This window comes from Lissotriton helveticus, chromosome 10 (genome assembly GCF_964261635.1).
Source record: "Lissotriton helveticus chromosome 10, aLisHel1.1, whole genome shotgun sequence".
Lineage (NCBI taxonomy): Eukaryota > Metazoa > Chordata > Amphibia > Caudata > Salamandridae > Lissotriton > Lissotriton helveticus.
Genome location: NC_136071.1, coordinates 45,984,618 through 46,247,275, shown reverse-complemented (window position 1 = coordinate 46,247,275; position 262,658 = coordinate 45,984,618). Strand labels below are relative to the sequence as shown.

Here is a 262,658-nt window from a genome sequence, read left to right as displayed (position 1 = left end):
TGTCGCGCAGGCAGGGAGAAGGTAGCCTTGAGCAGTGGAACTCAGCCAGTTGGCAGCTACAGTCAAGATGCTCCTGTGAAAGCAACCTCTGACCCAGCAAGATGGAGTCGACTGTACTGAAATTGTTACAATGACATTTTTCTATTGTATTCTGTGTATTCTCTCATGGGAACCCCAAATTCACTAGGCGGTTCCTTAAAATGCAAAACCGAGCTAGTAGAAGTTTGTTCTGATTGGTGTGTTAACCTATCCTACGTGGGGACCAATCGAAATTGGGGATTCTGACACTTTGCAACATTGGGGGGTGGTACACTGACCCGAAAACAGTATATCTAGCCTAGGTTCAGCTAGAGAAATTGTCCGACTTTTCTGAATAGCTGACCTGTTACTGACCCAACGCACTCAATAGGTGACTGAATTTACAGGGCGCTGCGGAGCACTCTGTCCGAATTTGACCATAGACTCAAAGCTTTTACTAAACCTTAAGTGCTGGCGGAGCACTTTGCTGGAAAGTTCGCTAACCCAATCGGAGTTCTGACTGATAGCTGCAGAGAGGGTGGAGCGCAGGCGCTGTTTCCAAACTGCGGGTACTGGTCGTGCCTTTGTGGTCCTGTCCTGATCCTAATCTGGTTTTCCTGTCCTGTCCTGGGGTGTCCATTCTGCACCTCCTGTCCCATTGATGACTGTCCTTCCTTGGGGCATTTCCTGTCCTTGACTGACCCGTGGCCAGGGTTGGTTTTCACACCATTCTAGGTAAATATATTGCTGAGAAACTCTATACTGCATGTAGGAAGGTGGCTACCTGACTATGGTTACCCCAGATTTTTTGCCTGTGTTTAGCTGGTTTTTTGACTTAGTTGACCTGGTTCCCTGCTAATCAGGGCCCCAGGCCATCTGCTCTCTCTGTAAAATGGATTCCATGTACCCTAGGTACATACCACAGTTGGAAATAGACTCCTTGTCAGCCCCTGTATAATGCACTATAGGTGCCCAGGGCATAGGGGCCACCAAGGCCTACCAGGGGCTGCAGCATATCTTTTGCCACCCCTGGCTGGTTCTTAAATTGACACAACTGGCTGATCACTCAGCTGGGGTAAGGTGGTGTAATCACCCCTTACTTAGATATAGTATACCTATATCTAAACCTATATCTGGACACATATTAGCCTGTGAGCCACTCCTATGGAAGGCCTCATCAATCCTGGAGGCAGAGTGCGTGGTTTAATGTGAGATGGAGCTCTAGCATGAGCTGAGCCTGTCTGCAGCTGTCGGGAACAACTCCCTAAGCTGTTTCAGGATAATGCCATACCATATACTCTTAAGTGCCTTATAATCCTCGCGGTTATATAGCAACTCTGGTTTGGCTTTATCAAAACATGTCGTGTAAGGTGTCATACGATTTGGAATACTATCCCCTCGCCAGTTCTGGCGACGGGGATAGCATTCCACCCCTCTAGAGGGGTAAGACATGTTACTTTACTTAAATGCGGTTAATTTCTAAAAAGACCTTAGATCCACAAAATGGATGCCTCTGCCACAGACAGAAGTCTGACCCCCTGAAGCTGACCGAAACTCAGCCAAATGGGGCCTGGACAAAGGGTTTCCTGTCGCAGGGGGGTGTTACCACCCCTCAGACAGGAGATAGTGGATTGTAGCAGGGAGGTTTGAAAGAAACCAGACACTGCATGGGGAGCACAAGGCTGCCCCTTGCATAATCCGGCCAAACCGGTTCTGGGGCACTCCAGCCCTCGTGCCAGGGCGGCCTGGATCAAAGGAAGGGGGTGTATCCACCCACTTCCTGGGTCCCACCCATAGGAGGGGACCTAGCAGGTAATCCAGCCCCCAAAATTAGTATAAGACTGGGAGCAGTGCCAATGCACTTTAGATTTCCTGATGAAACATAAGAAACGAAACTCTGGACCCTTCGACATCCTACTCAACGTAGAAGACTGAAGAATCTCCCTTGTGGTCAAGGAGTGACCACCCTGTGCAAACAGGCACCATCCAGCCATCGACGTCTGCTTTGTCGCAGTTCCTGCCGGAACTCGAGCGACAGAGATCGACGAGATCAAGCTTGCCTGCCTTCCCACAGCCGGATCCATAGTCCCTGCAGAGCTGAGACCCGTGGAGGCGACCGGAAGCGTGGGGCACGCCATCTTGAATCGACCACGAGACGCTGACCGTGCAGCCCACGAGTGACCCTCGAAGCTGTACACCGGGGTTTGAGAAGCCCCAACCCTGAGCCACTCTTGCACCGAAGTTCAGCCCTCCACACTCGACGAGTGCTGCGTGGGGCCCTTCTGCTCCATTTGGCTCAACGCGTTGGCCCGGTCACTTGCCAGCCGGCTAGTGGCCCCTGTACCGACGAACTGTGAAATTCGACCTGCAAATCTGGTTGCTCCAGATCTGCACCAGCTCCCCTGAAAAGGAGCCCCCACTCTGACCCTCCTGGTTTGAGTGAGAAGCAATCTCCCGGTTCCGCGTGGATTGCTCTTGCCAAGTGTTGTTTGCTCCAAACTCGAAGCCGACTGCGCCGACAGTGAGAGCCCTCGTGGGACAGATCGTGACCCGCTCCTGGACGTCGCAGATGCCCCAGAGCCCACGTGACAGCGGAGAGAAGCTCCTCGACGACCACCTGATTGCGCCCGACATTGCCTGGTTCCGTCCTGGTTCCACCCTGGTCACTGCTGAGTGACCCAGACTCTGTCCCCTCTGCTTTCAGGTACTTTTCGACTCGAGTCCACCCTTGGACTCCACCGGACACTTCTCTTTCACCCCGCCTGCAGCCCTTTCAGCTCCAAGCACCAAGAGCCTGCGTGACGAAACCCGACTCAACTTCGACCCTGTGCACCCGCTTCCTGTGGGTGAGGTAACTTTGCTCCGCCGGTGTTCCCACACTGGTACACATCTCTAGGGTCTGTGTCTTAAGTTTTGTTCCTCTAGGTTCAGCGGAAGTGTCCTTAAACTTTAACTTTACAACTTTTACGCACCATTGGTTAACATTGGTGCATGCGTGCGCTTTCCGCACTGCTCCCGAATCCCGTGGGCCTCTCCCGACTTCAGCATTGCTTGTCCCGACTGCTCCCAGCGATTCCCTAGGCCCTAGGCCTAACCACTGTTCGATTGGTATCTCTTATACCACTTGTTTAGTATATGGTTTGAGTGGCCACCCGCCCTCATCCATAATTGTGCAACTTTGTATGTTTAAACTGTGCTTTTGATTTAACGCTTGTGCCGCTTTATTCATAAAGAATACTGGGGATTGTTTTTAGTACTAAATACATATATTTTTATAATATATACTTGTGTGGTGTCCTTTCATTTGATATTACAGGATTGTATGTGGTAAAACAGCTCGCTTAACACGACCTCTTAAGTTAAGCCTTTAGGCTGCTTAGTCCATGCTACCCCTAGGATAGCTTGTCTAACAAGGTTGACTTACAACCAGACACCATAAGGGATTGTTTGGTCTGATAACCGGTGGTTCCAGAATTGGAAACATCACCTATCAGGCCAACTTCTCACATTGGTGAGCAGGGGTGCGCATTTGAGCTTGCTGTTGTTTTACCATTGCAATCTTTTATCAAATTGAAAGATCACATCAAGTACCTCTAGGTACATATAAAATCAAAAGCTTAGCATATTTAAGTTCTACTGAACTTAGTAGTTGTAGATTAAAGGGATTAGCACACCCTGACTACAACTCACTAGCAAGGTGCAGTAGGGAAACACTTAGTGTAGGTAGGTGCATCACTTACACCACACTAGAGTCATGTCTGACACAGGAAAAGCCTCAGGGTCTGCTCCTGTGACAGTTGACCTTACCAAGGCAACTTCCAGCTATGACAAATTAACCCGAAAGGACTTGATTGCCTTGTGCATATCAAGTGGGTTAAAAAGGGGCAGAAGTCCCACCTGTCCTATCCTGATAGCCATTCTAGAGCAGGATGACTTAGAGAAGGGAAATGAAGCTCCCTTAGAATCAGGAGATGGAGTGAACCCCCCTGTAACTGATACCCCTCCAGAGGAAGGAGAAGAGGAGGAAGAGGAGGAGGAGGACTCAGATGTAGAGGACCCAGAAGATCAGGATCAGAGGGGTAGCCAGGTCCTAGTTGCCAGGCTTAACCAGGCTAACTTAGACCTACTGGGAAATGGAGAGGGCCAGCACCTCCCCAGATCTCACCATTTCATTCTCCCAGGCAACAGAAGAGTGAGATCTCCCTCAGGGGACTCTCATATTTCTAGTGCCTCAAGAGAATCTCAGAGAGGTATGACTGCCTCTCAGAAGATAGAGCATAGGGCCAGAATGAGGGCTGTCAAACTCCAAATAGAGAGGGAGGAGGTAGCCTTGGCTCAAGCTAGACTTGCCTTGGCAAGAGAGCAAAAATTGTGTGGCTTAGATGCCACTGGTGGCAGCAATATTCCTAAAGAGAAACCCAGGTCCTATGATAGTAGAAACCTGACAAAGATTGTGCCCCCCTACAAGGAAGGGGATGACATCCACAAGTGGATAACTGCTCTTGAGAGAGCCTGCATGGTACAGCAGGTTCCTGAGGAACAGTGGGCAGCAATCTTATGGTACTCCTTTTCAGAGAAAGGGAGAGATAAGCTCCTCACTGTCAGACATGAGGATGCAAACAATTACAAAGTCCTGAAGAGTGTCCTAATAGATGGGTTTGGCTTTAACACTGAACAGTACAGGTTGAAGTCCAGAGACACCCAGAAGACACAGACTCAGGACTGGACTGATTTTGTTGATTGTGCAACTAAGGCTCTGGAGGGTTGGCTACATGGCAGCAAAGTACATGACTTTACATGATTGTATAATTTGATTATGAGGGAGTAGATCCTAAGTAATTGTCAGAACCAGCTCTTACACCAGCACCTGGTGGACTCTGATCTGACCTCTCCCCAAGAATTGGGAAAGAAGGCAGACAAGTGGGTCAGAACCAGGATTAGGCCTAAGAATCAGGACAGTAACCAGAAGAAGGAGTCTACCAAGCCTCAAGATAAGGGTGGGGATAAAAATAAAGAAAAGACTTCCCCAGGGCCCCAAAACTCCAAGAATGGGGGTGGGTCCCAAGACACTTCTTCAACAGAGAAAAAGCCCTATTGCCATGTCTGTAAGCAGGTTGGGCATTACAAAACAGACAACTGTTGTCCCAAGAATGGCAATAAAGAGAATATACCTCCAAAGCCAGCTCCAACACCTCCTGTTACTGTCAGCAGTAATCCCCCAGGAAGTGGGAGCACACCCAGGAATCTGGGTGGGTTTACTTTTGGAGCTCAGGCGGACCCTGGCCTATCCAGGTCCCCATCACCAAATGATCTTGTTTATGAGACTGGCATGGGGTTTGCCAACTTCTCTGATTGCCCAAATACTTTGAGCAAATATAGACAAGAACCCATCATCAATGGTTTGAAAGTTGAAGCTTTTAGAGACACAGGGGCTAGCATCACCATGGTGGCTGATGGTATAGTCCCCTCTAAACAACTTTTACCTGGTGCCACATACCAGGTGACAAACATTGATGGCATCAAAACAAATCATCCCATGGCAGTAGTAAGTCTCAGCTGGGGAGGTGTCATTGGCCCAATGAGAGTGGCAGTGTCATCAAACTTGCCTGTAGACTGCCTACTTGGTAATGATTTGGAGATCTCAGCCTGGGCTGAGGTTGAACAGGAAACCCATTCTAGAATGGTAAATTCCAATGGAAAGGTTAGTGGGGCTGTAATGGCTACAGCCCCAATTCAAGATGTCCTTCCTGAAAAGGTTGGTAGGGCTGAGCAACTCTCTGCCCCATCTTCAGCAAAAGCTCTTCCTGAACAGAATAGCAAAGCTGTTATGATAACAGCAGAAACCCAAACTGAGTCTCCTCCTGAAAAGGTTGGTGGGGCTGTGAAGGCCACAGCCCAAACTCAAACTGATATGTGTGTTGTGAAGCCTGAAATGATGGATAACTCCACACAAACTGAGAGCACAGAGGAGGACGAGAAATCTCCCCCTCACCAGACTTTAGGAAAGGATCAGCCTCCTCAGGGAACTGATCTTACCCCTGATGAAGGAACTGCCCCAGAGGGGGTTAGGCCTAGCCTGACAGAGCCTCTGATGTCAGTGGACCCTTCTCAGGTGGGACCCAGTCTGGAGCAGGTAACCTGCCCCTCTCTACCTTGCCTTAGCCAGCCCAGGGCTGCAGAGGACAAGAAGGACAGTGGGACCCAGAGGGCCCCCTGTCAAATAAAGCACCCCCATCAACAGATTAGGGGCACCAAAACTAGTAGCCCTAGTGAGGTGAAAACTTTAAAAACTCCTGAGGGAGCCCCCTTAAAAACAGTTAGGGACCTCCCACAGATGGATTCTGTTGGGCACAGCCAAACCTGGGACCCAAAGGGCCCAAACCTGAACTGTCCCTCCAGCAAGCCAAACAGAGGGACCCAGCCTCCAGCTTTAGGTAGCCAGAGGTTGACCCTGAGAGCACAGTGCAACTCAGTTAAAGAAAGAAAGGCACACATGGTGGAAGATAATTGGAGGAAGCTAAGCCCTAAATTAGTAGAGCCTCACTTCAATACTCCATATCCAAACCAGCCTTTAACTTTGCATAAACACACCCAAGGTAGTGATTCCCTATGGTGGAGACCCTCTAATACCCCAAGGGTGAGGGACTGCTTAGTGGACCATGAGACAGGGGGTACCCATGCTAGTGCAGGTACTTCCTTATATGGCCACTCAGGCAATATAGGCTTACCTGGCCAAGGATAGCCTTATCTCCTTTCGTTTGGGGGGGGGGGGTTGTGTAGGAAGGTGGCTACCTGACTATGGTTACCCCAGATTTTTTGCCTGTGTTTAGCTGGTTTTTTGACTTAGTTGACCTGGTTCCCTGCTAATCAGGGCCCCAGGCCATCTGCTCTCTCTGTAAAATGGATTCCATGTACCCTAGGTACATACCACAATTGGAAATGGACTCCTTGTCAGCCCCTGTATAATGCACTATAGGTGCCCAGGGCATAGGGGCCACCAAGGCCTACCAGGGGCTGCAGCATATCTTTTGCCACCCCTGGCTGGTTCTTAAATTGACACAACTGGCTGATCACTCAGCTGGGGTAAGGTGGTGTAATCACCCCTTACTTAGATATAGTATACCTATATCTAAACCTATATCTGGACACATATTAGCCTTTGAGCCACTCCTATGGAAGGCCTCATCAATCCTGGAGGCAGAGTGCGTGGTTTAATGTGAGATGGAGCTCTAGCATGAGCTGAGCCTGTCTGCAGCTGTCGGGAACAACTCCCTAAGCTGTTTCAGGATAATGCCATACCATATACTCTTAAGTGCCTTATAATCCTCGCGGTTATATAGCAACTCTGGTTTGGCTTTATCAAAACATGTCGTGTAAGGTGTCATACGATTTGGAATACTATCCCCTCGCCAGTTCTGGCGACGGGGATAGCATTCCACCCCTCTAAAGGGGTAAGTCAGTCAAGTCAAAAAGTTTATTTGTGTTGGTACTCAACAGAGGACCACAAATTATGCATTTTTATACAATCTTACAGAAATTTTCAATTTTTAAAAAAAAATTCATTATTAATCAATATAAAGGTAGAAATAGCTTTAAAAATGTGTAAAAATTGTAGCATACAAATTCATTTGGAGGCTGCTTACACAGTGACAAAAGTTCCGTCACCGTTGTAATTCTACAAGTACGATAGATAGGGACTAGATATCTTGCACGAGCTTTGGTAACGTCAAGGTTAGGACATATGAATAATAAGTGCTCAACATTCTGAACGCCCCCTTCACATAATATACATTTGGGCGAACTTTCAGGTAACCATCTCGATATTAATGCCGATACTGGTAAAATACCCAGTCTAAGCATAGTAATCGCCCTCCTTGCACCATGCGTTAAAGTATACCCAGTGTACGGTTGGATTTGTTTATATTCCAGTGAGTCTGCATAGAATTTATATGTAGAAAGTTTGTTACAATGTTCAATGTCTAGTTCGTAACTCAACTTTGGAGTGAAACATTTTAAAAAGAGTTTCAGTTGCGCTGTTGACCAAGTAAGTAAAATATCTGGACTGATTTTTGCCAGTTGGAAAGCAACAATCATATTCTCTTGAAAATTTTTTATTTTTGCTTCTAACCCAAAAGTCTCTTCTTTGAGCAGTGACCTTAGAGTGTTCTCTTTAGCGTGTTGTAAATTGTAGGTCCACCTGATTATATTGGCCACAGCTGTAGCGTAAGCGCTTGTGATGGAGAGTTCTAATCTTAGTGCTTGAACGGGTACAGAGACTGCGACCTTCATCATCCTTCTTAAGATTTTTCCTTCCGTACGGTCCATAAAGCCCCATTGCTTTATGGGTATATACTCTGTTGCATAGGATAGTACAGGTGGTATTTTTACTCTGTACATTTTTAGCATTGAGGAAAAATGCCTATTCCCAGTGGCACTGTAGAGTCTTGATAGGGCTGCGGCATGTAGTTCAGCTTTCCTTTGGAGATTTTTTATCTGGATTGTGTTTCTGAGGTTCTTTGAAAAAATCCTGCCAAGGTAGGGGTATTCGTTGACCTCTTCGATCTTTTCTCCTCCAAGAGTCCAACGATATCTAGCGCTTTGTTTCCTCCCCGAAAAAGCTACAACTTTTGTTTTCTTTAGATTTGGGATTAGGAAGTTTTCTTTGGAATATTTTTGCAAAATGTCCAGGGATCTTTGCAGTCCGAAAGGTGTTAAATCTAACAGCACTATGTCATCCGCGTAAAGCAGTGCATGTATGCTTTGTTTAGCAATTTTTGGAGGCAAGCTCATGCCCTGTTGTAGTTGTTGTGGTAGGTCACTTAAATATAGGGAGAATAGAATCGGGGCTAAAAGGCACCCTTGTTTTAGACCGTTATCAGTATTAATTATTTTTGTTAGGCCTTTATCTCCCCCCATTTGGACTTGACACCAATTATTAGTGTGGAGGTTTATTATAGTTTGCAGCAGTTGTTCTTGAATTCCGAACCTCCTTAGTTTTTTCCACAGTGTTGGACGATCGACACGGTCAAACGCCGTGGAATAATCTATAAATGCTGCATATACAACCTGGGTTTTTTGAGTTACATATTTGTCTAAAATAGCCTGAATAATCGCGATATTGTCTGTAACAGAATGTTTTGGTCTGAAGCCTGCTTGAAACATTGGTATCAAGCCCGACGAAAAAGCCCAGTCCTTCAAGCGGTCTAAAACTTCTGCTGCGAATATTTTTCCAGCGGCATCCATAAGAGCTATTTGTCTGTAGTTTCCTGCCAGTATCCTGCTCCCTTTTTTGTGTATGGGGATTATTATACTCCCCTGCCATGATTTAGGAACTTGACCAATATTAAAAATATGGTTAAATAGGGGGCATAGCAACTGACTCCACTCCTTTGGGTCTACTTGGAGAACCTTAATCGGTATCTGGTCAGGGCCGGAGGCACCTGTGCTTCTTGCTCTTCGAATGTTAGTTTCCACGGATATTGAGGTGGTTTTAATTTTTATTCGGTTATCTTTTTCCATTTTATAATCCTCATTATTATCGTCTGGGTTTGGTAGATTCAATTTGTAAAGATCTAACAAGTAAGTTTCCCAGTCATTCGGTGGGACCGGAATGGATTGAATTATCTTTTTTGTTCCTGTTATTTTTGCAATTAGTGACCAATATTTGCTTTGGTTATATGTTTTAGCTGCTTTTTGTATGTCAACCCAATTGCGATCCTGTATTGCTTTTTTGTGTCTTTGGTTCGCTCGTCTCAATTGATTTTTTAGTTTGTTTATTTCCTTCTTTGTTGATAATGAGGGATTCAAGTATTGAGTACGAATAAGTTTGTTAAGATTTTTCTTTGTTACAGAACTCTGAGTACTGCCATTGTTTTTATTTTTCCTCTCATTTTTTCCTTTATATCCCCGCTGTAGCACATTTAAGATAAAGTTTTTAATATCCTTAATGATGAGGTCAAAGTTTTCAATCGGGTTATCCGCGTATGTTTTTGTTAGAAATTGAGAGTGGTCGATTAGTGCAGAGATTTTATCCAGTGTTGATGAATTCCAGAATATACGTCTCCGTTCGCTTTTTATCATTATATTGCTTTTATGATGAATAATATGTCGGGCTACTGTAGATTTAGGAATCCAATCTGTACTAAGATGCATTAGTGCATGATCGCTCTCAAAAGAAAACTGGGTGTTCAGATTTGTAACTGTTTCCAGTAAATCCATGCTGCTAATAATATAGTCAATAATGGAGAAAGTTCCTTTACCTCGTCTGGTGTAATTTGCCGGGATATCTCCTTCCGTGTTGCCATTTATTATTACCCCATTTAAATTTGACAGTGATGATAGTAGGAATTTGCCCCTTTTGTCGGATAATATTCCTTTAGGAAAAATTGGAACCGTAAAATCCATTGATTCTTCTGTATATAATTTTGCCCACTTGGTGATTTCAGAGTTGGAGATTTTTCCATTAAAATCTCCCACAATTAAGTAGGACAAATAGTGTTGATCTTCTATTGTCTTCATAATATTTTCCATGATGTTTAGGAATATAATATCTAATTTTTTACCTGGGGGGGGCGTATACATTAAAAAGCAAGATTGCCTTTTCGGCGACTGAGCTATGTATTTTGAGGGAGATTTTTATGCACTGCAGATTATCTAATTTTGTATCAACTATTTCCTGATTCCACAAGAATTCTTCCCTCAGTAGAATGGCCAAACCCCCTTTGGCGTGACCACGTTTGGAGGGTATTGCTGGAGTGTCGTAGACGTAGTAACCTTTTTCATAAATGGGGTCTGTCGCCCAAGTTTCTTGTAAAATCAGGATATCGGGCTGTTTGGACAAGACTTCAGACATTTTATTCGTAGTTCTACCAGCGATATTCCAGGATATGATTTGTAATCCAGTGCTAAACAGGTTGTCGTGCAGTAATTGTAGCTTTGCTGCTATTCAAGGTCTCCGAGACCCAGGACCAAGATTTTATGCTGTTATTGTATTCATTTTCTTTAGAATCATAGCACCTTACTACCCTTCTTCCGTTATCCACCTGGATTTGTAGGGTTTCTTTCCCTGTACGGGTTGTTCCTAGTTGCAGTGATACTGCATCTTCTATAGCTTTTCCATTTCTGTGGAAATTTTTGACGTGTGAGTTGGAGATAGATCGTATTTGATCATTGTACTGTGTTGGATTTTCCATTACCTTTGGGTCCTCTCTTTCAACTACGTCATATCCATGTTTGTGTAGAATCTCCTTTTCATTAAGAATAATCCCTGGTATGACTGATGACCAGAATGTTACCGTTACTAATTTAATATTTTCTTTTTTGGGAAAGATCACCAAGTCAAGTTCATTACTTGTCAATGATTGTAAAGATCTTATGTGATGTAGAAGGTCAATAATCCTTCCTCTGTTAAGTGGAGCTGAGTCTGTAGGAAAAAGTTCCTCAAATTGTAGAGTTTTGGAGTATGACTCTTCACCCTTTTGGCTGTACCTAGTAGTTTTGTCGCTTGATTTGATGTTTCTTTGGCCTGTCTGTATTGTTGGTCTGAGTGGAGCATACTCTTCTGCTCTCGGGTCCAAATCTTGCTTCTTTACTTCTAGATTCCTGTTTTTATTTTCCTGTTTTTCTATAGTTAGGGGCTTTGTGTTATCATCCGGTTGCTCCTCTTGACATTTATAGCTGGCAGTAAGTTTTTGAAATTTTAGTTTGCATATTTTCTTTTTTTGAATCCTCCTTGTCGGTTTCATCCTCTTTCTTTTCCCCCCTTTTCGGTCATTTTCCAATTTTTTAGAAGCGATTATTTCTCCCTTTTCACTGCTTGGGGTATTATTAGTGCTTATGTTCTGTTCGTTTAATACAGAGCCTTTTTTTTGTTCAACCATAATACCTTTTTTTGTGAAGATTGGGTATTGATTTTTTTGTTGAGGTTTTTCTTTGAACAAGTTTTTTATAGAGTATAATGTTGAATCATCTTGATTATCTGGCTTTTCTTTTTGTGGCATTTGAATTTCCATCGTCTGAATACCAATATCACGTTTTGTTTCCTCTTTATCATTGGTATTTTTATTTAAAGTAATCTGTTGCACATGTTTATTATTTAGTTTCGAGTTATTTTTCTCTGATTCAGATTTTTCTTTTTTCCTCCTTTTTTCCTCTTTTTTCCTTTTTTCTTCAACTAGATGTTTTAGTATACCTATTTGCACGTCCAGGGTTTGATCAGAGTTTTCTAGGATATTTCCCAGAAAAGATAAAACAGATTCCAAAATTTCTTGGAGTGAAAACAGAGCCTTCGACATTGGTGTAACTGTATTGATGGTATGATCGTTTTTGAAGAAAAAAGGATCCAATGAGGGATCGTGTGAGAGAGCTTGTTGAGAGTTTTTTTTCGGAAAACTGTTGTTTTTCCTGGACTCAGACTTTCGAGTCGTTGGATTTGATTTATCAGTGCTTAATTCCTCAGATAGTGAAGAGCTCCTGCAACTTTTTATAGGGGTAGAAGTTTTTAAGTGAGTTTCCTCATATTCCCGGGATTGAAGATCTTTTGGGGTACAGACTAGGTTTTTGCTTAGCACCGAATCTAGAAGGGACAATTTTAGTGATGATTGAGGTTCCGCTAGAATATTTTCCACTGCCCCAGTAATTCCTGACAAATTGAGGATAATTTCTTTTTCCGAAGTATGTTTTTTAGATTCCTCTTTAGTTGTAAGGGCAGAAAAGTATGTGCTAATTGCCGGGGTGTAAGTTAGTTGACCTTGTTTGATAGCTTTATCAGTAGATTTCCGTACTGCGTTCTCAGTACCCATTCTTTTCATAAATATTGTACGAGATCGCAGTTTTTTAAAACCCATTTCAGAACTTGTTTTTTGATTATTGAGTTATCTTAATGTCAAATTTCGCCAGGTATTCTTTGCTGTTATTTAGTAGTAGACTCATGATGTTCCTCTATGATTCGACCGGTGTATGAGATCATTTATACATTTTCTGATGTGAATCGTGATTTTGTAATGCCTCTATGATTTTGGGGTTTGTGTAACAGAAGTAAGTGGGGTGGCCCATCCCGTCCTCAGCCGTCCCCGGACGGCCACAGACGGCCCGCCCTTTGCCCGGGCTTCGCCCGGCGTCCCGCGACGCGGGAGTGATGACGTCAATATGTACTAGAGGTTGGTGGGCGTGTCCGTGGGCGGAGCGCCGGGGGAAGAGGAACCAGCTGGGCAGCCTGAAGGTTGCTGGTCCTTGCAGTCCCCCGGAGCGCTGAAAGATATTCAACCGAGCCTCAACCCGTGGAACTCGAGCTGGGAGCGTACCACCAGCCCTGCCGATTGCAGGGCTTGCTCACACCAGCGAGTCCTCGACAAGGGGAGGCTTCGGGAGGCAGGTGATTATAAGTGCGACGGTCTCTGGGTCTGGCAGGAAAACAAGTGAGCAGCTTTTCCTGAATCTAGAGGGGTAAGACATGTTACTTTACTTAAATGCGGTTAATTTCTAAAAAGACCTTAGATCCACAAAATGGATGCCTCTGCCACAGACAGAAGTCTGACCCCCTGAAGCTGACCGAAACTCAGCCAAATGGGGCCTGGACAAAGGGTTTCCTGTCGCAGGGGGGTGTTACCACCCCTCAGACAGGAGATAGTGGATTGTAGCAGGGAGGTTTGAAAGAAACCAGACACTGCATGGGGAGCACAAGGCTGCCCCTTGCATAATCCGGCCAAACCGGTTCTGGGGCACTCCAGCCCTCGTGTCAGGGCGGCCTGGATCAAAGGAAGGGGGTGTATCCACCCACTTCCTGGGTCCCACCCATAGGAGGGGACCTAGCAGGTAATCCAGCCCCCAAAATTAGTATAAGACTGGGAGCAGTGCCAATGCACTTTAGATTTCCTGATGAAACATAAGAAACGAAACTCTGGACCCTTCGACATCCTACTCAACCTAGAAGACTGAAGAATCTCCCTTGTGGTCAAGGAGTGACCACCCTGTGCAAACAGGCACCATCCAGCCATCGACGTCTGCTTTGTCGCAGTTCCCGCCGGAACTCGAGCGACAGAGATCAACGAGATCAAGCTTGCCTGCCTTCCCACAGCCGGATCCACAGTCCCTGCAGAGCTGAGACCCGTGGAGGCGACCGGAAGCGTGGGGCACGCCATCTTGAATTGACCACGAGACGCTGACCGTGCAGCCCACAAGTGACCCTCGAAGCTGTACACCGGGGTTTGAGAAGCCCCAACCCTGAGCCACTCTTGCACCGAAGTTCAGCCCTCCACACTCGACGAGTGCTGCGTGGGGCCCTTCTGCTCCATTTGGCTCAACGCGTTGGCCCGGTCACTAGCCAGCCGGCTAGTGGCCCCTGTACCGACGAACTGTGAAATTCGACCTGCAAATCTGGTTGCTCCAGATCTGCACCAGCTCCCCTGAAAAGGAGCCCCCACTCTGACCCTCCTGGTTCGAGTGAGAAGCAATCTCCCGGTTCCGCGAGGATTGCTCTTGCCAAGTGTTGTTTGCTCCAAACTCGAAGCCGACTGCGCCGACGGTGAGAGCCCTTGTTGGACAGATCGTGACCCGCTCGTGGACGTCGCAGATGCCCCAGAGCCCACGTGACAGCGGAGAGAAGCTCCTCAACGACCACCTGATTGCGCCCGACATTGCCTGGTTCCGTCCTGGTTCCACCCTGGTCACTGCTGAGTGACCCAGACTCTGTCCCCTCTGCTTTCAGGTACTTTTCGACTCGAGTCCACCCTTGGACTCCACCGGACACTTCTCTTTCACCCCGCCTGCAGCCCTTTCAGCTCCAAGCACCAAGAGCCTGCGTGACGAAACCCGACTCAACTTCGACCCTGTGCACCCGCTTCCTGTGGGTGAGGTAACTTTGCTCCGCCGGTGTTCCCACACTGGTACACATCTCTAGGGTCTGTGTCTTAAGTTTTGTTCCTCTAGGTTCAGCGGAAGTGTCCTTAAACTTTAACTTGACAACTTTTACGCACCATTGGTTAACATTGGTGCATGCGTGCGCTTTCCGCACTGCTCCCGAATCCCGTGGGCCTCTCCCGACTTCAGCATTGCTTGTCCCGACTGCTCCCAGCGATTCCCTAGGCCCTAGGCCTAACCACTGTTCGATTGGTATCTCTTATACCACTTGTTTAGTATATGGTTTGAGTGGCCACCCGCCCTCATCCATAATTGTGCAACTTTGTATGTTTAAACTGTGCTTTTGATTTAACGCTTGTGCCCCTTTATTCATAAAGAATACTGGGGATTGTTTTTAGTAATAAATACATATATTTTTATAATATATACTTGTGTGGTGTCCTTTCATTTGATATTACAGGATTGTATGTGGTAAAACAGCTCGCTTAACACAACCTCTTAAGTTAAGCCTTTAGGCTGCTTAGCCCATGCTACCCCTAGGATAGCTTGTCTAACAAGGTTGACTTACAACCAGACACCATAAGGGATTGTTTGGTCTGATAACCGGTGGTTCCAGAATTGGAAACATCACCTATCAGGCCAACTTCTCACACTGCACCTTCTATTTTTCTGTCTTTGCTTCAATAAAGACATACCTTTGCATTCGTTAATTTTCCATGCTTTCCGCAATCTACTATATGAAAAGTCAATGCATTTATTTCCATAGCATGTTCCTATGTTTTCCTACCTTTTAGAGAATATTTTCTCCAAACTGTCTATGAACTATAGATGTGGTTTATAACTTTATTCCTGCAGTCTGATTGAAATAGCATTGATAGATTTATAGCATGTTCCATTTTTCCCCTTCCTACAGATGTATAGGATTCCTAAGATTTTCTCATAACTCATGAAGTACGTCCCATTAGTGTAATTCTAGTACGTTTATAGCTTACCTATTTATAGTTGTCCATTTCTCAAGTTACGTTTTCTGAATCCGCTTAGTATATTCCCTGCTCTCATCTCACATTTAGAAACTTATAAATGGTTGCCTTAATTAGCTTTTTTTATGGTTATGTGTTTCTCGTTATCCTGATTATTGATTTACCTTTTGACTGTAAAGCTAATGTTTTCCGAAACTGAAATTTAGATAAACATTTAAAACTTTTCAGTTGTCCGTGGTCATTTTATGAATATCAAAGTTATATGAAGTTGGGTTTATATTTTGCCTGCCTTTCTTTCACAGCTAGCTCCCTGATCTATCGTGATCATAGGTACCCGTAACGGTGGATTGGTAAGTTGGGTACACTAGAATTATATAGGAAGGAACCCAGGGTTACTGGTAGTAGAGAGTGAAAGATCACCCGATTAATGTATATGGGTTTGATTGGAGGAAAGAACGTGGGCCTAGTACGTGTTTGGTGAAATTATTGGTCGGGTGACCCGCGATCTCTATCAAAGTAATTTGAAACGTTGTTACAGAGCTCTTGCGAAGGAGGGATGGAGCTGCTTGAGGCATGTGGCATGGCGAATTCCTTGATGAATGAAAATGTTTCTTGCTGCTGTTGGTACTGGCTTCTATTCTGTCTGTGAGGGCTCTTTCCTTGTAACTCTCAGGAGGTGGTGGTAGTGATGACAGCCTTGTAGGTTGATCTGGCCTCAGCATCGTGGTTGGTTCTCCACTTCCTTTCCAGCTCTTTGCTGAATCTTTTGGAATCCTCGAGTTCTTCCGTGTACCAAGAGGCCCGGTTGTTGGTTTAGCGATGTTTGTGAGTTGTGACGGGTGCAAGGACTTCAGCGCAGTTACCGATCCATTGCTTGAAGCTGGTGATGTTTGTGGTTAGGTCCACGGTGGCGTTGGGTTGGTTTACATCAAGAGGGTTGCGCTGGTCTGTTTCCATTATTTTTCTCCAGTTCTGGCTGGGTTGGTTGGTGTTGATGGGGGCTTTGGCTTGTGTCACAGAAATTTTGAAATGGACAATGTAGTGGTCTGTCCATGTGAGGGGAGAGTTGGGGCGGTAGTTGATGCAGTTGCGGGATGTGAATATTGCGTATAAGGTGCGTCCTGCGTTGTGTGCGGGGTCCATGATGAGCTCAAGTGTGATGGAAACAAGGATTTTAATAGGATCAAAACCAATCAAGACACTTTATTTGGTAATGCACAAATGATAAATATTCCCTGAAAGCCGATTTCTGCACATTATCATTTGTGTGCATTATAGTTTGGTCAGTAAAACTGTGTCTCTGTGCACATTTACTGCCCATTTGTATGTCCAATGTGCCATACGTAAATAACAGTGCACTACCACACAATGCTTTAGTTACAAAATAATCACCTGCCTCATCTCCATTAAAGCTAGGTGGGAGGAGATGGTTTGTTCGAATAATTGAGGCTTGGTTCTGAAACGTTTTGGAAGCACCGTAAAGAGATTAAAATGTTATGTTATGTTATGTTAAAATTACTTTTAGAGCGCACTTACACCAGACGGTTTCATGGCGCTGAACCAGTTCACATTTGTTGTCATTCGAGATGCAAAATCTTGCATTATAGTCAGTTTCCATCTTGGACTAGGAAAATGCACAAGTCTATTTATATATTACATCCTCTATCTTGGTTGGAAACATAGGGGCTTATTTACAAGACATTGGAGCCGCCCGTGCGTTACTTTTTCCAGTATAAAAAGTGACGAACCGGCGGCGCAAGTGACTTGTAAATAAGCCCCCTAGTAGGTCACTGTGTCTGCATTCAATAGTGGAAATATCAAGTCAAGGAATGCATCATAAGTGGAACTATTCTGGGAAGCCATGATGTTAAGGAGGCATACATTATTTCATGAACTTGCCCTAATGTGCACGGTGTCCCATCTACCTTCATTGGCCCCTGTAAGGAGTCCTCTTTTGTAAATGTCCAGTATTTGTAAAGTGCGAACAATTACCTGAAGGCGTCAAGGCGCTGGGGGCCCTCAGGAAGAATAAGCGACCTATTGCCCAGAGTCACATGGTGCTGGGCAAACCCCTGTCGCCGGAGCCGGGGATCAAACCGTGATCCCCACCGTCCAGCGTCAGTCGCCCTGGCCGCTGCGCCACACCTCTTCCACAATGATGACAGCAGGTGAGTCACGGTTTGTTGATTTTCTGAGTATTGCTTCAGATAGGAAGGAAGAGGACCACAGATTGACACCTGCTTCTGCAATTTGAGGAAGAAAAGGAGATACAATATAGAATGAATGACTGAACAGTGGTCTCGATATTAGTGTTTTTCAAATATAAAATACAATTGCCTGTGTCCAGAATGTGGTAAGAGCAGCAGATGAAAAGTTCCAGACTCCCTTGCTGAATGGGGCAATGATGCTAGATGCCATTTTTCACAGTTTTCAGGAAAGTGTTGATCAGAGAGCCAGTACTAATGGAGTTCAGTTTGGCACAAGTAGAATTCTGTGTTTGAGGGCAGAATGCACCCAGGGTGGTACCAAGCAACAAGAAGCAGGGATGAGCACCAATGTACATGTTTTAGCTTAGAAGGAAAGAAAAGTAAACATTCTTTGCAAAGAAACTCCAAACTAGAAACATCTGTCATGCCACAATCAGATGTAGACGTTCTGAGACTATCTTCAAGGCCTCTTTGGAGGAATTAGAGGCAGAGTACATTTGCTCTGGGTATCTGAGACTAGGATTTGTCAAATGCAACTTTGCAGATGTCCCTGGCCCCAGTGTATAAGATTCTACAGTCAGAGGAGAAGGTTTTCTGCCAGAGGCCTGCTGCACTTTTACACGGATGTTGAAGCTTTTGTAGACCATCCTCTTACCACGCGGCACTTGGGAGAAACCAATGAGATTGAAGTCTTTTTAGAAGTGCAACTCAGTCCAATACAGAGACGGTGGAGCAGCAGCTGGACACTCTGAATTCATCGCATGCGTATATTTTAAAGTTGTTACTATAGACCATCATTTGGAATAGACAAATGAATTCAGAGATAAGATGGTGCTGATAGAAAGATGCGCATACAAATGCATAGGATCTTGATCAGACCAGGGTAGAAATATTGGAGGGTGGAAAAAGTGTGATTCACAGGAGGGATGAAGACATGTTGAACAGGGTGACCAAGGAGGTCATTTGGGCCACCCACTCATTCCAAGGACCTGGAGAGGCAGCAAATAAGCTAAAAAGATACTATTTAGTTCTTATACTTTTTAATACAAGTGTGATACACCATTATGCATTTCTGCTGGAAAGAAGGTGTCATCCTTTCACCTGCCTGGTTCGTGGAGACTTCATCCTTGTCACATTTGGGGAGTTAAAGCTTTGAGGAGAAACAGAGAAGTTGTAACTACTTTGGGTGCAGGATAAGATGGCTCCTGCCTCTGCTTAGATCTTTACTTCAAAGATGTGTAGCAGAATTTGTGATGCCACTTACCAGATCAGGCTGATACAGCATGTGGCATGTACCTTACTGGGGGACAGATGATGCTTGAGGGGGACATGTTACAAGGAAAGAGAAGAAACTGTTGAGTTGTGGGGTGGTACCCAGTTGACAAATGATGGGAGAACCAGGAACAACAGTACCAGTCTTATGAAGGACTGTGGAAGAGGTGTGATGCAGCGGCCTGGGTGCCTGAGTCCGGACCACAGGGTTCACGGTTCGATCACCGGCGGTAGATTAGCCCAGCACCATGTGACTGGGCAAAAGCTCGCTTAATCTTCCCGACGGCCCACAGCGCCGGGACACCTCTCCGTAGGTAGCTGTGCGCTTTACAAATGCGGGTATTTCATTATTTAATTTCATTTTTCTGTGGCCTGCTAGACCATGGTGTGGACATTGCTCTGAAAGCTTCCAGCAGCTGAGAAGAGGCTGCTGCAGGGACGCGAAAAGCTCGTTGGTCAAATCGCAGTCAGATGGCGCTCTGCAAGCAGTTTGTGCGCTGGCTCCAGTGGGGAAAACCACAGTTATACATCGGTCTTGTTGACCTAGTGCCTAGAGCGCCAGTTCAGACAGAAGCACAGCGCAAGAGTTCAGTGAGAATGAACATTCCTCCTAGAGGACAGTTTGCAACCACCAAGGTAAAATGGCCTCTTCCCGCCACATCAGCACGTGCACCAAGAGTTTCTATGATTCTTAACCATATATGCTGCCCTCTAGTGCTGTGTGAAATAGACATTGTTGCTTTAGCGTAACCAAACTTGCTTTTGCCATATTATTGCGCTAATGATGCTTAACCCCTTGCATGCTCGTGACGGCCAGGAGCCATCACACGTCACGTTGGGCGTGTGCGGAGGACAGCCCCCGGCCTTCCGAATCCCGCCCACTAATTAGAATCCCCGCAGAGTGTGAAAATTCGCGCCACACAGAAGGGGTTAAAGGAAGTGCCCGTATTGGTTGTATGATGGAACATCGCATGCCTGGACAACGCATGCCTGAACCACGCGGTTTCAACCACACCCGCATCTTTACCACGCATGATTTTACCACACAATTTCTTGGTACAGACATGATTGGTAAAGGAACATGTATGCTAAATATAATCTGCCCCAGGGGTGCATTATGGCCCCTTACCTTTTTAATTTTTATATAAATGACCTGGAGGCTGAATTACAGGAGATAAAATCTGATTGTCCTAGGGCGGGTGCGAGGGGTATTCCTCTGCTTTTATATGCCGATGATGCGGTCTTAATTTCACGAACAGAATTAGGTCTTCAGGCACTTTTGAATGGATTTAACAAATTTATGGCTGATAGGGACCTTACGGTCAACAATTCAAAATCCTTCATAATGCATGTTGGCCGTCAACCCAAGAAGAAGTTCAATTTTAAACTGAATGATGTTCCGATACCCATCACCCAGACGTTTTCCTACCTGGGTGTTTTATTTGATACGAAGATGTGTTGGGCCCCACATTTGGCCAAGAAGAAGGGGGAAATGTCCAGGGTAAATGCTTCTATCTTCAATTTTGCCTCTAAATTGGGGAAAAAGCCAAACGTGGCGATGATGAAACTATATAACGCTAAATCCATAGCCACTGCAGTATACGGAAGCGAGATATGGGGCTACACAAACGGTGATCAACTTCAAATAGTTGAAAATAAATTTTTAAAGCGTCTGTTGTGTGTCCCTGGGAGCACACCGAATTTAGCTGCTCATGAAGAACTTGGCTGTTTGCATTTATCGGACATTGTTGGACTGAAACCGTTGTTGTGCTGGGTAAAACTATGGTTAAGTGATGCAATCCCTCTGGCCCACTTGATAGTGGAGGATCTCTTATCGCTTGACCACTCAATGCGTGTACCCTGGCTTAAATATTTGAAGTCCCAATTTTTGAAGCTCGGCCGCCTGAACCTGTTTGATAACCCGGGGGATATAGTTAAGGGTGATGTTGCTGCAATTAAGAGAGCTTTTTTCCTGAACCGTAATGCTGCAAGAGATGAAGTAGAGCTCCTGAAACCTAATGTTAGAATGTATATTATGTTGAGAACTTGTAATTCAATGGAATTGTATCTAACATGCTCCTTCACCACCCATGAGAAATTTTTGCTGACCCGTTTCAGGTTTAACATCTTTCATCAGCTTTTAATTAGACCCAAGTCGGACATTTTTAAGAAACCAGCAGCTCCCTGTGGCTGCGACGGGAAGTCTCCACAGGACATGCTGCATTTTATATTTTTATGTACATTTTATGAATATCCCCGAAAGCGGTATCTGGTTACTCTTTTAAAGAAATTAAATTTTAACCAAATCAGACCCGCCCTTATGTACTTACAGTTGCTGCATTCTGACAGTGTCCTCCAGGTGTTAGAATTCTTAAAAATGACTATGAGACTAAGAAATTGTTTGGATGAGTAAATGTGCATTAACTGTAGTTTATGGCACTATTGCACTTTATTTCGTATATTCTGTATATGGACCTTACTTGCATTTTTTATTCTGATTCTGTCTATGCACTCCTTTTTTATGATGCATTTGAGTTGTATGTAATCTAAGATTGACTTTGTGATCACTGTGATGTTTTTATTATGAATTGTCTATTGTGTGTACTTTTATGGATTGCAATATATCCGAAATAAAGTCAATTTGATTTGATTTAATCTGCCTCAGCCCTGAAAACGGTCCCTTTTGCCCCGCCCTTAGCCCTAAAAATTAACCTCACACCCTAACAACAACCCCAGCCCCCTGCCCTGAGCCCTAAAAACTGTCACCTACATCCCTGAGGTACCCCGACCCAGATTCCCCCACCCTGAGGCCCAACACTGCCCCAGCCCTGAAAACTGTCCCTTTCCCCTGCCCCGCCCTGAGCCCTACAAACAAACTCCAATGCCCTAAAAACTACCTCGACCCCAGACCCACCACACTGAACACTAAAAACTGTCCCCCACACCTGTAAAGTACCCTGACCCAACTCCAATCCCCCAGCCCTAAAAACTACATCCCACCCCCCAAGAAGCAGCCCTAGCCCCACTTACCTCACCGTGTCCTCTCCCCATTCTTTCCCTTCCTGGACTCGCCATTTCGAAGCTGGAGTTATAGCATAGTATAATTCTGATGAATAAAATAATTCTATCAATTTTATCAAATTTAATAATTGTTGAATGGGTTGAAGGATATAAGGCTATTATATTGTATGATGGGCTGTTAGTATGCCTTAATGCACGTGGTGAGACACGAGCCATTATTATGTTATTTTAAGACAATAACGTAGAATAACATTTTTTATAAACACTATTCTTTGGAGGTGTGATGATACAAGGGCTTCTTACACTGACATTTATGAAGGTTTTTCAGTATTTCTACAATGTATTTGGAAACTAATATGGATTATCATTTGGTTTTATTGAAATTCTATAGGAATAATAACCCTATATTTATTATATACATGAATGCGCCTTTTAGGCAGATTTTATTAATAGAAAGGTGATTGTGTGTTGAAACTCTTCATGTTGTAATTTTATTATGAAATATACTTATGTATTACTACTGAATATCTTTTTTATGGCAAACCTTTATAAGTAAAGCAGTGTTTCTGTGAATCCACTACTATATGTGTTAATTAAATAAATACATAAATAGGAGTGTGTTGTAGTACCTTTGAGTGGCCATGCGTGGTGCTAGTCGTCCAAGACTGGGGTACATTTACTGCTATTTTATGACCTATACGGCTGTAATAACTTAAGAAGTGTATTTTGTGAATATCTTTTGTGGTTGAGGGTTTGTGTTCCTTCTTTAAATCTTCCTACATACCTTCGATTTATTAGCAGGTATTCCCCATTTTGCTGTCGCTTCCACGTTCCCGGCCACATTTACTACAAAGTCTGATACCTGCGTGTGCAGAGATCTCGACTTCATTAGCAGAAAGTTTTACACAGAAAAGACCGGAGGGTGAGGCTCACTCTGGAGTCTGTGAGGTTTTTGGTTTCCTATAAAACATAGTGTTTAGAAAAAAATTATACTTTTCTTGGAGCAGAACCCTCTCCCTCCTCACAGTGCTCCTACAGAGTTCCATTTCAGATAATCTGTCACTATGCAACATTCTGCCCAGGTATTTGACCCCAACATTAGTCGATGCTCATCGCTGCCACATACTGTTTCACTATGTGATAATATTTTTATATCATTACAGGAGAGGATTGCCCTGAACCTCTATAAAGGATTCCATTAGACTATTGCTAAAAACTGCCTTATTAGGGTCCCGATTCACAAAAGTAATCTGAGACAAAATCCTAACTTTATGACATTTGGTATTCACAAAGGGCGTTGACGAGTAGTAAATCCTAACTTTATGACATTTGGTATTCACAAAGGGCGTTGAGGAGTAGTAAAGTTAGGATTTTGTCCCAGTTAAATTTAAGACCAAAACTTAAGTTTAACTGAGACAAAATCCTAACTTTACAACTTTTGGTATTCACTAAGGGCATTTAGGAGTAGTAAAGTTAAGATTTTGTCTCAGTTAAACTTAACCACCATCTAATCCTCGTTCCCACTCTGAGTTCCGACCACGCCATGCAATAGAAACCTCTCTGCGGGATTTGCTCAATAATGTGCTGGAGGTAGTAGATCAGGGTAGTCTAGCTAGGCTCTTACTGCTTGACCTTTGTGCCACACTCAGAAGGGCTAATCGCGCCCTAATGTTTCACAATTTGAAGTCCATCGTGCAGGATGCTGTAATGACTGGTTTGCCTCTTGTTTGACGGACAAATGCAAGTGGTTAAACTTGGTGCCTTTCCATCGTCACTCCATGGAGTTTCCAGAGTCCCTGAAAATACTAGCAGTTTAATTGTATAAATGAATAAGTGTCCGCACCATTATAGGTCCCCAAGATGCCATAATTCCAGGAATACTAGAGATTATCCATGTTCTGAGCTAGTTTGTCGACTCTGGTTCACCACAACATCAGGACAGCATCTTCTCTTAGATCCTGATTAAGATCTTGGCAGATATCCCGTCCACCGTATTACGACCGCATTATATCCTATTGAGATCGTAATATGGCGGACAAGATATGCATAACAAAGATCAAAAGGCCCTTAATCCAGAGCCCTACTACAGTTCCATCTTTTTGAGTGATAGCAGGCTAGTGATGGTGTTCATATAATGTGCTCTGTCAGTGATTTCATTTCATTTCATCAGACATAAGCTGCACATTGAATGAGTGTTGCCTCTTGTGACTGCAGAGAGTGGCATTGTTGCAACCAAATAGATTGTAAACGCGTGAGTTGTCAGAGAACTTTGCTAATGGTCGCTGCAGCTCTGCAGACATGTACGTGAAGAATGTTTGGGTGATCACTGCCCTGAAGAATTGATGAAGGAGATGTGAGACTGCATTCTGGGAAATGCTACCTGTCAGGCTTACTTTGTACCAACAGTTTCAAACAGTCTGGCTACCCTATAAACCAGAGGTGAACCTGAATATTAACTTTTATCAAATGATAGCAGTCGTATTAAAAGTATACATTATTTATTTGAACAAATAAACAATACTTAAATTTATAGATTGTACTTATACTTGTACTAGATAGAGGACAGAGTGTCGCAAAGATTGTGTCTGAGTCGTCATTAAAAATTATTTAAATTCTATTGTGGGGTTGTGCCATATTGATTCTAGCTGAGTTCTCTTTATGCTTGTTCCCATTAGTTTGTCAATATTTAGTAGCGTTGTCTTTGTGCTGTTTAGGATGGGGTTTTCTTTGATTGCTGGGTGTCGTGTGGCTGTTAGTTGGGCGATGGGTTCCATCCCTTTCAGCAGGCTTCGCTCCAGTGTTAGCCATGCTGGGGTATATTCTGCATACGGGGTAAGCCAGTGTAGACCCTGTCTTGCTATGCACGCTTTTTGGAAAGTTCTGAAGTTCGTTATATTCAGGCCTCCTAAGTCCTTAGACAGTCTGAGCTTTTTTAGGCTTATTCTGGGCTTCTTCCCCCTCCACAGGAAGGTATTCAGCATTTTGTCTAGCCTCTTGTGGAAGTCTTCTGTGTTTATCAGTGGTAGCATGTTCAGCATGTAGTTCACCATCGGTGTGAGCATCATTTTGATCGTCTCCACCCTACCCCACCACGTGGTGAATTTGGGAGACCAACCCTCCACTCTTTCCTTTATTTTGCTTAGTATGGCTTGTTCATTGTGTTCCAGTGTGGACCTAAGGTCTCTCTCGAAAAGGAGGCCGAGGTATTTGATGGGTTTCTGCTGCCACGTCAGGCCGGACGAGCCTAGGACCGTCTTGGTGGTATGAACGTTTAGAGGCTTGCACTCGGATTTGTCCCTATTTAGTTTGTACCCCGAGACCTGGGCGTATTGTTCTCTCGTTCCCATCAGTGCCTTGATCGATTTTTCTGGGTCTTCAGTGATTATTAGCACATCGTCTGCGTACGCCGCTAGCTTGAAAGTTTCTCCTTCTACCGGTATCCCTGTTATGTCTGTGTTGGCACTGATCATGTTTAGGAGAGGTTCTATCGCTAGCAGGAACAGGGCTGGTGAGAGTGGGCACCCTTGTCTGGTCCCCCGGCTAAGATGGAGTAGGTGTGACGCCCCGCCGTTAACTACCACTCGTGCTTTGGGGTCATTATAGAGGGCCATCACCATCTTCCTATAGTTGGGTCCGAAGCCGAATTTCAGCATACATTGGTCTAGGAAGGGCCGGGACACTCTGTCGAAGGCTTTCTCAGCGTCTAGGGCTATCATGACCGCTGCGTTACTGCTTTTGGGGGAATGATTTACTATGTGGCATAGTAGTCTTGTGTTGTCATGAGACATTCTGTTCCGCAGGTCATGCACTCATGGCACTCATGGTACAAGCATGGCATCACAACAGCCAGAGACCTACTGAAACAGGGCACAAACATTACCTTCGACACACTCAAGGAGGAACACGACCTAGAGAGCGTAGAACTGTACAACTTCCTGAAGATTAAGGTAGCAATAAGGAAGGCAAACCTGAATGGACTAACACCGTCGATCATACAATACGCAACCAACCTCAACAAACTGGGGCACCAGGTCGCACACCTATACAAAGCATTATGCCCTAAGTCCACCAAACTTAACGACAAGGTAAACAGCTACTGGGAGACACTAAGGGGGAGCGCGCTGAGCGAAAAGGAGAGGGTAGAGATGTGGAGATCAACATCCAGGAAAAAGGTCACTGCTACTTTAAACCAGACCAAATTCTGGCTCATACATAAGGCATACTGGACCTCTGCCCGCTTGGCATCCATGGGTATCCGCGACAGCGATTCCTGCTGGAATTGCAACAAAGAAAAGGGAGACCTCGCACACCTACTCTTCCAATGCTCAAAAGTCAGAGTTTTCTGGAACACAATAGAATCACTAATAAATGAGATCACAGGGATCAACCTGCAGCTTGACTTCCACAGCCTAGCACTAGGTTTCGCATCCCCCACAGTAGCAACCAAGGAAATTCGGGACCTCATCGACCTCCTGCTGACAGCAGCGGTCAAAACGGTCCTGCACAACTGGAAGGACACAGGGAAAGCCACACCTAAGGCATGGCTCAACTGGGTCACTTTCCTGAGGGGGCGGACTCCATCACAGCGAAATACTCACCCAAAATACACAGGCAGTCAGGTATGTGGGAGGCCCTGGACAACTACCTCACGTTGCACAAACCACCATAGACAGAAGGGTCAGTCACCGACCAGCAACAGCCAAGCAGTAGACCCCCGGATAGTGCACACTCCAGGAACGCGCACTGCTCCTCTTCCCTCTCTCCTCTCTCTATCTCTTCAGCGGGCGGCCGGGGCACGTGACCAAGAAGGACAACCAACGCTACATGGGGATGGAGGTCTAACCGTCTCACCGCCAAGACTGAAAATCGGACTTACCACAATAAGACTGAAAAGCTGGCCTTTGAATCAGCCCCCTCCTCCCCCGCTTTCTCTTTTCTTTTTCTTTCTCTTTCCTCTTCTTCTTTCCTTTTCCACCCATGTATATGTAATGATCCATGTATATATTTTTTTTTTCTACACTAAAAAATTACGGAATAAAAAAAAAATAATAATAATAATAATTTAAATTCTAAAATATTGCAATCAAATATATATTGAAATAATTGTTATTAGACATATAAAGCAAGAGAACAGTTGGAGAGAATGCAATGAATATTGTAACAAAATCAACAAGATTACATCAATTTCATCTCCGCATCATTGCATTAGCATACAAATTAAGATAAAGGATGTTGAGGGTTTGTATATGGTTCCGCCTAATATTGAAGTCTCTTGCGTATGGGAAGTAATACCTTGATCATCATGCATTGAGCCATATTAAATCAACAGTGGTGCATCTTGAAAAGTCTTTTAATTCCAACACCTGATCAGTGGGTGCACGTTATCGAATTAATTATTGATATTTTTCATGAAATGTGGAGTTAATCAGAATAATATACATTCATTACATGATAGAAACACATAGAAAACTGTAATGATCTGTATTGTATTCTTCAGGCAGACAATATTTATGTTGTTATCATCAAAAATGCAATTATAGGGTGCTGTGCACCCAACTAAGAGCCAATTGAACCTATCTTCTATATCCCAAATTATTCATTTGATGGTCTTTGAGATTTGATCCTTGAAGACACCCTACAAACAAAAGACATTCAGCCCTTACTTGTTTACATTTCTTGACATCACATCTTCACATCCAAACCCTTGTTTAATCTTTCTGCATCAAATCTTTCTGCAGCCGTGCTTGACAGCATTGATAACTGCCCTGATGAAGACCCACAGATACATAGCCATTAGTATCGAAACGTTGACTATGATCAAGAAAACTAAGGATCAATGTTGGCTTAAAATAAGCTGTGGGGTTCAAAATCAGGAATACAGAATAGCTTTGTGCTTTTTCTTGAGAAAACATTGCCACTTGTTTATGTTTTTTCATATCTCTATGTTTTTTTTTTGTTTTTTTTAAAGGTTACTTTTTGCATTGCAAAAGCACCTGAGCCTTAGGTAAGAATGATATACTGACATTATCTGTATGAAGAATCCACTACAGGTGATTGCCTCACGATCCATTACGTGCATGCCATTAATATCTGCCAAGTGACGTAAGATGCAATGAACTCTCAATGTTAACATGTGTAGACCGCGCCTAACTCCTCTCTGTGTCATGACCTCTGAGTGGATCTGGTGCTTCGAAGAAGTTTTATGTGACCTCGATCATGAACCTTCTCCCTGGGGGGCTTGTCCAACTTTGTTCAAATAAGGTCACTCTTTGCCTGTGGAATTTCACCCTTTGTGAGTTCTTCTTGTCAACAGATAGAAGGTCCATGATTCTCATCACCAAGCAGAGATCAGATGGCTTGGGCGGTGTGGGTGCCTTCTGGGACGCCCTTGAATTTTGTGGTTTGTTAAACCTATTCTGGCCATGTGCTGATTATGTGACACTTCTTCATGCTTGAGCATCATTCCTCAAACTCTGCATTTTTAATCAACTTAAAAGGAAATTCGCTAATTTGGATTCACTGTTTAGCCTTGTCATTTTGATATTTAGCGCTGCAATGAGCACCGGCATGATGGAACGAAGCCTTTGTTTGATCTCAGGCGCTGGTGATCTCTCCAGTCACGTTCTAGACCATCGTCCTTTGCCTGCCATGCCACTGTAGACAGGGGCCAGCGATACACAAATCCGTCTTGGTCCTTTTCCACTAGAAACATTCTTGTCCAAAGGGCCAGGCCACATCCCCTTGATGGAGCGCTCTGCTTTGTGCAAATTTTGAGACCGCGTCAGGTTCATAAAGCACTCTCTAGCAAATATTTAGTTCCAACTGATGCTAAATAACGCATTCAATACCTTTTAATTACGAGAAGCCCATTAGGCTCCACAAGGAAGGCATAGAGTGTTTCAGTTTCTAACCATAAAGGTGGATTAAAGGATTAGTAAAGTTACAAACTCAAATCATCAAATTAGTTGTAAATCAATGAATAAATCAATACATGAATGCATTAGTAAATGAAAAAATAGTTCAAAGCAATTAAATGGTTCTGAAACAACGGCAAACAGCTATAAAGTTTTCTCGAAAAGTAAAGGTAATCAAAATCAGTTCTCCAAAAAGAGAGCACCCTATTCTGCTAAATCAGAGACAGGCTTTGATAGTAATTCAGGAAAGAGGGATTCTCGCCAAGAGAAGGGCAAAGAAGCTGAGAATTTTCGGAACTCTTGTGTAACGTTGCATTAGCTTTGACTCACACAATTCTTACACTTGATGCACCTACACTTGGTTCTGCTATGTTGGACCAATCAGGTGAAGGCACAAGTAGACATCTAAGCTCACTATTTTCTTAAGCTCCTACACCGTGAGGCTACTTACTCTAAGCGTCCTTCAAACTTACAATTAACTGCTGCATACTGAGATGCATTGGGCCGAGCTGTGCCTTGTAGGCGCATCGCGATACCAAAGAGGGATGCTGGACGGAGCGCTTAAGCAAATCAAACACTCACCCCCAGTCAACTGATCTGGGTTTAATCCATTATCATTCTTTAGCTCACTCCACCGCCCCAGTTCAGACATGGCCATATGCAAATCAGTCCGACCGTGTGCCTCATGGGAACAGTCCAGTCCGGACTGCCAAGCCATGTCTTCCCTGGACCGGAAACAAGCATCCTGTGACCGGTTTCTGGCTAATCAGCCGTCATCAGCCAGGCTAGCTTGAATCCAGTGGCAAAGTGAGGAAAAAACGATGGATTTAGGTCCAGATCTCTGTAATGGGGTGAATGTATAACATTGTTTTGCATTCTGTCCATCAACTGTTGTTTTTGCATTTGTTTTTGCATTTGTAGGCGCATCGCAGCCGCTCGTGAAAACATTCTAAAAAGATTGCAGGAAAAAAAAACATTTCACATGAAAATTGAAAACCAAGGGCACATCAAGATGGTAGATATGGAGCCTGCGTCTCCTGGAATTAACGGAAATGTTGTGAAAGCAAGATGGCACCCAAACGTCAGCCATTTTAAAATGCAGGCTTAGTTACATTCGATATTGTCAAACAATCCGAGGAAAATACACACTTTACGTGTTGCATGTTAATGTCTATATAGATGTAAAACATTTAATAATGAAAAAAATGCCTTCACCCTCCAGGCGAGAAAAAAAAGCAACCCCCGAATTAGACCTCGTCACTGAAAATCTCCAAAGTCTTTGCACATCAGGCCGACACCCACACGATTTACAAATTAGCAACGCTTTTTGCATTGTTTTGCACATTCACAGCCCTTTTGTACACTTGTCCCAAAGGCTTCTGGGAAACAATGAACAATACTCACACTTCACCTTTATGGCGGCTATAAATGAGGTATAATCTCCCTGAAATGAAACCATATTTAGCCCCTACACAGATTATTATACTGTAAAGCAGACAAGTGGAGGGGGCTGTGCCAAACACCTCCAGAATCCAAGCAGGGGCTGTCTGCCTCAGTCTGGTTTATGAGGTCAGTGAGGCACAATTTGAAGCCCTCATAGTGACGTAACAGGCCTTGGCGCGTCACTGAGAGGTCCGCACAAGAAAGACTGTGCGCAAACCACTTCATCACCAAGCCAATGGCGCCCTCCCGTGGTTACTAAGTAAACTGCAAAAACTACAGCCAGTTTTCACACGTGTATCTGTGTGGCGATGGCAAGGTTTGTCGTTTGCTGTTTCGTAGAATGAGGTCCTCGTGAGGACACGACAAGAAGTCGCTATTCCGAACTCCTTCAATGTCAGCAGACCTTCGAGATGGCATTTATCATCTGAGGGAGTCAGTTATCACTTAAATCAGAGGCCTATTTTGCCATATACGACTCACGAATTACACGCATGGATCACGGCAGCTTTTGCATAGACCCACTCAGGGCTTTAAGTGGGCCGGGTCTCACCGGGTCTGAGCACCGGTAGTTTTTTTGAGGAGGCCTCAAAACGGGTCTCTATCGTACTCTTTTGTGCCCTGGCACAGGCAGAGCCGGACTGGGAACCAGAACCGGCCCTGGCAAAGTACTCGGCCGGCCCCCCCTCCCCACTCAGGGGGGGTTGGAGGGGCCGCCGAGCTCTTTGACGGGGTCGGTTTTCGGCCAATTTTTTGGCCGATTTTGGTATAGGGCCGATTTTGCAGCTATACTGCAAAAACGGCCCTGTAACAAAAATGGCCCCCAGGGGCCCAAAACCGCCCCCCACCCATGTGGCGCACCGGGGGATTGCCCGCTGCCCGCTATGGCCAGTCCGGGCCTGGGCACAGCGTTCTGTTTTTTTCCGGACTGCAGTGACAGCAGGTACATTGATGTGCGCACGCTCACTTCTCACCAGTGGAGAAGTTGCAGGTGAGTGTTGTAGGGGAAGGGAAATCCTTTAAAGAGAGTCATTTTCTCTCTGGATTTCCCTTTTCATTTTGAAACTCAGGAGCAGCAACATTGTCGTGGTGTCACCAGGTCTTTAAATGGAAGCTTTTTCAATACATATACAAACCATAGTTGCTGCTTATTTATCTTATGCAACTAACAACCATTGACAAAGCCAATAGTCGTGACTTTTTGTAGGTATTATGATACTTGTGGTGTCATATATCTGAATGCAATGAGGGCGGCACACTATGCTAAGCACAGATTTTTTAGCATAGGTGTTCCTAAGGCCACGCCCTTAATTACACTGGCCACGCCCCTTTGAGAGACCCATAGTTTTTTCATTGCACTTAAAGCCCTGGACCCACTGTGCTGTTCACAGAAAACATAAGGTAAAATCAATCAATCAATCAATCAATCATGCCATTTGTATAGGGCACTAGTCACCCGGGAGGGTCTCAAGGCGCTTGGGGGAGGGGTATGCTACTGCTCGAACAGCCAGGTCTTGAGTTATTTCCTGAAGGCCAGATGGTCCTGGGTCAGCCGAAGGTGGATGGGGAGGGAGTTCAAAAGGTGTGCAGCCTTCAGCCTTCCAGGCCATTGGCATAAAACCAGTGTTTGTGCGACTGGCAGTGGGATATGCACTAATGGACGTCATTTAGGGGTCTTGAGGAGTCACAGTATTCACCCATTATTTGCCTATTTGAATAACAGGAAGCCTAATGGCTCCACAAACCCTCTCTATAAGTCCCACCTACGACTAGGTCATGTCTCACCCAGAAAATATTTCCTTTCCTCTCCATACTTTTCAATATACATTATGATTTTCCAGCATGAATGACTGAATAAATTAATGATAGATTTATTAAGTGCACAGCTACTCCAAGGAGTGTCCCAGCGCTAGCAGGAGAGTCCTGGTGCACAGCTCCATACCTGAAGAACTACTTCTTCCAAGAAAAAAGCCAAGTCTGACGCTTTTAAGGAAAGACGGGCTCAGAAGCAGTCCATCACAGCCCACATGACATTCCAGGCCTTGGCAGACAAAAAAGAAAAGGCCTTACTGTCCCTTCGAACCCGCTTAAAGCATGGAATAACTAAGAAAGAAGCGGAAGTGAAGCGCAGCAGTCTGGGGGAATATAGTAAGTGAATCTATCAGCCAAATACCGAGGGCTAGAAGAGAACGCTGCTCTATGGACCATCACTAATGCTTTGAAGAGGTTGCATTTCTTAACGGGCAACCAATGCAAAACCCTGTGAGCAGCTGCCATTGAGGAATGCCTAGGCAGATGGAGAAGTAACCTGGCTGCTGCGGTTTGAACCACCTGCTGGCACCTCACCTGGGCTTCGGCAGCTCCCAAGAACAAGACATTCGCATAGTCAAGACGCGAAGTGAGATAAATACTCTTCTTGCCTTCAGAGGCAGGAGGGGAAGAAATGTAGTAATGGTACGGAGGGAGAACATCCTTTACAACGCAACAATTACAATGCAACTTTTACAACGACTTGCACTGGGGTGCGCCCTAGGATAGGGAATAGTTTCCAACACCTTCCCTACTATCCACGGGGACTGGAGTTGGAATAGTAAATTAAACTATTCACTATCCAGCGCCCCCCAACGCAAGTCGCTGTAAAAGTTGCGTTGTAAAACTTGTGTCGTAAAGGCATGCGTTGTAATAGCATGCGTTGTAACGTCATACATCCGTACGGAGCAGTGCAAAACATTGATCTACTACTGCAGAAATCTGAGTCTTCTAAGAGAGAGTGTTTTCCAGTTTTACTCCCAAGTTTTTTACCATTAGCCCCTTCCGTGCGGTGCTCGTGTGCTCATGACGAGCTGAGCTCGTCGTGACCACACCCGTTCCCGTGGAACGCTTAGCACAGCAGGGGAATTATCCCCGCGTATGAGCGTTCCACGGCTCAGCACCGGAGTGCCGTGCCTCATGACGAGCTCAGCTCGTCATGAGCATCGATGAAGTTAGAGAAGGGGGTGGCAGGGCTGATAATGCAGAGGGCCAGAGATCTTCCCACCAGTTGGGCACATGTGACCCAAAAGAGATAATTGCAGTCTTCTCTGCATTGCTCTGCATCAAATGAAAGGCAGAAAGCATGCAGTCTGAGAAAGGGCTGCGATAGACGCAGGCAAACCCTCGAAGGCAAAGAGCTGCTGCGTGTCATTGAATAAGAAATGATTTTACAACCAAATGGCTCTACAACAGATACTAAGGGAGCCATGAAGATGTTAAAGAGGGTAAGGCTAAGAGAAGAGCCCAACGGGACATAGGTCTACACCCTCCCAGCAGAGAACATCACACATAACAGATAGGAATGCGTAGGCTTAGATCTACGCTCATACCTACGTGAATTGCATTTGTGAGTGGATGGAGTAGTGACCAGGAGTATAACTAAGGGGAATATCTACAAGGCACGGCGGTAGAATTATCGTCGCTTTAGCGTTCGTTTTGGGACGAAAAGCGGCAATAATTCTAACGCCCTATCTGCATGGACACACTAACGTGTGAATCCATGGATTTGTGCCCATTTGCTTAGCGCTTCGCATCGCTAATGAGATGCGAGGTAGGCGTTCCTGCGTGAAACTCAGCAGGAATAATTGCTAACATGGCTACTTTCTGGCTACTCTCTATTAACTAGTTGATCGCTAACATGTCTTGTGACATTAAAAGTAGCGCTAACCGGGTATTTCGCAAGTTCCTTACGCCTTATAATTATTAGACTTAGCAATATGTTGAATGGCAGGTAGATCATAATGTTAAATCCACCTCTCCCTATTTACAAGGTTTTGTCTGAGTGTTTGTCATATCGCTGGTATTCCTGCGATATTTTATGCCTTACGCCGTTTTTGCCGGGATTACTATCGCCTCGGCGATGCGCGTTGTAAATATTGCGCTGACCGGGCAATAGAACCCGGCGTTAGGCGGCGTTAGGATTTTGCACGCTATATGCGGCCATCGATAATTATCAATGCCGCTTGCTGATATGCCCCAAAATGTACTAATGTGCTTCTGTGAATTCACCTTATGGCGTCTTCTGGTCAGCTCCGATATTGTCCATATCACTGAATTTTGTGCTTGCTGGAATCTATGTGGGACATTGTTGGGCAGCGGCCTAGAGGGTGTTGCAGTAACCCCCCCCCCTCGACATTAATCGTGGCACCACCCACCAAAGCACGAGATATGGTCTCTTTGCGCCTCCCTTAGAAAACAACTAGAATTGTTGTCTGTAGTTCATCTTTTATGTCTAGGCCGTAGGAAGGACAGGGCTGGATGATTAAATGTTCTTGTTTATTATATTACCCAGTTGGATACAAAATACCCAGAGTAACCAAGTAGTGTTTCTTTGTTTAGGTTTATATTCCTCTCGTATTCAAGAGAATTCTGCTAGAAAGACAGCCAACGCGTATTTCGCCCCTTCTTGGTACGCAGGCCCGGATCATTTTCAAGGCTGATTATATCAAACGAGTATGTGGTACACATATCCAAAAATAATTCTATAAATTGCAATGTCCGAAGGTAGGTACCCAATGAATCAAAAAAGGGAAAGGCTAAGAAAATGAAGAAAAACAGATTGGTGAAAACCAATCTGTACCCGGCTGACGCGTCCTTAACTAGGGTGAAACCGATCCTGGGATGCTTGTTTTCCAGTTCAGGGAGGACCTGGCCTGGCAGTTCGGGCTGGACTGTTCCCATCAGGAGCAGGGTCAAGACGGATTTGCATATGGCTTGGTCCACATTGAGGTGGCATGGAGAGCAAAAGAATGATGGGTCGGGAGGCTACCCCAAAGGATTGCCAGTATTGCAAGCAGCCTCCCTTCACCTTTTGTTTGTTTCATGGTCCAGAGCTAAGGCTGACCTCTAGCATTCTCCTCTAGACTTTGGTTGTCAGAATGTGTTGGTTTGTAGAAAGACAACAGCCACATTTGGTCTTGTGATTTTAATGGCACTTAATGTTGACGTCAATGACTGCTGTGGCGCCAAAGACGGGAAACAGCAATCACAACGCGGATTTTACCACGCATACCATTATATCGCATGCGCTTTTACAACGCATGTAATGTAATGGCTATCCACGTCATTGTGAGGAAACTGAGGCTGTTTCCTCACAACGACGTGCACCGCCCCTCAGACGACGCTGGAAGCAGGAGAGAGGAACCACGAGGAGCGTGAGGTAAGGAGGTTTGAGCATGGGGTGGGGGTGACTTTTGTTGTAGTGTTGTAATGTTTGTGTCATGTTGTGTAGTGTAGTGTTTTAAGGTTTAGCGTAGTGTTGTGTTTTTGTAGTGTAGTGTTTTAGGGTTTAGGGTAGTGTTGTAGTGTTTGTGTAGTGTAGTGTTTTAGGGTTTAGGGTAGTGTTGTAGTGTTTCTGTAGTGTAGTGTTTTAGGGTTTTGGGTAGTGTTGTAGTGTTTGTGTAGTGTGGTGTTTTAAGGTTAAGGGTAGTTTTGTAGTGTTTGTGTAGTGTTGTGTTTTAGGATTTAGGGTAGTGTTGTGTTTTTATAGTGTAGTGTTTTAGGGTTTAGGGTAGTGTTGTAGTGTTTGTGTAGTGTAGAGTTTTAGAGGTTTAGGGGAGTGTTGTAGGTTTTATGTAGTGTAGTGTTTTAGGGTTGAGGGTAGTGGTGTAGTGTGTGTGTAGTGTAGTGTTTTAGGGTAATGTCGGGTGGGTCATGGAGGGTAGTGTTTCAGTGTAGGGACCGGACTGTGGGTAGGAGTAGGGTCATAATGGGGGTAGTGTTTTAGGGTTTAGGGTAGTGTTGTAGTGTTTGTGTAGTGTAGTGTTTTAGGGTTTAGGGTAGCGTTGTGTTTTTGTAGTGTAGTGTTTTAGGGTAGTTTTGTAGTGTTTGTGTAGTGTAGTGTTTCAGGGTTTAGGGTAGTGTTGTAGTGTTTGTGTAGTGTAGTGTTTCAGGGTTTAGGGTAGTGTTGTAGTGTTTGTGTAGTGTAGTGTTTTAGGGTAGTGTCGGGGGGGTCGTGCAGGGTAGTGTAGTGTTATTGTAGGGATTCTACTGGGGGTCGGAGGAGGGTTGTGCAGTGGTACTTTATTAGTGTTTAGGGTAGGGTAGGGTAAAGTCACTTACCTTGCAAACTTTTACCACAAATATATATATAGCTTTACCACGCATGCCTTTGCGTTGTAATGGCATGTGTGGTAAAACCATAGTTGTGGTAAAATGATGCGATGTAATGGCATGTCGTTGTCATTGACACCGGGCAGTAATAAACGCGTTGTAATGGCACACGTGGTATTGGTATGCGATGTAATGACATACATCCGCCAAAGACTGACTATATATAGAATTTTTTTGTGTGGTTTCGTAAGTACTTGGAATGGGCTGTTTCTAAGTAGCTTTAGCTACAGTATTAGGCCTCACTCAGTAGAACTATGTGGTTAAAGAAAATAGTTATTGCACCATAGGTGGATTTGCGTTGGGTTTGCTGTGCGCACGGGCCAATTGACAAAGTGGAACCGGCAGCAGATGGGTGACTGGATCGGTCCAACCTCTGGACGTTGAGCTTATAATACAGAACGCTTATAATACAGAGCGCTTATGATACAGAGCGCTTATAATACAGCGCTTCATCAATTCAACGGCCAAGCTCTTCGGCCACTACCAGAGATGTATGGCAGCGGATGTTGACAATGAAATAAATCCAGACATAGTGATAGTGATCTACAGAAATGTCTCTTGATGTGAGGCCAGGCTGGAAGTTGGGGAGATAAAAGATCTACAAATCTCTTCAAATGAACAAGAGGAAAAGACAAACTAACTCTGAGTTGAGGTCCCAGGGGAGGTGAAGTCACCCCATTCCTTGGCTTCCAGCCCAAGCCTGAGAGGAATGGTGGCCAGCGCCTAGAGTGCTTTGAAAACCCATTGGGGGTGTGGGAAACCAGGAGGCGGCCGGAGGCCTCGAGATCCCAAACTACAAAACCTCAAAAGGCGTAGAACCCGAGCTGCAGAATGAAGTCACCACTGCGGTGGAGACCCATAGGCCTACCGCACAGGGAGCCACAGATAAAACCGGTGTTCCACCTAAAATGGGAAAAACAGTTCATGTGCATGTAAATATATATGTAGAGAAGTGTGGCTCAATGGTGAGAGCGGCAGACCCTGAGGCAGTAGTCTGGCCAGGACCAGGGTTCAATTCCCGCCTCGGCGGGTCTCGGGCTCAATTTCCTCAGACCTGATAATTCTCGCCTCGGTGCCTATTCTAATCATGGGTCCCACTCTGCACCTCTGGGCAATAGCTTGCTTAATCTCTACAATGGCCCCAACAATGCTGAGGATGCCTGGCTTCACCTTGGGGGTGCCCAGATGAGGGCTCCTCACAGGGAAAGGCCAGGAAGGGTTCCTCGGCGGTATTCGTACAAGCGCCGAGATGCCTACAGGTAGTCGTGCGTAATTATCTTTATCTTATCTTATCTTATAAATCAAGACAAATCATATGTTCTTCATGACACCAGCTTTATTTTTAAATAACATAAAGACAAAATTATCATTGTAAACCTATGACTCATTTATCCACTTGTTTAAAATGTCTGTTTTTTATTAAGTTCAAATATTTATTTGTCAACGCACTGAACATGTCATATTGTGAATGTTCTTGTGTGGGTGGAGGGTGGACTGAATTCTCACCTCACTAATGTTTGAGAGCAGCAGAGAAAGGGTTAATGGTGGGTCAGCAGTTCAAAAGGCACCACATACAGGGCTTTCTCACAGATAAGGTGCAAGCAGCCTCACTGATAAAAAGCACCCCGTGCAGCGACGCTGGAAGCCTATGCAATAGTGTGCAAGGATTGCATCTGCCAACAGCTGCAGCGATGGGGCGAGAGATGCCGCTGGGGAGCGAGGCCCCACTGTCCACCCTAGGGCAGCCCACTGCATAGGGTCACTATTGTATTGTAATTGCATTTATATAATGCTTACTATCCCTGACGAGGTGTCAAAGCGCTTTTTCGGGGAGTAGCACGCTACTCCGGGACCCATAGAGGATTAGTGTTGAATTAGTATAGTGAAACATGAAGTACATTTTAAGTGGTGGATAGGTTAGTCAGTTAATTGGATTTGGAATGATAGCAGAAGGACAGAGGAGGACGAAGGGTTGTATTTATATAGCGCTTGTTGACGCACGCTATTCAAGAAGCCTACAAAGGATTAGTGGTGATGCATGTCTGCATTTAGTACTTTGTAAGCATCTCAGCCCAAGGGCCCTGATTTTAAGAACAAGTGACACACTGGCGGCACAATGGCCTTGTAAATGAATCCCTGAATTGCCCTGTTAGGGATACACAAACTGGTGCACAAGAACAATTATTTAGAAGAGAAGCTGGAAAGAGAGAGAGGTGTGGTACAACCTGCAACAATTCTGACTACTGGATGCTACTCAGCAACATATATATAGGTATATTTTAGTTACGTTAAGATTTATTAGTCTTAACTCCTCATCTAAATACCTTTAGAACATGTGGGTCTAATTCACAAAGGTAAACTTACACTTTTGTGTTAGTTTACACTTGCTGTAATAACTTTACTACAGTTTGGAATTCGCAATTTACAAGTGTAATTTTACTACTAGTAAAAGTAGTAGTTCACCCGCCTCCTCCCGCCCTCTTGAATCGGACTCAGACCTCTCCGGGAGCCCCCGGATGCCGGGCTCGGGAGGAGGATTGGTGCGAGCCCTGCGAGCTCAGATGGAGCCACTGCCGCTCCGGACCATGTCCAAGACTCTTAAACCTTTTATGCACTGATGATATTAGAATATCCGACGAAATAGAAGGGCCGCCTATGCCACGCATTACCCTGCTAAACATTTTAGCTTAGCTATTGTTACTATCTCCTAAGTTGTTTTGCTTTTTGTTCCTTTTTTAGGGCGACAGATGCTTCAGTTTCGGAAGTGTAGGGTGGGGGGAGTTGGGGAGGGTTGGGATGGAGTTGGAGCTCCCGCTCCTCAAACGGTTCTGCTCATAGTTCCAAATGAGCTACAGTTCCATAGTTTGCGCAGCGTCTTGTCAAAATTCTACAAATCCATCAGCAACAGTCTTAACAGCATCCAGCGCAGGCCCCATCCCGGACCCGGCACGGCAATATCACTCATTGGAGGGTGCACATTTTCCAGTGTCCAGCCCGACCCCATGTTCCATGCATGATTTAGATGGCTAACACAGACAGGTCGTTACACGTTCTGTCTTGGAACGTGAATGGCATGTTGGATCGTATTAAGCGCACCACCGTTCTCAGATATGCCCAGCGCCACGCGTCGGATGTCCTCTTGCTCCAGGAGACTCATCTCCTGGGTAGCCATTGCCCTTTTCTGGCACGATATGGCTTTGATCGAGTGTGGCACTCCAGCTTTAGCTGTGGCGCCCTGGGGGGTGGCTGTTATACTAAGGAGAGGTCTTCCCTTTACCCCCACACAAATCAGAACTGACTCCCAGGAGCGGTACGTGACTGTCTCCAGAACTCTTGAGGGCCACTCCATTAATCTTGCCTCAGTTTATGTCCCCCCCCGCTGCCCTTTCTCAGACCCACCGAGACTATTTCAGCCCTACCCCAGGGAAAGACCATCGTAGGGGGTGATTTTAATGCGGTCCTACAGCCACAACTTGACTCGACTGGCGCCCCATCCACGACACAACTGTCCCACGCCTCAAAACTCTCGGACTGGATCAGAGCTCTTGGCCTATGTGACGCCTGGCGAATCTGGCACCCCCGGGAGAGACAATTCACCCACACCTCCGCGGCCCACAACACCCACTCTCGCATCGACCTGTTTCTCCTTCCTGCTCTTGATTGCCATCTCATCTCTCACGTCTTGATTCTCCCTCGTGGACTGTCAGATCACTTGCCCCTCTCCCTACGCCTTTGGGGATCACGGACGGCCACGCGACCAATATGGCGCTTAAATGCCTGGTTTCTCCAGGACCAGCAGTTCAGGGATGCGCTTGGGTTGGAGCTACAACAATACTTTTGGGTCAATCATGGGTCGGTCTCTTCCCCGGGTGTGTTGTGGGAGGCCGGTAAGGAAAAACTCCGTGGGGTGGCTAGAGGCTTGGTGCATTCGTAGCGGACTGAGCAGACTGCCCATCTGGCTCAATTGGAAGCACAAGCCCTACGGCTGGAAATGGCTTCTACAGATATGTCTGATGCTTGCTCCTCTAGGCAGTTGGCGCCCCTTAGAGATGAAATCCGTAACATCTCTCTGGAATCGGCCAAGATGATGTGGCGCTCTTCCGTGGCATGCATCTATGGGTGGGGGATAAAATGGGAAGCTGCTCCACAACTTGGTCTCCTACCCCAGAGCCCATAGAATCGTCCCTGAAATTCAGGACTACCGGTACCTCTCAATACACGTCGCAAGCCATCCCCCAGACGTTTGCTACTTACTACTCCCGCCTTTACTCTGCACAGGCCCCGGAAGCCTCCCTGTCGACTGTGCTGGGGAGAGCGGACGTCCGTCTTCCCTGTCTGACTGAGGTTGAGTCACAGGATTTAGACCTCCCTCTTACCTCAGATGAGATTCACGACGCGATCTCACGTCTTAACTCTGGGAAGACACCGGGGCCTGACGGTTTCCCACTGGAATACTACGCAGCCTTTCAAAACTCCTTGGTCCCTCATCTTACTGAGCTCTTCCGATATGTGGCAGAGAAGGGCACCTTCCCCCCGAGGCTGACGTAGCCACCATTGTCGTCATCCCAAAGACCCAGCCACCTTCACCTTCCTGCAGGGATTACCGCCCAATCTCCCTTATAAATACAGAGATTAAACTTTTTGCAGCGGTGTTAGCCCAGCGTCTTCGCCCCCTCCTCCATAAACTAGTCCACCCGGACCAATGCAGCTTTATGCCATCGGGTGGTACTCGGCACTGTATACGGCGTTCACACCTCGCTCTGGCCCACTGCCAACATCTGCCCCCGTACCTTGCCCTACTGCTATTGGACTTTGAAAAGGCCTTCGACACAGTCGATTGGTCTTACTTGGCGGAGTTTCTTCAACTGATGGGCATAGGTCTCATGTTCCTGCGCGCCGTTTGTGTTCTATATTCCAATCCGCGGGCTAGGGTCCTTATCAACGGGGCCCTCTCTGATGTGTTCCCGATCAGGAGAGGCACACGTCAAGGGTGTCCCCTCTCACCCTTGCTATTTGCGCTGGCCATGGAGCCTCTGGCGTGTCTCCTCTGCTCCGATGTAGCGGTGCAAGGCTGGTCCTGGGACCCCCATCATGAGGACAAAATAGCCCTCTATGCGCATGATGTCCTTCTTTTTCTGGCCGACCCAGAGCATTCCGGTTCCCGCTGTCTAGAGATACTTCGAAGCTACGAAAGCGTTTCCGGACCCCGACTTAACCCCGCCAAATCCACCCTTGTCCCTCTCCACATATGGAGAGCCTGCTTCGAATGGCAATCCACCATTCCCATCAGGAGACCTTTAAGTACCTGGGAATTTGGATAGCCCTCCTACCGGAGTTGGAATGGGCTCTGAATATCACTCCCCTGATCTCCAAAGCCAAGGCTGATCTTAAACGCTGGCCAGCTCTGCCGCTTAATCCCCTAGGCCGTAGCGCCCTTTTTAAAATGATGATTCTCCCTCGCTTCCTCTATATCCTCCAAAATATCACCTACCACCTTCCAGGGAGTTGGTTCCGAGATTTTGACGGAGCTCTCACCAGATTCCTCTGGGGGCAGGGGAGATCGTGCATAGCCCTGGCTCACTGTAGGATCCCGCCCTTCGACGGCGGCATGGGAGTGACTAACTTACACCTTTATTACTTAGCGACCAGACTCCTTGTAGTCCATGATTGGTATACAGGAGGTTGGTCGGACCCGGCCTACTGGATGGAGCTTCGGTACATGGATTTCCCACAGCTGCATGCGTATCTCTACGGCGCCCCTATACCGCTCACACTCCCCCCGATCACTAGATCAGTTCTGATGGCCTGGAGCTCCGCCCTTCGGCACACCTGTTGGGATAGACGACTTACTCAACACACACTCCTTTGGCAGGGCACATGGCTCCGAGAGACGTCCTCCCTTGTGGGCTTCCGGTCCTGGGACCACGTTGGGATCTCTCTCCTTGGGGATGTTTGGGTGGGAGATCACATTCGGACCTTTACCGACTTACAAAAGTGTAATTCCCTCCACACCTCCCAATTCTATTGATACCTCCAACTCCGCCACGCACTCACTGCACATATCCCTCCCGGTACATCACTACCCGAATTCAGCCCCTTAGAGGCGCAGGTACTTATGGGAGACCTGGGGCGGGGAGGAGTCTCAAGGATATACCGTTCTCTGATTAACAACACCCCTACCACCCTGAACATAGTCCGAGCCCGCTGGGAGGGATGGGTGGGTCCCTTGAAAGAAGCGGATTGGCGGGACGCCCTGATGGCCCCCAAAACCCTTACGACCTCCTCCAAGCTTCGCCTCATCCAACTATACTACCGCCACACAGCCTACCTCACCCCCAGTACGCCTGCATAGGGCACGATTGCGCCCTTCCCCTGATTGTGCTTCCTGTGGCAAAACCCCAGCAGATTTTTTTTCATATGGTGTGGACCTGCCCGGCCCTCTCTTCGTTTTGTCTAGTATAGAAGCGGAGCTCACCCAGACCCTAGGCTGGCAGGTTCCTCACGACCCCATGCGCCTGCTCCTCGATGTCTTTGATTGTTTAGACGGATCTAGAGCCGATAAGCTCTTTTTGGGCACAGCTATTTCAGTTGCCAAACGCGACATAGCGGTGGCATGGGCAAACATCAGACCCCCTACCCTGCAGAAGTGGCGACGAGGGGTGGACTGGTGCGCCACCCAAGAAGGACCCCAGTTCGAGGCCCGGGGGTGTCCGAGAAAGTTCCAGAGGATATGGGGCAAGTGGTTGAATTTTCTACCTTTTTAATGTTCTTGCTTCCCTCTAAATGTATAAGTACATGTTGCCTTCTACATGGACATAGGAGGCTGTGCCATCACTCCTTAGAGCTGGATTACGTTGTTTGTTGCACACGGATATTGTGTATTCATGCTGACAAGTGCTGGATTTTGTTCTGTTGCGTATATAAAATGCTAATAAAATTTGATTACCAAAAAAAAAGTAGTAGTAATAACATTACACTTGTACTTTGTGACCACCAAAACAGTTGTAACGTTACTACAAAGTGTGAGTTTCTCTTTGTGACTCAAGTCCTGTAGGCTTGATTCACATTACCTGATTCACAAAGCTAAACTTACACTGTTGTGTAAGTTTACACTAACTGTAGTAACTTTACTACTGTTAACTTTGCTGCATTTTGGTATTCACAAACTACAAGTATAATTTTACTAGCAGTAAAATTACACTTGTAGTTTGTGAATACCAGAGAGTTTTAAAGTTACTACAGCCCGTGTAAAGTTACACAAAAGTGTAAGTTTACCTTTGTGAATCAGGCACTGTATGTTGTGAAGGTAATTAGATGTGGTGTTAAGAACAGTACCTTGATGATATAGCGTGATGATATATATAGTGGACGCAATACTTTTGTAGGTTGATACTTCAACTGCGATATAGTGATGTACAACCCCCAGGGGGCTGTCTTCCACTTGAATATTGCCAGGACAGAATTCAATCTTTAACATTGTGAGGCGGTAGATATGGGAAGGCTGGGATGAGTGTGTGATTGAAGCATGAAACCAGAGTGCAGATGGAGATGGGATGTGCCAGGTGAAGGGCGGAGCCCCAGGGTATGTTATTACTAGATTGAGTGGATAGTGTAGCAATGTGCGGTACACAGGAAGCCAACCTCTATTTCCGGAGGAGAAGAAGAATCTTTTGAAGCTTCAAAGAGGTGCCATCTATATGGCTTTTTAGAGGAGCTGGGAGTAATTTTGGGGCAGGTTAGAAGGAATCGGGGGTCTGAGGCTGACTTTTGAAATATTGAGATGTGAAGCGTCTTTGTAGCAGTGTTTCTAGATACAACAGAGTAGGGACTGTAGTAACCCCTCTGCTGCGCTGAACGTTCTATTGCGCGGGCGGGGCCTCGACGTTCAACGGACGTGCGCAGCACTAACGAGGTAGTGCACGCGACGTCCGTTGAACGTGCGCAGCACTTAAAGGGTTAATAGACGTGGCAGATTAAATGTTTTTGGTGCAAAACGTTTAATTATTTGTGGGATGGGGCTGTAGGAATGGGAGCAGGGCCGTAGCTACCATAGCTGCGACAGGTGCAGTGACATCAGAGCCCAGAAAGGCCCATTGAACCCTGGTAATAGCTGTATTTGTTGCCCCAGTAGCAGTCAAAGGAGCCATTTTCCTTGCTTGCACCAGAGCCCATGGCATCCTTGCTACGCTCCTGATGCGCAACTAATTAGCGATGAGTTCTGTTGGTGAGATATGGGAAGACATAGGGATAGGGTCTAAATAAAGCCCAGGGAGGAGGAGGGAAATACCTTTGGTGTTAGTCAAGTGCAGTAAAGGGTAAATGTTGTGATAGGTGCATAAGGCAATGTAGGAGGGACTTGTGGTTCTAGGACTGTGTTCAAGCCTGCATGAAGGCAAGAGATAGCAAAGAAAGCAAACAACGGCCGACCAGGGTTAAGCACTTCAGTTCCTCTTGTTTCTTAAATATTCAATAGGTGCCGCTGCTCCCAGCATCCGCCGTTGATGGGTGCCAATGTTTCGAAAGAGTTCAAGTTTAGGTCTTTAACTCTTAAGTCTGTGTTTAATTGCCAATGGTCTTTTTTAGGTCTCGTCCTTTTCCATTGCGAAGCAATGGGAAATGGGGGAGAATTCATGTGCTCCATCGGATAGTCAAACCACCACTTTTTTCCGTGGCGTTTTCTTCGAGTGCATGTACAGGCACGCGCATTTGGCCCATACACTTTCATGGCCATCTGTTCCTGTTCCTAATGGCCCTCCCCCAGCACAGAGCGCGCATCGCGGCCGCACAGCACATCAAAGGGCTTCTCCCAGCGTGTGCTGTGCGGCTTCTCCTCCCCTAATTATGTGGCCGGCCGTACTTGTGTTTCCTGGCCGCTTCCCGGCCGCTCTTGTATTTAATCAGCAGCTTCTTTTGTAAAGCGCTCTGAAACTTTTGGGTAATGTTTTTTGTATGCAAGAGGGCTACGGTCAGCTGACCCGCGATTTTTTCATTAAGCACATTTTTTGTGAATGCATGTGCGTTCTTGCTTTCTCATATGCTGCTTCCCTCTTCAAATGCCCTCGCCGTTTTGCTTCTCCTTCAGCTGCCCACAACCCGTTCCTCCACTGCAGACTACCTTCACGACCATTTAAATGAAATGCTTTCATTTTCATTTTTGTTTAGGGCCCGGCAGCTGCTGTTTGCTGCCGGCTCGTTCAGCGTCAGTACATTCGCATGCCTCCATTTCTCACTGGTCCCACTCACCCTACATTGCTCCCCCTGTTCACTCCGCACCCACACCTCTGTTATTCCCCCACCACTCTCGATCCTTTAAATATAATTATTCATGTTTTATTTGTTTTGAAGTCCTGATATCTGCCATTTGCTGCCTGGCCAATCATCATTCCTAAAAAAAGATTTCAACCAAATAAAACTTAATTGTTTTAATTTAACAATCCAAGTGGTATCCATCATCGGCTTCCACATAGTTACACATATTTTCTTTCTCCTCTCTTTTTTTTAGATCTTGTCTGAGACACTAAGGCGCTGTTGCTTGCAAGACATTTTGTTTACTTACCCCCATTGCTTACCATAGGTTGGCTTCATGTCACTCTCATTTACTTTCTTTTCATAAGTTGGCGCATTCACTGCTGCTTCTGTTTATCTTGCCGATGGAGCAATGCCCAAGTACTGGTATCCTTCCACAGCTCGGTCAATTGGGCGCCACTTTTTTCATTTTGCCTAAGCAGGCGACTAAAGTGCACGTCTTTTACCAGCAGTTTCGCTTTTGTCTCATCCTTCATTTTCCTTCGGGCCCCCACCTACCCGCCCTCCGTTTTGGTTCGCCCTCAGTATTACTTTCCCCCACTGCTGTCCGTGTTGTTGCTTGCCTTCTCCCGCTGTCTGTCTTGTTGCTTACCCTATCCTCTGTCCATGTTGTTGTTTGCCCCTACCTGCTGTCCCTTTTGTTGTTCTCCCTCCTTCCACCCTTCCGGCTGTCCATTTTGTTTCCCTCCCTCTAACCCGAACATGTGTTTTGTCTCCCAACCCTGCCATGCAATAATCCAAAAAAGTGCTATTATACACCCACCCAGTACTTTTTTCTTTCCAAAGCCTTCGTCCCTGTTGTGACCACATATGCCCCTCGGTGTTGCAGCCCAAAACCCTACCTCCATTAAACAAGCATTTGCAATGCAATAGGTCTCGCATTTACGCGAGTTTAAGCTACTGCTGATGTAAATAACATGCCTTTTATTTATGTTTGAAAAACCAAAACAAAAATAAAAAGCATTGTCATACAATGGCAACAGCTCAAACTCACGTAATTGCGAGACCTATTGCATTGCAAATGCTTGTTCATTCTGTTTTTCTCCCACCTGTTATTAGAGTCATATGATAATCTTTTGTATAATAAATGTTAATGCTTAAAGTGCAATTTGAAGATTATTCATGTTATCTGTCAGTTATGTGGGTTTTTCTCTTCTTTATTGATGTTAACATGTTTTTTGTATGTTAGTATGTTTTTATATTTGTTAGTATTTGTATTAATGTGATGTGTTATGTGTAGATTTATGTGATCCTTTTGTATAACTTATTACAGCCCTGATGAAGTCCCCTTGGCATCAGGGAACGAAACGCGTAGGCTGTGTGCCAGTTTTAAATGAGAACTTGAATAAAGACGATTTGTGGATAATACCTGCCGTGTGTGACTGACTCTATTCTGAGTGCATCTCCTCTGCCCATGAAGGCAAGAGATACCTACTAGCTCCTTGCTAGAGTTAAATAGATTTGGGTCGGGAAAGTCTGAGGCTGCAAAGAGAGTTTAGAGGCAGTGAGCAGGTGAGTGAAACTTGACCTTTGCTAAGACGTGCATGTGGGTCTCTGCGGTTCTGTCTCATCCTTTTTGACAAAGTGATAATGATAATTAGTGCTGTGGCAAAGGTTTTCTGTCCACCCCCTGATATCTGGAAGCAAATGCAGAGATAAAGCTGTCTTTTTGGAGGGATTTGCTTCTGCCTATCACAGATTGAACCAAGACGCGAAGAGCGGGCAGTATCCCCCTTTGGTGAAGGATCACTGCAAGGTTACTGGCCAGCACCGAAGATGTGAGCAGTTCTTTCTTTGGTGGCCCAGTTCCAACATGATTAGCTGCAAAATGGAAGTAACAAAGGCTCCTATTCTCAAAGGGTAGCCAATCAAACTGCTAAAACAGCAGCAATGCGATAGGCTACTCTGTGAGTCGACTTGAATGGGGCCCTAGGACCAATCTAATTGGCTCCTGGCAACCAATCAGAATCACTTTGGGTAACCCACATCTCTTAGGATCTCGTTTTGCTGGCCAGTAATAACGCAGGATCTTGTCTCTGTTGTGGTGCAAAATCCACACTTTTCTGCATTCCACCTGCACATCAGATTTTAGTGGTTTCAAAGTCATATTTTGCTTCACAGGCGAACTTCCAGAAGGAGTGAATTTTGTCTGTTTCGCTTTTTGACAACGTTTTACACCCAGCACTAGTTAAGAGAAATGCCCCAAAATGACATCACTGCAGAAGTGCAAACCGTATTTTAGTTCTACAAGTGGAAATGACTGACGTATAAGGAGCTTTGATTAATAATGTATTTCAGTTTTAGATCTGGCATTAACCAAGACCTTTTGATTTTACTAAACTATATGCATATTATTCTCATTGATTGGGACTTTCAGCCAGCCCACTTCATCCATTGGTCTGTTATTGTGTCATTCTCATGTTGCCACTTACTACAGCATACAGCTTGGGGCAGTGGGTCAGCCCACTTCACCTATTGGCTAACCTCACTGTGAGTGACTGCATTCTGCTCTTTCACAAGAAGAACCACGCTTAAATGAGCACCTTTTCAGTAGCAAGGACTAGCATGGCAATGTATGCGTTTTGGGATGAAAACATACTTTTGCTTCTAGCTATTGTTTTAGATTGATGAGTGCCCAGCAGCTTCCCCAAAAATAAGGTTTGGCAAAAACCATGAAAAAACAAAACAGGCGTTACCAAAGTCGAAAGGCTGGCCTCCAACACCAGATCTCTTGCCACTGCTTGTTGTATAACCCAATGAATTTATGTATCATTGCATCTGATTTCAATGGGAGAGCCCATGAGTGGTAATATGGATTGTATTCTTCTGGCAAGTGTTTCTCTGAGAGCCCCTCTTCCTGTACACAGGTATGGGGACCCCTAAAAGATGATACACATTCAGCTGTTCTTCTCTCTGTCCCATGCCCTCTGTACTGCATAATGTGGATCAGTTTATGCAGAAGAGAATTGGCTGCAAAATTTCCTAACCAATTGCTACCTCTGGAAGACAAAAAATTTGGAAAGATTCTACCACAACTTTTTTCTACTGTCAGTTCCTTTACATTCGCAGTTGGGATGCGCGGAGACATATGTCTGGCTCTTTACCACTTGTGACTGACTTTGCCCCAGCCTTGGTGGACATGGCCCCAGCTGGCAGACTCTCAGAGCAACAGGCAGATGGGAAGTCTCCCAGTTCGGTTTCCCTGGTACCAGTCTAATCATGTGTGTTTTTCAATACACTTTCTTTTACACCCGTTTTACACCCGTTGAGATCACTTTCTCAAATTGCCTGATAAGCTGCGATGTAGTAAACCCTTTGGAAATGTATTCCATCTCGGTGACTCCTATGGTTGGGGCCACTGAAGCAGGCAGGGGTTGCTGGGCAGTGTCCGGCGTGGGTTCTCATCTTTAACAAGAACATCCCAGGGTCTTGGCTCTTGCTGACTTGTTATGTTAATTTAATTTATAATGCACACGAATCACCCCAGGAGGGGTATCTCGGCCCAGAACACAGCTTGTAAGCAGAGGAGAAAACTAATTAGGCCAGAAATAACAATGTTTGAGAAGTTTTCTGAATGTGTAATGGTCCGTGCATTGCCGTATGTGAAGTGAGAGCTTATTCCAGAGTAGGGGGGCTAGGTAAGAATAGGATCTGCCTAGTTGTTATGTTACCTCAATTGGACTGATAAGTACACGTTTGATAATCCTAGAGACAACTCAGTGAACAGTCCAGATTTACTTTCAGAGGTGTTTGTAGAATGAGTGGACAGAAGAATTTCTTTATTTGTTTTTTCCAAACCTTAAAATATAACACTTAAAAATACTTTTCTACAATGTTTGTTAAAAGGTAATTTCACGATAAAATACATCATTAATAACAGTGTTCACAACTTCATGACAAAGTGCATGATTGTGTCTAGATAAATACAAGATTTACCAACTCGTTAATTACCATATTCCCAGGTTCAGAGTCTGCTTTTTTTAAGAGTGAGTCAATCAAGGTTAAAAACTTTACCCCTCGACAGATTAAAATATTTGATGATCCCCCTGCACAGCGGGTAATAGTCTGCCTACAAGTACGAATATTGAGCTCTTTTAAGATGGATTTCAAAAGCGTTCTTCTCGCTTCGCTGACTGGACAGACACACATCACGTGACATAGGGACTCCTTATGATATCCACATAGTCTACAAGTTGCGTTATGATATTTCTCTTTCCAACTTGGTTGCAAATCCTTGGACAGTAATTACAGGCAAAAAAAATGTCCAGTTAAAGGAATTTATTCAAAAATATCTTAGGGTAGTAGAAATAATATATTTGTTTTAACTCAGCAGGTCTCAGCAACTCCTAGGATTAAATGATGACCACAAACTTTATTCAAGCGCTTAGATTGTAAGGAGCTACACTTCATTTATCGCTGCAGTCTGTGGGCGTTGACATCCGTTGGGGCATGGACTGCAAAGAGTCAGACTCCTTACAGCCACTTGAATTGGGCCCCTTGCCTTTCACCCGAGATTGCTGAGCAGCATTAGGGGGATACATTGCAAAATATGTGGTCATGACCAAACTTTTCAGTTTCATTTTAGTTTAGGTTAGGTGACATGAAAACATGTGACAATGATAACTGAGTAAGTGTTTATTGGAGAGAAATGGCTTTTATGGTGGCGAGCAGAGCATGAGCAGGCCCACGTCACGCCACGGGCCCTTGATGAAACGAGGAAACACTTGGGCTTAAAATCAGAATCAATCAATCAATCAGTGGATTTGTAGAGTGCTACTTGCTACCCGTGAACGTATCAAGGTGCTGGCAGGTTCCAGTTGATTAGCCGAATAGCCAGGTCTTCACTGACTTTCGGAACCCTGGAAGAGATGGGGGGTCCGTAGATGAAAGCGTAGCTCATTCCATGTCTTCGCTGCTAGGTAGGAGAAGGAGCGGCCACTGCCTCTGTTACGTTGGATGAGGGGGTTAGGGTTAGAGAAAGGGATACGGAAAGAAGTGTCTGGTGGACTGATGGGATTTCGGGCAGTGGTACAAGTAGGCAGGTCCGTAGTTGTGTATGGCCTTGTATGCATGGGTCAAGTGCCTGAACTGGCATCTTTTCTGTACAAGGAACCAGAAGAAATGTATAACCCATAAAGTGAGTATGGGGGGTTGTTGGGCCCTCTCAATTGTCATGCTTTTTTCCACCCCTGGGTCCAGATGTTCAAAAGTACACTGGAGGAGAGTTATACAGTTAGGGAGGCCAGAGGGGACATCCTTCAGTGTCCTAAGATGGATGCAGCTTCCAATCTTAGCTCTCCAGTTTGGTCCGGGTCAGCCGGGCTGCAGGCCCTCATTGTTCCTGGAGACCTCTTTCCATGAGCCATCATCCTTGCCGGTCTCAGTAAGATGTAACCAGGGCAGAATCTCACCAGCAAAGCAAACACAAGGAGATGATAGACGGAGCGCTGACACTTTTCAGACACTCATCCTTAGTTACACATCTGTGTTGAATCCATCATCATTCTTTAGCTCACTTCACCACCTCAGTTTAGACGCAGCTATATGCAAATCAGACTTGATCCTGTGCCTCATGGGAACAGTCCAGCCCGAACTGCCAAGCCAGGTTTTCCCTGAACCGGAAACAAGCATCCTGGGACCGGTTTCTGGGTAACACCCTTCATTAGCCAGGCTAGCTTGAATTCAGTGGCAAAGGTAGAAAGGGACCCACATCTGGGCATACCCTGCCAACTTAGGGCAAACAAAGCAAACACAAGGAGATGATGGACGGTGTGCTGAAACTTTTCAGTATCTCACCAGCACCTAATTTTTTCAAGTTAGAGTTGCAGTTTCGGCCTTTCCTTCTTTTCCTCAGCATAGTCTTACTTTTGAGGGAAGCAGTCGTGTTATTCTTTCAGCCGGTGTGGCAGGACTCCCTTTGGGGAGTCAAACATGTACAAAAGCACGGGAACTATAGGTGAATGCCAAGGGTGCCCGGACGATATCATTTTTGAATTTCATTTCTACAACCAATCAGTTCCAAGTGTGTCTCTTCAGGTTTCTTCACAGATTTTCTAAACTAGATGGCGGGGGAGGGGCAAATGGCCAGACAAAGGCCAAGTGGGCTGGATGTCTTTCTTTAAAACAAGGCAGCCAGTTTCTTGTGATTTTGCTGGAGAGATGGCCAGGCCTGACAGCATGTGTCTGAGTATTCCCCAATCCCTCACATACAGTGACAGTGTCTTCCAGGGGTAAGCCCTAGAGGCTTTTACATAGAAGTTGTAATGTCTACCAGGACAAAAGCACCTGAAGGAATACATCCATCTAATGCTACATTCACTCTCTCCTCTGAAGGTAACTGATTCTAACAGCGCTTGGAGCTCACTCAAGTATCACCCAAGCACAGACAAAGGCAACACATTCCGCACAGATGGTCTGTAGTCACCTCTCCCACAGGAACATAGTAAAAGACAGCTGCATGCTCCCCCTGATGTTGTCCCAAGCTATTGTTAAGGCAGCACTGGTATGAATTAGCACACAAGTTACTTTAAAAAGTAAAAGCACAGGGAGTGTGGTCTGCTGTTCCAAGGAGGCCACCATCCCTGTGTGTGTAGCCAATCACAGGAGGTCTCAAGTAGCAACAACAATAAAAAGGGAAAGAAGAGAAAGAACAAACAGTTCACTAACACGTCCTCCCTATTTTATATCACAAGCATAAAAAAACTATAGCGAACTAAAAGAAGTTATTACACGTGGGAATAGTTCTTTGAAATGAGCTAAATCGATTTGGACAAAGAAACGTCATCCACATTTCGTAGCGTGCTTCATCATCGGGTCCTCTCCACGTGCAAGGCGAGTCAGTGCCTGAATTAACTCAATCAAAACAGGGAGCCTTTTATATTCCTAATACTTAATCAATGCAATCTGGACAATAAAAATTTAATTATCTAGAGAGTTATTTGAACCGTATTTAGTGGCTGTGCCCCTCATTAGATTAAAAACCATAAAATGGGGAAGTTCTACGTTAGGACAGTCGACATGTTTCAGCCAACAATGAAGCACAAAAAGGCCAGTGACTTTCCTCAGTACTTCTGATTGCTAACTCTAAGTCAACGTACCCTATTTATGTGTTGAAGTATGTTGTAGCGGGTAGCGTGGCAAAACGCATGCTAAGCAAAGATACACGCCGTAAAGGATACTAATATTTCTGTGCTTCCATAATGTTGGGGGAATAAGTTCCCATGGTGGTGGGGGGGGGGGGGTTTGAAGAAGACAACCCCTGTAAACAAAGGAATTTGATGAAGCATTTGGGTTCATTAACTTGCATTTTTGCTTGATCAGCGTTTGAAAACAGGGAGTTGCCTTCTTCAGGCAGGCAAAGTGATGTTGGTCAAAAAGATATCAGAAAAAGAATACTCCTAGAACCTCTAAATTGGGGGTCAAGGTGTGGCAGCAGAAAGGGAGTGAATTTGAAAGGGGCAAAGTCATCAAAAGTAGAACCTGACAATGAGCTTATACATTTATTTTATTTTAAAAAAATCTGTCACAAATAAATTGGCAAAAAAAAGAAATGTGATATCATTTCTGACTTACTTAATTGGTCACAAACAGGGTGAATTTTAAATCTATCTGGGAACAGCAATCTCCATGAGTAAACAAAAGTAAATTAACTCTGGTGGTTAATCCTTTTCTTAGACAGACATGTATTTTGTCTAGTCGCAGTTTCGACTCATCATAAAAAAGCACAGAGGCTTAATGCGCCTGCTACAAAGTACAACCCGTAACCTACAGATCACAGATTTGTATTTTATGTAGATAGCTCAGCGGCTTATTGTTTTTGCCTCAGAGATCCTTTTGTTGCTTGCAGTTCATATGTTACAATCCTTCTGATATAGCACAGAGCGCTATGAACCGACATCAAGGAGCTGCAGGCAACCTGGAAAGTTGGCATAGGGTTAGATTAGCTTTTTTTTCTCAATCATGTGCTAGTCAGAGGTTTTTTTAAGGGTTGTTTTGGTAGCATTAAATTCCTATTAGGACAGCCAACCCCAACCACAGCGCTATATTTTAAATCCTAACTTTGTGTTTGTCTAGAACAAGCACTCTAAGCATATGAAGCCTACCCATATGGTTGATTTGTGACTCAAATTTCTTGTAGCCCTAATTGTCTTATCTAACATTTCATGTACATTGATTTACGCACTTTTATCATTCATTATCTCTGCATAAAATGTGTATATAATGTGCAGCTCTTGGACTACCTACATTGGGATGATTAGCACTACAAAAAAGAAATAAAATTATAAAAATCAATTAGTAAGTGCTATTGAAATCCGTGTTTGCATAATTACTCGTATAGACAGAACATTTGACATTCTTACAGTGCATGCATATCTCTTACATTCGGCAAATCGCTTAATCTCCCCGTGCCTAAAATGAAAGTGTGTCCTCATGTAACGTAACTGGAAAATATGTAAAGCGCTCTGATACCTGATTCGGTTTGGGTCTAGTTCGCGCTATAAAACTCTGCAAAAAAAAAAATGGTTGAACAAAGTCAAAAACCTGCCTCTAAATCATAGTTTCTCTAAACCACATGTCAAGTTGTAACAAGCAGAGTTCTTATTTCTCTCCATTGCATTGGCATCTAGGTTTTAGGCTCCAGGTAGCTTAAGCCAGGGTGAGAGGTAAAAAAAAAAAATAGGGATGATTGGCATTTAAGTGAAGCCTTTGTGTTGGGTCCAACTGAAAGTTAATTAATGCTCCGAACGAAAATCAGACAACGTGCAGGTGCTGCAGAAATTTGTCCCAGTGACAGCAAATTACACCAGGACAAATTAAGCATGGACGTAGGGTTGCCACCTTTCCATTTTTTTATGGACATGACCAGTATTTTAATGTACCGGCTGGAATAAAAACTAGGAAAATTGCCTACGGCTGGTATTTTTTCACCCTATAAGTACATACTTAAAAGAGTAATTATAACAAGAGAGCACTTTAAAATGTGTTCTAAAGCTTCCTTAATGACCCCTGACCTCATTAAAGTTAAAAAAAAAGACAAAAAGCCATGCTAAAAATGAAAACAGGCAATTTTGTTTAAAGTTCTATTCAAGTGTCATGTGGCCTTTTGCAGAAACTTAAAAGGTGAACTAATGGCCGGTACTTTTCTCTGGGGTCAGTGGCACTCCTTGCTGAACGAGATTCCTCTTCCGGGTTAATAATAATGGCCGGATACGACATCCGGTTGGACCCCTCTTCCTTGGTTCCTTCACTGCTACACCCAATGCAAGTTTTCGGGGAAATTAATTAATTCCCCACGATTTTTTTTCACCAATCGTCAACATGCTTGTTCTCCCGTAATTCTAGCCAAAAGTGACATCATTTTAGACTTGCAAATCGCTGTGAAATATAAGTACGAAAAACTCGCGAGCCCAGCAAGCAAAACTTTCGAAAACTTTATTCTTACAAAAACACGAGGCCTTTCCCCCAGGCCCTGCTGCTGCACACGTGTTATTATTGGAAAACGGAGCCTGCTTGTGTCAACCTCGGATTTCATGAAACCCTCGCCTCGCCTGCTGCAGCTTTGGAATAAACCGAGCCCGAGGCCGCACAAGGGCGCAGCTCCTGCTCCGGCAGCGGAGCGACCCCTCTGGCGAAGGCCCAACGCGGACACCGTAGGCCCGGCTCAGGAGCGGGAGGCAAAGCACGAGGCCGCACAAGATGGACGCCATGCCTGCAGCTCTGCCTGGGGAGTCTTAAAGATGCAAAGATGCACAGTGTGTCCACACACAGGAGCAGCAGGATGCAGGCAGCAACGCCACCCACACATCTATTGCATTTTTTTATTGCTTTTGCAAAATCATCCAGTTTTTTGTTTGACAATTTTTTAGACGAAAAATAAGAAATTCCACCAGAGGATATTTCTTGTGTTTAGATGACTTGGTCCCCCTCCCCCCCCACCCTGTGAACATGTCCATCAGAGGCAGGGCAAGGGAGGCAGGGTGGCGACATACCACACCATTGACCCACCCGCTCTTCAATGTGGTCACTATCTCCAAAATTCATTCGTCCCCCATTTCCCGCCTGGCGAAACCTGGGTGCCTAGAGATAAGTTCTTCCATAACCGCTTTTTTGGACACACGGCAACCTCCCATCAATCACCCATTGAAGCTTATTTTCATTTTCCTGTGTGTGCTTTCAATTTTTCGTAACCTCCGGAAAACCAAACCGGTTGTGTTTCCCATCTGTCTTGGTGTGGTGGGGGTCTGTGGGCAAAGCAGGCCTGCCTGGAGCTGAATATAGTTTTTTTGCAAACAGAAATCCCTCCTGCAGCCAGAGAGCTGCTCAGAAACTCACCAGTAGAATGATTAGTGCAGATTTTCAGGGCCTGTGCACTCTAGGCCTCTACTTTTAGGGATGCTGCATGGGCTAATGGATTGATACAGGGGTGAAAAACCTTCTATACGGCACTAGTTTGAGGGGATCAGATGAGATTGTGCTTTGGCACAATGATACAGACCCACTTCTTCAAACACACCAATTTAATGGGCATGGCTGACAAAGTGGATTGACACAGGGCCCTTTTGCTGTAGATTTCTGGATCCAAGGATTGGATAACTAGTTGACTGGCATGGAGTATAGAGCCTTCCTTTTCTAGGGCACTGGGTATGTTATAGGGGGCAAAAGACTTTATGGATTAACAAAAAAGCACAGAGCTCTTTCCCTTCGTGTGCACTGTTTTCAGGGGGTTTTGCAGTCCGGTGTATATTCAAAGGGACATAAGGCCATTCTCTTTTAGACCTCTGTGCTGAATGGCTAAATTAATGAGTATAGGCAGAGATGTGGTTATACAGTATAAATCCATAGCTAGCCATATATATATCTCTTGGTAGCCATTTTTTATCCACACACGTACAGCGGTTTATTACCTATATATATATATATAATTTAATTACCCTGATTGTAGGGGAGTGTGAGTGATGGAATGCCTTAGACTTAAATGATCCATTTCTCTTTAGCTCAGTGGTTTTGGTGAATTGTTGGCATTCACTATAGCTGGATTCATGTGTGGGGTGGCGTATGGGTGCACAGGTCTCGTCACCCGGGCCTTGCTGAGGTTGGGTAGCATGATAGATTGGTACAGAGGTACAGACACTTTTGTAGAGCACTGGCTGATCCATTGGACTGATGTAGGAGTACAGAGACAGTCTCCTCTGCTAAAATGTAAATGTAAATGTATTTGAGCTTGTAAAGCGCACTGCTACCCGTCCATAGGTCTCCTGGCGCTGTATAACTCTGGGGAACCCGTCCTGGCTTTCCCTGTGGGATGGTCCCTGCTGGGAGTCCCCAAGGTGGAGCCAGGCATCCCCGGAATTGATGAGGCCGTTGTGGAGATTAGGCAAGCTAATGCCCAGAGTTGCCGAGTGGAACCCCTGATTAGAGTAAGCACTGAAGCGAGAATTATCGAGTCCGCTGACCCAGGTCCACGACCCTGCCACGTCGGGAATTGAACCCTGTTCCCGGGCCGACTTCTGCTCTCGGGTCTGCCGCTACACTGGTTTCAGGAAAGCCAGAGGGCTTATTGGTTTTATACAGTCCTGCAGACACTTTCTCATCTATTCTGCTGTGCAGTGTCATCTTAAGGATTTTAGGGGCCTAGGGCACGACATACTTTAGGGCCCCCTGTGTGGAGCAGCTTTATATTTTATTACCCATTTTCTGCGAATCCAAGCCAGATGATACCAAACAATGTTGAATAATACATTAAAGGTTGAGATGGAGAAATAGATAGACGTGAGTTAAAGAGAAAGTTCACTTTCCCAGTGGGCCGTTTGGAAGGGGGGTGCCCTTGACCCTTTCCCACTTTGCCCATGCCTTGAAATGTCCCTGCTGCTTGGTTGAGGTGTCCTGAATTTCACATTGTATTTATACTTAAGTACATTGACTTTCTCCTTTTGTGCACTGCTTCACCTGAAACAGTTATTTCTTGGGTTTGTGTCTGAATGTGTTTGCTCAATGTTTTCGAGTTGGATTTGTCCGAAGCCTTCCATCCCGTAGATGATGGGGCGCTATTGTGGTGCTTTCAATAGGGCACAGGGTTCCTGAGTAAAGTGGGGTAGCCTGATTAGGCAGAGCAGGCCGGACAGTTGACCGTGCACGCTGCCATCAGCTCAGCTTTGTTTGGGATTGTGCAGGGATTGATGGTGCTTATTTTTCAACATACAAACAAGGCCACTGCATGGACATTCATTAAGGGTAGCAAGTGGTAGCACCCGCTATCACTGGCTTGCTCTTTGGTACCCCAGCACTGCCCTTGCCACCTCTTTTCCCAGTGGTCATGAAGGCAGCATCAGGAAAAAAAGATAAACAAAGGTTTACAAGCCATGTTTAATTCCAATGTTTACTACTCGCCAGTGGTCTAACTTCTCAGCAGGCGGTAGTCGTGTGACTAAGAGTGGGACAAGGGGACAACCCTGGAGGTTAAAGGTTGTACGATATCTATTCTGCTTCACTAGCCATGTCAATAAGTTGTCATCCATGGACCACTGGAAATATCGCAGCGATGAAATACACTTGTGATGGCAAGTTCACACGATCAAGAATTGGATTCTCTGATTCCAGACAGGGATGGACTTGGGAATGGGAGATTTCAGGTGCACGAGTTTGTGGGATCTGAGGTCAGCATGAAGTTGGGTCAGCGGTCCACCTGGGTTGGTTTCTGGGATTCTTTGGAGGCGGAATATGCGTTCTGCCGAAGTTGAGATGCAGAAACCACATCAGTTGCATCCTCGCTCTCCAGAGCCAGCCGGCAAGGGGTCCACTGTATCTGTGATTGCTTGTGGTTGTGTGAAGAAGGTTCGTCTCCTTCAGTAAAGGCACAAACATGCTAAAGATGGCCGCCGTGCTGCCCCGGTTGTGTTCAGGTCCTTTGCAGTGCAGGCTCAAGCTTTTCAACCCAGAGTTGGATCACTTGAGCCGAGAACCTCTATCTCTGTGTCTCGGGTACATGACTTTGTCCTGTGAGCCACTGCTATTGGTGCAGGGCATGCCTGCCCTAGTTTCTGATTGGCTTGGGATCAGTTACCCCTTAATGCCGCATCTTTGATAGGGACTCACCTGGCAGCATAGACCATGGGGTACCTGAGCTCTGCCTTGTACATGGGATGACTTCCTCTGAAAGTATCCCAACCGCACTCTGATGTTCCACTCTTTGGACCAAGAACTCAGAAAGAACCACGCCTGAGGGGTTGTAATCCACATTATGGGTATAGAGCTTGCTTTTATGTAAAGGAAGGTGCCCGCAGGCGTAAAAAAACAATTTAATGGAGCACGTATCAGTCTACTAGTCTAAGGTCTTGCATAGGGTTAGGCTACTTGCCTTCACGGGAAGCTCCCTACCCATTCATTTGGAATATAAAGACTCATTTTCTACTGCTGATGAAAGCTCTGATAGCTCATTGTTATCACTGAGTGTCCAGTTTGACCATTGGATCCTGCCCACACCAGTGATACTCTTGAATTACTGCCTGCAAGTGTTTTCTTTATTTCACTCACTGTCGCCACCATTTCTTTTACACTAGACTGTTGACTGACCCTTTCAGTAATTATGACCTTACCTAAAAGGTGTCCCAAATTGGTTCAGTCCTGACAATGATTTGTAATGTATATTTGAAGTCGTAATCCTGTCGCTATCGCAACAAACAACTCCTGCACACTAACCCCCAGATGCATCAACAACCCACTTTGCGATTCTTTAATAGCGAAAAATACCGAATCGCTATTAAGGAATTGCAAAATGGAATGCATCAAGAAATCACTTTAAAAATAGCGTTTTCTTAGAATTCCTTAATTGCGACTCGCAAATTGCGAGTCGCAATTAAGGAATACCTCCCCATTCATTCCTATGGGCCTAGAGGTCCATAGGAATGAATGGGAAGACAATCTCAATTTGCGAATCACAGATTGCGATTTCAAGGGTGCAGGGGTGTCCAAAGGACACCCTGTTGCACCCCTGAAATTGATATGTGCACATATGTTGCGCACAGACATGATTTTGCAAATTACCATGTAGTGATACTTCATGGTAATTTGCGTGCCCTATTAGCGAATTCGCAATTTAAAAAATTTTCATGCATTGCAATTAAGGAATCTTAATTTGAGATTCCTTAAATGCAAATATTGGCAATTTAGCGATTTCTAAAATTGCGATTTTTGCATTTGGGATGATGCATCCCAAATGCAAAAATACTGCTCGCAAAGGGGAAAATTCTGAGAATCTGCCCCTTTGCGAGCGGATTTTTGTTTGATGAATCTGGGCCAATGACTCTTATTACAAGTTAGGCGGAATAGGTGAGGAATATACGACATGTGGTAAATACCATTACCCCGCAGTGATGTATTTACCAAGCCTGGTAAACCCCTCATATTCGGACTTTTTAACTTGCAAATGAAGCATATCGTGCAGAATCGGTATTTAACACTCCAAATGACGCATGTTTTGCCTTTTCTGGTGGCCTTTTTCTCCAATCCCACCAGATATTCTGATCCCTGTGCAAGCATGTGTTTGCACAACTCTGGAAGTTAACCGTGCACTTGTAATCAGGGCCTAAATGCAAGTAATGCAGTGCCAACAGATTATTGACCTTTCACGATGTATTAAAAATCTTTTTTTACACAGTGAGAGGCTGGTAACTTATTTATAACCAGAGCTTGGCAATGTTCTGTGTATTTTGCTTTTCAGTACAAATAACACTCCTTGTTTAGAGTCCCCAGTGAAACATTGTGTTCTTAATAATTGTATATACCCAGGTTCCGTTGGGCATATTGGCTAGGTCTTGTTGTATCAATATATCTGCCCGCCTCTGCTGCTCCCTGTCTGCCTCTTATGCGTCCCTGTTCCTTTACGGACATGTAGTGAGGGTTCAGAACAAGCCGGCCGCCTTAACACCGCAGCCCCGGACTCTTTAGAGCAGGTCTGGGAGTTTCTCCCTTGCTTTAGCCTAATGGAACGCCAAGAAACACCCTCCGGCCCTCTGGGTAGGAACAGACTCCGGCCCTCTGGGTAGGAACACCCTCCGGTAGTCTGGGTAGGAACAGACTCCGGCCCTCTGAGTAGGAACACCCTCCGGCACTCTGGGTAGGAACAGACTCCAGCCCTCTGGGTAGGAACAGACTCCGGCCCTGTGGCTACGAACAGACTACAGCTCTCTGGGTAGGAATAGACTCCGGCTTTCTGGGTAGGAACAGACTCCAGCTCTCTGGGTAGGAACAGACTCCGGCCCTGTGGGTAGGAACAGACTCCGGCCCTCTGGGTAGGAACAGACTCCGGCCCTGTAGCTACGAACAGACTACAGCTCTCTGGGTAGGAATAGACTCCGGCCCTCTGGGTAGGACCAGACTCCGGCCCTCTGGGTAGGAACAGACTCCGGCCCTCTGGGTAAGAACAGACTCCGGCCCTCTGGGTAGGAACAGACTCCGGCCCTCTGGGTAGGAACAGACTCCGGCCCTCTGGGTAGGAACAGACTACAGCTCTCTGGGTAGGAACAGACTCCGGCCCTCTGGGTAGGAACAGACTCCGGCCCTGTGGGTAGGAACAGACTCCGGCCATCTGGGTAGGAACAGACTCCAGCCCTTGGGTAGGAACAGACTTCGGCCCTCTGGGTAGGAACAGACTCCAGCCCTCTGGGTAGGACCAGACTCCGGCCCTCTGGGTAGGAACAGACTCCGGCCCTCTGGGTAGGAACAGACTCCGGCCCTCTGGGTAGGAACAGACTCCGGCCCTCTGGGTAGGAACAGACTCCAGCCCTCGGGTAGGAACATACTCCGGCTCTCTGGGTAGGAACAGACTCCGGCCCTCTGGGTAAGACCAGACTCCGGCCCTCTGGATAGGAACAGACTCCGGCCCTCTGGGTAGGAACAGACTCCGGCCCTCTGGGTAGGAACAGACTCCGGCCCTCTGGGTAGGAACAGACTCCGGCCCTCTGGATAGGAACAGACTCCGGCTCTCTGGGTAGGAACAGACTCCGGCCCTCGGGTAGGAACAGACTCCGGCCCTCTGGGTAGGAACAGACTCCGGCCCTCGGGTAGGAACAGACTCCGGCCCTCTGGGTAGGAACAGACTCCGGCCCTCTGGGTAGGACCAGACTCCGGCCCTCTGGGTAGGACATCCTTCTGCCTTCTGAATAGGAGAAGCCTTCTCCCCTCTGGGTAGAACACCCTCCTGCCCTCTGAGTAGGAGAAGCTGTAGAACACCCTCCTGTCCTCTGAGTAGGAGAAGCCTTCTGCCCTCTGGGTAGAACATCCTTCTGCCCTCTGAATAGGGGAAGCCTTTTCCCCTCTGGGTAGAACACCCTCCTGCCCTCTGAGTAGGAGAAGCCTTCTGCCCTCTGGGTAGGACACCCTCCTGCCCTCTGAGTAGGAGAAGCCTTCTGCCCTCTGAGTAGGAGAAGCCTTCTGCCCTCTGAGTAGGAGAAGCCTTCTACCCTCTGAGTAGGAGAAGCCTTCTGCCCTCTGAGTAGGAGAAGCCTTCTGCCCTCTGAGTAGGAGAAGCCTTCTGCCCTCTGAGTAGAACATCCTTCTGCCCTCTGAGTAGGAGAAGGCTTCTACAGTCTGGGTAGAACATTCTCCTGCCCTCTGAGTAGGAGAAGCCTTCTGCCCTCTGAGTAGGAGAAGCCTTCTGCCCTCTGAGTAGGAGAAGCCTTCTACAGTCTGGGTAGAACATTCTCCTGCCCTCTGAGTAGGAGAAGCCTTCTGCCCTCTGAGTAGGAGAAGCCTTCTGCCCTCTGAGTAGGAGAAGCCTTCTACAGTCTGGGTAGAACATTCTCCTGCCCTCTGAGTAGGAGAAGCCTTCTGCCCTCTGAGTAGGAGAAGCCTTCTGCCCTCTGAGTAGGAGAAGCCTTCTACAGTCTGGGTAGGAACAGCCTCGTACCCTCTGGGTGGGAACATCTTTCTTCCCTCTGACTAGGAACACCCTTTTGCCCTCTAGGTAGGGACAGCCTCCCGCTCCTCCGGGTAGTAACATCCTTCTTCCATCTGGGTAGGAATAGTCTCCTACCCTCTGGGTTGGAATATACTTCTGCCTCCCGGGTAGGGGCAGTCTCCTGCCGTCTGGACGCTAATTGGCCCTGTTAATGGATGTTAATGACCTTGTTATCTCGGCTTTGATGTTCAAGGGAAGGTCATTCCATATGACCCCAGGTGGAGGGGGGAGGGTGAAGGGGTGTGATGGGGTGCCTTTCTGGCCCGTGGCTCAGCTGCATTCCTCATGCCCCTCCCCCCACTCCCGTGCCGCAACACCACAGCAGTCAGAATAATTCCCGTATGTGTTTCTTTTTAGCTCCGATAGTACTCGAAGGTTTTAGAGCGCTTTATATGTTATTGCACCGGCTTCGGGGCGCTTCACAGGGTTCCCTTGAACACCCTGCCTGTTTGTTACCACAGAGGAGGCACAGAGGGTGGGGTAACCACCACAATGAACCTTTTACTGAGGTGTGAGGTGATCTCCAGTCACGCACAGGATTGTGGGTGAGTGGCTGGTCGGTGTTACTCAGCTTGCACGCCTACACCCCGATCTTCGCTCCAAAAATGACTTCATTTCAGGTTTCTCCCTCTATTACATCCTGCACTTTAAATCAAGTTGATGGGAAACGAGTTTCCTCTGATTTTGTCTAAATCTCCATGTCCCTTTTTTTCCCAGATGTTGGCATGTATGTTAATATGTTGTGGATATAACACATTGAACACAGTTCTGGGGGCCCCACCTGCTACATCTGTTTTCCCATTTGTGCCCCCATGAAATGTATGTCGCCAGAACCAAAGGTAAGTTACTGCTTGTAGGTGCCAATGCTTTACATCGAATTTAATTTGAGCCTCCAGTGGTCTCCGTGGCATTCTTTGGAGTATTTACTAATATGAGTGCTGTGTCTGTGTGTCTGTCATTACAACCGCAGCCTTATTCTGGAAAAAAGCGCTTTGTACACCTCATACCCCCCCTCCACCCCCCATGAATAGCTCATCTCTATGATCAAGTTTAGACCCAACAATGTTTCATCCATTGCTGTGCTATCCCCTTCCGAAAGAGGTTGAATGACATTACAACGCATGCTAATACATCGCATGCCATTACATCGCGGTTTTTACCACGCAAGTCGTTATAACGACTTGTGTTGGAGGGCGCTGGACTTAGTAGTATAATTTACTATTCCAACTCCAGTCTACATACAGTAGGGAAGGTGTTGGATAGTAAATTATACTATTCCTTGTCCTAGAGCGCCATCCAGCGCAAGTCGTTGTAACGACTTGCGTTCTAAAAACCGCGATGTAATGACATCGCGATGTAACGACCGCGTTGTAAACGACGTTTCCCTCCGAAAGAAAGGGTAGAAAAATCCTGAAATAATCTATATAGACAATGGTAGTCAGAACATGGGCCTATTACCTTCGTGTGGCTCCATGGACATGTCATTGACAAGTTGAAGAATCCGCCTCAGTGTCAAAGGAACACTGCTTCTGACCCTACACTGTCTCGCCTTTCTTGTTTCTTTACCTCGCTTACATGTCTCTTCCTGCACTCTGTTCTTCTTTTCTGTTTCTATTCCTCACTTTTCCACCACTCCTTTTTCTCTTCTCCTGACCGTCCCTTCTGCAGGGCACCAAGACTTGTCAGAAGCTTTTGTGGGGTGCTCCGGTCACAAACGTGAGGCAGGCCCTTTTTTTTTTTAATAAAGTTTTATATAGCACGAACTTGACCCGAATCGGATATCAGAGCGCTTTACATAGCACCAGTTGCATTACATGAGGACACACATTCATTTTTGTTAGGCACGGGGAGATGAAGTGATTTGCCCAGAATCACAGGATGTTCAGCGTCATTGCCGAGACTCAAACCCAGTTCCCCAGATTTGAAGTAGACCGACTAGCCGTTAGGCCAACTCCGCTCCCCGATGGCCCTTCTTTGGTGTTATGGTGATGCCTGGTGGTGGCTCCGGTAACCTGCCTTATTGAGGATGTATCGAAAAGAATACATCTAGATCCAGCTGTGGTAATGCGGGGCCCCAAAAAGAGCAGGGCCTGGCCCCCTTGTGACAGCCCTGAGGGTACAGTAAGTTTGGGCCACGGCACCTACACTGCGACACTACACCTTGTTTCTTAGATTTGACACCTTTCTGACTTTGACTCAACAAGATCACCTGCGGCACTGGGTCCTTTTTGTGATAAGATTCACTTTTTTTGTAGGTAACTTGACCCAACTCTGGAATACGTATAGTATCAAATTCAATGAGATAATGCATCGTATGCTGCAACCGTACTCATACGGGTGGGGGTGGACAATGCCGACCCAGAATGTCCTTGACACGGTGCAAGAGCGGTCTATAGCACCAGCCTTGCGTCCAGGGTGGGCCATGATTTCTGCATCAAATGTCAAACCTTTTCAGAACTCTGTCCACCAAAGGGATCCCCTACCTTTCTGATGCACCAGGGTGACCCCTCACCCAGTGAAATGGCTTCCTTACAATGTGCAACCTTGTGTAATACAAAGTAACAACAAGAGAGCGAGGAATTGACCGTAGTACTTGTCCTTTTCCCCAGACATATATAATAGAACAACAAGGACAAGACCTCGAGCAGGTACAGGTCAGGGAGGGTCCCCTGTCACCTGGTCGTTGGATGCTAACAACAGGGTGTTGCATGCTTCATCATCGGGGCCCAGCTGGATCAACGAGTGCGATCCAGCTGTGCTGCAACGCCTGTCTGCAGCGGAGCGGGATTTCTTGTGAAAAGTGACAGTGTTATGTGTAGTGAAATATGTGTTAAAAGTACCTATAGGAAATGCCCTTTTTGAAAAGTTTTAATAGAAGGGTCCTATGGCACGGGTAAAAACAACAATCGGATATAGTGGAGGTAACAATGTACCTCTATATCTCTCTAAAAAGTGTGTGTAGGTCTACTATTTTCAGCCTTCTACGATACTCGTGAGGCTTTCTTCAGGACCATTAGTGCGTGTGGCCAAAAAATGTTGGGCTGGCCACTGTGATGTGTAGTATTATCAGCACGCACCCTAAAGCGTGCTGTGTATATGATGGATCAGCATACTCACAGATCCTGCACGTAAAGCATCTGAAAAGGAAACAATATAATGCCAAGCATATCATATCATTATAATCAGAAATGCTTATATAGTGCATGTGATAAGCAAACAGAGTCCAGATGGTGATACCTGCTTCCATCATACATCATGCATGTCTAAGGCGGGTGGGGCATGCATGGCAAAGCTGAAAATAACCTTGCGTGGCTACAATGTGCCATGGTGTAATTTTATAAAGTGATGATAAACCTTGTGTAATGCCATATAGGTGGCCCCATGTGGAGGAGTTTACTATTTCGAGTTTCTTCTACTCAGCGTCCCATGACCCCAGCATTGCAGATGTAGTAGGCCCTGGATGAAGGTTCTCTAGAGTATATTTAAGCCGGTACTTTCTCTCTGGTGAAAACATTTTATTTCTGCCCAGATTGGCCAAGTCTTGCATGGAAGATCTAGCTGGAGTGGCTGTGACGGCTGGTGGGCCTGGCAGTCCAAGCCCCACAGACTAAGTAGGTGCATGGAGTATGAAAGCTATGAGTAGGGATTTAATTCTACTCACACAAAGGATATGATGGGTTTGTGCATTTTTCTGAACAGTACTTTTGGGACTGGTGAAGGTGCACGCCCAGAAATAATTGTATCCCGGGGACACTTCCACATTCACCACCCGTACTCCGCTCCATAAAGATTGTTGTAAAGTTGACCACCGGCACAATCTTCTGCTGTCTTAGCTATTAGAAATTCCCAGTTACCTGTGACCATTTGTGTTAATTCCCATTCTCCAATGCCCCTAAGTGTCTAATATTTCTAAGTACCCATCTAAAATTGTATCCAGCCGCTGTGGACATTGGTAGCACCCCACACTTTCCCCAAGCGATCTTATGACCCGAAAGAGAAGAACTAGTGGCACTAAATGTCATCAGCGAGGAGAGAGGACCCGGGGTCAGCTACAATAGGCAGTATATATAGTGGAGCCAGCTGGGGTTTGCCACATCAGCTCCTATATTATTTCGTTCCAAGTTGTGTTGGGATCTAGATAAATGTTTGTTTGGGTCCTACTGGATCTTATGTCGAATTCAGTTTACGTCATTTTAAAGTGTCCAATCGGTTGTATGACGGAACCACGCATGCAATTACAACTCATGCCTTTACAATGCGGTCATTACCACGACCGCATCTTTACCACACATGCCTTTACAACGCACGCCTTTACCATACATATGTCTGTACAATTCATGACTTTACAATGAAAATACAAGCATTTAGCAGGTAAATATTATACCTTTAAATGTGTGTGGGGGTGGGTGTATGTGTGTATGTGTGTATTTGGAGACTTTATAGTCACCTTTGAAATACTTACATTTTCATTGTATAAACATGCATGGAAAGGCATATGCATTTTATAACTAAATATTTATATTAATATGAATTTTTATACACACATACATATATGTATGTATGTGTGTATATTTTTACATATACATATATATTTAAAATATATATTTATTTTAAATTATAGATATATATATACATAAAATAAAATAAATATATATAATATATATATATATATATATATGTATATAATGTGTTTCTTTTAACAACTGCAAACCCTTACACAAATCCACCTTAAACCCTAAAAATTCCCTTACCACCCAAAACACCAAACCCACCCTAAATCCTTTAAATACCCTTGCCACCCAAAATACCACACCCACCCGAAACCCTAAAAATACCTGTGTCACCCAAAAACTCACACCCACCCTAAACCCTAAGTTAAGCACATATATTTGTATATTCAGCAGTTTCGGACTTACCTGCGAAATACTTACATTTTCTGAGGTAAAGGCCTGCGTGGTAAAGGCATATGCATGGTAAAAGTATATGTGTGATAAAGAAGTGTGGTTACGCTTTTGTTGTAATGGCATGCATGGTTCATGCCGCGTTGTAAATCCTGTTTCTCGCCCAATGTTGTGTTTGGATCCGGATAAGTCCTTGTTTGGTCCCTTAGGATCCATGCTATGTTGTGATCGAGTTTCAATGTTTCATTACAATTTTGTTAGGGACCCACTGGCCCTTTGCTGTGCTCAGACCCTTTTTGGAGAGTCATCTATTCATCAGATTTGAAAAAATCTTTATTTGTGAAAGTCTTATGTGAGTTCAGGCCTGGATACATCTTTGTTTGTTTGAGTATGGTCCTATATGTGTTGAGGTCTGGATAAATATTTGCTTATGATCTTAGCATACTACGTTATGTTTGAATGTTTGTAACCCTGTGATCTTTGGAAAAGATGCTTAACTGTGGGACTCGGCCTGTTGGCCTATGTACCTCAGGCTCACCCCCAGCCAGTGGCGGCTCGCATAGGGCGTGCTGCAGGCGGTGGGGGGGGGATGCAGATTGCGGCGTAGTAAACTCGGACATACGACAGAACGGAGGAACTTAATAATTACTTTCCTCCGTTCCGTCGCATGTCTGAGTTTACTACCCCCACCCTGCCCCTTCCCCACCCCGCAGCACGCCCTATGCGAGCTGCCACTGCCCCAAGCACGCAAGCAAGAAACCTCAAGATTATAAACAACAGCAAGCTAGAGATATCTGGCCAGATCAACACAGTCGCAAAGGTCTGTTTCCACACCCCGAGGATGTTGAAAAAGACCTTCAAGTGGTACCCGACAACACCAGGAAACCGTCACTCAAGCCCTCATCACCAGCAGATTGGACTACGGGAACACTCTCTATGTAGGAATCACCAAACAACTCACAAAAAGCCTTCAGACTGTCAAGAACGCAGCCGCCACACTGGTCCTCAACCAACCACACTGATGTCACACCCACACCTAAGGGAGCTACACTGGCTGCCCGTACAGAAGCACACAGTTCAAGCTCCTTACCCAGACATACAAAAGGCTACACAATACACAACTCAGGTCCTGCTCACCTGAACTGCCAAAAGCAGTTCCCCCTATCTACCAGGCACCCCTGCTCAGCCAGATTCTCCTTTGCACACATACACAAAAGCAGAACAGGAGACCATGCTTTCTCATGCTTCGCTCCTAAAAGATGGAACGACCTCCGGCACCGCATTAGAGCCTCCTGCGCACTTCTTGAATTCCGCAAGAATCTGAAGACCTAGTTCTTCGAGTAGGGATTTAATTCTACTCACACAAAGGTTATGATGGGTTTGTGCATTTTTCTGAACAGTACTTTTGGGACTGGTGAAGGTGCACGCCCAGGAAACAATTGTATCCCGGGGAAACTTCCACATCCATCACCTGTACTCTGCTCCGTAAAGATTGTGGTAAAGTTGACCACCGGCACAATCATCTGCTGTCTTAGCTATTAGGTGTTCCCAGTTACCCGTGACCATTTGTGTAAATTCCCATTCTCCAATGCCCCTAAGTGCAGGGCACAAGTCCTAAAAAAGAAGTGGGGGAACGCTGATGTCACGTCAGGAAGTGACGTCACGAAAGGTGGCTTGCACTCAGTTGCAGTTTATAGTTATTGAACCCCATGTAAAATAAGTGGGGGGACACGGTCCATCCGCGTGGTACCCCGACACGAGTCCTGCCTAAGTGTCTAATATTTCTAAGTACCCATCTAAAATTGTATCCAGCCGCTGTGGACATTGGTAGCACCCCACACTTTCCCCAAGCGATCTTATGACCCGAAAGAGAAGAACTAGTGGCAATAATTTCATCAGCGAGGAGAGAGGTCCTAGGTTCAGGTAAGATGAGCAGTGTATATATAGTGGAGCCAGCTGGGGTTTGCCACATCAGCTCCTATATTATTTTGTTACACGTTGTGTTGGAATCTAGATAAATGTTTGTTTGGGTCCCGTTGGATCTTAGGTTGTTTTCAGTTTACGTTATTTCAAAGCGTCCAATCGGTTGTATGACCACAAATGCAATTACAACTCATGCCTTTACAATGCGGTCATTACCACGACCGCGACTTTACCACGCATGCCTTTGCAACTCATGCCTTTACCACACATATGCATGTACATTGCATGACTTTACAACGAAAATGCATGCAAGGCAAGCATTATACCTTTATATATATATATATCTATATATATTTGTGTGTATATTTGGAGGCTTTGTAGTCACCTTTGAAATACTTAAATTTTCATTGTGTAAACATGCGTGGAAAGACATGCATTTTTTAAATTAAATATTTATATTTACGTATATTTTTATACACAAATACATATATGCCTGAAAGGGTATTGTTTTGACATACATATATGTATGTATGTGTGTATATTTTTACATATAGATATATATTTAAAATACATATTTATTTTTAATTAGACATATAAATATATACATAAAATGAAACAAATATTGTTATGTATATATATATATATAATTTGTTTCTTTTAACAACTCCAAACCGTTACCCAAATCCACCCTAAAAATCCCCGTACCACGCAAAACCCCAAACCCACCCTAAACCCTAAAAATTCCTTTGCTACCCAAAAAACTACACCCATCCTAAACCCTAAAAATACCCCTGCCAATCAAAAACAGCTCGAAAACCCAAACCCACTCTTAACCCTAAAATTCCCTTACCACCCAAAACACCAAACCCACCCTAAACCCTAAAAATACCCTTGCCACCCAAAAACCCACCCTAAACCCTAAAAATACCCATGCCACTTAAAAACCCACACCCACCCTAAACCCTGACATAAACACATTTATATTTATATCTAGCAGCTTTGGACTTACCTGCGAAAAACTTACATTTTCTGTGGTAAAGGCATGTGTGGTGAAGGCATATGCGTGGTAAAAGCATATGTGTGATAAAAGCATGTGGTAACGCTTTTGTTGTAATGGCATGCCTGGTTCATGCCGCGTTGTAAATGCTGTTTTCCGTCCAATCTTGTGTTTGGATCCAGATAAGTCCTTGTTTTGGCCCCTTACGATCCATGCTATGTTGTGATCGAGTTTCAATACAATTTTGTTTGGGACCCACTGGCCCTTTGCTGTGCTCAGACCCGTATACACCCTTTTTGGAGCGTCATCAATTGTTCAGATTTGAAAAAATCTTTATTTGTGACCTTAAAGTCTTATGTGAGTTCAGGCCTGGATACATCTTTGTTTGATTGAGTATGGTCCTATATGTGTTGAGGTCGTGATAAATATTTGTTTATGATCTTAGCGTACTACGTTGTGTTTGTAACCCTGTGATCTTTTGAAAAGATGCCTAACCGTGGGCCTCTGCCTGGTGGCCTATGTACCTCAGGCTCATTCTCACCCCAGCACACAAGCAAGAACCCTCAATATTATCAGCAACATCAAGCTAGAGATGTCTTCCCAGGTCAACAGCGCTGCCACGGTCGGCTTCCACACCAAGAGGATATTGAAAAAGACTTTCAAGTGGCTACCCGACAACACCAGGAAAACCGTCACTCAAGCCCTCGTCAGCAGCAGATTGGACTACGGTAACATCCTCAATGTAGGAATCAATCAATCACATAATTTGTAAAGCGCACTACATACCCGGTAGAGTTTCAAGGCGCTGGGGGGGGGGGGGGTGCGGTGGGGGTGTGTGCTGTTACTGGTCGAAGAGCCAGGTCTTGAGTTGTCTCCTGAAGGTCAGCAGGTCTTCAGTTTGTCGCAGTTCGACAACCACCAACCAACTCACAAAAAGACTTCAGACTGTCAAGAACGCAGCAGCCACATTGGTCCTCAACCTCGCACACAGATGTCACATCACCCACACCTAAGAGAGCTACACTTGCTGTCTGTCCAGAAGCACATCATTCAAGCTCCTTACCCAGACATACAAAAGGCCACACAACTCAGGTCCTGCTTACCTGAACTGCCACAAGCAGTTCCCACTATCTACCAGGCACCTCCGCTCAGCCAGATTCTCATTTGCACACATACCACACATACAGAAAAGCAGAACAGGAGACCATGCTTTCTCGTGCATCGCTCCAAAAAGGTGGAACGACCTCCCACACCGCATTAGAGCCACCTTCTCAATTCTTGAATTCTGCAAGAATCTGAAGACCTAGCTCTTCGAGTAAGGCCCCTCGAGGCCAGCACCCCACACCTGGAGAGCCCCACAGGTGAGTAGGTACTATGAAAATCTTCATAACATAACGTCACATAACATAGCATAGTAGTATGCTGTTTTAGGTTGGAATAAATCTGTTTGTGTGACTTTAAAGTCATATGTTGTGTTGAGGTCTGGATAAAACGTTGTGCAGGGCCAAAAGTGTACCATCTTGTGCTCTGGTCTGCACAAATTCATGTTTTTATCTCGTCGCACAATGTTGTGATCAAGTCTGCATGAATGGTTGTTAGGATTAAGTTCTATAGCACTGGTACTGATTGTTCGGCCCGCGGGTCGCTTGAGGCCTGCCAGGCCATTTCATGCAGTTCTCTTGGTAAACAGCTACACTTGGCTCAGAGCTTAACATGCATTGCTGTTTGCCCCGGAGCCTAGTTTGCTTCAGAGCTGCTGCAGAATAGGTGAGCGTTAAATAAGCATGGGTGATGTATTTAGTGTTGTGCACGCTCGTTGCTGCTGGCCGCTCCCACACTGACTTCCCTTCAGTAGGAAGGCAGGAACCTACCTTTAAAAGCCAACTGCATGCCCTGTGTGCATCTGAGCTCATCTGGTCCAAAACCTTCCATCCTCCAAGGCAGCTTTACTTTTACCAATTGAATGGGTCGTCTGCAGGCAAGGGTGCCCCGGTACTTATAGGGTTGCCTATGGAATGGGGAAGAACAGAACTACAAGTGCAGCAGTTAACCTGAACTGGAGAATCTGCTGACGCAGGCACACGCGGCTGCAGCATCTGGGCCACCAGTTGTGTGTGAGATACTCAAACCCACGCCTGTCACAGTGCATCCATTATATCTGACACGAATGCAAAAATTAAGTTCACCACCTTAGTTATTTGTCACTCATGCATTCTTAAACTGCAACTGCACTTCAACACATTTTAAAAATGAACAAAGCCTGTCCACCTCGGATCACTGCACCATTTATCAATCTGGTGGGTGGTTCGCACTTCAAAATTCACTATTTTCCACGAATTCATCAGAAAGTTTTCATTGATGACGCCCCGAACATCCCACTTGTAGTTGTATTTCATGTGTATTCACAAATTTCTTTTAAAATGTTTGTATTTTATAGTCTCTTTAAATAAAGGTTCTTGAAGGATTAATGCACTCATAACTCCTAATATGGAAACTCTGAAGTCAGTCATTGTGTGTTTATTGCATTGTATGCCTCTCTTTTGGCAAATGACCCCACGCGGGGGGGGGGGGGGGGGGGGGGGGGTCAGAGACGGCCTTTGGCATGTGCAAGCTGTGCACCTGCACAGGGCCGCCAAACCCCAGGGGCCACCACGCCAATATATATCCATAATATAATAATCCTCTGAGGATGGATACATATTTGCACGGCATCCCCGGCGGGGATTTGGCGGCCTCCGGCTCTGTTCCACTTCTAAACACCCTGACACCCCCCTCTTCACTGGCCTCCGCGCTCCACCCCGCCCGGACCCCTCTTGGGGGGGGGGGCCTACCTACGCTCCCTGCCCAGGGACGCAAAGAACCTAGAGCCGCCCCTGCCAGGCCTTCCTATGTTGTAAGGTCTGGATAAGTCTTTTCCAGGTCCAGGCCAGGGGATTCGATGTTGTGTTCAGGTCTGGATACATCTTTTTTAGCTCCCAGGAGATCCTATGTTGCTGCCTGGCTGGATACTCCGTCTTCTGATTTCCCATTAGCCTTTATCCACCATTTCTCCTGACCTTCTGTCATGCAACCACGCACAGACCCTATGCATTGGAGCTGCATGCACTCCTCGGTGCTATCACAATCCCCTTGCGTTCCGCCTGGCCGCCATCTTGTTGGGTGGAGAGTGGCCCTTGAGTTCATGCACCCACGGCCATTTCATCAGTTGCCACCCAAACTAGAGGCGGTTAAAACCCAACAATCAAAAATACATTCACAGGGCGACTCAAAATTACGATCTGTAATACCCGTGGGAGAGAATCTGGCCACAGACAGCCAGCGCTATAATCTTACTGGTGGCAGTCTGGGCGCTAGACGAGTGCCACTTTTAACAAGTGCTACGCGTGGCTTTTGGATCAGACTGCGGGGGCTCCTTGCCTGGGCAGCGAGGGCCTCTCCCTGCCCAGCAGGGTGGGCCCAGGGCCCTGGGACAGGGCGGAGTCCCTCCCCTCAGGGCCCTCGGTGCCTGCGGCGGACAGATAAGGCCTCGCCGCCCCTCGGGTTCAAAGGAGGGGCCGAGGGGCCGGTGACGGAGCACTTCTGGCCTCAGGCGGCACCTGCACTTCAATGTATCACGCAGGGGGGAGGAATGGTGCATGTATGGTCAGATGGCGAGTTCCCTCGCGCATGCGCACAGGGCGGAAGGCGCATGGGACTGGTTGAGGGTGTATTATGCTGTTTGTTCTCTAAGGCATTTTATCCCAGAGTACCAGGTCCCGAAGTCTAAGTGGATTGGCACTGGGACACAGGCCCTTATCCTCCGAGCCACGCCTTTTCGGGGACGTGGATAGCTCAGTGGGTTGCACAGAGTGTGAATGTGAAGAACCGCAAACCCCAGATTTTTTTTTCTTCGCATTTGATAAGAGCCTGGAGCTTGGGATGCCCGATAAAGGTCGAAATACTTTTGATGGCCTATTTTTCCAGGTTACCTTTTTGAGTATTGCCCGGAATTCCTCTTCCACAGCGGGACAATCCAGTTCTCGTGTGTGTGTTTTCAAACTAGAGCCATGACGTCGAGATGGGCCTGAATCTAGAAGCAGGGATTGGACGGGAAGTTTTGACAACTGTTTCCACCCTGAGGCAGAACGATGGACTCATGTTTTACCTTGTCCCCTGCAAAAACAACAGTTGATGGACAGAATGCAGAACAATGTCATACATTCCCCCCAGTACAGAGATCTGGGCCTAAATCCATCGTTTTTTGCTCACCATGCCGTTCCAGTTTGAACCCAGCCATATGCAAATCAGTCTGACCCTGTGCCTCATGGGAACAGTCCAGCCCAGACTGCCAAGCCAGGTCATCCCTGGACTGGAAACAAGCTTCCTAGGACCTGTTTCGGGGTTTCGCCCCTCATCAGCCAGGATAGCTTGATTCCAGTGGCATGGAGAGCACGGGACTCACGTCTGAGCATACCCGTCCCACTCCGGGGTGACAAATGCAAAAAGAACAGTTGATGCACAGATGTAGAACAATGTCATACATTCACCCCAGTACAGAGATCTGGGCCTAAATCCATAGTTTTTTTGCTCACCATGCCAGTCCAGTATGAACCCAGCCATATGCAAATCAGTCTGACCCTGTGCCCCATGGGAACAGTCCAGCCCAGACTGCCAAGCCAGGTCATCCCTGGACTGGAAACAAGCTTCCTAGGACCTGTTTCGGGGTTTCGCCCCTCATCAGCCAGGATAGCTTGATTCCAGTGGCATGGAGAGCACGGGACTCACGTCTGAGCATACCCGTCCCACTCCGGGGTGACAAATGCAAAAAGAACAGTTGATGCACAGATGTAGAACAATGTCATACATTCACCCCAGTACAGAGATCTGGGCCTAAATCCATAGTATTTTTGCTCACCATGCCAGTCCAGTATGAACCCAGCCATATGCAAATCAGTCTGACCCTGTGCCCCATGGGAACAGTCCAGCCCAGACTGCCAAGCCAGGTCATCCCTGGACTGGAAACAAGCTTCCTAGGACCTGTTTCGGGGTTTCGCCCCTCATCAGCCAGGATAGCTTGATTCCAGTGGCATTGAGAGCACGGGACTCTCGTGTTTCCCCTAGCATGATGACAGTAACGAGCCATGGGGTCAAATGGCATTGAATAATAATAAAAAAGCGAAGTGATTTGACTAACCCACTCAACTAAGTATAGCGAAGCTTCCGGCACGATGCTCTAGCCAAATTCAGATTTGAAGGTGCCTCCACAAAAGTTGTCATGGCGCTATATGATAACCTGATAGCCCAGGAGAGGGTGTCTGACACTTTCTCCGCGCCCATTGACCCCTGACGGGCATGGGAGAGGCTGCTGGGGTGGTTTACTGTAGCTTAACAGGGTTTAATCTACTTCAAAATGTGAACATCTTTAAATATGTCTCTCGTTGTTCTTTTGTAGCCTTGTATTAACCACATCCATATTGTGATAGGAATATTTCATAACTTGAGTATGTATGTGCAATGTGCTGTGTTTTTACATCATAAGACATACTCTCTGTTATTTCAGCTTGTTGTTCCCCTGTACGACAGATATCTAATTTAAAGGTCTAATAAAAATATTTAATATAATAAAAAACAGTGTAGTAAATACAGCAGTCCTACCTTCCATAATTTCACCAAGAACAGCTTTAGGCCAAGCTTCTCTCACATACAGAACAGGCGCAGCCCGGGCAGCAGAAGGACAAGCTTCTCTCGCATACATAACAGGCGGAGCCCGGGCAGCAGAAGGACAAGCTTCTCTCACATACAGAACAGGCGCAGCCCGGGCAGCAGAAGGACAAGCTTCTCTCGCATACAGAACAGGAGCAGCACGGGCAGCAGAAGGACAAGCTTCTCTCGCATACAGAACAGGCGCAGCACAGGCAGCAGAAGGACAAGCTTCTCTCACATACAGAACGGGCGCAGCACGGGCAGCAGAAGGACAAGCTTCTCTCACATACAGAACAGGCGCAGCACGGGCAGCAGGAGGACAAGCTTCTCTCCCATACAGAACAGGCGCAGCACGGGCAGCAGAAGGACAAGCTTCTCTCACATACAGAACAGGTGCAGCCCGGGCAGCAGAAGGACAAGCTTCTCTCACATACAGAACAGGCGCAGTCCAGGCAGCAGAAGGACAAGCTTCTCTCACATACAGAACAGGCGCAGCCCGGGCAGCAGAAAGACAAGCTTCTCTCACATACAGAAGAGGTGCAGCCCGGGCAGCAGAAGGACAAGCTTCTCTCACATACAGAACAGGCGCAGCACGGGCAGAAGAAGGACAAGCTTCTCTCTCACATACAGAACAGGCGCAGCACGGGCAGCAGAAGGACAAGCTTCTCTCACATACAGAACAGGCGCAGCCCGGGCAGCAAAAGGACAAGCTTCTCTCACATACAGAACAGACACAGCACGGGCTGCGAAGGACAGGCTTCTCTCTCACGTACAGAACAGGCGCAGCCTGGACAGCAGAAGGACAAGCTTCTCTCACATACAGAACAGGCGCAGCCCGTGCAGAAGAAGGACAAGCTTCTCTCACATACAGAACAGGCACAGCACTGGCAGAAGGACAAGCTTCTCTTGCATACAGAACAGACACAGCCCGGACAGCAGAAGGACAAGCTTCTCTCACATACAGAACAGGCGCAGCCCGTGCAGAAGAAGGACAAGCTTCTCTCACATACAGAACAGGCACAGCACGGGCAGAAGAAGGACAAGCTTCTCTCACATACAGAAAAGGTGCAGCACGAGCAGCAGAAGGACAAGCTTCTCTCATACAGAACAGCGCAGCACGGGCAGCAGAAGGACAAGCTTCTCTCACATACAGAACAGGCGCAGCCGGAACAGCAGAAGGACAAGCTTCTCTCACATACAGAACAGGCGCAGCACGGGCAGCAGAAGGACAAGCTTCTCTCACATACAGAAGAGGCGCAGCAGGGACAGCAGAAGGACACGCTTCTCTCTCACATACAGAACAGGCGCAGCCCAGGCAGCAGAAGGACAAGCTTCTCTCACATACAGAACAGGCACAGCACGGGCAGAAGAAGGACAAGCTTCTCTCAAATACAGAACAGACGCAGCCCGGGCAGCAGATGGTCAAGCTTCTCTCACATACAGAACAGGCACAGCACGAGCAGAAGAAGGACAAGCTTCTCTCACATACAGAACAGGCGCAGCCCAGGCAGCAGAAGGACAAGCTTCTCTCACATACAGAACAGGCACAGCACGGGCAGAAGAAGGACAAGCTTCTCTCACATACAGAACAGACGCAGCCCGGGCAGCAGAAGGACACGCTTCTCTCACATACAGAACAGGCGCAGCCCGGGCAGCAGAAGGACAAGCTTCTCTCACATACAGAACAGGCGCAGCCCGGGCAGCAGAAGGACAAGCTTCTCTCACATACAGAAGAGGCGCAGCACGGGCAGCAGAAGGACACGCTTCTCTCACATACAGAACAGGCGCAGCCCGGGCAGAAGGACAAGCTTCTCCCACACATACAGAACAGGCGCAGCCCGGGCAGCAGAAGGACAAGCCTCTCTCACATACAGAACAGGCGCAGCCCGTGCAGAAGAAGGACAAGCTTCTCTCTCACATACAGAACAGGCGCAGCACGGGCAGCAGAAGGACAAGCTTCTCTCACATACAGAACAGGCGCAGCCCGGGCAGCAAAAGGACAAGCTTCTCTCACATACAGAACAGACACAGCACGGGCTGCGAAGGACAGGCTTCTCTCTCACGTACAGAACAGGCGCAGCCCGGACAGCAGAAGGACAAGCTTCTCTCACATACAGAACAGGCGCAGCCCGTGCAGAAGAAGGACAAGCTTCTCTCACATACAGAACAGGCACAGCACTGGCAGAAGAAGGACAAGCTTCTCTTGCATACAGAACAGACACAGCCCGGACAGCAGAAGGACAAGCTTCTCTGACATACAGAACAGGCGCAGCCCGTGCAGAAGAAGGACAAGCTTCTCTCACATACAGAACAGGCACAGCACGGGCAGAAGAAGGACAAGCTTCTCTCACATACAGAAAAGGTGCAGCACGAGCAGCAGAAGGACAAGCTTCTCTCATACAGAACAGCGCAGCACGGGCAGCAGAAGGACAAGCTTCTCTCACATACAGAACAGGCGCAGCCGGAACAGCAGAAGGACAAGCTTCTCTCACATACAGAACAGGCGCAGCACGGGCAGCAGAAGGACAAGCTTCTCTCACATACAGAACAGGCGCAGCCCGGACAGCAGAAGGACAAGCTTCTCTCACATACAGAAGAGGCGCAGCAGGGACAGCAGAAGGACACGCTTCTCTCTCACATACAGAACAGGCACAGCCCAGGCAGCAGAAGGACAAGCTTCTCTCACATACAGAACAGGCACAGCACGAGCAGAAGAAGGACAAGCTTCTCTCACATACAGAACAGGCGCAGCCCAGGCAGCAGAAGGACAAGCTTCTCTCACATACAGAACAGGCACAGCACGGGCAGAAGAAGGACAAGCTTCTCTCACATACAGAACAGATGCAGCCCGGGCAGCAGAAGGACAAGCTTCTCTCACACATACAGAACAGGCGCAGCCCGGGCAGCAGAAGGACACGCTTCTCTCACATACAGAACAGGCGCAGCCCGGGCAGCAGAAGGACAAGCTTCTCTCACATACAGAACAGCGCAGCACGGGCAGCAGAAGGACAAGCTTCTCTCTCACATACAGAAGAGGCGCAGCCCAGGCAGCAGAAGGACAAGCTTCTCTCAAATAGAGAACAGGCCCAGCCCGGGCAGCAGAAGGACAAGCTTCTCTCACATACAGAACAGGCGCAGCCCGGGCAGTAGGAGGACAAGCTTCTCTCACACATACAGAACAGGCGCAGCCCGGGCAGCAGAAGGACAAGCTTCTCTCACATACAGAACAGGCGCAGCCCGGGCAGCAGAAGGACAAGCTTCTCCCACATACAGAACAGGCGCAGCACGGGCAGCAGAAGGACACGCTTCTCTCACATACAGAACAGGCGCAGCCCGGGCAGCAGAAGGACAAGCTTCTCTCACATACAGAACAGGTAGAACACCTGCAGCAGCACTGCAAGTGTCCTTCATATACAGAACAGGTGCAGCACAGGCAGCAGAAGTATAAGCTTCACTCACATACACAGCAGGAACATAATAGGTGGGGTGTATGTCCAAATATCGACAACAAAAATATTATCCTATAAAAATATAATCTCTAAAATCTAGACCATCACAATCCACAATATCATGAATGTGTATAGACACACACGCGGGCACACACACATACACACACACACATCCATGTACCTTGAAGATATAAATATATATTTTCACAATACAGAGATGTGGAGTTAACGACAGTTAACGTATTCTTAGCTTCACAACACTGTGATAGTCAATATTCTGCATATGATTTTTGTAGGAGTATATTTAATATCTCATATGTTGGTATACACTCCTACACACACACAGCTGGAATGATACAAACAGCAGCTGTGGTGCAAACCTCCTTACTCCACTCATCAAGCACCAGAACAGGTTCAACACAAGAGGCAAGAGTGCAAATTCTCTTTATGCACGCGCTCGCTCACCTGCTGCAGTTAACAGGAAGTGAGAGAAGCTTGCGTTTTGTAGCCGCTTGCTCAGCAGTTTAGCAAAGGTGCTATGGGCCCTAATGCAAGCAAGAAAAATGCCCCCTCCCCTGTCTTTTGGCTGGGTAGTGAAAGACAGCCAAGATCGGGGTGCAGTGGGTTCCTGTTGCCGAATGGCCTTGGTGCCACTGCACCGGCTGCTCCGATAGCCGCACCCATGTGTTCGGTGGTGACCCGTCTGGACAGTGGCAAACCCAGCTCCAGTCTGTGCTAGGGAGGTGGGCAGTGCACCATGCTGGTCTGAGTTCCCACTCCATATCACCAGGGTGACATGAACTGATCTTTGACCGCGGCGATCTTTTTGTCCATACGTTGTTGCAACGGAATGCATGACACGCATATTTACAACATGGCGGGGAATACTCTCGCCTTGCTGTAAATATGCATAGATAATTATTTTAGGTAATATTTTGTCCTGGTGAAGCTCAACTGCAGAAATGGTCAATTGACCCCCTGAAACCAACGTTATCTTAGCCACATGTCTGTAATAAATCTATTGTTTAGCTGATGCATGTCACAGATGCTGCTGTAATATGTTTCTCATTGAAATGTTGACCAGCTGTCAAATACAAAGATATAAAGTAAGAAAAATAAAATATAAAAAAGATTTTAATTTCTTATAAAGGGAGAATCAAGTAGGCAAACAAGGCATAATGTGGATATATATTTTGAATACAATGCAGCAGTTACAGCTGGGATAGGGGAACAGATGCCTTAATGACAGAAACTGCACCCGGAAGTAGAGAGGTAACCTTGGGGCCCGCCCACACAGAATTTCATGGGACGATAAACAACAAAACACTGCTGGACCTGGTCCGCGAAGAAGTCTGTCCTGGAAAGCAGACAGTCAGCCAGTTTTCTGCTCGCCCACCCTGCATTGCCTGCCCCTTGCAGTCCCAGCAAAGACATGTATTTACAGTCGGCCAGTTCATACAGTGCCCTCTGCCTCAATGAAGCACACAGCAGAGGGCGGGCTTCCTTGAACAAAATGGCGCCTGTCGACCCCGTTGGATGTCTCTGCACGCGCCTCGGAATCAGAACACCCACAGCAGAATGGTCCTTTTAGCAACTAACTAAAAACGTTGGATGGGTATCCAGCCAGAAATGAGAGTCAAACAGCGGATTTTGTTACGCAATAGATTTTAGGGACCCGGTTCGAAAGTAGTGAGAATTGGGGTTCCGCATGAAAAGTTAATGTCACTACAGAAAAAAGATGCCCCCCCCTTCTTGCTTGGTTGGTTTAGACCTCTCCATTGTGCTAATGATTGGAGGGTCCTGTTGCTTCTCGAGGAGGCAGGAATTGGTGATAAGTGTCCTGGCACTGCCAGGGTGCCCACTGCTACCACAGCGAGTGGCGAGGCGTGATTTATGGCGTGGCTGACTTCCTGTATAGACACCCGCGTCGTGGGCTTGGAAGGGCGAGAAAATCCTTACCCAAAATGACATAACTTGACAGATCTGAAAGTTTTGTTTTTAGTCTTTCCCAGCTCTTGCCTGCAAAGAAATCACAAAACAACATTTCATAGTGAATCCTGCTCCGAAGCCGTGGTGTTTCTAAAACCCGGGACCCCCACCACAGAGAAGGAGTAACGCAATAGGTTGTGCAAATGCATGAATAGGTGGGATGACGGCAGATTAGATGATGTCAGGCAGCAGTTTCGCGCCACGTGTGCCTCTCGCACCTGCTCGATCCATCTCTTTTCCAGTTGGTGGGTAGACCAGGGTTCACCGGAAGTCCTGAGTGGGCGCTAGGGGTTCTTGGATGCCGGTTCATGGTAGAAGGTGCACCAAAGGCTGATGGTCTTGCCGCCTGAGTACCAGTCGGACAGAGCTAGGGTCATGTATCCCTACCAGCTAGTGGAGCAATAGTCTCTCTTCTTTAAGGCACTGAGTTTGTTGACTCGGATCCTGAGTCGCGGCGTTCCTTGCTGACTCGCTGTGCGTTCTGAAAAGTACACTCTGGTCTACTGAGTGGAAGCGGCTCGGTGTGCATCACCCATTGGCAATGTTGAGGGAAGGCAGTAGATTTTACAAATTGAAGGGAAATAAGGCACTGAAAGAAGAAACACTTATTCGTTTAAGTTAAGTTGTTGTTGGTTGTTAAGTGTTAAGCAAGGTAGTTGGTCCACCTCATCCAAATCAGCTTCTCTTCTCGTCCAGTTTTGAAGGCGTGATGACTGCCTTGCCTACGAAGGCAAGCGCGGCTGCATCTCTTGTGGCATCCAAGGTCTTGGCCTGCGAGGAGCAAGACTCAGGTGAGAGCACGCCTGCCTCGTGCATCGTCTATAGAGCAGAAATCCATCAACCCAAGACCCATGTACTTCATGTGTCTTCGATTACCATGAGGCTCGGGAAAGAGTTAGTTCCTCAAGGTTCTGGTACCATTAGCCCAAGGCAGACACAATCCCAGAGGAGCTATGGTGGCCATAGGCCAGGCCCATCTGGGGATGAAGGGGAGTCGGAGAGGCCAGTAGGTGCGATGGGTGGCTGTACGGCACTAGGTGGCTCATGGATGACATGTGGCTGGAAAGCACCATTTGGCTCATGGAGTGCACTGATTGGTCGTCAGTGAGGGGCTTGTACAGGTCGTAGGAGCCTTCCGAAGTCTTCTTCTTCTTAGACTTGCTGGAGACTTTGCGGTTCCGGGTCTGGATCCCATCCTTCTTCATGGTCAGCGGGCGGTTCACCTGCAAAAGACAACTCAAATCAATATTTACCTTGGCAATCTTCTAAGACTAAGAGATGCAGTGCATCCAGCCAGCCAGGGTCCACCTCTGCCTCCAAGGCAACCGTTAGCGTCTAGGGAGAGGGCAAGTAGTGATGGTGGACTAAGGTGAGAACCTCCTGCCAGACTGTCACTCTCCATCACTCCATTATGGGCCATATGTATCAAGCAAATTCGCATTCCCAAATGGCGAAATTCGCAGAATTTCGGCGTTTGCGAATGCGAATTTGCAAATTGGTATGTATTAAGTAAAATCTGGTGCAAAACAAGGAATCGCAAAATTTGCGATTCCTTATTTTGCAATTGCATTTAAGGAATCGCAAATTTTGCGATTCCTTAAATGCAATGTATGAAGCAAAAAAAAAAATGCAAATTGTCCTTAAGGAATCGCAGATTACCACCAACTTCAAGTTGGTGGTAATTTGCGAATTCCGTGAAAAATGCAAATTTTTGCATTTTTCAAAGTGCCATGTGACGCACATACATGCCCTTAAGGCATGTATGTGCGCCACATATGCACCCATGCTTATTTCAGGGGTGCAACAGGGTGTCCTTTGGACACCCCTGCACCTTTCAAATTATTCTCAATTTGCTATTCTCAAATTGCGAATCGCAAATTGAGAATAACTTCCCATTCATTCCTATGGGCCTCCTGGCCCATAGAAATGAATGGGAAAGTATTCCTTAATTGTGATTCACAATTTGCTAATCGCAATTAAGGAATACTAAGAATTCGCAAAAATTGCGAATTTGTACATACATCCCAATTTGCGATTCTGAAATAGCGATTTCTAAAAAATCGCTATATCAGAATCGCAACTCAGGTTGATGATACATATGGCCCTATATCACCTCCCAGAAAGCTCAGAGACAGACTGATGGTGACCAACATGACTCCGAGAGAGACATTAAACTTACGAGAGCAGCGCGCCAAAGCCAAGAGCTATCCGAGACAGGCACCACTGCTACTGGAGCTCTACCTGGGCATTGCACCCAAAGCCCTCTTGGAACCCTAACTTTCTATCACTCCACTCATTTACCACCTCCCAGAATAGATAGTGAAAACTTTAAGAGAGACTTTAAAACTAGGATAGCAGCTGCCAGAGGAAGGGATCTCTGGTACAGCAGCACCATCCGTGCCCCAGGAGATGGCATGCCAGCCTGAGGTTCCCTTGGCAGCCTTGTCGCTCTCTATCATTCCCTTATGCCACCTCCCACATTACACTATTAAAAAATTGGGGGGACGCCCAATACTCACAGCAGCTCTGGGGCTAACAAAATATCCACAAAAGAAAGGGTGAGTGCAGGAGAACCTTCTTAGTAACAATAATTTTCCCAAGCAAAACTAATTTGTTTGAGTTACCAACTCAATTAATTGTGGTGACATCAATTCAGAAAATAATAAATCCATATATTTTCAGACCCAATTGTTGGCGCTGCTTTATTTTCTTTGTATTTTTTTTAAATTATGAAATGACACAATAAACAATTATCAACGCCACAAATGTACATAGACATTCCCAGTCAACAAAAAACAAATTACAGGTCAATCTTGGCTTCTCCCGACCACATCTTTCAAACTAGAATTAACTAATACATTGGTTGGACTAGTCGTCCTTTACTGAGGTTTGAGAACCAACCAAACTATAATACCTGGGGACACACAATGTTTTCCATATATCTCCTTAGGACATTCCCCATCAAAGAAAAGTTAAATCCTAATTTCCCACATTACAGGCAGACATAATATATATAAATTTTTTGTAGTTTTATATTGTGCAAACTCGACCCAAAAGTATCCGTGTGCTTTACATGAACACCAGTTACCTAACACAAGGACACTTTCATTTCTTGGTAGGCATGGGGAGATTAAGTGATTTGACCAGAGTCACATGATGCTGAGCCGACGCTGAGACTCGAACCTGGATCCCTAGTCACAAAGTTGGCAGCTCTTACCTTAGGTCACGTGAGAGGGAGAGGGACTTTAAACCCAGTACAGCTGAATCAAAGAGAAAGCCACCCCAGTCAGCGCCTGGCCCTTCACCACACATTGGGCCTCATTCACCGAACTAACTTAAGACTAAATCCTAAACTTACTACTATTATGGTATTCACAGAAGACACTTACTCATTTTGGTATTCACAGAAGGCACTTAATCATCAATGAGTAAGTGCCTTCTGTGAATACCAAAATGAGTAAGTGCCTTCTGTGAATACCAACATGAGTAAGTGCCTTCTGTGAATAACGAAATGAGTAAGTGCCTTCTGTGAATACCAACATGAGTAAGTGCCTTCTGTGAATACCAACATGAGTAAGTGCCTTCTGTGAATACCAACATGAGTAAGTGCCTTCTGTGAATACCAACATGAGTAAGTGCCTTCTGTGAATACCAACATGAGTAAGTGCCTTCTGTGAATACCAACATGAGTAAGTGCCTTCTGTGAATACCAACATGAGTAAGTGCCTTCTGTGAATACCAACATGAGTAAGTGCCTTCTGTGAATACCAACATGAGTAAGTGCCTTCTGTGAATACCAAAATGAGTAAGTGCCTTCTGTGAATACCAAAATGGTAGTAAGTTTAGGATTTTGTCTTAAGTTAGTTCTATGAATCGGGCCCACTGTGTGGTGCCCTCAGCGCCCCCCCCCTCCCCCCGCCCTGCCTCTAGCCGTCCCCAATAGTGTTTACCTAGTGGGCAGTGTAGCAGCTGTTCCTGCTTACTCCTCTTGCTTTTACAAAAAATTTGACTTTTTCTGTCCTTTGTTTCTTATTTAAATTCTCAGCTATTAATGACTTCATACACCCAATCAGGGTAATTGACACTCTTTGTAAAACACTTGACCATTGGTCCTTTTAGATCCTCAGTATTTGGTATGAGGGTCAGTGCTTCAGATGCTGGGTAACTCATGCAAAGCCTCAGGTGACCCTCTGATGGTGTTGGCCAGGCCTGTCATACCACAGATGACGTCAGTATTGGATGATGCCATTAGTATGTTACCACTCACATTGTGCAGCTTGTAGTAGAGGCCGCAGGCGTTGCACACGGGCTCCCCGCTGGCGTTGCGCCTCCACAGCGTGGTGGTGGTGGTGTGGCAGTTGGTGCACTGGGTGCCGGCTCTCTTGCTCACAATCTGGAGGAAACACAACAGATAAAACGAAAGCAGTTACAACTAGGTTTATTGTCGAGACTTTCAGGGAGCAGGCGTCTGGCAAGGGGAAATTGTTGAAGAAGAGCTCAGAGGAGCTGCAAATCCTTTACTCTAGCACCAGGATGCCTCCTTCGAGGTAGCTGTGCGCTATAAAAAAATGTATTGTATTGTATGGTAAATCAACAGTTGTCTAATGAGGACTGTGCAGTGCTTTAAATGAGCAGGTGCTATCAGGTACCATACACACATTTTTCATGTGCAAGAGAGAGTACAAGCACTTCCCACAGGGGGAGCAATCCTTTAATCGAAGAGTACCAGCACTTCCCAGAAGGGGAGCAATCCTTTTAATCGAAGAGTACCAGCCCTTCCCAGAAGGGGAGCAACACTTTTAATCGAAGAGTACCAGCACTTCCCACAGGGGGAGCAATCCTTTTAATCGAAGAGTACCAGCACCTCCCAGAAGGGGATTCAGAAAAGGGGGTGGTGATGAACAGAGTGTCTGAATTAAGCAGACCACTCTTACCCAGTCCAAAGATCAGGGCTTGATCCATCACCGTTATTTAGCTCACTGCCCCATCCCAGCTCAGAACCTGGCTATATGCAAATTAGTCTGTCCCTGGCCCAGTGCATCATGGGAACAGGGCAGACCAAACTACCAAGCCAATTCCTCACCAGAAAGGAGACAAGCTTCCGGGGACCGGTTTCTGGCATTTCAGCCGTCGTCGGCCCGGCTTGCTTGAATCCTGATGGAGCAGTGAGCAAGGGACTCATGTCTGAGTATACCCTGCCACACCTATAGTGGCCAAAAACGATTCAGAAAAGGGGGTGGTGATGAACAGAGTGTCTGAATTAAGCAGACCACTCTTACCCAGTCCAAAGATCAGGGCTTGATCCATCACCGTTATTTAGCTCACTGTCCCATCCCAGCTCAGAACCTGGCTATATGCAAATTAGTCTGTCCCTGGCCCAGTGCATCATGGGAACAGGGCAGACCAAACTACCAAGCCAATTCTTCACCAGAAAGGAGACAAGCTTCCGGGGACCGGTTTCTGGCATTTCAGCCGTGGTCGGCCCGGCTTGCTTGAATCCTGATGGAGCAGTGAGCAAGGGACTCATGTCTGAGTATACCCTGCCACACCTATAGTGGCCAAAAACGATTCAGAAAAGGGGGTGGTGATGAACAGTGTAAGAATTGGCTTGGTAGTTTGGTTTGCCCTGTTCCCATCATGCACTGGGACAGGAACAGACTAATTTGCATATAGCCAGGTTCTGAACTGGGATGGTGCAGTGAGCTAAAAAACGGTGTTGGGGGGAGGAGCCTAGCTCGAGAGCGTAATGGCCGCATTTTAGCTCGGCTCCGTCGGCCCTCCGGCTAACCTCGAATATCCTGCAATATATCCTGTACTGCGACGATACTTCACTACAGAATTTGGAATTTAAAGACCCACTCTTACTCACCGTCTGGTCCGGAGGCTCCTGCGTGCTGTGGGTCCGCAGCTGTGCCCTCGGTGAGATTGGGGCCTCCGGGCGCTCGAGACCGGGACCTCGCCTGTGGGACCCGACCGGCGGTGCAGAGATTGCCGGCCCCGGCCGCGAGAGTGAGCCACTGGTGGGAACCGTTGTGTGTATGCCCCGGCGATCCTGAGCCGGCCCCGATTTCTGGACCGTGCGGCTGGAGGGGGACGAGATGTGTTGGGAGCTGACTGTGTGAAGGGGTCCCTTCGCCTTTGTCCTGTCCGGCAGCCCTGGACCCCGCGCCTGGCTCTCGCCTGTGGGGCCTGCCACTGTTCGGAGGGGCCCCCCCCCCATCGAGCGCCTGCCCGTCCTGTGCCGGTGAGGCCGTTGTTGGGAGCCTCCGGAGGTCTGTAAAGTCCTACATTTGGGAACTGTTTGGGGGCCCACGGTGGAGTGTGGGGCGGCGAAACTCACAAGATGGCTACCAACAACGTGGGGGGCGATCCGCTCTGCACCGACGCTCCTTGCTGGCCGGATTGTGCGGAGGCCTGGGCGTGTACTCGAGCGCCCACGCCCGGAGATGTCCTGGACGCCTTGATGTCCTTGTACGCTGTCTTGGCCCCCGGTGCTTCTACCGACCCCATGCGGCCCGCCGCCATTTTGGGTCGCCGCTCTTTCATGCACCCCTATCGTCCTGATGCCTCCATTGCTTCGCCCCCTTCGGCTGCGCCAGGAGTTGCTGCTGTTGTTCTTCGGCTGCTTGATGGGCCGGTGGCTTTTGAACCTCTGCTTTCTCACCGCCTGGACTTCGAGGACTTCTACACGACGCGGAGATCTGCTCCTTCCCGGACGACTGGGAATTATGGTGGGCCGCTGTTTGCTCCCGCTTCGATGGATTCGAACTTTTGTCCTGGAGGGGTACCTTTGTATTGTCGAACTGCGCACCTGGACTCCGGCTTGCTTTTGCCTGCCCTGTCGTTGCTGCTACAATTGACTTGCTTTATTGACTTTTTGTATTCCCTCCGTGCGGTGGCTCTCCCTAACCTACATCACTGCCGTAACTCTGGTCAACATTACGATTATTCTGTGCTGGGTGGTCCGCTCCATATTATCCTTTATTGGGTTGGTTTCGTGGTTAGGAAGGGTTGGGGGTAAGTTGCACAACATGATAGTTTGCTGGTTTACCTGCCCGTTGCACTGATGCTTGTATTCCCGACATTGTGAAACGTTAAAATTCCTCCTCCTCCCCCTCCCTGCGGGTTTCTGCTGTATGTGAAGGTGTAGTACTGATTTGATACTTATTCATTTGTTGGTCGGGGTAGGGTCGTAGCCGAATGTGTTTGTTCATATCCTCTGGCTCCTCCCTCACATTTTATTTTTTTTTGTTTCATGTTCCCTCTCCTCCTCTTTTTGTCTCCTTATTCTACTTTCTTTCTTTACTATATTTAGGGTTTCGGATTAGGGCGACAGGCACGCTGTTTGGAGGGTAGGCCGTAGCCTTCTGCAGGGGTGCGGGGTGGGACGGGTGGGCGGGGTCTTTCAGATGTTTTCTTTTTGGTTCTATGGCCCTTTTCTATCCCTTTAAGCGGTGCCGCTTCTGTCCTCGCTTCTCTGGCATGAGTGGGTTGGGGTCTGTTGCTATGCCACTTTTATCGGTTTCGATGCTCCGTCGCGACTGCCATACCCTTCTTCTCGCCAGCTCTCCACTTTCTTCTGTACTATTAGCCGCGGGATGCCTGGCCCGGGGTGGCGCCCATCTTGCACGATTGTGTTTCTCCTTTTATATTTCTTTTTCTTTATTCCTCCCTTTTTTTCCCTTCCCCTGTTCTTGCCCTTCTTGGTTTCCTCCCCTCTGTTTCCCCCCTATTTTTCCCCCTTTCCCTCCCCCTCTCCCCTTCCCCCTACCCCCCCCCCTCCTTCCCCCCCCCCTTTTTTCCCAGGCTCGTATGGAGAGAAATAGGTTCCGTTCGTACAGTCTATCCGCTCCCCTTGCCTTTGTTAGCGTGTTATTGGGTGGGGGGCATGAGATGCTGGTAGTACTTGTATGCTTATCCACTATATTTTGCGTTTGTTTTGTGCTACGATCGACTCGTGTCTTTACATCCTCCCCCCCCCCTCTTCCCGTTTTGGCATGGGTGTATTCCTGTTTATTGGTTTTTCCCGTATTTATGAGTCTGCCATGAGCCTTGTCCCCTTATTATAAAATGGACCTCATTGATCCTGATATTGGGCCGTTAATGTCGCTGATCCCATTCCTAGCATTGTTTAAATATGTTTGCCTGCCTGCCAGCTGGCCTTGTGTCGCATATTTTGACTTTTGATTGTCTTTGACTTGTGGCCGGCCGGATTGGTTGTAGGCCCACGCATGTTTATCCTATTGATGCAAATAAAGGTCTTCAAAAAAAAAAAAAAACGGTGTTGGATCTAGCCCTGATCTCTTGACTGGGTGAGAGTATTCTGCTTAATTCAGAAACTCTGTCCATCACCACCCCTTGTTGTTAAAAATTTTGTCCGCCCTAAGCGTGGAAGGGTATACTCAGATTTGAGTGCCTTGCTCATTGCACCATCAGGATTCAAGCAAGCCGGGCTGACGACGGCTGAAATGCCAGAAACCGGTCCCCGGAAGCTTGTTTCCTTCCCAGTGTAAGAATTGGCTTGGTAGTTTGGTTTGCCCTGTTCCCATCATGCACTGGGACAGGAACAGACTAATTTGCATATAGCCAGGTTCTGAACTGGGATGGTGCAGTGAGCTAAAAAACGGTGTTGGATCTAGCCCTGATCTCTTGACTGGGTGAGAGTATTCTGCTTAATTCAGAAACTCTGTCCATCACCACCCCTTGTTGTTAAATATTTTGTCCACCCTAAGCGTGGAAGGGTATACTCAGATGTGAGTCCCTTGCTCATTGCACCATCAGGATTCAAGCAAGCCGGGCCGACGACGGCTGAAATGCCAGAAACCGGTCCCCGGAAGCTTGTTTCCTTCCCAGTGTAAGAATTGGCTTGGTAGTTTGGTTTGCCCTGTTCCCATCATGCACTGGGACAGGAACAGACTAATGTGCATATAGCCAGGTTCTGAACTGGGATGGTGCAGTGAGCTAAAAAACGGTGTTGGATCTAGCCCTGATCTCTTGACTGGGTGAGAGTATTCTGCTTAATTCAGAAACTCTGTCCATCACCACCCCTTGTTGTTAAATATTTTGTCCATCCTAAGCGTGGAAGGGTATACTCAGATGTGAGTCCCTTGCTCATTGCACCATCAGGATTCAAGCAAGCCGGGCCGACGACGGCTGAAATGCCAGAAACCGGTCCCCGGTAGCTTGTTTCCTTCCCAGTGTAAGAATTGGCTTGATAGTTTGGTTTGCCCTGTTCCCATCATGCACTGGGACAGGAACAGACTAATTTGCATATAGCCAGGTTCTGAACTGGGATGGTGCAGTGAGCTAAAAAACGGTATTGGATCTAGCCCTGATCTCTTGACTGGGTGAGAGTATTCTGCTTAATTCAGAAACTCTGTCCATCACCACCCCTTGTTGTCAAATATTTTGTCCACCCTAAGCGTGGAAGGGTATACTCAGAGGTGAGTCCCTTGCTCATTGCACCATCAGGATTCAAGCAAGCCGGGCCGACGATGGCTGAAATGCCAGAAACCGGTCCCCGGAAGCTTGTTTCCTTCCCAGTGTAAGAATTGGCTTGGTAGTTTGGTTTGCCCTGTTCCAATCATGCACTGGGAAAGGAACAGACTAATTTGCATATAGCCAGGTTCTGAACTGGGATGGTGCAGTGAGCTAAAAAACGGTGTTGGATCTAGCCCTGATCTCTTGACTGGGTGAGAGTATTCTGCTTAATTCAGAAACTCTGTCCATCACCACCCCTTGTTGTCAAATATTTTGTCCACCCTAAGCGTGGAAGGGTATACTCAGATGTGAGTCCCTTGCTCATTGCACCATCAGGATTCAAGCAAGCCGGGCCGACGACGGCTGAAATGCCAGAAACCGGTCCCCGGAAGCTTGTTTCCTTCCCAGTGTAAGAATTGGCTTGGTAGTTTGGTTTGCCCTGTTCCCATCATGCACTGGGACAGGAACAGACTAATTTGCATATAGCCAGGTTCTGAACTGGGATGGTGCAGTGAGCTAAAAAACGGTGTTGGATCTAGCCCTGATCTCTTGACTGGGTGAGAGTATTCTGCTTAATTCAGAAACTCTGTCCATCACCACCCCTTGTTGTTAAATATTTTGTCCACCCTAAGCGTGGAAGGGTATACTCAGATGTGAGTCCCTTGCTCATTGCACCATCAGGATTCAAGCAAGCCGGGCCGACGACGGCTGAAATGCCAGAAACCGGTCCCCGGAAGCTTGTTTCCTTCCCAGTGTAAGAATTGGCTTGGTAGTTTGGTTTGCCCTGTTCCCATCATGCACTGGGACAGGAACAGACTAATTTGCATATAGCCAGGTTCTGAACTGGGATGGTGCAGTGAGCTAAAAAACAGTGTTGGATCTAGCCCTGATCTCTTGACTGGGTGAGAGTATTCTGCTTAATTCAGAAACTCTGTCCATCACCACCCCTTGTTGTTAAATATTTTGTCCACCCTAAGCGTGGAAGGGTATACTCAGATGTGAGTCCCTTGCTCATTGCACCATCAGGATTCAAGCAAGCCGGGCCGACGACGGCTGAAATGCCAGAAACCGGTCCCGGTAGCTTGTTTCCTTCCCAGTGTAAGAATTGGCTTGGTAGTTTGGTTTGCCCTGTTCCCATCATGCACTGGGACAGGAACAGACTAATTTGCATATAGCCAGGTTCTGAACTGGGATGGTGCAGTGAGCTAAAAAACGGTGTTGGATCTAGCCATTAAAGTCATATGGACCTACGCGCAGCGTCCACGCGCTGCGGCCGCGCCAAAGGTGCGCCAAAGGTAAGCCCGTCTATGCCCGTCCGCGCCTGGACCGCGCCCAGCACCAGACCCCCTGGTCCCCGCAACCCCCCTCCTCCCGCATCACGTACGACGCCTCTTCCCTCTCAGCCCTTAACACCGGACGACCACCAATCTGTTACCAAGCTGCACCCGGCCGCACCCATGGACCTTTCACCTGCACTTCCTGCAAATTCGCCTGCATTAGGACCCTGACCAAACCCACCAACATCAAACAGAATGCCGACACCAACCATCTGAAATGCATCCTACTCAACACCCGTTCAGTCCACAGTCATGTCGTCCAACTTTGGGATCTACTCGACTCTACATCCCCAGACGTCGCTTTCCTCACAGAAACATGGATGAACTCCTCTTCAATACCCGACATCGCCATAGCCATCCCTGACGGCTACAAGATTTTCCGTAAGGACCGAACCAACCATATAGGAGGAGGCATTGCCATTGTTCATAAAAACACCCTCCGCATCTCGACCAGTTCCGATGACATCCTCACAACCGCCGAACACCTCCACTTCCAGATCCACATCAACCCCAAGACCACACTCAGAGGTACCCTCCTCTACAGACCTCCCGGACCCCGCACACAATTCAGCGAAGACATCACTGACTTCATCAGCCCACACGCCCTCCCCTCCGAGGACTACATCCTTCTAGGCGACTTCAACTTCCACCTAGATAAGAACAACGACAGAAACACCATCACCCTATTAGACAACCTTGCCAATCTCGGACTCAAACAACTCGTTAACACCCCCACCCACTGTGCCGGTCACACACTCGATCCAATCTTTACTTCCAGCAAATACGTCTCCTTCAACCACACCACAGCTCTCCATTGGACAGACCACAGCTGCGTGCACTTCAACTACAAAAAGACTACGTCCCAAAACCAGCTTCAACAAATTCCCCGCAGGAACTGGAACAAAATCACCACTGAGCAACTTTTCACATCGCTCCACCAATACCCTCCTACCCATTCATCAGACCCAAACCAAGCAGCTACCAACCTTGCTCAATGGATCACCCGCTGTGCTGACGAGTTAGCACCTCTGAAAAACAACCCTACCAAGTTAAACCTCAAGAAAGCCCCCTGGTTCAATGATGAGCTTAAGAAATCCAAGAAGACATGCCGCATCCTCGAGAAAGCCTGGAAAAGCAACCCATCCACCGAAAACCTAGCCACTTTCAAGAACGCCACCCGTAAACACCATCAACTAATACGCTCCACTAAGAAATCAGCTTTTAATGATCGACTCGATAACAACGCTCACAGCAGTAAGGAACTGTTCAACATAGTAAAATAATTCACCAACCCATCAGCCGGCACCAATGACATCACTCCCTCCCAGCAGCTCTGCGACTCCCTAGCTTCATTCTTCCACAACAAAATCGCTGACATACACAACAGCTTCACAAAACAACCGGTTGACCAGTCCACCCCACTCACCTCAGAACATAATCTCCCCCCTAACAACCTTCGTACCTGGAAACCAGTCACCACTGAAGACACCACCGCCTGATGAACTCGATCCACTCAGGATCGCCAACCGACCCATGCCCCCACCACATCTTTAACAAAGCAGACTCAATCATCGCTCCCCACCTTCGCGACATCATCAATAGCTCCTTCAACTCTGCCACTTTCCCGGAAAACTGGAAACACGCCAAACTCAGCGCCCTCCTGAAGAAACCCACAGCAGACCCCAATGAACTTAAAAACTACCGTCCTATCTCGCTCCTCCCCTTCCCTGCCAAAGTCATCGAGAAAGCTGTCAACAGTCAACTCGCCGCCTTCCTCGAATCCAACAAATCCCTCGACATATCACAATCCGGATTCCGAGCCAAACACAGCACCGAGACCGCCCTCATCGCAGCAACAGACGACATCGGTAAACTACTGGACAATGGTGAAACAGCTGCCCTCATCCTAATTGACCTCTCCGCAGCCTTCGACACAGTCTGTCATAACACCCTCATACACCGCCTCAGAAACATAGGAATTCAAGGAAAAGCACTGGACTGGATCATCTCATTCCTCGCAGGAAGAACACAGAGAGTCCGCCTCCCCCCTTTCAGATCAGAAGCCACCGAAGTCATCTGCGGCGTACCACAAGGATCTTCACTCAGTCCCACACTATTCAACGTATACATGAGCCCCCTCGCATCCATCGTTCGCAAACATAACCTCAACATCATCTCTTACGCAGACGACACCCAGCTGATCCTCTCCCTTACCAAAGACTCAAACACCGCCAAAATCAATCTACACGAAGGAATGAAAGAAGTGTCCGAATGGATGGAGACCAGTCGCCTTAAACTGAACTCGGACAAAACGGAAGTACTCATATTAGGATCATCCCCCTCCGCTTGGGATGACTCATGGTGGCCTCCGGCCCTGGGAAACGCCCCCAAACCTACGGACCACGCACGTAATCTGGGATTCATCCTAGACTCTTCCCTATCGATGACCAGACAAGTCAACGCAGTCTCCTCCTCATGCTTCAACATCCTATGCATGCTCAGAAAAATCTTCCGCTGGACCCCCATCGAAACAAGAAAAACAGTAACCCACGCACTGGTCACTAGCAGGCTAGACTACGGGAACACCCTTTATGCCGGAACCACAGCCAAACTACAGAAAAAACTCCAACGTATCCAAAATGCTTCTGCTAGACTCATTCTAGACATCCCCCGCAGAGCTCACATATCCAGTCATCTGAAAGACCTCCACTGGCTCCCCGTCAACAAAAGAATTACGTTCCGTCTCCTCACCCACGCACACAAAGCACTATACGATCTAGGACCCGAATCCCTCAATACACGCCTCTCCTTCTACACCCCCACCCGCAAACTCCGTTCGTCCAACCAAGCCCTCGCCGCTATACCGCGCATCCACAGGGCCACCATGGGGGGAAGATCTTTCTCCTACCTTGCGGCCAAAACCTGGAACTCCCTCCCCACACATCTCCGCCTTACTCAAAACCACCTCTCCTTCAGAAAACAACTCAAAACCTGGATATTTGATACATAACCCCCCCCCTCCTCCCACAAGCGCCTTGAGACCCTATGGGTGAGTAGTGCGCTATACAAATGCCAAACTTGAACTTGAACTTGAGCCCTGATCTCTTGACTGGGTGAGAGTATTCTGCTTAATTCAGAAACTCTGTCCATCACCACCCCTTGTTGTTAAATATTTTGTCCACCCTAAGCGTGGAAGGGTATACTCAGATGTGAGTCCCTTGCTCATTGCACCATCAGGATTCAAGCAAGCCGGGCCGACGACGGGTGAAATGCCAGAAACCGGTCCCCGGAAGCTTGTTTCCTTCCCAGTGTAAGAATTGGCTTGGTAATTTGGTTTGCCCTGTTCCCATCATGCACTGGGACAGGAACATACTAATTTGCATATAGCCAGGTTCTGAACTGGGATGGTGCAGTGAGCTAAAAAACGGTGTTGGATCTAGCCCTGATCTCTTGACTGGGTGAGAGTATTCTGCTTAATTCAGAAACTCTGTCCCTCACCACCCCTTGTTGTTAAATATTTTGTCCACCCTAAGCGTGGAAGGGTATACTCAGATGTGAGTCCCTTGCTCATTGCACCATCAGGATTCAAGCAAGCCGGGCCGACGACGGCTGAAATGCCAGAAACCGGTCCCCGGAAGCTTGTTTCCTTCCCAGTGTAAGAATTGGCTTGGTAGTTTGGTTTGCCCTGTTCCCATCATGCACTGGGACAGGAACAGACTAATTTGCATATAGCCAGGCTCTGAACTGGGATGGTGCAGTGAGCTAAAAAACGGTGTTGGATCTAGCCCTGATCTCTTGACTGGGTGAGAGTATTCTGCTTAATTCAGAAACTCTGTCCATCACCACCCCTTGTTGTTAAATATTTTGTCCACCCTAAGCGTGGAAGGGTATACTCAGATGTGAGTCCCTTGCTCATTGCACCATCAGGATTCAAGCAAGCCGGGCCGACGACGGCTGAAATGCCAGAAACCGGTCCCCGGAAGCTTGTTTCCTTCCCAGTGTAAGAATTGGCTTGGTAGTTTGGTTTGCCCTGTTCCCATCATGCACTGGGACAGGAACAGACTAATTTGCATATAGCCAGGTTCTGAACTGGGATGGTGCAGTGAGCTAAAAAACGGTGTTGGATCTAGCCCTGATCTCTTGACTGGGTGAGAGTATTCTGCTTAATTCAGAAACTCTGTCCATCACCACCCCTTGTTGTTAAATATTTTGTCCACCCTAAGCGTGGAAGGGTATACTCAGATGTGAGTCCCTTGCTCATTGCACCATCAGGATTCAAGCAAGCCGGGCCGACGACGGCTGAAATGCCAGAAACCGGTCCCCGGAAGCTTGTTTCCTTCCCAGTGTAAGAATTGGCTTGGTAGTTTGGTTTGCCCTGTTCCCATCATGCACTGGGACAGGAACAGACTAATTTGCATATAGCCAGGTTCTGAACTGGGATGGTGCAGTGAGCTAAAAAACGGTGTTGGATCTAGCCCTGATCTCTTGACTGGGTGAGAGTATTCTGCTTAATTCAGAAACTCTGTCCATCACCACCCCTTGTTGTTAAATATTTTCCTCCCAGAAGGGGAGCAATCCTTTTAATCGAAGAGTACCAGCACTTCCCACAGGGGGAGCAATCCTTTAATCGAAGAGTACCAGCACTTCCCAGAAGGGGAGCAATCCTTTTAATCAAAGAGTACCTAGAACTTCCCACAGGGGGAGCAATCCTTTTAATCGAAGAGTACCAGCCCTTCCCAGAAGGAGAGCAGCACTTTTAATCGAAGAGTACCAGCCCTTCCCAGAAGGGGAGCAACACTTTTAACCGAAGAGTACCAGCACTTCCCAGAAGGGGAGCAATCCTTTTAACCGAAGAGTACCAGCACTTCCCACAGGGGGAGCAATCCTTTTAACCGAAGAGTACCAGCACTTCCCAGAAGGAGATCAATCCTTTTCATTGAAGAGCACCAGCACTTTTCAGTAGCAAACAGACACTGGGAGATAACAAGTGCCAGGACTTCTGTGTTTACATTTGAAGCAGAGGCTTGGCTCTGGTGAGACCATAGGCCAGAGGGGACTCGGCTGCATGAACATTGAGCAGTATCTCACAAGAGTTTAGACCTAAAAGATGGGTGACTTGCATAGCCCGCCTCTGTGCCATCTTTAGAGTTCAAGGCCTTTTTTTTTTATTTTTTTATTTTTTAAAAGTTTTTATTAATTTAGAAATCAAAGCAGTCATACATACATCAAAAATCATTACAGTCTGCATCCGCATCCGAATCCTAGAGTAATAAGGCATGGTCGTATTAACATATGTCATATTAACAATCCCGCATCCTTCAAGGCCTTTTTGAATGTAATGCTCACCTACATAATCATCTGACTGCTGGCACCACACATGCACTGTGATCCCAACATGAAGGAAATACCCCCCTACACATATTAGAAAACCCATGTTCAGAAGTGTTTTAGCTCCTAGTCTCTGCTTGTCTGCTCAAAGATGTTACCATCATGGAAGGAGCCATTAATGCCCAAAACTCCAGTGGCCTCGTTTACAATACTTTGATGCCTTGCGGCAAAAGGAAAGGGCAGAAATGTGCTGTATCTGGAGTATACAGCGCATTCTTGTCCATTTTCACAATGGGCTGCCATGTGCCAACTCAGGCACCCTTGTGCCATGGTGCAAGCGTGCCTGCATTTCGGGGATTATTGTTTTTGTGCAGGAAGGCACATCTTCCTGCACAAAAACAATCACAAGAGACGTTTTCCTCTTTCTATGTGTACTGCAGGATTCAGCACACATAGAAAAAGGAAAAACAAGTAGAAATAAAGTTATTTCTTCTTGTTGCGCCTCTCTTCACCCTCCCCTGGGTAGGTGTAGGAATCCGATGCAGTCCCAGGTTTACAAAACCTTGTAAATCTGGGAATGCAGAATGTTTCCTGTATGTTTGCGTGGGAATACCCGCAGCAACACCTATGGAACGCCCCTTTCACACAGAGGGCCCGATTCAGAGAACTAACTTAAGACAAAATCCTAACTTCTGTGAATACCAAAAGTAGTAAGTTTAGGATTTTGTCTTAAGTTAGTTCTGTGAATCGGCCCCATAGTAATGCGTAAATGGGGCCGTATTTACAAGGCCGTGAAAAGCCGCGCAGGGTGGATTTATGCAGCCTTGTAAATATGGGCAGGCACACTGCGCCACCGGTGCGTCCAAAAAAGTGGTCAACCGGTAACGCAATGGGCTTAGTAAATAAGCCCCCTGTCTTCTTAACTCCTTCACTGCGGCTGCTATTCCGCCGCAGTGCTAAGGGGGAGGGGGGCCGCGCGGCGCTCCCGTGCTCATGACGGAACCGCTCCGTCACGAGCCTCGGGCGCGCTGTGCTTGTGACGGAAGGGTTCCGTCACGGCCCCTCCCGCCCAATAGAACCTTCAGCGCAGGCGCGGAATTCGCACCGCGCAGGCGCGGCGAGCAGGCCGCGATGGAACCGTTCCGTCACCAGCACAGCACACTCGAGGCTTGTGACGGAACGGTTCCGTCACAAGCACGCAAGGGGTTAAAGAATACTTTCCTGGCTCACTCATACCATGGTCATTGCTGAAAGATCCTTTCTAGTCCATTATTCCTTCTCTTCCTAGGACTCAGCAAGCATGTTACTGGTTAGAGTCTCTACTTGGTACCATTTAAGGCCCCTTTTTGTTGCCTTGTAGAGACACCATGAAGTCACCATAGGCAGTGCTCCATACTGCTTGTCATACCCCACCCCCTCATTTCCATATCGCAGCCTCTACCATTCTTCCATCCATACCAGTCGTTTCTTCGGCCGAATGAGAGGCCTGTTCTGTCCGTTCATCTTATGGTACAGTCCGCAGGCGTTGCACAGGTAGTGGCCAGTGCCATCGCGGCGCCAGAGGGGGGTGGCTGTGGCGCCGCAGTTCACACACTCCCGGGCATCTGAAGGAAACATAAGGACATGTCAGCTCTAAGCAGCACCAGTGCTTGATGGGTTGCACAGAAGGTGGTATAAAAAGCAGCACATAGTAAGGTTGTTCTATCATGTGTATACCATTCGTAAGGCATTACAGAACAAGCAAACCAGTGCAATTACCATGAAGAAAGTCTTAAGAATTTAAATGTCAAAACAGAGTGTAGGAACCCTCAGTCAAAGCAGCAGTGAACTTATCACAGCTGTAGGTCTTCAGTGAGGCCCCATAACACTGTGGTAGGTCTGCTTCTTGCAGTTTTCATTTCATGTTCCAGTCTTCATAAAGCTGTTAGCACTAATCAACTTTCAACAAGTAAATCTCCATTCACTCAAGCAGTTACTATGATTAAGTTTTCTTGGAGGTAGTTTCTTGACATCATGACGTTTCGCCCTGAATAATATCGCTTCAGAGGAGCTTCATCTTGTTCTGTACTGCTGATGTGAAATGCTTCAAAGCATTTCAAATTGTAAAATACCCAACTAACATTTCCTGCAAGCACTCCCCAACAGCCCCCCAATGCAGACCAGTGGCCTTGCAAGACAGAATTTTCAGACACATGAACACAGATTGTGCCCACCTTCAGTTAAAGCAGTGCAGAATGTATAACTGATGCGTGCCTTCAACGAGGCTCCTTAGCTTTATGGCAGATGTAGTCCTTGCATTTTTCATTTTATTTTCTAATCTTTATGTACACAGGCCTGCCATTTAAAATATTGAATATATGACGTTACAAAGCAAACATTTACAACTCATGCTTTTACAGCTCGGTTTTTACATCGCAACTACCATTACATTGCATGATTTTAGAACGCATGCCATTATAACACATTTTTCAAAACTACCATTACAGCACATTCCATTACAACGCATACCATTACAATGCATACCATTACAATGCATAATACTTTTAGGGTAACAGTAGGGTAAGTGTTGGATAGCGTAGGGGTAAAAATTACTATTCCCACTCCAGTGAGTGCAACAGTAGGGTAAGTGTTGGATAGTGTGGGGGTAAAAATTACTATTCCAACTCCAGTGAGTGCAACAGTAGGGTAAGTGTTGGATAGAGTAGGGGTAAAAATTACTATTCCCATCTACCCCAAAACCGATACCCACCCTAAAACAAAAAAAACCCACTTAGTTACCTTATAATGCGTTGTAATGGCATGCGTTGTAATGGTATGCATTGTAATGGAATGTCTTATAGTGACCGGCGTTATAATGGCATGCGATGCAAATGCAGCTGCATTGTAAAAGCTGCGTTGTAAAAGCAGTGCGATATAATGACTGCGTTGTAATGGATGTTTCCTAAAATATTAATTCGAATTGGAATCCATCACCACCTAAAAATGTTAAACTCTTCTCAAGAGCTTCAATAGAAACAAAAATTTGTGTTGCTGGGAGATTACCTCGGTGAAACCTGAACTGTTCTAACTGCAGACCAGTGTTATCAGGAAGAGTTGACATGATGCAGATCCAAGACACAGCTGGCTTTCCCCAGAGCAACTTTTTCCTGACTTAAGTAGCTTATCAAGTTCTGGTTTTATTCTGGTATGTGCAGTGTGCTGTTCACATTTTAGATGAGGGAATACAAGGCAAGAGTGCAAATTAGGATTGTATGTGCCATTTATGACTGATATGGGACATCTTGAGATGTCTGAACTATGCAGGGTGGGGAGGCTGCTTAGAGGGGTCATATGAAACCGTACAGTGGGCACAGTAGTAAGGATGTTACCTCAACAAGTAGTTTTAGGGAGCCACTGTAACATTCTTACTGCCAGATTCATCAAGCATAAAACGGCTAGCAAAGGGCCAGATTCTGAGAATCTGGCCCTTTGCGAGCGCAATTTTCGCATTTGTGATTCATCATCCCAAATGCAAAAATCGCAAATTGCGAAATCGCTAAATTGCGAGGAATTGCATTTAAGGAATCTCTATTTGAGATTCCTTAAATGCAATTCATGACCCATATTTAGAATTGCGAAATCGCAATTTTTGGCCGCTATTTACCGCAAAGTCTGACTTCGTGGTAAATAGCGAAATTTGGACATGTGTGTGTGCAACATCAGTTTACATTTTCATTTCAGGGGTGCTACAGGGTGTCCTTTGGACACCCCTGGCACCCTTGAAATCGCATCCTTATTTGCGATTAGCAAATTGCTAATCGCAAATAAGGAATGACTCCCCATTCATTCCTATGGGCCTTTAGGCCCATAGGAATGAATGGTGAGTCATTCCTTATTTGCAATTTGCTAATCGAAAATAAGGAAGCTGTAGAAATCGCAAATAATATTGCGATTTCTACATGAATCCCGTTTTGCGAGTCTTTAATAGCGATTCCTTAATAATCGCTATTAAGGACTCGCAAAACAGGACAATGATGAATCTGGGGGTTACTGCCTTGTATGGTGGCGGAAGAATGGGAATGGGGTGGGTGGTGCCGGCAGAAGCAACGACTGCCCCCATCATAACCATGGCCACCGGAATCATGCTACCGTCAAGGACTGAATTATGCTTCAGAAAGGAAAAATTTGCAGCATTATGCAGCATGTTCCATGGCAATATTATTTAATCTAATTTTAACCAATATTAATTCAGTCTCGGCAAATGTTTTACCACATTAATACCATCAGTACCTGAATACAGCAATTAGCAACTGAAACATAATTATGAAACGTTTGCAAAAGGCCTATCACTGCGCGTAACCATGAGTGGCACTTTTTAAAGTAACTTTAGATATGTCTGAGATAAAAAAAAAAAATTTGTGTAAAGTATGCAAATTCTGCAGCAAATAGTGTGTGATGTGTCACAGGCATAAGCCAAATCTGCAGAATCGCATACTTTGAGAGGCATTGCCTCGGCTTGTCGCACCTTTTCTCAATGAACACTCTGTAGCGGCTTGACCCACCTGAGCTCTGGAAGAAGCCGCCATTGAAGTCCTGGTAGCTCTCCCAGTAGGACTGGTGGAGATGATGACTGAGCCCATTTGGAGTCATGGAACCCAAGGTCAATAGGTCAGGACTCATCCTCTCTGTCTTTAGAGTTTCCAGGAACTTGGAGCTTTCTTTGTCCTCGCGGCTTAGTTCCGGCGATAGGTCCTTTGGCGAGACAGGCAGGAGGCTGAAGAGGTGGGGTGCCGGGTGGTAAGAAGATGAGGTGGGGGTGGAGGTGGAGGGAAGCGTAGAGGGTGCTGTAGATGTTGGCTGGTAGAGGGACAGGCCGCCTTGCTGCAGTGGCGACTTACTGTAGGCTGCCATTGGCCAGCTGCTGGTACCGTACGGATGGTTCAGGCCATGCCCGTTGTCCATCCATTGCAGGTTTAACGGGTACACCTGGCGGACTGGAGAAAGTACAGCTGGAGTTAGTCACAAATATGAGGGGACAGAAGCATACTCAAAGGGCGGAATTGGAGCCAGGCTCCGAGCTCTCAGCCCTCACTGGGAATTAAAAAAATTAAAAGACCACAAGAAACATGTCCAGGAACCCTGATCTGTCTGCACCATGTCTTAAACTTCCTTTCTCCTATTCTTTGTCTTTTTCCTGCTTTCTTTCAAACTTTTTCTTGTTTCCTTGATTCTTTCTTTATTGTTTTTGGCTACCATTCATAAACAACTAATTTCTGTAGGGCCAAATCCTAACAGAATGGAAATGATCCAGTGTTCGCAAACCTGCTTTGTAGCAGTCCATTTTGGAAAATATTTTTAAGATCTGCAAATCTGTCTTAACTGAAATCTGACGAAGCCTGATAAAGACCATACTTCTGTTTCCAATTACTTCCCAATATCGCATACAAACTAGGAGTATAAAATGTATGCAAAAAATTCTGTCAATAAGATGAACAACGTATAAAATTCTATAATAAAGCCTGACCAAAGAGGCTTTATGAAAGGTAGACAACCCACTCATAATTCTAGGCTTATTTGTCATGTCCTTTTTTTCTATAAATTAATTAAGACTCTTCTTGGTTTATGAGCTTTAGATGCTGAAAAAACAGTTGATAAGGTTAACTGGCAATTTGTGATCTTTTAATTTTGGTCCAATTTGATTTTTACTCATGGTTAAGGCATCGTGTGCTTCCCCGTCTGCAAAAAAATATGTCAATGGCATGACTTCCTTTATTTTTAATTTATAAGGAGATATTAGGTAAGATTGTCTCCTTTCACCTGTCCTATGTTTATTAGCTATTGAGCCATTATTATACTTAATGCGTAGCTGTATTAAAAATAAAAGATTTACTATAAATGATGTCGTTTTAAAAGCATCCACATAAGCAGATAATGTATTGCTGTATATTGACAATCTGCCCGTTACCATTCCTGTTATACTACATAATAATAACAGTTGTGTTTAAGGCTCCGGATAGACCTTAAATATTCAAACTGATTTCCCACATTAAATGTTTATTGGACTCCTGATGCACTGCTTATTGCTAATATTTTTTGGTGGCCTGTGATGTCAAATATTTTTAATTTTTTTTCTAACTCTGTTAAAAAATGGTTGCCTTACATTGTGAAATTTTTATCTAAAAATTCCAAGTTTCTACGATGTTTTATTTCTATTTTATTCAATGCTTTAAATAAATTGATTACTAAATGTATTTGTAATAAGACATTTTCCTGTATTAATTATAGAACTTAAGACACTATTAAATATGTTGGTGATGGAGGCCTTTCAGGTTTTAAAAAGCATCATTTTGCTATTTTAGTTGCACTCCGCTCATTGTGGTTTCAAAGCAATGATATACCTTCTTTACCTAAATGGGTCCTCTTGGAGCACATTTTAAGCAACCCCTTTTCTTTATCACAGTTTTAACCATCTCTAATAGCTACATTTTGAAACGATCCCCCGTTATAACAGATACAAAAATGCTTCACTTAAATTTGATGCTAAATTATTAATAGTATAAATGCTTTAAAAGGTATCTTTATAGCTTATTAGTGTATCTAAAATTAATAAAGTCAATATCATTTTGATAAGTCTGGATTAATGTAAGTATTTTCTATATTTAAGACATATATCGATGCAATGCGTTTGGTTTTTATTTTGAATTCACAAAAATGAACTTTTCATATTTCCTCTTCAGAGTATCATAAAAATGAATTACTATATAACTCTTTTTTAATACAGATAACAATTATATTCCCTGTGCTAAAAGTTCTGATTTAGAGTTATTTCCTAATATTTACAACGTATATAAAAATGAATTTGGACTAATTCAAGGAATTTACACAAAATTAGTGACTTTTGGAATTCTGTTTTTTTTTTTTTTTTTTTTCTTTTTCAAAAACCTTTATTGCACCTTACAGAATACACAGCACTTGGCCTACAACCCAATCGGGCTGGCCGCCATTATCACAACATCTTATGAATGCAGTAAAGCCCAACGTATCACATGGTGACATAGTTTTGAACATTAGTCGGCTATCGCCACATAGAAAGGTGCATTTATTGGGATGTACATAAAATCAGTGAGGTTTTTGCGGTTTTTTTCATTTTTTAACGAAACAAAAGCCTAACAATCAACCAAAAGAAACACATACTTATCATGCAGTATGGGCGAATAGGTCTATTCGCTATTGAGTGGTAGAACCACTGTTCAGTCAGTCCCATTCACCAGTGTCCAAGCGCCCCCCACCCAAGCACCAGATGAGCGTACGCTCCTTTGAATTACAGTTCTACGTTCGCTCTCTCCTAGCTCCAGGGCAAGGCCCAAGTGTGTTAATGCGACCTATACTCCGTGTACCACTTCCCGTCCCTCAATTCTAAAGTGTCCCCCGTGTCCCTCTAATCCAACGGAATTCTGTTTTTAATTTTGAAATTTCCATAGATCAATGGAGAAATGTTTTGCTATTCAAAATTTGAGGTTGATTATCAGTTTCTTTGAGTCAGACTAATAGGCATATATTATGTAATTGTCTTTGGACTCCTTTTAAATAATTTAAAGTGAAATTGCTTTGTAGTCTTAGTTGCTGGCATTGCAAGAGCGAGATTGACTCCTGGACACACTTTATAATTGTCCAATGCTTTCTTTCAATGTTGTTATATGCAAAGAACTCTTATTTCTTTAGTACCATACACAGATCAAGACTATTTGGCTTTCGTACTTCAATCACTGTCATTGGAAACATAGAAATCCTTCATCTGCCCAAAAATGGTGAAAGGGACATTATTTATAAGTCATGAGGTTGGTTGGGCCCGTCTTTTGCGAATACCTCCAATCCTCTTTTTACGCGTTTTTTGATGTAAGAGACTCTGGACCTCTGACCCTCTGGGCCGGTCACACCACCTCGCACCGCGCACACTCCCTGTGGGTGTGCCCAGGCTGCCCGATCCCGCCGCTGCCCGCAGCTGAGCTCCTGACCTCTGGTGTGCCACGATCCCGCCGCTGCCCGCAGCTGAGCTCCTGACCTCTGGTGTGGTCTCAGCCTCCGGAGCGCTGCGCCGCCTCTCCTGCTGACTGCTGTCTCTCCCCTGGTGCCCGCTCCGTGACCTGTCTCCTTGTTTTCTGCTTTGTGTCCCCCTGTTCATAGCTGTATCCTCTGTTGCCCCTCTGTGCCTTCTTGCCCTGTAACTGTTGGCCGCTGTTCTCCCTTGCTGTGACCCCGCCGCGTTTCCCGCCACCTCCCCGCTGCCCCCTGCGGCCCCGCCCCCTTACACCTGAGAGCCTTCCCATTCGCCAGCCCCGCTCCCGCCTCCCAGCGGCTCCTCCCTCGCTCCGCCCCCCCACTCTCCTCATATGGCAGAGTGGAAAACGCGCAGCGTTGACGCGCAGCGGGCGCGCCGATTGTGCGCCGAAGGCGCGCCAAAGGTAAGCCCGTCTGCGCCCGTCCGCGCCTGGACTGCGCCCAGTGCCAGGACCCCTGGCCCCCACCGACGGAAGCCGACCCGACGAATCTACGACGCCACTGAACTCATCGCACTCAACACCGGCAGGACCCCGGGTTGCTACCGAGCCACACCGAGACGCACCCACGGACCCTTTAGCTGCCACTCCTGCAAGTTCTCCTGCAACCGGACCCAAGCCACACCAGCACCCACCAAGCCGAACACCAACAGCACCCACCTGAAGTGCATCCTGCTCAACACCCGCTCCGTCCACAGACACGCCGTAGAACTCTGGAACCTGCTCGACACCACAGCCCCAGACGTCGCCTTCCTCTCAGAAACCTGGATGAACGCCTCCTCAGCGCCCGACATCGCCATCGCCATCCCGGATGGCTACAAGATCATCCGGAGGGACCGCGTCAACCAGACAGGAGGAGGCATCGCCATCATCCACAGGAACAGCATCCGCATCACGACCAACGCCGACGACACCCTCGCACCCGCCGAACACCTGCACTTCCAGATCCACATCAACCCCAAGACAACCCTCAGAGGCACCCTCATCTACAGACCCCCGGGACCACGCACACAATTCAGCGAAGACATCGCCGACTTCATCAGCCCGCACGCCCTCCTCTCCGCTGACTACATCCTCCTCGGGGACCTCAACTTCCACCTGGAGAACAACAACGACCGCAACACCACCACCCTGCTGGACAACCTCGCCAACCTCGGACTCAAGCAACTGGTGACCTCCCCCACCCACTACGCCGGTCACACACTCGACCCGATCTTCTCCTCCAGCAAGGACATCGCCTTCAGCCACGCCACGGGACTCCACTGGACGGACCACAGCTGCGTCCACTTCAGCTTCAAAAGGACCACGCTCCACCATCACCAGCAACAGGTCCCCCGCAGAAGCTGGAACAAGATCACAGCCGACCAGCTCGCATCTTCCCTGAGCAAGAAGCCTCCCACCAGCACAACGAACCCCAGCCAAGCGGCCACCAACCTCACGAAATGGATCAGCGACTGCGCTGATGACCTCGCCCCTCTGAAGACCCCACCGAGCAGACCCGGCAGCAAGAAAGCCCCATGGTTTAACGAAGAACTCAAGAGCTCCAAGAAGAACTGCAGAGCACTCGAGAAAACCTGGCGCAGAGACTCAACACCGGGCAACATGACTGCCCTCAAGCTCGCCACCCGAAAACACCACCAACTGATCCACGCCACCAAGAAAACCGCATTCAAGGAACGACTGGACAACAACGCACACAACAGCAAGGAACTCTTCAACATCGTGAAAGAGCTCTCCAACCCCAACGCCGAAAACAACGACATCACCCCTTCGCAAGACCTCTGCAACTCCCTCGCCTCCTACTTCCACAACAAGATCGCGGACATCCACAACAGCTTCAGCACTCAACCGATGCACGCCACGACCGAACCACCGCCCCCCACCACCACCCTCCGCACCTGGACTCCGATCAGCACCAAAGACACCATCCGCACGATGAACTCCATCCACTCCGGATCTCCGAAAGACCCCTGCCCTCACCACGTCTTCAACAAGGCCGACACTGTCATCGCACCCCACCTGCGGGACATCATCAACACCGACACCGCCACCTTCCCGGAGAGCTGGAAGCACGCCGAACTCAGCGCTCTACTCAAGAAACCATCAGCCGACCCCACCGACCTCAAGAACTACCGCCCCATCTCGCTGCTCCCGTTTCCGGCTAAAGTCATCGAGAAGACTGTCAACAAGCAACTGGCCGCCTTCCTCGAGACGAACGGCTCCCTCGACCTCTCGCAGTCTGGCTTCCGGGCCAACCACAGCACCGAGACCGCCCTGATCGCAGCTACCGATGACATCCGAGCCCTGCTCGACAACGGAGAAACGGCGGCCCTCATCCTCCTGGACCTCTCCGCGGCCTTCGACACCGTCTGCCACCGTACCCTAGTACAGCGCCTCAGCAACGTCGAAATCCAGGAGAAGGCACTGGAGTGGATCATCTCCTTCCTCGCCGGAAGGACACAGAGAGTCCGCCTCCCCCCGTTCAGATCGGAGGCCACCAAAGTCATCTGCGGCGTTCCTCAAGGCTCCTCGCTCAGCCCAACACTCTTCAACGTCTACATGAGCCCCCTCGCAGCCATCGCACGCCAGCACAACCTCAACATCATCTCCTACGCCGACGACACCCAGCTGATCCTCTCCCTCACCAACGACCCCACCACCGCCAGAGCCAACCTGCACGAAGGGATGACAGACGTGGCCAAATGGATGTCGAAGAGCCGCCTGAAACTGAACTCAGACAAGACGGAAGTCCTCATCCTAGGATCCTCACCCTCCGCCTGGGATGACTCCTGGTGGCCCCCCGCCCTGGGCAGCGCACCCAAACCAACAGACCACGCACGCAACCTGGGCTTCATCCTGGACTCCACCCTCTCCATGACCAGACAAGTCAACGCCGTCTCCTCGTCGTGCTTCAACATCCTGCGCATGCTACGCAAGATCTTCCGATGGATCCCCTCCGAGACCAGGAAGACGGTCACCCAGGCCCTCGTCACCAGCCGTCTGGACTACGGCAACTCCCTCTACGCCGGAACCACAGCCAAATTCCAGAAGAGACTCCAGCAGATCCAGAACACCTCAGCACGACTCATCCTGGACATCCCCCGCCGCAGCCACATCTCCGGACACCTGAAAGACCTGCACTGGCTCCCGGTCAACAAGAGAATCACCTTCCGGCTCCTCACCCACGCACACAAAGCCCTACACAACCAAGGCCCAGGATACCTCAACAGCCGCCTCAACTTCTACGCTCCCAAACGCCAGCTTCGATCGACCAGCCACGCCCTCGCCGCCGTCCCCCGCATCCGAAGAGCCACCACAGGAGGAAGGTCCTTTTCCTACCTGGCCGCCAAGACTTGGAACTCCCTTCCGACCCGCCTCCGCCTGACCCAAGACCACCTCGCCTTCAGGAAGCAGCTCAAGACCTGGCTGTTCGAGCAGTAGCGGACCCCCCCCCCCCAGCGCCTTGAGACCCTCCGGGTGAGTAGCGCGCTATATAAATGCTTTGATTGATTGATTGATTGATTGGATACATATGTGATTACCCTTTCATTCAACATTATATAATCTATGTAATGTTTTTTCTTACACCCATTTTCAATTACTTGGTAGCCCTAGACATTATTTTATTTTACTTTAGCTACTTTAGCAGAACTATTAATTATATATTTTATGTCTGATGCAACAAATATACAGTGCTTGCAAATTGTATCCATTGTTTCAGTGATAGTTTTTTGTATGCCTCTATAGTCTTATAAATATCCATTAAATATTTTGCACTAGAGACAATTGTTTGCATTTTCAAGTTTGGAGTTGCAAACCCATGTGAATTGTCTCCAAAATATCTCTTGAAGCACTGGAGCAATGTCTAGCTCACACCGGGAGTGGCTGTAGGGCTCTAAGGACATCTCATAATTGGGGAGCATCTCTATGACCTGACAAAAGCTCATACCTGGGAAGTGCCTACAGATGCCTGCCCAGACCTTGGTGGTGCCCGTAGGCATCTGAGACCAGCCTATATGTGGGAAGTCAAAGCGATACAAAAGGGGATGATGGACGGAGCGTTTGAGCAAGTCAAACACTCACCCCCAGTCAACTGATCTGGGTTTAATCCATCATCATTCTTTAGCCCACTCCACCACTCCAGTTCAGACATGGCTATATGCAAATCAGTCTGACCCTGTGCCTCATGGGAACAGTCCAGCCCGAACTGCCAAGCCATATCTTCCCTGGACCGGAAACAAGCATCCTGAGACCGGTTGCGGTTTCATAATCCTCATCAGCCAGGCTATCTTGAATCCAGTGGCAAAGTGAGCAAGGGACCCACGTCTGGGCATACCCTGCCAACTTACGGCGGACAAAGCAAAACCAAAGTGGATGATGGCCGGAGCGTTTGAGCAAATCAAACACTCACCCCAGTCAACTGATCTGGGTTTAATCCATCATATATGTGGGAAGTGCCTACAGGGGCCTGCTGCCTGCTCATACCTTGGTGGTGCCTGTAGGCATCTTACACCAGCACATATGTGGGAAGTGCCTACAGGGGCCTGCCGCGTGCTCATACCTTGGAGGTTCCTCTGGGGCACGGAGGGCAGCTCATTCCTAGGGAGTATCGGCAGGGCTCTGGGCTAGCTCATACTTGGGGATTATCTGTAGAGAACTGTGGCCAGCTGTTACCTTGCTAGTGCCTAGACGGGCCTTAAGCCAGCTCATACCTTGGGCTGCCTGTAAGTATACGTGGCTGGTTCATATCTGAGGAGGGCCTTGAGAGGACTCTGGTCAGCTTATACATTTGGAGTGCCTGTAGGTTCTTTAGGCCAACTCTTACCTGGAGAGTGTTTGTCGAGGCCTGTGACCAGCTCATACCTGGGGAGTGCCTGTGGCCAGCTCATACCTGGGGAGTGCCTGTGGCCAGCTCATACCTGGGGAGTGCCTGTAGCCATCTCATACCTGGGGAGTGCCTGTAGCCATCTCATACCTGGGGAGTGCCTGTGGCCAGCTCATACTTGGGGAGTGCCTGTGGCCAGCTCATACTTGGGGAGTGCCTGTACTGTAGCCAGCTCATACCTGGGGAGTGTCTGTGGCCAGCTCATACCTGGGGAGTGCCTGTAGCCAGCTCATACCTGGGGAGTGTCTGTGGCCAGCTCATACTTGGGGAGTGCCTGTGGCCAGCTCATACTTGGGGAGTGCCTGTACTGTAGCCAGCTCATACCTGGGGAGTGTCTGTGGCCAGCTCATACCTGGGGAGTGCCTGTAGCCAGCTCATACCTGGGGAGTGCCTGTAGCCAGCTCGTACTTGGGGAGTGCCTGTAGCCAGCTCATACCTGTGGAGTGTCTGTGGCCAGCTCATACCTGGGGAGTGTCTGTGGCCAGCTCGTACTTGGGGAGTGCCTGTAGCCAGCTCATACCTGGGGAGTGTCTGTGACCAGCTCATACCTGGGGAGTGCCTGTGGCCAGCTCATACCTGGGGAGTGCCTGTGGCCAGCTCATACCTGGGGAGTGCCTGTGGCCAGTTCATACCTGGGGAGTGCCTGTAGCCATCTCATACCTGGGGAGTGCCTGTAGCCAGCTCATACTTGGGGAGTGCCTGTGGGCAGCTCATACTTGGGGAGTGCCTGTACTGTAGCCAGCTCATACCTGGGGAGTGTCTGTGGCCAGCTCATACCTGGGGAGTGCCTGTAGCCAGCTCATACCTGGGGAGTGTCTGTGGCCAGCTCGTACTTGGGGAGTGCCTGTAGCCAGCTCATACCTGGGGAGTGTCTGTGGCCAGCTCAGACCTGGGGAGTGCCTGTAGCCAGCTCATACCTGGGCGGTGCCTGTGACCAGCTCATACCTGGGGAGTGCCTGTGGCCAGCTCATACCTGGGGAGTGCCTGTGGCCAGCTCATACTTGGGGAGTGGCTGTAGCCAGCTCATGTCTGGGGAGTGCCTGTAGCCAGCTCATGCCTGGGGAGTGCCTGTAGCCAGCTCATACCTGGAGAGTGCCTGTGACCAGCTCATACCTGGGGAGTGCCTGTGACCAGCTCATACTTGGGGAGTGCCTGTGGCCAGCTCATACTTGGGGAGTGGTGGTAGCCAGCTCATGCCTGGGGAGTGCCTGTAGCCAGCTCATGCCTGGGGAGTGCCTGTAGCCAGCTCATACCTGGGGAGTGCCTGTAGCCAGCTCATACCTGGGGAGTGCCCGTGGCCAGCTCAGACCTGGGGAGTGCCTGTGGCCAGCTCATACTTGGGGAGTGTCTGTAGCCAGCTCATACCTGTGGAGTGCCTGTAGCCAGCTCATACATGGGGAGTGCCTGTGACCAGCTCATACCTGGGGAGTGCCTGTGGCCAGCTCATACTTGGGGAGTGGCTGTAGCCAGCTCATGCCTGGGGAGTGCCTGTAGCCAGCTCATGCCTGGGGAGTGCCTGTAGCCAGCTCATACCTGGGGAGTGCCTGTAGCCAGCTCATACCTGGGGAGTGCCTGTGGCCAGCTCATACCTGGGGAGTGCCTGTGGCCAGCTCAGACCTGGTGAGTGCCTGTGGCCAGCTCATACTTGGGGAGTGTCTGTACCCAGCTCATACCTGGGGAGTGCCTGTAGCCATCTCATACCTGGGGAGTGCCTGTAGCCAGCTCATACCTGGGGAGTGCCTGTGGCCAGCTCATACCTGGGGAGTGCCTGTGGCCAGCTCAGACCTGGGGAGTGCCTGTGGCCAGCTCATACTTGGGGAGTGCCTGTGGCCAGCTCATACTTGGGGAGTGCCTGTACTGTAGCCAGCTCATACCTGGGGAGTGTCTGTGGCCAGCTCATACCTGGGGAGTGCCTGTAGCCAGCTCATACCTGGGGAGTGCCTGTGACCAGCTCATACTTGGGGAGTGCCTGTGGCCAGCTCATACTTGGGGAGTGGTGGTAGCCAGCTCATGCCTGGGGAGTGCCTGTAGCCAGCTCATGCCTGGGGAGTGCCTGTAGCCAACTCATACCTGGGGAGTGCCTGTGACCAGCTCATACCTGGGGAGTGCCTGTGGCCAGCTCAGACCTGGGGAGTGCCTGTGGCCAGCTCATACTTGGGGAGTGCCTGTGGCCAGCTCATACCTGGGGAGTGTCTGTGGCCAGCTCATACCTGGGGAGTGCCTGTAGCCAGCTCATACCTGGGGAGTGCCTGTAGCCAGCTCATACCTGGGGAGTGCCTGTGACCAGCTCATACCTGGGGAGTGCCTGTGGCCAGCTATTACCTGGGGAGTGCCTGTGGCCAGCTCATACTTGGGGAGTGCCTGTAGCCAGCTCATACCTGGGGAGTGCCTGTAACCAGCTCATACCTGGCGAGTGCCTGTAGAGGCCTGTGGTCCTGTTCTGAATCGAGTTGCTGTAGAAGGAAGAGAGGGCGCTCCCGTCGGGGTCTGAGTTGTGGTAGAAGAGCTCAGGGTCATCGGTGCTTTGGAGCTGGGATTGGTCAGGAAAGTGAGGCAGGGAATCCTGGCCGCTCATGTATGTGAACTCCATGGTGGACTGGATTCAGAGCACAATGGCGTTTCCAACAGCGAACAACTGTAGAGACAGGAAACCGAAAGAGACAGGTCAGATGCAATGGGACAGTTTCGCTATTTATGTTTGGAGAGAAAGCTCAGCCTTTATTATGGATCAGGGATTAAGGTGTGTGTTGAAACAGGGAAGAAACGAAAGGAAAAGTAAAGAAAGTGAGGAAGAAAGAAAGAAAGAAAGAAAGAAAGAAAGAAAGAAAGAAAGAAAAAAAGAAAGAAAGAAAGAAAGAAAAAGAAAGAACATCACAGTGCAATAACTAAAAGATGAAAACTCAAGCAAAAGAAAGGAGAACAAAAAAGAAGAAAAATATTAGAAAAAGAAGAAAATTGAATAAACAGAAAGGTATGGAAAGAAAGATAGACACACAAAGAAATCAAGACAGAGTGGACATGTGAATAAAATTGTAAGAAGAGGCAATGACAGAAACATCCAGAAACAACGTGAGAAGAGCAAAACTGATAAAGTAAGAAAAAGAAATGAAGAACGGAAAAATAAAAGATAAGGAAAGGAAGCAGGAAAAATGCAGAAAGAAAAAATGAGCATTAGAAAAAGACCATAGTAAAAAAAGAGAAAGACTTGAAGAAAGAGAAAAAAGAAACTGACATAAATTAGAGGGATATTAAAAAAGACAATAACTCAGAAAAAGAAGCAGCGAAATAAGGCAAGAAATAATGACATAGAAATGAAAGAAGAAGCAATTCAATTCAATTCAAAATTTAGCTTTATTCGGTTGGAACAAGCAACCATAAAAGCACAAGATATACATAACAGGCTAAAAAACAATTCATTTTAAGAATAGCAACAGATACCTCTGGGATCAAACAAGGGAAGGTACAATATAGTATAGCTCTTACAGAATACCACTGTTAAAGGGTATATGATTTGAAAGTGCATAAGTGAAACATAAAACGTCACTTTATATAAAATGAAAGAAGACGCAATAAAGGAGGAATGGAAGAAAAAGTTAACCAAAGGAAAGACAGAGGGGTTGGATGAGAGAGGGTATGAGGCAAGAATGAAGGTACAGAGGGAGGAAGAGAGGATGCCTCATTAGATAAAAGAAAATATAGTAATCTGGTGAAACTTACTGCAGCCCGCCACGAGTTTGAACACCATAGTCAGTACTAATCACAGGTCCAAGGCGGAACAGAGTCACGTCACTGCTTTTAAGCAGTGTCACTAAAGGAAAAATAAAATGATCATAACTCTAAGTTATCAGCATTTTATTGTTTGCTTGTTGCGGCAGCTTTGCGGGCAGGACAGGCGGTGCTGCTCTGCTGACAGAGATGGGGAGGAGGGGAGTGGTTTGCACTCCCTAAAGTGCGCATGAATGTTTGGCCGGCACTCTGGGGCTGGCCAAACATTCATGCGCACTTTGCATGTTCTCCATGCAGATTGCATTACAGCCTGGGTGGAGAACCTGCCCAGCCACCCATTCTCTGGCTGAGCGCTGATCCACGGTGCTCAGAGCAATCACAATGCTGCATTACGGAGTTGTGATTGGCTATCGGCAGGCTGGGTGCCAGGTGCATCCTAATTCCTTCCCTGGAAGCGGGGAAGTGGACCGAGAGGAGGTGGCAGGAGCGGCAGACAGGTAAGAGTGATTAAAAAAAATATGTAATTCCCTTCCTCCCCACCCCCGCAACCCAACCCTCCCACTGCCTTCAAATACCAGCCGCCACTGCTCCAAATCAATGTCTTTGGTTGGCCTTCAATAAGCCTACGGGACTCATAGTATGGCTTAGTCACAAACTACATTGTGCACTACATAAAGTAGTACTATGGTAGTACTACTCATGTACTGCTGAATGCTGTTCAGAATCCTACGGCATGAGACCTCTGACTCTCTTGTCTTTTCTCTGTGAGATCCTCACCATGTGAAGGTCTAAAAACTGGTGTAAATATACTATAGCCCTATCTTGGAGTAAGCCAAGCTCTGTAAATGGCCACTCACAGTTACTGCAGCAATCGATTTCGTAGATCCCCGGCCACCTCAGACTACCCAATCTCTTGTGTCGCATCTATGAAACCCACCAGCCGTGGGCATAAACTCACATACACCTCCCACCCCTAATGACCACACGGCACCCATCAGCCATCTGCATCCCATCATTGATGAACACACCGCACCCACCAGCCATCTGCCTGAACTCACATACACCTCCCACTACTAAAGACCAAACCGCACCCACCAGCTATCGGCATGAACTCATATCCCCCTCCCACCACTTATGACCACACTGCACCCAGCAGCCATCTGAATGAACCACCATACACCTCCCACCACTAAAGACAACATGCACCCACCAGCTATCGGCATGAACTCACATACACCTTCCACCACTAAAGACCACACCGCACCCACCAGCCAACCACATGAACTCACATACACCTCCCACCACCAATGACCACACTGCACCCACCAGCCATCTGCATGAACTCACATACACCTCCCACTACTAAAGACCACACGCACCAAGGGGCCGGACTGGGAACCACAACCGGTTCTGGCAAAGTGCTTGGCCGGCCCCCCTCCCCACTCGGGGGAGTTGGAGGTTCCGCCGAGCTCTTTGCCGGGCCGGTTTTCGGCTGATTTTGGCACATGGCTGATTTTGCAGCTATGCTGAAAAAACGGCCACAAAAACGGCCCCAGGGGCCCAAATCCAGCCCCCACCCATGCAGTGCAAAGGGGGATTGCCCGGTGCCTGCTATGGCCAAACCGGCCCTGCACTGCACCCACCAGCCATCTGCATGAACTCACATACACTTCCCACCACTAAAGACCACACCGCACCCCCCAGCAATCTGCATGAACTCACATACACCTCCCATCACTAATGACCACACTACACCCACCAGCCACCCACATAAACTAACATACACCTCCCACCCCTAATGACCACACCACACCCACCAGCCATCTGCATGAACTCACATACACCTCCCACCACTAAAGACCACACGCACCGAGAGCCGGACTGGGAACCACAACCGGCTCTGGCAAAGTGCTCGGCCAGACCCCCTCCCCACTCGGGGGAGTTGGAGGTGCCACTGAGCTCTTTGCCGGGACGGTTTTTGGCCGATTTTGGCACAGGGCTGATTTTGGAGGTATGCTGAAAAAACGGCCACAAAAACGGCCACCAGGGGCCCTAAACCGGCCCCCTTATATGTGGTGCATCAGGGGATTGCCCGGTGCCTCTATGGCCAGACCGGCCCTGCACTGCACCCACCTGCCATCTGCATGAACTCACATACACCTCCCACCACTAAAGACCACACTGCACCCACCAGCCATCCGCACGAACACACATACACCTCGCACCACAAATGACAACACCGCACCCACCAGCCACCTGCATGAACTCACACACACCTCCCACCATTAATGGCCATAAGCACGCACCCTCCAGCCATCTGCATGAACTCATACACACCTCCCACCACTAATGACCACACTGCACCCACCAGCCATCCGCATAAACTCACATACACCACCCACCACTAATGACCACCCGCACCCACCAGCCATCTACATGAACTCACTTTCACTTCCCACCACTAAAGACCTCACCGCTCCCACCAGCCATCTGCATGAACTCACATACACCTCCTACCACAAATGACCACACCGCACCCACCAGCAATCTGCATGAACTCACATACACCTCCCATCACTAATGACCACACTACACCCACCAGCCACCCACATAAACTCACATACACCTCCCACCCCTAATGACCACACCACACCCACCAGCCTTCTACATGAACTCACATACACCTCCCACCAGCCGTCTGCATGAACTCACATACACCTCCCATCTCTAATGACCATGCCACACCCACCAGCCACCCACATAAACTCCCATACACTTCCCACCCCTAATGACCACACCGCACCCACCAGCCATCTGCCTGAACTCACATACACCTCCAACCACTGATGACCACACTGCACCCACCAGCCACCCTCATGAACTCACATACACCTCCCTTCACTAATGACCACACTGCACCCACCAGCCATCCGCATGAACTCACATACACCTCCCACCACTAATGACCACACTGCACCCACCAGCCATCCCCGTGAACTCACATACACCTCCCACCACTAAAGACCACACTGCACCCACAAGCCAACCTCATGAACTCACATACACTTCCCTTCACTAATGACCACACTGCACCCACCAGCCATCCGCATAAACTCACATACACCACCCACCACTAATGACCACCCCGCACCCACCAGCCATCTACATGAACTCACTTTCACTTCCCACCACTAAAGACCTCACCGCTCCCACCAGCCATCTGCATGAACTCACATACACCTCCTACCACAAATGACCACACCGCACCCACCAGCAATCTGCATGAACTCACATACACCTCCCATCACTAATGACCACACTACACCCACCAGCCACCCACATAAACTCACATACACCTCCCACCCCTAATGACCACACCACACCCACCAGCCATCTGCATGAACTCACATACACCTCCCACCACTAAAGACCACACGCACCAAGGGGCCGGACTGGGAACCACAACCGGTTCTGGCAAAGTGCTCGGCCGGCCCCCCTCCCCACTCGGGGGAGTTGGAGGTTCCGCCGAGCTCTTTGCCGGGCCGGTTTTTGGCTGATTTTGGCACAGGGCTGATTTTGCAGCTATGCTGAAAAAACGGCCACAAAAACGGCCCCAGGGGCCCAAATCCAGCCCCCACCCATGCAGTGCAAAGGGGGATTGCCCGGTGCCTGCTATGGCCAAACCGGCCCTGCACTGCACCCACCAGCCATCTGCATGAACTCACATACACTTCCCACCACTAAAGACCACACTGCACCCACCAGCCATCTGCATGAACTCACATACACCTCCCACCACTAAAGACCACACTGCACCCACCAGCCATCCGCATGAACACACATACACCTCGCACCACAAATGACCACACCACACCCACCAGCCACCTGCATGAACTCACACAGACCTCCCACCATTAATGACCACAAGCACGCACCCACCAGCCATCTGCATGAACTCATACACACCTCCCACCACTAAAGACCACACTGCACCCACTAGCCATCTGCATGAACTCACATACACCTCCTACCACTAATGACCACACTGCACCCACCAGCCTTCTACATGAACTCACATACACCTCCCACCAGCCGCCTGCATGAACTCACATACACCTCCCATCTCTAATGACCATGCCACACCCACCAGCCACCCACATAAACTCACATACACTTCCCACCCCTAATGACCACACCGCACCCACCAGCCATGTGCCTGAACTAACATACACCTCCAACCACTGATGACCACACTGCACCCACCAGCCACCCTCATGAACTCACATACACCTCCCTTCACTAATGACCACACTGCACCCACCAGCCATCTGCATAAACTCACATCCACCACCCCGCACCCACCAGCCATCCACTTGAACTCACATCCATCTCCCACCACTAAAGATCTCACCGCTCCCACCAGCCATCTGCATGAACTCACATACACCTCCCACCACAAATGACCACACCGTACCCACCAGCAATCTGCATGAACTCACATACACCTCCCATCACTAATGACCACACTACACCCACCAGCCACCCACATAAACTCACATACACCTCCCACCCCTAATGACCACACCACACCCACCAGCCATCTGCATGAACTCACATACACCTCCCACCACTAAAGACCACACGCACCCAGGGCCGGACTGGGAACCACAACCGGCTCTGGCAAAGTGTTCGGCCCGCCCCCCTCCCCACTCGGGGGAGTTGGAGGTGCCGCCGAGCTCTTTGCTGGGGCCGGTTTTAGGTCGATTTTGGCACAGGGCTGATTTTGCAGCTATGCTGAAAAAACAGCAACAAAAACGGCCCTCAGGGGCCCAAAACTGGCCCCCACCCATGCGGTGCACCGGGGGATTGCCCGGTGCCTGCTATGGCCAAACCGGCCCTGCACTGCACCCACCAGCCATCTGCATGAACTCACATACACCTCCCACCACTAATGACCACACTGCACCCACCAGCCTTCTACATGAACTCACATACACCTCCCATCACTAATGACCACACTGCACCCACCAGCCATCTGCATGAACTCACATACACCTCCCACCACTAAAGACCACACTGCACCCACCAGCCATCCGTATGAACACACATACACCTCGCACCACAAATGACTACGCCGCACCCACCAGCCACCTGCATGAACTCACACAGATCTCCCACCATTAATGACCACAAGCACGCACCCACCAGCCATCTGCATGAACTCATACACACCTCCCACCACTAAAGACCACCCTGCACCCACCAGCCATCTGCATGAACTCACATACACCTCCCTTCACTAATGACCACACTGCACCCACCAGCCTTCTACATGAACTCAAAAACACCTCCCACCACTAAAGACCACACTGCACCCACCAGCCGTCTGCATGAACTCACATACATCTCCCACCACTAAAGACCACACTGCACCCACCAGCTGTCTGCCTGAACTCACATACACCTCCAACCACTGATGACCACACTGCACCCACCAGCCACCCTCATGAACTCACATACATCTCCCACCACTAAAGATCACACTGCACCCACCAGCCGTCTGCATGAACTCACATACACCTCACACCACTAAAGACCACACTGCACCCACCAGCCGTCTGCATGAAGTCACATACACCTCCCACTATTAATGACCACACTGCACTCACCAGCCTTCTACATGAACTCACATACACCTCACACCACTAAAGACCACACTGCACCCACCAGCCATCTGCATGAACTCACATACACCTCACACCACTGATGACCACACTGCACCCACCAGCCACCTGCATGAATTCATACACACCTCCCACCACTAAAGACCACACTGCACCCACCAGCTGTCTGCATGAACTCACATACACCTCCCACCACTAATGACCACACTGCACTCACCAGCCGTCTGCATGAACTCACATACACCTCACACCACTAAAGACCACACTGCACCCACCAGCCATCTGCATGAACTCACATACACCTCCCTTCACTAATGACCACACTGCACCCACCAGCCTTCTACATGAACTCACATACACCTCCCATCACTAATGACCACACTGCACCCACCAGCCACCTGCATGAACTCATACACACCTCCCACCACTAAAGACCACACTGCACCCACCAGCTGTCTGCATGAACTCACATACACCTCCCACCACTAATGACCACACTGCACTCACCAGCCGTCTGCATGAACTCACATACACCTCACACCACTAAAGACCACACTGCACCCACCAGCCATCTGCATGAACTCACATACACCTCCCTTCACTAATGACCACACTGCACCCACCAGCCTTCTACATGAACTCACATACACCTCCCATCACTAATGACCACACTGCACTCACCAGCCGTCTGCATGAACTCACATACACCTCACACCACTAAAGACCACACTGCACCCACCAGCCATCTGCATGAACTCACATACACCTCCCTTCACTAATGACCACACTGCACTCACCAGCCGTCTGCATGAACTCACATACACCTCACACCACTAAAGACCACACTGCACCCACCAGCTGTCTGCATGAACTCACATACACCACCCACCACTAATGACCACCCGCACCCACCAGCCTTCTACATGAACTCACATACACCTCACACCACTAAAGACCACACTGCACCCACCAGCCATCTGCATGAACTCACATACACCTCCCTTCACTAATGACCACACTGCACTCACCAGCCGTCTGCATGAACTCACATACACCTCACACCACTAAAGACCACACTGCACCCACCAGCTGTCTGCATGAACTCACATACACCACCCACCACTAATGACCACCCGCACCCACCAGCCTTCTACATGAACTCACATACACCTCCCATCACTAATGACCACACTGCACTCACCAGCCTTCTACATGAACTCACATACACCTCACACCACTAAAGACCACACTGCACCCACCAGCCATCTGCATGAACTCACATACACCTCCCTTCACTAATGACCACACTGCACTCACCAGCCGTCTGCATGAACTCACATACACCTCACACCACTAAAGACCACACTGCACCCACCAGCTGTCTGCATGAACTCACATATACAACCCACCACTGATGACCACACTGCACCCACCAGCCACCTGCATGAACTCACACAGACCTCCCACCATTAATGACCACAAGCACGCACCCACCAGCCATCTGCATGAACTCACATACACCTCACACCACTAAAGACCACACTGCACCCACCAGCCATCTGCATGAACTCACATACACCTCCCTTCACTATTGACCACACTGCACCCACCAGCCTTCTACATGAACTCAAATACACCTCACACCACTAAAGACCACACTGCACCCACCAGCCGTCTGCATGAACTCACATACACCTCCCACCACTGATGACCACACTGCACCCACCAGCCACCTGCATGAACTCACACAGACCTCCCACCATTAATGACCACAAGCACGCACCCACCAGCCATCTGCATGAACTCATACACACCTCCCACCACTAATGACCACACTGCACCCACCAGCCGTCTGCATGAACTCACATACACCTCCCACCACTGATGACCACACTGCACCCACCAGCCACCTGCATGAACTCACACAGACCTCCCACCATTAATGACCACAAGCACGCACCCACCAGCCATCTGCATGAACTCATACACACCTCCCACCACTAATGACCACACTGCACCCACCAGCCGTCTGCATGAACTCACATACACCTCCCACCACTGATGACCACACTGCACCCACCAGCCACCTGCATGAACTCACACAGACCTCCCACCATTAATGACCACAAGCACGCACCCACCAGCCATCTGCATGAACTCATACACACCTCCCACCACTAAAGACCACACTGCACCCACTAGCCATCTGCATGAACTCACATACACCTCCTACCACTAATGACCACACTGCACCCACCAGCCTTCTACATGAACTCACATACACCTCCCACCAGCCGCCTGCATGAACTCACATACACCTCCCATCTCTAATGACCATGCCACACCCACCAGCCACCCACATAAACTCACATACACTTCCCACCCCTAATGACCACACCGCACCCACCAGCCATGTGCCTGAACTAACATACACCTCCAACCACTGATGACCACACTGCACCCACCAGCCACCCTCATGAACTCACATACACCTCCCTTCACTAATGACCACACTGCACCCACCAGCCATCTGCATAAACTCACATCCACCACCCCGCACCCACCAGCCATCCACTTGAACTCACATCCATCTCCCACCACTAAAGATCTCACCGCTCCCACCAGCCATCTGCATGAACTCACATACACCTCCCACCACAAATGACCACACCGTACCCACCAGCAATCTGCATGAACTCACATACACCTCCCATCACTAATGACCACACTACACCCACCAGCCACCCACATAAACTCACATACACCTCCCACCCCTAATGACCACACCACACCCACCAGCCATCTGCATGAACTCACATACACCTCCCACCACTAAAGACCACACGCACCCAGGGCCGGACTGGGAACCACAACCGGCTCTGGCAAAGTGTTCGGCCCGCCCCCCTCCCCACTCGGGGGAGTTGGAGGTGCCGCCGAGCTCTTTGCTGGGGCCGGTTTTAGGTCGATTTTGGCACAGGGCTGATTTTGCAGCTATGCTGAAAAAACAGCAACAAAAACGGCCCTCAGGGGCCCAAAACTGGCCCCCACCCATGCGGTGCACCGGGGGATTGCCCGGTGCCTGCTATGGCCAAACCGGCCCTGCACTGCACCCACCAGCCATCTGCATGAACTCACATACACCTCCCACCACTAATGACCACACTGCACCCACCAGCCTTCTACATGAACTCACATACACCTCCCATCACTAATGACCACACTGCACCCACCAGCCATCTGCATGAACTCACATACACCTCCCACCACTAAAGACCACACTGCACCCACCAGCCATCCGTATGAACACACATACACCTCGCACCACAAATGACTACGCCGCACCCACCAGCCACCTGCATGAACTCACACAGATCTCCCACCATTAATGACCACAAGCACGCACCCACCAGCCATCTGCATGAACTCATACACACCTCCCACCACTAAAGACCACCCTGCACCCACCAGCCATCTGCATGAACTCACATACACCTCCCTTCACTAATGACCACACTGCACCCACCAGCCTTCTACATGAACTCAAAAACACCTCCCACCACTAAAGACCACACTGCACCCACCAGCCGTCTGCATGAACTCACATACATCTCCCACCACTAAAGACCACACTGCACCCACCAGCTGTCTGCCTGAACTCACATACACCTCCAACCACTGATGACCACACTGCACCCACCAGCCACCCTCATGAACTCACATACATCTCCCACCACTAAAGATCACACTGCACCCACCAGCCGTCTGCATGAACTCACATACACCTCACACCACTAAAGACCACACTGCACCCACCAGCCGTCTGCATGAAGTCACATACACCTCCCACTATTAATGACCACACTGCACTCACCAGCCTTCTACATGAACTCACATACACCTCACACCACTAAAGACCACACTGCACCCACCAGCCATCTGCATGAACTCACATACACCTCACACCACTGATGACCACACTGCACCCACCAGCCACCTGCATGAACTCATACACACCTCCCACCACTAAAGACCACACTGCACCCACCAGCTGTCTGCATGAACTCACATACACCTCCCACCACTAATGACCACACTGCACTCACCAGCCGTCTGCATGAACTCACATACACCTCACACCACTAAAGACCACACTGCACCCACCAGCCATCTGCATGAACTCACATACACCTCCCTTCACTAATGACTACACTGCACCCACCAGCCTTCTACATGAACTCACATACACCTCCCATCACTAATGACCACACTGCACCCACCAGCCACCTGCATGAACTCATACACACCTCCCACCACTAAAGACCACACTGCACCCACCAGCTGTCTGCATGAACTCACATACACCTCCCACCACTAATGACCACACTGCACTCACCAGCCGTCTGCATGAACTCACATACACCTCACACCACTAAAGACCACACTGCACCCACCAGCCATCTGCATGAACTCACATACACCTCCCTTCACTAATGACCACACTGCACCCACCAGCCTTCTACATGAACTCACATACACCTCCCATCACTAATGACCACACTGCACTCACCAGCCGTCTGCATGAACTCACATACACCTCACACCACTAAAGACCACACTGCACCCACCAGCCATCTGCATGAACTCACATACACCTCCCTTCACTAATGACCACACTGCACTCACCAGCCGTCTGCATGAACTCACATACACCTCACACCACTAAAGACCACACTGCACCCACCAGCTGTCTGCATGAACTCACATACACCACCCACCACTAATGACCACCCGCACCCACCAGCCTTCTACATGAATTCACATACACCTCACACCACTAAAGACCACACTGCACCCACCAGCCATCTGCATGAACTCACATACACCTCCCTTCACTAATGACCACACTGCACTCACCAGCCGTCTGCATGAACTCACATACACCTCACACCACTAAAGACCACACTGCACCCACCAGCTGTCTGCATGAACTCACATACACCACCCACCACTAATGACCACCCGCACCCACCAGCCTTCTACATGAACTCACATACACCTCCCATCACTAATGACCACACTGCACTCACCAGCCTTCTACATGAACTCACATACACCTCACACCACTAAAGACCACACTGCACCCACCAGCCATCTGCATGAACTCACATACACCTCCCTTCACTAATGACCATACTGCACTCACCAGCCGTCTGCATGAACTCACATACACCTCACACCACTAAAGACCACACTGCACCCACCAGCTGTCTGCATGAACTCACATATACAACCCACCACTGATGACCACACTGCACCCACCAGCCACCTGCATGAACTCACACAGACCTCCCACCATTAATGACCACAAGCACGCACCCACCAGCCATCTGCATGAACTCACATACACCTCACACCACTAAAGACCACACTGCACCCACCAGCCATCTGCATGAACTCACATACACCTCCCTTCACTATTGACCACACTGCACCCACCAGCCTTCTACATGAACTCAAATACACCTCACACCACTAAAGACCACACTGCACCCACCAGCCGTCTGCATGAACTCACATACACCTCCCACCACTGATGACCACACTGCACCCACCAGCCACCTGCATGAACTCACACAGACCTCCCACCATTAATGACCACAAGCACGCACCCACCAGCCATCTGCATGAACTCATACACACCTCCCACCACTAATGACCACACTGCACCCACCAGCCGTCTGCATGAACTCACATACACCTCCCACCACTGATGACCACACTGCACCCACCAGCCACCTGCATGAACTCACACAGACCTCCCACCATTAATGACCACAAGCACGCACCCACCAGCCATCTGCATGAACTCATACACACCTCCCACCACTAATGACCACACTGCACCCACCAACCGTCTGCATGAACTCACATACACCTCCCACCACTAAAGACCACACTGCACCCACCAACCGTCTGCATGAAGTCACATACACCTCCCACTATTAATGACCACACTGCACCCACCAGCCACCTGCATGAACTCATACACACCTCCCACCACTAATGACCACACTGCACTCACCAGCCGTCTGCATGAACTCACATACACCTCCCACCACTAATGACCACACCGCACTCCTATTACTTTAATCTACCGCAAAGAACGAGTGAATGCATGGATGGTTCGACTGAGTTCACAAGACTGATCATCACAATAACCAACAATACCCAATAAAACTGGACTAACCACTAACCTTGGGTTCTGGAGCAGCACGATGACCGGCATAAAGCGCTTCAAGTTCAACGCATAGTCAAGCGACTTAAGCGCTTTGTAAATGCAATTACCTGCCACAGGCGCTGCTTCCGGAGTGGATACGGCGCGTGGCGAGCCTTCCCTTGCAGCCTGCAGGAGCACAGCACCCCCGGGGCCTGGGCTGAGGGAATAGGAAAGGCAAGGTGCCCCTTCGAGGTATATGGGGTGGGGGCGGGGGCGGGGGGAGCTTATATGTCCATCGCGCTACAACTGCAAAGTTCCAAGAAAAAGTAAGGAAATGGGGAAACGCCTCAGACTGTTAAGAGAAGCGCCGCGCAGGTCAGAGTGGTTTGCACCCCGACTGCATACAACGCGCTGTGCACCAACGCACCCCGACCCCGACCCCCGCCCAAGTTCCCACTTCATTCTCAGAAGCTGCTGTGTCCGAACCTGGCCTTAGCCAAGCCTCTGTGGGGCGGAAGAGCGACCATGAAAGCATTTCTACAGCCTTCCTCCGGCAGCCAAGGGTGTATCGACACCGGGAGGCTGTTATCAGAGCGCCCGCAGGCCGCAACTGCCCTGCAGCGCCATGGCGCAAGGCTTCCAGGAGCGCTAGCATCTCTGGCATCCTTTGGGGCGCTGGAAATGAAAACAATTTACTCCATCCATTTGTCCCATGATCCGGGGTTCAAGGTGTGTCAGCAGAAAGTGGGCGGAGTCGTGAATAGTGGAGTCTCAAAGTCAACTTATACATTTAGGTTTTCTAAACACGGCTCTAAAGAAATTGACAACAAGGACACGTGAAAGTGAATTTGTTATGTCTTTCGGTTACAAACAAGCTGCATTTTCGCATATCACCCAAGGCTAAGGCGCCTGCTGCAGAGATCTTTGTGTGGAATTTTGTGCAATTTTCAGTGTGTAATAATGGTAAGAAAATTGGGGTGTTTAATGCAGGGTGTGGTTTGTTCACAGATTTGACTCACCATAGAAAAGCATAGAGCGTTGATGTCCCAGCTGCAGAGTGCAACATGCAACACGCAGGTCACAGATTTGTTTTTTATGTAGAAACTTCAGTGGGTCACAGCCCAAGTTCATAATCTGCAATCATATTTGCAGACACGGGGCCGATTCACAGAACTAACTTAAGACAAAATCCTAAACTTACTACTACTAAATGCCTTTTGTGAATACCAAAAGTAGTAAGTTTAGGATTTTGTCTTAAGTTAGTTCTGTGAATCGGGCCCTATCTTAAGACAAAATCCTAAACGTACTACTTTTGGTATTCACAGAAGGCATTTAGTAGTAGTAAAGTTAGGATTTTGTCTTAAGTTTGACTTAAGACAAACTTAAGACAGAGTTAAGACAGACTTAAGACAAAATCCTAACTTAAGTCTGCCTTAAGTCTGTCTTAACTCTGTCTTAAGTCTGTCTTAAATCTAAATAAATAAAAAATAAATAAATACAAAATCCTAAACTTATTACGGCAGCAAGAATGATCACAGGCTGCAAAAAATATGATCACATCTCCCCGGCTCTCAAAGAACTCGAATGGCTCCCTGTGGAAATGCGAAGTACCTTCAGAACGGCCTGCCTAACCCACAAGGCCCTCCACACCGGCAAACCGGAATACCTGGCTAACAAGCTCAAAAAAGCAGGCCAAGCCAGAAACTTGAGAAGCTCTAATTCCTTGCTGCTCATCCTACCAAAAACCAGAAGGAAGAGAACTGCGGACTGCTCTTTCTCAGGAAATGCCCCCAAAATATGGAACGCCATCCCCCCGCACATCAGAACTCTACCGTCCTATGCAGAATTCAAGAGCCAACTTAAATCCTTGTGCCTGATCCGCTCCCTTGGTTATGGATAACTTGGAGCTGCAAACGTCTCAGAATCCATACGGTATTGTTGAATCCAGTACTGAGAAGCCCTGCTGTCCGAACTTTTCTTCTTTCCAAATTGTCTGTCGCCGATTGCTTTTATTGGGTTTGTTTCATGTTGTTCTCTTTTTCATGCCCACTACTGTGAAGCGCTCTGATACCTTCGGGTCTTGTTAGCGCTATAGAAAACTTCTAAATAATAAATAAATAATAATAATACAGTAACATTCTTCTTGTTGCTGCAAGGGGTTGGAAGCAACATGCATGGTGGGGTATTGAACAAGGGAAACAGCACACCAGGGAGAGAGAGCTGGAAAACACATGACCTCTCAAGGAGTGTTGAATAAAAACAAATATATTTCCCTAAATGAGAGCAGAGGGAGGACACAAGGCAGCCAATCTGAAGGATTGTAAAGAGGTTATGCTCCTTCTAAGGAATAAACTCAAGAAGAAAGCAAGTCATTGAAAGAGAATCAAGGAAATGTGAGTGACAATTAAGCCAATCAGTGGTAAGCCGCAGGTGGGCTGTAAGCCCACTGTAGACTCACAACGGGTCTGTCTCAACTAGACAGCTTGTGCTACCTGGTAGGCAAAACCTAAAAATTGAGTTCCAATGCTTTAAAAAATACAGAAGCATCTAAGAAAAAAACGAAATATATTCAGGAGACACATTTCTTTATGTTACTTATCAACACCAACTATCAGAACACAGGTATATCGTATTAATATTATTCTATTTTTCCATGAATCAAATAGTTTGTGTAAATATTATGGGCATTCTTGGGCTCAACAGAACACAACACATATCTGTGTGGACACACTTCTTGCGAGGAAAGGTTTCCTCTTTTATTTTTGCCCCCCCCTGTGGCTTAAAAACTGTCTACGGGAACTGACTGTTTTTGTATTTTTGTTCACACTGTGCTGCTTCTGCAAGCCAACATTTTCAACAAGAAACAACCATTCAGACCTATAGGAAAAGTACACATTTATTATATGTTATATAATCCAAGACATCAGACCTTAACAGTCATGGCAAATGTTTGGGGGTTATCTGCATTCTAAATACCATCTCAAAATGGATGTTGCTTACACCACAATGCAATCTAAAGAGTATTTGACTTCAGCAGTGGAATAAAACATGTTCATGGCAATGCGTGCATCATTCTCCTACTCTCCTTGAAATGTATTTACATTTATAGATGTTTTATTCATTTCAAACACAAAACAACTCCAATCCATCAAAGACCTATATTACATCAAGGCTAGTTATCCTTACTTCAGTGCCTCCATGCATCAGTGGACAGGTTAAGGAGGACTACTTAACTCTTTAGCTCTTGCAGAGTGTCAGGAGCTACAACGCAGTCAATATTAATTGTTCCTACTAACATTTGATCAATTGAAATCTGCAGATAATGATGCAAATGTTAGATTATGTGAAAAAGTTAGCGTATTATTAATAATTATGTGGAATTCACTTAAAACATTTTATTCTTTCAATGCACCAGTGTACAGCATAAGACATGTTTTGCACTCATCTGACAGGCTTTCCCCTCTCCTTCACATTCTTCCATTACCATAGGCTGACTGGTGGTTTTTTCCTTCACTTGTAACCCCCCCATGCTAGTTATAAGTTCTCTCTTTCACCTTTTCTGCCCATTTTTTTCTTCCATCAATTAAAATGTTCCTGTTTCTCATTCTAGCTCGCCCAACCTCTATTCACCACTGGCCATATTTCGCCTTCCCTTGGCACCATGGATCTCTTTTTATCGTATGCTCTCTGGGGCCTATTCACAAACTGCATTTTGTACTACATTTAGTAATATTACAGCATTACTGCTTAAGTACTGCAAACTACTATTCACAAACCTACGAGTGTAAATCTCCCCATCCATCCCTCCTATTTTTCCTATCTGCACATTTGTAAATTTACTCCGTAGGGCTCGATTACGATGCAGTAGGAATCGGCTCCAACCCTCGGTCGGAGACGTTCCTACGGCATCTTAATTGCCTGTTTGGATTCCTTTCCGACTGACCCATTTTGATGGGGTCGATCGGAAAGGAATCGGAACCGGATTTCCAAATGGCCTCCGACTGGCTCGGAAAGCCCGTCTGCCGTTCGGAAAGCCTCCTGTAGTCCCCCGGACGGGTCTTTCCGCCGGAGGGATTACGATGGCAGATTCCAACAGTCTTTCCGTGCCAGCCTTTCCTACACAGAAAGGCTGTGGGAATGTGACTTTGGGGCCCCCCAGCCGGGGCCCCATGGGTGCAAAGCCTCCAGATGGCAGCCTAGGAAGCACCTATGGTGCCCCTCTGTTGATCCTTACACCCTGTAGCAGGCACATTGAGGCGCCTGCTACAGGGTGCAGGGGATGAACTGCACCTCAGCTCTTTACAATGAGAGCATGCATTCCGGTCGGAATGCATGCTCCCATTGTAAAGAATTGGAATGCGAGCGAACAGTGTTCAGTCGCATCCTAAATGCTGGGTTGGGACCGACGACAGGAGGTCGTTCGGATCCAGCTCCCAAACGATGTCGGACGGACTCAGGTCCGTCCAACAGCGTAATCAGGCCCTTAGTAGTAAATGTGGAAGGGACCAGGCAGGGGGGTTGAAAAAGGTCCTCACTTACTACTAAGTGGAAGGGGTTCAGGGAGGAGTAAGGATCTGTTTAGGGAAGGTTAGGGAGGGCTTTAAGTAGGCCTGGGCAAAATTGAAATTATGCCAGAGTAATTTTACTGGTTATGCATTACTCTTCTTATGTGAATTGTCCAAAATTACGCGATTATGCCAGCTTGAGTAATTAAGAGTAATTTGGGGCAAAAAAATCTTACAGCCGGCGCATAGTAACAATGAACTAAGAGAGAGCGAGTGGGTACTGGCTTCTGCTGTACGTGCCCTGTAGCATTTCGTGCTATTTTCTTTGCACAAAATTCATGCTCAAGCCAATTTTGGGTGCGAGGATGCATTTTATATCAAGAAAATAGCACTAACTGCTGCATTATGCTTCTCACATAATTGTGAGTAATTTTGCAGTAATTTTGAGTGATTATGCAGGAGAATAGCACTAACTGCTGAATTATGCTTCTCACATAATTGTGAGTAATTTTGCAGTAATTTTGAGTGATTATGCAGGAGAATAGCACTAACTGCTGAATTATGCTTCTCGCATAATTGTGAGTAATTTTGCAGTAATTTTGAGTGATTATGCAGGAGAATAGCACTAACTGCTGAATTATGCTTCTCGCATAATTGTGAGTAATTTTGCAGTAATTTTGAGTAATTATGCAGGAGAATAGCACTGACTGCTGAATTATGCTTCTCGCATAATTGTGAGTAATTTTGCAGTAATTTTGAGTGATTATGCAGGAGAATAGCACTAACTGCTGAATTATGCTTCTCGCATAATTGTGAGTAATTTTGCAGTAATTTTGAGTAATTATGCAGGAGAATAGCACTGACTGCTGAATTATGCTTCTCGCATAATTGTGAGTAATTTTGCAGTAATTTTGAGTGATTATGCAGGAGAATAGCACTAACTGCTGAATTATGCTTCTCGCATAATTGTGAGTAATTTTGCAGTAATTTTGAGTAATTATGCAGGAGAATAGCACTGACTGCTGAATTATGCTTCTCGCATAATTGTGAGTAATTTTGCAGTAATTTTGAGTGATTATGCAGGAGAATAGCACTAACTGCTGAATTATGCTTCTCGCATAATTGTGAGTAATTTTGCAGTAATTTTGAGTAATTATGCAGGAGAATAGCACTGACTGCTGAATTATGCTTCTCGCATAATTGTGAGTAATTTTGCAGTAATTTTGAGTGATTATGCAGGAGAATGATAGAGAGAATTATGCCATTGACACCCACCCCTAGTTTTAAGTAAGGACGTGCTCTCACCCACAAAAAAAGTAAACTCATTGATGTTTACAAACAGCACTTCTAAAGTTACTGCAGTGAAACAGGACCTAAAACTGGAGCAAATTACTACAGCTCCCAGCTAGAGTAATTCCTCAATCACAACCCGCCAACCTTGGGTGCTACAACACTCTTTTATAGAAAATATTAGTTGTAGGGACTTAAAATACCCCATAGAAATAATGTTAAATGAAATGAAAATAGTTAACAATATAAAGGAATTGTTGGAACCGGCTGTGTCTGGTTGGCTGAAGGGATGCCCCTGCCAGGCAGATCTACCGTTCCTGTCAAGGGCAGGTGACTATAATTGATTTATAACCCTTGCTCACACTTGGGTAGCTTTGCTGTGAGCAGTCAGGCTCACTACAGAGGCAGTGTGTAAAGCAAAGGTACAGCAGCCACTCACAATAAATACACTGAGCCAGGCCCGGACTGGCCATAGCGGGCACCGGGCAATCCCCCGGTGCGCTGCACGGGTGGGGGACGGTTTTGGGCCCCTGGGGGCCGTTTTTGTTACAGGGCCGTTTTCGGCCCTGTACCAAAATCGACGAAAACCGGCCCCGGCAACGAGCTCGGTGGCACCTCCAACCCCCCGAGTGGGGAGGGGGGCCGGCCGAGCACTTTGCCGGGGCCGGTTGTGGTTCCCAGTCCGGCCCTGCACTGAGCGTCACAAAAGAGACTTCACACAAGAGGTATGAAAAAATGTTTGTATTAAGAACACATATTCAGTCTTTATAACATGAGCATCCTATACTTTTAGGCATAAAACACATTCTGAAATGTTAGTAGCAGTACTAAGCCCACTCGTATTGTTATGATATCGAGATTATACACACTGTGAACAATTCCTAATCTAACCCCCTTATGTGGTGCACAATATCATAATTATGTACAGACCCAAAATTAGACCACTTTTTAGCATCACAGCGGGCCAGTGTTGTGAATCACAGGCAGTCTGCACAGAGTCACTCCCACTCCCACACACTCACTACGCAGTTTGACAGGCATCAGCCAGTCCATACGGCATGCTCTTACACACACATACACACTCAGCACCCAATGCGGTGCCACTGGTACCCAGCAGGTCAATGGTTCACCCTCTAGACTCTGTGGCCCCAGCCTGCCTCCACCCTCTAGTTCACCCCAATTGTCCTAAACCCCTGGATGGAAGATAACCAACCCCGCCTCCAAGGACACTGGGCCGCACACGACCAAAGTCACTCAGTCTGGGTTCTCTGGAATGAGGTCAGAATATGTTGCAGTTTTAATTAGGAGGTAGACGTAAACAAGGGAAAAGCAGTCACTCTGGAAGTTCACCCACAGGTCTCAAGACAACAAGGAGTCACGCAGTCTCTTGACCCGCTTCCTGTCTCGGAAGCGTTTCTTCAACCAAGTCAATCTTCCTTGCTACTACCTGGTGCCAAGGTGTCTCCAGGAGGGGCCAGGTGTGAAGGGGAGAGGAGTTGGCCTAACGGCTAGGGCACTCGACCTCGGGCCTGGGGGCCTGGGTTCGAGTCTCGGTAACGACGTCAAAACCTCCTGTGATTCTGGGCAAATCACTTAATCTCCACGTGCCCAAAAATGAATGTGTGTCCTCTTGTAACGTAACTGGTGCTATGTAAAGCGCTCTGATACCCGATCCGGTTCGGGTCTAGTTCGAGCTATATAAAACTCTCCAAACAAAAAAAAAAAGAAGACAGTTGGTCCACCCCAATGAGGGTCAACAAGGGGAACAACCGATAAATTGGGAGTTACACAGGGGAGCCTCCCGATAGGATGAAGCGCCCCAGCCAGTAAGTAATGATCCGGGTCATGCCCAGGCAGTCAGGGCACAGTGTCCGAGGCGCTTAGGGATGAGTCCCACCAGGCACTTCAGATTCCAAACAAGATGAGTCGCAATGCTTTTCTCTCTGAAAATGAGGCACTATGACTTTTGCACATTGAATTGGGTAGCACCAGGCAAATCCAGTCACACACAACAAAGAGTTGCAAATTTCGTACCTCCTTGGACAGGAGGCAGGTGCACAATTATCAGGTTACACCAGACCAGTCTGGCCACACACACAGATGCAAGTTCAGCAGAGCCATATGAGGTACAATGTGGCATTACTGCGGGTACACCCCCACTTTCGAGGGTCACACACTGTGAATCGGACACTGCATGCAATGAGCATGCAGTCGGCATCTCAATCGAGAGAGCTGTGACATGATCGACAAAGCAGGTCACTTTGCATTCGGCAACCGGTGAATCCGCTCACCACCAACTAGATGCTAATGAGTGTCAGGGTTCCTGCATTTCTGGAACCACACACCTCAGATGTGGGCAAGATTTCTGGGCTGCGCACTAGACAATCTGGTCTCCAGGCACAAGTCTTTTCCATGCTTCGACCACGCTACCCGTTGGGATTTAGTTATCGATGTCGGCACTTGAGAAGACACCGCCCTCCAGATGGAAGGTAGATGGTGTAGATTCCTCGCGGGAGGCATTTGATGTCCCTGAGATCCCTGAGAGAACAGGAGACTCCCGTCAGGCCTTTTGGAGAGCACATTTCATGGCGCCACACTTCAGAAGGTCCTCAGCCCAGGCCAGTCTCTGGTCAGATAGTTATCCTCCATGTGCACAACAGAGACATCTGACAATGTGCACTACGCAGTCCGGTTCGCCGGACCCACGCCCCATAAGCATATTTTTGCTGAAGGATGGAACCCGTAGTTATACTATTGTGGATCTTTGAAGTTAGGGGGTGGTGTAAGGTTTTCCTTTGAACCCCAGATGTCTCCCCTAATTTGTAGGACTGACCGCCCTGGTGCCGTGGACTGTAGATCTTAATCTTTAGTGGGGCAATGATCTGGCCCGAGAGTCCAAGTGTCAAAAAAACTCACTCTCCCTATCTATGTTATCGAACCCTCAAATGGCAGCGTCCGTCATTACCATTGTGTGTCCATGGTTTATGGATGATGCTGGGGAATGTACAGATGTGCTCCCCCAACCCCTGGTGTCCTCTTGGGCCAGGCACCATGACACACAAGACTCTAAGAGCACAGAAATGGGTTTGGCACAGCAAATTCATTGATATGAAACATAATGAGGCTGCTTCACTGCAATCCAATATTGCAGACTGAAGTACTGTCAATCACTTCTCCAGGTGAACTTATGGAAAGAGCAAGTCTCATTGGTAGTGAAAACACACACAGGTATTCCTCACTACCTGGGCGCACGTGCACTATTGCGCACCCCCACCTGCAACGGCAGGTCGGACACATAGGTACTAGTACCAGAGGTGACAGTGCGCCCACACCAGTTTGCAACAACAGACTGGACATGGGTTTAATTAAGGGGAGGTCAGTGCGCACACACATCTGCGATGGCAGGCTGCACACTCGAGCACGGGCACCATAGGTGCGGGTGCGCTCACACAGTTGCCCGCACTAAGAGGCTTCTCCTGAGTTTATTCCCAATAGATGCTAGCATGCACCCACCAGTCTGTACTCACAAATCGGTCCAAGGTAGAGAACATTGAGTTTGCGCCACTTCCCAAGATGGCAGGAAGGGAGCGCACACTTTTACACTGCATTTACAGTGGAAAAGTGCCCCAAGCCTGGAGGCCACACAAGAGAATCAGGAAAACCCCTGTCAAAAAAGCAAAAAGTTTAGGCAAACGTTTCCTGACAAGTATCAGGTCCGACTGAAATATATTTAAATGTTTACAATTTTTAGAAAAGATAATATATTAATTATTAAATTATAAAATATTTAACAACCTTTTTTTATTAGCAAATTATTGCGAAAATTGCATTTAATTAAATTAGAATAAAGTTACATTCAAAACATTATATACATTATTTTTAATAGATAATAAAGCATAATATTGTTTTTTCTATAGGTGGGAATTTATTTTTTAATTTGAACTTTTAGAAAATGTAATTAATCTTAATTTAATATAAATAATTAAATAAAGATGTAATATAAAATGAAGTTAATAGTGCTGTATATTTTTTTATTTTATTCTACTTTCAAAATAAATATATAGAATTATTATACTTTAATAGTTAACATAAAATATTTTTACTAGTTTTTTTTTTAGTTAGATAAACTTTTTAATTTGCCTTATACTTTACCATAAAGAGACACCACATTCAAGGTAGAGACCTCCCTATTGTAAATCATTGGAACAAATATAAAAGTTATTCATTTTTATAATAAATTTGTAAAAATATTGTTTAACTTACATGTTTGTAATTTTGAATGTAACCTTTAATTTAAATATATTAAGTTAAATAAAAAAAAACTGAAGTTTAAAGAAAAAATACATTACGAGCTAAAGTAAAAACATAATATGCATTTATAATTTATAAAGTGATGTATAGTATTAATTAAAGGTAATTGATTTTTTTTAAATTAAATATTTATTTATGCATTCAAAAACGTTGTTGAATATGTCATTATTAAAAATTAATACATTTCATTTTTAGGTATTTTATTAAACATTGTTAAATTATATTTATGTAGTTTTTAACTATTTTAAATCATTTTATTATAATTTACTGTTATTTCCTATGGGATCTTATATTACACCCCTTCCTCCTACCCTCTAACTTTTAAGTATCCGAAAGTGTTGCAGTACAAGTGGTTGGCCATGCATGGTGCTGTAGAGTGCTAGAGTTACTACTGTTTCTTTTTGGGAGTAGTAACTTACCCTTACAGTTTGCATCCGCCCATATTTAAGGGGGTGAAGACGTGTAACACCACACTTTTAAGTAAATTTACACTTACCAACAGTAGTAAAGTTACTCAAAAGTGTAAGTATAAATTACATCTGTAAAATACTCACAAGTCTAAGTTAACTTTGCAAATCACCTCTCGCTTTCCAATCTGTCCCTAGCCATCACTGGCTTTCTATCCCGCCTTCAATGAAAATGAGAGGGGCCCTCAAGCCAAGGAGACAGAGCACCGCAAGAACAGCAGGTAAGATAAGTTGGTAAGTTGGTAAGGTAACTTGGTAAGTTGGTATGGTAAGTTGCTTGAGGGTTGTGGCTGATTGGTATATCATTGGTGTGCCATATAGTTTCTCCCAGGGGAGTTTTTATTCTACCATTTCTATCCCGCCTTCCCTATAAAGTCTCTTTACATTCATCAGTGACTGATTGGACTTCAACAACGAGCTGTGTGGTGGGTGCATCGGTGGAGCTGTGTGGTGGGTGCATTGGTGGAGCTGTGTGGTTGGTGCCTCGATGGAGCTGTGTGGTTGGTGCATCGATGGAGCTGTGTGGTGGGTGCATAGGTGGAGCTGTGTGGTGGGGGGCACTCCTGAGACAGCGGCTGTGCCTCAGGGCAGAGGTGTTCTGAGGGAGCTGTGTGTGGTCTGTAGCAGGGATATTGTATATCTAGGGAGGTGCATCGATAGAGCTGTGTGGTTGGTGCATCGATGGAACTGTGTGGTGGGTGCATCGATGGAGCTGTGTGGTTGGTGCATCGATGGAGCTGTGTGGTGGGTGCATCGATGGAGCTGTGTGGTTGGTGCATCGATGGAGCTGTGTGGTGATGCATCGGTGGAGCTGTGTGGTGGGTGCATCGGTGGAGCTCTGTGGTGGGTGCCTCGGCGGAGCTGTGGGGTGGGTGCATCGGTGGAGCTGTGTGGTGGGTGCATCGGTGAAGCTGTGTGTGGTCTGTAGCAGGGATATTTTATATCTAGGGAGGTGCATCGATGGAGCTGTGTGGTTGGTGCATCGATGGAGCTGTGTGGTGGGTGCATCGGTGGAGCTGTGTGGTGGGTGCATCGGTAGAGCTGTGTGTGGTGTGTAGCAGGGATATTGGATATCTAGGGAGGTGCCTCGGCGGAGCTGTGTGGTGGGTGCATCAGTGGAGCTGTGTGGTGGGTGCATCAGTGGAGCTGTGTGGTGGGGGCACTCCTGAAACAGCAGCCGTGCCTCAGTGCAGAGGTGGTCGGAAGGAGCTGTGTGTGGTCTGTAGAGGGGATATTGTATATCTTGGGAGGTGCATCGGCGGAGCTGTGTGGTGGGTTCATCGGCGGAGCTGTGTGGTGGGGGGCACTCCTGAGACAGCAGCTGTGCCTCAGTGCAGAGGTGGTCGGAAGGAGCTGTGTGTGGTCTGTAGAGGGGATATTGTATATCTTGGGAGGTGCATCGGCGGAGCTGTGTGGTGAGTGCATCGGCGGAGCTGTGTGGTGGGTGCATCGGCGGAGCTGTGTGGTGGGTGCATCGGCGGAGCTGTGTGGTGGGTGCATCGGCGGAGCTGTGTGGTGGGGGGCACTCCTGAGACAGCAGCCGTACCTCGGGCAGAGGTGGTCTGAGGGAGCTGTGTGTAGTGTCAGTACAGCGGGGATATTGTGTATCTAGGGAGGTGCATCGCTGGAGCTGTGTGGTGGGTGCATCGCTGGAGCTGTGGGGTGGGCGTCTCTCCTGAGACGGTCACGGTGCCTCAGGGCAGAGGTGACCTGAAGGCAGGGGCGGATTGGCAATGCGGGCATTCGGGCATGGGCCGAAGGGCCGGTGTCTTCGTGCCCTCTGTGGGCCGTTTTTTTTTCTCCCCTTTCCCAGCCGCACAGTGAATCTGCATTAATTTCTCTGTCTCTGTGGACTAGGAAAGGGGAGAAGAAAAAAAACGGCCCACAGAGGGCATGGACACAGACAGAAAAAATTAATGCAGCTTCAAAGTGCGGTTGCACTGATGATCTGCTGTGGCCTCTCCTTCATCCCCTGCCCTGCAAAGCAATCATGCTGAGGGTGGCTGGGGAGGGGGTGATTGTTTGCTTAAATCGGCCTCCCTGGGGGCCAGGTGTTTCTCAGGCCTTTGAGCCATTTTCACCTCAGCCCCCCAGGGGCCCACACAGCACATAAACAGTGTTAGTTTTAACATCTCGCCCACAGCCCTTCACATTCAGGGCATAGTGGGCAAGGAAGAATGGGTCTTGCTGTGGGGGCCAGGTGATTTTTGGAACTTGCACCACCTTCACCTCAGCCTCCCCCTGGCTACATGGATGACCCAGCAGCTGTGTTTTGTGCACCCCTGCCAGGACATTGCCCTGGAGCCTAGAGGGCTGGGGAGGGCTGATTAATTTACTAACAGGGGCCTTACTGCTGTTCATGTGCTCCTGAGCTGAAGGTCTGGGGAGGGCTGAGTAGGTTAGTAATAGCAGGGGCTTCCTGATTATTAGGTGCTCCTTCCCTGGAGGGTTAGAATAATTTTGTGACAGAAAGGGCCCTTGCTGTTTTTTAGTTGCTCAGCATGTAGGCCATTGTCACCTTGGCCCTGTGTCCTGTGCAAGAAGAGTATCCTCTCACTTTCATTCCTTGTCTGTGCCAAACATCTTAAGGATTTTGGGGGCCCTGGGCCAAACATATTTTTGGGCCCCTGTTCGGAACAGATTTGAATTTATAATCCAATTTTTGCTCTTTGATGCCCTCTTTCAGCTGGTCACTGGACAGAGCACTACCATACTTGTCCAAATTCTTAATGTATTTACATCTAATATTCAATGACATTGACATATGTTTACAAGATTAAAACACAGTAGCAGCTCACTAAAATTACTGAAAATAATCTCAGTGACATCCTCCCATTTCTCATATGGGATGGCCTCTTTGATCTCAAAGACATTTTTTTTATGGATGTTGCATGAAACACACATTTTTCTGCAAAATCTCTGATAGGTTCTTACTCATCGCCCATATTAAAAATACATTTGAAAAAATTGTATTTAAAACAATCTGTTTAAGGAGTATGCATTGTCATTAGGGCAAGATTCTCTGCAGAACAGAGGTGGCTCTATCAGGGGGCTCCCTGAAAGGCTGGGGCCCTGGGCCAGAGCCCACATTGCCCATGCCTTAAAACGTCGCTGGTCTGTGCATAGGCATATGTGGCCTGACGCCAGAGTTGCAGAGATCGGCATTCAAGTTTGAGTCCCAGCGTCTGCTCAACAACCTGTCATTCTGGGCAGATCACTTCATCGCCCAGGCCCCTAAATGAAAAATCGGATCATGTGTACTGTAATTGGTACTCCTAAATAGAACTGTGTTTTTTGTATATGGACATCACCTGCTGGTTGTGAAATACATTTATGACTAGATTGTGCAGATACATTTTCCAGCATTCTTTACACCCCAGACTGCCTTTTCCTCGTTTGTGAATTCTGAATTTTGTTATGACATGTTCTATTCCCAGAGATTCCAGTCTTACCCTTTCTCCTGGACTTTGTGCTAGATTTCTGATTTATGTGATGATTAGAGTCTAGGACATAGCTGGTTGGGAAAGAGTATCTAACGGCATTGTGCAGGGCGTTAAGACTGCAAGTAAGTATTCAGTTATCAGAACTGCAGTGCTCCTAGTCTTTACCAATGTTACTTGCTCTGTAAGCTTTAAAAGGCTTAATTTACTAAATATTTCTCTACAAATTAGACCTCGAAGAGTAACCAAATGGTGTTCCATGAAAGGGCACGCCCCTTGAATGTGGACCACGCCCCATAATTGTGGGCCACACCCCTTGAATGTGGGCCACTTTTTTCGTCAGTGCCCGGGCCAAATTGTGATCCCAATCCGACCCTGCCTGAAGGCGCTGTGTGTGGTGTGTGGGCGCTATGAAAGCAGGCGGGGCTGTGCAGAACTTGAAGGGGGAGCTGCTAAGACTGTGTGGCGGGCGGGTCCCGGAGCTGGACTTGCCCTTGAGTCGGGACTGAAGTGCTCTGACAGAGCCGAGTCCATCACTTGAAGAGGAGGCTGGAAAGATGCGCGGTTTCCGCCGACTGACGGCGGGGCAGGAACCCAGCGCTTTTATCAGATCTTCCAGCGGCTTCAAAGCGCCAGCAGAGAAGCGGCGACTCAAAGCACTCACACTCTCTGCCCAAAATTGGGCATGACAAACAATGAACGCCGTGAAAGTCCCTTCTGAGATTCGAGTATCCGGTGACACGTAGCAGGCCAGAGGGGGGGCTCCCTGCCCCTATGCCCCCACCCTACGCCTGGCATTGGTCTCTGGGGCGGGCACGGAGCCTGTCCATTCTGGGGCACTGGTTTTGGGAGATGTGTGAAGGCAGGGCTTTAAGTTGGATGACAAAACTGGGGGTCTCTCAAAGGGGCGTGGCCACTGTAATAAGGGCGTGGCTTAAAACACGTAAGCTAAAAATCTGCGCTTAGCATAGTGTACCACCGACTTGTATTTTGCTGTTTCTGTGATTGCATCCAGATATATAAAACAACAAGTAACATCATAACTACAACAAGTCAGGACTATTGGCTTTCTCAATGGTTGTTAGTTGCATAAGATAAATAAGCAGTAACTATGGCTGGTATATAATATTGAAAAAGCTTCCACTTAAAAAGCCCTGGTGACGCCACAACAATGTTGGTGCTCCTGAGTTTCAAAAAGAGAAGGGAAATCCAGAGAGAAAATGACTCTCTTTAAAGGGTTTCCCTTCCTCTACAACGCTCCCTTGGTATGACATCATGCCGTCACTTCTCCACTGGTGAGAAGCGAGCAGTGTGAGCACGCGCACACTAGTGAGAAGCGAGCAGAGTGAGCAGTGCACACTAGTGAGAAGTGAGCAGTGTGAGCACGCGCACACTAGTGAGAAGTGAGCAGTGTGAGTGCACACTAGTGAGAAGTGAGCAGTGTGAGCACGCGCAAACTAGTGAGAAGTGAGCAGTGTGAGCATGCGCACACTAGTGAGAAGTGAGCAGTGTGAACACACGCACACTAGTGAGAAGTGAGCAGTGTGAGCATGCGCACATCGATGTGCCTGTTGTCACTGCAGTCCAGGTAAAACGGACCACCTGTGCCAGGGCACAAAACAGAGCCCGATACAGACCCGTTTCGAGGCCCCCTTTAAAAAACTTCCGGTGCTCAGCACCGGTGAGACCCGGCTCACTTAAAACCCTGGGTGAAGGGTTGCGTCTGGCATGTTTCTTCAGACCCTTCCCCTCGGGGCCCTGGTTTCAGTGGATCTGGTGGGTTGGCGCGGGGGCTCCCCACTGGACACTGGTTATAATACTGCACAAGGAACCACCCTCTAGGCCTCTGGTTTCGGGGGGGGGGGGCAGATGGGTCAGTGGTTTGACACAGACCCCCTCCCCTACACCGTAGCGCCCACCTCTTAGCACCTGTACAGTCCTGCTGCTTAAATGCATTAGGGTCTGTTTCCAGAGGAGAGGATTTCTAGGCACTAGGAAGCTACCGAAACAGAGAGTGAGCTGGGGTGAGGGGTCTCCATGAACTCCGCATCAGAGGGGATTCACCCCTTAGTTGGAAGAGCTCCGCAGTCCCTTTAATCGAACAAGTAGGGGATTCTCTAAGTCACACACTGCGACCCATTCCGCGAGGCGCTAGAACCCCCTTCTCACCATGAATGAATGAATGCTCCGGTGGGGGACGGCCATTTTGTAAAGTGCAGAAGCACAGGCCTCAGTGCTGATTCGCAATAAGGTAGTGCACAAACTCTAGACATATTATATACATGACCAACGTTATAGACACCAATTTAGAAAAATATTTGTATTTTCATTATTTTTGTTATGTTTTGTTCATATAAAAATATATATAAAAGCAATTTATACACCATTTACTTCAATACATGAATGGTTGCACGTTGTGCCTTATATTTCATTGATAATTCTGACCATAGATAGCTTTAGAATTCACAGTAAATAACACATCGGTCATCACATTTAATATTATTCAAACACAATATGCAGCAAAGAATTGTTGACATAATGTACAAAAGAACCACTGGTAGTGATTTGCAGAATACCACCAACGCGTTTCGGCAAATGCCTTCTTCAGGATTTTTCTTTTACCAGTGAATACTGTATTTTTCTTTTGGGTGATTTTATCCAAACTGGCCCTTCCTCTCTTGAACCAGAATGTACTATGAATAATCCATCTAATCTGTAATATTCTCTATGGAGATTTTTGTCACGCTGGCCCTTCCTCGCCTGTACTGGAATATACTGCGATTGACCAGTTTATGACGTGCTGATAGTTCCCTTGCCACGTTCTTGAATATATATTTCCACTATTTTTGATAAACCAAAATCTGACACGGATAATCTATTATTAGTACAAGCTCATCAGCAGTGCGATATTTATAATGTTGTGAGCCAAGGATAAGTGAAACTATATTGTAGGGTACAAGCGTCCCAAAACACTGAAGCCACATATATGATTCTATACTGTTTAAGTAATACTTCCCAGGGTCGAATTTTAATTCCTTGACGATCCCTTCATGGTTCTTTCTTTAAATATGACGGCTTCGATTATGAGGCGTTCATGCTCCTATCTCTGACCGGCTTCTCCAAAAGCGAGACTAACGAAACAGAGCGTGAGCTGGGGTGAGGGGTCTACATGAACCCCGCAGCAGAGGGTTTACCACACTGCACCAAAGCACACTCCATCACTATATCTATGATCCAATTATGAAACAATATACACTTCTCAATTGCATTGATTGTGGGAGCAACTCCCTTGTGATGTGTTTCCAATCAGTCCTTGATATAAAGTCCCAAGGACAGAGCTTCAAAAAATGTTTCAGCCACACTCCAAAATCAGGTAATTTCAATTTATTTCAAAGACAAGCGAAGACACAGCAGCAGCCGACACGCGTTTCGCCCGCAGGGCTTTTTCAAGGCTCAGAGATAAAAGTCCCGCTGGTGAGTACTTTAGTTGCTGTGATAAGGGTATCCAGTTTTAACCCCTTCGACGCTCATGACGAGCTGGGCTCGTCATGCAGTAGCCTCCTGCTATACTGATGACGAGCCCAGCTCGTCATGTAAAGTGGTATCTGCAAATTCCCAGCACAGGAGAAAAATCCCCATAGCGTTCAAGGTGTTAAAAACAGCAAACCAATGTTAGAACTGGCTATTTCTGGTAGGCTAAGGCTGACACCAAAGCCAGGCAGAAACCACCATTCTAGTCAGGGCAAGGGAGTCACACGCCAAGATAACCCCTCCTCACCCCCTTGGTAGCTTGGCACGAGCAGTAAGGCTAAACTCGGAGGCAATGTGTAAAGCATTTGCGCCAGCACACAACAGCAACAACATCCTAGAACCCCTCGGACCTGGGGATCTGGGTTCGAGTCTAGGTAATGATGCCAAAATCTCCTGTGATTCTGGGCAAATCACTCAATCTCCCCGTGCCTAAAAATGAAAGGTATGGCCTCATGTAAAAAAAAAAAAAAAAACGTAACTTGTGCTATGTAAAGCGCTCTGATACCTGATTCGGTTCGGGTCTAGTTCGCGCTATATAAAACTCCACAAAAAAAAAAAGCAGTGTAAGAACCCTGTTCCCCATAAACGAACCGTCAGTGTTAAATCGTTACTGTTGACTCGGCGAACATTTCCTCGCTTCCCACGAACATCAAAAAATAATATTGAGCGGACCTTGATACGTCCAGAAACCTGTTTTACGACGGTCCCATTCCTTATGGCCGATTCCAAACTTGCCCGCATCAGAGGGGTTCACCCCTTAGTTGGAAGAGCTGTGCGAAATGCAACAAGTAGGTGATTCTCTAAGTCACACACGGCGACCCCGTCCACGAGGCGCTAGAACCCCCTTCTCACCATGAATGAAGGCTCTGGTGGGGGACGGCCTCCAGGCGCTACAATACCTACAAACCTGAAGAACAATCTTTCCATGTGAGAAGGGGGCAGAGCCTTCAGGGAGGTGGGGGTTCGTGTTGCGAAGCACCTAAGCTGCACTTTTGAACCCCACCTTGGCCCCAAGCCCCCTCTTCCACCCCAAAAAAAAAGCTTGTTTAGGCAGGTGCCGATATCCTGGGGTGTAACACACCCCTCAATGGAGGTCGGAAGTTCAAAGCCTCGGAAAGGGAGCTGGAAAACCACTATTTACATGGGTGTTCAGCACCTATTCCCTGCCACGGTGTGATATCAGCTCCTCACGGGTGACCGGGTGATGGGAGCTGAAATCATGTGTCACACGGTGGCGCCGTGTGAGTTGGCAGGTATACACTAGTTTTTGGCGCTGCCTCTGACTTATCAATCCTTGTAAATCTGGGGCAGTATGATCAAGCAATGGGAGTTGCTGTGAAACGCCCATAGTAATAATACCCATTGCATGCCCATTTGCCACAGAAAACTGCGGCGAGAAGGACCATATTTTCAAGCCGGCGTTAAGCCACACAATGTGGGCTAATGCCGCCTTCTAAATATGAAGCAGGGCATTGTGCCCAGGAGCACCAGAAAAAGTGACGCTCCCGTGGCGCAATGTCCTTGTAAATACACCCCGGAGTTTATTAACACCTTCCGTGCGTGCAGAATTTCCGCGCTGTGCGGGCGTTTCCATTAGTGGGCAGGGATTTGGATGGCCGGGGCCGTCCTGCGCACATGCCCACCGTGACGCGTGACGGCTACCGGCCGTCACGAGCATGGAAGAGGTTAACTAATTAGGGGCTTATTTACAAGCCCCTTGCACCGACAGTACGACACTTTTTCTCATATTAAAAGTGACGCACCGCCAGCCCACAAGGCTTATAAATAAGTCCCTAAGAATGTGCAAAATCGCTTCCTTTTTTTCTCTAAATGACACAAAATCCTTTAAAATTATGGAAAGTTACGTGTAAAGTACATGAATATTAAGATGGCTCGAGTAAAAATTGAGCACGAGAGCAAAGCTGCGTCCATATTTCACTCGAGTTCCAGCCAGTAGACTGTTTTGCAGAGAATATGTCTCTCACAATTACTGCGCAAACATATTTCCCGTGAGGCACTTTCTGCCCAAACCAGCCCTTAGTAGCAAAACAATGTGCACATTTTATGCGCCCTAATGTTCGACTTTTCCCGTAATTTGTGTAACACAAAATTGCTAAAATTATGCGAAAGGAATGGAAATTATTGTACAGGCTTAGGGGTAACTCCGAGTGAAAGGGCGCGTGTTCCTGGTACTTTTTACTGACACTGAGTAAATTAAATGTACTGTTTGAATTGTTTGAAAAGGCAATGGTTTTGGGGCATATGTGTGAAGCCCATTTCCCGTTTGCGAATGGGAAAAAGCCCTTTGGGATGTATCATCCCAAAAGGCCCTCGCAAAATAGGGAATCGCAAAATTTGCGATTCCTTATTTTGCGAAAACATTTAAGGAATCGCAAATTGCGATTCTTTAAATGCGATGTAAAAAGCACCCAAGTTGTGCGATTTCTCCTTAAGTAATCGCAAATTACCTACAACTTCTAGTTGGTGGTAATCTGCGATTTCTTTGAAAAATGCACTTTTTTTGCATTTTTCAAAGTGCCATGTGGCACACATACATGTCCTTAGGGCATGTATGTGTGCCACATGTGAACACATGCACATTTCAGGGGTGTAACAGGGTGTCCTTTTGACACCCTGGCACCCTTGCAATTGCATTCTCAATTTGCGATTCTCTATTTGAGAATCGCAAATTGAGAATGGCTTCCTATTCATTCCTATGGGCCTCTAGGTCCATAGGAATGAATGGGGAGGTATTCCTTAATTTGAAAATCCTACATACATAGCGTTTTGCAAATCTCAAATAGCGATTCTCTATGATCCATTGATGCATATGCCCCTTTGTGTGTTAAAAGTCAGGGACATGGTTTTGTGTGTTGAAAGTCAGGGATTGTGTTGCGCCACAGACATTCTTCTTAATAGGAGCCTTTATTGTGTTATTTGGAAAATCTCTGGTAGTAAAACAAACTTGGTGAGATTAGATGGTTTTCTTGGGTGTAAGAAAAAGATTTCACCCCCTCTCCTGGGTGCCAGGTTATATGTCCCGCTCTCTGTGACTCTGTCACTTCCCTGTAACCAGGGCCACTATATTTATGGGGCAGTGGAGGACCAAATTATGCTGCAGGGTTGAGTAAATTAACTGTGAAGGAAAGAAAACGTATGCGGCATTATGCAGCACATTTTGTGATAGTATTACTTCCTTATTTTGTCAATTTTAAACTTGATTACACTGTCTGGGCATTACTTGAACCTCTTTAGTACCAGTTTAACAAGAAAATATAGCAATAAGCTACAGAAAGGTGACCAGTCAACATTTACAAAGGGACTTTCACTGCGCTGCATCACTTGTTGCATCTTTTTAGTAACTTTTGAACCGTTTGACCAGAAACAACATTTTGCCATCTCAGGACCACACTGTGACCTTTGACTATGGGCTTGGATCATGGGTGAGTGGTTACTGGGTCAACAGCTGAGTCCATTGACTATGGGCTTGGATCACAGGTTAGTGGACACTGGGTCAACCGCTGAGTCCATTGACTATGGGCTTGGATCACAGGTTAGTGGGGACTGGGTCAACCGCTGAGTCCATTGACTAGGGGCTTGGATCACAGGTGAGTGGGGACTGGGTCAACTCCCTGTGCACTGAAGAGCTCTAATGCTGGTCTGTTATACGTTAATGCAAGCGGCACGCTGGGGTATTCTCTTACAATATGAAGCTGGCCAATGAGTATTGCCCATTTCTATTCCTACAATGCAGATCACCTTTTTAGGGTAGTCATAAGAAGGTCGACCTTCCCATTGGGCCATGAGGTGCTACTTTGGCTGTGTGTTTCTCAGTGACTGAAGATGCTTCCTTGGCGCGGTCAGTCATTGTCCATGTGGCTCTCATTCAAGAGCCCTCAATGGATGGTATCTTCTCCAGTCGGAGTATGACCTGTACGGCGGGTTAGAGTAGGGCAACGATCCAGGCTAGCGAAGCACTCACTCCGGCCCACAGTTTGTTGGGTGTTTCCTAGCATTGATCAGGGCTGCTTCTTCCTTGCCTTGCCACTTGGCATGAAGACAGCAGACTACCATGTCCTCCACATGCTTGTCGGTGTCGAGGAACTCCTACTCTCTGGTCAAGGCGCACTCCTGCAGATGCACATTTTGCTTACCATATGGTCAAGGCGTCCTCCTGAAGATGCACATTTCCTCCCAGTGGGTCTGAGTCAGGTACTATACAAATGTAACCTTAGTCCCACCACATAATACCAGTTGCTTAAAATGAGTCACATACTGACATTATCCCTCAAATTCTCATAGGTGTCCCTACGATCATAGGCCCTGAAGAGGCCCTACACTGCACATAGGGTCAAAACGCCGTTGACAAGTTGCATAAACGAACCATTGTTCACCAGGACTGATCACTGTATCTAGCGCTGTATACTGTACATATATATGTAAATGGTCCTTTATATGAAGCATTGGAAACCTTGTATATATTTCACATATGTCGCAAATTTTCTAGGTTCCGTTTTTCACTGGGACACCTTTCACTCAGAACTATATGTTCAAATGTATTACTTTGCGACCCCGGTATATCCACCATGGGCCTTCCGGGGTCATAGAGTTTAATGTTGGTTTTAGCTGACAGCGTGAAATTGGTCCCCTGAGCAGTGAGCGTGGATCCCCGTTCCATTCCCACGCAGTATAAGCCATTAAGACATCGCTTGGCGCGTGGTCAGAGATGTGAGATTTAAATTTATCGCCTGTGGTATGTTAATATTAATAGAAACTGCTGGCCTCAGACATTCACTGTGGGGATTTGACATCCCGGGCCTTATTTGACCTGAGGCCATGCGCCTAGAGCTGGTCGCCAAAACACTTGAAGTTCAATGTCAGGAAATCACACTTTCTTCGGTGTAGCAGACCACTATTACGTATGCTCCGTGGGATGGATCAAGTGCTTGGGATGTTGTTCTGAGTGAGGGGTGAGTATCAGCTTATCATCGCTGACACAGATGAAACTGGCAGCTAGGATAGCAGCTCTCGTACGGACGTTTAGTCGATTATGTCTCTCATTTGGCCGCCTGCAACGCTTGCCAACTACAGACCAACCTCCCTGCTACCAATCCCAGCTAAGATCTTAGAGAAAATCATCAACAGAAACCTGACCAAATACAAGGACCAGAACCAAATATAGCACTTCTTCCTTGCCGATGATCGCAATGACATGGACATGTCCATCATCCTTCCTTCGGTGGTCCAGCTGGTCTGGATGCGAAGAGTCATTATCCTACATCTGGGTCTTCACCTTGCATCGGTTTGCCAGAGTGAGAAGACCCCATCCAAGGAAGTCTCCATGTGCGATGCACGGAGATCAGACAGTTCATGTGAGCGTCCAAGCGTGAGCAGGATCGCCATTCTTAGGGTCGCTTTCCGTAGCATCGTCTCAGCTTAGAAGAATGGCCACCTGGTAATGTTGGCTTGCGTCTGCTCCTCAAAGTTGACAGACTCATAGGTGCAGTCAACTCACGCAGACGTGCATGGAAGATGTTGTTTCTTCTACAACCCTCCGTAAAGTCATGTTCTACCTCTTGAGGGAGGGGCGACATACATCCTTTTCTGCTGGCATAGGATCAAGAGTAGTAAATTACATCAATGCTCCTTATTTAGGCAAGATTGGTGTTCAGCCACTGTATCGCAGTAGAAATACTCACCTACCGAATGGCCTCTTTTACTGTATGGCCGCTACTACTCCATCGCAAGGTGAGTCGAAGTAAGTGGGTGTGGAGTTAAGAATAATAAATATACACACCTATTGACGGTGTAGAGGATGTGATATTTTTGTTGGCCGATATTCCAGTCGTATTATGATGACACGCAGCTAACATGAATAACTTCTTACTTCACCTTCAGATGATGCAGAAGATTGGTTTGATGCAGTCCCAAGGTTTACTTGGGCCTCAGATAAAAAGCTGCATTGGCTGATTGTTAAATGGAAAATTGATTTTAAATTATTCCATGAAGCTCTTAAAGCAATGCAGGCGATGCCCCTGTTAGCGACCAGAAGCACCCGATTCCCACCAGAACATGTCCTCCCGGTAGCTCTGGCATACTGGTGATACCCCAATGTGGGCAGGTTGGGCTGTCAGAACACCTATTTGGCTTTTTGGGGTGGCTGTACCCCGGTCTGGCCAAGTTGGGCTGTCAGAACACCGGTATGGCCAGGTTTGGTTGGCTGTTCCCCGGTAAGGCCAAGTTGGGCTGGTGGTACCCCGGTATGGCCAGGTTGAGCTGAAGGAACCCCTCTATGGCCAAGTTGGGCTGGCTGTACCCCGGTATGGCTAGGTGGGGCTGGAGGTACCCAGGTATGGCCAGGTTGAGCTGAAGGAACCCCTCTATGGCCAAGTTGGGCTGGCTGTACCCAGTATGGCCAGGTGGGACTGGAGGTACCCCAGTATGGCCAAGTTGAGCTGAAGGAACCCCTTTATGGCCAAGTTGGGCTGGTGGTACCCCGGTATGGCCAGGTTGAGCTGAAGGAACCCCTCTATGGCCAAGTTGGGCTGGCTGTACCCAGTATGGCCAGGTGGGACTGGAGGTACCCCAGTATGGCCAAGTTGGACAGGAGAACATTTACATCTTTAGTAGTGGCTCTGGTGAACTCTGTCACAGACTCTGTGGAAAAATCACAACCGTGCCTTCTTCAGGAAAATCCTCAAATATATCTTTGCTTTAATGTGATAGATTTTGTGTTCTCTTTTGGGAGTGGCTTATGTCCCAAGCTTTCTAGCGCCAAGCAACCTTAAGAGTAATGTTGGGCGCTTTGATCTCCACATACTAAGCAGCAGCTTGCTGTGCATGCCCTGGCCTCACAGGGGGCGAGGCCACTTCCTGCACAAGGACTGGGCACATTAGGTTGCATCACCATGAGTCCTTTGGACACAACACAAACCTCTGCCCACCCACAAGCCTTGAAATCCCCCAACCACAGACATTCCAACAGGAAGTCATGGAGGGAAATTTGGAGACAAAGGATTGGGAATCTGCTATCCAAGGTGCTGAAACTGGAATAAGATCACAGTGGGCGTCAGGGCCACTGGAATTATGCAGCAAGAGAGGACACAACTATGCTGCTGGGTTGAGTAAATTATGCGGCAAGAAAAGAAACTATGCTGCGAAATAACGCACGTTTTGAAGCAGTATTACCACATTATTTTCTAATTTTTATACATGTTAATATTGTATAATGAAAGGTTGCACCACATCAATATAGGTTTTAGACCTAAATACAGTAATCAGAAACTGAAAAGTGACCTGCCTCTGTCTGACGAAAGGCCTGCCACTGCGTGCCAACACACATGGTAGAGTTTTAGGGCCACATGTATCAACAACCTGATTTGAGATTCTCAAATAGCGATTTTTTAGAAATCGCTATTTGAGAATCGCAAATAGGGATGTATGTACAAGATCGCATTTTTTTTGCGATTTCTTAGTATTCCTTAATTGCGAATCGCAATTAAGGAATACTTTCCCATTTATTTCTATGGGCCAGGAGGCCCATAGGAATGAATGGGAAGTGATTCTCAATTTGCGATTTGCAATTTGAGAATCGCAAATTGAGAATAATTTCAAGGGTGCAGGGGTGTCCAAAGGACACCCTGTTGCACCCCTGAAATTAGCATGGGTGCACATGTGGCGCACATACATGCCCTAAGGGCATGTATGTGCTTCACATTGCACTTTGAAAAATGCAAAAAAGTGCATTTTTCAAGGAATTCGCAAATTGCCACCAACTTGAAGTTGTTGGTAATTTGCGATTCCTTAAGGCCAATTTGCATTTTTATTTTTGCTTCTTACATTGCATTTAAGGAATCGCAAAATTTGCGATTCCTTAAATGCAATCGCAAAATAAGGATTCACAAATTTTGCAATTCCTTATTTTGCACGCAGTTTTCTTTCATACATACCATTTAGCACTAATGCGTTCGCAAACGCCGAAATTCTGCGAATTTCGGCGTTTGCGAACGCATTAGTGCTTGATACATATGGCCCTTAGTGACTTTTGATCACTTTTAGCTACAAACAATATTTTTATTGTTAAAACCTGAAACTTATGCAGAAGAATATTGATTATATGGTAAGTGTATCAAATCCATGAGTATTCTGAAAACGTTGTGGCTGCAAATTGCATAATTCTAGTGGCCCTGACAATGGATGTTCATTAACATTAACATGCAAAGAACACAAACACCAACCACAGATCTGTTAACCACACCTCACGCACAGTTCCAATCAAGTAGAGCCTGGGGCATTTCAGATCCAGGACCAGCTGTTGTATGATATCGCTGTCAAGCAGAACCAACTTCAGATTAAAGTGCAATGGTGCACCCAGAGATATAAGAGTCCACAAATCTTCAATTCTGTTTACAAATATTCTTCTTTCGTTTGATGCTCATATGATGCATAACATCCAGCAAACGAACATCCAACCAACACGTTTCGATCAAAAAGACATTTGAACTTCATCAGGGCTTTTATGTCTTAATCATCATTAAATTCCTGATTCCACAGGTTGACATTAACAGTATCCATATTCATTGGCCGTGTCTGACAAAATGCTATTCAGTGACATCCACATTCGTCAGCCATGGAGAAGCACTGAAGACGCGATGTGACTTTGTGTGGATGTGATACGGGTTTAGGTATCAGTTGCGGGACACTCAAGCCCCATTCAATATTGGATCAATTCCAAATCTCTGTCAGACCTGGCCTAGGGATGTGGATGTCACTTAAACACAACTGAAGATTTGTGGACTGTTATATCTCTGGGTGCACCATTGCACTTTATTCATTAATTAACATCAAGCACATAGGATTATATTGGGCCACTGACTAACATTGAGCAACAAGGATAACACTGCACCGTTGACTAACATTGAGCAAAGAGGAGAACACTGCACCATTGATTAACATTGAGAAAAGAGGAGAACACTGCACCATTGACTGACATTGAGGACAGAGGATAACACTGCACCATTGATTAATATTGAGCAAAGAGGATAAAACTGCACCATTGACTGACATTGAGCAACAAGGATAACACTGCACCATTGACTAACATTGAGCAAAGAGGAGAACACTGCACCATTGACTAACATTGAGCAAAGAGGATAACACTGCACCACTGACTGACATTGAGCAAAGAGGAGAACACTGCACCATTGACTAACATTGAGCAAAGAGGATAACACTGCACCATTGACTAACATTGAGCAAAGAGGATAACACTGCACCACTGACTGACATTGAGCAAAGAGGAGAACACTGCACCATTGACTGACATTGAGCAAAGAGGAGAACACTGCACCATTGACTAACATTGAGCAAAGAGGAGAACACTGCACCATTGACTGACATTGAGCAAAGAGGAGAACACTGCACCATTGACTAACATTGAGCAAAGAGGATAACACTGCACCATTGACTGACATTGAGCAAAGAGGAGAATACTGCACCATTGACTGACATTGAGCAAAGAGGAGAACACTGCACCATTGACTAACATTGAGCAAAGAGGATAACACTGCACCACTGACTGACATTGAGCAAAGAGGAGAACACTGCACCATTGACTAACATTGAGCAAAGAGGAGAACACTGCACCATTGATTAACATTGAGCAAAGAAGAGAACACTGCACCACTGACTGACATTGAGCAAAGAGGATAAAACTGCACCATTGGGTGACATTGAGCAAAGAGGAGAACACTGCACCACTGACTGACATTGAGCAAAGAGGAGAACACTGCACCACTGACTGACATTGAGCAAAGAGGAGAACACTGCACCATTGACTAACATTGAGCAAAGAGGAGAACACTGCACCATTGATTAACATTGAGCAATGAAGAGAACACTGCTCCATTGACTAGCATTGAGCAAAGAGGAGAATACTGCACCATTGATTAACATTGAGCAAAGAGGAGAACACTGCACCATTGACTGACATTGAGCAAAGAGGAGAACACTGCACCATTGACTGACATTGAGCAAAGAGGAGAACACTGCACCATTGACTAACATTGAGCAAAGAGGAGAACACTGCACCATTGATTAACATTGAGCAAAGAGGAGAACACTGCACCACTGACTGACATTGAGGACAGAGGATAACACTGCACCACTGACTGACATTGAGCAAAGAGGATAACACTGCACCGTTGACTAGCATTGAGCAAAGAGGATAACACTGCACCGTTGACTGACATTGAGCAAAGAGGAGAACACTGCACCATTGACTGACATTGAGCAAAGAGGAGAACACTGCACCATTGACTAACATTGAGCAAAGAGGAGAACACTGCACCATTGATTAACATTGAGCAAAGAGGAGAACACTGCACCACTGACTGACATTTAGCAAAGAGGATAACACTGCACCATTGACTAGCATTGAGCAAAGAGGAGAACACTGTACCATTGATTAACATTGAGCAAAGAGGAGAACACTGCACCACTGACTGACATTTAGCAAAGAGGATAACACTGCACCATTGACTGACATTGAGCAAAGAGGAGAACACTGCACCATTGACTAGCATTGAGCAAAGAGGAGAATACTGCACCATTGATTAACATTGAGCAAAGAGGAGAACACTGCACCATTGACTAACATTGAGCAAAGAGGAGAACACTGCACCATTGACTAACATTGAGCAAAGAGGAGAACACTGCACCATTGACTAACATTGAGCAAAGAGGAGAACACTGCACCATTGATTAACATTGAGAAAAGAGGAGGACACTGCACCATTGATTAACATTGAGCAAAGAGGAGAACACTGCGCCATTGATTAACATTGAGAAAAGAGGAGAACACTGCACCATTGACTAACATTGAGCAAAGAGGAGGACACTGCACCATTGACTGACATTGAGCAAAGAGGAGAACACTGCACCACTGACTGACATTGAGCAAAGAGGATAACACTGCACCATTGACTGACATTGAGCAAAGAGGAGAACACTGCACCATTGACTAACATTGAGCAAAGAGGAGAACACTGCACCATTGACTGACATTGAGCAAAGAGGAGAACACTGCACCATTGACTGACATTGAGCAAAGAGGAGAACACTGCACCATTGATTAACATTGAGCAAAGAAGAGAACACTGCACCACTGACTGACATTGAGCAAAGAGGAGAACACTGCACCATTGACTAACATTGAGCAAAGAGGAGAACACTGCACCATTGATTAACATTGAGCAAAGAGGAGAACACTGCACCATTGACTAACATTGAGCAAAGAGGAGAACACTGCACCTTTGGGTGACATTGAGCAAAGAAGAGAACACTGCACCATTGACTAACATTGAGCAAAGAGGAGAACACTGCACCATTGACTAACATTGAGCAAAGAGGAGAACACTGCACCATTGATTAACATTGAGCAAAGAGGAGAATACTGCACCATTGGGTGACATTGAGCAAAGAAGAGAACACTGCACCATTGACTAACATTGAGCAAAGAGGAGAACACTGCACCATTGACTAACATTGAGCAAAGAGGAGAACACTGCACCGTTGACTAACATTGAGCAAAGAGGAGAACACTGCACCACTGACTGACATTGAGCAAAGAGGAGAACACTGCACCATTGATTAACATTGAGCAAAGAAGAGAACACTACACCATTGACTAACATTGAGCAAAGAGGAGAACACTGCACCACTGACTGACATTGAGCAAAGAGGATAAAACTGCACCATTAGGTGACATTGAGCAAAGAGGAGAACACTGCACCATTGATTAACATTGAGCAAAGAGGAGAACACTGCACCATTGACTAACATTGAGAAAAGAGGAGGACACTGCACCACTGACTGACATTGAGCAAAGAGGATAAAACTGCACCATTAGGTGACATTGAGCAAAGAGGAGAACACTGCACCATTGATTAACATTGAGCAAAGAAGAGAACACTGCACCACTGACTGACAATGAGCAAAGAGGAGAACACTGCACCACTGACTGACATTGAGCAAAGAGGATAAAACTGCACCATTGGGTGACATTGAGCAAAGAGGAGAACACTGCACCATTGATTAACATTGAGCAAAGAAGAGAACACTGCACCACTGACTGACATTGAGCAAAGAGGAGAACACTGCACCATTGACTAACATTGAGCAAAGAGGAGAACACTGCACCATTGACTAACATTGAGCAAAGAGGAGAACACTGCACCATTGACTAACATTGAGCAAAGAGGATAAAACTGCACCATTGGGTGACATTGAGCAAAGAGGAGAATACTGCACCATTGACTAACATTGAGCAAAGAGGAGAACACTGCACCATTGATTAACATTGAGCAATGAAGAGAACACTGCTCCATTGACTAGCATTGAGCAAAGAGGAGAATACTGCACCATTGATTAACATTGAGCAAAGAGGAGAACACTGCACCATTGACTGACATTGAGCAAAGAGGAGAACACTGCACCATTGACTGACATTGAGCAAAGAGGAGAACACTGCACCATTGACTAACATTGAGCAAAGAGGAGAACACTGCACCATTGATTAACATTGAGCAAAGAGGAGAACACTGCACCACTGACTGACATTGAGGACAGAGGATAACACTGCACCACTGACTGACATTGAGCAAAGAGGATAACACTGCACCGTTGACTAGCATTGAGCAAAGAGGATAACACTGCACCGTTGACTGACATTGAGCAAAGAGGAGAACACTGCACCATTGACTGACATTGAGCAAAGAGGAGAACACTGCACCATTGACTAACATTGAGCAAAGAGGAGAACACTGCACCATTGATTAACATTGAGCAAAGAGGAGAACACTGCACCACTGACTGACATTTAGCAAAGAGGATAACACTGCACCATTGACTAGCATTGAGCAAAGAGGAGAACACTGTACCATTGATTAACATTGAGCAAAGAGGAGAACACTGCACCACTGACTGACATTTAGCAAAGAGGATAACACTGCACCATTGACTGACATTGAGCAAAGAGGAGAACACTGCACCATTGACTAGCATTGAGCAAAGAGGAGAATACTGCACCATTGATTAACATTGAGCAAAGAGGAGAACACTGCACCATTGACTAACATTGAGCAAAGAGGAGAACACTGCACCATTGACTAACATTGAGCAAAGAGGAGAACACTGCACCATTGACTAACATTGAGCAAAGAGGAGAACACTGCACCATTGATTAACATTGAGAAAAGAGGAGGACACTGCACCATTGATTAACATTGAGCAAAGAGGAGAACACTGCACCTTTGGGTGACATTGAGCAAAGAAGAGAACACTGCACCATTGACTAACATTGAGCAAAGAGGAGAACACTGCACCATTGACTAACATTGAGCAAAGAGGAGAACACTGCACCATTGATTAACATTGAGCAAAGAGGAGAATACTGCACCATTGGGTGACATTGAGCAAAGAAGAGAACACTGCACCATTGACTAACATTGAGCAAAGAGGAGAACACTGCACCATTGACTAACATTGAGCAAAGAGGAGAACACTGCACCGTTGACTAACATTGAGCAAAGAGGAGAACACTGCACCACTGACTGACATTGAGCAAAGAGGAGAACACTGCACCATTGATTAACATTGAGCAAAGAAGAGAACACTACACCATTGACTAACATTGAGCAAAGAGGAGAACACTGCACCACTGACTGACATTGAGCAAAGAGGATAAAACTGCACCATTAGGTGACATTGAGCAAAGAGGAGAACACTGCACCATTGATTAACATTGAGCAAAGAGGAGAACACTGCACCATTGACTAACATTGAGAAAAGAGGAGGACACTGCACCACTGACTGACATTGAGCAAAGAGGATAAAACTGCACCATTAGGTGACATTGAGCAAAGAGGAGAACACTGCACCATTGATTAACATTGAGCAAAGAAGAGAACACTGCACCACTGACTGACAATGAGCAAAGAGGAGAACACTGCACCACTGACTGACATTGAGCAAAGAGGATAAAACTGCACCATTGGGTGACATTGAGCAAAGAGGAGAACACTGCACCATTGATTAACATTGAGCAAAGAAGAGAACACTGCACCACTGACTGACATTGAGCAAAGAGGAGAACACTGCACCATTGACTAACATTGAGCAAAGAGGAGAACACTGCACCATTGACTAACATTGAGCAAAGAGGAGAACACTGCACCATTGACTAACATTGAGCAAAGAGGATAAAACTGCACCATTGGGTGACATTGAGCAAAGAGGAGAATACTGCACCATTGATTAACATTGAGCAAAGAGGGGAACACTGCACCATTGACTAGCATTGAGCAAAGAGGAGAATACTGCACCATTGATTAACATTGAGCAAAGAGGAGAACACTGCACCATTGACTAGCATTGAGAAAAGAGGAGAATACTGCACCATTGATTAACATTGAGCAAAGAGGAGAACACTGCACCATTGACTAGCATTGAGCAAAGAGGAGAATACTGCACCATTGATTAACATTGAGCAAAGAGGAGAACACTGCACCATTGACTGACATTGAGCAAAGAGGAGAACACTGCACCATTGATTGACATTGAGCAAAGAGGATAACACTGCACCACTGACTGACATTGAGCAAAGAGGAGAACACTGCACCATTGACTAACATTGAGCAAAGAGGAGAACACTGCACCATTGATTAACATTGAGCAAAGAAGAGAACACTGCACCACTGACTGACATTGAGCAAAGAGGATAAAACTGCACCATTGACTAACATTGAGCAAAGAGGAGAACACTGCACCATTGACTAGCATTGAGCAAAGAGGAGAATACTGCACCATTGATTAACATTGAGCAAAGAGGAGAACACTGCACCATTGACTGACATTGAGCAAAGAGGAGAACACTGCACCATTGACTAGCATTGAGCAAAGAGGAGAATACTGCACCATTGATTAACATTGAGCAAAGAAGAGAACACTGCACCATTGACTAACATTGAGCAAAGAGGAGAACACTGCACCATTGATTAACATTGAGCAAAGAGGAGAACACTGCACCATTGACTAACATTGAGCAAAGAGGATAAAACTGCACCATTGACTAACATTGAGCAAAGAGGAGAACACTGCACCATTGATTAACATTGAGCAAAGAAGAGAACACTGCACCATTGACTAACATTGAGCAAAGAGGAGAACACTGCACCATTGATTAACATTGAGCAAAGAAGAGAACACTGCTCCATTGACTGACATTGAGCACATGGGGTATGATTGGGCCATTGACTAATTTTGAGTACACAGGATAATACTGTGCTGTTGAACATTGCACAAACAGGATAACATACTCGGCCATTGACTAACACTGAACACACAGGATATTATTGGGCCATTGACAAACATTGAGTGCATAGGATAGCACTGGGCTGTTGATGGGCATTCATCATGTCACAGCTCTTGGCTTTTCATGTAGATTGAACACACAGAGTAACACTGGGCCATTAGCAAACATTGAGCCCCATGGATAACATTGGGTCCATCAAACCCTATTGTCAGGTACCCGTTGGTGAGCCACTAGTTTGGGGTCAGAACTTAGTAATGGCTGCTGTTTGTCTCTACCACAGGTGAGCATAGGAAGGGCCTGGGTCATATTCATCAGTCCCGGCCTGCAGGGACTGTGCACAGCACAGGTGAGCCAAGGATTGAGTGTGGGCCTCACCTGCATTCATCATCCCCTGCCCTGGCCTGTAGGGAGTGTGCACAGCACAGGTGAGTCAATCGAGGGGCCTGGGTCTAACCCCTGCACTCATAGTCCTTGGCCCTGGCCTGTAGGGAGTCTGCACAGCACAGGTGAGTCAATCAAGGGGCCTGGGTCTAACCCCTGCACTCATAGTCCCAGGCCCTGGCCTGTAGGGAGTCTGCACAGCACAGGTGAGTCAATCAAGGGGCCTGAGTCTAACCCCTGCACTCATAGTCCCAGGCCCTGGCCTGTAGGGAGTTTGCACAGCACAGGTGAGTCAATCAAGGGGCCTGGGTCTAACCCCTGCACTCATAGTCCTTGGCCCTGGCCTGTAGGGAGTTTGCACAGCACCACCTCTAGAGTTGATAGGGACTCCATCCTTGCTACTAAGTTCTGTTGGAACAGCTGATGTACCACCCCATGACTGACTCCATTTGTGTAGTTCTGTGTGCACGCAGTTTGACGTCTGACCACTGACAAAACAACAATTGATGGACAATCCTAGGACCTGTTTCGGGGTTTCAGCCCTCTTCAGCCAGGATAGCATGATTCCAGTAGCATGGAAAGAACGAGACTCATGTCTGGCATTACCCGTCCCCCAAGGGATGACAAATGCAAAAAGAACAATTGATGGACAGAATGCAGAACAATGTCATACATTCACCCCAATACAGAGATCTGGGCCTAAATTCATCGTTTTTTTACTCACCAACCATGCCATTCCAGCATGAACCCAGCCATATGCAAATCAGTCTTGACCCTGCGCCCCATGGGAACAGTCCAGCCCGAACTGCCAAGCCAGGTCCTCCCTGGACTGGAAACAAGCATCCTAGGACTGGTTTCGGGGTTTCACCCCTCTTCAGCCAGGATAGCTTGACCCCAGTGATGTGGAGAGCATGGGACTCACGTCTGAGCATACACGTCCCACTCGGGGTGACAAATGCAAAAAGAACAATTGATGGACAGAATGCAGAACAATGTCATACATGTACCCCAGTTCGGAGATCTCGGCCTAAATCCATCGTTTTCACGTTTTGCACTTCTGTAGAAGCCCATAGCGAGGAGGCTTGTGGCATTGACCTTAAAGTACACTCCAAGGAGGCTTGTGGCACTGCCCTCAGAGCCCACAGCGAGGAGGTTTGTGACACTGACCTTAAAGGGCACAGTGAAGAGGCCTGTGGCATTGACCTCAAAACGCACTGCGAGGAGGCTTGTGGCACTGACCTCAAAGGGCACTGCGAGGAGGCTCATGGCACTTACCTCAAAACGCACTGCAAGGAGGCTTGAGATTTGGCAGTGACCTCAAAGTGCACTGCGAGGAGGCTTGTGGCACCGAACTCAAAGTGCACTGCGAGGAGGCTCATGGCACTTACCTCAAAACGCACTGCGAGGAGGCTTGTGGCACTGACCTCAAAGTGCACTGCGAGGACGCTTTTGGCACTGACCTTACAGTTCATGGCAAGAATGCTTGAGGTTTGGCACTGACCTCAAAGTGCACTGCGAGGAGGCTTGTGGTACCGACCTCAAAGTACACTGTGAGGAGGTGTGTGGCACTGATCTCAAAGTGCACGGGGAGAATTGTGGCACCGACCTCAAAGTGCACTGCGATGAGGCTTGTGGCACTGCCTCAAAGTGTACTGCAATGATGCTTGTGGCAATGGCCTCAAAGTGCACTGCGATGAGGCTTGTGGCACTGACCTCAAAGTGTACTGTGATGAGGCTTGTGGCACCGACCTCAAAGTGCACTGCGATGTGGCTTGTGGCACTGACCTCAAAGTGTACTGTGATGAGGCTTGTGGCACCGACCTCAAAGTGCACTGCGATGAGGCTTGTGGCACTGACCTCAAAGTGTACTGTGATGAGGCTTGTGGCACTGACATCAAAGTGTACTGTGATGAGGCTTGTGGCACTGACCTCAAAGTGCACTGCGATGTGGCTTGTGGCACTGACCTCAAAGTGTACTGTGATGAGGCTTGTGGCACCGACCTCAAAGTGCACTGCGATGAGGCTTGTGGCACTGACCTCAAAGTGTACTGTGATGAGGCTTGTGGCACTGACCTCAAAGTGTACTGTGATGAGGCTTGTGGCACTGACCTCAAAGTGTACTGTGATGAGGCTTGTGGCACCGACCTCAAAGTGCACTGCGATGAGGCTTGTGGCACCGACCTCAAAGTGCACTGCGATGAGGATTGGGGCACCGACCTCAAAGTGCACTGCGATGAGGCTTGTGGCACTGCCTCAAAGTGTACTGCAATGATGCTTGTGGCAATGGCCTCAAAGTGCACTGCGATGAGGCTTGTGGCACTGACCTCAAAGTGTACTGTGATGAGGCTTGTGCCACCGACCTCAAAGTGCACTGCGATGTGGCTTGTGGCACTGACCTCAAAGTGTACTGTGATGAGGCTTGTGGCACCGACGTCAAAGTGCACTGCGATGAGGCTTGTGGCACTGACCTCAAAGTGTACTGTGATGAGGCTTGTGGCACTGACCTCAAAGTGTACTGTGATGAGGCTTGTGGCACTGACCTCAAAGTGCACTGCGATGTGGCTTGTGGCACTGACCTCAAAGTGTACTGTGATGAGGCTTGTGGCACCGACCTCAAAGTGCACTGCGATGAGGCTTGTGGCACTGACCTCAAAGTGTACTGTGATGAGGCTTGTGGCACTGACCTCAAAGTGTACTGTGATGAGGCTTGTGGCACTGACCTCAAAGTGTACTGTGATGAGGCTTGTGGCACCGACCTCAAAGTGCACTGCGATGAGGCTTGTGGCACCGACCTCAAAGTGCACTGCGATGAGGCTTGTGGCACCGACCTCAAAGTGCACTGCGATGAGGCTTGTGGCACTGACCTCAAAGTGTACTGCAATGATGCTTGTGGCAATGGCCTCAAAGTGCACTGCGATGAGGCTTGTGGCACTGACCTCAAAGTGTACTGTGATGAGGCTTGTGGCACTGACCTCAAAGTGCACTGCGATGAGGCTTGTGGCACTGACCTCAAAGTGTACTGTGATGAGGCTTGTGGCACCGACCTCAAAGTGCACTGCGATGAGGCTTGTGGCACTGACCTCAAAGTGTACTGTGATGAGGCTTGTGGCAATGACCTCAAAGTGTACTGTGATGAGGCTTGTGGCACTGACCTCAAAGTGCACTGCAATGAGGCTTGTGGCACTGCCTTGAAGGGCACTGCAACGAGGCTTGTGGCACTGGCCTCAAAGTGTACTGTGATGAGGCTTGTGGCACTGACCTCAAAGTGTACTGTGATGAGGCTTGTGGCACTGACCTCAAAGTGCACTGCGATGAGGCTTGTGGCACTGACCTCAAAGTGTACTGTGATGAGGCTTGTGGCACTGACCTCAAAGTGCACTGCAATGAGGCTTGTGGCACTGCCTTGAAGGGCACTGCAACGAGGCTTGTGGCACTGGCCTCAAAGTGTACTGTGATGAGGCTTGTGGCACTGACCTCAAAGTGCACTGCGATGAGGCTTGTGGCACTGACCTCAAAGTGTACTGTGATGAGCCTTGTGGCAATGACCTCAAAGTGTACTGCGATGAGGCTTGTGGCACCGACCTCAAAGTGCACTGCGATGAGGCTTGTGGCACCGACCTCAAAGTGCACTGCGATGAGGCTTGTGGCACTGACCTCAAAGTGTACTGTGATGAGGCTTGTGGCACTGACCTCAAAGTGTACTGTGATGAGGCTTGTGGCACTGACCTCAAAGTGTACTGTGATGAGGCTTGTGGCACCGACCTCAAAGTGCACTGCGATGAGGCTTGTGGCACCGACCTCAAAGTGCACTGCGATGAGGCTTGTGGCACCGACCTCAAAGTGCACTGCGATGAGGCTTGTGGCACTGCCTCAAAGTGTACTGCAATGATGCTTGTGGCAATGGCCTCAAAGTGCACTGCGATGAGGCTTGTGGCACTGACCTCAAAGTGTACTGTGATGAGGCTTGTGCCACCGACCTCAAAGTGCACTGCGATGTGGCTTGTGGCACTGACCTCAAAGTGTACTGTGATGAGGCTTGTGGCACCGACGTCAAAGTGCACTGCGATGAGGCTTGTGGCACTGACCTCAAAGTGTACTGTGATGAGGCTTGTGGCACTGACCTCAAAGTGTACTGTGATGAGGCTTGTGGCACTGACCTCAAAGTGCACTGCGATGTGGCTTGTGGCACTGACCTCAAAGTGTACTGTGATGAGGCTTGTGGCACTGACCTCAAAGTGTACTGCGATGAGGCTTGTGGCACTGACCTCAAAGTGTACTGTGATGAGGCTTGTGGCACCGACGTCAAAGTGCACTGCGATGAGGCTTGTGGCACTGACCTCAAAGTGTACTGTGATGAGGCTTGTGGCACTGACCTCAAAGTGTACTGTGATGAGGCTTGTGGCACTGACCTCAAAGTGCACTGCGATGTGGCTTGTGGCACTGACCTCAAAGTGTACTGTGATGAGGCTTGTGGCACTGACCTCCAAGTGCACTGCGATGTGGCTTGTGGCACTGACCTCAAAGTGTACTGTGATGAGGCTTGTTGCACCGACGTCAAAGTGCACTGCGATGAGGCTTGTGGCACTGACCTCAAAGTGTACTGTGATGAGGCTTGTGGCACTGACCTCAAAGTGTACTGTGATGAGGCTTGTGCCACCGACCTCAAAGTGCACTGCGATGTGGCTTGTGGCACTGACCTCAAAGTGTACTGTGATGAGGCTTGTGGCACCGACGTCAAAGTGCACTGCGATGAGGCTTGTGGCACTGACCTCAAAGTGTACTGTGATGAGGCTTGTGGCACTGACCTCAAAGTGTACTGTGATGAGGCTTGTGGCACTGACCTCAAAGTGCACTGCGATGTGGCTTGTGGCACTGACCTCAAAGTGTACTGTGATGAGGCTTGTGGCACTGACCTCAAAGTGCACTGCGATGTGGCTTGTGGCACTGACCTCAAAGTGTACTGTGATGAGGCTTGTGGCACTGACCTCAAAGTGCACTGCGATGTGGCTTGTGGCACTGACCTCAAAGTGTACTGTGATGAGGCTTGTGGCACCGACGTCAAAGTGCACTGCGATGAGGCTTGTGGCACTGACCTCAAAGTGTACTGTGATGAGGCTTGTGGCACTGACCTCAAAGTGTACTGTGATGAGGCTTGTGGCACTGACCTCAAAGTGCACTGCGATGTGGCTTGTGGCACTGGCCTCAAAGTGTACTGTGATGAGGCTTGTGGCACTGACCTCAAAGTGTACTGTGATGAGGCTTGTGGCACCGACCTCAAAGTGCACTGCGATGAGGCTTGTGGCACTGACCTCAAAGTGTACCTTGATGAGGCTTGTGGCACTGACCTCAAAGTGTACTGTGATGAGGCTTGTGGCACCGACCTCAAAGTGCACTGCGATGAGGCTTGTGGCACTGACCTCAAAGTGTACTGTGATGAGGCTTGTGGCACTGACCTCAAAGTGTACTGTGATGAGGCTTGTGGCACTGACCTCAAAGTGTACTGTGATGAGGCTTGTGGCACTGACCTCAAAGTGCACTGCGATGAGGCTTGTGGCACTGACCTCAAAGTGTACTGCAATGATGCTTGTGGCAATGGCCTCAAAGTGCACTGCGATGAGGCTTGTGGCACTGACCTCAAAGTGTACTGTGATGAGGCTTGTGGCACTGACCTCAAAGTGCACTGGGATGAGGCTTGTGGCACTGACCTCAAAGTGCACTGCAACGAGGCTTGTGGCACTGACCTCAAAGTGTACCTTGATGAGGCTTGTGGCACTGACCTCAAAGTGTACTGTGATGAGCCTTGTGGCACTGACCTCAAAGTGTCCTGTGATGAGGCTTGTGGCACTGACCTCAAAGTGTACTGTGATGAGGCTTGTGGCACTGACCTCAAAGTGTACTGTGATGAGGCTTGTGGCACTGACCTCAAAGTGCACTGCGATGTGGCTTGTGGCACTGGCCTCAAAGTGTACTGTGATGAGGCTTGTGGCACTGACCTCAAAGTGTACTGTGATGAGGCTTGTGGCACCGACCTCAAAGTGCACTGCGATGAGGCTTGTGGCACTGACCTCAAAGTGTACCTTGATGAGGCTTGTGGCACTGACCTCAAAGTGTACTGTGATGAGGCTTGTGGCACCGACCTCAAAGTGCACTGCGATGAGGCTTGTGGCACTGACCTCAAAGTGTACTGTGATGAGGCTTGTGGCACTGACCTCAAAGTGTACTGTGATGAGGCTTGTGGCACTGACCTCAAAGTGTACTGTGATGAGGCTTGTGGCACTGACCTCAAAGTGCACTGCGATGAGGCTTGTGGCACTGACCTCAAAGTGTACTGCAATGATGCTTGTGGCAATGGCCTCAAAGTGCACTGCGATGAGGCTTGTGGCACTGACCTCAAAGTGTACTGTGATGAGGCTTGTGGCACTGACCTCAAAGTGCACTGGGATGAGGCTTGTGGCACTGACCTCAAAGTGCACTGCAATGAGGCTTGTGGCACTGCCTTGAAGGGCACTGCAACGAGGCTTGTGGCACTGGCCTCAAAGTGTACTGTGATGAGGCTTGTGGCACTGACCTCAAAGTGTACTGTGATGAGGCTTGTGGCACTGACCTCAAAGTGTACTGTGATGAGGCTTGTGGCACTGACCTCAAAGTGCACTGCGATGAGGCTTGTGGCACTGACCTCAAAGTGTACTGTGATGAGGCTTGTGGCACTGACCTCAAAGTGCACTGCGATGAGGCTTGTGGCACTGCCTCAAAGTGCACTGCGATGATGCTTGTGGCACTGGCCTCAAAGTGCACTGCGATGAGGCTTGTGGCACTGACCTCAAAGTGTACTGTGATGAGCCTTGTGGCACTGACCTCAAAGTGTACTGTGATGAGCCTTGTGGCACTGACCTCAAAGTGTCCTGTGATGAGGCTTGTGGCACCGACCTCAAAGCGCACTGTAAACACCATTCCTAGCCCCAGGAGGGGATGCTCATCTGTGGGGGGGTCTGGGGGTCTGCCTGTATCTCCATTTGCCATCACCTGCTCCAGTTCTAAGGAAGAGTCCCGGGTTGGCCCGGCCTCAGGGCGCGTGCGATCAGCGTGCAAAGGTTGCAGGTGTCAGCTCTCTAGCCCTGCAGCGAGGGGGGAAGTGAGATGCCACAGAGATAAGTGGGATATCTCACAACACTTCCTGGGCGTGCTCCCGCCTCCATCTGCCCAGGGCGCTGCCTGGTGTGCAGAGAGCAGAGGAACCAAGATGCTTTACAAGACTCACCAGGATCCACCCTACAGCACCAGCACCCTGACCCCTGACACAGACTCTCACCTGACCCCCCCCCCCCCCCCGAAGAGCTGCCCTCCCTCTCTCCCCTGGCTCTCCAGTCTGTCCACCATCCTCACCCTCACTGCCATAATCTTCCTCGCCATGTCCATCATCTGTCCAGTTGACTCCTCCCTGGCCTTGTACAAGCCCCAGTTGCAGGTTCCAGTTGACCACTGGCACATGGGTTGGGCTGGATATAGTATTTGAAGTATGTACTTCTGGACATCTGCATACCTGCTAGAGAGGGCCCGCCTATTAATTCCAGTTGCACCCTGCAGCTGGTTACTGGTGGGATTTCATTTGCTGTTTATTTGACCAGTAGAGTTTCACCTTTTCATCCGCTAAAGATTCATGTGGCTGCCCGCGGTCCACGCAGGGGACCCTCATAAGAGGGCGGCCGCCTTAGTGCCACATGAGGGCACCCGATGCAGCCTGGTGCTAAGGGACCCCCTCTGGGTCCGCGCGCCCCGCATCATTTCCGGGCAAGGGTGGGCGGGGAGTTAGGTATAAGTACCTCTCCCGCCCACCTCCACTTTTGGCCGCTACCCTTCCCACCATTTCTCTCCCTACCGCTTACCCGGCATACATTCAGGGGGTGGGAGAAGCGTTTAACTTGTTATTTTGTGTTGCAGGAGAAGTGACAGGGCGAAAATAAAAAGAAGAAGTCCTCTGGGATTTTTAAGAGAAAACTTTTATGCACACCTGGTCACACAAATCCAACCTCATACACACAATACCCATTTAAAAAGGTCAACGCCCACCTTGCCTGGAATGCTCCACCCCCTTCTGGGGGCGTGACTAGAGGGGTGGACTGGCATTCCACAGGTGGGAGAGGGTAACCCCTCCCCCAAAATTGGTAAGCAACGATTGGCTAGGGCCACAGTGCAATTTGGCTCATCAAGTGGGCAGGCGGCAAGGGGCTGCCTGCCCTTGGATCGCCCGTAAGCTAACCCACCATGTTGCCATATTTTGGTAAGCAAATAAACCTGCAGCAATTTTCTCCACGAAAAAAAGGTGTCTTGTCTGTTTATTTTGTCAGGAGATTGCTGTACGTGTGATGGGGAGTGTGTTGCCGATATTGGCACTAAGGCTTAAGGCACTAAGCATCAAAGATTAGAAGCGGCTAAAGTAAAAACCATCTGTAACTGGTATTTCTCATAAGAAAGATTGAAAGGAAAGTGACATTCTTGTGAGCCCACTCTGCAGCTGTTAGACTAAAGAATCTGTCCCTATGCCCACTGTTAGTTCCACTGTAAGTTCTGGGTGGGTGCTGGAGGCTTCTCTGGAGGCTTCTCTCGAGACTAGGGGGCAGGGATGCGCCAGTTATTTTGCGCCGCTGCTCCGCCACCCATGGTGCGCCGCATTTACAATGCGGCGCACCATGGGGCAAAAACGGCACAGATGCGTGACGCATCTGTGCCGTAAAGGCGGCGCATTGCTGGAGTTGCGTCGCAACTGCGACACAGCTCCAGCAACGCTCTGGGGGGCCCTATCTGTCCAATGCTGCGTCAAGCCTTACGCCTGCTTCAAGCAGGGTTTTGATGCAGCATTGGCCTAAAAGTGCCTGCGTGAAATCTTGTAGATTTCACGCAGGCACTTTTGCGAGGCGCACCTGCCCCGGAACGCCCACCCGGCCCAGAATGCCCACAGGTGGCGCAGGGCTTAACAACGTGACGCATCTGCCTAGATGCGTCACGTTGTAAATGGGTCGCAGGGATGCACCACGTTTACGCCGCTGTTATGTGACGCAACGGCGGCATAAACGTGGCGCAAGTCCAACATAAATCTGCCCCTCGGACAAGAAAGGGTTCTACTTCCGGCCACGCTGAGTTCTACTTCCGGCCGTGCTGGAGGGTCGGCGTATGCTCACAGCCATGCCAGAGCCTCGGCTGCTTGGCCATACCCTCTCCTCAGCCTCATGAACTCACTCCACTGACTCACAGTCAGAAACAGGATCTCACTTAAAATGGCCGCCTCTGCAGTCGCCCCGAAGTAACCCCTTCTTACCGGCCCGAAGACAGGGGTCATCTGAAGGTGTGGCCACCCCCTTCCCCCTCAGGTGCCAAGAGTATCTTAGTCATATGGGCAATGGCCACTCATAACAGCTGCTGTCTGGCCCCATCTGAGGCTCGATGGTTCACAGCAGTCTACCAGGCCTCCTTTTCTACGCACATAACCCCCAAACCCTATCTCTTCAAGCTTCATCTGAACTCTTTGGTTCCTGCCTGACAACCTCTGCCCCCTGCCCCTGCGTCCTCCTCTCATTATTCCCTTTCCGTTGTCCCCTCAAGACATTCACCCTGAGCCTCCATCCTGTGCTGGTATCAACCCTGGTGGACGTGGGTGATGACAATGAAAACTAAACACGCATTGGCAAAACCATTAAGTCTCGCCTATGCAAGAGCTATAGGCTTTGCTGATATGTTTGAGCAATGTTGTGCACCAGTGTGGCTGCTCTTCAGCATGGCTAAAAGTTAGTGGTGTAAATGGGAGTGAAGTGTCGTAAAGTGGAGTAGCGTGGGGTGTTTGGAGTAGGGTACAGTTGAGTGGAGTGGAGCGGAGTGAAGTGGGGTGTCATGGAGTAGTGTACAGGGTTGTGGAGGGAGTAGTGTCATAGTATGGAAGGGTGTAGAGTTGAGTGGCAAAGAGTGGAGTAGTGTCCGAGCCGAGGAGAGTTTCGTAGAGTGGAGTGGCATATAGAGTTATGCAGTGGTGTCGAGCAGAGTGGAGTGGTGTAGAGGGAGTTGCATAGAGAGTTATGCAGTGGTGTCGAGCAGAGTGGAGTGGTGTAGAGGGAGTTGCATAGAGAGTTATGGAGTGGTGTCGAGCAGAGTGGAGTGGTGTAGAGGGAGTTGCATAGAGAGTTATGCAGTGGTGTCGAGCAGAGTGGAGTGGTGTAGAGGGAGTTGCATAGAGAGTTATGCAGTGGTGTCGAGCAGAGTGGAGTGGTGTAGAGGGAGTTGCATAGAGAGTTATGGAGCGGTGTCGAGCAGAGTGGAGTGGTGTAGAGGGAGTTGCATAGAGAGTTATGCAGTGGTGTCGAGCAGAGTGGAGTGGTGTAGAGGGAGTTGCATAGAGAGTTATGCAGTGGTGTCGAGCAGAGTGGAGTGGTGTAGAGGGAGTTGCATAGAGAGTTATGCAGTGGTGTCGAGCAGAGTGGAGTGGTGTAGAGGGAGTTGCATAGAGAGTTATGCAGTGGTGTCGAGCAGAGTGGAGTGGTGTAGAGGGAGTTGCATAGAGAGTTATGGAGCGGTGTCGAGCAGAGTGGAGTGGTGTAGAGGGAGTTGCATAGAGAGTTATGCAGTGGTGTCGAGCAGAGTGGAGTGGTGTAGAGGGAGTTGCATAGAGAGTTATGGAGCGGTGTCGAGCAGAGTGGAGTGGTGTAGAGGGAGTTGCATAGAGAGTTATGCAGTGGTGTCGAGCAGAGTGGAGTGGTGTAGAGGGAGTTGCATAGAGAGTTATGCAGTGGTGTCGAGCAGAGTGGAGTGGTGTAGAGGGAGTTGCATAGAGAGTTATGGAGTGGTGTCGAGCAGAGTGGAGTGGTGTAGAGGGAGTTGCATAGAGAGTTATGCAGTGGTGTCGAGCAGAGTGGAGTGGTGTAGAGGGAGTTGCATAGAGAGTTATGCAGTGGTGTCGAGCAGAGTGGAGTGGTGTAGAGGGAGTTGCATAGAGAGTTATGGAGCGGTGTCGAGCAGAGTGGAGTGGTGTAGAGGGAGTTGCATAGAGAGTTATGCAGCGGTGTCGAGCAGAGTGGAGTGGTGTAGAGGGAGTTGCATAGAGAGTTATGCAGTGGTGTCGAGCAGAGTGGAGTGGTGTAGAGGGAGTTGCATAGAGAGTTATGCAGTGGTGTCGAGCAGAGTGGAGTGGTGTAGAGGGAGTTGCATAGAGAGTTATGGAGCGGTGTCGAGCAGAGTGGAGTGGTGTAGAGGGAGTTGCATAGAGAGTTATGCAGTGGTGTCGAGCAGAGTGGAGTGGTGTAGAGGGAGTTGCATAGAGAGTTATGGAGCGGTGTCGAGCAGAGTGGAGTGGTGTAGAGGGAGTTGCATAGAGAGTTATGCAGTGGTGTCGAGCAGAGTGGAGTGGTGTAGAGGGAGTTGCATAGAGAGTTATGCAGTGGTGTCGAGCAGAGTGGAGTGGTGTAGAGGGAGTTGCATAGAGAGTTATGCAGTGGTGTCGAGCAGAGCGGAGTGGTGTAGAGGGAGTTGCATAGAGTGGAGTAGAGTTTTGTAGAGTAGAGTGGCCTAGAGCAGAGTAGATTGTCATAGCGTGGAGTGGAGTAGAGTGCAGTGGAGTAGGGTGGTGCAGAGTAGAGTGGAGTTGTGCGGAGTGCAGTGGCCACCAAGTGCAGTTGCATAACGTAGATTGTTTTAGAGTAGAGTGCAGTGGTACAGAGCAGATTAGAGTGGCTAAGCGGGGATTGGCACAGAGTGCACTGGCATACATAGGAGTGGTACAGAGTAGAGTGCATTGGTGTAGAGTGCAGTGGCACGGAGTGCTGTGTTACAGAGTAGGGTGGCATAGTGTAATGTGGCACTGAGTGGTGTAGAGTGCAGTGGCGAAGAGTGCAGTGCTGCATAATGGAGTAGTGTGGGTAGAGTACATTGGCATGGTGTAGAGTGGAGTGGTGTAGAGAAGAGAGCCATAGAGTGGAGTGGTGCAGAGTCGAGTGCTTTGACACAGTGTGGATTGGTGCAGAGTCGAGTGCAGTGACGTGCAGTGGTGCAGAGTAGAGTGCAGTGACACAGTGTGGATTGGTGCAGAGTAGAGTGCAGTGACACAGTGTGGATTGGTGCAGAGTAGAGTGCAGTGGCGTGCAGTGGTGCAGAGTAGAGTGGAGTTGGATAAAGTGGAGTTTGCATGGTTTGGTAGCCTACTGCCATTACAGACAACACATCTTCGATTGAAATTACCATTACACTCGCACAGACATACAGTTTTACTGATAAACGTATACAGCGCACAAGTGATAATGTGTGGAAATGTCATCATCCATGTATTGATTTGATCGTCAGCACAGTTCATTTACAGATATTTAAATGTTGTGTGCTGGAAAGGAAATATAACATCATACAGCCTTCTTCAGTCCCCGGTAGCCAGCATGATTATCACATAAATCCTCTCCCTTTGAAATCAGAGGAAAAAAAATAAACACCAAGGATCCTTGGAAGATACTGCCTGACATTTGTCCTCTGTTTTTACAATGCCCAGCAAATGTGACAAGACAAGAACAAGACTTAAAGTCCTGTTTACAGAAAGTGAGTTTGTGGAAGAATACAGTGAACAAGGTTTGGGCAATGGGAGGGACAAACTCTAGGTGAACAGCCTAAAGCAAATAAAGCCAGCAAATAGAAAGCCAGAAAATGTAAGTTACAAACCACAAAACCAATGGCAAGCAATGGATCGAATGCATTCCTAGGTCAACTTTCCGAAAGTGCTCAAAATGTCTTTAGTAAACCAGACACCTGCGCTGACAGGTAGGCTGCGACCTACAAGGACTAAATAAGTAAAGGGTTTTCTGGAAGACATTGTAGAGAGGGTCTTTCATCTCCACTCCTGCAACGAGAATTCCATGCCTGTACCCCTTATTAGGTATAGGGTGGGTGAGACGCTACCTGCAATGTCTAGACGAATACCTACAAATGGGGGCTTGTGAGTGGCCCCCTGTGGGCGGAGAGTGGCCACCATGAAATGTCACTGTCTTGAACTTCCCCCTAATCTAGTGTCATTTAACATTGAATAAATTGTGCCCATCGGGACAATTGCACACGCAACAATTCCGATCCAATTGTGTTTTTCTTTTCTCCCCCCCCACTCCACCCCCCCCCCTCTGTGGAGCAACACCTGCACCCCACCACTTTTGGCAGGAGTAAATCTCTGACCATTTCAAAGGTGAGCAGAGAAACTCTTTGTGATTATCAGCAGTCATGATAATCAAAGTACGGCCCGGGGCCCTCCTGACCTTTACATGGGGGCCCCCTGAGCAGCAGCAGCACTGGGCTGCGGTTTACTCGACTGAGCACTAACATTTTTAAAAAATTAATATACTGCAAGCACTTCATTCAGGTTTAATTGCAGTTAAACAAAAGGAAGTACCTAGGCCCTTAACTTTAGGAACACTTTCATTTTTAAAGACAGCAAACGTGTAAAAATAGGATAATCTTTTCAAAATTCAAAAAGTGTATTTCATTGACCTGTAGAACGAATTCAGCTTAGTAGATCAAGCTATAGCAGAAGTAACATTTTAAAGTGATGGTTTTCAAACATGAATTTAGAAGCATTCATGCTTACCACCCCACCCACCCTGCCAACAATGCCATTAGTGATAACATCCAAGCACAGGAGATGGTTGTGTACAGCCCGCATGCTGAACTCATGTATTTTGAGGCCCTCATATATGTTATAATAAAGAAATAGGAGGGAAACTGAAATTAAACAATTGCCCAGGGTCACACAATTTTGGTCAAGTGGAGAAGCTGGGATTCATCCCATGTTTTCTGGTTTCACATTGCGCAACTGAGTTCAGCCACTAAATATGCATGCTTGGCTTCCTCTACACCCACTTTACACCCCCCGCTGGCATTAGTGCGGCCCTTGGTAAAACCAAAGACCAAAGTTTGCGGCCCCCGAGAAAATGTGTATGAGTACCCATGATCTACAGACTCGGGGGTCTGTGGACGGGCTCGAACCTTCCAGAAGGTACCAGTCCCAGCACTGCCCACTGCAGACCATCGCACAAACTTACTCTGAGGTGATATTTCATCATGCTTCGGTGATATCCAGCGAGGGAACATGGATTTAAGCGTGCAGTAACCCATTTCAGTTCATTGCAAAAAGGCCCAAATGATTTGCACAGGATCACACAATTGGTATGGTCAAGCGCAAAGCGTGAGATCTTCAGGCCCCAAAGGCTGAAGCCTGGCCCTGCTGCACACCTGCGTCTGTTACAGTCCAAATCTTAAAAGGCCATAAAACTTTACAAAAAGCTGAGCGCCCTGCTGGGGCGCTAAAATGCCCTTTTTGGCAGCACACATGTGAAGCGGAGATTAACTGCGCTGCAGCCTTATCGACGACAATTTTAAGATAACCTTTATCTGAAAGAAAGTTTGCTTATCAGGCCCGCCCCAAAGGTTCTAAGGTCCGGAGCGGGGCGTCTGCAGCCGCAGAGCCGGCGGACGGCTCACCCGGGGCGGCTTATCCTGGACAGGCAGGGGCGTCCGGAGCCCCCTCAGGTGAGACCCCCAAACCGACAGGAAGGTGGGGACCAGACGGGTGGAAGGACTCGGGTGGGGTGGGCCTGGGTGGACTGTTTAATCCGTTGGGGTGCACATAGAAGGAGGGTGACAGGGCGTCCCGGATTTGCCGGGACTGTCCCGGGTTTTCACCCGCGGAGGTCGGGAAATTTAGGTAATTTATAGGGAGGGTCGACTGAAAAGAGTGGGAGGTGTCTTTTTATGTTTTCCAAAGCAGGGATAGTTGGCAGCTGTTATAAGAAAGTCATTGAATTAACAGGCATGGGATTGGCTTTAAACATTGCATTTTCTTAGCGCCTCTTCTGTAATTCGATGTGGAGGAGCGCTGTAAACCTGTGCGCTCAGTTGATGGAAAATGGTTGTCCTTCGTCTATTTTTGTGAAATGCCCCTGTTTGGGGTTTTAAGAATGTGGAATCCCTACAAAGAAGACACCACCCTCTGTACCATACGGGGGGGGGGGGCAGCAGGCACAGGCGTGGAGAAAGACTGTCTTAGGGTGAGGGGGGAGACCCCAAATACGGATGTGGCTGTGAGAGGCCTGGCACTGGTTTCACGTTAGTTTGACTCTCACTTTTGAGAGAAGGGGTGATCAGGATTTTAAGGGTGAGAAGATGTGTCCGCTTTGTGGACAGGGTTAAAAAATGAGCGTGTCTCAGGGATGCCAACGCCCATATAAGCCAAAGCCTTAAATTGTGCCGGTGCCAAGCGCTGGAAGGGACTGGTGAACCTTAGTAGAGGGGCGATGCGTTGTCATGAAAACCCAAGAGGGGTAGCAACCGGAAGATTTAATGCATCTTAATGCCACTTCCGGCAGAGGACACCGAGAATCCATTTACCAGGTTGCCACCTAGCTCTTGGGAGGGTAGATTTTTACACCCGGTGCAAAGTGATGCAAAACGTAGCGCCGGTTTACTATGTTTTGTGAGTCATGTGAGCTCGAAGCAACATTGTGTTGCACTGCATGAGCACCCGCTCGAACAGGAGTAAATCTAACTGTGTTTCTGTTGCAAATCATGGCTTGATTTATCAGTTCGATGGGTTCACTAGAACTACAACTCCCAGAAGGCATTAGCTTGTCAAACGAGAGGCCTGTCCTGGAATCAAGGTGTTCTTCTTGGAGTGAGGTGGTGTCCCTGAGGCCTTGATTCGGACCCCAGGATCTTATGTTGTGTATAGGTTGACCTGAGAGTTGTCTGACTTGCGATGGACCTGAGATCGTCTTCCGGGATAAACTGGCTGACACCTCCGAAGTTGCCTGGGATGGAAGTGCGCACTCCGGGTCAAGGTGTTGACATGTGACTGCCAGTTGAGCCTGGTATCAAGCGTATCTTCAGTGATTTGACATTCACTACAATGATGGGGTGTGCAGGGCAAAGGTTGCAACATGTCCACCCAAGCTTGCACTGGTAACTTAGGCTTCTAAGCTGAAAATCAAAGAAATGTAATTTTTTCAGGACCAAGTTGTGTGTGTTAGGCAGTCACCCAACTGTGGACTGTCTCCAGGGTTTTGGTGAGGAGTAAGACGTCATTGGGGAGGACATTTTGAAGAACAGCTGAGTGTCATCTGTGTATTGGAGATGGTGGAAATCAGGTTTTCAACTATTAACTCAGAGAGTGTCTATATATGATGATTAGACGGAGTTGATAAAAGGACGTAGCCTTGTGGGACAGGGTGATTTAACTCACCTATGCTGGAGAGATAGTTTCTGATTTTACCTGCTTGGGACCAACTAAGTAAGAAGGAAGTTAAGAACTGCGCCCATTCTATCTTTGAAGATTTTTTTTGGGAGTTTTATATAATACGAAATAGAGTAGCCCCGAAGGTATCAGAGCGCTTTACACGAGCACCAGTTGCATTACAGACGGGCACATTCATTTTTGTTAGGCACTGGGAGATCAAGTGATTTGCCCAGAATCACAGGATGTTGAGCATCCATGCCGAGACTCAAACCTGGTTCTCCAGCTTCAAGGTCGTCGGCACTAGCCATTAGGCCACATCCTCTGTTGATTACTATGGAGTGATTAACAGTATCTAAAGCTGCAGAGAGATCTAAGAGTACCGGTAGGCAGGAGTGACCAGCATCGAGGAATCGTAGAGCATCGTTAACCATTTGGAGGAGGGTGACTTCAATGCTGCACCCCTGACAGAAGCCAGTTTGACAATTTGCAAGTAGATAGCTAACCATGATTTGTTGCATGAACTGAGAGGACACACACTTTGTAGTACTTTTCCAAGAAAAGGAAGACCAGATATAGGGCATTTAATTGGTATCAGCTGAAGGCTTCTTGAATTGGGTTCAGACTTAGACAATCTTTAGACACATTTAGAATGAGCCTTGTGATTAAAGAGGTCCAGCAGGACAGGATGAACCAAGACAGCTGCTTAGGGGTGTTGCCAGGGACTGCATTAGTGAAGTGACCGACAGTTATCACATCCAGGATGGTGTCAAGAACTTTCTTTATGAGTTCGGTAAAGTTGGACCATCTTCGGAGCTTTACAAGGGTGGAGACCTCCAAAGCATCAGTTGTTTAAGGAAGGGAAGATACAATAGATTGTTCTTTTGTGTCAAAGAATAGTTCAATATTCCTCACATTTTCTTATGGGTTCCTCAAATGTGAGGATGGGAGACAGCATATTAAAGAATTTGCCATTATTATAGAGGATTATAGTAAGATTGATAGTACTGTCTAGCTAAGATTTGATATAAGTGGACATCGGTGTAAAATGTGTTCCTTGTAGTTATTACCCACGCTGTCGTGAGTCGAGATAAGCTTGCATCCAAACAAGAATGCCGCCAACTATTCTCAATTACTCTGAGGGATTTTGTTTACTCGTATTTGTGCTGGAGAACCCGGGCGCTAAGGTCTTAGGTCTCTTCTTTTTCTGTGTGGCCGGTGCTAGACTTGTGATGAGCAAGCCTATCTAGCAATGGTTATAGTTAGTTACTGTGAGTTGTCACCTGGGTTGGAGCAGAAAGGAAGACAGGATCTCATTGCTGAAGATGTCACTAGGTCAATGTTGATACTCTTGGAGTGTCATAAATGGTCTTTTTTTTGTACTGACTGTAGATTTTAAAATGAGTGATGTGTTGTAGGAAAGGAATTAGCAAGTGGTCCGACCAAGCCTCAGGCAAGCCATCGGTGACAGACACAGCTCCTTCAAATATCGAGACCAAGAATGGAGCTTTTATTGCGTGTAGGTTTTCAGAAGTGCAGGAGGTTGTTGTCCCATAAAAAAGAAGAGAATAGATTGATAGAAATATGTTTATGTCCACCCCAACGAAGATTCAGATCCTCTAGGAAGACGTTCACTGTAAAGTACTAGACAGTCATCGAAGAATGAGTCGGGATCTGTGGGGTGGTAGATTGTGTTTAGTAAGAAGAGAGTGGGGTGGTAGATTGTGTTTAGTTTGACGAGAGTGGGGTGGTAGATTGTGTTTAGTTAGACGAGAGTGGGGTGGTAGATTGTGTTTAGTTAGACGAGAGTGGGGTGGTAGATTGTGTTTAGTAGGACGAGAGTGGGGTGATAGATTGTGTTTAGTTAGACGAGAGTGGGGTGGTAGATTGTGTTTAGTTAGACGAGAGTGGGGTGGTAGATTGTGTTTAGTTAGACGAGAGTGGGGTGGTAGATTGTGTTTAGTTAGACGAGAGTGGGGTGGTAGATTGTGTTTAGTTAGACGAGAGTGGGGTGGTAGATTGTGTTTAGTTAGACGAGAGTGGGGTGGTAGATTGTGTTTAGTTAGAAGAGAGTGGGGTGGTAGATTGTGTTTAGTTAGGAATGAGCGGAGTCGTAGATTGTGTTTATGTAGAAGAGAGTAGGGGTGGTTGATTGTGTTTAGTAAGAAGAGAGTGGGGTGGTAGATTGTGTTTAGTTTGACGAGAGTGGGGTGGTAAATTGAGTTTAGTTTGACGAGAGTGGGGTGGTAGATTGTGTTTAGTTAGACGAGAGTGGGGTGGTAGATTGTGTTTAGTTAGACGAGAGTGGGGTGGTAGATTGTGTTTAGATAGACGAGAGTGGGGTGGTAGATTGTGTTTAGTTAAACGAGAGAGGGGTGATAGATTGTGTTTAGTTAGACGAGAGTGGGGTGGTAGATTGTGTTTAGTTAGACGAGAGTGGGGTGGTAGATTGTGTTTAGTTAGACGAGAGTGGGGTGGTAGATTGTGTTTAGATAGACGAGAGTGGGGTGGTAGATTGTGTTTAGTTAGACGAGAGTGGGGTGGTAGATTGTGTTTAGTTAGACGAGAGTGGGGTGGTAGATTGTGTTTAGATAGACGAGAGTGGGGTGGTAGATTGTGTTTAGTTAGACGAGAGTGGGGTGATAGATTGTGTTTAGTTAGACGAGAGTGGGGTGGTAGATTGTGTTTAGTTAGACGAGAGTGGGGTGGTAGATTGTGTTTAGTTAGAAGAGAGTGGGGTGGTAGATTGTGTTTAGTTAGACGAGAGTGGGGTGGTAGATTGTGTTTAGTTAGACGAGAGTGGGGTGGTAGATTGTGTTTAGTAGGACGAGAGTGGGGTGGTAGATTGTGTTTAGTTAGACAAGAGTGGGATGGTAGATTGTGTTTAGTTAGACGAGAGTGGGGTGGTAGATTGTGTTTAGTAAGAAGAGAGTGGGGTGGTACATTGTGTTTAGTTAGGAGTGAGAGGAGTAGTAGATTGTGTTTAGTAAGAAGAGAGTGGGGTGGTACATTGTGTTTAGTTAGGAGTGAGCGGAGTAGTAGATTGTGTTTAGTTAGAAGATAGTAGTGTGGTAGATTGTGTTTAGTTTGACGAGAGTGGGGTGGTAGATTGTGTTTAGTTAGACGAGAGTGGGGTGGTAGATTGTGTTTAGTAGGACGAGAGTGGGGTGGTAGATTGTGTTTAGTTAGACAAGAGTGGGGTGGTAGATTGTGTTTAGTTAGACGAGAGTGGGGTGGTAGATTGTGTTTAGATAGACGAGAGTGGGGTGGTAGATTGTGTTTAGTTAGACGAGAGTGGGGTGACAGATTGTGTTTAGTTAGACGAGAGTGGGGTGGTAGATTGTGTTTAGTTAGACGAGAGTGGGGTGGTAGATTGTGTTTAGTTAGACGAGAGTGGGGTGGTAGATTGTGTTTAGTTAGAAGAGAGTGGGGTGGTAGATTGTGTTTAGTTAGACGAGAGTGGGGTGGTAGATTGTGTTTAGTTAGACGAGAGTGGGATGGTAGATTGTGTTTAGTTAGACGAGAGTGGGATGGTAGATTGTGTTTAGTTAGACGAGAGTGGGGTGGTAGATTGTGTTTAGTTAGACAAGAGTGGGATGGTAGATTGTGTTTAGTTAGACGAGAGTGGGGTGGTAGATTGTGTTTAGTTAGAAGAGCGTGGGGGTGGTAGATTGTGTTTAGTTAGACGAGAGTGGGGTGGTAGATTGTGTTTAGTAAGAAGAGAGTTGGGTGGTACATTGTGTTTAGTTAGGAGTGAGCGGAGTAGTAGATTGTGTTTAGTTAGAAGATAGTAGTGTGGTAGATTGTGTTTAGTTTGACGAGAGTGGGGTGGTAGATTGTGTTTAGTTAGACGAGAGTGGGGTGGTAGATTGTGTTTAGTAGGACGAGAGTGGGGTGGTAGATTGTGTTTAGTTAGACAAGAGTGGGGTGGTAGATTGTGTTTAGTTAGACGAGAGTGGGGTGGTAGATTGTGTTTAGATAGACGAGAGTGGGGTGGTAGATTGTGTTTAGTTAGACGAGAGTGGGGTGACAGATTGTGTTTAGTTAGACGAGAGTGGGGTGGTAGATTGTGTTTAGTTAGACGAGAGTGGGGTGGTAGATTGTGTTTAGTTAGAAGAGAATGGGGTGGTAGATTGTGTTTAGTTAGACGAGAGTGGGGTGGTAGATTGTGTTTAGTTAGACGAGAGTGGGGTGGTAGATTGTGTTTAGTTAGACAAGAGTGGGATGGTAGATTGTGTTTAGTTAGACGAGAGTGGGGTGGTAGATTGTGTTTAGTTAGACAAGAGTGGGATGGTAGATTGTGTTTAGTTAGACGAGAGTGGGGTGGTAGATTGTGTTTAGTTAGAAGAGCGTGGGGTGGTAGATTGTGTTTAGTTAGACGAGAGTGGGGTGGTAGATTGTGTTTAGTTAGACGAGAGAGGGGTGGGGGATTGTGTTTAGTTAGACGAGAGTGGGGTGGTAGATTGTGTTTAGTTAGACAAGAGTGGGATGGTAGATTGTGTTTAGTTAGACGAGAGTGGGGTGGTAGATTGTGTTTAGTTAGAAGAGCGTGGGGTGGTAGATTGTGTTTAGTTAGACGAGAGTGGGGTGGTAGATTGTGTTTAGTAAGAAGAGATTGGGGTGGTACATTGTGTTTAGTTAGGAGTGAGCGGAGTCGTAGATTGTGTTTAGTAAGAAGATAGTAGTGTGGTAGATTGTGTTTAGTTTGACGAGAGTGGGGTGGTAAATTGAGTTTAGTTTGACGAGAGTGGGGTGGTAGATTGTGTTTAGTTAGACGAGAGTGGGGTGGTAGATTGTGTTTAGTAGGATGAGAGTGGGGTGGTAGATTGTGTTTAGTTAGACAAGAGTGGGGTGGTAGATTGTGTTTAGTTAGACGAGAGATGGGTGGTAGATTGTTTTCTTAGACAAGAGTGAGATGGCAGATTCTGTTAGAAGAGAGTAAGGTGGTAGATTGTGTTTTGTTAGAAGAGAGTGGGGTGGTGGATTGTTTTCTTAGGAGAGAGTGGGGTGGTAGATTGTATTTAGTTAGAGGAGAGTGGGGTGGTAGATTGTGTTTAGTTAGAATAGAGTGGGGGGGTGGATTGTTTTCTTAGGAGAGAGTGGGGCGGTAGATTGTTTCTTAGGAGAGATTGGGGTGGTAGATTATTCTCTTCAAAGAGAGTGGGGTGGTAGATTTTTTTCTTAGAAGAGAGTGGGGTAGTAGATTGTGTTTTTTTAGAAGAGAGCGGGTGGTAGATCGTTTTCTTAGAGGAGAGTGGGGTGGTAGATAGTTTTCGCAGAAGAGCGTGGGTGGTTGATTGTGTTTAGTTAGAAGAGAATGGGGTGGTATATTGTTTTCTTAGGAGAGAGTGGGATTGTAGAAGGTTTTCATGGAAAAGAGTGGGGTGGTTGATTGCTTTCATAGAGGAGAGTGGGGGTAGATGGTTTTCTCAGAAGAGAGTGGGGTGGTAGATTGTGTTTAGTTAGACGAGAGTGGGGTGGTAGATTGTGTTTAGTTAGACGAGAGTGGGGTGGTAGATTGTGTTTAGATAGACGAGAGTGGGGTGGTAGATTGTGTTTAGTTAGACGAGAGTGGGGTGACAGATTGTGTTTAGTTAGACGAGAGTGGGGTGGTAGATTGTGCTTAGTTAGACGAGAGTGGGGTGGTAGATTGTGTTTAGTTAGACGAGAGTGGGGTGGTAGATTGTGTTTAGTTAGACAAGAGTGGGATGGTAGATTGTGTTTAGTTAGACGAGAGTGGGGTGGTAGATTGTGTTTAGTTAGACAAGAGTGGGATGGTAGATTGTGTTTAGTTAGAAGAGCGTGGGGTGGTAGATTGTGTTTAGTTAGACGAGAGTGGGGTGGTAGATTGTGTTTAGTTAGACGAGAGAGGGGTGGGGGATTGTGTTTAGTTAGACGAGAGTGGGGTGGTAGATTGTGTTTAGTTAGACAAGAGTGGGATGGTAGATTGTGTTTAGTTAGACGAGAGTGGGGTGGTAGATTGTGATTAGTTAGAAGAGCGTGGGGTGGTAGATTGTGTTTAGTTAGACGAGAGTGGGGTGGTAGATTGTGTTTAGTAGGACGAGAGTTGGGTGGTAGATTGTGTTTAGTTAGGAGTGAGCGGAGTAGTAGATTGTGTTTAGTTAGAAGATAGTAGTGTGGTAGATTGTGTTTAGTTTGACGAGAGTGGGGTGGTAAATTGAGTTTAGTTTGACGAGAGTGGGTGGTAGATTGTGTTTAGTTAGACGAGAGTGGGGTGGTAGATTGTGTTTAGTTAGACGAGAGTGGGGTGGTAGATTGTGATTAGTTAGAAGAGCGTGGGGTGGTAGATTGTGTTTAGTTAGACGAGAGAGGGGTGGTAGATTGTGTTTAGTAGGACGAGAGTTGGGTGGTAGATTGTGTTTAGTTAGGAGTGAGCGGAGTAGTAGATTGTGTTTAGTTAGAAGATAGTAGTGTGGTAGATTGTGTTTAGTTTGACGAGAGTGGGGTGGTAAATTGAGTTTAGTTTGACGAGAGTGGGTGGTAGATTGTGTTTAGTAGGACGAGAGTGGGGTGGTAGATTGTGTTTAGTTAGACGAGAGTTGGGTGGTAGATTGTTTTCTTAGACAAGAGTGAGATGGCAGATTCTGTTAGAAGAGAGTGGGGTGGTAGATTGTTTTCTTAGGAGAGAGTGGGGTGGTAGATTGTATTTAGTTAGAGGAGAGTGGGGTGGTAGATTGTGTTTAGTTAGAATAGAGTGGGGTGGTAGATTATTCTCTTCAAAGAGAGTGGGGTGGTAGATTTTTTTCTTAGAAGAGAGTGGGGTAGTAGATTGTGTTTTTTTAGAAGAGAGCGGGTGGTAGATCGTTTTCTTAGAGGAGAGTGGGGTGGTAGATAGTTTTCGCAGAAGAGCGTGGGTGGTTGATTGTGTTTAGTTAGAAGAGAATGGGGTGGTATATTGTTTTCTTAGGAGAGAGTGGGATTGTAGAAGGTTTTCATGGAAAAGAGTGGGGTGGTTGATTGCTTTCATAGAGGAGAGTGGGGGTAGATGGTTTTCTCAGAAGAGAGTGGGGTGGTAGATTGTTTTCTTAGAAGCAAGTGGGGTGGTAGATTGTTTTCTTAGAAGCGAGTAGGGTGGTATATTGTTTTCTCAGAAGAGTTTGGGGTGGTAGATGGTTTTCTTGGAAGCGAGTAGGGTGGTATATTGTTTTCTCAGAAGAGTTTGGGGTGGTAGATGGTTTTCTTAGAAGCGAGTTGGGTGGCAGATTGTTTTCTCAGAAGAGTTTTGGGTGGTAGATGGTTTTCTTAGAAGAGAGTGGGGTGGTAGATTGTTTTCTTAGAAGCAAGTGTGGGTGGTAGATTGTTTTCTCAGAAGAGTTTGGGGTGGTAGATTGTTTGCTTAGGAGAGAGTGGGGTGGTAAATTGTTTTCCTAGGAGAGAGTGGGGTGGTAAATTGTTTTCTTAGGAGAGAGTGGGTGGTAGATTGTATTTAGTTAGAAGAGAGTTGGGTTGTAGCTTGTTTTCTTAGAAGAGAGCGGGTGGTAAATAGTTTTCGTAGAAGAGCGTGGGGTGGTTGATTGTGTTTAGTTAGAAGAGAGTTGGGTGGTAGATTGTTTTCTTAGACGAGAGTGGGGTGGTAAATAGTTTTCGTAGAAGAGCGTGGGGTGGTTGATTGTGTTTAGTTAGGAGTGGGGTGGTAGATTGTTTTCTTAGGAGAGAGCGGGTGGTAAATTGTGTTTAGTTTGAAGTTCAGAGATTTTGAAGAGGATATTTCCATTAACAGGCACTGAAATGAAAGGCACTGAGTCAAGTGAATAATTTTACAAGTAATCAAATTCTTGTGAATGATTGTGATTCAGCCTCCATGTCTACCTTAACAATCACATTGGACAACAGAGTTGTGTGTAGGCAGAAATAGGTCATAATGTTCACATCTGCTACAATTGAGCTCTCCCGATGACCTATGTACAACCTAGGCCTAAGAAAGCAAGGGCTCAGAGGGAGGCCAAAGTGAGCCGGGGACTTTATTCATGTATTAATTTGATCAAAACATTTCCCATACTTAAAAAAAACAATGTTCCTGAACTGTTGAGTTGGTGCAGCTTGCAAGGGGGTGTGAAGGATGGACTCCCCTATAGTAAATGGAGAGGCGGCTAAACAAGAAACAAGTCTTCTTTCCAGGGTACCTGATACCTAAAAGAATTGTAAATGTTTAATTGATTATATGACAAATCTAAAGGCTGCTTAGGAGCCGGTACAGGCTTTAATTATTGATAGAATCTGAAATTTGTGCTTTTGAAGGAAACCTATAAAAATGGTGTGTACTAGGTACAATCACTGCATTAATAAAAACATAACTTTTGAAAGCACTGTAAATATTAAAAAATATATTTTTACACATTTTGTGACAGTCTGTGTGCAGCCCATCATATACTGTATGTAATAAATGTTTTAAACGAATGGCTAACTTAGTCACCTTGCACCTCCAGGCCGGTAATTACCACTTGCCCCATAAAAGGCTGAATGGCTAACCTTCAATGTTATGCCACTCCCTCCAGCACCCATACCCAGGGCTGACTTTAGGGCAATGTGACCTGTGCAGCCGCACTGGGCGCTGACCTGGGGAGGGGGCGCTGACCTCAGGGGGGCGGTTTGTTTAGCAATAAGGTACAATTTATAAACACCTGCTGCAGAGTTCCTTGTGCAAATAGCACAGAGGGTTAATATGCCTGCTGCAAACAATGCGTACTTGCAGATCACAGATCTGTATTTTATTTGGATAGCTGAGTGGGTTACTGCTTTTGTCACAGATATCCTTTTGCTACAGCAGTTCATAAAATACAACCTCTATATACAACAGTGATGGTTAGGGTGTTATGTTTTTTCACCAAGTCTTTCATTATCTATTCCTAAGGTTGCTAAAAAGGGTTTGTTTGGGTAGACACTGGCGGTTCCTGCGCAATGGCGGAGGAGTGTGGCCCCACTGGCTCAGAGCCAGCAGCTGAAAAATAAAACAATATTTTACTATCATGTTATCTTTCAGTTGCTGGCTCAGAGTCAGCGTGTGCAGGGAGGGGCGGGTCCGGGAGGGGGAGGAGGCGTATTAAATGTGTACTTTTAAGTGTGCATGTCAGTTTGGCCGGCCGTGTTTCTCCAATCCTGCTGTATTGTACAGCTGGGTTGGAAGATAGCACAGACTCCCTGTGCCTGAGCAAGTGTTAATCCAGTCGGCCCAGGCCAATCCCTGCGCTGCTCTCATGCTTGAGAGCAGCATTGTGATTGGATGGGGAGTCTGATGCTGTCCCAGGGACTGCTGGGACCAGGTACAGAGGGATGCAAGGCAGCAGGCAGCACCAGCTAAGTCTTGTTTTTTAAAAATGTATTATTAGCCCGCCACTCTCTCCCCCCACGTGCTTCCCGCCCGCCCCTTCTCTCCCCCGTACCCCTCCACCCGCCTTACCGGTCTTTATCTCTGTCGGCCAGCACTGTATACATTCTTATTAGTAAAGCCAGCCTTTGCCAGTGCTTCAAAACAAATGAAATGTATGTGACAGAGGTACTATAGAGAGAGGCGGGGCACTTTTGCTGGGTGGTAGTGAGGGAATCCGAGTAGGAGGTCATGGGGGGGCCTAAACATGATTATCGCACCGGGCGCCACCAGTGCTAAAGCCTGCCCTGCCGATACCCTCACATTTCTGGTATTTCTTCCACAGTTCCAAATGGAATCCTTCTGGTTTCTGATTTTTTTTGCATCGAGTAATGTTTTTATTAGTTGAGTTTAAGACTTACCCAAAAGTGTTTGCACTTCAACTTTAATAAAATTGTATAAAGTAACTCTGCTCGCTATGTATTTTCATTTTTACTTAATTGAATGAATAACTGAATAGCAACATTCGTAAGGTGGCTGTTCATAAAATTGTTTGCAGCACTACAAACTGGCGGTAGGGCACATTACACAGAGATGTGCCTTCTCTTTCCGCCCTTTGCTTTGAGTGAACACTGAGAGAAAATGGCGTCCGCCTGACGCAGCCTCGGCGTCCTGACGCCGACGCTCTGCCGTCCACGTACGCACGCACCGCGGGCACGTGGTATCGCGTGTTTTGTAAGTGCTCATTTCTAAGAAGAGGCAGAAGCTGTTTACGGTTGAGTTTGGTAACAGAGGCTCAGATATTCACTGGAGATAAAAGTGATTGGGCCATTTCAGGCTGCTCTTGATTCACACGCACCCGCCACCGTCCTCAAGTTTAACTTTGTGCATGGTAACCATATAACTCAGTTTTAAGCACTAATAACTTCTGTTATAAATGGAGAATGGAAAATGCCACAGGGAAAGGGGGGATATGAGTGAAAGAGGAGACAAGAAGAGAGGAGACAAGCTACTAAGAGAGAGAGATGGAAGCAGTGTGTGAGAGACAATAGAGCGGGAAGAGACCGGAGAAACAAAAAGAGTTTGCACAAGTAAACGTGAAAGAAGGAGAGAGAAGGAATGAGAGAGAAAGAGAAGGAATATCAGAAGAATGGATGAATCAAAGGAAGAGGTAAAACGAAAGTGGCAGAGGGAGAACAACAGAGATGCTGTGAGTATAGCAGATAGGGAGGAGAAAGTGATAATGTGAAATAGAGAGTCGGTGATAGGGAGGGAAAAAGAGTTTGAGAGGAGAAAGAGAAGGAATAGAAGGAAAAAAGGAGAGACTGAGATAGAGCAAGGTACAGTAGAACTATAATGTAAGAGTGATATATAGAGAAAATAAGGCCTACGTATTGATGTACAATGATGAAGAGAGTAAGAGATTAAATTAGATGAAAAAAAGGGAAGGGGAGATCATAGAGAGAGAAAGTGGGAGCAAAAGAGGGAAAGAGAAAAAGAGTGTGAGAGAGAAAAGGAAGGGAGAGAAATAGAGAAGAAATTAATAGCGAGATGGAGTCATAGAATGAGGGAGACAGAGGGTTAGGGCTGGAGAGAAAGAGCAAGAATAAGAGGTATGATAGAGAGATGGAGGAGAGAGTGAAATTGAGGGGAGAGAGCAGAGAGATAAGTGAGGAAGAGAGAGAGGGCTGAGGCAGAGAGTGAGATATACAAAGAAGTGATGTTCAAGACCCTTTCTCTTGGTTATATACAAGTCAGTGTTTACTGAGGTATGAGATAACCTTAAGCATTACTGTGCTCCAGTTAAGTAGCCACTTTATCCTTTGTACACTCGCCTCTCCCAAAGTACTGAGGATGATCAGTCAACTCTCACTCCTGGAGGTGTCAGTAAACAGGCAGAATAAGCTTGATATTCTGTTGGGGCAGAATAGGGGGTGGTATATACCACACTAGATAAATACGGATACTCCAAGGTTGCATATTCACTGGGTATTCTACGTAGCCCCATTCCAAGTTCTCCATCTTGGAGAGAGGCATAACATGCAAACAAACATTTTGTGGATTGTTTCCTACAACGGAATCACAAGTAAAACGAATGCTCCAAATATCAGGAGCAAGTGAGTTTCCAGAGATAGAGAGGGAAGGGAGCACTACCGCCAGCATGATAGCTCCATGGATTGAAACCTGCAAGATTCAAAGCTGTATAGTACACTCCGATTTCCAACCATTTGCAGGTCAATAATAGAGAACTGTAAATGAATCGCTCGGTGAACCACCAAATAAAGAAAATATTATTATGTTGGATGCACGTGTGAGAACATGAACAAATGTTTCCTCTGTGGAGAAGAAAAAAGTTTCAACCTAGACATGGCATTTATGGAAATTATGCCTTATTGTGTAAAATGTGGATTGATTACATGGGTATGTATTTAAGTATATGGTATTTCTATAGGGTGAATCTAGCCAAAAGCCAGCGGAGCAATGTACAGGGTTAAAGACAATCATAAAATCAACAAGTGATTGGAAAGTTAGTTGAGTTCTGGACGGCTAATGCATTGTGATGTGGTGTTCTTTTAAGAAGGCTCCAACTCTTTCCTAAATTGAAGTAGTGTTGGGGCGTTCCTGATGGATACGAGGATGCTGTTTCAGATCCTGGTGCATAGATGAAAAAGGCCTTCTGTCTAGTGTTTTTCTTTTTTTACACTTCATAGTCTGCAGTCTGATGACGTCTCGGCTGCAGGTGTCCTAAGAACCACCAGAGATGGTGAGCTTGGCTACAATATAAGGGTGCTTATCTTACGTGATGGCTTGGTAAATGAATCAGCTGGGTTTGACGTTGGGGTTGACCAGCGATGGAAGCCAATGGAGTTCTATCAGGGAGGGGGTGATGCGATCATGTTGGCTCAGCCTTGGAGGAGGTGTGCTGCAGTGTGCAGGATGCCTTTAGGGGTGCCCCGGTGGAGTCTGGTAGGCCATGAAGCAGGACATTACCACCATCCACATGCAAGAGTATGAGGGCCTGAAGAGCAGCCTGAAGATACTTCCTGGTTGGATGAATTGGTTTCACTTTCTTTAGAAGAGAGAGCTGGTTCCAGACGGATGTATGCCGTTACAACGCATACTTTTACAACGCCTACCTTTACATCGCAGTTTTTACAACGCATACCATTACAACGCATAGCGCTTTGGGGTGCTGGATAGTGAATAGTTTAATTTACTATTCCAACTCCAGTCCCCGTGGACACTAGGGAAGGTTATTGGATAGTAAATTAACCTATTCCCTATCCTAGAGCGCCCCAGAGCAATGCGTTGTAATAGTTTGCGTTGTAATGGTAGTGCGTTGTAAAAGTTTCGTTGTAAAGGTTGTTTACCGTTCCAGACTGTTTTGGGTTGTTTTTTTGGCAGTGTGTTCCTTGAGCTTGAGTTAGAGTAAATGGTGAATCCAAGTGACTTGGCATTCAGTGAAAGTTGGTGTTCGAAGCCATCAAGGTTCGTATCACTGAGCTAGGTGTGTACTGTTTACTTTTTGTTAATCTTGGCAAAAACAAGCAATTCTGTCTTGGTTGGGTTGAGCTTTAGGTAGGAGCTGGACATCCAGGTCTGAATGATGTACAGGCAGCGTTTGATGCCCGAAGCAGAGGGGACTTTCAGATAGAGTTGTGTATCATCAGCATATTAATGAATCTCGATACTGTTATCTGTGGGTCTCAATCAAATGTTTTTGATGCAGCGACTGTAATTTAAACGTTTAGACGCAACATAAAAAATTGTAAATAAATATTCAATGGCATGTTTTCGACCATCATCTGTACCCCTTACTTAACACCTCTCTCTATCCTGTTCCATCTTTACTTGCCTTTGTTTTCCTGCTCTTAATCTTTCTACTTGTGTCGCTCACCAGCACTCACCTCTCTCCTCTATTTTCTCCTCCTAGTCTCCCCCCTCTCCACCAGCTCATTGGATTACCGTCCATCATGTTTGTTGACGTGTACATCTGAGCCTGCTGACAGTCTAGTTCTTAAGATTTTAAGTTGTTGGTTGATGATAAACAGCTATTTTGCCCTTATGTGATTTATTGTGGGGTGCACTGACGCCAATGCATTGTGGTAGAGTTGCAAATAAGTGCAAACCACCCAGCGTTTCACCATTACTGCTGGTACTATGGTGGTAACTGGTCCCTTTTCAGACTAATAGTGACTTCCCCTGACATGGGACTTTGGTGGAATGTAGACTTTGTTAGTTTAGATGGCATAGGCAGGCTTTTGGCATTATCATGCATCACTATCATGGTAACCATAACAACGGGAAACAACCTTTACAACGCAACTTTTACAACGCACTACCATTACAACGAAACTTTTACGACGCAAAAACTTTTACAACGCATACCATTACAACGCATGTTTTTACAACGCAAGTACTTTTACAACGCATGCCATTACAACGTAAGTATTGGTAAGTATATAATTATATTTAATATTTTATATGTTTGGTTTTTTTTTACGTTTTCAGTTTTTGGGTAAAGGGGTATTTTTAGGGTCAGTTTTCAGTTTTTGGGTAAAGGGGTATTTTTAGGGTTCAGGGTCAGTTTTCAGTTTTTGGGTAAAGGGGTATTTTTTAGGGTTCAGGGTCAGTTTTCAGTTTTTGGGTAAAGGGGTATTTTTAGGGTTTAGGGTCAGTTTTCAGTTTTTGGGTAAAGGGGTATTTTTAGGGTTCAGGGACAGTTTTCAGTTTTTGGGGTACAGGGGTATTTTTAGGGTTCAGGGACAGTTTTGGGTTTTTGGGGTACAGGGGCATTTTTAGGGTTCTGGGTTAATTTGGGTTTTTGGGGTACAGGGGTACAGGGTAAAAAAAATTAAATTAATTAAATTAAATTAAATTAAATTATATTAATTACAATTAATTAAAAAAATATATATTATATACTTACCAATACTTACGTTGTAATGGCATGCGTTGTAAAAGTACTTGCGTTGTAAAAACATGCGTTGTAATGGTATGCGTTGTAAAAGTTTTTGCGTTGTAAAAAATTCGTTGTAACGGTATGCGTTGTAAAAGTATGCGTTGTAACGTCATACATCCATAACAACATGCATGTGTAGCATGGACGTGAGTTAGGGTTTGCAAAATGGTTGCTCCTTGGCACCCCAGTCACTGACCTGCGACCCCTGGTCTCAGGAGCCACGAAGACAGCAGCAGGCACAGAACCCCTGCTTACTTTCTATACTTTCCATCCCTTGCTTCACCCTGGCCCCTTAAGTGGCAAATAGTGGAACTTCTATTGGCTAAAGGTGGGACAGGAGTTCACCCCTTTGATGTCATTGGAAAGGCCCAAGGCAATGGTGCATGACGTCACTTCTGCTATTAGTGATTCCATTGCCAAGCAATGGTACAGGCATTCTGGCAATGAATGTGTGCACACACCTTTACTAACACATTTTAAATCTTTAGTAATGTAGGTCAACTTTTTAAAATTTCTGTGATCTATTGCACATATTTTATGTACTTTTATATATAATGCACAAAAACACCTACAAATGTAAAAATAAATAAATAAAAAATAATACCGCACTGCCTTAGCCGATGTCAACTACGGTTCTGAGAAACGCGGGGGAGGAACTGACTTTTGGCTCCAGTTCCTTGAAGCCTATATTTGGGTTTTCCTGAACCTCAATAATTTAATCTGATTACACTCCCTCTGCCCTGATGTCATATCCTTTGTTTCACTTGCGTCATTAAAATCCACCCATTGTAATGTATTCATGGGTGGGTAGGTAGGGTGCTAAGAAAGCGAGAGGGAGAGAGAAAGAGAAAGAGAGATGGATAAACTGTCTCACTGAAACAATGTGCACCTCTCACTATTAGAACACTCAAAGTTTCACTGTTAGAGCGCACTCGTGTCACTGTTGGAGTGTGCATCTCTCCCAGCCAAGGTGTCCGTGTTTCACTATAGGAGTGAACATGTCTCACTATGGTGTGTTCATGTCTCTGTGAGAGTGAGCATGTCTTGCTGTCAGACTGTTCATGTTTCACTATCGGAGTGCACTTGTGTCACTATCAGATCGCACTCTTATCACTGTCCGAGTGTGTAACTCTCCCTGCTACTGTGTCTGTGTTTCACTACAGGAGTGAACATGTCTCACTACGGTGTGTTCATGTCTCTGTGAGAGTGAGCATGTCTTGCTGTCAGACTGTTCATGTTTCACTATCGGAGTGCACTTGTGTCACTATCAGATCGCACTCTTATCACTGTCCGAGTGTGTAACTCTCCCTGCTACTGTGTCTGTGTTTCACTACAGGAGTGAACATGTCTCACTACGGTGTGTTCATGTCTCTGTGAGAGTGAGCATGTCTTGCTGTCAGACTGTTCATGTTTCACTATCGGAGTGCACTTGTGTCACTATCAGATCGCACTCTTATCACTGTCCGAGTGTGTAACTCTCCCTGCTACTGTGTCTGTGTTTCACTATAGGAGTGAACATGTCTCACTATGGTGTGTTCATGTCTCTGTGAGAGTGAGCATGTCTTGCTGTCAGACTGTTCATGTTTCACTATCGGAGTGCACTTGTGTCACTATCAGATCGCACTCTTATCACTGTCCGAGTGTGTAACTCTCCCTGCTACTGTGTCTGTGTTTCACTACAGGAGTGAACATGTCTCACTACGGTGTGTTCATGTCTCTGTGAGAGTGAGCATGTCTTGCTGTCAGACTGTTCATGTTTCACTATCGGAGTGCACTTGTGTCACTATCAGATCGCACTCTTATCACTGTCCGAGTGTGTAACTCTCCCTGCTACAGTGTCCATGTTTCACTACAGAAGTGAACATGTCTTACTGTGGAGTGTTCATGTCTCTGTGAGAGTGAGCATGTCTCCGTGAGAGTGAGCATGTCTTGCTGTCAGACTGTACATGTTTCACTACCGGAGTGCACTTGTGTCACTATCAGATCGCACTCTTATCACTGTAGGAGCGTGTGACTCTCCCTGCTACTGTGCCTGTGTTTCACTACAGGAGTGAACATGTCTTACTTTGGAGTGTTCATGTTTCTTTTTCAGAGGGATTGTGTCTTGCTGTCAGACTGTCCATGTTTCACTATCGGAGTGCACTTGTGTCACGATCAGAGCGCACACATGCCACTGTCCGAGTGTGCAACTCTCCCTGCTACTGTGTCTGTGTTTCACTACAGGAGTGAACATGTCTCAATGTGGAGTGTTCATGTCTCTGTGAGAGTGAGCATGTTTCCCTGCCACAGTGAGATTGTCTCACTGTCTGAGTGCCCATTACTCACTATCAAAGTGGAAATTATTCATAAAGGAATCATCATTCTACAGGAATTGTAATTCCCTTATCAGATACCAGTCCAATAAAGGTGTCACACGAGGCCTGAAATAGTGTAATGGTCATGTTTTTAACTTCTTATGATTAATCAGACTTATAAACAAGAGTGATATTTTCGTTCATAGAGACATGGTGGCAACTCATTTACAAACACACCTGCAGGTGGCGCAGTGAGTAAACGAGGAAGTGAGAAGTGAGCATTAAAATAGACACAGGCGGGGCCTATCAGCAGCAACCAACAGCGCACATCATGAAACCTTACAGGTCAGACTAAATGAGACGAGGATCAAAGGAAGCGTCAGTCACCGGAGCGACTCCCCCATAAAGACCGGTCAAACATCTGCGTCCCCCCCCCCCCCGTTGTCCACCAAACCATACAGAACAGGGAGAGAAGTTCCACAGGGACCAATCATCTTATCACTTTCACTCAATGTGTACATTAAGTCACTTCCGGAACTCCTCAATTCTCTCAGCATCAGCAGCTAAGACTAGTCTGAGGCTACCTAGATGGTCCTCAAACTGAATACACAAAATGGCGTTAAGCCTCAAAGTCACCGACCAACGGATGAGAGAGGGTCAACTCTAAGGCAATGGACCCAAAACAGAAGTCCTAAATGCAGGGACAGGGAAACCTACAAACCACTAGGAATGCGGCCCGAAGAGTTTGAGATGCTGCCTACAACCTCCTCTGATGTACACAACTTGGGCGTTATCATGGATCCAGTCCTCTCCAGAAGCCACAAGGCAACCAGTTGACCAAATCCACACCCCACACCAGGAGGAGGCTTCACACTTTACAGCATCTCGGGTTCCTGCAAAAAGATCAGGCAACCCCTTCAGTTGTTGTTGACGTCTTGACTATGCCAACGGACTACACCATGCAGTACCAGTATCTACTACGCGCCTTCTCCAAAGAATTCACAATGCAATAGCACGACAACTTGTGTAACTTAAGACTAGTGACCACATCTCAGTCAGAAGCAGAACCTGGTACCAGCCCACCCACTATCATAGAGTCAGAGGCAGCGCTACCACAAGGACCCCGCACCAGCCCACCCAATACCATAGAGTCAGAGGCGGCGCTGCCACAAGGACCAGGCACCAGCCCACCCACTACCATAGAGTCAGAGGCGGCGCTGCCACAAGGACCTGGCACCAGCCCACCCACTACCATAGAGTCAGAGGCGGCGCTGCCACAAGGACCCGGCACCAGCCCACCCACTACCATAGAATCAGGGGCGGCACAGCCACAAGGACCCGACACCAGCCCACCCACTACCATAGAGTCAGGGGCGGCACAGCCACAAGGACCCGACACCAGCCCACCCACTACCATAGAGTCAGGGGCGGCACAGCCACAAGGACCCGACACCAGCCCACCCACTACCATAGAGTCAGAGGGGGCGCTACCACAAGGACCCCGTATAAGCCCACCCAATACCATAGAGTCAGAGGCGGCGCTGCCACAAGGACCAGGCACCAGCCCACCCACTACCATAGAGTCAGAGGCGGCGCTGCCACAAGGACCCGGCACCAGCCCACCCACTACCATAGAGTCAGGGGCGGCACAGCCACAAGGACCCGACACCAGCCCACCCACTACCATAGAGTCAGGGGCGGCACAGCCACAAGGACCCGACACCAGCCCACCCACTACCATAGAGTCAGGGGCGGCACAGCCACAAGGACCCGACACCAGCCCACCCACTACCATAGAGTCAGAGGGGGCGCTGCCACAAGGACCTGGCACCAGCCCACCCACTACCATAGAGTCAGAGGCGGCACTGCCACAAGGACCCAGCACCAGCCCACCCACTACCATAGAGTCAGAGGCGGCGCTGCCACAAGGACCCCGTATAAGCCCACCCAATACCATAGAGTAAGAGGCGGCGGTGCCACAAGGACCTGGCACCAGCCCACCCACTACCATAGAGTCAGAGGCGGCACTGCCACAAGGACCCAGCACCAGCCCACCCACTACCATAGAGTCAGAGGCAGCGCTGCCACAAGGACCAGGCACCAGCCCACCCAGTACCATAGAATCAGAGGGGGCGCTGCCACAAGGACCCCGCACCAGCCCACCCAGTACCATTGAGTCAGAGGGGGCGCTGCCACAAGGACCCCGCACCAGCCCACCCACTACCATAGAGTCAGAGGCAGCGCTGCCACAAGGACCAGGCACCAGCCCACCCACTACCATAGAGTCAGAGGCGGCGCTGCCACAAGGACCCCGCACCAGCCCACCCACTACCATAGAGTCAGAGGCGGCACTGCCACAAGGACCCGGCACCAGCCCACCAACTACCATAGAGACAGAGGCAGCACTGCCACAAGGAACCGGCACCAGCCCACCCACTACCATAGAGTCAGAGGTGGCACTACCACAAGGACCGGGCACCAGCCCACCCGCTACCATAGAGTCAGAGGCGGCGCTGCCACAAGGGCCTGGCACCAGCCCACCCACTACCATAGAGTCAGAGGTGGCGCTGCCACAAGGACCCCGCACCAGCCCACCCAGTACCATAGAGTCAGAGGGGCGCTGCCACAAGGATCCCGCACAGCCCACCCACTACCATAGAGTCAGAGGCGGCGCTGCCACAAGGACCCGGCACCAGCCCACCCACTACCATAGAGTCAGAGGGGGCCCTGCCACAAGGACCCCGCACAGCCCACCCACTACCATAGAGTCAGGGGGGCGCTGCCACAAGGACCTGGCACCAGCCCACCCAATACCATAGAGTCAGAGGGGGCGCTGCCACAAGGACCTGGCACCAGCCCACCCACTACCATAGAGTCAGAGATGGCACTACCACAAGGACCCGGCACGAGCCCACCCACTATCATAGAGTCAGAGGCGGTGCTGCCACAAGGACCTGGTACTAACCCACCAACTACCATAGAGTCAGAGTCGGCGCTGCCACAAGGACCTGGCACCGGCCCACCCACTACCATAGAGTCAGAGGCGGCGCTGCCACAAGGACCCCGCACCAGCCCACCCACTACCATAGAGTCAGAGGCAGCGCTGCCACAAGGACCCCGTATAAGCCCACCCAATACCATAGAGTAAGAGGCGGCGCTGCCACAAGGACCCCGCACCAGCCCACCCACTACCATAGAGCCAAAGGTGGCGCTGCCACAAGGACCTGGCACCAGCCCACCCACTACCATAGAGTCAGAGGCGGCGCTGCCACAAGGACCTGGTACTAACCCACCAACTACCATAGAGTCAGAGTCGGCGCTGCCACAAGGGCCTGGCACCAGCCCACCCACTACCATAGAGTCAGAGGTGGCGCTGCCACAAGGACCCGGCACCAGCCCACCCACTACCATAGAGTCAGTGGTGGCACTGCCACAAGGACCCGGCACCAGCCCACCCACTACCATAGAGTCAGTGGTGGCGCTGCCACAAGGGCCTGGCACCAGCCCACCCACTACCATAGAGTCAGTGGTGGCACTGCCACAAGGACCTGGCACCAGCCCACCCACTACCATAGAGTCAGAAGCAGCGCTGCCACAAGGACCCGGCACCAGCCCACCCACTACCATAGAGTCAGAGGCAGCACTGCCACAAGGACCTGGCACCAGCCCACCCACTACCATAGAGTCAGAGGTGGCACTGCCACAAGGACCCCGCACCAGCCCACCCACTACCAGAGAGTCAGAGGGGGCACTGCCACAAGGACCCTGCACCAGCCCACCCACTAACAAAGAGTCAGAGGCGGCACTGCCAGAAGGACCCGGCACCAGCCCACCCACTACCATAGAGTCAGAGGTGGCATTACCACAAGGACCCCGCACCAGCCCACCCACTACCATAGAGTCAGAGGTGGCGCTACCACAAGGACCTGGTACTAACCCACCAACTACCATAGAGTCAGAGGCGGCGCTGCCACAAGGACCTGGTACTAACCCACCAACTACCATAGAGTCAGAGTCGGCGCTGCCACAAGGACCTGGCACCAGCCCACCCACTACCATAGAGTCAGAGGCGGCGCTGCCACAAGGACCCCGCACCAGCCCACCCACTACCATAGAGTCAGAGGCAGCGCTGCCACAAGGACCCCGTATAAGCCCACCCAATACCATAGAGTTAGAGGCGGCGCTGCCACAAGGACCCCGCACCAGCCCACCCACTACCATAGAGCCAAAGGTGGCGCTGCCACAAGGACCCGGCACCAGCCCACCCACTACCATAGAGTCAGAGGGGGCACTGCCACAAGGACCCGGCACCAGCCCACCCGCTACCATAGAGTCAGAGGTGGCGCTACCACAAGGACCCGGCACCAGCCCACCCACTACCATAGAGTCAGAGGCGGCACTGCAACAAGGACCCGGCACCAGCCCACCCACTACCATAGAGTCAGAGGGGGCGCTACCACAAGGACCCTGCACCAGCCCACCCGCTACCATAGAGTCAGAGGTGGCGCTACCACAAGGACCCGGCACCAGCCCACCCACTACCATAGAGTCAGAGGCGGCGCTGCCACAAGGACCCGGCACCAGCCCACCCACTACCATAGAGTCAGAGGGGGCGCTACCACAAGGACCCTGCACCAGCCCACCCGCTACCATAGAGTCAGAGGTGGCGCTACCACAAGGACCCGGCACCAGCCCACCCACTACCATAGAGTCAGAGGCGGCGCTGCCACAAGGACCCCGCACCAGCCCACCCACTACCATAGAGCCAAAGGTGGCGCTGCCACAAGGACCCCGCACCAGCCCACCCACTACCATACAGTCAGAGGCAGCACTGCCACAAGGACCCGGCACTAGCCCACCCAATACCATAGAGTAAGAGGCGGCGCTGCCACAAGGACCCCGCACCAGCCCACCCACCACCATAGAGCCAAAGGTGGCGCTGCCACAAGGACCCCGCACCAGCCCACCCACTACCATACAGTCAGAGGCAGCACTGCCACAAGGACCTGCACCAGCCCACCCACTACCATAGAGTCAGAGGCGGCAGTGCCACAAGGACCCTGCACCAGCCCACCCACTACCATAGAGTCAGAGGTGGCGCTGCCACAAGGACCCGGCACCAGCCCACCCACTACCATAGAGTCAGTGGTGGCACTGCCACAAGGACCCGGCACCAGCCCACCCACTACCATAGAGTCAGTGGTGGCACTGCCACAAGGACCTGGCACCAGCCCACCCACTAACATAGAGTCAGAAGCAGCGCTGCCACAAGGACCCGGCGCCAGTCCACCCACTACCATAGAGTCAGAGGGGGCACTGCCACAAGGACCCTGCACCAGCCCACCCACTAACAAAGAGTCAGAGGCGGCACTGCCAGAAGGACCCGGCACCAGCCCACCCACTACCATAGAGTCAGAGGTGGCATTACCACAAGGACCCCGCACCAGCCCACCCACTACCATAGCGTCAGAGGTGGCGCTGCCACAAGGACCCCGCACCAGCCCACCCACTACCATAGAGTCAGAGGTGGCACTGCCACAAGGACCCTGCACCAGCCCATCCACTACCACAGAGTCAGAGGTGGCACTGCCACAGGACCCTGCACCAGCCCACCCACTACCATAGAGCCAGAGGCAGCACTGCCACAAGGACCTGGCACCAGCCCACCCACTACCATAGAGTCAGAGGGGGCGCTGCCACAAGGACCTGGTACCAACCCACCCACTACCATAGAGTCAGAGGTGGCGCTGCCATAAGGACCCCGCACCAGCCCACCCACTACCATAGAGTCAGAGGTGGCACTGCCACAAGGACCCTGCACCAGCCCACCCACTACCACAGAGTCAGAGGTGGCCCTGCCACAAGGACCCTGCACCAGCCCACCCACTACCATAGAGCCAGAGGCAGCACTGCCACAAGACCCAGCACCAGCCCACCCACTACCATAGAGTCAGAGGGGGCACTGCCACAAGGACCTGGCACCAGCCCACCCACTACCATAGAGTCAGAGGCAGCACTGCCACAAGGACCTGGTACCAGCCCACCCACTACCATAGAGTCAGAGGCGGCGCTACCACAAGACTCCGTGCATGCCCACCCACTACCATAGAGTTAGAGGCACCAGAGCCGCAAGGACCTGCACCAGCCCACCCACTACCATAGAGTCAGAGGCAGCACTGCCACAAGGTTCTGGCACCAGCCCACCCACTACCATAGAGTCAGGGGAGGCACTGTCACAAGGACCTGGCACCAGCCCACCCACTACCATAGAGTAAGAGGCGGCGCTGCCACAAGGACCAGGCACCAGCCCACCCACTACCATAGAGTCAGAGGCGGCGCTGCCACAAGGACCCCGCACCAGCCCACCCAGTACCATAGAGTCAGAGGCAGCACTGCACAAGGACCCGGCACCAGCCCACCCATTACCATAGAGCCAGAGGCGGCACTGCCACAAGGACCTGGCACCAGCCCACCCACTACCATAGAGCCAGAGGCGGCACTGCCGCAAGGACCCAGCACCAGCCCATCCACTACCATAGAGTCAAAGGCAGCGCTGCCACAAGGACCCGGCACCAGCCCACCCACTACCATAGAGTCAGAGGTGGCTCTGCGACAAGGACCCCGCACCAGCCCACCCACTACCATAGAGTCAGAGGTGGCACTGCCACAAGGACCCTGCACCAGCCCACCCACTACCATTAAATCAGAGGCGGCGCTGCCACAAGGACCCTGCACCAGCCCACCCACTACCATAGAGTCAAAGGCGGCACTGCCACAAGGACCTGGCACCAGCCCACCCACTACCATAGAGTCAGGGGAGGCACTGCCACAATGACCTGGCACCAGCCCACCCACTACCATAGAGTCAGAGGCAGCGCTGCCACAAGGACCCATCTCCTGCCCACCCACTACCATAGAGTCAGAGGCCGCGCTGACACAAGGACCTGGCACCAGCCCACCCACTACCATAGAGTCAGGGGCGGCACTGCCACAAGGCCCAGCACCAGCCCACCCACTACCATAGAGTCAGAGGGGGCACTGCCACAAGGACCTGGCACCAGCCCACCCACTACCATAGAGTCAGAGGCAGCACTGCCATAAGGACCTGGTACCAGCCCACCCACTACCATAGAGTCAGAGGCGGCGCTACCACAAGGACCCCGCACCAGCCCACCCACTACCATAGAGTCAGAGACGGCGCTGTCACAAGGACCTGGCACCAGCCCACCCACTACCATAGAGTCAGAGACGGCGCTGGCACAAGGACCTGGCACCAGCCCACCCACTACCATAGAGTCAGGGGAGGCACTGTCACAAGGACCTGGCACCAGCTCACCCACGACCATAGAGTCAGAGGCGGCGCTGCCACAAGGACCAGGCACCAGCCCACCCACTACCATAGAGTCAGAGGCGGCGCTGCCACAAGGACCCCGCACCAGCCCACCCAGTACCATAGAGTCAGAGGCAGCACTACACAAGGACCCGGCACCAGCCCACCCACTACCATAGAGCCAGAGGCGGCACTGCCACAAGGACCTGGCACCAGCCCACCCACTACCATAGAGCCAGAGGCGGCACTGCCGCAAGGACCCAGCACCAGCCCATCCACTACCATAGAGTCAAAGGCAGCGCTGCCACAAGGACCCGGCACCAGCCCACCCACTACCATAGAGTCAGAGGTGGCTCTGCGACAAGGACCCCGCACCAGCCCACCCACCACCATAGAGTCAGGGGCGGCACTGCCACAAGGACCTGGCACCAGCCCACCCACTACCATAGAGTCAGAGGCAGCGCTGCCACAAGGACCCATCTCCAGCCCACCCACTACCATAGAGTCAGAGGCAGCGCTGCCACAAGGAACATCGCCACTACTATCGAATTGTTCATTTTCTTAATGATTTTATATATGCATCAATGAAAGTTATTTACTGATGTTTTTTAAGTATAAATGTATTTATAAAGATAATTAAAATTGTGTTTTCTTTTAACATCTCTTCTTTGAACTCATTCTCTACGTTGCATTTGTCATATATTGCCTGGGAGTGTTGCTTTTCATTGATTACCAGCCCACCCACTACCATATAGTCAAAAGCAGCACTGCCACAAGTACCCTGCTCCAGCACACCCAGTGTGTCAGTGGTTAACAGGCAGTGCTGTCACATAGACCGTGCAACAGCACACACTGTGTGTCAGTCGATGACAGGCCGCAAATGGCACATAGACCGTGCACCAGCACGCACTGTATGTCAGTGGGTCACAGGCACCAGTGCCAAAGTGAGCCTGCATTAGCACACTCTGGCCTGATTTACTATTTGTGATATTCACAAACTGCACTTTTTTAGAAACTTACAGTTTTGTAGTAAGTGCCTACATCTATTATTTTCAATGGGAGGGTGTTGCAGTATGGTTACAAAAAGGCTGGGCTGTTCCTGGGTTAAGGGAATGTATGTATCACTGTGGTGTGGTGGATGTTGTAGGGCCTCGTGGAGTCCTACGATTGGGCATCCATTTTGTTGGATGTAAGGCCCTCACACACCCTTTCAGGTGTCATGCTTCATCATCTGGGCTTGCTCCTCGTTGGGTCGACGGGGCAATACCCAACGGGTGACACCTCAAAGAGGGGCTCTTTGGCGGAGATCTTTTTCCAACTGCCGTTTAGATGAAGTGCGGGTGTGGGGCCAGAAGTGCGTAGACGTGTCAGTGTGGGTTAAAATAAAGCTACGAGTACCAGGAATGGCTTTATTCTGGGGTTGCCCTGCTCTAATTAAAAGCAAAACTATCTGCTTACTCGCTGGAATATTATGCTTCCATGCCACGAGTCACGGCTCAGTGTGTGTTGTGGTTGGTCGACATGTTTCTCGCTCTAGTGCAAAATGGCTAGCGATTCTTCAGGACCTAAAAGTAGAAAATATTTCTTAAGTACCTACTGTCTACGTCCATATGGTAAGTATCTAATGCTTAGAATACATTAAAGTGTAATTAGCTCACAGAGAAAGGGGTATTTCCTGTGTGGTACCTGTGTTGGGCTGCTTCTACCTGGTTTGGGAGAAAAGGAGCAAATCACAACAGGTATGGAGATAAAACAATGAGTGATACAGTACATTCCTTGTGCCATGCTAGAACTGGTGCTGCTAGCATGTGAGTTTTAAGTTAAAAAACAAAACAAAAACAAAAAACTGGTGTTCGTGCAGCTCCTTAGTGAGCAACATGGTGGGCATGCTCCTGTGGACAACTGTAAGAAACTTTTGAGGTTAAAACCAACTGAAACAAGTATATATGTCAACAAAGTAGGTGGCATAGCTTCTAACTCACCTAGATTGTAAATTGTTGCTGCAATTGTGTTTAGAAACCATATTATCCATTGTATTGTGTACTAGGGAAGGATTTAAATGGTTTTATTCATAGGATTTTATGTATTTTTTTTAACTATATGCCTTTTTAGACTATTTGTGCAAGTTTTTTTATATATGATTCCAAACCTCAACTGTGTTATCCCAAGTGTGTTTTATGTATCTTCCTTGTCTATGGATTGTATGCATGTTTCATGTATCCTTTATGGCTCGATTGAGCCGAAATAAAGATTAATTGAATTGAACTCACCTAATTGGTTTAGTAAACAGACAACAACAGTATCCGACGGGTTACACAGCGGGGTGTTGCAGTACCAGTGGTTGGCCATGGGTTGTGCTGGACTTACTACAAAAGTGCTAGTTACTACAAAGGTCCAGTCTGTGAATAGTGAAAAGTAGCAAACTTACTCAAAAGTATAAAGTTACTCAAGAGAGCAAACTTCCTCAAAAGTGCACGTTACCTTTGTAAAACTGGCCTACAATGTCAATAGGTCACACGAGGGATGGCCGGGCAGCACCTATTCAAGCCTCGGCAACAGTGTGATCTTGGGCTTTTTACTCCGTCTACCACTAGATATGTAGAATTTACGTTTACAATTATTTTTAACGTTTGGGGTGACCTTGCAGAGAGGGCCATTTTCCAACATATGCCATGGACTCAAAGACGTGCATTCACTCTCTGACGCACGGGCACTCTAGTCGTCTTCTGTTCTTTCTGTCTCTAGCTACCTACCCAGCCCTCTCTTCTCTCCTTGCAGTCTCTCTGTCACTGATCAGTGTCTCCCTCCTCGCTCCACCTATCTCTTTCGTTTCCTGACCCTCTCTGTATCCTGTTGTCTCTCGTTGTCCCTCCTTTCTTTTCTGCTCTATATTTCTGTCTTTCGCTCCCCTATCCATCACTTTCTCTTCTCCCCTACTCCCCCTCTACCTCTATTTTTCCCCCTCGCACTCCTTTCTGTTTATCCTGCTATCTTTTTCTCTCTCTCGCCTCTTTCTAGTTCTTTCTTTCTGTCTAACCCGTTATCTCCTTCCTCTGTCTGTCTGTCTCTATCTTATGTCCTCTCACTCCCTCACCTGTTCTCACTCTTCGCTCTTTCTCTTCCCTCTCCTCTCTCTCTTTATCCTGTTGTCTCTTGGTTTCCCTCATTGCTTTCCTCCTTTTTATGTCCTTCTTTCACTCCCTACTCCTCTCTTTTTCTTCTCTCCTCTGCCCCTCTCCGTCTATCTATTTCTCCCCTCGCTGTCTTTTCTCTGTTTATCCTGCAATCTTTCTCTCCCTCGCCTCTTTCTAGTTTTTTCTCTTTGTCACCCTTTTATCTCCTCCCTCTCTCCTCTCGCTGGCTGTCTCCTTCTTATGTCCTCTCACTCTCTCAAACGTTGCAGTCTCTATTCTTTTCTTCCCTCTCCCTCTCCGTATCCTGCTGTCCCTCGCTGTCTTTTCTTTCCTCCTCTTTCTTTCCTTCTTTCACTCCATACTTCTCTCTTTCTCTTCTCTCCCACCCCCCTCTCCCTCCCTGTCTATCTCCCTCTCCCCTCACCCTTCTTTCTCTGTTTATCTTGCGATGTTTCTCTCTCTCCCTCTCTCCTCTTTCTATTTCTTTCTCTGTTCCCCCTTTATCCCCTTCCTCTCGCTGTCTGTCTCTCTCTCATGTCCTCTCGCTCTCTGCTCGCACTCTCCACTCTTTCTCTTTCCTCTCCTCTCTCTCGGTCGGTCTCTCCATGTCTCTCCTTCTGCTATCAATTATAACACGAGTGGGTACGTAAATTCCGACCTGTGCGTAAACCGCTCGAGTCAGAATTACGTGTTTGGCTGAATTTAACGCATCTGATCATTATAGAATGCATTAAATACCTCAGCAGTCGTTACATGTTGGCAGGTTGAACCTGCTGAAATTTAACAGGGGAAAGTGTACGGTATTTCCCATACCAAGCGGATTTTGGTGCAATAAACACCAACATCCGCATGTTATCCCTCACAGACTCATGATAGGTGTCATATATAACGTACCCTCTGCTATTATTATTACCCATGTGTGATTAACGCCTAAACTCGTAATCAGGGCCTAAGTGTATTAATTTGGTCTGGTTTTACCAATGCTGACCTTTAACACCCCATACCCCCTGTCTTTCGTTTTACAAGTGAAATAACAAGCTTCCTATTGGTTGAAATAAGTAACTGGCTGGAATGATGCATCTGTGAGATATTACAGATATTTCAAACTCCTGGTGATGTTAACACTTGAATATACCACAAAGGAAAAGGGGTCAGAGCTTTAAAGGTCCAGCACCAAACGTCTCTACCTATTAGGCCTCTTATATGGAGTAGTGTGGCTCAATGGTTAGAGCGCCAGACCCTGATGCAGAGGTCTGGCCCGGGACCAGGGTTCAATTCCCTGCCTCGGTGGGTCTTGAGCTCAAAAATTCCACGGACCTGATAATTCTCGCCTCGGTGCCTATTCTAATCATGGGTCCCACTGGGCAATAGCTTGCTTGATCTCCACAACGGCCCCCACAATGCTAAGGATGCCTGGCTTCCACCTTGGGGGTGCCCAGGAGTGGACACCTCACAGGGAAAGCCAGGATGGGTTCCACAGCAGTATTCGTACAAGCGCCTTGAGACCCTTGCGGGTGAGTAGTGTGCTATACAAGTATCAATTTAGATTTTAAATCAGCACTGTGCCTCGGTGCAGCAGGTCTGGAATGTGACCCACATACATCCCAAATAGGTGGTTAAGAACCACCACTATCAAAACTACGATTGACCCAGATCTAATACTGATATCGCGGGGACTTTCACATCTTTTACAATAGGGAGCATATAAGAAACTTCGGGACTCCCATTTCTAATAATGGAATTGAAATCATAAGAGAGTCTTCACTTTTGATATAGTGGCTACCTCCGAATCAACTTAATATACAAACTATTTTTCCTTGATGCTTATCGGCTTACAATGATACAATACCGACAACGCTATTTTTAGGATCAATATACGATTTTACCAACGCTGCCGTTAAGGTTGGCTTGAAGTCACATGTAACATCAACCGCAGACACAGACTTTGAATAAGCCCTGAAGAAGTCCCAAGAGGGTTGAAACGCGTTGGCAAGCAATTGTGTGGTGCTTTTAAAAGAACAAGTGACTCCCAATAAAAGATTCTTTCTAACTACAATCAAGACACATGATTTTTTTTATACTTTCTTCTGGGAAGCTATTCTGTTTTCAATATATTTTTCTATTGTTGAAATGTCATACACTAGGATATTTATATAACAGGAACACGTATCCTTCTCGGGTGCAGGGTCAATCCGTAGTTGTTGATGTTAGCACTTGGATGTAAAAGCAGGCCTCTACTCAGCCATTCATCCTTCTGAGGTTGATAAAATTAGTACCATTGAGTTGGTTAACAATAAACACCTGTTATTTAGCGCCAAGATACCCTTTTGGGTGAAAATGCGCTTTACAAGTGCACGTTCTGTTACGTGGTAGTGAACACTGCGTGCGTGAGAGCAGCAGTCGTAGAATGCGCCACGTCTGAGGGCTCTGAGGGGGGTGCTAAGGGGTTCCTGCCCTCCATGTCTAGTGAAGTTATTGTAACACAGCCCAGTCCACTCTTTCACCCCATTACCTCTCCCCCTGTCTGTCTAGCTCCTAGACACAGACTTTATATTCCATTTCACCCTCAAGCAGCCTGATGGAAAGGCCTTGGCCCTCACCCAGCAGGGGTTCGGCGTAGGTCCACTCACACCACTGTTTCATAATTTAGATTTTTTTTAATTTTACTTTGACCTTTTATGAGTGTGCCCGCGCCTCCCTGGTGGCCCCTGTCTGTTCCGACTCTGCTGTGCTCGAAGAGGGGGCCTGACTGTGTGCCTTAAAACCTCATAAGATCACCCCGCTTAATTTGTCGACCCCACAAATGGCAGGAGGCCCCGGATGCCCTGCAGCCGCCACCTCCAAGCATTGGGGTAAAACTGACCTCTCTCCTCCGCCTCTGATGCGGACAGTCCGGTGGTCTCCGAAGTCCGGATAAAGCTCCTCGTGATGTTTCCCACCTGTCGGTGTGCGCTTTGGGGTTGAATCTGGTCTTTCTAGGCGTCGTTTCGTCCCCTTGTCCTCTTCCCTTTCTTCTCTGTCTCACTCTCTGCCTGTGTCTCTCTTCCGTCCCATGGCTTCTATGCGCTTCTCGTCTCCTGGTACCCGGCGGTCTCACCCTCCAGGGCCTCAATGCGCCTGTCCTTCGAGCTCCTCCTTTCTACGTGCCTGTCTTCTAGGCGCACCTCGCCTCCACCTCTGCCCACTTCCCTTTCTTTCTTGAGCTGTCTGTCTGTCCCTTCCTTCCTCGCCTCCTTGCTTCTCTCTCTCTCGGAGACTGCTGGTGTTAGGGACTGAGACTCCTGTAAGGCACCCAAAGTGACATGTCATGCCCCCCCACCCACTCAGATGTCTCCTCCTCCGAATCTGACCCCACCCTTCCTGCTAGAGTGAAACCACTGGAAATAAATACTGCGGCCGGGCTCCTGAAGGCGACACTTTCAAACAGCATCTATGGATCAAAGGCAAGCGCCATTTCCAATCAAGATATTGACATGGCCTTATCATCTCACGCATCTGGCGTTATCATCTCACGCATCTGGCGTTATCATCTCACGCATCTGGCGTTATCATCACTCGCATCACCAACGCAAATATCGTTTATGATGACGTGGTACACATGAAGCGAGCAATAACTATATGAACACGTGAAAGCACACTCTAGTTGTGAAATCACTACTCATCGGAAATAAGAAAATTAGAACACTACTTGTAATCAAATAATAAAACTACATTACTACTCCCGCAAAATACTGTTACAAGTCAATACCACTACTACTCGCCGGTAATAAATAACTTTACTACTTATCAGTAATATTGTTAGAGGAAATTGACATTTTGCTTTTCAGCTTTAAAACTCTGATGAGATAATGACATGTCTACTTAACTGTAAAAGGAAAATAACTCGTCACCTGTAAAGGTGTAATAAAAAAAAAACTACACCACACTCGTGGTTAGAAAGATGACACCGCTGCTCACCTTTAATAAAAATAATGACATCACGACTCACCTATAAAATTGTAATAATAATAAGAAAGTTACTTTTTCACCAAGGTGAAATTAAAACATGACATCACCACTCAACTATAAATGAAAGCAAATGTTACATTGTAATAAGAAAGTTACTTTTTCGCCCAGATGAAAGTAAAACATGACATCACTACTCAACTATAAATGTAAGAAAATTAATCCAGTGTTCACCTGTTCTAGCTTATCACTTTCGAATTTTGTGACAAAATTTACAACGTATTGGACTCGGCTGCTTCAGCAAAAAAGCTATTGGCATTTAACAAATACAATATTGAATTTTTTTCTGCAAAAAACCCTTTGATAAACCCCCTTCTAGACCTGCCTAGATGCAGAATGATTTAATCTGAACTTTCTTTGTCTGACAGGTCACAGTCATTCTCTGATTAGGTTTATTTATGTTTATCAGTTTATTTAGTGTAATGCTTGAGACAGGACCTACAGTATCCATATGTCCCCTTGGTTTTATAACAGGCCGTGTCACTAAGAAATGTAAACTTTCTGACAGTCTTGTGCAGTTTAATGACTGCAAATCAGTTGGAATTCTTGCCACTGCCGAAGGGACGATTTTTTTTTTACATATCAGTACTTGTAAGTGTTATACCCTAAAATATTGAAATCACACATATCTACATTCCCCAAAAATAAATTCGAGATACCCACTTTGACAATATCGGCGAGGGAACCATACACAGGCAGTACACCATTTTTTTACGGAGTTTTATGTAGCGCGAAGGTGACCCGAGGGTATCAGAGCGCTATACATGAGCACACGTTGCGTTACATGACGACACATTCATTTGTGTTAGGCACGGGGAGATTACGTGATTTGTCTAGAATCACAGGATGTTAAGCGTCGTTGCCGAGACTCGAACCCCCGTTCCCCCGATTTGAGGTCGACCGCCCAAGCCGTTAGGCCACATCCTCTCCCCTTACTATTCTCACAACACACTTACTTATTTTGACAGTACAGTGCACATCAATAGCTTGAAGTCAATATTGTTTCATGTTGGTATTTACAATTCAGCATTATCAACCACTGGGGCAGTCTTATCTGAAACTTGACGATAATATTTAATTGGGTGAGGGTGGCCACGAATTATAAGATAGGGTACTCGGTTTTTTGGTATTTATTTTTGTCCTCTGTACTTGTCCAAATTTGTTTTTTCTATTAAGTTATCATTATAATATTTAAAAGTAAATAGAAATTGTACAACTAGTATAAGTCCTTATTTATTTAATGTATAAATGTCCCCTCACACTTTGCTGCCTGAAGAGTTTGAGTGCGCTAAATCATTATATATAAATTAAAAAGTGCAAAGCTAAATCATTATATATAAATTAAAAAGTGCAACCAGCTGAATTTCCAGACTTAATTAGGACGTTTAATGTTTTTTTAATCTCCCTGTGCAGTTAATATTCACACCTTTGTTCCTGGAATCATGATTGATAGAACAGAGACACACTCAAATGAAGATCTCATTTTTGCATTTTTCTGTTTTAAATAATACACACACACACACACACACACACACAAACACACATCAACAGACACAACACCCCCCCACAGCTTTTCTGTCAATTTGTAAATGGTAAAAATCTGTAAAAATGAAAACCTGTGAGGTTTGCTTATAAGTAGGGCTCCCAGTTTTGTGGAGTTTATTTGTGATTCTTTTTGTATCTGTTCACCTTTATTTTTTGCCAACTTGTTCTGTTTGTCCATTTTAATGTTTTATTTTGTGTAATAGAATGAAGCTGCAGCTGGTATATTTCTGGATGCACCTGACAGACTTACCATCCTACTTAGATGCCTGACTGGTTGCAGGAAGACACATTTCAGACGTCAAAGCGCTTATGAAAATATGACTTTTATAGCACAAATGTGCACATGTTTGAAAAAACTTTGCCTTACTTTTTTCAAGTGCACTGCATGATGACCTGCACTGCTATTGGAAGCCCCCCCCCCCTCCCCGACTCTCTGCGTAGCTGCACCACACTCACCCTGTTCTGTAAGAACTTGAAGACCTGGCTGTTTTGATGTGTGGGCATGACTCCTCCCACCTCGGTTCAGCGCCTGGAAACCCCTAGTGGTGGCCGTGCGCTTTACAAGAAGCAGTAATATATGGCTCACAAGCACTCAACATTACTTCAAAAAAGACATCTGCCCTAACCTCTTTTTGTTTTCATATTTTTTGTTGTTAAATAATTTTTTATTAAAGATAAATAACACAGGAATACAAATATATTATTCCATTCAGATGAAGATGTAAGTATACAGTTACACATTAATAATTTCTGTAAATAGGTGAATTCAAAATATACAATCAATATAATGCAGAACACTTGTACTAATATTCCTAAAACGTGACTAATAAATAACACATGATAGAAAAAGTACTGAACTACGTACTGGTATATTAAGATACTGTGAAAAATATGAGAAGACATATTGTATTAGAAAAATAAATTTTTATAAAAAAGAGAGAAGGAAAGGTGAAAGAGATTGAAAAAGATAGGACCAGAAAGAAAAAGAAAAAGATAGAGAGAAGGAAAGAAAAGAAGAGGGAAAAAAGATGAACACTATTGGAAAAAGAGAAGAAGTTATGTAGAAGGTGAATTCGAAGACAGATAAGAAGTGAGCGGTAGCCATAATAGATCAGATTTGATTTGTAAATGGATTAAATTATTAGGCACCGATGCACTTCTATGCTCCTCACATATTAAATTCCACCAAAGCAAAAAAGATAATTTAGAGTTATCTTTCCAACATGTTAATATAACCTTAAAAGCTACAGCAATAAATAGATCAAATGAAATTGATTTAGTGGTAATTTGATCAAAATCAGGCAACATCGTACCTAAAAATACATTCATATTTAACACTAAATATTCAGGGAAATACATGTCTATTATCTGTACAAAAAAACCCAAAAAACTGTAAAACCTAAACAATGGGAGCCTTAGTTAAAAATAATAAATAAAAGTCACTTCCGGGTTGTTCAACCTGTCTGATGAAGCCATGACTTACAATATTCTTAGAACTAGGCTAGACCAGTGATAAGGCATTATAAGGCGGCTGCCTTTGGTGTCACCCACTTGGAGCTCTCAAAGGAAGCATCAAATGTGGCCACATTTCCTGGGGAAGCGGCAACAAAACCAAACTTTGCAGAGGGTGAGAAAGTAAATTAAAGTGATGGGAAGAATGTACTTAATTATTGTAATTATTATCAGTCATTAGTAATTACTTGGGTCGGATTCCGTCCACATGTTTCCACTGTGCCACTTTAGAAAGGGACCAACTTAATGCAAATCAGCCTTGGTCCTGTCCAGTGGCGTCTTAACGCATGGGCACGCTGGGAAGTTGCCCGGGGGCCCCACGAGCATAGGTGCTTAATTTATAAACAAAAAAAGAGCCGGGCTCTCGTCAGGAGGCCCCTGCAGCTTGCACCACACTCTGGGGCATATTACCAACGATTAGCGATATTTATCGCTAACTAGGCTTAGCAACAAATTTTTTATCGCTAAGCATCGCCGGAAATTATCGCTGAGATAACTTGCTATTAGCAAAGTTTATCTCCAAAGCGATAATTTTTCCTGCAATAGCGTGAATATCGCTGAGAATACAGCGATATTCACGCATTAGCGACAAAATGTTCTTAGCCATGTTATCCACCTCCCATTGGATAACATGGCTAAGAACTGGTCTGAGCAGGCGTTTGTTTTTGGAGATATTCGCGCTTACTGCAAATTTTTCCAACGCTACGCCTGCCTTGTTAATAGGCGATAGCGACGTTATCGACTGCTTTCAGTCGCTAACGGGTTGGGTACGCCCACTTTGCATGTCATTAGCGATAAACATCGCTGACATGGAAAGCGGGCCCCAAACCGCTCGCTATCGCCTATAAGCTGTTGCTAACATCAGTTAGCGACAGCTTGCTAATGGGCCGATAGAATTATTGCCGCGTAGCGGCCGAAAAAGGCCGCTAAATCGGCAATAATTGTCTATCGCCCCTTTGGTAATATGCCCCTCTGTCCCTGCCATGCTGCTAATGAGAGTAACAACACAACTGCTAACCATCACACTCCTACAAGTGTGACATTCAGGGCTTTAAGTGGGCCGGGTCTCGCCGGTGCTGAGCACCAGCAGTTTTTTAAAGGGGGCCTCGAAACGGGTCTTTCTCGGGCTCTGTTTCATGCCCTGGGTCAGGCGGGCCGTCTTTTCCGGACTGCAGTGACAGCAGGTGCACACTGTTCACTTCTCACTAGTGGAGAACTTACTGCATGACATCATGACAGGTGAGTGTTGTCGGGAGAATGGAAATCCTTTAAAGAGAGTCATTTTCTCTCTGGATTTCCCTTCCCTTTTTGAAACTCAGGAGCAGCAGCATTGTTGTGGTGTCACCACCAGGGCTTTACGTGGAAGTGTTTTCAATAATACAAGCCATAGTTTCTGCTTATTTATCATATGCATCTAACAACCATTGACAAAGCCAATAGTTCTGACTTCTTGTAAGTATGATGTTACTTGTTGTATCACATATGTGGATGCAATAACAGAGACAGCCAAATACCAGTCGGGCGGCACACTATGCTAAGCACAGATTTTTAGCTTACATGATTTAAGCCACGCCCTTAATTATGTCAAAAACCATGGGTGGTTGTATGGCAACGTCCAGGTACCACCCATGGAAAACCCCTGGTCGCAAAAGAATTTTGCATGACCTTCAGGCAACTTTCCAGTATAAGTCATCACTTTTGTGAAGCACAATGTTATTAAATCTGGCCCCTTGAGTGCAACAAAGTGGGCAGATAGGAGAAGACACTTGAAAGGTTTGAGTGAGACGCCAGGCAGAACGTTTTAGAAGGGTCATGGAACAGGGTCAGGGATTGACTGGGATAAATTCACACTTTAAAAACTAAAGTGTCGCGCTTTCAAGAATTGAGATTTGTGTTCGGATCATGGTACAAAATAGACACTTATATATAGAGAGCAAGCAATGCTCTTCATAAATTACATTTAGGGATCTTTCAAGAATACTTAGGTACTTCCTTCTATTAACAGTAGACTTAGCATACTTAAAAAGCACAGACAAAAAAGAGAGTCCTGGAACATACTAGGGCTATAAAAAACTGTGATATGACATATCCAGTAGCCCGTCATTTCCAACAGGAGCACAAGAGTGACAGGAATCTGCTCAGATTCTTCGTACTAGACCATGTTCCAGTACACCCGAGGGGAGGATGCTGCGGAGACTGGAGTCCCGCTACATCATCGACTTACAAACTAGAAACCCTGAAGGCCTAAATACACATGAAGAATTAGCAGTACATTTAGGTAAATAAGAAAGGAAATCACAGAAAATGACATGTAATTGATCTAAGATGGACGCAGGATAAACAACATAGAAGAGAACAATGAACAGCGAAAATACGAAAAAGTACATATAAAAAAGAAGGAAAGAAAAAAGAAAATATATAAAATGTGATATATTATGTGGGCATTTGTTTGCTATTAAGATGAATTATCGGTTAATGTATATACATATGGATAAAAAAAGCCTACTCCAAGATGGCGTCCATGCTCATGTGGGTCAGTCCTCTCTCTATGTCATACATTGTAATGTGATGATGTAATAAAAATGGCTGCCTCAGACGCGCACTTCTACCATCGAAGAAGGCAAACACCGAAACACGTCTGGTCGCTGTGGGTCCTGAAATAAACTTTGAACCCGCTCCTGAGAGTGCTTTTTCTTTTCTTGAAAATACGAGGCAAGTCAGAGCTTTGATTAATAGCGGGAGGCACCGCCCGCGGAAGCACCCGTTCCTTGAGTGCGCGAAGTTGGTGCGAGTCGAGGCAGCTTTAATATATATATATATATATATATATATATATATATATATATATATATATATACATATACGAATATTGAACAGTTTCCTATTCCACAATAAACAAGTATAAAGTGACGTGCATTTATTTAATATGAGATGTAGTCAATCAACTAAATACATACCTCTATTTCACTTGCACTAATATTCCTAAAACGTCGTGACTAATAAATAACACATAATAGAAAAAGTACTGAACTACGTAGTGGTATATTAAGATACTGTGAAAAATATGAGAAGGCATATTGTATTAGAAAAATACATTTTTATAAAAAAGAGAGAAGGAAAGGGAAAGGAGATTGAAAAAGATAGGACCAGAAAGAAAAAGAAAAAGATAGAGAGAAGGAAAGAAAAGAAGAGGGAAAAAAGATGAACACTATTGGAAAAAGAGAAGAAGTTATGTAGAAGGTGAATTCGAAGACAGATAAGAAGTGAGCGGTAGCCATAATAGATCAGATTTGATTTGTAAATGGATTAAATTATTAGGCACAGATGCACTTCTATGCTCCTCACATATTAAATTCCACCAAAGCAAAAAAGATAATTTAGAGTTATCTTTCCAACATGTTAATATAACCTTAAAAGCTACAGCAATAAATAGATCAAATGAAATTGATTTAGTGGTAATTTGATCAAAATCAGGCAACATCGTACCTAAAAATTCATTCATATTTAACACTAAATATTCAGGGAAATACATGTCTATTATCTGTACAAAAAAACCCACAAAACTGTAAAACCTAAACAATGGGAGCCTTAGTTAAAAATAATAAATAAAAGTCACTTCCGGGTTGTTCAACCTGTCTGATGAAGCCATGACTTACAATATTCTTAGAACTAGGCTAGACCAGTGATAAGGCATTATAAGGCGGCTGCCTTTGGTGTCACCCACTTGGAGCTCTCAAAGGAAGCATCAAATGTGGCCACATTTCCTGGGGAAGCGGCAACAAAACCAAACTTTGCAGAGGGTGAGAAAGTAAATTAAAGTGATGGGAAGAATGTACTTAATTATTGTAATTATTATCAGTCATTAGTAATTACTTGGGTCGGATTCCGTCTACATGTTTCCACTGTGCCACTTTAGAAAGGGACTAACTTAATGCAAATCATCCTTGGTCCTGTCCAGTGGCGTCTTAACGCATGGGCACGCTGGGAAGTTGCCCGGGGGCCCCACGAGCATAGGTGCTTAATTTATAAACAAAAAAAGAGCCGGGCTCTCGTCAGGAGGCCCCTGCAGCTTGCACCACACTCTGGGGCATATTACCAACGATTAGCGATATTTATCGCTAACTAGGCTTAGCAACAAATTTTTTATCGCTAAGCATCGCCGGAAATTATCGCTGAGATAACTTGCTATTAGCAAAGTTTATCTCCAAAGCGATAATTTTTCCTGCAATAGCGTGAATATCGCTGAGAATACAGCGATATTCACGCATTAGCGACAAAATGTTCTTAGCCATGTTATCCACCTCCCATTGGATAACATGGCTAAGAACTGGTCTGAGCAGGCGTTTGTTTTTGGAGATATTCGCGCTTACTGCAAATTTTTCCAACGCTACGCCTGCCTTGTTAATAGGCGATAGCGACGTTATCGACTGCTTTCAGTCGCTAACGGGTTGGGTACGCCCACTTCGCATGTCATTAGCAATAAACATCGCTGACATGGAAAGCGGGCCCCAAACCGCTCGCTATCGCCTATAAGCTGTTGCTAACATCAGTTAGCGACAGCTTGCTAATGGGCCGATAGAATTATTGCCGCGTAGCGGCCGAAAAAGGCCGCTAAATCGGCAATAATTGTCTATCGCCCCTTTGGTAATATGCCCCTCTGTCCCTGCCATGCTGCTAATGAGAGTAACAACACAACTGCTAACCATCACACTCCTACAAGTGTGACATTCAGGGCTTTAAGTGGGCCGGGTCTCGCTGGTGCTGAGCACCAGCAGTTTTTTAAAGGGGGCCTCGAAACGGGTCTTTCTCGGGCTCTGTTTCATGCCCTGGGTCAGGCGGGCCGTCTTTTCCAGACTGCAGTGACAGCAGGTGCACACTGTTCACTTCTCACTAGTGGAGAACTTACGGCATGACATCATGACAGGTGAGTGTTGTCGGGAGAATGGAAATCCTTTAAAGAGAGTCATTTTCTCTCTGGATTTCCCTTCCCTTTTTGAAACTCAGGAGCAGCAACATTGTTGTGGTGTCACCACCAGGGCTTTACGTGGAAGTGTTTTCAATAATACAAGCCATAGTTTCTGCTTATTTATCATATGCATCTAACAACCATTGACAAAGCCAATAGTTCTGACTTCTTGTAAGTATGATGTTACTTGTTGTATCACATATGTGGATGCAATGACAGAGACAGCCAAATACCAGTCGGGCGGCACACTATGCTAAGCACAGATTTTTAGCTTACATGATTTAAGCCACGCCCTTAATTATGTCAAAAACCATGGGTGGTTGTATGGCAACGTCCAGGTTCCACCCATGGAAAACCCCTGGTCGCAAAAGAATTTTGCATGACCTTCAGGCAACTTTCCAGTATAAGTCATCACTTTTGTGAAGCACAATGTTATTAAATCTGGCCCCTTGAGTGCAACAAAGTGGGCAGATAGGAGAAGACACTTGAAAGGTTTGAGTGAGACGCCAGGCAGAACGTTTTAGAAGGGTCATGGAACAGGGGCAGGGATTGACTGGGATAAATTCACACTTTAAAAACTAAAGTGTCCCGCTTTCAAGAATTGAGATCTGTGTTCGGATCATGGTACAAAATAGACACTTATATATAGAGAGCAAGCAATGCTCTTCATAAATTACATTTAGGGATCTTTCAAGAATACTTAGGTACTTCCTTCTATTAACAGTAGACTTAGCATACTTAAAAAGCACAGACAAAAAAGAGAGTCCTGGAACATACTAGGGCTATAAAAAACTGTGATATGACATATCCAGTAGCCCGTCATTTCCAACAGGAGCACAAGAGTGACAGGAATCTGCTCAGATTCTTCGTACTAGACCATGTTCCAGTACACCCGAGGGGAGGATGCTGCGGAGACTGGAGTCCAGCTACATCATCGACTTACAAACTAGAAACCCTGAAGGCCTAAATACACATGAAGAATTAGCAGTACATTTAGGTAAATAAGAAAGGAAATCACAGAAAATGACATGTAATTGATCTAAGATGGACGCAGGATAAACAACATAGAAGAGAACAATGAACAGCGAAAATACGAAAAAGTACATATAAAAAAGAAGGAAAGAAAAAAGAAAATATATAAAATGTGATATATTATGTGGGCATTTGTTTGCTATTAAGATGAATTATCGGTTAATGTATATACATATGGATAAAAAAAGCCTACTCCAAGATGGCGTCCATGCTCATGTGGGTCAGTCCTCTCTCTATGTCATACATTGTAATGTGATGATGTAATAAAAATGGCTGCCTCAGACGCGCACTTCTACCATCGAAGAAGGCAAACACCGAAACACGTCTGGTCGCTGTGGGTCCTGAAATAAACTTTGAACCCGCTCCTGAGAGTGCTTTTTCTTTTCTTGAAAATACGAGGCAAGTCAGAGCTTTGATTAATAGCGGGAGGCACCGCCCGCGGAAGCACCCGTTCCTTGAGTGCGCGAAGTTGGTGCGAGTCGAGGCAGCTTTAATATATATATATATATATATATATATATATATATATATATAAATATATATATATATATATATATATATATATATATATATATATATATATATACATATACGAATATTGAACAGTTTCCTATTCCACAATAAACAAGTATAAAGTGACGTGCATTTATTTAATATGAGATGTAGTCAATCAACTAAATACATACCTCTATTTCAAACTACTTTTTCCAGACCATATATTTTACGATTGCTTAAAAAGCAATACTATTGCCCAACTATAGGTCCCCAACATTTCTCAAACTTCCTAAGAAATCCTGTTTTCAGTGCATTACGACTTTTTAGTTCTTTGACTTTACTTGGTTTTGCTCTCCAAGCTTGGAACGAAGGCACATTTTTACTTCGCCAATTTTGTAAGATTAAGGATCTGGCCACTAGGGCAGATGTATATAGACATTCTTCTTGCATATTATTCAATGTTAGATTTTGAGAGCATCCTAAAACTGCAATATAATTGTCAATAGCTATAGATTGGCCAATGGTACTTCTAAGATATTTACCGATTTCTTTCCATAGGTTCTCAATTTCGGGGCAATCCCAAACAATATGTGACCATGTACCTCCTCCTATTTTTGCGCATCGAAAACATCTGCCCTCTACCTGGGGATATATACTATGTAGAAATGCATGAGTTCTATAGAGTAATCATTTTGAATAAAATTGCATTCTTTTAAAATTAGCTCCTCTTATTACTGTGACATTAAGGGCCATATGTAGGTGGCCGAAATACAGGTCGGTAACGGTGAAAATTGATACATTTCACCGTTACCGACCAGTATATGGGCATGCGCGATATAGGGAAGGAATCGGTGATAAGGAATTGGTAAATACTGATTCCTTATTACCGATTTCTAATTTACAGAATCGGATTTACCAAACACCCAAATACCGAATCGGTAAATAAGAAATGGTAAAAACGAGAAAAGAGATGTAGGAAAATTCGGTAATACCGAATTTCCTAAAATTCGGTAATACAGAATTTCCTAAAATTCGGTATTTAGGAGTCGGTAACTAACACTGACTGAAAGCAGGTGCAGTGCATATAAGCAGTCCTAAAATGCAACAGTGTGATCACTATGGCGGCCTTCTATGTAATTGCAAGGCAGCTATGGCTACAGGCAGCAGGAGTGAGGATCTGGAGACGGGAGGAGCGCGTTTATAGACAGCGCATCACACTCTTCCAACTGACTGAGGCAGAGATCCATGAAAGGTACAGGCTACACCCCCACACCATCCTGGACCTGATAAGGGACATGCACCCACTCCTTAAGCATCCAACACCAAGGGCGCACGCCATACCACCACATTTGCAGGTGCTCTGTAACCTACACCTACTTGCGTCTGGCAGTTACCAAGGGGTGATAGCTGCGGTAGGTGGGGTGTCACAGAGTTGCCTGTCCCGTTTCTTTGAGAAGTTCCTGGATGCCATGATGCAGAGAATGCATCACTACATAAGCTTCCCAACACACAGGCAGAACTGCTGAAAACCAAGACAGACTTTGACCAAATGGCACAGTTCCAGCATGTCGTAGGGTGCATTGATGGGACACACTTTCCAATCTTTCCCACCTGCAGCCACTGAGTATATCTACAGAAACTGAAAATCCATCCACTCCATTAATGTGCAGGTAATCTGCGTTGCAGCCAACGTAATCACCGACATTGTGGCCATATTTCCAGGGAGCACCAACGACTCATACATTTTCCAGAACATTGGGATCTACACACGCCTGGCTGCGGGAGAATTTGAAGAAGGATACCTGCTAGGTAAATCACTGTGACACATCCTGATGGATACTGCAGAGGAATGTGTTGGTGTTTGGCGGCACTCTCTTTCTCACCTAGGTGATAGCGCTTATGCTGTGCGGTCATTCATCCTCACTCCTTACCTAAACCCATCAACCCCAAGTGAGAGACGATACAATTTAGCACACAAATCAACACGCAAAGTTGTGGAGCGCACGTTTGGACTATTGAAAAGCAGGTTCCGCTGCCTCCAAAAAAGCGGAGGCGCACGTCAATACACACCCATCATCTGCTGCAAAATAATCGCAACTTGTGCTATGCTGCACAACCTTGCCACTAAGAAAGGTACAGAAGTTGAATTAATAGACTCTGAGGATGATTATGATGAAATTGCACAGCCAGAGCCCAATGCAGCAGGAGTGGCGCCAGCACCAGATGGGAGACAAAGAAGGACAGAGATCACACACAACTATTTTTGAGTGAGTAAGGAGACACAGCCAGTTGTTGCATTTGAATGACGTAGTTTCATATTTTGGCACTACGCCACCACACGAAGGGCTCAAATTGCCAGTCCTATTTGTAACCACCCTACGAGGATGTCATGGGTTAAGTCACCCAGTTAAGTACACAAAGTGTGGCTTGCATTAACGCCTGCGGCCAGGCACAACACTGCTGGATTCCCTTAGCAGACTGTCTTCACTGGCAATCGATCCAGTGCCAGCTCCATGACGTCTGCTGCTCCTCCTGGTCTCAGTTGCAGGGGGCGTTATGCGGCTGCGACTGGTTATCTCCTCACTGTGTAGAAGGTAGGGCCAATTTCGACCAAGAACTCTTCAGTATTTGCCCGGCGTTAGCCGCCTCTCATACCATTCAATATTACCAAACAAAGAGGCAGGCGCTGGAGACTGGAAGGCAGGAAACAGGAGTTTATTCCGACGGAGCAGAATACGTCAAATCAGACAACAGGGTATCTTCTCGAGGTGCTCTAAACGCATCCTTGAGGCCTGGCCTCTTATACACAGGTTTATTGTTTTATTACATGAAACAAATTCTTGTCAATACTTTGATGTACGGAAAGACATCCTCGGAATCCTCACTTTGGGCCTGTTCCCACACACATTTACAGTAGAAGTCCCCACCCCGGTCACAGTAGGTGATGACTATCGCACACCAGGACATTCCGTCGATTCCCGGAATGTGTGTATGATCGGATCTCATGGGGTGGGGGGGGGGGCTTTGATCAGTCAGAGATCCTTTGAATCGGGGCAGCTGCTTACTGTAAGGGGGCCAATAAATGGTATCCGCAGGGCCAGGTGGCGCCCTGGGAACGGGCAGGACGATTGGGCACAGAGGAAAGGGGGTTCATAAAAGGATGGGGAGGTGTTGGCCGAGAGCGAAATGCATTTCCGAGGCAGAGTCGCGCTGAAGGGGAGTTTTATGGTTCAGGTATGGGAGAGCGGGGGCTATCAGCGCGCGGGGGATGCTTGCGAGGTCAGAGGGTGAGACGCGCTAGCTAGCGGCGCTGGGCAGGGAAACCATAATTTTCAAAATGGCTGCCACTTACGCGCACGAAGGTGCCTAAAAGGGACAAGATGGTGTGGTCAATGTTTCATGATTTTCACTTTACGCTCAACAGTGGCTATGGTGAACATAAATGAACGCCGCTTATGTATACCGATTTTAGTCATTTTCCACAGTCCCCAGTTTTTATCATGAGTTAGTTCATTTCTGTTCATGTCTGAGGTAAGGACGTACAAGCTGACATTTAGTTATACTAATAAGGGAAGTATGTGGCTGGGCTGTCTATTGAGGTCTTTGGTAGCCCATATGCATTACGGACAGATGGAAATAATCCTGCTATCAATGCTGACAGAATCGTACATAACCACATGTAGTCAATGCGATAGGCGAGGAGGCAGTGCATACAAAATTACATTAGCTGTGTCATACGTTAGACCTTGGGGACGGGGACATTATTTAGACGATGTAGGAAATTCGTTCGAATACAAACATGATGTCATACAAAAAATGTTCTGGCAGAATAAGGGCAATTATCACTTGAGGTCTGGACTCCATGGGGATCAAAACTAGACAGTATGTTCATGTGCATAACTGGTGTTCTACAATCATCATGATACAGAGTTAACGCTTTCTTAGTTATCCATGTACAGTTGAAAGTGACCGATGTAAGGTTTCGAAAGCTCAATTGGGTGATAATCAATACAAGTGGTTGGGAGATAAATTCAAATTAATACAAGTGTCAGTCAAGGGGTGGCAATGTTCAAAAAGTGTTCGTCTTTCCAGTGTCTTATTACAGCGAGCCATCACTGGTAGGCTCTCATCGTTCTTCTTCTTTCGTTGGCACTGTTGAGCACCGGCGGTGGAGCTATGCGTCCAGCTCTAATGCAGATTTCGCGTTGCAGGGTGTGGCCACTCTTTGCTCTTGGACCACAGTCCTGGTTGTCCTGTTCCCTAACTAATCTATCATAGGTACCTTAGGTGGGGTACCCGCATTCCGTTCTTCTTTTGTGACAAACCCTACTCTATCTTTGTGCTGTGCTTCTTCTTCAAGTGAAGTTCAAAGAAAAACTCCATATGGAAAAAAGGGGCGATGGGGGCGTGCTTTGGGAGGCCGAGGGAAGAGAGGGTGGAGTGGGATCAGATCTGAAACGGACCAAGGAGGGCAGAAATTTCAAGCAAGTGGGCCCATCAATCGGGCACAATGGGCTGGGACTTTCGGCACGAGCTCATCAACATGCAGGGGCTTCTGGACAGCCCTTCTTTCCTTCACTTTCCACGTTGAGAATGGTGCCTCGTCCCGCAACTCTTTGCTCTGTGCCTCCACCTTGGTCGAGGTCATAGATATTCCCCGATCTGCAGACAGGCTGTGCGTCACGTCCGGCCCCTCTCCTCCGACGACTGCACGTTATCTTTAAATGAGAAAAAAAGTCTTAGAGAACTGACAGGGGAAGACGTTTACACACTTTAATTTCTCTCCCAACCCCAAGTAGTTGGGGAAACGTTTATCGGTCATGATAGGGTGGAGGCTTATTTATCCTTACGACGGGGTATGCTGTTAATTCATAAATTATTGCTGTGGTGTAGGTTTGCGAGCAATTCTACGAATTTCCATAATCATGTCTGTTAGGTGTTGATTCCTGTTACATTCGAAATCGTGGCAAGGAGTCTGGTGTCTATCAATTACATGGTCTATTAAATTCAAACCGGCTCCTCCGGTAGAGACTCGTCTTTCTAAAACAAATCCTGTTGAGCTATATTTTTCTTCAGGGTCTGCTAATTTCATGAGAAAGTGTGAGGGGCTACTATCATGGGCTTATAGGTACCCTTTTCCAGGGAAGGACATACGTTAAGCATTTTTCTTTTCTGAAAGCAACGGCTAACTTTGATCAGTTTTAGACGATTTGTTTTTAAAAAACAAGGTCATCAGCTACAGTCTTTACGGTTTTCTGGGACGGCTGGTACAGAACTGGGACCATTCTGGAAAAACGGGGACGTTTCGGACATTCTACTTTTGTGCAATGGGCGGTGGTAATCTGAATGAGGAAGGTGGTGTTGCTAAAGCACTAAAACAAAAAGCCACTGACATATAGTTCCCTTTTAAGGGTCAGATTAGGGGACATCAGTCGTCTTACCTGTCCTTTCTTTCTCAGCCAATTAAGTTTCATCATTTTACAGAAAGGAGAGGCAGTAATATGGCAAAATACGATCGTTTTGTTTCTGTCAATTTGTTCAAACACTGTCGTGTCTAAAGCCAATTATACCTGTACCGGCGAGGTACAGTGTCGCCATTTATTCAAAAGGGAGCAAGGGAGCCCTCAGAGGGAGAGAGCGTCGTGCGCACCAAATAGGCCATTAGTACACGTACAACATAGAGAGAGAGAGAAAAACGTGTATGATAATAGGTTATTCAGTGCACACATATATAGAACTATACGGGTTGGTTTCACGTATAAAACATAGGCTGAGAGAAAACATAAATTCACAGTTTACGTACACACAAATACCGGATAGGGTGCGACAGTACATACATCAAGTGCGAAAACCTAAGACAAAACACAGAGCTATTTTGGGCAAAAGGACTTTTTCATGCGTGTTGCGCATTCTCAGTATTCCATTTAATTCATTTGGGGGTCGAGCTCTTTATTCTCCTTCCTTCCTAATAGTGGACAATTTTTGTTGGTAACCTTGTTTTTGAAAATACTTACTCCCTCTTAGTTGGTCGGACACTAGTCCAGTCGTGCTTATACTCACGGTGGGGCCTTCCAACATCTAGCAAATGATGATCCAAGCTGAGGTAAAGGAGGGGTGTCAGTCGGACGTGTAATGATACAATCCTGATTTTCCTACGAGGATGGAAGAAGAAGGGGTAAATCTAAAACATAACAATATCCCTAATTTCTGGACTGAGGGGGATTTGGGATGAACCCCAACCGGGGGTACTCTTGACTTCTCTTATTTAGTCAGCACGTAAATTGACTCACTGGTGCGCATTATTTTGAGTGTACATTTGGGATATCGGTTCGGGTCCGAGGTACTACGATAACCCTTCAAGTTTCTGGTGTAGGCCACTCTCCCATTCACTAGCTCCAGAGAGGGAGAGAGTCGTTCCTAGGTAAGGTAAGTGCTATATTCTTTTCCGTCCTTCACATGCAGGTACCATGTTCGGGCTTATTTTTCTTATTCCATTAACCGCTTGATCAACACCTCCGTCATACAAAAAGCATTCTTTTATCGACCCAGACGTGCACCACACATACGCATTCATACCGTACAAATCAGGGCCCATGCGCACAATCATACCATACAATTTTCATGCTCTCAGAGATAGCTCCTGCATATAATGTACCATCTCACAGAGCTGGCCTATTTTCCTCGCGTAGAGCATGGTTCATTTTAGGTCCTCTCCATACTTCAGCTGAATTTCCGATGTAACCTGCAGAAAAAGAAAAGAGGGGGAGGGGGCAGTGTTCAAAGCACATCAGCGCGCATAAACATAAAAAATGTTTTTACCTACCACGTACCTGACTTATCTCTGTGGGATGCAGTCCCTTTTGATAACCAATGATAGGCTGTTCATTACATAGGTCGTCCGAGGGCGGTAGTACAGACCGCGTGTAGGGAGGGGTCAAAAGCCAGGGGCATTCGGTATAAGGTGAGGGGGGGTGACGGATTCACATTTTCATTTTGAGGAAAAGAAATGACCTACGGTGGTATAGGGTCGTTCCTATTCGCAGAGCGTGGTATTCAAAAAACCCTTACCAATCAAAGTGACTGTTATGATGCTAGTTTCATATATTTTAAAAACCTTTATTGTGGAAATGTCAGCATTCAAATAAGGGCCTCTGACCATGTAGGCCGGTCACGGAGCAGACGGGAAACGCATGAGGTAAGGAGACATTACACCCTAGTATAGAAGTAAGTAAAGGACGAGCCATTTAATTGAAAAACTAAACGCGACTAGCGGTTGCAGGACCAGTGAAGGTTTATTTTATAGTTGGAAGCATAACTGGATCAGTTATGCTAAAATCGTTCATACGTACACCATGGGCGAGTATCATTAGTAACATTATTTCGGAGCTTTTAATAATACAAGAATCAAAAAATGACAAAGAAAACACATCGATAGGGCTGTCCGCATGTTCAGTCAGTACCCTTCCACGCCCGCCACGTGCTCAAGGACCGCATACATATCCCATAACATCAAGGCTACGTAACTAAAACGTCATAAGGAGTTGCAAGTCCCGCTTATACTGGCGCCATTTTGGGGCGAGGCCGGGTGGGTCCAGAGTATAGTCCAAATGCCTCCAACAACTAGCGGCCGGACCAGAATCCCTTTCGGCAGTTCAAAAAAGTTTGTTAGCGCCAACAGAAAGAACAGGCTGCATGAACCGTGACTCAAAAGGGGGAGGAAGGCAAAAATCTTCCCTACCGGGTCACGTTGAGGTCCCACCGGAGCTGATCGAGTGTCTCTTGGTAATTCAGACAAAAGTTGGCGTCATCATGAGAGCACCATCCTCTCGCGGCAACGTCGCGGCCACTCCGGAGAGCGGGACAGCAGGCGTATCCCTCCACCGATGCGCTGAATCAGCCTCTCTCACGGCACCAGATGGGGATAAGGCGGTGGTCACCCGGGGCAGTGGCATATCCATGGGGGATAGTCGAGCAACAGTGGCGGTTGCCCCCACCGGAAGCCCGCGGGAGTCGAGGGCCAACGACTCTCGTAGAATCTTTAAAGCTTGGACAATGTCTTCAAGAGTGTGGCTCATGCCCGACCAGGCAAGCATTCGAGTTCGAGAGTAGTCCAGAGCCGTTCTAGTGTACCAGGCCCAAATCCAGGGAGCCGGCCGCCATTTTGAGCATTCCGCGGCAGCAGCCGCTCTTCACCCCGGCCACCGGAGCGGGTCCCCCGGCCATCCAACCGAGTGGAACGCCAATGGCAGTCCTGGTGCAGCCGTCCGGCAGGTGAAACGCTAATGGTTGTCCTGCTGCAGCTGACCGGCGAGTGAAACGCTAAGGGTCGCCCTGCTGCAGCTGACCGGCGAGTGAAACGCTAAGGGTCGCCCTGCTGCAGCTGAGGAACCTCCACCTGGGGAGGTGGGGGAGGCCCGTTCGCGTCGCCTCCCCCCAGGGAACCCCACGCCAACTCCTGGCGTAGATATACAAAATGGCCGGATCCACGACCCTGAGTTTAAGAGTCTCATGCTCGATCGATTGAGTTAGCCAGGCCCGGCAACGGAAGAGGGTGCGGGGGGTGAGGAGAGCCATCAGCAAGGCATCCCCCCCGCACACAACTTGTTGGGCACCACCTCTGGACGTCCTGGGGACGGGCCTCGGCGCGTGGTGTCGCCTCCGGGCTGTTCGTACAATGGTCCTCCACCGACGCTACCTCGCCGGCTGATGGCTTTTGTAGACTTTCTATAGCCCAAAGCCTACTAAAAAGTAGCCCAACATTGCTACAGCGTCAAGCAGACGGCAAATGCATTTGGGTTTGTTGTTGCAGCCGTTTGCCATGTAAATAGTTGTTTAATAAATAGTTGTATAATAAAAACGTTTTAACATGTTACTTTGCTGGAGTGTTGTATTTATTTATAATAATTGCAAAGGGTTTGTTGTTTTGGGCGGGGTGGGCGGTGGAGCCGAGCTGTCTTGCAGCCATCATGGCGTCGAGTTCGGTTCTTCTCACTAGTTTCATATTTCTCATGAGGGGTTGTTCCTAATGTTTCTATTTTAGCGAGGTCAAAAAGAGATCCCATCAGTGGCCTACTGATTTTGCTCGATTCCTTTTGTTTTCCTAACGATTTTTATGTTATTGTTTGCTAGCACGATACAGCGGCTAATCCGCATTTTTTATATTTATGTCCTTTTTATTAGGGGTGTCCTCCGGTGGAGCCGGATGATCTACCTCTAATAAACGGTCCGGGCTGAACCAACTACCAACAAACGGGGCAAAGATAGGCATGACGGGTTACAAAGGGGACAAAAGTCTGCACTACCTATCCTTCACTATCCGCAAAGACTAAACAGAGTATTGCGACTCTGTGCTTATTTGTGAATAGAGAATAACCCAAAGAGAACCAATTCCGAACGATCAATGTTCGGTCAAACAATCAATCAAATGAGGGATAAAAATAGGCACGACGGGTTACAACGGGGGCAAAAGCCTGCGTTACCTATCCTTCATTATCTGCAAAGACTAAACAGAGTATTGCGACCCTGTGCTTGTTTGCAAATAGAGAATGATCCAAAGAGAACCAATTCCAAAACAATAAATGCTTGGATAACAATCAATCAAATGGAGAGGGAAGTAGGCACGACGGATTACAACGGGGGCAAAGGCCTGCGTTACCTACCCTTCACTATCTGCAAAGAGAGAGTACTCCTATTCTTCCCTGTTTGCAGACAGAGAATCTCTCAGAAACAAAGAAACAATCAAATGAGTAATACTAGTATTTTCAAACAATCAATTCGCAATTCGTCGTGTTTACACGACCTTACCCGGACCGCATGGACGGTTTCTCGTCTTCCGCTTCCAGCGCCCGATCGTCCTCTATTCTCCGTAATTGCTGTGGCACTCCTGATGGTTCCCAGTCAGGACAGTAGATCACTCGAGAGAGGTCTGCTCGGAACCAGTGAAGTTCGGATGATCGGCTGCCAGACGAGGGTCTATCGGGCAGGTGCACTTCCCGATCGTTGCAGTCATTCACTCTGTCGTTGGGACCTCTCCCACTGGATCCACGTGTCACTGATGGGCCCTACGTTGGGCGCCAATTGTAGAAGGTAGGGCCAATTTCGACCAAGAACCCTTCAGTATTTGCCCGGCGTTAGCCGCCTCTCATACCATTCAATATTACCAAACAAAGAGGCAGGCGCTGGAGACTGGAAGGCAGGAAACAGGAGTTTATTCCGATGGAGCAGAACACGTCAAATCAGACAACAGGGTATCTTCTCGAGGTGCTCTAAACGCATCCTTGAGGCCTGGCCTCTTACACAGGTTTATTGTTTTATTACATGAAACACATTCTTGTCAATACTTTGATGTACGGAAAGACATCCTCGGAATCCTCACTTTGGGCCTGTTCCCACACACATTTACAGTAGAAGTCCCCACCCCGGTCACAGTAGGTGATGACTATCGCACACCAGGACATTCCGTCGATTCCCGGAATGTGTGTCTGATTGGATCTCATGGGGTGGGGGGGGGCTTTGATCAGTCAGAGATCCTTTGAATCGGGGCAGCTGCTTACTGTAAGGGGGCCAATAAATGGTATCCGCAGGGCCAGGTGGCGCCCTGGGAACGGGCAGGACGATTGGGCACAGAGGAAAGGGGGTTCATAAAAGGATGGGGAGGTGTTGGCCGGGAGCGGAATGCATTTCCGAGGCAGAGTCGCGCTGAAGGGGAGTTTTATGGTTCAGGTATGGGAGAGCGGGGGCTATCAGCGCGCGGGGGATGCTTGCGAGGTCAGAGGGTGAGACGCGCTAGCTAGCGGCGCTGGGCAGGGAAACCATGGTTTTCAAAATGGCTGCCACTTACGCGCACGAAGGTGCCTAAAAGGGACAAGATGGTGTGGTCAATGGTTCATGATTTTCACTTTACGCTCAACAGTGGCTATGGTGAACATAAATGAACGCCGCTTATGTATACCGATTTTAGTCATTTTCCACAACTGTCCCCCACATCACGTGCACCAGTATTGGCAGCCTGAGTAGTTAGGAGCACTTCAAGTGCAGTTGTGACTTTGACAAGCCCCCTAGGAACATCATGGCTGCAGTGTGCCATCCCTTCCTGCATGGCCACGGAGTGCCTGCAGAGCAGAGAAGTGGCAGTTGAGAGGCGGTTCACCGCCTTTGTATGGTTCTCCACCTTCTGCCTCTCCCTGCACCGTGCCATCCAGTCCTTATCAAGTTTGCTGCACAGCAGCATCACTGACTGGGACATGTCCCTCATGGCCTCAGCCATCTCCTTCATGCCCTCAGACAGCAAGGAGGTCATATAGCTAATGCCCTTCTCAATGTTCTGCATGTTTGTATTCAGGTGTCTCATTTGCCGCTGAACCTTTACCATGTTTGCTCCAGCCCTGCAAACACACCATGCTCCTCACCCTGCAAATGAGGACTGGGTTCCCTAGCCCTGCAGCGTCTGGTACCTGTGTGTGTTCTCTCTGTGGTGGACTGCGATCCTGCATTATTGCCATCCACTGGCACAGTCGAGATTTCTCCACCCCTGGTGTCTTCCAAGGACAACTTCATCTCTTGGAGTGTGGCAACTGCATGCCTCCTGGGTCTTGTCACTGCTGGTGTTGTTGCTGCTGGTGATGCTGGCAGTGGTGGTGATGCTAGCAGTGGTGGTGATGCTGGCAGTGGTGGTGATGCTAGCAGTGGTGGGGATGCTGGCAGTGGTGGTGATGCTGGCAGTAGTGGTGATGCTGGCAGTGCTGGTGATGCTGGTGGTGGTGGTGTGGTGTGCCCTGCACTTGCACTGGCCTCCTCCGATCTCTCCTTCCGGGGTACCCTTCCTGCCTTGTCTTGTGCAGACCTGCGCGATGTCTCGTCTGTGGACAAAAATTGTACATTAGCTCACTAGTCTGGCAGCCTTACGTAGCAATATTACATTTTCATTTCTGGCACACTATCTTTCTGTCCTCTGCTTGCTTATCACTGATTTGTGTCACATGCCTTGGTGTTCAGTGGGATGACTGCAAAGATACGTGTTACACTGACTACATCTCCCATAATGCATTGCTGGTGTTTAGTAAAACCTGTACTGGAGTGGGATTCACACAGCCTCATTGGGGAATGGGGATAGGGAATGGGGGGGGGGTGCAGATTGGTGTGCATGCTTCTTACCTTGTTTGTTGGCAGCTCTGGCTGAGCTGTCTGCATCCCCGATTCCGCAGACGCTGTCAGGCTCTATGGTGGACTCCACCAGCTGTTCCAGTGCAGTCAGTGAAGGTGCCCTGTTTCTTCCTCCTCCTGTCTGGCTGGCTTGTTTTTTTCTCTCAGCCATCTTCTTTTTTGTGAGGCTCCTGACATCCTACCACCTTTTTTTAGTACTTCAATTTCCCGGGGGGGTCACTTCAATTGCATTCACTTGTACCTGTAATCCCAGCCACAATTTCCTTTTCTCTGATTCTGGCACTTGCAAGGACTGTTTCCCAAACACCTTTGTGTGTTGTTTGACCACCTCCTCAATCAGGAACTAAAGCTCCCTTTCGCTGAATTTTAACTTTTTCTTCCTTTCAGCACCTTCTTTTTCTGTCTCCTTGTTGGCCATGGTGCAGGTTTTACAGGAAAAGTTCTCCCAGTTGCTCCTGTGTTCTCCTCTGCACTCCCAGCCTCTCCAGAAGGTTCTGATTCAGTGCACCTGCATGGGTGGGGTGGATGCACAGGATTGGCTGATTCCTCAATTGCTGGTGATTTGAATTACCGATTCGGTATTTACTGATTCGGTATTTACAGATTCGGTAATACAGATTCGGTAATACCGATCGGTATTAAGGAATCGGTAATATTTATTCCGACTTTTACCGATTCGGTAAAAAATACCGAACTTTTAGCGACATCAGAAATTCAGAACTCTTAATACCGAATTGGTAAAATTCAGTATTAAAAAATTCGGAATTTCACTTTTACCTACATATGGCGCTAAGTCTGTTGATTATCCTCCAAGTTGTTCTTAGGATCTGCATCTCCTCTTTTTTAAGCCATTTATCTTGCATTTTCCCATATATAGAAACTGATGTATTATCACTAAAGATTTTTATCCAAGCACTTACTGACTGCTTTTCAGGGTTTTCTAGAACTTCAATTATTCCTGAACTTGCTGTTAAAGTTCCTACATCTATATTTTCTAGAAAGCGCTTAATTTTAATGTATGACCATTTCAGCATATCCTTAGAATGGAGGAGTCTGATTTCTATCTCTGACCACTATTTCCAGGAGTCTGGGTTTAGAAAGTCTTTTACTTGCCTATATTGGTTTCCCTCCCACTTTCGCAATACACCGGGCTGTAGTAGTTTAGCCTCCCCCGTATATAAATCAGACTGACTCATTGTATCATTTATTCTCGGAATCCTATAAAAAGCTAACAGTTGAGCTCTTAGTTTAAGAATCCATTGAAGTACTTTGTACCGCACTTTCTTCGGATCCTTAACTATTCTTGTGGGGTCCTTAATTCTATATTCTATTAAAATTTTATTCATCAAAAAAAAATGTCTATTTCTGAGATGTGCAATCTGTGCTTGTTGTGTGCAAAATTTGCAAAATAGTGTTCTCTTATGTTTGGGAGCAACAATCCTCCATCTTCTGTTGAAAAATGTTGAGTGCCTAGTGCTAATCTTGGTGTCTTATTGGTCCATAGAAAAGATGAAAATAAACTATCTATCGCCCTAAAAAAAAAGACATTTGTAAAGTACACGGAGCTGCTGCAAATAAGAAGTTAAACAGTGGTAAAATAAACATTAGAAAAAGTGCCACTCGTCCTAAAATTGAAAATGGTCATTAGAAGATGCTTAACTTTTTGTATCAGGGGAAAAAAATTCAGCTGAAACAGCTCCTCTACCTTTTTCGTCACATATATCCCTAAATATCTCTTTGGCCGTAAGTTGTACATTGGCCTGAAATTAGGCAGTAAATTATCCGCGGAACAGTTGCATAAAATAATTAACATCTTAGTCTTATTTATTTTGTATCCACCTATTGCTTGGAATTCCGAGAAGATCCATAGGATCTCTTCTTGAATTTGGTCCTTAGAGTTTAAAAAAAGAACAATATCGTCCGCGTAGAGTTTTATATCAATCATGCCTTGGAGAGGAGTGGTATGTAGCGTTTTTTGTCTAATAGCCATTGACAAAGGTTCAATAAAAAGGGCGAATAAAATAGGCGAAAGGGGACAGCCTTGTCTTGTACCCTGATTTATTCGACAAGAGGCTACATTTATTGAATTAATTAATATTTGCACCTGTGAGCCTTTATACAGTTTTCTTATTAGTTGTGCAAAACCTTCTGGGAAACCGAGTTTTTCAAGAATAATAAAAAGACAGTCCCAGGATACTAAATCAAAGGCTTTCTCAGCGTCTAAAAACCACACCTGAACTTCAAGACTGTTCTTATGAAAGTAATCCAGGGCTTCCATAAAAAAAACTTTGTGTTAGTCGAAAGCTGTCTCTCTCCAACAAATCCACATTGGTCTGTATGAATAAGCGAACCCACAATTCTATTAAGCCCATTTGTAAGAAGGTTTGTAGAAATCCTATAGTCAACATTAGCATGACTAATAGGTCTATAAGAATTGACTTTTTCTCTATCTTTATCTTCCTTCAAGACGCTGACTACTACCGCCGTGTGGAAAGATGCCGGAGGCTCTCCTCCCTTCAATAGATGATTGGCCAGTTTTAGAATTTAAATATTAAGAGTTGGGGCTAATCTTTTATACAATTCTGACGGCAGTCCGACCTTCCCGGTCGCTTTACAGTTTACGAGCCAATCACCGATTCAACCTCAACAATGGAAAATTCCTCGAGTAGTGATTTGCTAATATCACTGTGCAGTGAAGGGATCAGCAGTTTATCAAGGAAACCTGTAATGAGTTCTGTCTACGTTTGTAGATCTGACCGGTAGATTCCCTTATAGTGTATTAGAAAGGCATCCCCAATATCTTTGGTGTCTGTCAATTGTGTTTTAGATACCTCATCCTCAATACTTTCAATTCTATTTTTCCTTGCTTCTCCTCTGCCTGCCATGCAAGTAACTTCCCAGCGTACTCGCTCTCCTCATATGTCTTCTGGAGATAAGTCCTACTTACTAGATCTCCTAGTTGATAATAATAGTCCTGCATCTGTGATTTTGCTTGTAATATTTCCTGCTTTGTTTTAAAACTCCTTTAATTCATGTGCTCGTTATTTGCCTGTACATATTGCGCCCCAATTTTTAATCTTTCTTGATTTTTAGCCTTATGTTGCGACATTTCTTTTTCTGTAATTATCCCCCATCAGGTGGCCTTAAATGCATCCCATACTATATTTATTGGTGCTGAGTCTATGTTGTTGAAAAAGAAAGTATTGATCTCATCGCCTATTTCCATGCACCAACTCTCAATTTCCAAATTCAGTTTAAAATACCATCTCATAGGCGTTTTTGCCCTTAATCCCGCTCCCACTACTTCCATCTTAATTAGAGCATGGTCTGAGAACGCATTTGGAAAACTCTAAGGTCATGTGAGATCAGAAAAAAATCTATCCTGGAAGCTGTATCATACGTTGCCGAAAAGCATAAGGTCCTGTTTTCCCGGATTTTGAGAGCACCATTGATCTATCAGATCTAAAGACTTTTAACAGCTAGCCAGGGCAATAGCTACTTGAGGCTTGTTTTGCTTACGAGCCTTCTTAGAGGAATCAACTGAAGGATCCTGAAGGAAGTTAAAATCACCCCCTACATGATTGGGCCGGTAATACATGAAAGTGCCTGCTACAGCTCTAGTAGGGGTTGGGGATTATCGAAAACTGGGGCGTAGATTGTGGCAAGTGTGAGACTTGACGGATTTTGAGTACCATGTACCAGAACCCATCTGCTCTCCGGATCTCACTGGGAGTTTTTTACTTGGAAGTGTACATGTTTCCCTATATACATCCCTACTCCTTTCTGCGCACATCCTACGTTCGCTGAGCATCGAAAGCCAGCCCATTTCGGGAAGATCTTACTCGTATCAGATGTGGCCCAGAAATGGGTTTCCTGTAGAAAAATGACATCCAGGTTTTGCCTTCTAAGCCAACCTCCAATTGCCTGAGTCTTATGTTTATTATTCAGGCCATTTAATGAAATATAACACTCTTAAGAGAAATGCTCCTGACATATGCAATATAACAGCAAGAAACAATGTATTTTTAACAAAGTATAGATTTTTAAAATTGTTTATCTAAATTTTAGATTGTTGATGGTACTTTCCTGATGAAGACACCAATTGTGTTGAAACGCGTTGAAGAAACCATCGTCTTTTGATTAAGCACCACAATATGAAATGCTTTTAATATATTAGGTGTATCATAATTGTGTGATATGTTATCATTTCTATGATGTTTTTTTAACCTTTATGAATATGATTAAAATTTATGACATTTTTTATTCACATCTTTTCTTGTGACTTGCTTGTTTACATTGCACAGCAGTATATATTGCCTGGGAGTGTTATTTTTCATTATTTGTTTTATCCTGTCCCAGGAATTGTATTCATTCACAGGGGGTCCTTGTTAGTTACGATATATTATTCAGGCCATTAACATTAAAAGAGAGAACCGTGATGTTTTCCATACTCATAGTTGTTTTATCTAAAGATGGCTAGTGTCTTTGAGAGCTGCCCATACAGACACTGCCCTTCTCCCTGCGAGCCTCAAAGATGGATAGCTTTGTACTTTGTTGAGCTGTTCTGAAGTGTAGGTCTACATTGGCATGCAGACAAAAGTCAAAAGTGCATAGAAATAGCATACAAATAGCAGCGACGCATACAGTACTGAAAAATATTTGAAGTGACAGATGCTGACACAAATTAATACCATCTATAGAAGATATGTTGCAACAGATAGTAAGTAGATAGTAATAACCTTTACAGTACCTAGAATATATAAAGTGACAGGTGATAGTATATAAATAGCAGCAACTCTACAGTACATAGAATGTTTAAAGTAACAGGTGCTGATATGTATCAATAGCATCTTTAGGAGATAGAAGTCTGAAGTGCAACAGATAGGAAATAAATAGCAATAGTTTTTACAATGCCTAGAGTATATACAGTGACAAGTGTTAGCATGGATGAAAAACTACAGGTGCAGATCATAAATATCTAAAATACCACTAATTTCAGATCTCTGTAGAAGCATAAGGCATTCAAATAGATTTCCTAGCAGCTAAATATCTAAAGTGCTTGTACAACGCACAGTGGGCCTAATTCACAGAACTAACTTAAGACAAAGTCCTAAACTTACTACTTTTGGTATTCACAGAAGTTAGGATTTTGTCTTAAATTTGTCTTAAGACGACAAACTTAAGACAGACTTAAGACAAAATCCTAACTTAAGTCTGTCTTAAGTCTATCTTAAGACAAACTTAAGACAAAATCCTAACTTCTGTGAATACCAAAAGTAGTAAGTTTAGGATTTTGTCTTAAGTTAGTTCTGTGAATCGGCCCCACAGTTCTTATGATACCTGAAGTAGCAAGTGCTCACATGAGTCAGATCTAGCTCATAACTGTATAAAGTGCCTTGTGCTGTAACAGGTGGCCTTAGATTAAGATTCTTAAAGAGCACGAAATTACAATGTCCGCTTATATCACCTTTATTGCTTAGAGTTAAATTAAATTCAGAATGTATCAAGACTATATAAAGTGCTCCGTGCTCATTCCAATCAAATCAGATTTGAATCATAACAAAACGACATGTCCTAAAGTGCCCAAAAAATGTGCAAATAGCAAAAATAGTACCTATGTATAAGCTCTTACTAGAACTATCGCTAAGGTGGATCAGACCTACTGGTATATGCCATAGCCGTGTCATGCCTGCATTCTTTACACAATTTCTAAACATATCGCTGAGTGGTGCATTATATCCATATACTATATATTGCAGGTAAGAATTACTAGTTGTGAGTCCCAATAACTGATTGCTGGAATGCCGGAAAGATTTACCAAAAACCTGAATCACCCTGTGATAACCAAGAACATCTAGATGACATTGGGTTTTTCCATTAAGAAGCACAGGCAGCATAGGTATATTTATCTGGTTTACCCCTTATTGCAAATTCAAAAAGGCACCTGCTGATCCTATAATATTTAAGCTCAAGGATTATTTCTTTAAAGCACACACATGAGAACTCTCTTTTTTGTAGATGCTTCCCCTCTTCTCCCTCCCTCGCTTCCCCTCTCCCTTGAAGGAAGGAATTGCCATCTATTCCCTCCTTCCTGCCTTTTTGTTGGATGCCATTTTGTTGCATCCCTATGCGCCCTTTAGCTCACCCCTGCCCACCCTTAAGAGAAAAAAGAAAGACACAAAGTGCCAAGATAATTTACTGTTTGCCTGCCCTCTCCTTGGTCTTCTGTTTAAATCCAAAGAAAAAAAAAGGGAGGGGAAGATCTTTAACCTGCACCTGAGACAACTCTGTAAGAAGCAGTTGAGCTTCGTGAACATCTGAGAAAATATAGAATTTCCTTTTGCTGCACAATTACTGCTTGGGCTCCCCTTCCTTTGAATGTATCGATCATCTTAACAAAGTCTTTCCGCCTGTGTGCAGAAGATGCTGACATGTCGGAAAATACTCTGAACTGCTGAATCTCTGTCGTGGAGAAGGATCTTTTAGCAATGGCGGCGCTTATATTTTTTTCTTTTATTCTGTAATCTGAAAAGATCAATATTGTTGGACGTGGATATTTAGCATAAGGTTGCTTCTGTGCGGGGACCCTATGGGCCCGGATTATTGTCAGGTCTCCTTGCAAATCTGGCATTACTTTCCTAAGTAATGATATAGCCCATTCAACCATTTCTGTACTTTCTGATCCTTCTGGGATTCCCACTAGCCGCAGATTTGAGCGTTGTTTGTAATTTTCTAAGTCCTGAAGTTTCTGCTCAACTAGACATTTACTTCTACTTAGAGTTGCCATGTCTTGATTTACAGTCAATAGTTTGTCCACCAGGTCTGAAATGTGAGTTTCGGCCTCTTCTTTTCGGTATGTTTGATGTATTCTCTTGGAGTTTAGCCAGTCTTACGTGGAGCTGAGCAATCTCTAATGCCTGGGATGCTTTAACATCCCTGATTTCATTTAGTATAGTTAATAGCATTTTTTGGATTGATGATTCTTCTCCGCTCAGGCCTTCTCTTGAAGTCTCAGATACTGATTCCACCGTATTTTCAGTACTTGCTTGCTCATCGCTTACCGCAGCCAGTGAAAGATCCTCTATCCTTAGGGTACTTTGAAGGGGAGGAGCGACTGCAGAGGTATCATGTGGGTGGTTTGTCACATCTTGTGCTACCAGGCTAGATTCATCTTTATCTTCATCTTCGTTGTGGATCTGCGAAGGATCTCTAGGTTTACTCACAGCCTGATGTTTTGGTGGTTTGCAACAGAGAGGATATTGCTTTGGGCTGGGTAGGATCTCACTATTCGCCTCATGAGTCTCTTTGCTTGTATTTGGAGATATACCTCTGTGCGCCTCTATCTGACCGTCTGGTGAACCATTTTCCGTTTCCAGATCCGATATACCCTCTTCATCACCCGATGGATCTATGGGGTAGATAGGATCAGTCTAGTCATTCTGCCCATGTTGTTTCCCTCTCTCGGCTAGGGCCTTGGCCTTTAATTACATTTTCTGTTGTGCAGTTATCTGTCTTCTTCTTACTCCTCTTGGGGCTGGAGTGGGTGTGGTTGCTTGTCTTGGAATCTCTGATGTCTCCTTTTTTTCACCTGGTTTAGGTTGTTTTGTGCGCATTTTGTTTTGATGCACACAGGGGCAGAAGCGCTAATGGACCCAAGCTGCCAGAACACACCTATGAAGGGCAGACTATAGGAGGCTAACCAGTATTAGGTATAGTTAATTTTTACTGGTAAGGCTTGGGTGCAATGTGCACAGGTGGAAGGATTGAGCCAGTGAGGCTTGGGAGTAGTGTGCACAAGTGAAAAGACTGATCTGTTCAGATGATCCATTGAGGCTTCGGTGTAGTGTGCACAAAAACAGGATTTGAGTCTACGAGGCTTAGGTGTAGGGTGCACAAGTGCAGGGACTGATGCAATGAGGCTTAGGTGTAGTGTGCACAAGTGCAGGGACTTAGGCAATGAGACCAAGGGGTAGTGTGCGCAAGTGCAGGGATTGAGTCAATGAGGCTTAGGTACATTGTGCACAAGTGGAGAGACTGAGGCAGTGAGACTTGGGTGCAGTGTGCACAAGTGCAGGGACTTAGTCAATTATACTTTTTGGGTAGTGTGCACAAGTGCAGGGACTTAAGCAATGAGACCAAGGGGTAGTGTGCACAAGTGCAGGGACTGAGTCAATGAGACTTAGGTGCAGTGTGCACAAGTGCAGGGACTTACTCAATGAGACTTTGGGGTAGTGTGCGCAAGTGCAGGGACTAAGACAATGAGACTTAGGGGTAGTGTGCACAAGTGCAGGGACTGAGTAAATGAGGCTTAGGTGCATTGTGCACAAGTGGAGGGACTGAGGTAGTGAGACTTGGGTGCAGTGTGCACAAGTGCAGGGACTTAGTCAATGAGACTTTGGGGTAGTGTGCACAAGTGCAGGGACTGAGGCAATGAGGCTTAGGTGTAGTGCGAACAAGTGCAGGGACTGATGCAATGAGGCTCAGGTGTAGTGTGCACAAGTGCAGGGACTGAGGAAATGAGGCTTAGGTGTGTAGTGTGCACAAGTGCAGGGACTGAGGCAATGAGGCTTAGGTGTAGTGTGCATAAGTACAGGGACTGAGGCAATGAGGCTTAGGTGTACTATGCACAAGTGCAGGGATTAATTTAATGAGGCTTGGGCGTAGTATGCACAATTGCAGGGACTGAGGCAATGAGACTAAGGGTAGTGTGCACAAGTGCAGGGACTGAGGCAATGACACTTAGGGTAGTGTGCACAAGTGCAGGGACTTAGTGATACTTTGAGTTGGTGTGCGTAAGTGCAAGGACTAAGGCAATGAGACTTAGGGGTAGTGTGTACAAGTGCAGGGACGAAGGCAACGAGGCTTAGGTGCAGTGTGCACAAGTGCAGGGACTTAGCCAATGAGACTTTTGGGTAGTGTGCTCAAGTGCAGGGACTGAGGCAATGAGGCTTAGGTGTAGTGCTACAAAGTGCAGGGACTGAGGCAATGAGGCTCAGGTGTAGTTTGCACAAATGCAGGGACTTAGGCAATGAGGCTTAAGTGTAGTGTGCACAAGTACAGGGACTGAGGCAATGAGGCTTAGGTGTAGTGTGCACAAGTGCAGGGACTTAGTGATACTTTGAGTTGGTGTGCGTAAGTGCAGGGACTAAGACAATGAGACTTAGGGGTAGTGTGCACAAGTGCAGGGACTGAGTAAATGAGGCTTAGGTGCATTGTGCACAAGTGGAGGGACTGAGGTAGTGAGACTTGGGTGCAGTGTGCACAAGTGCAGGGACTTAGTCAATTAGACTTTGGGGTAGTGTGCACAAGTGCAGGGACTGAGGCAATGAGGCTTAGGTGTAGTGCGAACAAGTGCAGGGACTGATGCAATGAGGCTCAGGTGTAGTGTGCACAAGTGCAGGGACTGAGGAAATGAGGCTTAGGTGTGTAGTGTGCACAAGTGCAGGGACTGAGGCAATGAGGCTTAGGTGTAGTGTGCATAAGTACAGGGACTGAGGCAATGAGGCTTAGGTGTACTATGCACAAGTGCAGGGATTAATTTAATGAGGCTTGGGCGTAGTATGCACAATTGCAGGGACTGAGGCAATGAGACTAAGGGTAGTGTGCACAAGTGCAGGGACTGAGGCAATGACACTTAGGGTAGTGTGCACAAGTGCAGGGACTTAGTGATACTTTGAGTTGGTGTGCGTAAGTGCAAGGACTAAGGCAATGAGACTTAGGGGTAGTGTGTACAAGTGCAGGGACGAAGGCAACGAGGCATAGGAGCAGTGTGCACAAGTGCAGGGACTTAGCCAATGAGACTTTTGGGTAGTGTGCTCAAGTGCAGGGACTGAGGCAATGAGGCTTAGGTGTAGTGCTACAAAGTGCAGGGACTGAGGCAATGAGGCTCAGGTGTAGTTTGCACAAGTGCAGGGACTTAGGCAATGAGGCTTAAGTGTAGTGTGCACAAGTACAGGGACTGAGGCAATGAGGCTTAGGTGTAGTGCGCACAAGTGCAGGGATTGATTTAATGAGGCTTGGGTGTAGTGTGCACACGTGCAGGGACCTAGTCAGTGCGGCTTTGGGGTAGTGTGCACAAGTGCAGGGACTGAGGCAATGAGACTTTGGGGTAGTGTGCACAAGTGCAGTGACTGAGGCAATGAGGCTTAAGTGTAGTGTGCACAAGTACAGGGACTGAGGCAATGAGGCTTAGGTGTAGTGCGCACAAGTGCAGGGATTGATTTAATGAGGCTTGGGTGTAGTGTGCACACGTGCAGGGACCTAGTCAGTGCGGCTTTGGGGTAGTGTGCACAAGTGCAGGGACTGAGGCAATGAGACTTTGGGGTAGTGTGCACAAGTGCAGTGACTGAGGCAATGAGACTTAGGGGTAGTGTGCACAATGGCAGGGACTGAGGCAATGAGGCTTAGGTATAGCGTGCACAAGTGATGGGACTGAGTCAATGAAGATTAGGGGTAGTGTGCACAAGTGCAGGGATTTAGGCAATACAACTTAGGGGTAGTGTGCACAAGTGCAGGGACTGAGGCGATGACGCTTAGATGTAGTGCAAACAAGTGCAGGGACTGAGGCAATGAGGCTGAGGTGCAGTGCGCACAAGTGCAGGGACTGAGGCAGTGAGGCTTAGGTGCAGTGTGCACAAGTGCAGGGACTGAGGCAATGTGATTTAGGGGTAGTGTGTACAAGTGCAGAGACTGAGGCAATGAGGCTTAGGTGCAGTGTGCTCAAGTGCAGGGACTGAGTCAATGAGGCTTAGGTGTAGTGTGCACAAGTGCAGGGACTTAGGCAATGAGACCAAGGGGTAGTGTGCACAAGTGCAGGGATTGAGGCAATGAGGCTTAGGTGTAGTGCGAACAACTGCAGGGACTGAGGCAATGAGGCTCAGGTGTAGTTTGCACAAGTTCAGGGACTTAGGCAATGAGGCTTAAGTGTAGTGTGCACAAGTACAGGGACTGAGGCAATGAGGCTTAGGTGTAGTGTTCACAAGTGCAGGGATTGATTTAATGAGGCTTGGGTGTAGTGTGCACAAGTACAGGGACTGAGGCAATGAGGCTTAGGTGTAATGTGCACAAGTGCAGGGATTGATTTAATGAGGCTTGGGTGTAGTGTGCACACGTGCAGTGACTTAGTCAATGAGACTTTGGTATAGTGTGCACAAGTGTAGTGACTTTGTCAATTGGACTTAGATGTAGTGTGCACAAGTTCAGGGACTGAGGCAATGAGGCTCAGGTGTAGTGTGCAGACGTGCAGGGACTGAGGCAATGAGTCTTAGGTGTAGTGTGCACAAGTGCAGGGCCTGAGGCAATGAGTCTTAGGTGTGTAGTGTGCACAAGTGTAGGTACTGAGACAATGAGGCTTAGGTGTATTGTGCACAAGTACAGGGACTAAGGCAATGAGGTTTAGGTGTACTATGCACAAGTGCCGGGATTAATTTAATGAGGCTTGGGCGTAGTATGCACAATTGCAGGGACTGAGGCAATGAGACTAAGGGTAGTGTACACAAGTGCAGGGACTCAGGCAATGAGACTTAGGGTAGTGTGCACAAGTGCAGGGACTGAGGCAATGAGACTTAGGGGGAGTGTGCACAAGTGCAGGGACTTAGTGATACTTTGAGGTGGTGTGCGTAAGTGCAGGGACTAAGGCAATGAGACTTAGGGGTAGTGTCTACAAGTGCATGGACGAAGGCAATGAGGCTTAGGTGTAGTGCTAAAAAGTGCAGGGACGGAAATTCTCCACCCGACATCTAAGGTTTACACTCCGACCGTCTCCCGCCTTATTACAATTAAGGCGGTCGGAGTGTAAACCGGCTGGTCAGTCTGGCTCCTCAAGCCCATCCATCCGCCAGTCGGAGGCCACACAGAATCCCCTATGGACAGTGTTTCCGCCGTGGGGATTATGTTGATGGTTTCGACAGGCTTTTCATGTCGGGCTTTCTGACATAAAAAGACAGTCAGAAAGCGACTTTGGGGCCCCTAGCAAGGCCCCTATGCCTCAGTGGCCACCAGCTGGGGGGAAACTATGGCGCAACCGCTGTTAATCCTTGCACTGTGTGGCAGGCATCATGAGGCGCCTGTCACGTGGTGCAGGGATTAACAGAAAGTCCCATTTCTCTATGTGAGCTTGTGCTGTGGCCGGTTTCAGACCACAGCACAAGCTCCCACAGAGAAATTGGAGCTTGCGACTGCACCATGTGCGGACACATCATAATTGCGGTGTCGAGACCGCTGACCAGAGGTTGGTCGGTCCTGAGACTATGGGGATGCCTCCGACCGACATCGTAATAAGCCCCTTAGGGCCAGATGTAGGTACCCCAATACTGGTCGGAAACTGCCGAAATTACCAAATTTTGGCCGTTACTGACTGGTATTTAGGGTTTGGGATGTAGGAGGCAGGTTTAAGGATTCAGTAATTACCGATTCCTTAAGGAATCGGTAAAATACTGATTCCTTATTTTAAGGAATCGGTAATTACCGAATCCAAAAAGCTATGTAGGAGGCACTCAAGTGAGTGCCTTCTTGCATTCAGGATTCGTTATTTATCACCAACTACAGGTTGGTGGTAAATATCGAAAACCTTTAAAAAAGCAATTATGTGCTTTTTTAAAAGTGCCATGTGGCAGACATACATGCCCTTAGGGCATGTATGTATGCCACATGTGCACACATGCATGATTCAGGGGTGCAACAGGGTGTCAATGTGACACCCTGCCACCCTTGAATATGTGCCCCCTATTACCGATTCGGTGTTTACCGAATCGGTAATAGTGAATGGCTTCCCATTCATTCCTATGGGCCTCCTGACCCATAGGAATGAATGGGAATTACCGAATCGGTAAATACCGATTCTTAAATACCGAATCGTACCGATTTGGTAATATTTACCGAATTGTTTCCTACATACCATTTACCGATTCAGAAATACCGAATCGGTAAAATTCGGTTATTTTAGAATCGGTAAATGTAGATTACCTACATATGGCCCTTAACGTGTTATTTTTTAAGTATTCTTGGCAATGATCTGATATTTCACCTGTTTAATGTATAGTTGTGTCTCTGTGGCAGATGTGTGACCCACTGAGCTACAAAACCATCTAAAATTCGAATTGCTTCTCACCTGTTGCTAAAGAGAATCATTCTAGCCCATCTGTTCTAAACTGAGGCCACCGGAGCACCCTGTGATGCTCAGAGTCAGATACAATGTGCCTCTCACACACAACACATCTGATAACTAGCAGGAAAGAAGGAAGATGCTATTTTTAAACTTCAACTCTTGATGAGTCAGCACAGTCCCACACATATTGGGCGACTACATGTGCATAAGCACAAGTCAATTAGCATACATTTATCACAAATAACAGGCACTATAGCTCAGGGCGTTAAGCCCCTGCTGCTGGCATTTGTGTGAGCTGCAATTTATGAATCTGAATCTTTGCAGGGCCCTTGAGCCTCTCATCCTTAAGGGTAGCAGTAATCATAGACAAAGCTTAAAAGCGACCAAACTACTGTGTTATGAGCCATATAAATGCCAGGCTATAAGTAACTCAGATTTAGACTTGCGGGTGCCAAGTGCCAAGACAGGCACCCTTGCTCCATGGTGCAATGTGCCTGTGTTGCAGTCAGGATGGTTTTTGTGCAGGAAATGACACCTTCCTGCACACAAACAATCCTCTGAGGGTTTTCCCTCTTTCTATATGTTGTATTGTAGAAAAAGAAGAAAACAAGGAGAAATAAACCTATTGTTCCTCGTTGCTCCTCCCCAGGGAAGGCAAAGGATTTTGACGTATTCCCAGGTTTAAATGTGGGAACTCTCCTAAACCCATGGGCGGATGCGTAGGAACACCCACCCTCCACCCAAGGAATACCTTCTCAATGCAGAATAATTCAAGGCAGAGGCTTGTGCATCCTTGCGTTACTCCAATTTGACGATGCCACGCAGAGCCACGCATAGTAAATATCCCTTACGGCTCGCGTTGTCCTCGTGTCACCTATCATGGCACAAAATTAATGCAAGCCGTTTATAAATCTGGGCCTGGGTGACCACCACTGGCCAGTCGCCACCTCTACTTTTTGTGCATTTTATTAAGTTTTTTTAGCATACAAAAAACATAACGCAGAAGCAGTCTCTTTAGTTGCCACACATAACAGATCGTATCATCATGTCAATAGCATCATTACAATACCATTTCTCCTTATTTCGTTCACATATATACTCGGGGGGGCTTATTTACAAGAAACTGACGCATCTGTATAGATACGTCAGTTTCCATGCGCCTGCGTGCGAATCCCTTGCGCCATGGTGCGCTGTAGTGACAATACGGCGCACCAGTGCACGAGGATTGAAAGATAAGTCAGAAATTTTGACGAATCTGTCAGTGCAAAAGTCACGCATTGCTGGAGTTGTGTCACAAGCAAGACACAACTCCAGCAATGGATGTAAAGGCCTATCCTCATTGAACAGTGTCAATCCTTATGCCTGCTCGAAGCAGGCGTAGGGTTTTGATGCAGTGGTGTCCTAGAAGTGGCACTTCTACAAGGCTTTCCCGCGGGGGAACGCCCACCCTGCATACATTATACCTGCTGCACGTATAATGTTGCGCACGGCTTTACACGGTGACACATCTCCCTATATGCATCATGTTGTAAGTGGGCCGCAACGTGGCACATTGTTTCTGCTGCATCACAAAAAGTGACGCAGCATCGGCGCAAAGTGATGCAAGGGGCTTGTAAATGTGCCCCTGAGTACCTTAGGCCTGTGCTGTACCACATGCTAAGTTATATCCATTGTGGATATTAAGTAAGCAGTAAGTGGGCACTATATGTCTCTATGGTGTGAGGTTGCTGGCAGCTCCTTGGCGTATAGATCTAGCTGCTCCTTACAGTACACCATGTCAGCAATCTATTGTTTAAGCTTGGGTGCACATCTTTTCCCCGGTTCATGGCCACTCGTCTTTCTGCTAATAGTAGTGCCATTGAGACAAATCTAAGATGAGATGGCTGCAGCGTTTTAACCAAGCCGAGGACACACATCTGAGGAGTGCAGGCAACCGGTTCCAACACCATAGTCGACAGGGCATGTGCCCCTGTCTCACAGAATTGATTGACTGGGGGACACATCCAGGCGAGGTGCTTAAAATCTGCGTTCACCGCCGACATCTCGCACAGTGTGCGTCACTACCACCCGTATCTAAACACCTTTCAGGAGTGCAATACATTTGCTGTAGGTACTCAAAAGGTATACCTCCACGTTCATCAAACTGAAAACCGGTCGCAAGCCAGCAGATTTGCAGGATCAGCCCCTTTGCGACTGGTATTGTTGCATTTGGGATGCAAATTGCGATGCCTCAATTGCAATGCATATTGACGTTTAAAATAGCGATTTCACTATTAGTGGAAGCAAATTACTGTCAAATTAAACTTGATGGTAATTTGCAAAATCTTTGAAAAATGCACTAAGGTGCATTTTTCAAAGTTCCTGGTGACACTCACACATGCCCTTGGGGCATGTGTGTGCACAACTTGGATTACCATTACATTTTCAGGGGTGCAACAGGGTGTCCTTTAGGCACCCTTGAAATTGCATGCGCAATTGGCGAGTAACTAATGGGTACTCGCAAATTGCGCATGCAATTCCCATTCATTCTATAGGAATGAATGGGAAGGCATTCCTTATTTACAATTCGCAATTTGTGAGTCACAAATAAGGAATGTGTAGGATTTTTTTTTTTGCGATTCCTACATGCATAGGCTTTTGCAATACCTTAATAATCGCAATTAAGGAATCGCAAAAGCCTCCCTTGATGCATGTGGGGGATAATCTGCACGTTACAGTTGGGTGTGAGCACACCCGTGAGTGTTCAGCATACACCTCATTCCTCCGCAGTCAGTGGCGTGTCTAGCATAGCATTTAATTTGTGGAGCGCCTCATTTGTGGATGAGGGTCTATCGCTCTGGGCTGCATTACATGGTTTAGTGATGAGGTGCCGGCGTGTGGGGCTGGTAAGCAACATTCGAAGTGTCCCAAGGACCATAGGTTCTGCAGGGAAGGAGGGATACAGCTCTTGCATAGCTTCCCGCAGGCGATAGTATATGAAGGTCAGGAGCGGGGTCTGTCGCCGCCCTGATGGTAAGTTTGTCTCACGCAACAAAAGTCCCTTACGGGAACACATCTCCTATGGTCTTCAACCCGGCTCTATCCAACATGGCAAGTGCTTCAGTCTCATGCGTTACCAAAGTGTCCGGGTGGAACTTGAGGGGAAGTGCAGAAGCCTAACCCTGGGCTGTGAACTCCACTCCGTTCGCGGAGGTTACGGAGTTTCCTGCCCTCTGCATTATGCGGAGCTCGCAGAGTTCTGAAAAACTCCCCTTCGCATACCGGAGGGTCGCAAGCGTGACGCAACTCCAGCACTGCTCAGGGGTGCCCCATACTTGCTGTGCTGCGTCACTCCTTACGCCTGCTACAAGCAGGCGTAAGGTTTTGACGCAGCGGGGACATAAAAGTGACTCAGTGCAATCTTGTAGATTTCACTGCGTCACTTTTACAGGGCTTCCTTGCGACGGAACGCCCACCCTGCATACGTTATACCTGACGCAGGTATAATGTAGCGCAGGGCTTTACAACGTGACGCATCTCACTAGATGCGTCACGTTGTGAATATGTTGCATAGTGGCGCATTGTTTATGCCGCCGCTGCGTCACAAAAAGTGGTGCTACAGAGGCGTAAAAGTGTCACAAGGGGCTTGTACATCTGCCCCTCTGAATTTAGTGAAAGGGCACCATTGCCCACTCTGAGGAGTCCCACCACCACTGTCTCTGCCCCAGCCCTAATGGCTCCGACTACCCCTGTGCCCAGACCCCCGCTCCCAATGCTGCAGGGATTGTTTGTTGAGCAGAGGGCACAGAGCACGAGGGGGCACACGTCCTGATGGCACACAGTGATATGGACGTGTGACTTGTGTGTAATGTGCTTACATAGAGACATGCCTCCAGAGGCCAAAAATGGCGGTTAGTCTGATGCATCTTATGTCATCGAGAAAGCAACAGCCTTTGCCACTGGGCATCAGATAAGGTGTTATCAAGGAGGGCCAGGCCCAGAACCCTCTGCACGGGGCCAAGCCACAGGCCTCGCCCCCGGCTGTCTCCCTGCCCTGCTCTCCGGAGATTGTGCAGCCTGTGGCTGTGTCCAGGGCGGGCCGGAGCACAGCTCCAGGCAGCCTCCCCGTGTGATCCTGGGCGTACAGGTCGTGCCATTCTGGGTGCTTGGAAGTAGGCGAGTTTGGAGTATTGTTTTTGTTTGCAAACGTCGCAAAGATGTAGAGTAAACTTTAAACATGTGAAGTGTGCAAATGTTGTCTTTTTTCCATTTTCCACGCCACAGTGTTTTTGCAACGATTGTTGTCACAAATATCTTTATCGGTCATTAATAATATGGCTCTGTGTAATAAACACTTTGCAGAGAAATGCTGTTCTGTAGAAAGGTTCATAGACAAATTGTGCAAAATAAAAACTTGTAGAGAAATGTTGTGCAAACTTCACACTGGGGCCGATTCACAGAACTAACTTAAGACAAAATCCTAAACTTACTACTTTTGGTATTCACGGAAGGCATTTAGTAGTAGTAAAGTTAGGATTTTTACTTAAGACAATCTTAAGACAGACTTAAGACAGACTTAAGACAAAATCCTAACTTAAGTCTGTCTTAAGTCTGTCTTAAGTTTGTCTTAAGTTTGTCTTAAGTCTGTCTTAAGTTTTTCTTAAGTCAAATTTAAGACAAAATCCTAACTTTACTACTACTAAATGCCTTCTGTGAATACCAAAAGTAGTAAATTTAGGATTTTGTCTTAAGTTAGTTCTGTGAATCGGGCCCACTGTGCCCAGTAAAACCATACAAAAGGGAAACTTGTGTAATAAAAAACTATGCGCATTTTCCTAGTCAGCTTTCCTCGACTAAAATGTAAAGGGTCTCGTTCTGCTCTGGAAACTGTCCTGCAATGTACAAAAGTAGTAAAGTCTGTGAAAGAAGGTGCAAGAGCGTCATTCCCGTGCAAGGGGGGTTCTGCTTTAACCCCAGGTTAGTCCTCCAGAGGGGCCATGCAGCTGTTCCTGCATTTCATTGTCAGTGGGACAGTGTAAGGTCGTTAGCAGCTTCCAGGGCTTCCAAACAGTAACTTGTAAGGAACAGCAGTGCACGCCCTAAAACACAGAGAAAACACCTGGACTGGATGAGCTACTGACATATGAACTGGAGAGAACACCTGGACTGGATGAGCTACTCATGCATGGACTGGAGATAACACCTGGATTGCATGAGCTACTCAGGCATGGACTGGAGATAACACCTGGACTGGATGTGCTACTCACGCATGGACTGGAGAAAACACCTGGACTGGATGAGCTACTCACGCATGGACTTGGGAAACACCTGGACAGGATGAACTACTCACGCATGGACTTGGGGAAAACTTGGACTGGATGAGCTACTCACGCATGGACTGGAGATAACACCTGGACTGGATGAGCTACTCACAAATGGACTGCCCATAACACCTGGACTGGATGAGCTACTGACATGTGGACTGGAGATAACACCCGGACTGAATGAGCCATTCACACATGGACTGGAGATAACACCTGGACTGGATGAGCTACTCGAGCATGGACTGGAGATAACACCTGGACTGGATGAGCTGCTCACGCACGGACTGGAGAAAACACCTGGACTTGATGAGCTACTCACGCATCGACTTGGGAAACACCTGGACAGGATGAACTACTCACGCATGGACTTGGGGAAAACTTGGACTGGATGAGCTACTCACGCATGGACTGGAGATAACACCTGGACTGGATGAGCTACTGACATATGGACTGGAGACTGGATGAGCTACTCACGCATGGACTGGAGATAACACCTGGACTGGATGAGCTACTGACATATAGACTGGAGATAACACCTGGACTGGATGAGCTACTCACAAATGGACTGCACATAACACCTGGACTGGATGAGCTACTCACGCATGGACTTGGGAAACACCTGGACTGGATGAGCTGCTGACATGTGCACTGGAGATAACACCTGCACTGGATGAGCTACTCACGCATGGACTGGAGATAACACCTGGACTGAATGAGCCATTCACGCATGGAGTGGAGATAACACCTGGACTGGATGAGCTACTCACACTTGGACCGGAGATAACACCTGGACTGGATGACCTACTCACGCATGGACTGGAGATAACACCTGGACTGGATGAGCCACTCACGCATGGATTTGGGAAACACCTGGACAGGATGAACTACTCATGCATGGACTTGGGGAAAGCCTGGACTGGATGACCTACTCACACATGGACTGGAGATAACACCTGGACTGGATGAGCTACTCATGCATGGACTGGAGATAACACCTGGACTGGATGAGCTACTCACGCATGGAATGGAGATAACACCTGGGCTGGATGAGCTACTCACAAATGGACTGCACATAACACCTAGACTGGATGAGCTACTCACGCATGGACTTGGGAAACACCTGGACTGGATGAGCTACTGACATGTGGACTGGAGATAACACCTGGACTAGATGAGCTACTCATGCATGGACTGGAGATAACACCTGGACTGGATGAGCTACTCACGCATGGACTGGAGATAACACCTAGACTGGATGACCTACTCACGCATGGACTTGGGAAACACCTGGACAGGATGAACTACTCACGCATGGACTTGTGGAAAACCTGGACTGGATGACCTACTCATGCATGGACTGGAGATAACACGTGGACTGGAGGAGTTACTCACAAATGGACTGGAGAAAACACCTGGACTGGATGAGCCACTTACGCATGGACTGGAGATAACACCTGGACTGGATGAGCTACTGACATATGGATTGGAGATAACACCTGGACTGGATGAGCTACTCATGCATGGACTGGAGATAACACCTGGACTAGATGAGCTACTCACGCATGGACTGGAGAAAACACCTGGACTGGATGAGCCACTCACGCATGGACTGGAGATAACACCTGGACTGGATGAGCCACTCACGCATGGACCGGAGATAACACCTGGACTGGATGAGCCACCCCCGCATGGACTGGAGATAACACCTGGACTGCATGAGCCACTCACACATGGACCAGAGATAACACCTGGACTGGATGAGCCACTCACGCATGGACTGGAGATAACACCTGGACTGGATGAGCTACTGACATATGGACTAGAGATAACACCTGGAGTGGATGTGCTACTCACGCATGGACTGGAGAAAACACCTGGACTGGATGAGCCACTCACACATGGACCGGAGATAACACCTGGACTGGATTAGCTACTGACATATGGATTTGAGATAACACCTGGACTGGATGAGCTACTCATGCATGGACTGCAGATAACACCGGGACTAGATGAGCTACTCACGCATGGACTGGAGAAAACACCTGGACTGGATGAGCCACTCACGCATGGACTGGAGATAACACCTGGACTGGATGAGCTACTGACATATGGATTGGAGATAACACCTGGACTGGATGAGCTACTCATGCATGGACTGGAGACAACACCTGGACTGGATGAGCCACTCACGCATGGACTGGAGATAACACCTGGACTAGATGAGCTACTGACATGTGGACTGGAGATAACACCTGGGCTGGATGAGCTACTCATGCATGGACTGGAGAAAACACCTGGACTGGATGAGCTACTCATGCATGGACTGGAGATAACACCTGGACTGGATGGGCTACTCACACATGGACTGGAGAAAACACTTGGAATGGATGAGCTACTCACGCTTGGACTGGAGAAAACACCTGGACTGGATGAACTACTGACATATGGACTGGAGATAACATCTGGGCTGGATGAGCTACTCATGCGTGGACTGGAGAAAACACCTGGACTGGATGAGCTACTCATGCATGGACTGGAGATAACACCTGAACTGGATGAGCCACTCAATCATGGACTGGAGATAACACCTGGACTGGATGAGCTACTCACGCATGGACTTGGGAAACACCTGGACTGGATGAACCACTCACGCACAGACTGGAGAAAACACCTGGACTGGATGAGTTACTCATACAAAGACTGGGTACAATAACTGCACTAAATGAGCTGCTCATGCGCGGACTGGGGAAAACATCGGGACTGAATGAGCTACTCATGCAGACTGGGGAAAACATCGGGACTGAATGAGCTACTCATGCACGGACTGGAGAAAACATCTGCACTGGATGCACCTTATATGCACGGACAAGGGAAACATCTGGACTGGATGAGCTACTTACACAAAGACTGGGGAAAACAACTGCACAGGATGCACTTCTCATGCACGGACAAGGGAAACATCTGGACTGGATGCAATACTCATGCACGGACTGGGGAAACATCTGGGCTGGATGAGCTACTCATGCACAGACTGGGGAAGACATCTGCACTGGATGCACTATTCATGCACAGACTGGATCAAACTTCTGGACTCGAGGAGCTACTCATGCAAAGACTAGGGAAAACATCTGCACTGGATGCACTATTCATGCACGGACTGGGGAAATATCTGGATTGGACGCAATACTCATGCACAGACTGGAGAAAACACCTCGACTGGATGAGCTACGCGGGCAAAGACTGGGGAAAACAACTGCACTGAATGAGCTACTCTTGCATGGAATAGGCAAAACATCTGCACTGGATGCACTACTCATGCACGGACTGGGTAAAACAACTGCACTGAATGAGCTACTCGTGCACGGACTGGGGAAAACATCTGCACTGTATGCATTATTCATGCACGGATTGGGGAAAACAAGTGCACTGAATGAGCTACTCGTGCACGGACTGGGGAAACATCTGCACTGGATGCACTATTCATGCACAGACTGGGGGAAACATCTGGATTGGATGCAATACTCATGCACAGACTGTAGAAAACACCTAGACTTGATGAGCTACTCATGCAAAGACTGGGGAAACAACTGCACTGAATGAGCTACTCATGCACAGAATAGGGAAACCATCTGCACTAGATGCACTACTCATGCACGGACTGGGGAAACATCTGGATTTGGATGCAATACTTATGCACAGACTGGAGAAAACACCTGGACTGGATGAGCTACTCATTCATGGACTGGGGAAAACGTCTGCACTGGATGCACTACTCATGCACGCACTAGGGAAATATCTACACTGTAAGCACTTCTCATGCATGGACTGAGGAAAACATCTGCACTGGATGCAGTACTCATGCACGGACTAGGAAAAACATCAGCACTGGATACAGTACTCATGAACAGACTGGGGAAAACATCTGCACTGAATGTGCTTCTCATGCACGGACTGAGAAATACATCTGCACTGGATGCACTACTCATGCACAGACTTGGGAACACATCTGCACTGGATGCAGTACTCATACACGGACTGGGAAAACATATGCACTGGATGCACTACTCATGCACAGACTTGGGAACACATCTGCACTGAATGCAATACTCCTGCACAGACTGGGGAAAACAACTGCACGGAATTAGCTACTCCTGCACGGACTGGGGAAAACATCTGCACTGGATGCACTATTAAGGCACAGACTGGGGAAAACATCTGGATTGGATGCAATACTCATGCACAGACTGGAAAAAACACCTGGACTTGATGAGATACTCATGCAAAGACTGGGGAAACAACTGCACTGAATGAGCTACTCATGCACGGAATAGGGAAAACATCTGCACTGGATGCACTATTCATGCACGGACTGGGGAAAACAACTCCACTGAATGAGCTACTCGTGCACGGACTGGGGAACACATCTGCACTGGATGCATTATTCATGCACAGACTGGGGAAAACATCTGGATAGGATGCAATACTCATGCACAGACTGAAGAAAACACCTGGACTTGATGAGCTACTCATGCAAAGGCTGGGTACAATAACTGCACTGAATGAGCTACTCATGCATAGACTGGGGAAAACATCTGGACTGGATGAGCTACTCATGCAAAGACGGAGGAAAACAACTACACTGAATGATCTACTCGTGCACGGACTGGGGAAAACATCTGCACTGGATGCACTATTCATGCACAGACTGGGGAAAACATCTGGATTGGATGCAATACTGAGGCACAGACTGGAGAAACACCTGGACTTGATGAGCTACTCATGCAAAGACTGGGGAAAACACCTGGACTGAATGAGCTACTCATGCACGGAATAGGGAAAACATCTGCACTGGATGACCTACTCATGCACAGACTGGGGAAACATCTGGATTGGATGCAATACTCATGCACAGACTGGAGAAAACACCTGGACTGGATGAGCCACTCATGCAAAGACTGAGGAAAACACCTGGACTGAATGAGCTATTCATGCACGGGCTAGGAAAACATCTGGACTGGATGCAATACTCATGCACGGACTGGGGAAACATCTGGATTGGATGCAATACTCATGTACAGACTGGAGAAAACACCTGGACTGAATGAGCTACTCATTCATGGACTGGGGAAAACGTCTGCACTGGATGCACTACTCATGCACCGCTGGGGAAAGATCTCCACTGTAAGCACTTCTCATTCACGGACTGAAGAAAACATCTGCACTGAATGCAGTACTCATGCACGGACTAGGAAAAACATCAGCACTGGATGCAGTAGTCATGAACAGACTGGGGGAAAACATCTGCACTGAATGCGCTTCTCTTGCACGGACTGAGAAAAACATCTGCATTGGATGCAGTACTCATGCATGGACTGGGGAAAAACTTCTGCACTGAATGTAATACTCATGCATGGGCTTGGTAAAACACCCGGGGTGAAATAGCTACTTCTGGTGGACAAGTAAAAACACTGGGATGGATCAACTACTCTCTCATGGACTTGGGAAACACCTTGACTAGATAGGATGCTTGGAGTTGGCACTTGGACCGGATATGCTACTCACACTTGGACTTAGGAAACATCTGGACCGGATGAGCTGCTCACACTTAGACTTTGGAAACACCTGGACTGGATGTGCTACTCACACTTGGACTTAGGAAACACCTGGACTGGAAGAGCTGCTCACACATGGGCTTGGGAACATGTTGGGCTACTATGACAAAGCTTTCCTGTCTCAGCACAGTTGAACCTGAAAGAAACCAGTGGAAGAAACATTCAAAGGTAGACAACAAACCCTTCCAGACTCTGACACCCTGGATCAGCTTTGACCAACTTTTATCTCAAAGCTTCAGTCTCCAGCACACCACGCACCGGAAGCGGCTTGGTACATGGAGCACAGTTGTGCAAACCCTGCATGGGCACCTGCCTACTGTAGGAATGCAAACCTCTCTTTCCTAAGTTAGACTAGTGGGTGGGGCGCCTACAGTGTGCGCAACCGTCCGGTGATGGGCTGAGATTCAGCAAGTTATCGGCTCCACCTTTCAATATTATGAGGTTTGTAACTGATAAAATGGATCTTTTTTCTGTCCTGGGGCAGGTGGGGACTACTTTTCAGTCAATGTTTATCTGTCGCCTTCCCCACCCTCCCAGGGCACTGGATGTTGCTTCTTAGAAAGATTAGCAAAGACTTCCTCGTTCCTTTGACTCTCGCGTGGCAGCATTGGGCGAGTGGGTGGGTAGGTAGGAGATTGAGGGGCATATTATCAAGGGGGTTTATCTCCGCTTTTTTGGCTTTAAAAGCCAAGAAAGCGGAGATAAAATTATCTCCCTATTACCTAGCTGTCGCTAACACCAGTTAGCGACCGCTAGTAGGAGATAGCGACCATCTTGGGCCCCACTTTGCATGTCAGTGATATTTATCACTAATGACATGCAAAGTGGGCGTGCCAAGATGTTAGCGACTGGAAACAGTCGCTAACATCGCTATCTCCTATTACCAACTTTTGGAGATATTCGTGCTAAGCGCGAATATCTCCAAAAACTAACACCTGCCCTGAGCAGTTCTTAGCCATGTTAACCAATGGGAGGTGGATAACATGGCTAAGAGCATTAGCTCGGTAATGCATGAATATCGCTGACTTTTCAGCGATATTCATGCATTGCGGCCGTTTTATATCGCATTTGCGATAAACCTTGATAATAGCAAGGTTTATCTGCGATAATTTCTGACGATGCTTAGCGGTAAAAAATTCGTTGCTAAGCATCGTTAGCGATAAATATCGCTTAACGTTGGTAATATGCCCCTGAATTCGGATAAAATTCTTGTTATTTCTAAAGACAATTCGTTGCTTAATAACAGTTTTATCATTGGAAAGAATACATATGTAATATCACAAGAGAAAATGTAAGTATTAAATGCTGAACACAGTGGTGAAACCCAGTGCCTCGCACTTAAGGTAGCCATGATATGACTTTCAAAATGATCCCATGTTATTCTGTGAGGCCGTGGACCATTGCGGTATAAGTTTATGGGCAGTGTTGGACTGGGACCGAAAATAGGCCCGGGCACCAAAATAAAAGTGTCCCACATTTGAGAATTTGAAAGCTAAAAAATGCCCCATGTTTACAAATTGGGGCAGTTTTGAATTTGTAAAGAGAAGGTGTATAAGTGTTCTGCAAAGTATGAAAGACTGCATGGATTTGGGCTTGCTGCAGTCAATGTTTGTTTTAATATCAGGGAAATCAACAGTAAAAACAGCCCATAAAAAGACAATCGGCCCACACGCTGACCTGTTAGACTGGCCCCTCGGGCACTGCCTGATTGTCCTACAGGCCAGTCCAACCCTGCCTCATAGGCTTGTTTGTAGAGGACTTGAAAAAGGATTCCTGTTTTGGGGCGACTAGAGGGATCACATTTCAGTTCACAGTCAACAGTGGATACATAGGATCAGGAGATGCAGCTTAATGAAGCACACGAGCCTCAGTTTCCCTTTGAGGTCAGGGTGGTTCAGTGGGTTTTGCTTCACCCACTTGAGCTTTTCTTTGAAGTATTACTCCATATGAACGTCTACAATTCTTCATATTTACATTTTCACTCAGTTTTATATACAATAAAACAGAAAGATAATAAACAACGTAATTGTCATAAACGCATTTAGCAATAGATTCAGAGTACAAGTAGACTTAAGTATGTATGTGGTATTTGTATAGTGCAAACCTAGTCACGAGGCAGCAAAGTGCTGTACAGAGTGAAAAGCAACATAGAGTCAACAAGCGATAGGTGAAGTTTGGTTCCAAGAGTAGACATCTACTGTTAATGCATGGTGATGTAGTGTTCTTTAAAGAGGTGAGTATTCAACTCTTTCCTAAATTGGAGCAGCATTGGGGTGGTCCTGATGGTTCCCGGGATGTTGTTCCAGACCATGGGTGCATCATTTTTTAAAACTTTTTCACACTTCTGTGCCTCCTGTCTCATATCCCAGCTGCAGGTATGGTGAGAGGTACTAGAGATGGCGAGCTTGTCAGCCAGTTAGGAAGAGGCAGTTGTGATGGTTTTGTAGATAATGCATCTGGTTTTGAAGATAGTTTGGGTCGGCAGGGGAGCCAATGAAGTTCCATCAGGATGGGGGTGATGTGGTCATATTTCCTCAATCCCTGGATGAGAAGTGCTGTGGCCTGGAGGGTGTCCCAAAGGGGCAGGGGGGCCAATGTAGAGTCCAAGAGGCCAGGGAGCAGGGCATCGTCACAATCCAAGTGTGAGAGTGCAGGGGCTTGAAAAGCAGTTCTGATCTGGCTTTCTGGGAGGAATGATTGCTCTTTCTTGAGCAGGGAGACATGGCACCAGGCTGACTTTGGTTTCCCGGCACCGTGTTCTTGGAAGTTGCGGTTGTTGCCCAGGGTGACTCAGAGTGACACTGTGAAAGTTGGTTATTGAATCTGTACATGTCCACGTCATTCAACCAGGTTTGGACTAGTTCTTGCTTGTAGGGATAAGCGTCCAGTTATAGGGGATTGTGGGGTATACAGGGGTGTTTCTTAAGGTCAACAGGTCTGCTTGCCTCGATTAGGTGAGTCTGTTTCAGGTTTAAGAATTGTTTTTTGTTCATTGTATCATACACAGAAGAAATATCTCAACATTCAGCATAAAGTCAGGATTTGAGATTGGAGCACATAGCACAGGGCTGAGGTAAAGCTGTCAGATCTTGAGTGAAGTGAGGGACCAAAGCAGCTGAAATTCTAGGAAGAGTCAGGGAGACTTGATTTGCTCACTCGGTGTCATTAAAGGGTTGGGTCAAAGTGGGGGTATTTCAAATTTCTGGTTACTTCCTTGAGTTATGGGTTATAGTTCCTCAGTGGGATATGAGGAGTTAGCGCCTAAGTGAACATGGAGGCAAAGCGCAAGAGTAAACTTTGATACCATAGCGGGTCAGCGAGTCGCAACCCACTAGTGATGTAATTGGACATATCTGATGGGTGACGTAAGCCTACATAGCTTGTAAATGAGGTAATGTGTCAAAGCTCATAGGTGATGTAAGGGGCATAGCTCATGAGTGAGGTAAAGGAACATAGGTCTTGAATTAGGCATGGAGGCATAAATTAGGAGTGAGGTAAGGGGCCCAGCTCATGAATGAAATAAAGGACAGTGACACATGAGTGAAGTAAAGGACAATAGCTCATGAGTGATGTTGGACTTTGGCCCTTAGGGCAGGTTCACCCCTAGACCTTTTGCTAGAAATGGTGACCTGGCAATGGTGATTTTAGGGATTCTCCGCACTTTCACTGTGTCCCAGTGGAAAGTGCGTGCGCACTCTGAGTGCATGTGCTGAGCTAGGCCTGCCCGCCCATAGGAATGCATGGGGAATGTATGTGTCCCTGGTAGTTCCTGATGCGTGGGGTGTACAGGCTTGAGTCTGGTATGTGTGAACTCGTGTGAGTGAATGCTGCGCAACGGTGTATGCAGCATGTATGTGTCTAGTAGGGAAGCGCCATTTCTAGACATGGCTGTACGTGTGCTGTGAGGGTGCTGGCGTGTGATTGGCTGGAGCTGGCTGGCATGCCAGGCTCCAGGAAGTCTGGATGGGTCTGCCCGGTGGTGAGTGGGAGATTTGCATGAGTAATGTGTGGGAGGAGTGTACCTGTGTCCTGGATGGGCTGGGTTTTCCCCACACAATGCTGGCTCCGCCCCCCTGTGGTGTGTCTAATGACCCAAGCCCTGCCAGTGAATAGAGAGGGTGGTTGAGGTAAACAGAGTACTCAAGAACCAGCTGCGACTGGTTCCGCCCCCACTCTGCACCCTCAGACAAAGGAATGCACTGTATAAAAATGGGGCTGTGTCCCCACTGAAGTTGTTCTCTTCCAGGATCCTGAGGGGGCTGTTGCTGCTGCTGGGCCAGAGGACCGCCACTTGGGGTGTCTCCCTGCCTGGAGACCCAGTGTGCTGGCTCTGGGCCCAGCCTTGCCCCCCTGCCTGCCCAAGGACTTGCTGGAACTCTGCCCTGCTTGCTGAGGGCACCTGGGAGCGCTTTATCCTGTTTGTAGCGCTAGGAGCGCGCTTTATGCCCTCTAGCGCTTGGAAGCGCTTTGTTTTTGATTATAGCGCTTGGAGCGCTGTGATTGTCCGCCTAGCGCCTGGGAGCGCTGTGGTTGCAGAGGCCGGTGCCCACCCGGCATTGTCCGCCCCAAGCGAGTGCCCACCTCGCTTATTTGTGGTTCATTTGCTGCTTTTGCCTCGAGGGAGCCCACTCCTCGGTAAATTCAGCCCCCGCCTAGAGTTGCCGGAGACGGGCCGCCGCGCTGCCCGCGACGACCCGGAAGTGTTCCTACCGGCCGGCCAATCCGAGAGCGGGCCGACCGGAAGTCCCGCCCCCGCAGCCGCGACCTGGAAGTCAGGCAGGCCGGGGGCAGGAGAGAGGCAGGCGGAAGCTGCTGCCTACAGGGAGAGCCCCGGGGAGAGAGGAGCCCCCGGACCTTCACAAGAGCCGGTGAGTGTTGCCCCACGGAAGCGAAGGGAGGGGCGCCGGGACACGTTGTCGGTGTCCGCCCCCCCCCGCCCCCTCTGCAGCGCGATCTCGCGCCCTTGTGTGTAGAGCCTGAGAGGCTCGGGGGACACGGGTATTGGATTCAGAGTCCCCCGTAAGAGGTTCCCTGCCCGCATCTTGGGTTGTTGGAGCCACGAGGCTCCAGGGGCAGCATCCAATTGTTTCAGAGCCCCGAGAGGCTCGTAAAGGCGGCATTTGTTTGTTGGAGCCTGCGAGGCTCAGGGGCAAGTTGTATTCACGAGCCCCAGAGGCTCAGAGGGCATTTGGTGTCTGTGGGGGAGTGGCCCCAGAAGGCCCCACCTTGCCCCCACCTGGTTGTGAGCCCGGAGAGAAGGCTCGAGGCGCCAGATTGTTTTGCGAGCCAGAGAGGCTCAGGGGCCATTTGTTTCACGAGCCCAGAGAGGCTCAGGAGACAGTCAGTTGGGCAGAGCCTAGAGAGGCTCCACGTGGCCCCCTCAATTGCACCAGTTGCCCAGCACTTTGTGGGCAACTGCTACGTTTAGGACCCTGACACTGGACACAGGGCGTCCTAGCCCCAACAAGGCCAGAGGGCCTAGGGACAGTCACAGGTGGTGACTTACGTGAGTTTGGCGCAATTGTACTTTCTATGCACCTCTGAATGTATTGTTTATGCGTCATGTGCCTTTACACCTCTGAATGAATGTCATGCATTGCATCATGTGTATGTTCTTACACCCCTACAGGTATTGTGATACATAGGTGGTTGTTTTCTCCCTAGTGCAGGTGGTGCTAGTGAGATCCTGGTTACCAGTGATTACTGGTTGTGTGCTATTTTGTGCTATATTCTATGTACTAAGTGCTATTTCTGAAAGTGCTACTTCTGATTCCTGACAGTGGTCCAGGTGGCCCTGTCTTGTACATATCCCCTGTAAATTCTGCCCGTGCCCCTGGCACATTGTAAAGTGTGTGTTTTATCTAATGTGTTTTGGTGTAATACAAAGGCTATTTTTATATAACCTTGTGTGGAGTTTCCTTTGTGGTGGGCCTTTGGTTGTTGTTGCTGGGGTGCGTGCGCAAATACTTAGCCTACATCGCCTCCAAGTTTAGCCTTGCTGCTCGCGCCACGTTACCTAGAGGGTGAGCAGGGGTTATCTTGGTGTGTAACTCCCTTGCCCTGACTTGGGAGTGGTGGTCTCTGACTGACTTTGGCGAAAGCCCTGGCCAGCCGGGGATCCCATTTCCAACAAGTGAGATACGAGGACAATAGCTCATGAGTGAGGTAAACTACAGTAACACATGAGTGAAGTAAAGGTCAATAGCTCATGAGTGAGATACGAGGACAATAGCTCATGAGTGAGGTAAACTACAGTAACACATGAGTGAAGTAAAGGTCAATAGCTCATGAGTGAGATACGAGGACAATAGCTCATGAGTGAGGTAAACTACAGTAACACATGAGTGAAGTAAAGGTCAATAGCTCATGAGTGTGGTAAAGGGTCATAGCTCATGCGTGAGTGAGTGAGTAGCTAATGAATGATATAAGGAGGTTTAGATCAACAGTGCACTTATGGCCCATAATGAAACAATGAGCTATACATCACAAGTAGATAGCCATATTTCGTTGTTAAGGCAGCAGTTATAACCCATGAGTGACATCAGCAGACACAGTCCATAAATGAAGTAAGCCAACATAGCCCATGAGTGGCCAGCAGATATATCTCATGAGTGACTTAAGGGACCACAGCTCATAATTGAAGTAACCAGACATAGCTCATGAGTGAAGTAAGCAGACATAGTCCCTGAGTGAAGTAACTGATGGAACCCATGAGTGAAGTAAGCAGACACAGCTCATCAGTAAATTAACGGACCAGAGCCCATGAGTGAAGTAAGCAGACATAGCCCATGAGTGAAGGAAGCAGAAACAGCCCAGGAGTGAAGTGAGCAGACATAGCCCATGAGTGGAGTGAGCAGACATGGCCCATGAGTGAAGTAAGCAGACATAGCTAGTGAGTGAAGAAAGCAGACATCGTCCGTGAGTGAAGTAAGCAGACATATCCCATGAGTGACGTCAGAAGATAAACTCCATGAGTGAAGTAACCGATGGAACCCATGAGTGAAGTAAGAAGACACAGCTCATCAGTAAATTAATGGACCAGAGCCCATGAGTGAAGGAAGCAGACACAGCCCAGGAGTGAAGTGAGCAGACATAGCGCTTGAGGGAAGTGAGCAGACATAGTTAGTGAGTTAAGAAAGCAGACATAGTCCTGAGTGAATTAAGCAGACATAGTCTGTGAGTGAAGTAAGCAGACATATCTCATGGGTGAAGTAAGCAGACATAGCTAGTAAGTGAAGAAAGCAGACATAGTCCGTGAGTGAAGTAAGCAGACATAGTCTGTGAGTGAAGTAAGCAGACATATCTCATGAGTGAAGTAAGCAGACATAGCTAGTGAGTGAAGAAAGCAGACATAGTCTGTGAGTGAAGTAAGCAGACATATTTCATGAGTGAAGTAAGCAGACATAGCTAGTGAGTGAAGAAAGCAGACATAGTCTGTGAGTAAAGTAAGCAGACATAGTCTGTGAGTGAAGTAAGCAGACATATCTCATGAGTGAAGTAAGCAGACATAGCTAGTGAGTGAAGAGAGCAGACATAGTCTGTGAGTGAAGTAAGCAGATATATATGAAGACAGCACTGGCACGACATGTGCAAGTGTCACCTAGGGCACAGAAACTGGGTGCTGTGAAATCCAGCTATTTCATCCTTCGTAAGCAGATATATCTCATGAGTGAAGTAAGCAGACATAGCTAGTGAGTGAAGAAAGCAGACATAGCCCATGAGTGAAGGAAGCAGACATAGTCTGTGAGTGAAGTAAGCAGACACATCTCATGAATGAAGTAAGCAGACATAGCCCATGAGTGAACTAAGCAGACGTAGCTAGTGAGTGAAGAAAGCAGAAATAGTCCGTGAGTGAAGTAAGCAGACATAGTCGGTGAGTGAAGTAAGCAGACATAACTCATGAGTGAAGTAAGCAGACACAGCTAGTGAGTGAAGAAAGCAGACATAGCCCATGAATGAAGGAAGCAGACATAGTCTGTGAGAGAAGTAAGCAGACATATCTCATGAGTGAAGTAAGCAGATATAGCCCATAAGTGAAGAAAGCAGACATAGCCCATGAGTGAAGGAAGCAGACATAGTCTGTGAGTGAAGTAAGCAGACATATCCCATGAGTGACGTCAGAAGATAAACTCCATGAGTGAAGTAACCGATGGAACCCATGAGTGAAGTAAGAAGACACAGCTCATCAGTAAATTAATGGACCAGAGCCCATGAGTGAAGGAAGCAGACACAGCCCAGGAGTGAAGTGAGCAGACATAGCGCTTGAGGGAAGTGAGCAGACATAGTTAGTGAGTTAAGAAAGCAGACATAGTCCTGAGTGAATTAAGCAGACATAGTCTGTGAGTGAAGTAAGCAGACATATCTCATGGGTGAAGTAAGCAGACATAGCTAGTAAGTGAAGAAAGCAGACATAGTCCGTGAGTGAAGTAAGCAGACATAGTCTGTGAGTGAAGTAAGCAGACATATCTCATGAGTGAAGTAAGCAGACATAGCTAGTGAGTGAAGAAAGCAGACATAGTCTGTGAGTGAAGTAAGCAGACATATTTCATGAGTGAAGTAAGCAGACATAGCTAGTGAGTGAAGAAAGCAGACATAGTCTGTGAGTAAAGTAAGCAGACATAGTCTGTGAGTGAAGTAAGCAGACATATCTCATGAGTGAAGTAAGCAGACATAGCTAGTGAGTGAAGAGAGCAGACATAGTCTGTGAGTGAAGTAAGCAGATATATATGAAGACAGCACTGGCACGACATGTGCAAGTGTCACCTAGGGCACAGAAACTGGGTGCTGTGAAATCCAGCTATTTCATCCTTCGTAAGCAGATATATCTCATGAGTGAAGTAAGCAGACATAGCTAGTGAGTGAAGAAAGCAGACATAGCCCATGAGTGAAGGAAGCAGACATAGTCTGTGAGTGAAGTAAGCAGACACATCTCATGAATGAAGTAAGCAGACATAGCCCATGAGTGAACTAAGCAGACGTAGCTAGTGAGTGAAGAAAGCAGAAATAGTCCGTGAGTGAAGTAAGCAGACATAGTCGGTGAGTGAAGTAAGCAGACATAACTCATGAGTGAAGTAAGCAGACACAGCTAGTGAGTGAAGAAAGCAGACATAGCCCATGAATGAAGGAAGCAGACATAGTCTGTGAGAGAAGTAAGCAGACATATCTCATGAGTGAAGTAAGCAGATATAGCCCATAAGTGAAGAAAGCAGACATAGCCCATGAGTGAAGGAAGCAGACATAGTCTGTGAGTGAAGTAAGCAGACATATCTCATGAGTGAAGTAAGCAGACATGGCTAACGAGTGAAGTAAGCAGACATAGTCTGTGAGTGAAGTAGGCAGACATATCTCATGAGTGAAGTAAGCAGACATAGCTAGTGAGTGAAGAAAGCAGACATAACCCATGAGTGAAGGAAGCAGACATAGTCTGTGAGTGAAGTAAGCAGACATATCTCATGAGTGAAGTAAGCAGACATAGCCCATGATTGAAGTGAGTAGACATAGCCCATGAGTGAAGGAAACAGACATAGCTAGTGAGTGAAGAAAGCAGATATAGCCTATGCGTGAAGGAAGCATACATTGTCTGTGAGTGAAGTAAGCAGA

At 47.1% G+C, this 262,658-nt stretch overlaps 1 protein-coding gene across 1 annotated transcript; it reads right to left on the bottom strand.

The window, feature by feature from the left end:
* Nucleotides 1-82,325: 82,325 nt before the first annotated feature.
* Nucleotides 82,326-206,594, bottom strand: GATA1 (GATA binding protein 1). The gene is made up of 6 exons (XM_078664728.1): nucleotides 206,185-206,594; nucleotides 113,526-113,754; nucleotides 102,740-103,171; nucleotides 99,657-99,802; nucleotides 86,321-86,446; nucleotides 82,326-83,276 (listed from the first exon to the last, which is right to left on the bottom strand). Exons 2-6 carry the CDS (start codon nucleotides 113,707-113,709, stop codon nucleotides 82,974-82,976), a joined length of 1,191 nt encoding a protein of 396 aa, XP_078520854.1. The 5' UTR covers nucleotides 113,710-113,754; nucleotides 206,185-206,594; the 3' UTR covers nucleotides 82,326-82,973.
* Between the last annotated feature and the right edge of the window lie 56,064 nt (nucleotides 206,595-262,658).

Excerpts from the sequence above, each read along its gene's own strand:
- GATA1 (XM_078664728.1), bottom strand. The coding sequence starts at position 113,709 with ATGGAGTTCACATACATGAGCGGCCAGGATTCCCTGCCTCACTTTCCT. Across the intron at positions 103,172-113,525 it reads CCTCTACAGGCACTCGCCAG|TCCGCCAGGTGTACCCGTTA; the intron begins GTATGAGCTGGT and ends TACTTTCTCCAG. Across the intron at positions 99,803-102,739 it reads CGGCTTCTTCCAGAGCTCAG|ATGCCCGGGAGTGTGTGAAC; the intron begins GTGGGTCAAGCC and ends TGTTTCCTTCAG.